Below are 288,358 nucleotides of genomic sequence, written 5' to 3'. Positions count from 1 at the left end.
ACAATGTTCTGGACTGGATGTACAAAAAATCAAATACAGAATTACAGTACCTTTCTCTCCTGCTTCTCTGTGCTCTAGGGGAGAACAGAAGTTAGCTTTTCTCCCTTATCAGTAATACATCATATCTCTTCCATCAGTTCATAGATGCAGGAATACACACATACATGTATTCTTGCAAGTAAGAGTCTTGTAATTGAGCCATATTTCTCACCCACCTACTTCAGCAAGTATAAGCAAACAGTTTATGCAATTTTCAGTCTCATGTGCAGTTTTATGGTGCATGTGCTGATACAAAATCAAAGGATTCAGGCAATGCTGACTTTCCTGTCATGTTCCCATGCTTCAGAATAAATTGTGCTGTGCTTTCTGTTGGTACAGTGCAGTTCTGTGGGGCTTGCCTTTTAAATATACTGTTTCAAAACAGGTTTTTGGAAATAACTATTGTGGCAGCAGGATGCCGAGTGGTGTGTGGGCTGTGTGAAAGTGCCTCAGAGATGTGAAACTTGAGCATCATGGCTCATAGGGATTATTGGACACCAAGCAAGTAATGCAATAAAAGCTACAAAGTGAAGGCAGTCAGTTGCTGACTTTTATGGTGTAGAAACCAAACAATTGTTCCTCTGAGCCCTTTCACCCATCATGTTTGTGCAGAACAGGGAAGATGAGACATGATGCGTAGCAACTGTATGCAATATTGTATATTTGAAATCCTCAAAGCTAGAGCCAGGTTTTCATCATGAAAATTAGAATTACAGTGCACACTGAGGAGCCATTTAGTCATACGTTTTTTTGTCTGTGGTTGTGGCTAGTGCTGCTTTAAGAGGAAGAATAATAATTATTGTACAGGCAGACAGACTAGGTGGAAGCTATGGTGCCATGACTGTTTCCTAGTGTTTAACTAAAGCAACTAGAGATGAAAGATTTAGCTTAAAAAGCAGGCAGTAGTAAACCTAAAAACAATGGCATACTTGTGCTCCAGACAACTGTTCTTTCTGGAATTTTGGTGTGCTTTATTGGTTATGTACCAAGTTAAACAAGTCCAATGAAAGCAGTGGAAAGATTCTTGTTGGCGTTAGTGGGTATTGGATCAGTCCTTTAGACCTGTAGCTGGCTTTAGGTGCAGAAGGATGCAAAATTGCATGTTGAAATATAAAAATATACTTATATATATGTATCAGAAATGCTTACACACACAAATATAAAAAATAAATATATAAAAACTTCTTAAAACATTTCTGAAACAACTGTGTAGAATAAATGGTGTTTGAAGAATATTGGTTTTAGTGGCAGTCAGTTGTTATGCTTTAGTTGCTATGCTGTTCATTAATAATTTGGTGCGTTTCTTGCCAGCTAAACTCATGCCACACCACATGTACTACCTATTTAATATCTGGGACATGCACGTGCGGGCAATACCTTGAAAGTATTGTAGAGCCTTGTAATGGATTGTTTTCCTCCTGTATCTTTGATTAAATAAAATCAGGGCAGTTCAGAACTGAAATACATTAGAGTTGGTTTGGTTTTTTTAATTGACCCCTTCTAAGTAGTTTTACATATTTAGTTTGTTCCTTGTGAAATGTCAACACCATGTACATAGATTTATGTATATCTGTGGATACTGCATAGATGTGGTATACATATACGGAGACAGGATTTTCAGTTACACATACCGATTTTATATGTCTCTTCTGTTTATTCTCTAAAAATTGAAGAGGAAAATAATTTTGGGTTAAACAGCATTATGTATATGGTAGACGATTATGTTTAAGTAGAGATCTAAAAATGAGAATACATGAATGCTATAAATATTGGCCATATTTTAAAATGAATAGACATAACACTCCTTCCCACATCCAAAGCTGCCACTTTATATTTGGAAAGAAAAGTGATACCTTTATGAAGCACACACATGCATCTTCTTTGCTAAGTTACCTCCTTATTCAGTGAAGATTCTATTCTCTCCACTTTCCACTCCAATTAAACTGTAGGGAAAAACTATATTCTTTAAATACAGCAGGCCTGTTCCCATTATTAGTATGTTGTAATGGAACCCAGCAGATGTTCCTACCAACACAACATTGCATCTCAGTTGGACATTCTTGTATAAATACTAAAAATACGTGCAAATACAATTTGATATCAAAAACATAGCAGCACATTGAAATACTTAGGTCACAAGTGGTGTGAAGGTTTTAAACTTAAAGAGTTTCTCTCTCTAACTTAGAGTTAGAAACTCCAACCTGAGTCCTGAGCTACCAGTACAATTTGTAATGTGAAACTACTGCAGGCCTCAGGAGATAATGTGAGTATTCAAACATTGCAGGTAACAAAGAATATTAAATTGAAGCTCCAAGTTAATAAGTTTTTAAATTATCTTCTTGCTGGTTTTGCCTATTTGAAAACTGTTGCTTTTTATTTAATTGGGTTGCATGGCTGTAGCAAGGCAGGTGGGTACAGAACATCATTTATGTCGCATGTTATGTGGGACACTGTGACACAACATTTCAGTGTCTTAGTGCAGGGAGAGAGCAGAAGGACCCTGTAAAACATATTAAATGTTCAAAGAAGCATCTGGGTGAAGAGAGATGAATGTCTCACTGCAATGGCCACGACGTCAGATCCCGAATGCACAGGCTTGTATTCAGGTGATTTAGGGCCCTTAAAATACTACCTTTACTGCCTTCTGAGTACTTTTATTACTTGGATTAGGAAAGAAGATACCACTGACTTCTCTGAGTCAAATCTTTTGTTTGATCTAAACAATATAAGGTCTTCTGATGCAACAAATAAAATGCTCAGTGCAAAGCCCATGTCTGCATTCTTTTATGATCCATAAAGTTTTTGGGTGCTTTTCTTCCATTTGTAACTTGGCCATTTGAAACATCCATCAGAAGAGTCAGAAGGAGAAAGTATAAGAAATCCTCTGTGCGGTGTTTGTTACCCCTCTGAGCCTCTGAACCTGGATTGCTTTGGGTCAAACATGGTCCATGTGACTGTCAGTGCTGTATCAGTCCTTCATCACCACCTCTAGCAATGAAAACTCTAAGTCTTCAGAAAATCAAGCAGGTGGAGAGGAAACCCACATGTGTCTGGCCCCAAAGAATCACATGAAACTTAAAATGTACAAGAGCTGTTTGATTCTTTATGATCACTTTCTAATCATAGATGCTCTCAGAGGTAAGTCAGAACTGCACCATGCAGAAGCTTCCATTTCTTTAGAAGTGAAAACTGTGATTCTCATGGACTCTACTGACCGAAGTACTTGACCCATAAGAAAAAAATAGCAAATACTATGAGATTTTCCAGGAACACAGCAAATTGGCAAAGTTGCAGAAGCAATTAAACTGAAGCTGTTCTAGTCACTGCTCAAGGGATGTCCTGTAGTCAGGATAAGGTAATATTGGACCTTTATTTTTTTAAAGGAAGCTGCTTAGCCCTCTGTACTCCTCCTTCTGCCAATCTATGCTGTTGTCGTGTGAAAAATGGAAGAAACATGCTTGAAATTATAGTTTCCTGACAGACTGAAACTTATAATTGGCAAACTGGCCCAATCATAGTGGCTATTTCTTCAAAAGTGTAGAAATGAGAAACCAAACCCTTCCATTTTTTATGACCTGTGGCAATTTTTCCAATAACCTGAGACATTTATAATGTGAGATGGCATTGGGAAAGATACATAAAGGACCTGAGGACTTATAAAAATACTGTAAGCAAGAACAGTTTTATGGTAGCCTACCAGTAGCTGGAGTCAAAGGTGTGAGTGAAGACACTTGACTTTAGGATACCCCAGCGCTTTCGTTCCCCCTAATTGTCAGGCCCAAGACATATATCTTTTGACTTTTGCAATACATCCAACGGTTACAGGATTGAGCAGAAATCCTAGCCTGGATATAGGCATCTAATGAGCTTAATTGCCCCTTGTGACAAGCAGAGAGGAAGTATGTGGCCATCTATTCATACTGCATCTGTTGCAGTCAGCAAGAACAGTCATATTGGCACTGGAGTTGTAATTAAAGAAGCCAGCAGGCCTCTCTGGTGGGGTGTCAGAAGCCTGACATATAGTTTCACTGGTGGATGTTGTGTATAGGTCGAACTCAAGATGCAGCATCTCACATACACATTGTTCTTTTTCCTTTTATTCTGACATTGTCCTATCATTTTGTTTCCTCTTTTACCACTGCACGTGGTTTCTGGTCAGTTTGATTACCTAGAGTGACGCCCTTGCCATTTGCCTTCGATTCCGTTCCATCCTTTGTCTCTTGCCCTCTCTCCCCACTTCCCTTTTGATGTTTCTTCATTCCCATGTCCTGCAGGAAAATTGTTACCATTATAACAACATCAATATTATTAGAGAGATGTTTCTTTGATCTTTTTCCAATAAAGTCATCACAGGAAATTTCTAATTTGTTCTGAAAGAGTGTTCCCTGAATCTTACCACTTTCATAAACATCAACTTGGCATTTCACAGGGTTGCTTGAGAAGAAATCACTGAATGCATTTAGAATGCTACGACTATAAACACAAGGTATCCAAAAGGACAGCGATCTTATTCAGAGAAGCAAATCTGACCAGTGCATGGTGAAAGCTGTAAATTTATTCTCAAGGCATGTTCAGTTTTCTTGTTTTTAGAATAATCAGAAGTATTTTTTCTCATTCATAAAGACATTTTTGAAGCGATATCAAATATTTGGAGAAGTACAAGTACAGAGAGTCTGTTGCTTTGTTTCTTACTTGTTATACTTATATTGTCCATATTTGCGCCTATACAAAATGAGAGAATTCCTTTTCTAAAGTGTCTTCTGCTGTAGGCAGATTAGGCCCTACATAGGCAGAACAGAAACAGGAATATGATAGAAACAGGAACAAAGTTATAAATTACCCATTTTATATGAAGCTGAACTAGTTAGCTGTTTATTTTCCCCCTTCTCACATGATTACTGCAACTTTTTTCAATGTATTCACTTTGAATAGCTTCCTATCTTTTCCACACTGAAGCAGCAAAATGATGTCACATGAAGCCTGGGTTCTATGTGAAACATTTCTGTGGAACCTGAAAAAGACCTCACTTCTCCTTTTCAGTCTCTACACGAATAACATAGCCATTTTTTCTATTGTCAATCTTACCGTCTTTCTGCAATTTTTGAAGTTGTACAGGCTCCCTCTGGTGGCCAACTACCACTGCCCAGTCTAGAAATATTTTTACTAATGAGGTAGAACATAGGGATTTCATAGAGAGATTAGTTCTTAGATTTGGCTTCCTATTTATGTGAGTTATCATTAACAATCTAAATTTATATAAGCATAGAAATATAATAAAATTAAGTATTAAATATACATAAATATAAAAATCTAAAATTAAATTTGTTGTGATATTCTAACAGTCTCTAAGTGAAGACTCCCATTTAATTTTAAAATATTTTGGTATCTTATTTGTTAACCATCAAACCAAGCATGGTTTCTTCTTTTCAAAGATTGCAAGACCGGGAAAGTTCATTTTAGCCATCTTTGTCATTAGGCACTGTTATCAGAACTGAAAGGAAACAACAGTCTTGCCACTGTTTCATGGTTCCATCTTTCCAGATGCTGTTACCACTTCTTTCACATTTGCTATTATGCCTTGCAAAGCTGGGAAGTTCAGTGAGTTTAGTTGTTTTGGCTTCATATCAGCAGATTTGAGCTTTTGTTTCCTCTGCACGGCAGCTGTGTGGCCCACATGCAAAGCTTCTCTTCTTTCCTACTTGGGGTGGGCTGCAAGTGGGCACCAGTTTGCTGTACAGATAAGACATGCTTTAGAAAGCAGAGCATGGCTGTATTGACCATTTACCAGGATAAAGACATCAGGGCATCTTGAAGGCTTTCATTTCTACAAGGCATTTTCTAATATTTTGTTATTTGTATCTTGTGTTATGTAAGTTTTAACAGTAGAGTCCAAAACCAATGTGAACTACAATCCACTTCTTTTGTATCTTTTTAGGCTAACATGGTCTTCATCAGAGGTAAATCATGCTCTTAACTTGTATTCAGAACAGAAAAGATAAAAGATCACCTCCCTTCCTGGTTTTAGAATTACAAAATAGCTTGTTATTTTTCCTTACTCTAATTTACTTTCACTCTTTGTATGTAGAGGATAAAAGTCAACAATGTTTCAGACCCTCTACTGCATTGGATTGTATCAATGGATACTTTCTTAATAACTATAAATGCTGTGTCACAGAAAGGAAATTCAGTCTTAACAGCAAGAGGTACATGTTATTCCAAAAAAATGCCAGGAGTCCAAGGTCCAAGAAAAGCAATTCAACCTAGTGAAAGGTATTTTGTAGTTGCTTTTTTAAATAAATACTTCTATAAAACTGGTTATGTTACTCCAGTGTCCTACTAAGCACATCCTTTTGTTGTCTTTGCTGTAACCAGCACAGCCATTAGCAGGAAGTCTGTATTAGTGCACTGCTGGGAAGGGATGCTCAGCCTGCCATGGGAGGGAGATGAGGGGAACAGTCTCAAGGGCATGACACAACAGTTAGTGGACAATTGCACTCAGGCACTGTACTGCTTCAGCTCTTTCAGAGCAGCACAATATTTATGACTTTTGCCCATATTTGTTAGAATTCACCCCAGTGGTTTTCTGCCACCCAGAATCAGCAGCCCTAAGTCTACGAGCTGGCACTGCACTGAATGGTGCATGTCTACACTTCTGTGAGTGTGAGGACAACTCAGTTACCTTTGCCATTATAACCATCTTTCCATCTTCTCTCTGTCATCTAGAAAAGCAAAAGGAAAAAAAAAAAAAAAGGAAAAAAGGCCAATTGCTTCTTTTTGCAATTATCTAGTGTACAACTCTTAATTTGTTACTTTGTATCACATGAGTGATCTGAAAGCACATTTTGCTTTGATGTACACTGATAGAACTTCAGGGAGTTTATTGGTGATATGATGCCAAAATTCTGATTGTGGTTAGTGAAATGGAGATAAGAACCCACTATAAACCAGACTGAGTAATCCTCATGTTTTATGAAATGTTCTTTAAAAGAAATCCTAGGGGAAAAAACCTAACAGATCATATATGACATTTTCTTTGAGTCTGTAAATGCTGTAGTGTTTCTGTACTGTGTCTAGGTTTGTTTTATGAGAGTTCTGCTTAGCTCCTAAACTCAATTTTGAATTAAGCAGAGAGATTTAAACAAACAGAGCTAGAACTATACTGTTTTTAAAACATATTCATATGATTCATATTTAGCCATGGGAAATAACTGTTTGGTGTACAAGGATGAGATATGAACATTGCCAAAGATTTTAGAGTATGTTGGCTGAGGAATTTTTTTCTTTCCAAGCATGTTAAAAGGTCTCTGGTTGATTCCCTGACTATTTTGAAAACAATGACTCTATGAAGCCAATAAGGCTCCAGTATGTCCAGCTTTGTCAAAAATGAAGAAAAACCTTTTGATCTCCTCCTTTCCTTAAAATGAAGGCGGCAACAACTCTGTGTGACAAAGGATCATCTGTGACATTCATCAACATGTTCCTGTACCCACATGAAGTCTGATTTGCATGTCAAAATCATTCAGGTGACTTCCACCAATTTCTGCAGCTTCTGGATAGTTCCCAGACTTCCTCAGTGAGATTTACATTTTCATTTGGCATTTAAAAGTCTGTTGGGAAAAGTAAAATCTAATATATTTACTTTGCTATTCAAAAGGTTCAAAGGAAATGGCTGTGAACTCCAGAAAACTATTCAGCTAGGGACCACCTGTAGTTCTGTTTGTAGCTCCTAGGTCCAGAAAATCTCATCTCATAGAAAAATGAGCTGGTTTGCCACAGCCGAACTATAAGAATCTGAATGTGATCCACAGATCTTAATTAATTCAAAAATTAACATCTTCAGTAAATTTTAAAGTCTTTTTTGCATGCTAGCAGAAAAGAAGAGATCTCTGTGAAGGATTGTATCTAATTCATACTGTTTATGAAAGTGAATGCTATCAGCTCCAGCTCAGCTAGCTGCAGTACTTACTTTACTGCTCTTGCAACACAAATCAAATTCAAATCAGAGTCCAGGTAGAGTGGGCATGTCTTCTTTGATAATCTAATATAAAAGTAATTCTCAGTGGAGATTAAAAAAGCTGCATACAATTTATACAGAAGGAAAACTCTCCTCTAGTCTGTACTATGTAGAAACCTTTCTTAAGGAAACGCTGTGTGTGGCCATAGCTCTTCACTCTGTGAACAGAGATGTAGAAAGAAGAAAGCAGGGGAAGTCACATCAAAAACATCAGGAACAGCAGGAGAACTAAGGCAGTTTTGAAGCTAGTTTCATACACTCATTTCTTTTTTAATTGTTTTGATCTTTTGAAAAGTCCATGTTATGCACTGGAAAGCTAGAAGGCACAGCACTCACATTACTGCATGAATTTAGCAGCTGTACTGGAGCTGAAATAGATAAGCACCTTTTTTTGTGTGTGAACTTTATTAACAGAAGAGCACAAAAAAAGTGAAAATTAATATATTTTTATTAGAACATTAGATTTTGTGTTTTATGCTGCATTGTGAAGGGTTACTTTTCTGGCTCTAACATTCTGCTTGGTTAGAAATGTGGGCTGTTTGGGGATATAAAAGCAGGGATGAGAAAGGGATATAAATGCTATGCTGTGCTGGTCCAATAGTATTTTCCCAGTAACATAATAGCATCACTTGATCGCTGCAACTGGCATGGCGAGAAGCATTCCTGATTGCTGCACAGCCTCTGGCGTGGCATGGGAGAATGTTTGGTTAAGCAGCTTGGTTGAGGGTGTTTCTGAGGAGGGACGGAGTTGCTGTGTGGCAGCTCCAGACTTACATGATTTACCAAAAGTAATTGCTTTCAGAGTGTTTTACTGCCTGTTTGCTCTGCCCTCTACTCTATCCAGGACTCCATCCTTCCCTGGATTAACATTGTATGGCAGGAAGGAAAAGGTACTGCCTAATAGGTAGAGCACTGTTTGCTATAGGGCTGGGAGAGGCAGACCTGGGCTCTAGTCCCACTACCCAGAATTCTGTATTGTTTAATGCATGTTTAATAGAAAACTGCAGAATTTGTCCTTTGAGCATGGACTGGGCCTGTAACTGCTGCAGGATTGTGTTTGTTCTGTATTCTCTTTCTCTCTCTGTATTTTGAAGATGTGGTGCCATGCAGAAAGCTGTGAACTGCACAAGTGCCAGGAGCTGTCAATAGCATGGTGCTCAGGGCACACTTAGGAGAGGGGGGCATCTGATGAGCATATCAGGCATGTTTCAAGAATGTAGGAGACAACCACCAAATTTCCAACACGTGATGAGACAAAGGTGGGAGAGCATGTTGAAGAAGTATGTACCATGCAGTGATGGCGGGCTTTGGCATATTCATAGAAGAGAGCTTTTGGCACTGACAGCACTGAAGGGTCAAAAGCTCCTGAGTTTGTTCACAGACAGCTGGGTTTCAGGACTGGTTTCGGCCACGTCTTCTGAAATTCTGCTTATGCGCCTTAGACGACCGTATCTCTTCTGTTTGATATATAACCCTTTTTCTCCTTTGTCTTTCTGTGATGTCTACCCTTGCCTTCCATCCTGAAAGAGACATTGTATACTGCCTGGAAAACACTTGGGCATGGCAATAGTGACAGTAAGTATCCAGGCAGTTCTAAAGGAATATAAGCTAATTTTGACAGCTTAATTTTAGGAATGATGTGGCCTAGGAGTGTATTAATTTAAGCAGTGGACTTGCAGTAATGTCAATAAAAGCCTAAAAATGTGAGCCAAAGTATCCAGCAGACAATACATTGTCAGGATTCATCATAATAGCCTTAAAGTGCATGTTTTACAGAAATTAATAGTCATTATTGAAAATCATTTTCCCCACTGCACTCACTGATGTGAAGGCATTCTTGCACCACCTGAAAAAGTGTTGTTTTCAAATGCTAAGCACTGACTGAGAGAATATAACCATTCAACATAATTTTAGGCCATTGTAGGGACCAATAAATCACAGCTGATGCGTCATGTGGATTTCTTACTAGAATCACAACCTTTTCACTTCATATAAATCTTCCAACCTAATGGTTCCTGGCCAAAGCCACAGAGAGCACGAGCCAGGCTTAATAAGCAAAAGTTATAAAGGATCCTATTTCTTTCTTTAGGAAATAAATGAATAAGCCAAGAAAACAACTCAGCAGGTCACAGGAGAGCAGATCCTGGAGGAGTTACCACCTGTCAGTAGACGTCTTGGCTCCCAGTTAGAAGCTTTTGTATATGTGCAAGATCAGCATTTGGTAAGCTAGCCTGGGGACCACCTCATTCTCTGTCAGCAATTAGATCACTTGATTAGCACAAGTAATTTAGCAAGAGTACTTAAAAGGATTAAGAAAACACTTAGAGGAGCCTGAGATAGGGAGAGAAAACCAAAACAAGGTAAGACAGGGGTGTTATGCGGCTTTTAGACAAAATACTGAAGGTGTGTTAGCCTGCAAGGGGTAGTCTGTGGAGCATGCTCACCTTGCAGGCCAAATAAATAGCAGGGAGCAGATACTTTCCTCCAGAGAACAAATGAGAAGGTAAGGACTAAACAGAGTTTCTGAAGTGGTATAAACCGGTTTTCTAATGAAGAAATAAAACCAAAGATCCAACAACACCTCAGGTTGATGTATAAATTGTAAAACTGCTCACAGCTTATGCAACAGACAGCAGCATGAGCTAGCAAGAAAAAGAAGCCTTTAAGTAAAAAGGATGCCTTCCTGGATGTGCTCAACCGCCTTATGAATCTGGGAGCACTAAGTGGGAATATCGCCAGCTAGTAATGCTGTGGCCTCCTGCATGTGAGGAAAGGGTTTGTAAGCCTGAATATCTAAGTGTTGGTTTGTGCTGGCAGCCTGTTCTTATCTCTTGTTTGGCTGGGGTGGGATTGACTATGGGATCTTCTCCTTGGGCTCATGCTGGAAATACTTGAGAGCAAGAAATGAGAAGTTTTCATTAGCTCAAGTTTTTGGAAGGCTTTAGTGGTTTTTCCTCTCAGTAACCCAGGCCCTGGCAAAGAGTTTTGTGTCAAGCTATGTTGAGGAGGTGATGATGCAGAGAGGGAGGTGCATTGTATAGAAGGTTGTGGAGAGGTGCCATTTTCCTACTAGATGAAGTATAAGAGAGGACCTCCCCTTGCCTCAGGGAGATGTGGAATGGGAGTCTGTACTCTTCCTGGCTCGCATGAAGGTGTTCCTACCATTTCCCAAGTATTTATACAAAGAACAGCCTCTGAGATAAACAGAAACATTATGAAGGGTCCAGACTACAGGAGGGTGATCATGTTCATTACAGTTAGTTGTTCAGGATAATTCTTTGGTCAGAGTTAAGTGGTTATAATTCTGGGTTTGTGAAGGTAATTAAAACTGCAGCCCAGCTAGGCCTTGGTTCCCTTGTCTCCTTGCTCTGTTCTGCAAAATGAGATTTGCAGTATTAATTTGCTCCAAACACACCAACTATGCTTTGTTTTTTGCACAGCTGGGCAGCTGCAGAATGGCTGAAGGCACTGAGCCCTCACTGCAGTACACAACATGTAAAGAGACAGCTAGGTAACAGGCAGGCCATTAAGTCTTGTTGCTGTGTTCTTTCCATGCACTGTAGTAATCCTACATACAAACTCTTGCATAATGTCAGAGACACTAGCATGCAATGCACAATTTCACCCTGGAAGGAACAGAAAGGAACAGTTCCTTGTAAATAACTTCATATGTCTTGGTTAATGTTTCACAAAAAGAGAGGAAAGAAATGAAGTAAGGAAGACTAAATTGAACTAGGAAGAACTTTTTCATGTCCTGTTATTAAAAGGGAAAAATTAAAAAGCATCCTTTCTGCAGACTGGTAAAAATATATGGTAATTTACTATTCATTATTAGGCTCAAAACAACTTGGATTATAATAAACTTCAAAACGTAGTCCTACTGGAATTCTGCCACTGTTTTAATTAACAAACTCATCATACATTTTGGTCGTTTATGTCTGGTTTATATATCAGGAAAAATGGGCTTTGTCTCAAGTTGCATAACTGATGGTTGTTCTGTATAATGATTTGTAGTTAAAACAAGTAGTGGGTAACTCCAGTCTGTTTTTACTGTAAATCAAATTATTTCATCTTGCACTCCTCTTGTTCTTGATATCTGTATTTGGAATGAGGTTTTGTTGTGCTTCATTTTCCAAAATAATTTCCAAAAGATAAGTTCAGGGGAGGGCATGAAATGATAACCCAACTGTTTACAATTACAAAGAAGTATTGGTGTTAAACCTAACGGAGAAATTAATGTGCATTTAAGCGTGGCAATAACTGCAGTTTGCAAAATCAGGACAAGAATTCTTAAGTAAGTTTATAAAAGTCTTCATTCACTACTATAAGTTTGTAAGTACATCCTACTATGAGGTTGTGATGTTTGCTGTTCACTCAAAATCTGCAATATTAGGAAGATTTTCAAGAATCTAATGCAGTGTTAGAGAGTAAGAAATAATTTCAAATAAATGCCCCAATTCTATTAAAATATGAAGATAAAATTTAGATTTCTATGAAGATACAGTTAAGCTCATGAAGTCAGGAGGTGCAAAGCAGAGCCGTGATCTTGCAGAGCATTCAGTCAGCCCCAACAGCTTTACAGACATAAGCATGTGGACCTCTGAAAAATTTTCAAAGGTGTGACAGTTTCTTGCAGGCTTGAACCTGACCTATTTTGTTCACTGTAATTTAAAGCAATTGAGACTGGCTGAGGCTAGAGAAAATGTTAGTGTTTCTTAAATGATAATATCCCCAGAGTCACTGAGACCAACATTAAAAAGCAGACCCTTAAGACAGGGGCAATCAGGCTGTGAGAGGTTTCTTAGGGAGGCCATTTCCATTTTCATCTGTCAGGTTCTTTCTGCTGCTTCTTCCTCACTCACTTTACCAGTTCTTACAGGTACACAGGCTTTTCTGTTGTAATGGCTAAAAGAAACCACAGCTTACTCTTTCTGAAGCAAACTAGTATGAATGTGTGGGCACATGGCATTAGATTGTATATATTTGTTTTATGTCTGTGTTCAAAAATAAGTGTGGGGATGCAATGACAGATAGAAATAGGCATATCAACCTGTAAAGGAAACACAGTTTCCTTGGAGGTGCAAGACAAAAAAAAATAGCATTAATGCTATGCATACTCCTAGGCAAATTGACCAATTTTTTTTGTTTGTTTTATTGGAGCGAAAGGGTTTTTGAAGTACTGAATAGAGAAAGAAAATGGTTTCCCCAGCAACTGTGCCTCCAGAAAAAGATTTTGGCTTGTTTTCTTGCTTGTGTGTTTTACAGCATGTAACCAAGTGATATCACGGGTATGAAACGGATATCTAGCCTAGTCATCTCCGGTCCGGGTCCTGTTGGCGTTAGCAGCTGTGGGAGTTCAGGAGGCAAAACCAAAAGTCCTGTTAGAAGCAGTGATTCCAGCTCAGCTCAGGTTGGTGCAAGCTGACTGCCTGAGCCAAAGAGTGTGATCCAGGAGGACTGATCTTCCATTTCCTTTAAACCTCAGCAAGCACAGGGCTTGGTGCTCAAAAGGGCCCATTGTTGCCTCTGAAGAACCATGATCAGAGTTTAAGGGGAAGGAAAAGCAAGTCCTAATGCATTGTTTTCTTCTGTAGCAGTGTAGTTTGTTACTTAGTAGTTTATTGTAATTAAGGAGAACTCTCTTACAGTAGCACTGTGATACAATCTAGGAGATAGATATCCTAAAGCAGTTGTGTTTTGAGTTAAGTATTTGGGACATACGTGATTGTACACTGAAATATTGAAAACCTATTCAGCCAAAGAGACAGAGAATTTGGGATTATTTAAATAAGGGTTGTATTATTACCAACTCTTAGTTTTATTCATCTAGGCTACAGATTTAGTAGCCCAGGCAGAATTATCTGACTTTAAAGATTTGGTGTAGTCCTAGATTAAACTGTTTAATGAGATGAACTACACACTTTGTAACTGTAAATTGACTGAGGACAGGCTGTTGCAAACAGATTGTAGGTCTGTTGTGCTGCTTGACCAGTCAGGTGGGGGGCTGCGTTTTCAAAGGTTGTAACTCTGAATACACAGAGTTGATAGGGGCCTATTAGTAATCACAACTAAAAATATCTTTGATTTGTTAAGCTAGTTCTTTCAAACGCAGTTCTGATCAGTATATATTTAATTCCTAGGCTGGGGCATTGATTTCTAGTTATATGATTATCCTATCATAGCAATTAAACTATGAAACATCAGTAGCTCATGCCACATCCTGAAGATGGATAATGTATCCTCGAGCAAATTGTCTGGCATGTTGATTTGGGATTCTGGTCTCCAGTGTACCTGAAGACAATGAAATCTAGATCTTACCGTTGATCTTTTCCAAAAAATAACAAAACCAAAACAAAACCTGACTCTGTGTCCAGGGTGTCCCAAGCTGCCTCTAGCCATGACACGAAGAAGGACAAAACTCATTGGTGGAGTGAAGTGAGGGGTGTGTGTGTATCAGGTTTTTTCTGCAAAAGATCGGACAACCTTCTGTAATGCCTTCAGGGCAAATATTTGGCCTTTGTAACAATCTTCTTGTAATAATGATCTGTAATGAAGAGAGAGGAAAAGGAAGAATTATTGGGGAAAATGTTCTAGTTCAACCACCTAATCATCACTGAAAAACGTAAGAGTGCCTGTGTGGTGCACCTAATTTGATCTGAATTGTAACAAGTCCAGTTTGCCTCCACAGAAAATAATTTCAAATACCTCAAAGTTTAGGTGTTCATCTGTCTGTAGATACCTAAATCAAGGCATCTAGTGCCATTTTACACATTTGGATGGATGACAGTTATGTCACAAACCCTACAAGGGCTCTATTCCCTTCTGGAATGACAGCTACAGGCTGGGGGGAAATCGATATCCTAAAGCACCTAACATGGCAAAAGATATCTTTATATTGATCCTCAAACCTCACTCTAGTGATTGGGAAACTTGACTAAATCAGCCAAATAGATGAACACAGAATTGTTTGTCACTTATTTTGGATAATACCTTTTTCTGTGCCCTCCTACTCCAAAATACTTTTTTGAGGTAGTCTGTTTGTTTGTTTGTTTTAGAGTTAGCAGCAACAAATTGTATTTGCAGAGCTGCCAGGGAAAACTGGCTGTTTGTAAGTGTTGATGGCCTTTCCACTCCTTGACCTATTGTTAGAATGAGAAGTGGCAAGGTCTTTGTTTTCAAAGATAGTTTATCACTCTCTGCAGATGATAGTTTCTGAACCTCTTTCCACCTCGTGCATATAAAACAGAAGTACATGGGAAATACTGGACCTCTATGAGAAATGCACTCTGCTCTCCTTCCTTTGAGAAACATTTTCTGCTCTGCATAATCAAGAAGACAGCAGGGTGGAAAGAAATGCTGGGATTGAGTTCACTAGTCCCCAGTGGTATCAACTGTATTCCATCAGTCAGTGAAGTCAGAGCTGTCCTCTGAATCTTTACCACAACAGGGTACAGTTAACCCCTTCTCATAGTCTCCCTTGTGTCATAGCAAATCAAAGGTTTTGTCAAGACAGAGGTCTAATTCCAAAGTGTGAGTCTGTACTAAGGAGTAAAATACCTGGTAAAATTAACATCTGTTAATTTGTGGAATGTTCAGGGTTCTGATTGTATAAAGTTCAGGTTGCTTAAATGCCACTTGATTTGCTTGGAATAGACAGCTGTGTCTCTGAAAACCTTTAGAGTATAGACTAAATTGTGATAAAGGGTATTGTGTATATACTTTTTTGTCCCTTTCAATTAAGTACACATTGAGTGTCATCCTTTGCACTTACTGGTTTTTGTTCGTCATACACTTGTCATGATTATCAACATTTTAGGGCTCTGAATCTCACAGCACAGCCTTCATTAGTTGTGTAGTCTAGTTAAAATCTACATGGTAGATTTTCTTTCTGCTGTTGATGTTTTAACAGAGTTAGTAATGTATGCGCGACTGAATCCATCTCTTTTCAGGTTAAATGCAAGTAATATCATATCAAGGAACCTAATAATGTCCCAAGTAGGGGGAAAAAATGAGGAGTTCAGCTCTTTAATAGAAGTACTCTGTAATACACTGAAATTCAAGATAAACCCTTTCAATCAAGTTACATTTGAACACACCTTTTTCACCAAATCAGGTGAGTTCTTTATAAGAACTGCAGATTTATTTGCTCCATTTAAAAGAAACTAATTTTAACAATGTGTGTATTTATGCTTCACTGGCCTACTAAGCATTATTAGCTTGCAGTTCAGTGACTTTCAGATGTGTGTTACTCTAAGACACTTAATGGTAGAGTTTCATTCACTGAACTCTGGCACAGCCCTTTAGGAAACTTGCATACATATCCTAATAACTGCCTTACATCGCACATGTCAAGGAAAGGTGGAACAGCATTGCCTGGAATGGATATTATGTATGCCTATGGTGTTCTGCAAGAATGGTCAAGAGAAATTATCATGTCTATAATTAATACTTAGGTGTCTGTGGCCCAGTATATTATGGGATGGCCATTTTATGTTTGTGCTGATGCCATAATCTTTCTAAATGCTTTGCTAGCTGTTTGTGTCTGTAGTCTGAAGAGAACCATAAGGTGCATACTGGTGTGTATGCCCTGTATAGCCTATATCTATATTCAGCATTCTGTCTAAATTGCTACTGGAGGTGGCTTTGGGGTTGTGTTAAAACCTTAAACATCCCTGGAAATGCTTAGAAGAGCACAAGCTTGTACAGGATGAATCCATGCCAGGGACAGTTTTAGTAATTCTGCTGGAGAGATTAGAGAGTGCCAAGCTTGAAAACATACTCTGGCACTGCTCAATTTATTAGTATAGGCTTAATTCTGTAACTTTTGTATTGGCCTGACCGGAAGATTATGGAATTGTTCTACCCCAAAAGAAATAGAGTCTTCTCAACCAGCTTATGGGTGGATTTAGAGAGTAGGGGGAAGACAGTCCCCATATTTTTCTCATTCTTCTTTACCTTTTTTGATACCTTATTTGATTGACATTTAATGAACTGCTTGAGTGTGTGTACCACATGCACTTTAATGTCTAGCTAATGTGAAAAGATAAGGTTCAACTACAGTTACAAGAGCCAGCGATATCTTCAGCGTTCAAGCATCAATTAGGGCTTATTTTTTGTGGCTAGCCCAAGCCATGCTGATGATAGAACTTAGTATATTTATGATTAAGTAACTCCTGGAAAGAAGCAGAAGACTAAATCAGTTTTGAATAGTCCCTTGGAATTTCTGCAAAGTGGGGAAGAATCCTTCTGCCTTGTACAGTACTAATGTTTGAGCATAACCTGTTCTTCCTCTTAAATTTTCTAATGGTATTGTGCAGAGCTGACATATCAAGCCCATAGAATTTAGCTAGGTTGTTCCAAATCTTTATCAGCAGCTCAGATAGTTTTTATCTAGATAAGGTCATTTGTGTTATACTGTCTTTTCTATTTTCTTCCCCATCTTTCCATGAATCAGAAGATGAAGATATTATATTGGATTTCTTCCTTTACATTCTGAATAGATTTTTGCAATCATCTTATAGGATAGATAGTCTAACAGGGAAACAAACAAACAAATGAAAGGGAGGCAAAGCTTCTTTGAGCTATTTATAGAAGTTATTAGTCCACTGATATAACAAAGTAAAGCAGGTGTTTAAACTTAGATGAAATTCTATAAGTAAGTTTATAAAATTATGAAGTAGTTAATACATTTAAGCATCAAAACCTTAAGCAACAAGCACAAGTATTTGTCCTCTATTTATTTGCAAAGTGCATACATAATAACTTCCCTGACAATTTTAGGGGAAAAAAAAATGAAGATGTTTTTATTCTCTTTGAACAAATTTACAGCTAGAGAAAGGGTCTAGTAGTAGTAATTTAACTCTTTGCCTACTGTGGAACTATTAAAAATTCTGTTTTGTTTCTCCCCTGAAGGTAACATTAAAATGTTGGGGTTTTTTTCTGTTTTAGCTTCCTCATTATCTCTATTCCCTCCATTCCCTAAATCATACACTTTACTTTTTTAATTAATAACAAGAACTATAGCTTTATGGATGTACTGATATATTTAAAACTTTCCCTGGTTATCAATCCTGGGTACCATTTTTGGTTGTTGCTGGCTGGCTTTTTTGTGTCTTTCATTGGGTACAATATCTTCCATGCTTTTTCCTATAACAAGATGTTTGACTTGATCACCAGGAGCCTGGGAGTTCTCTCCCTTCTAATTTCCCAGAGATTTAGAGGAAGGAGTAATGGAGCAAATCTAGGGCTTACAGCTCACATGGAAAGCTGGGCAATAACATAAGCTTGATCCCTTGTAACGACTAGCAGGCCTGAAGGGCTGTGGAGCGTTCATCAGGTACAGACAGATGAGAAGTGCCAGGCTCTTTCCAGAGGTACATTGCTCTGCAGAGTAGCAAATGAAGTATCTGTTTCATTCCTGTCTCTACTCGGTTCCTTCTAGGGTAGTTATTTGCCCATTGCTCATAGATCTGGCATTGAAAGTTGAAGTATTGCAGTACCACCTGTGTGGCTCAGTTTCCACCAGGGTGTGAGAATCTGTACAGAAGTTGTTTCCTAGTTTTTTTTTTTTCTCTGAAAACCAGTAGAGGTCTGAAGGAATATATTGTTGAATCTTGCATTACTTTTGCACATCAGGAAGTGAAATACAGTGGGAGGCCTGTGCTTGTGCTGCATGAAGCATGTAAGTGACCCCCTGCAGGTTTCAGAACAATTGTTAAAAATACAAGCTGCACTCTGCACATACTCCTCATCCATCACATGGTATTTAAACAGTAACTAAGGAGAAGTACATGAAAGTTCTTGAACAAATCCAGTCTCCTGTTTTTGCGGGTTCTGTTTATAGTCATTCACATAAGGTTAGGATGAGAACCCACTCTGTGACAGAGTGGGGGAAAAAAGGCATTTTGCAATGCCATTGGTTGTCATTCTCCTGTAAATGTGTAATTATTAATCTTTCCAACATTTGGAGGAGTACTACTGTTTATGTCTGGGGGTGGGATTACTTTGTGCTCTATGTATCAGGGTAGTAAAGAAGGAAAAGAAGGCTTTTCCTTCCAAATATTAAAAAATGTATTTAAATCATACTCTTTTTTTTTTGGTCTTTAAATGCTGCAAGGATCTGGGAATCTCAAAAATGTCAAGATCCTAAAGGATGCAATTGTATCCTTTTAGGCAAGGGTTTCCCAAATACACTGACCACAATTGAAAATGGGTTCATAAAGCAAAGGTTGAAATTCTGCCACATTTATCTATGTAGTTCCAACCCAGCTGGGCATTTAATGCAAGAGTTCTGAGTTGAGGAAGGCTGACAAAATCTGACCTGTGATGATTATAACTGAATACTGACTGCAACCAGCTCATCCAGTTGGGATACAGGTTGCATCCCCAGTCCCACAGTTGTATTCAAGAATGTGCTCAGCTCAGAGAACTGCGTTCAGACCTCGGAATTTGGCCCTGAGAAATTCTTAAATCATGTGACTCAAGGGAAAAAAACCACCCCACACCTAAAAAATCTTGAGAAATCTACCATGCTGGAGAAGAAAAATAGGTTTTGTCAGAAAAATATTCCTGAACTTCATTGATTTTTCTTTTGTCACTTAGGCTTGAACCGGAATTCAGCACTTGTTTAGTCAAATCATAGGATTTCATATGACCTTTAAATTTTCCTATCCACAAACCAACTCAGAAAACAGTCCTCTTCAGACAGCAGCCCTCAAATTAGTCTAGTCAAGTCAAGAGATCACGTCTTGGGAATTTCAACTAAGAGATTCTCTCTGTTCAGATTTTTTGGCAAAATTTGAACATACTGAAAAATTTCTAAATACCCAGATTAAGAGTTATTGGAATAAATGGCTCACAGGTGAGGTAACTTATTTCTTAAGACCTTCAGATGGAAAATTAAAGCATAAATTAGTCATATTTCCAGTAAAGTTATTCCTTGTCACTGAGCAGAGCCTTTCCGTTTCTTTTCTCCTCTAAACCACTAATGAGTACTCTAGCTGTAGAAGAAGCACAAACATTGTGCTCCCTAGTTTGTACTTTTGGCAGTTCTTAATACATCAGTGTCTGCACTGACAAATTCTGCTTCAAATCAGATGGCCACAGATCTGGCACTAAGACAAATATGTTTAAAACTCACGGAGCCCAAAGAAGTGGGAAGTCTCTGCAGGTTTAGGTATGAATACAGCCCTTTCTTCAGCCAGGTGTTTTGGAACTAGAAGTTTTCACTATAATTACTGGCATAATCCCTGTTGCAAACAGTCTCTGTTTCCTCTCTGTACTGGTAAGGTACTACTCCCAGTGTATAAACAAACGGTGATTCATTAGCACAATGACATAGAACAACAGATGACCTTGCATATTATGAATGGGTTATTCTTCTACTTCAGTTATGGTAATGAATCATTTCCCTCTTGCACTCCTCCCTTCACTTTTACTTGAAAACATTTATTATTATTCAGAATTCTCTTCTTGAAAGAACAGTTGTCCCTGCTGGTTGAGAGGTGAAGGATCCTTACTCATAGGAAGTACAGAGGAACACAACTCTGCTGAGTTATCAGGCAGCCTTCTGGTTATCAGCGTCTCTTTTTACTGTTTTACATTGGACCATACTTTCCTCTTAACATACCTGACATGAGGCATGTTTCATGTGTGCAAGCATAAGTTGTACATTAAAATTCTTATTCCTTCTGTAGAGATCGCATTGAAATCTGGAGTCTGGGTACATGTAAATTCTGGGTAAGAACTTCAAGACTGTTGATTGGAAAATCCATTAGAATAAGTCTCTTTTGTTAATATTTAGAAAGCAGTTAGCATGTTTCAGTTTTCTTATTCCTTAGCCCACTTGAATACAGGGAAGCCTTGTTCTGGACTTGCTACCCCCACAAGCTCTTCATGTTTCTTAAAATACTTCAATATGCAGATTTCCTGAAGGGCTTCCATGAACTGGTAGTTAGGAGACTCTGGATGTTTTTTCTGGAACTTTCTTGCTTAGGTAAATCTTATGACCATAATCTCACATTTAAATAGTCCTTTTGGCACTTGGCCATTTGTCCCTGTTGCGTATCAGTGGTAAATGCCGGAGTTGGCTGACTTTTAAATACTAAAACATTGTGTTCTAGCTGAAGCTGTTAATGAAAAGACTACTGAAAAGATTGTTGGTGGATCTTGGCAATTTCAACAGTCCTGTTCCTAGACGTACAATGTGTGATATTAACAACGGCTTTGTAGGCCTGAACACTCCCTTTGGCAAAGGGATATGTGCGGTATACCGCCCAGCTAAGTAATTTCTGAAGCATGGGTTTACACATCTAAACTGTTTACATACTGCTTAGGCTTGAGGTGAGAAGAGTGGAGACTCTGCAACATTCTTCAAATGCTTAATAACTTGCTGCAAAAGAAGGAAAATATTGCCGAAACCATGGTGGATAGGACAAAAGTAATGGGTTTAAATTGTAGTAAAGGACGTTTAAACTAGACATCAGGAGAAAAAAATCTTCCTAAAGATAAGGATGAATTAATCACAGAAATAGACTGCCTAGAGGTCCTAGAGCCCCAGTCACTGGATGTTTTTTAAGAGCATTTGCACAAACCTTGGCAGAGATACAACTGATCCTGCCTCAGGGTGGATAGATGGACTCAATAACCTCATGAGCTCTTTCCTAGCTTAGGCTGTGTTATTCCATCACTGCTCAAAGTTACATGAGAACCATGTGGCAAAACACAGAACCACACCTTCTGTACCAACTCCTGCTACTGTTTCAGCTAAATCATCCTTGCTTTCTTAGGAGAGGCTTGAAAAGCTTGAGTGTGCTTATTTACCTTATTTTATTATAATAATTTGCATATATTTAAATAAATATTATTAAAATAATATTTATTATTTACTTTATCTTATTATATCAAGATACTGTGTTGTTGCTTACTTTCCTAGTGCTTGCATTTCTTCCGGGCAGAAGGCGACTTTTAGTCAAAAGGCCAGCATAATGTTGCTTATATCCCTCATAGGGTCTGTGCAGCTGGAGTCAGGAATAATACATATGCATGGGTAAAGGTAGGCAAAGACCTTTCTTTACTGGTGCACCTGAATATACTAGTTATGAGCTGCAATAGCAATAGGCAAAGAGAAAGTTGTTTTGTCATCATCTAAAGGTTTCTATGATCATATGGAGAGACTCTAGGCAGCTGCTGAACCTGAGATGTGTGACAGAGAGTTAGACCAGTGGGTGGACTCAGTCAGAAGAGTCTTTTTCTGGTGATATGTATGGTTTCCTAAAATACCTGCATCACAGCTTAGAGTCAACAAATCCTAAAGAGAGAAATTCTAATGTGTTCAGATAAACAGAGGAAAAGGAGACAATCTGTCCTAATGACATCTCATAATGATCAATAAAAGGCAGCCTTTGACCCTGCCATTCATTTGACTCTTTTTCTTCTGAAGAAGGATTGATGGAAGAAATTACAGACAGGACTGAAAGTATCAACACCACCATGGCTTTTTCTGCAAGGTCGTATCTGCAGATATTTGAAGGAAGAAAAAAGTTAAGTAAAAAAAGAGAAGTCCTGATGATGAAGCTAGGAAAGCCACTGAGGAATATAATGAAAAATTATGAAGAAAATACAGAAATTTCCCAAATTCTACTTTGCACCCCAGAAAAGCAAAATGATTTAGTGGAACATGAGTGGAGGGTTTGTCCCTACAAGTAAAATTTATTTCAGCTGAGAAAAATACTTATAAATATTATGTAAGTGTTCAAGAAAGAATATGTAGTTGTTTTGGTGTTTTTCATTTTTCTGTAAGCTGCCATTTCCTGCTCTGTAGCAAAGGAGTACCTTCAAAAGAGAAACATGCTCAAACAAGCATGGAATCAGTTTAAAAAAGAACTTGACTCATAGCTTCAGTTTTAATATGATTCTGATTTAAAGTACTTTGACATTTGCTGGGTTTCCAGATTAAATATAAATATAAAATATTATGAGATGCAAAAGAAGATTGGCCATAGGTGTGTCAAACAGATCTGCTACATTTTGGAGGTTCACAGTGCTCACCCAACTCCCGCTTACAGCTAAGCAACACTTACTACATGAATTCTTTAAAGTAACTTCTTAAATATTCAAACTCTCCCTTTGTTTTTCAAATGCTTTGTACTTCCTCCAACTTCTGTGACCCACTCCATCAGCTCCTAAGCCCATGTTTTCATCTCTTGTGTACTTACACTTTCATGACTCTTCTTTGTCTATCAAATATTCACCAAGTCACCTGACTCTTGTCAGATGAGGAGTTCATTACTTGTAGGATCAGTAGAGTATGCAAACTCCAAATTCTGACCATGGTACATGTAAATTGAAAAACTTCAGAAGTTGTGCATGACTGGGTGGATGACAATTGGAGAGGGTGCTGGGTTAGAAAAAGAGCATGGCAAAGCAATGGCCAGCAGATCCATCCTCTTAGCTTTCTCCCATGATGGAATGCAAGACACTACAGCTCATAAGAGGTTCATATAGAGCATTTGGTCACATATAGTCATTGGTCATATAGAGTATTTGTGGCTCTACGAAGCCTCTAGGAAGATAATCTCTGATGGTTATACCACCAATCTTCTGCAGACCAAGCCTTAATGTAGGAACATGAAATGCGTGGGGAAAAGTGCATTATTGTGACAGAAGAATTGGAAAAATCTGAAGCAGATAAATATAGACTTAGCACTTCAGTGGAATAATAGGTGTCATTCTAGGATGATGAACAGCTACTCAGGGTGCTGCTTAAGCTCAGAAAAATGAGAAGAAACTTGCATTGTGTTTGTCATATCCAAGAGGAGATCAAAGTATATGCTTGGATGTAATCCAATCAGCAATAAAATCATTACAGTTCTTTTTCTAGCAAATCCAGTCAATATGTCGATCATACAGATAATACTCCTACGATAGCAGATGACGAAGATGCAGTTGATGAGTTCTATCAACAGCTTGAAGAGACATTCATTAGAAATTAAGCAAAGCTATCGCCCTTGCAGCTGGTGACCTAACTGTGAAAGTTTGGCTGTCAGATGTATAAGCTCTCCAAAAGAAGTAATGGGAAATGACTACTCGTCTTGCTTTAATGAATGAAAGAGGTGTCTGGTTGAACTTTGTTGCTTTCACGTTCATTCATTCTTCTTTTAACACCTAAATTGAATGTCCAAGATATTTGTACATATGGCTGTGGCATCATGACTAAGTGCCAAGTGATGCTGAAGGATGAACGTGCAGCAAGGAAAGAACACCCTGAGTTGGAAGAACAATTGTTGGCTTTTACAGCATCAATAGATATTCAGCAGCCCATTGCTTCTTGTCCAGAGGCAGAAAAATGAACGAGATGTCTATCCAGAAGAGGTTGGAGGTATTGGAATGGTGGAGTAGTCAGTTAACCCAAACAGGCTATAGAATAAAACCGCCAAGTGCAAGCTACCAATAAAGACATTCTGAGAAGTCAGTATTGGGCTCTGAACATCTGTGAACAGCAGCAAGCAACCATGAATACTGGGTTTTTTCATTAGACATTGTGTAAACCAGGAACATATGCTGCCCAGAGTTTTTCAACCTGTACAGAGAATTTGCTTTGAGAGCAGCTCTGAAAGGATTTGCAGACTAAAAAGGAATGGCATGTCCCACCCCCCCACGCCTCCGAGAACAAGTCAGATGTGCCGATGAGATAACAAGGCAAGCTGCAGTCCTAGATAATAGGCAACAAATGCTGGAGTTGGTGAAAACCACGAGTCAAAAACCACATTAAGGACCTTAATGTGGGAGGGAATGAAATGCCTGTACACTGACTCAGTTACCACAGATAGGATGCAAGCAAACATTACCTAGTGATCAACTGCAGAAGCAATAGATAAATTCAGTTGTCTGGAAACCTTTATATCCAACCACAAGATATACAAACAGAAGTGGAGGCAGAATTCCATTTCAGCTGTAACTTCTCAGAGACAAGCATAAGAAACCCTAGAAACATTTAGAGAAGTGCAGAGGTTCAACAGGTGAAAAGTTTTATTTTTTTTCAATACTGGCTTGTAGAAGCATATTGTAGGAAACAGCCTCAGCACAGAAGGACAGCTGAGATGTGTAGGCTTTATGCATACTGTAGATAGAAAAGAATAAAAAATGCTTGTTAGAAATATTGAAAGATAGAAGTTGTCTCCTGTAAGCAATCAGCAGGAGCAACTTAGGTATCTTGTTGCTTAAGACATAAAGAAGAAAGAATGAGAGATTTACAAAGGAGGGAATGACCGTGCATTGTACCAGATGGGAACAACTAGAATGATATGGAAAGGTGGGGTGTACTGTACAGTACTCTGCTTTTCAACAATGCATTCTCTCAAGAAGGCTTCTAAAAATTCTGTCAGAAATGTTCCCAGCCAAATTCATTGCTTTTTCTTTTAATGTTTACTCAGAGTTGATCAGTCCCGAATTCTCTTGCATTTCTTGTGAGCCCCTCAGTGGCTTACTTTAAATGCCACCTTAAGAACTGCTGTTTACAGATGCGTCTTCTTTGAGCAAGACACATAGTGAAATAGACCATATAGTGGTCTGTAAGCAAATGAATGTAAGAAAAGCAACTTATTGCAACTTCGGTCATTTGGAACAATAAAAGGTTAGTGACTGTCCTATTTAAGACTTTTTTCAACATGTTTTATGTCCAAGGTAATGAAGAAAAGAAAAGCAGATAAAAGCTTATTCTTCACCTAATTTTCTTGCCATTGTACATGTATCAATACCTGTGTTCCAGGCATATCTTCTAAAACATCAGCAAAAGCACTGCCACCAGCAGTATCTGCACCTTATTTATGTGGAACTCATTCCAGATTACTTAGGCTGGTACTAGAAGGAAGGAATAATGTCATTAGTGTGCAGTATCCACCTTTTGGCAACTGTCTTCCCTAAGAACAGTTTAGTTGTGTGCTGCATGACTGTAATGAAGTAGTACTGAGAGACAAACGGTAGTCAGCCTTAATATGGATAAATCTTCTGTAATTTTAGATCTTTGAAATCCAGTTATTCTGTACATTTTACCTCACTGTTTTCACAGACTTTCTATATTGCCCGCTTGTGTTCTTCTGAGTCATGACTTCAGTAAGTGAAAACTAGTTTTGCTTATTGGATGGAAAATCCAGATAGATTGAAATACAGCTCATTGTTCCTCTGCTCTCTGCTGCTCTTATGTCCAAACTTTGTAAAACAGCCAAACAGTTTATCATGCCCATTATATTTTATTGTGTCTACTGCCATGCAGCTCTTTTCTTCAAGATCTATTACTTTAGAAGAAAATGTACGTTATCTAACAGGTTCCTGGACAATTTGCAAACACTAGGTTGCAAAATACTATATGTAAGTTGAAGGAACCACAAAGGTATCTGCCCTCAGAACAATAGATTCGATAGAATAACTGGACTTTTTGGTACTTTTTTCCCTTTCTCGCTGCCCCAGAAATAAAACACACAAACAGCCTATCCTAATTCTGACTCCTGCAGTATCTCCATCCACCCTTTCTATCTTTTATGTATTTAATTGTAGTATATCCCTCCTTCTGATGCACAGAGCGATCACATTAAACTGGTCATATATAATCAAGATGATGTTGGAGTTTGTTCTATATGTTTCACTTAAGCAATGAATATGGGGTCAGATTTATGGTCTGATTTAGATCATTACTGTTGTTTCTTCTTTAATACAAACTGTGTTTTAATGTGCAAGGAAGAAATCTGGAGATTGGCATTCTCCCTTCCAATCCTTGTCTTCTACATTTTACATTGCAGGTTTTGGGAGAAGGCTTTATGGTCTCCAGAACCTAATGCAGGATATTAGTTCTCTGACCCTTCCTATTCCATTTATAATTTTTGCAGTCTGTGAAATACAATGCTGCTTTGCAGTTATGCTGACGCTGTTCAGCCTCCCCTTTTGTGTATTTTACAGAAAGAAAAAAAACAACTGCTTTTTCTGGATTTATTCTTAAACAATTAAGAACAGCATAAGACGAGAAAAGGGAAAAAAAGATGTTTGGTGAGTAGATCAAATGCACAAAATGATAACTTGGGGTTTATCCAAAGGACATTTTCCTTTACCCAGACATGCTTTTTCTCCTTGTTGCTGTCATGATTGATTAGTGAAGCACCAAACAATCCATGTAATTATTCACCAACTGCAGACCATCTGGAGTTAGGAATTTGCAGTCTCTTTCTAGAAATGTATCTGCACTGGGTTTGCTGTATGCTTTTGAGCCTAGTACTTAATCACCACATGTGGGAGGTGTTAACTAGGGAATTGCCTTTCCAGTCTAACTACATTATCGTTTATATTGTGCTGTAAATGTCTATAACATTTAAGATGCTTTACAAAGGGTTAGAAGTGCAACACATAACAGATCCATACCCCAAAAAGCATAGAGTTGAAATGCGCAAGTGGGTACCATAAAATAAAAAGCAAATGATGAGGGGAGAATGGCTGCTAGAGAGGTAAAGGAACAGATGTCAGAAATTTTTTGGAGGAGGAGGTGAGTGAGGAGGAGGGAAGCTGTTCCCATGTGAAAGATGATCTAAAATGGGGAGTGGGCGAAGGAAACAACTTGGAGTTTCTTACAAGTATGTCTGCTGTCCTATCAAGAAGTGTTTGCGCTTTTGAAAGCATAGCTAAATTTGTCAGGAAAAATAAACCTTTTAAACATACTAGCGTAAAAAGTAACGTAAAAACCCTGCCCATTGCATATTCTAGACACACTATGCATTACAAAAGTAACTCTGTCACCAAAATAATGCATGTCTTACAACCAGAATCTCTCAAAAAACTTGTAAACTCATCATAAACTGCATCTCTTCTCCAGAGACCAGGCAAAACAACCCAGCCTGAAGAAAGACCTGAAGGTCAACAACTTGGACGGGAGGGTCAACAGTCTGGCTTTATGGATATGAGGCAGGAAGGCAAGAGGCTTGTTCCTCAGCTGGGGATAACACAATGGGTGCGAGACTCAGGCCATCTTATAGTTAAACCAGGGATTGTCCACATTTTTCACTGTGGTGCTTCACATATGCCCAGTGATGACTGGGAATAACCACCTTAGTGATATGGTCTTTTTGGTCGAGACTTTAGAATTTATTTATTGTTTCAAGATCCAGCAGAGACAGTTCTATCATTATTGTTGAAGCTACAAATATGTGTTCATAAGAAATTATTAAATATGAAAAGACATCTGTGTTTGGGATAATGTCTCCTGGTGGGAGGAACATCCACAATGCTTCATTGCACTAGTTAGTTTCTGCAGAGCTAGTTTCTACAGCTCTTATGACACATATAGTGAGGCTATTATCTGTGTCAGCCGAAGTAACAAAAGCCCATTCATTTATCAGTTTTTCTGTGCAATATCTGGCCCTCCTTCCCAAGGCAAAACAACAACAACTTTCTTTTAAAAAGAGTGGAAATGGCTAGATTTGTTGCATATGCAGTTTTTCTCCAAAGGCATGCCTCAATGCAAACATATGGGCTGCATCTCTTTATGCTAATAAACATTATAACACCATGGCCTGTTCTCTGGCAGAGGCATATCAGAGCATATAACTATATGACTAAGGTCTTCTCCTGCTATAATCTGTCCTTGTTACTTACAGGAAATGGACCTTGTCCTATTGCTGAGCCGTGTTGTGGCATTGGCTGGGGGAGCACTATTTGGTATGGACCAAATTCATGCCAGGCAGCATGCTAACAATTAAACAATATAAATGGTCATGATCTAGTGCTGAAATTCATGCCCTGTTTAGATACACAGTACACTTTTACAGACATAGCCACAGCACCTAGCTGATTCAGAACCATTTTTAGACAGTAGATAATGACCAGAAAGCCTCCCTAACACACCTGACTTACTCTGGTTTCACACAAACTGTACCTGAGGAATAAAAGCCATCGAGCAGGCTGGAATGCTCCACCTCCTATTGGGATGTCAGCTACTATCTATATTTTGCCCCACTGATTGATTATGTCTGGTTCTCTCATTCATTCACTGTGATGCACTTTAATATTATCCTTAAATAATTTGTCATCCCTTCCCAGCTTATAGCATCTTGAGTTTGATCTCAACAATCTCCATTCTATACCAAATTAATTAAAAATAGTAATTAATATTAATCTCAGATCCCTGTGGAATAGTCTTCATGCTGTGCCACAGATAGTCACTTAGAAACCTGATTTTTGTAACCCATTGCATATGGCAAATGAAGGGGCAGGAAAATTAGGTGAGGAATGATCCTCTCTACTGATCCTGTAATTAAGAAAAGGCAGTAAATATCACCAAAGTTGTCATCTAGACTTAGCAATGTTTTACATTCTATCACACTTATTCCCATTCTGTCTCTCTGAGCAGGCAGCTGCTAGACTTAACTACAGTAAGATAATGTCAGAAAACAGACGCAAAATATTTTGATCTGGGGACTGCAGAGCTGTGGGTGGTGTAAACTGTGGCCTCCTTGTAGATCAGAGACGAACCAGGAAGAACTTATAGAAGAGTGAGAAACTAAACTGTGCTGTTACCAAATTAATGTGCTATCCTTGCTTAAGTCAATGGGAGGTTCATTATAGTCTCCAGTGGCATCAGAACTTCCTTCTCAGTACTTAAAACTCTACCAGGTTAACAGAAAAAGACTCAAAAAATCACTTGCTCTACATTTTTGGAGACTAGATATATATAGTTGGTGTATCGCACTTAGCCACATCCCACTTCCATGTTGGGTAAGACTCAAGCATTCATCAGTTTCTCCACTTCTTGGTGCCTTGATTTCTACTAAGTGGGAATACTGGCATATGGAGTGGATAGAAATCCTGGTCTGCTCTGTGCTTGTCTCTAGTCTGGATGATCACAGGATACCTGAGAACATCATGGCACATATCCACACATCACTTTAGATGCAGCCTAGGAAAATCCCTGTCTTCAGAATGAAAGAGGTACATACCAATACATGGAGAAGCCCATGTACTTCCAGTGACAATTCAGTCTTTTGCCTGGAGATACTGCTGTTTCATAAATGGTCTAATAATGCTCATTTTCGTAGATGTCATAGGAAGGTATTCATTCAACACATTAGGAAAGTGCTTTAACCAGCCTGAAGAGCAAATAGTAGAATGATGTGCAGTGGGAACCATGTGGTGATACCTTGTCTGATTCAGACCATTCTTCCTTTGTAATTTATACTATTTTTTCAGGTCCAGCATGGAAAGGAAAGAGGGGGAAAAGAAGGGGAAGTGGAAAGGGAACAGAGTCTTTGCCTTGGTCTGGCAGATAAGAGGAGTCCCAGCTCTGTTCCTTACCCCTCCAGGATGTTTCTTCCCTAATACTTTTAAAAGTCCCATATGCCAGGGAAACAGATCACTGTTGGTGCCATATCTGGGTTGTGTATCTGCCAAGTTGTAAGAAAAGGGATTTTATAACCAGCTCTACCAAAAACATGTTTTAGAGGAAACCTTCATTACAAGCAAATGAGGTAATGAGGGGGAAATACCCTCACATTCTCCAAAAGCACCCAGAACGGTCCTTAAAGCAAATCCTGAAGAATTTTTCTTCCCAGCACATAGTAGTATATCCCTGGGAAGAAAGAAGAGTTTGTAATCTGACCTGGAATCAGTAGGCCTATGCTGTACCTTTTGTGTACCTAGTGAGCTATATGGTCACCTCAGCAGGCCATGATGACACTGTATGACTGATAACATTTTGTCTGGGCAGTCTCTTGTACGATTCTGTAGTTTTCTGTGCCATGCTGATCCAGACACATCACAGATGATTTCTTGAATAAGGAGGCAAGGAAGGTAAGGAAATGTTTTCAAATCGGGACATTTTCCTGCTACAGTCTAAACCAAGAGTAGTTATCAAATTAATTCATAAACACCACCAGCCACTGTCAGTTCTTTGCTGCTTTCAAATTAAACACAATTCAGATCAGTGATCAAGAGGTGAAGGGTCTCTTACTCATTAACAACCCCATGAGCCATGAGTTTCCCAAGAGCACTGGGTTTTGTAGGAATGTCAGATGTGCAGTAGTCATGGCGTAGTGTATGCAATTAGACAGCAGAAGACTTTTTAAAGATGTGTTCCTGGAGCAAGTTACGCACTGTTTCTGTTACATGTCATTCTTCAGAGACAGCATCTGAAATATGTATCTGAAGCGTGGCATCTGAACACTGTTTAGTTTACCCCAGATTTCAGTGTAGCAGCCTTCCCTGAATTTAATAAGGCTGCATTAGAATGAGCAGTGCCCAGGTTAACCTGAGTCAATGAAAAGCAATTTAACTTAGCTTATGGAAGAGGCACATTTTGTACCCCTCCTCCCCCTTGCCCCCCCTCCCTGCCCCCCAGTACATTAAATGAAAATCTTTCTTACGTTTTGAATGAATGCTTTCAGGATTGTGTATCATAGTGTGATATCTATAAAATCTTGTGTAAATTTGTGTATTTGGGTCACTGTGTATTTGGTCTAGGATGCAAAGGTGAGCTAAGCATAAATGTATACACTTCTCTAAACATACATAAAGACAACTATTTAATTCACTGAAATTAAAAAAATAGCAACAAAATAGCTGGAGCACAACTGGTTTACACAGGATGGCTATGATAGTCCATGTGTGTATGGTTTTGTTCTTTGAAGTTCAGTAACACCTGCAATGCCATGTACATAGGGCACATACTAGGAAATTCTGTCACTACTGCACAGAGTCTAGCTCTTTGGTGTCATGGCACTGTGAAATATCCAGGTCTAGTGTCCAAAAATACAGAAGGCTTCTGTCCTGTGCCATGTGTTGATTTGAATTTCACGCTGATACCAAGGGCCAGTGTATGTAATACATTATGTGTTGGTAATGTGGAAAGTGACAACATCCCAGAGACACCCTAACCTGTCAAGCCAAAGAGTGACCTCATTAGGTCGCAGCGGAACACTTTGAAAAGACTTTTGCATCCATGATCAGAGTCAAGACTGATACATGAGACATGTTATTTAGCATAACAGTAAATACTGTCTTTGAATACTGTGCATTAATGAAGACAATGAAGGGTGGGGCTGTACATCACCATACAGGCATATGGCACAGCACAAATTAGTGTTCACAGCACAAGTCACTAGCAGAAACCATCCTTTGCCACAGGTACAGAAGCTGTGTGTTTTAGTCTCCTTTGAACTACAAATACTCAGAAATTGCACCAGAATGTATGTTGCACTTTTATTTCCTGTTTGTATTTGATCTCATCTTTCATGTCTATTTCATATATTCTGTTTTTCATGTTAAGGTTTCTGCTACCAGTTTGAATCTTCTTGAGATGTTGATATTAAAATCAAATGCCTGAGTGTGGAGGACAACATTTGTTATTCTCTGCTTTGGACTGTATGCATTAACATTTAACAGCAAAACTTAAGTATACAGGATGCAGCACTATTAAGAGTTTTAGTTCTTCTGGCCTAGAGGGCATCTGTACTTCATTTTATGCTACCAAGGCAACAGTTTAGCTTCAGGCAACAACTCATAAAGTAACTGTATATGCTAATAAGAGATCAAGCTTCTTCAGAAAATAAAATTATGTCACCCCATGATTAGTTGTAAGAATGAATTAATAACAGAATTGCAAAGCTAAACATAATCTCTGTAACACTAAATTTACCTCTGTCTCTAGTAAACTGAGTTCATATTTGAGAGACAAATTAAAAACCAACAAGCTTAACTTCTCTAGCAATTCAGCCTCAAGAAAAGGAGGCTCAGAGGGGATCTCATCACCGTGTACCAGTACTTAAGGGGTAACTACAAAGAAGATGGAGACTCCCTTTTTACACAGAGTCACATGGAGAGGACAAGGGGGAATGGACACAAGTTGCTCTTGGGGAGATTCCGATTGGACACGAGAGGGAAATTTTTCACAGCGAGAACAGTCACCCATTGGAATAATCTCCCCAGGGAAGTGGTTGACTTGGCCACTTTGGACATCTTTAAGAGTCGTCTGGACAGGGTGCTGGGCCATCTTGTTTAGACTGTGCTTGTCCTAGAAAGGTTGGACTGGATGATCCCTGAGGTCCCTTCCAACCTGGGATTTTGTGATTCTGTGATTCTGTGATAGAAAAAAGGTCAGGAGGAAAGTGAGATTTATTCAAACAGATGTCCATACTTTTCTTATAAGTAGGCTTAGAGGGACAATATATCAACTGTATCCAATGTTTGTTCATCAGAAATTGTCTCACAATTAGAGTACATAATTCCAGGTGTTGTTAACATCTGTGCATACTATAAACAACTAAGATATGGTTTAGTGATACCTTCTGCTGTCTGGAATTGTTATGGATTAGGTTTGATGAGACATTTTGGAAGACATACAAGTTTCATGCATCAGATATGTCTGTACTGATTCTCTGTTCTGCTGTGAAATTCACGGGTAGAAAATGGCAAAAAAACTGTACAATATGCTGGGAGCAGGTAAATGAGTTAAATAAGAAATAATGGGCTGGAATACTGCACTGTGTATGTGCATGAAAAAGACAGCAGAACTTATCTGGGTAAGCAAATCCCAGTAGGTATTTGCTGATGAAATTTGTTTGTGAGTCAGTCAGAGCTTTTATTGCTAGCATGCTACACAGCCACACTGCTCTTTTTTTTTTTTTTTTTTCCATTTTATTTGTGAAGATGACATTCCAAACCAGTCCTGTGTGTCCTGTGCAGGACTTGAGCAATATTTGAGAGATGCTGTGGGCAGTCCTTAGGGAATCCTGAGTACTGGGGGGAGTGCAACACTGTTGGTGTGTTTGGTGGTGGTGATATGGGGCTGTTTGTTGTGGGATGTGGAAGGATCCTGGTGCAGTGGCAAAACTACAGGCAGTGTGCTGTTGGGGACTCTGAACACGTGCTGTGCACTGGCCGAATTCTGGAGACAGGAGGCAGGAAGGCCAGGAAACAACAGGTCTGTGGGCCATGCAAGATCACAGTGCAACATGGAGAGCTGCAGGGAGCACTGGGAGGCTGGACTGCAGGGAATGGGGAAATAAAAGTGAGGTGTAGCCTTATGGTTGGTCTGCAGAAAGGTACTTGAAATTCCTGTTTGGTTTCCATTAAGGACAATATTTCCCAACCTTGCTTTATAGAGTGTATTTCCATGGCTAGACAGAAGCATTAATGAAGAGGTTTCAAATTTCTGAAGCCTAGTTATATCATTCTAATAGCCATCAAGGGTTATATTAGCAGCTATTCTGTGTGAAGAAGCAATTCTCAGTAAAGGAAGGCCATAATACAAACTGACATCCACCCCAAATTACACATGAGCAGAGCAGTGATATCCTCTTAGCATCAGCAAGTACGTCAAAGTTGGAAGCCTTCATGTGAGTGCAGATTTGGTAGACCTTTCCATGAAAAAGGCCTTTAAGCCATCACACCAAGTGTGGTGGTACAGTTATTTCCTAAGTCAAGGACTCCCTGGCCTCTTAGACAATAATTTCAGTCTTGCTGCCACCTTGTCTTTACGCCAGCTGCTGCTTTCTTTTGCATATTTCTGCCTGCATATTCCAAGGAAGCAGGTCTTTGTGGCTTGTATTTTTCATATGTTATATCAAGTAAAGCTAAGGCAAAGATAGCAGTTGTAAAATGAAAGAACATTGCTGTATACATGGGTATATATACATATAAAATATTTTATATTTAGACACTCTGTATTGAGCTGTTGTTGTCTAGAACCAGTATTCAGCTTAAAGGCTCCTATCCTCTCTTACTTTGTCCCATGTCTTCTGCAATGAAAGAGCAAATTCTTTCAGAGACAAGCAATATTCCCAACAATAAAACAATTGGTACAACTCTTCAGTACGCCTAATTCTTACCCTGGTTTACTGACCACTGGAAAAAAGTCAGCAAGACAGCTCTGGGTCATTCCCTTTGGAGCTCTTTTCCCATCCTGTTTTATCTCAGAAACCTGAGCTGAACTTTGTAGGGGTAGGTAGACAAATACAATAAAACCTAATAGCACAGGTACAACAGGGACAAATGATGCAGAGTGTGGGCTGAATGTTCACGCTCCCTTTCTTCTTTGTGGGAAAATCTTTACTAGTTACAAAATAGCAGAAAAGTACTAGAGAAAGTTCAATGGCAAAAGAGAGGCAGCCAACTTTTGAAAATACACTTAAAATTTATAATTATGTTCAACCAGCATCTCAGGATACATACTTATCCTAGGGACCTTACCATATTACTTTCTGAATAATCATCCATCTCAGCTTGGCCTATACAGGAGGACCCAAACCCTGAATAATTCACCTTCCATCCACATTACAATCTGTACTAATGTTTTGATCATGATGTTTATATGAGAACATCTGTATAGAAGACCCACTGCTCTCCTCACCTGGAATTCCCCATGCAGAACCTTCTTTAGTTAATTCAGCTCACAAACATATTTTCCAACTCAGTATCAGAAGCCTATCCTAATTTGATTTGTGTTTCCTTCTGGTCAAAAACAGTTCTAGGAGAGGTATTCATTAAAGGCTCTTTGCACCAAATACTGTCTCCATTCCATCAGACACAATTCTGTGGACCATATTATGCAACCTTTTTTTTTTTTCAGATTCCTTCCAATCTTTCCTTCTTTTTGGGGTGGAGTTTAAGCACCACCTTTCATAAGTACTTCATGAAGTCCCAGAAACTCTCAGAATACTGTGGTAAACAGAAAGTATCCCATTTTTAAATCCTTGAAATGAATTCAGGATTCTTAGTTTTGATCCTTCTAAAAATTCTCATAGTCACTGAGTCCTACACCAAATTTTAACAGGAAGCATATGATTAGGATAATTTACAATGCCCTTTGGTCCCTGACGAAACGTGACTACAGCAGAGAGATCATCAAAACATTTGCCTGTGTTTTCTTCTGTTTTACCCCACAGTAACTAGATTAGAGGAATTTGTTTTTCTTGTCAGATCCATCTCTGTAGCCAAATCAGTCGTTCCAGATACGATTGCTCTGAGGATCATAACCAATGATTCAATTAACTGTCCTTTGAAAAGCTTGTTGGTAGCATTTGAAATTAACCTATAACAGCTAAGTTAGTATTTCTCTTCATCCTATTCTAGTTTTGACTTCTAATGAGTCAGAAGTGGATCTCCTAAAATGAACCCATGGATTCTGGATGAAGGAAATACTAAGGTATTTTTCCTCTTTTGGTCTTTTGGGTAAATATATATTTCACCTACCTCTTATCACAAATCCTTTGCTAAAGAAAATAATGCTTTCGTTTCAGTGGGAAAAAGAAGATAGCTTCAAAGAGAGGACATGAAATTAAATCCTAGAGGAAAGCTAATTATTAAAATAAATAAAAAAGGTCCTCATTCAGAAGCCAAACTTTTTTACAATATGTTCTATTGAGTAGGCTTGGCATGGAGTTTTTTGGTTGTTTATTCTGTCTTGATTCCAGGACACTGGACAATATGTGCAAGTTATATATAATGTATTTATACCTAATTTTTTAACTGAAGGGGAATGATCTTCCTCATTTAATTCCTTATGTATATATTTCTCGTAATATATGATAACATACCTGTTGGGTTTGTTTTGTTTTTTTTTCAAGAATTAAAAATTCCCATGATGTTAAGCAAGTGTCCTTTTTTTTTGCATCATTGTCTGGTTCAGAATTGGACCAGCACTGAGAAGTCCTGTTTAGAGATGAGAAGAGTGTCAAATTTTGGACATGAAGGTTTTAGTAATTTCAGCTGTTACTGATTTGCATGCAGAGACAGTATTATTAGAGAAATTAAAATTTTACATTAATCGTAAATAAACAAAATGATTCATTCTTTAAATCAAAGTAAACTACTTTGGTTACTTTTAAAGCCTTTTTTCATTTTTTTTTTCAGTATCTGATTGAGGTGTTTTTTTCTTTAGCAACGGAATTTTACATTCAGTGAGTTCAAATTTACTCAGTCCTGACCTTAGAAACTGCAATTTCTGCCTAGAAAGTTATATTTCTGAAAATAAAGGTTGGCTGCCAGTAGAAACCATGGGTAAATCTTAACAGATGGCAGTACATGCTGCAATTTTATGAAATTCCTGCCCATGACTGTATATACAACTTTTTCTGCATAGTTGGTGGGATTTGTGCAATTTAGTATGAATATCTGTTATATGGGATTAGTTCTGCCTAAAAAGAAGAGCTTGTGTGGACTGACATGGTGACACAAATGCATATTTTCTTACATGTGTCTAAACCCTGGACAAAATTCCATGAAGCCTGATGTTCAACACAAGCAGCATAAGTGTACAATGCTTTCTGACGTGGCCCTAGTGATAGGGACTGACGTGTCTCTGAGATGATTCATGTACACATGTACATGAGCTAAGCCTGTTGCAAAGGTCACTTATACTGAGATATATACAGATGGACAGAAGCATCTGTGGAAAATTTGGTCAACAAGAGAGCAAGGGATAATTTGGTACTGAGTTATTTGCCCTTTTTAAGGAATGTGACTTGTGTGCCACTAGGATTCTGTCATGTTCTGTGTCCCCAGCACAAGGTTGGGGTAGTGTAAAATTACCTTACGTGGACTCTGAAAAGATTCTTTTGCAACAACTCTGCTACCTGATTCATTGGCAAGATCCTACTCTACCAGGTATTGTGGCAGCTGGACCAGAACGACCGTGTTTCACTAGCTTTTGTTCTGTGGGAGTGATTTCTGGCTGGCCATGGAAAGAGTTGGATCTGACTTGCCAAGCTAAAATAGAATCAATGTTGAACTCCATAGGAAAGCCGGGTGAATTTTAAGAATATCCTCAATTCAGCAGGGCCAAGTGTGTCAAACATTTTTATTGTATGAAATATGAGGCAACACTGAATACAGAAAAACAGATAGTAGTTGAAAATAGCATGAGAATTCTAATGTGTATAGAGGAGGAAAGATTTAAAGTGTCTAAATAACCCCTCTGTGAACTAAATAGTTGCCGACAAGCATAAAAGAGTTAATTACAGCTTGCTTTCCAGTAAGTAAGTCCTTTTTAATACCTGCAGGTGTCCAGTAGATTCTTTTCTATTGACTAGCCATGAGGGGTAGCATGATCCTCCACCATTTCCTTTTGAGTGGAAGTAGACATATTTTGTAAGGTAATAGAGAAGATGAATAGCTAGATCTTCACTGAAAAGATAATGGACACCACACTGAAAAGCCTTCCAACTTTTTGGAAGTTCAAACAGGCTCCAGCAGGGCTCTAATCTGCCTCTGAACTCAAACTGAACCACTCAAATCAGACCCACTTTGTATGTTTGGATCATTGCTTTACAGCTGAGTTTCAGCCCCATCGTGTTGCAAATCCCCATGCCCCGTTGCTCTCTGCCTGGCGAGGTCAGGCACGGGATCCTTACTGCCAGATACAGCAATCAACTTTTTCTTGGCAGCTCTCAGTAAAAGCTAGCTACCAGCTGTTTCCTGTGACTGAATGAAGCTGCTGCTTCCTTTTGGGCTTTAATGCCTTTTATCAAGAGTTTTCTTTTTATTAAAAAGACTACTATAGCAGTGCACATAAAAAATTCAAAAAGTTCTAAGTAGGGAAGAGACTTGATGTCGGTGACAAATGTTGGTGTCTCAGTGTCATAATGAGGACAACAATGGCCAATGCATTTAGAGGCTACTCTGAGGTAATGCTTTTGCTGTTCTACTTCTGGGCCCATTAAATCATTTGCAGGGGACTGCATTCCCTCTGCTGTATCCTCACTTACGCTTTTGGAGAAAGAAGGGGTTGGGTGAAAAAGGCCCTCCTCCCTCTCAGTTATACTTTCTATGCTCAGATACCTCTGAACAACCTTTCTCTTGTAGACATGGCTGACCACAAGAAACTTTTCTTGAATCTTCAGATGTTCAGTGGTCTTTGAAAATAGGTCAATAGCACTAACTAAAATGCTGTCAGTTTGCTTTGATTCAAATATATATTCAGATATAACATTGCTGAATTGGACTATAAGATTCAGTTTGAGACCCTTCTATCAGCAAATGGCTTGATGTAGAAATCATGGACCTAAAAGCTACAAAAAGTAATTTTATCAGTCATTAAGCACTTCTAGGAAGTGATCACATAATAAAAAAAATGTAGCAATGCCAGGATAGCCATCCTACATAATGGTGTGGAAAATTATTGAATTTCTTCCTTATGAAAAGTGCAAACTGAAAGCCAAAACCAGTGGTGCTCTTTTACTTTGGGGATCTGCTATCCTTCGGCATTGATTTTTTGGCCTTTGTTCAGACAAGATACTGTTAATTATCTTGTCTTATCTGTAAAGTATATACTGAAATAGAGAAGCTTGCACTTCTTAAAATACAACATTTTATGTAATTAGTAAGCTAGACTTACACATACTAATGTTGTGTGTACACATGCAGCCAATGTGAAACACTTCAATAAAAATGGGACCTATGATCAATACCCCAGGTATGTTCTATTTATTGACCTAAATAGCTACCATGAAAAATTCCCAGACAAATATACAGCAGTGCTCCCCTTTTTGAATGTTGTGGTACCATATGAAGACAGAAAACCTATGAGTAACCATGACCCAACCCACAGAAGGCATCTAAACAGTGTCATACAAAGATCTAGTTGATTCTTTAAAGAAAATACAGTGATCTGCAGATTACAACATCAGAATTGGTCACAGAGGCTCCAGCTTGTCTTCCTCGATAACACTGGTCTTAGAATTTCCCAAAAATAATTGCTATTAGAACCAAAGCATGATTTTTATGAAAATCTCAACTCTGTTTTCAAAAACTGCCAGCCATGGAGAATTCACCACAACACTTCACAAGTTGTTGCAGTCTGTAACTATCACCACTTACAGAAAAAGCACTTTATTCCCCATCTAGACCAGTCCATCTGCACTTTTTAGCCAGTTACACTCATGGCTGCTAATCCAAAGGGCCTTTTACTCCTCATGTTATTACTCACAGAGAGGGGTTAAATTGCTTCTTAACCTTTTTCATTGTAAGCTAAATAGACTAAGCTTTTAGATTCTCACTGATGCAGGAGTTTTTGCAATCCTTAAAGCATTCTCATGGCTCTTCTCTATATTTTTTGCATCATTTTCTTTATCCTCCTTGAATTGTCAATTGTCAATTACAGATAATCAACCCATAACTGCAGCAGGAATGCCAAATGAAGGGTTATGCAAGCTTTCTGCTCCTACTAGGTTCTTCTTTTTATTTATCCATTATAGGCTGAGAGAGTTGACGCTGTTCAGCCTGGAGAAGCGAAGTCTCCAGGCAGACCTTACAGCAGCCTTCCAGTACCTGAAGGGGGCCTACAAGAAAGCTGGAGAGGGACTTTTTACAAGAGAGTGTAGTGATAGGCCAAGGGGTAATGACTTTAAACTGAGAGAGGGTAGATTTAGATTAGGTATTAGGAAGAAATTCTTCACTATGAGGGTGGTGAGGCACTAGAACAGGTTGCCCAGAGAAGCTGTGGCTGCCCCATCCCTAGAAGTGCTCAAGGCCAGGCTGGATGGGGCTTTGAGCAACCAGGGACTAGTGGAAGGTGTCCCTGCCCATGACAGGCGGGTTGGAACTAGATGAGCTTTAAGGTCCCTTCCAAGCCAAACCATTCTATGTTTCTGTGATTGTATGATTTTGCATATGGTGATGCTTTTTGACAGAGGGAAGTTAGAAATATGGAGCTTTGTGTTTCTGTCTGGAAGGTGTCCTTCTTTCATGCATACTGAAACTCTCAATGTGCCTGAATCACTGCTACCTAGTGCGGCATGCTTTGCTCATAAAATGAGGGAGGGAGTCACAGGCTTCTGCAAATGGAAGCCACCAATGCAGAAGGACCCATTTCTGGCATGTTTTAAAGAAACTGTTGTTTGAGGAATCTTTTTCTTTTCTCATTAAAAAGCCTGATGACAAATACGTATTAAGCATCTAAGGATCTGATGGAGCTTTGATATGGTCTCACAGCAAGCAATGCATTGCAATAATGTGAAAGGTTGAGCTTGGAAGCAGCCAGTGAAGAGCAAACCCTGGACCCAGCCTCAGTTCACCCCACTGTGCAGGGGGACAGCTGGCCAGGCGTGCCAGACATGAACATCCAGCATGCCTGCTGTGTAGGGAGCTTGCCAGTAGACGCATTGTGGGGTTGGCTGGGGTTGCCTTTCAGCCCCAACTGGGCTTACGCCTCTCAGGGTTATAAGTCAAACATAGATTCCTAAACATGCGTCTCATATGCACAAGCTTGCAGGACAGTAATGCTAATGAAAAGTCAACAGCTGTTAACAGATAAACCTCATACATTTTGAAACAAGGATAACAAACCCATGGTGTGCACTGCCATGTTCTGGTAATTAGCCTTGGAGATAGGCTGTACTATTATCCTAGAGCAGCCTATATACCAGTCTGTTTCAAATTGCGCTGATGCTTTGCTCATTCAGAGCTTTTGGAAATGTTCTCAAAGCTGGAGCAGAGCCTGTGGTTTGAAAGAAGGCAGTGGGAAACTAAACAAAAGATGGAATAAAGTAGCTTTTTAGTTCATCTGGCAGTTTATTTTTGTTTGTTGGTTGATTCACCCTTTTTTTTGGAGCCTTTTTGCCTTAGTTACTTTTTTTTACCTCCTATAATGTGGCAACCTCAAAAACATAGAGGAAATTGCTAAGGATAACACAGCAAAATTGTGTGGCACTTTAGACATCTGACAGGGCATAGAAATTAAAAACTACTGAAATGACTCATTTTGTAGCACATATACACATGTGTCAGTAATGGATATAAGTGAGTGTGCGTGTGGTTTTAAACAGGTTCCAAAATCTTACATTTAACTTTCCTTCCATTGCTTTCTGTAGAACCACGATTGTTATAGCTATATTAGGGAAATGTTAATGTGTTGTTTGGGAAGAAGCCCCAAAAATAATTCTATGCATTTACTGCACAAATAGGAAGTCCAGTACTCCCCTGCAACTAAACTGGGCTGAGGTGATGGTCTAAGAAAAAGATTTTAAACACCCTATGGAGATATAATAGGACATCTAATCCCTGCAGTAAACGTGACTAACACTAAGTTTGGGGAATGAGGCTGAAATGAAAATGAAGAGGATAGGTTCAGTGTCCTAAGAGGATAGTACTCGGGAATTGAAATTAATTCAAATAAACTGATCAGGTGGGAATTAACGAAAAAGAGAAAGAGATATAGATCATACTTATGAAGGGCTATGGCTGTATAAGCAATTTAGAATTTTCTATTTCTCTTTCTAATAGGGAGGGAATGGGTGAAACTGGCAAGAGAATTGCTAGAATGAAGCCATTTGGAGAGGGAGAGAGATACAAAAATCAGCCTTTAACATAGAAATTGGCAAAAAAAATGTGGGTGTCATTGTAAATAACTTGAAAGCTCCAGAGTAGATTGTTTTCATGGACTTACGTATTTCAGAATTTCCTTTCATGCTTTCAGTTCTTGATCGTCCCATAAGCATTTTGGTTTCTAGTTTCCCTATGATGACATTCTCACCACATCCAAGAAGGAGATTTTAATAATGAGTTTTCTGTTGAATTTTGCAAAGATGGCCTTTGAAGAAATATTTTTAAAAGTCAATGTAAGTGTCTGACTGCAGTAAATGAAAGAAATTGTCATATGAGATAGGCTCATGCAGACAGAGGAAGCATGTGGATCAACTACCCTCCTTCTGTATGTCTGATTTGTCATTCTGATGCCAGATGTCTTTTAAGAAGGATGTTTCTTAAGAATAAATCTCATTCTCCCTTTCCACCTCCACAGCAAAACAATGTGTTTACATTCTGTTGCTTGCATGTATGTGCTGAATGTGCCTGAATGAGCATTACAGAACTAGTGCATAACCTTTGGGAGCTCTTGCTGTAAAGACAGCCAGGCCTTTAACTTTTACATTGTAAAGGGAGCGCAAGTATGAGTTTAGGATGAGTTTCATGAGGTGAGTTCTGCCTGCACAGAGCAGAAACAGGCTCTGCAAAGTGAGCGCAGCGAAAAGCCAAAGCAGCTACTGCTGCTGCTGCAGAAATCTTTATGTGATCCGTGTACATTGGATTCAGTCCACTGTGGAAGGGTCCCCAGTTCACCCATTCTCTGTCTGTGGAGGAGGGCTCTTTTGCCATGTGGAAATCTTGCGGGACTTACCATTGAGGACTCTGCACTCAACTTTTAGAAGAAGTCCTTATTAAACAAAAATTCAGGCAGTGGGACTAAGGATGAGGAGACTGAAAAGCTGTTGTCATATTTTTTTTAAATTTGTTGTTTTTTTAAAAATGAGTGAACTTCTGCAGAAAGCTACCTGCATGCATAAAACCCATCAAACTGCTAATGTAGGTGCCTTATTGCAGCCTCAGTGGGAGGCAGAGCTGGAGTCTCAGTCTGACTATGGTTCTTCCTCAGATGATGACTGCTGCTTGTGTTGTACCCACCCGATGAACAGCATACTCCAATACTTTCAAACCAACCTCTGCCAAAAGCACTATGTTTAAGGCTAAAAACTACATGGACTTAAATAAAACCAAATCCTGCACTGTACAAAATATATGCTTTCACAGTTATAATGCAAACCATTCCAGATGTATATAAAGTTTGATTTTAAGTGGCTATAACTTCAAGAAAGTTGATATGGTTTCGTTTGTAATGTTATTTTAGAAAAAAAAAAAAAGCATAATGTTTATTTAACTTTAAGGAGCTCTGAAACTTGCCTACTGAAACCCATAATCCTCAGATATTTTTAGAGAAATGCTTTTAGACCAGACACCATGAATGCAACAGATTCTGCATATCCTTCTGTGGTTTCTTAGCATAAAAATAATCCAGGACTAAACAAACACTAAGGGAAAAAAAACGCTCTAAAAAAACAAAACCACAGAACAGAACTCTTTCTACAACTTGAAGAATTGTGTCATGATGTTAAAAAAAGTTCATGCTTTCATTTTTATTTGTCATATGGAACTTTTCTTAGCAAGGCATCTAACACTACTAGAACTAATGTGCCATCTTGCCTGTATGATATTAAAATATCCCCAAGTAGCTAAGTACAGCTGCTTCTCACAGAGATTCACAAAAAAAACCAAGCGGATCCTTTATCCAGCCTACATTTTAAAAAGGCTGGACTTGCTCCCTTGAATAACAAGAAGAACATCTAGCAAAATAGGACAAAAATTTATGAAAACACTCTCATTGCCTATAATGCCAAAAATATGTCATCACTGAGACAAATCAACAATTCAGAATATTAAGACACATTTTATAAATTTCTGATCATCAGTCTTCTGTGACCTATTATGTATTTTTCCTTTCTCAAAGTTTTTGCTCTTTTCCCCCTGCTTTGAAATTCTCAGAAATGATCCAGTCATCATAACATGTACCTGGTTTCTTTCCTTTTTCCAAAACCTGCATTTCTACTACAAGTCTGGCTCCCTGTATCCATATAATTAGCTGGGAGTCTCATTTTTCATTTACAAAAACAAAATAATAGTTCTGCTTATTATGGTTGTCAAAGACATCTTAGGAATATAAAAGCCAAAGGCTATGAATCCAAAAAGAATATTTTAAAAAAATTCCAGAGGTCAAGAATTCTTACATTTTTAAGCCAACCTTTTTTTTTAGGCACCTTTTACTCATGTTTTGAATGATCATATTTAGTGGTACTGCATTCAGCAACATTACAGGTTATCAGAGGAGCTGCTTTATAAGTAAATGTGAAAACAGGGAATGCAGAAACGTATAGCTAAGGTTATATCAACCCTGGGACCTGGAAAGGAGTTTATTTTTTCCCCTCTAGATTTCTGTTTGGGAATCTTCATCCTCAAAAAAACCCCAAACCCCAAAACAAACAAACAAACAAAACCCAAACAAGTGTAGAAACAGAGGCACTCTATGCAGAAAAAATTGCTTTCTAATCTAATACAGCTATTTATCTTTGGTGAATTTAAAAGCTACCAAAGGTGTGGGTCAGTACATATTAATACAAAAGCAAATCCAATAGTATATACTCCAAAAAGGGAGTGGAAAGTTTTCTTTTGAAAATAGAATGTATGAACAAATTTATCAAATATGTAGAATGGAGAAATTGTTTTATTACTCTTTCATCACAGCCTATGCGCATGGCATACTATGCTAACCTCACTTATACTGCTATTGTATATTGCCTATTTATGTTGAAATCTCCCTAGAATGGCCACACAGTTTTTCTGCTTCACTGTCTAAACCATGCATGATTTCATCTTTCAGTAACATTCACAGGAAAAACACATTTTCAGTATAAAATGGGCCTAACGTACCTCTTCCATGCATGGAAGAAAAATATAATTACAGACTTCAAGTCTATCATATGAAATACAGTAAAACCTTTTAGTTCAATTCAAATATATTGGAATGCAATTGTAAATTAGGTATAAATGCAAATTAAAGGTATATAAGGAATCTTAAGTAGGAGGATCATATGGTAGCATGTTCCAATATTTATACGGTCACATGTCATGGTATAGTTAACAGAGGCCAGCTGATTAAGCTGCCAGTACTTCAGTACAGTGTCACACATCCCAAAGAACAGTAAGGTACTTCTCAAGCTACTAAGATTCAAAAACCTAATGAAATATATTTGCCCCTAGCAAAACAGAAGGCAGTGAGTGGCCATGAAGCACAGGCAGAACATTTCATGTTGTGCAAAACGTCAAAAGGCTTTCATTTTAATTTCCCTGGCACAATCATTTTTCCTCATAATTAACTCCACTGGCTATTGAAAAGTTTAGGTTGATTTACTCTGGCACAGAACCAGATTCCACACAGATTTGACTGAACAATTACTCCCTTAGTTACCCATCTGGATTACAAAAGTGTAAAACACCAGCCAAGTATGGATCAATACTATACTCAAGTCCGTGCTGACGCCCAGCCTGGCAACACGACGTATTGATTGAGCAGAAAACATTGACAAAATAAAGCAATTCATTAGTTTAAACCTTGGAAAAAAATTTCCAGTGTCTTTCCTCTCATCACTCTCAAACAACTCACTTGTGCGTCTTTTCTGTGGAATAGACCCAGATTCGCCAAAATGTTTAGGTGCTAAAAACATTGTGAGAAAATACAGGGGGGCTCTGGGGCCTGGAGCTCTTTCTGAGCTGTTCCTATCCATAACCAAGCGTCTACACATAAAATATTAGAAATCCAAATAAAACACTTCCAGAAGTCATATTTTGATTATGCCTAACTGAAAATGTACCACTGTAGGTGTGATCTGCAGAACCGAAGTCCAGCTCTTGTCAGGTCAATGTTTGGCTTACTGATTATTTTTTAAACACAGTGTTCACATCAAGTTCTTGGAATGGTTTTAGGCAATAGAAGAGGAATTCCAGTTCTGGAATTCATCCCATATCTAGAATACTGGTGAGGCATGTAAATGTCATTAGTAATGCTCTTACACTTATACAATGTATTGAACTTCAATGCAAAAAAATATACAAATAAATCATAAGGTTTTTTATCATGAAATTACTTGTTGACAAAGCATAGAATCATGCCATTTTTTTACCTTTTTTTTTTTCTCAGCTGATCATGGAATTCACATCCTTTGAGTTTGAAGTGGCAAACAAAATTGTCACGAAGTTTTTAACTCTGTTTATAAGACAGGGGAAAAGAAAAAAACCAAGATACTTGATGTCATACTGTTATTCTGTGCTTGTTTTTGATACTTGTGCATCTTCCAAGAAACAAGGAAAATAATTATTCACAATTTAGAGGGGGTGATGGCAAAATCCACCCTCAGTATCTCTTAAGACTTGACCACATACTTTCAGTTCTACTAGTATTAGCTGTCATTGGCTGTGTTAGAGCAGGCTACCTCCATGACATACCCTGCAGTCCTGCCTCTGTCACCAAGCTCCTTTTGGTTACTGCCTGCCGCTTGCACCTGGGTTTCCTCCACAGGTAGTCAGGGTGCGGAAGGCCAGGAAGAGGGTGTGAGTCTGAACATCATATTGGGTCAGAACACTGGTTGCCCTTGCAGACCTGGTGGCTGGGGAACACCCTGGTTCCAATATGAGAGAGGGAGATTTTGGTCCATTTATACAAAGGCTGGCATTTTTAGGACAAAGCAGCATCAAATTAGGAAGGAGAGGGATGCAGAGATACTAAGAGTCAAGGACTGAATGAATTACCAAAAAAGCAGTTAAGAAAGGATGACAATTATTATCTCCTATTACTGAGTGATTATAATGGCCTAAAGACAAAGATTAAAAATAAAATTACACAGACATCTTGGTGTGATGGTGATTTTGCTGCACAGATCTTACTGACTCTAGTAGGAGTTAGGCAACTCTGGGGTGTGGAGATCTTTGAAGCAATATTTTAGTCTCTTGAAATACGTATAGAAATGTATACTACAGAAATCTTGCTCTTGTTATATAATTTTAGTGCTAAAATTTATCAGTCACCCTTCTCCCAAATGCAATGTGACTGACTGATCTTTCATGCCTACAGACCATCAGACAGACCAATGCACTCAGGTGCTTTGAGCGAAGAATTCCTTGGCCACAGATACTTCTATAGTTACTGCCCTGCTGTAAAATGAGACTGTGCACACCTATCTTACACGTGAACCACACACAATCTTCTTTGGCTTTTCTAGGCCCTGGTGAAAAGAGAGACACATTCTGCTACAGTTCCCGTATTTAAAGGATTAATGAGGCTATTTAGTAAGCATTACACATGCTGATTGGTCTGGAAAAGGAGCATGGAAGTCTCACCTTATTTTGCAAGGAACAGGGTAGGTCAGGAGCCTGGCTTGCACTTACAAATATTATCTATCTTTATTCTGTTGGAAGTTTTATTTCAGTTGGAAACATATTGATGTGATAAGAAAAAAAAGGGGAAAAGTCAGACCTTATTAACATTTGTAGCGTGGTTGCCTTCATTATGAAAAGGGGGTGACTAAGGGAGGTATGACACAGGTCTCTCAAATGATAGATGGTTCAGAGAAAGCAGGTAGGCTGTGATTACTCACTATTTCTTACAGTACAAGGCTGCTTCTGCACTCACACAATCAAGTGACTTCAAAACAAACACAAGGAGGTAGTTGTGCAGGCAATGCAGAGTGAACTGGTGCAGCTTGTTAATTCATGACACTGTGAAGACAAAGAACTAAGAGTGCCAAAGAAAGGACTAGACATTCCTATGGGAGACAAGTCAGTCAATGGCTATTAAAAGTTTTTTCAGGTGCAGTTTTCAGCTTGGGAAGTTCTTAAAGGACTGGTCAGGAAGGTGGTTGAGTATTTAAAAGAATGGATCATTTCCTAACTGTTCTTCTTTCATTTCTTCCCTAGGTAAGTGCTAATAGGCATTGGCAAATAATGGAGAGTGGAGCTGGAGGGATTTGCAGCTGAATATAGCTGCCTTTATGTCTCTTTTTCCTCAACTTTGTAGTTTTCCATAACATAAGCTATTAATAACATTGAGAAATTCTTAATTTTCATGGCATTTTCTTGGCTTTTACTACCTGATGGGTTTCTCATTTATATCAGCACATGGGTCCTTGTTTTGCCTATGCACTGGCATTTGTGATGAGGTAGAGGGACTGTCCTGTCAAAGTCACTCTTACCTTAAGCAACTGTTGGGTACTTGCATTTCTAGAGTAAGTCTTCTCATAGAGTGAGAGTTGTGTTTAGTAGCAAGAAACACTGACTCAAATTTATAAAGCCCACCTGATGTGGTCTTAAATAGCAGACTTTCTGTAGACACCATGATTTTTAAATTTGTGCTTTAAACTGGAGTAATTTTGTCACCACTTCTAATCCAGGAAGTACTTCAGGACTCCTTCCTGTGATGGTGAACAGCTAGTGATGGATACATTTTGTAGTGCTATAACTACGTTGCTAGAGTGGATGGAATATTTTTCCCCACTACTGAGGACAGCTCAATTTGCAGCTTAAATAACTTTTTCAAAATGAACAGAATCACTTGGTAGTTAACAAGCAGTAGGTAGTAGTAGGTAGCTTTTAGAACGAGCAATGGCAGAAAAGCTGAAGGGAAACTTGTTTTCAGCTACAGGGCTTCTGCTCCGTGCTCCTTAATGTAGGTACAGACAATTAAATGTTGATGGACCATGAAAATGTGCGGTACAAGCTTAACATCGGGTGCAGGCTGGACAGAAGATATGTTAAGTACTTACTTCCTGGAAGGTCAACTTTTAGTAAGTCTACACGCTTAAATATGAAAGTTAATTCCTCAGCATCATACACTTTAACGTGTGGCTGACCTTCCTCAAAGCTCCAAAAGCAGCTCTGGGTAGCTTTATTAGGTACACATTCCCCAGCTTCAAGGTTTAACGTGGACCCAGCAAATGATAAATCTATGTAGGTACATCAATTTTACATGGCCATTAAGCATTAAATGGATATAAGTGACTATAACTCATTTGCTGTCCAATTTATACACCCTGTATACAAAGTCTTTTACTGCATTTCTGTCACCACTGTATTTCTCCAAGCTTATACTTATATTTCAGTGATTTCAACAATATGCCAATAGAACAGAGCAGGGTGGAATTCTATTTGATATTGTGCCTGAGAGTCTGAAGACACATTATATTAGGCGGCCATGGAAGAAAATCAATGCTGTGATCGGTAACTATACACTATAGATTAATTAAGGCCAGAGGCAAGGGATTAAGCCCAGCACAATCCTTTATGCAGTTTGATTGGAAACATGGTTGTAAGCAAACTTCTGTAAGAGTGCTTGAAGTTGAAGGTCATGTTGTATGGTATTGACATGGCTTTTTTTCCCCCCAGAATTTAAGAGAAGACTCAAATTTCTCTCAGTCTCTGTATGTAACAAGGTACTGGTGCTACTGTGGCCATGTGAATGAAACCTTCAGTGTTCCCTGTGCTGTTGTGGTGTGGAATGGCATGTAATTTGTTTGGTCATTTTCTCCATATTGGCAATTACATTTTAGATTTTTTTCTCCCAGATTTCCGTAATGATGAATCATTGTTATCAATGCACAGGTTCCTTATGAGAGAACCTTTGCCTGCTGGAGTAAGTTTTACATTATTACTTGTCTGTGTGACTTCCTGTGATACTTAGAATAGTGCTAATTAAGTAGTGCCGAAAGTGACAGAGGGATTGATTTGGTTCTGCCTTGGACTGTAATCAACATAATCTCTCCTTGTGCATGCTACATGGAATGTCCTTCTCTCATCTTGTTGCTCAGATGTGGAAAATTACTTGCAGCATCGTAGCCCAATGAACAGTAACATTTTTAGTTAACATTGCAAAATTTTAATGTTAGAAGCTTTTTTTTAAAATAAAATTAAGAGCAAAGAAGACTTGAAGACTTTTTCCAACTTCAGTCTGCCTTAGGTTTGGCTGGGGTAGAGTTAATTTTCTTCATAGTAGCTAGTATGGGTCTATGGTTTGGATTTGTGCTAAAAATATTGTTGATAATGTGGAGATATTTTAGCTGTTGCTAAGTAGCACTTACACTAGTCAAGGACTTTTGCAGCTTCCCATGCTGTGCCAGGTGCACAAGAAGCTGGGAGGGGGCACAGCCAGGACAGCTGACCCCAACTGACCAAAGGGACATCCCATACCATATGACGTCATGCTCAGTATATACAGCTGGGGGAAGAAGAAGGAAGGGGGGGGACATACGATTTGAGTATGGCATTTGTCTTCCCAAGTAACCGTTACGTGTGATGGAGCCCTGCTTTCCTGGAGACGGCTGAACACCTGCTTGCCCATGGGAAGTAGTGAATTAATTCTCTGCTTTGCTTTGCTTGTGTGCACAGCTTTTGCTTTACCTATTCAACTGTCTTTATCTCAGCCCATGAGTTTTCTTGCTTTTACTCTTCTGATTCTCTCCCCCATCCCACCGGGGGTGGAATGAACAAGCAGCTGTGTGTGCTTGATTGCCGGCTGGGGTTAAACCACGACAAGTCCCTTTGGAACAATGCTTAGTTGGCAGAGTGGCCAGAGTCACCAGAGTAAGGAAAAAGATGTATGGTGAGAACATGAAAATTTGATAAGGCAAGTGAAATCCCAGCTGCAAACACATGGCAAACCCTTCATTACTGACCCAATCATCTTCATTTCATGGAAAACACCAACTGCTACAAATCTAGTTAATGATTATTATGGCAAATTAAAGTATGTAAAGTCATTTATTATTACAATCCCAACACAATTAGGAGTAACTCCTCTTTGGTGCTCTGTATATGCAAAATATTCAACGTCTCACTGAAAATGATGTATCTCAAAGCAAATGCAGTCCCATAATGCTTGAAATGCAGCTTTCCAGAACTGTGTTCTCTGCGGAAGGTTCCCTGTAATCATGGAACCAAGATCTCTGATTTGAAAACCTTTATCAGCAACTGTGCAACTTCAGTTCATTGCTCATGCTCCATATAAAGTAGAAGCACTTCTATCTTTACACTTCCCATACCTACTGTAGCTCCAAATATCACAATTTACAGAGCTTCTGTAATTATTACTCTTTGTACAGCGTTTTCCAGGTCAAACAGTTCTTTTTAAATAATGAATTAGCTCTATTTTGGTTAAACAATTATTCATGACCTAGTCTCAGTTTCCTCTTATTTTTTTTTCACTATTTGTAATGCTTACCCAGGTAGACCCACTGAAAAACTATGGTTTGCTTGGGAATTACTCACCTTTGCTGGGCTTTTTTATGTGTTATCATAGCTAGTCACCTAAATCTCATGGGATTGTGTTTGTTTTCTGACTAGGTAGTTGACACTTTTTATGCAAGTGTTTCACAAATGAGCTCTGTTGTGAAAGATGGGGATACAATTACACTACTGAAGCTATGGGGAGGCTAATAGTCACAAGCATTTAATTAGCATCCAGAAGTAGCTTGAATGCTTCAAAATAAGTAATCATTGCATGGCGTACTCCAAACAAAAGACATTCTTCAGTTAAAAATGCATTAGCAAAATGAGGATTAGATTTGTGCTTTTGGGGGGAGGTTAGGATCGTCACTCAGACCTGTGACGTGTGTTGTATCACAACATTACTGTGTTGCCCAGTGGTGTCTGAGGATAACACAGAGAGTACTGAACAAAATGTACCTGCAGCACAGAAGGTGCCAGAAACCTCTCTCAGCATAACTGAGTGTGTGAACCCAGAAATTCTTGAATATACAGGAAAGGAGCAACATAAATAAAATATTATTTCCTAAGAGAGAAAGTGGAATACATCAAACAGACCTCGAGTGAGAAAGAAACAATCATACTGTGGAATCTCCCAGGAAAAGAAAGGGAATTTAGCTTCCCAAGATTGTTCCAGTATGTGGTGTTAAACTTTCATTACAACACATTGTTTTACCCAGCTCCCTTCACGAGTGAAGCAGCTCTCTGGCTTCTTAGGATCCAGTTTGCCTGATCTAGAAATACCCGTCTCTCACACTCTGCCTTTCTTTAATTACACAACATGCTTGGCAGTAGTTATCTTCATTTATAATAGCTCACTGGAGGTCAAGCACCATTAACATCCCTCCGTGGTTTGATTCCTGGAGCTTGTGTCTGTCAGTTTGGTTATACAGACTTTGCTGTCGCTTTTGCAGTTTTGTTGGGCTGCAGCTCCAGGAGCCTCTCCACCTCTCTGCCCCTTTGCCTTTCCAGTCTCCAACCACTAAGGAGCCTCTGGACTTCTGAATTAACTTTTTCAAGCCCCATTAAACACGGTTATTTTATCAGTTTTGTAATGTTTTTACTGAGTCTGTTGGCAGCTGATGTAGAAGGATGTCTTCAGATACTTTGCTGATTATGTCCTGGTAGCTTTTGTTGGTTTGTTTAAGTCTTAATTGTAAAGTCCTAACATTAGGCCATGCAGATGGTGCAGGTAGCTCAGAGCTGCGTCAGGACAGCAGGCTGTAGAGTCTGTGCCCAGCTGGGGTGGTGTGGCGTTTGCAGCCTGGGAGCACAGCTTTCCCCTGGATTGGTCCCCAGCCACAGTAACCAGTGCATGTGTGTACCTGGGTATCTCTGTGTAAGGCTTAAAGGGCATGTGCTGTTCCTAATAGAGTGAAAGGCCCCTATATGCTATAGAAAACACAGATTTTGCAACATTAGGGACTTGTCAGAAGTGTGAGGGTGAGACCCAATTTGCATGTTCATCCACATAAATGTGCATGCATTTTCTACTTGCATGTACAATAATGGATACAGTAAAAATAAAGCTATTTAATGGCTTCCTTTGGAAGGTACCATCTGCTTCAATGTAATATTTAACATTCAGGACTCTATTTATAAAGAGGAAGAGGTGTAGACTTCAAAGCTGGATTTGCTCATCCCAGCACTATGGCCACCTCACAAGCTATACACACATTTAACATGATACAGACCTACAGACCAAGCCCTGTATGTTTAAGGGAAGGTACAGAATGCAAAAGTGAAGGTTTATACACCCTCTTCTCCAAGCTTAAACTAGAAGTAGTCAGTGGGCGATAATTCTTCTTATCATTCTACTTTCATTAAATAATCACCAGCATGTGAAAATATATTAGAGAAATAGAAATTGCATAACTGCTTTGCTGTGATACAGATGTATTTATAAATAGCTACTGCAGAAGAATACCTATTATATTGATGTAACAGTTTAGATTTAGTCTTGTCACTAAAAATTGTTCTTTACTTCTCAAAGGATAAAATTGGTTGTCCATGACATGTTTGTGTATATGGTATTTGGGTCCAGTTTCTGCCTGAACCAAGTAGCTGAGCCCAGGCATATGAAAGCGTGAAGAAACAGTCCAGGGAGGTTTGTGGCTCTCTGTCTGAGCTAGGCCATGAAGCAAAGCAAGCCAGGGTTTGTCTGTTTACTACATAAAGGCAAGAGAGGAAACTGCTTAAAGCCAATACTTATCAGTTGAGTAGTTTTGGGTTTGTATTATGTCTTTGTATTCAAATGATAAATTGTTCTTTGAAGCAAGGACCTTTAAAGGACACAGTCGTGATGTTTGCTTCCCTGCTTTGGGATACAGCCTGCCAGGTTACAAAGTAGTTTACGGTTAAAGGCAGGTTAACATATCCACTGAAATAGCTGGCAAATTCTTTTTTTTTCCTTTCATAATAATGATGATTTCTCAGAATCTACTTTTGTTTTTTCTGCACTAGCTTTGAATTGGGAAACACAGCTATGAATTCATGTTTCAAATATGATCCAAAGAAAAATGAGTAAATTTTAAGATAAGTTGCAAATAAAAAGTTGAATCTTTCATAATCATGCTCTCATGGTTGCCAGCAGTATCATTTGCCAGCAGTACTGACTTCAACCATCTTTAGTCAGACAGAACTCCTGGATCCATTTGAAAAGTTTAAGCTGTCTTTATTATAAGTTCAAATGGGTTGCAGATGTGAAAAAAACCCACCTTTTTGATACACCCACAAATAAACTTGAGACGAAATCTAAGTACAAACAAATGGAGTATCTTTTGTGATAGAGAATATGAAAGCACAACTACCCAAATTGTAAATGGATTTATTTTCAGAACTTACGTTTGACATTCTGGGATGACAACGAAAAGTCATTTTGACATTTCACATTGAAAAGCTACATTCACTTCCTGCCATGGTTGGCTTACACTGCCATCAATGTGTACTTCATTTTCCCTCAGGAGGCAAGGTACAGTGCAGACTTTCTGCTCCAAACCTCCCTCTCATTAGACCCATGAATTTGGGCCTTTGTGTGGATTTGGGACAGGAAATGACATAGAACTTCTTTGTTAAAATATGATATTTTGATGGGTGTTTCATCAAAAATATTATGTGGATGTTTAATCAACAGTTTGAAGGGGAGAGGAGGAGAAGGCTATAAACTCACTCGTGTGTGCTTGCTTTGAATGTCATTGGATTGCAAATCAGAGAAAAACAGGTCTGTGTTCCTAGAAGTTCAAATGTTAAGTAATGCAGAATGTAGTCATTAAGATGAGGTAGCCTCTCCACACTGCATATACTCTGTCTGTCCTGACTGAACCATGATACTGGACCAGGAACACATCCAGCTGCAAAAGTGATTTCATTCAGCATGTAACTAAGGTGTGTATCTTAAAGACAACTGTGACATGATTAAAGACATTAAATCATTGCTAAATGTAAAGATAACTGCCACCACGCTAGAAGATAGAAATACCTGTAGCCTGAAACACTTCAGACTTACTTTCCATACATTTGACAGCACAGTTTATTTATCTCCTATTTTATATGCCAGAATTCTGCATGTGTGTATGTTTATAGGTATGTACTTACCTGTTTATGAAGAATTAAAGTTATTTATTGCCACTAAGATGTACATAAATAAAAATGAGATCCCTGCTCAGTGACTCATAGGCTTTATCCTGCAAGGTTTTGAAAGCATAGAAGACCCCATTGAATCAGTGGGAGGGGATTTTCTTTGCCTGTCTTGGAATTTTCTCAGGATGTTGCAGATCCTAATAAGAAAGACATTAAGATCCATTCAATTCCACAGGTGTATTAAGTCTGTAGATACATTGGCTGAGGAATAAACCTTTGCACAGGTTGTTTTTTATTTGTCGGTTGATAGATGTTAGTGAGACAAGGCAGGTGGTTGACTGGAAGGAGATTTGAGTCTGCTGAGTTAGAACTGGGTACAGGAATTTTTTTGAAGAACATTCTGCATACTGCATGTAATTTTGGGTGAGGGTTAGAAAGGGTTTTTTATTGAAAAAATAAAAAGCAACAAAGAAAATGTTGATTGCATTCAGTTAAGACATTTGTACTGACTTTGTCTTGTCATTGCTAGAACCAGTGGAAAGACAGAATATTTAGACTTGAAACATTTATACTATAGAGTAAAAAATGCATGGATGTATAAATTTTAAAAAAGGTCTACAGAAGCCAGACAAAAAAATTCCATTTGCCTGGCCAAGGGGTGAGCAGGGTTCATTGTAACTGAGCAGTTGTAAAGGCAGAACTGATGGAAAGACTGTTCTTTCCATGTAAATATTCAGGCTATTGGATTCAGTAGTGGAAGGTACATTTGGGGTCAGCCTCTTTATCTAGGTACAGAAGAGACTCTTTTAAAGGACCTAGAAAACAAATATATCCAGAGTTAAAATACTAAATGCACAGAAAGTACACAATCAACTCTCAAGTTTCAGAGGACCAATGAATTTCAAATAACTAAACTTTGGGAGGAAATTTTTTCTGGAGATGTGTCTCAGGAATTGTCCGCTGTACTTTCTTGTACAACAGCAAAATGCTAGACTAGATGGACAACAGTATGCCTTGATTTCTCATGGCCCAATGTTTTGAAGTAGATGCGTGCCTTAATATTTTTAAGTACTTGGGAGTCTAAGACTAGCAAGATTTTCTAAACTGCTGGAACATCCAATTAATACCAAAATCAACAAAAATAAAAGGGATTTCTTTCTGCAGGTCTTAATGTTACACCTCTGGGAATACCTAAAACCAGATTAAAAGATGATGTAAATTACCAAAACATTATAAATTAGCTGTGATTCCTGCTAGAGCTTATAAATTACTGTTGTTTGGTCACAGTCTTATTGTATCTAGATTTAAGCCTAAGGTATCAACATCCATACAAATATCATGCATCATTTTACTCGATTCAGCCCTTTTCAAACAATGCATGAAATCCTTTCCCCTTTCTGAAGCCCAAGGAAAGCCTCTGACACCAGTAGACAAGGAATTTACCACGTTTATGAGTGCAGGATTGCTACTGAATGTGTAAGTTCTATTTAAAAAAAAAAGTAACTAACAACTTTACCATGGAAAGCACTTCATTCATCTTACATGCAAACTTAAACCAGGGTTTATCAGCTCAACTTCATGGGCAGAAAGCTGAATTTCCTGAGGGCAGAAAGAAGTAATTGATACCCAGGTTAAATTCTGGAGTTAAGGGACTGTATTGATGCTGTGGTCTTCTCCAGCGCTACTGCCAGAGTGAGACCCTGCTTCCTTCCAGACTTAGACATGCACATGCAGACATAAGTATCACCATAGGTAGAGGTACATGCAAAAGATTTTGTGTAATTTGTTTGTATGCCCAGCCATTTCTCTTTTAATTGACACTTGATCATGAGGCAGATTTTACAAAAGTTGTATGGTTCTAAATAACGACCAACTCCTCTCAGTTCCACAATGATTACAGTTCTAGGGTCTATGTACAGAAAGTATGTATCCTTTATCTCCATAATCGCTTTTCCTTGCACCCATAGCTATTCTTTTTTTCAAGATTTGGCAGCTGGTAGTAATTTAAAATGAGGACTAAGAAGGAATCCCATGTACAAAGAGACCTTGAGTAGAGATTTAAATCCAAAGCACAAGCAAAATTATGAATAATTCTGGCCATCTATAATTTCTTATTTTAAAATGAAATCAGTTGCTAATTCAGTTTGACATAATAGGCCCGATCTTACCTTCCTTATTTATCCCATAGATGTGAAATGTGAGATCTGAGTAGCAATGAATGGAGAAAGGATAAGTTCTAGGTGAGATATTGTGCAGTTTTTCCGTCCATGTTCACCTGAAAGAGATGGTTACAGGCCTTCTGTAGAATAACACAGATTTATGAACACTCTGTACTTGGATTTATAAACTTATTCATATGTTTGTAAACCATATTGATCAATGAGCATTTTTATAAACCATATTAATAAAAATATTTCCTCGGGACAGTATTATCTGCTCCATCATGTAATATGTTCAGCTCTCGCTCATGGTTTGTTTGAGCAGTTGACAGTCACTAGCATGGGAGTCGATTGTAGCAGATGCACATTTAGTTTAATTTTATAGCTGCACGTTCTTTGACATACAATTGGTGAATCTCCATTAAAAATTCCTGATTGCTAAGTTATAATACCATCTGATCCTGACAATTATTTTTGCAAACACTGGCCCTTGAAGCCAGTCAGCCTCCTCTGTCCTATCCTTTCTGGCTGCCAAGTCCCTGTTCTTTACAAAATGTTGACAAAACACTGGTACTACTGAGTGTCTATTTAATTTTTGACTGATTTTCCTGCTGCATGAGATCATTGGCAACTGCTAGAACACACTCTTGCTTTCTCAAACTTTGTGTTTATTTCCCTGAAGATCTTGCCATCTGCTGTGCTCAGCTGCCCAAATAAGTAAAATTTTCCATGTCTTATAATTTTTTTCCTGAAAACATTATCTGTTCCCTCAGTCTTTCCAGTTTTCATCAGGTTCTTTATGATCAGTTCATCTCTAAATAACATGTATCATAATAGGAGTATTGATTTTGGCAGTAGGACAGAGGCTGCTGAAGCAGCGTTCAGTAAGTAGCATTCCAGATCCTATCTAGAGGTCAGCCAACAGGTCTGTGGACAACAGATTCATATATGATGCTCTTCGTGCACTGTATATTTTGTTGGCCTTACTTAGCATTTACACTTCATTTGTTCCAACTTGCTTACTGTTGCCAACCCCAAGTGTTCAAAATCATGAAACTGGCTTGAAAGTGATAATGCTTTAAGCAATAATAGTTCTTAACCCAGAGTGCTTGCACTTTCAAGCATCTTCCTCTAGCTGGCAGGAAATGTGCTTTCTTGTGGGGAGGAGAGAAGTGACAGCAGATATTCACACGAAATATTGTGACCCCTCTCTGAGCTGAGAAAACATCAGATATCTCACTTTTGAGAACTACTTCATGCTGGCTGAGTGGTTGAGTTTCTCTTTATTTATACTAGCATAAACAGATGAGAATGATGCATAAATAACTTATAAAATGACTGTGTGCAACCAAAATAATGTATTTTTTCACCTGTTAGAACTTATATGATCACTCCCCCTCCCTATTGGTCCCATATTATTTCTCTTTAAGTAAACAAAAGCTCCTGGAGATGGAAGGGCATGCTGTGCAATTAAACAGAGAGCTGAAGCAGTAAAGATATCCATGCTGCCAGACTGGTTAGTTCTTATGTTAATCGATTTATGCCTATCATCTCTACTGCTCTACGGTATCACAAGATCAGTCTGAGCATACTTGGGTCAGCCCGAGCCTCGCTAGAAGACATTGCATTATCAAATGGGAATTGGGCTCGATTGCATGAAAGTACTCTTTTCCTTTGCCTTGAAACGTGTTCGGAAACAGAAATGTGGTAAGGCAAAAAAAAAAAAAAAAAAAGATCCCAAAAGACTGAATATCTCAGACAGCTGTTTGAAAACTAGAACTGGGACACCGAGCAGATATTTCTTGTGAATTTTAACTCCAAATCTATTTTGTCTATAGCTTCACCAAGCAAGCTCTTCACATTCTTATGCCCAGGTCCTCATTTATTTTCTCTCTTAGGTGATGAGAGTGGGAGGTTGAGGGAAAGAGCAGAATGAAGAATGAATGAGTATTGCTTGCATGTGGATCCTGGGGACTCCCATAAAATCTAAAAAGGAAACAGCAGAGGAGGATGTGGCTGGCTGCTGAAATGCTCTGTGGGCTACATCCTGCCTGTGGTTAGGTCAGAACTTGCACACCCTTTTTGTTTGGTTTTTTTTGTGTGTGCGCTAGGCCCTTAGATGACACTTGCCACAATGGCGTATGTACACAATATAAAAAGAGAGACCGTGCCTTGGCGCCACATCCTTACTCTCGGTACACGCATGCTGTGCATGCTCAGTTTGTTAATTATCTGCTCAATACAGTTAGGAAGCTAATGTGCGGTGTTACCAGGACGAACTTTCACTGTGGGAACCATGTTTGGGTTTTTTCTCCAACCCAGTCTGATTTTTTGTCCCACAGTGCAGTATTTTTCCCTAGCTCTGAAAAACTTCTCTGAAATGTCTTTATATCACTTCATGTAGTTCAGCAGAGTGTAAAATAACCTCTTGGCATTTGCTTTAGTTCTGTCATATTCTGTTTACAAATTCAAAAGGACCTAACATAAATAGCTGTCAACACTTACATATTACTGTGATTCACTGACTTCACCACAAGAATTTTGGTACAGCGGCAGAAAGAGCATCAGATTAAAAATCTTATCTTGAAAGCCATTGCAGTTGTTCATCTCTCTTTCAGTAAGTGTGCACAGTGATCTAATTGTGCCACTTGAGATGTAATTACACTGTTGCCAGAATAGGACATCAAAATGGTACCTCAGCATTAGTGTGTGGGCCTGAACTACCCAGAGCAAAGGGCTTGCTTTGTCTTGTTCCACTACAATAGGTACTGCTTTGATCATCTATATTTAAAAACTTACATAAACAGGAGGAAGAGGGAGAAAAGAGGAAAAAGGAGAACAAATCAGTAAAATCAAAGCACATAGCTCTCTTCCTCTTCTGTAACATTTGTTTATTCATAGGTCAAAATTTCCTAAAATTCTGTTTAAATTTTTTTTTTGGGGGGGAGGGGTAAATTCTGACAGAATCCTACTATGCAATTTTCAATCCCTGAGGAGTTCAGCTTTAAGGAAAGATTATTTGGGATCTCTTGTTTGTTATAGCTAGTTAATATCTAGCCATAGACTAGGAAAAACTTGCAGCACTGATAGCTAGCTGCCTACCTGTGGTCCTGTGGCCTAGGAAATCTCAAACCTTTCATGTGAAAAGCCATCAACACACAGCCAATATTACAGCCTGAAATTTAAATCATGTCTGCTGTGCCATGGGAAAAGAGAAGCAGAGAGACTTGTTGATCCACTCTTACATAACCAGGCAGTGGACAAATAAGCATCTGGCATGTACATTTTGACAAAGCACTAAGCTCCAGGCTTTCCTTCTCAATTCTCAAAATCAAAAAATGCAGAAACACTGGAGGAGAGTTTGTGTTGCAAAATGACAAACAACTAACTCATCTGTGGCTACAAGAGGTCTATGCAGGCAGGACTGTGATGTCCTCAGCTGGTTCAGTTTAGCCTTACTGTCTGGAAATGCAGTCCTGGGGGCCTCAGTTTGACATCTCACCTAAAAGGCCTGGTTTCTCTGAGACCACTATGTTATCTTGCTTAGGTGCTGGCTCAGGGGGCTCTGAATTGTACAAGGACTATTCTGGGCAGTAAAAATGTCCTAGGAGACATATATAGCTCTTGTGGAAGCTTGTGAAGCTTCACTGAAATAAATGGACTAATTGAGGAGTAAGGTAAAACCACCAGCTTTAGTGGTTTTCTTGCACAGGCTGAATGGACTGACTGTTGTCTTCCTTTTTTTTTTTTTTTTTTTTGAAAGAATTGTAAACAAGGTGCATTTTCGGGCACAGTTCTGGCTAAAAAGTTCCATCTAGCTAGACCGATTGATGAAATTCATCCAGCAATCAAATGGATAACTGGATAAAGTTGGGCAAAGAGGTGATGAACTATGAGCAACAACTTGTACTAGTATCACTAGAAAGATGTCCCATTGTGTCAGTGCCATGAAATAGTCAGGTAAGAGACTTTGTCACTGAGCTTCTAAAAAAAACAGTTCTGTGTTTTCATGCATGGCACATTTTACTTGCCTACACATACTCAGTGTAGAGTACTTAGGAAAAAGACTCACATAGTCAGAAGGCTGGATTCATAAATTTGCTGGCATAAAATGCCATAAAGAACTTCCTGAATTCATTGGAGGTGTCAGGATGACACAGGGCATGCAGCATTCAAAGATGTGATTCCTAGGAATGAGAAGCTGCCATGGATTCTAGTTCTTTGGATAGAAACGATTTTTTTTACACAAACCAACAAGGCATAAGCCATGGAAACTGCTTCACTGCTTTCTTGCTTCCTGGTCTGAGTGACCAGTTCTCCAAGGGAAAGTTCCATCAGTCGGGGCTGAAGGTTTTTTTCTGGCAATGGCTGGTGAGAAGGGAGTGGAGTTTTTCTCTTTACTCTCTCTGACAAGGATTTTGCTTTGCAGGGGTCTAAGACTGTCTGACAGATCTGCAGTTATGCTCAGGTTTACTGTGGCTTATACGAATTAAATGATGAAGACATATAGGTGTACCAGAAGAAACCCAGACTGCAGTGCCTTGGGAGACTCAGCAGCTCGGTCTTGGTCAATGCAGGGTTAAACGGTGTGACTTTGGCAGGCTGCTACTGTTTTGTTCTCTAGCTGTAGCAGGTCACTATGTTATTTTTACTGGAACACAGTTCTTCATTTTCAGGCTCTTAAATAAACCTGATTTTAAAAAAAAATACATGAACAAAAATGTGCCAACACAAGGTTCACATTTTATGGGGGTTTTGCGTTGGTTGCACTTGAAGCCTTCCACTTGTACACATTCGGTTGTATACATTGTATATTTCAGCATGACTAGTGCACCCACAGAAAGCTAATTTTAAGTTCAAGTGCTTGATATTCTCAGAAAAAGTGAATTAATAAATAGTGTGCATTACCAGTATTTGTGCAAATTGTGTTTTACACTTAACTGTGTTTCTATCTCCTAGCCACTAAAACCCTTAGGACCGACTGTCTAGTCTAACTTTCTGCATAACAAGGCCAATGGTTTCTACACTGAGTTCAGTATCTTGCAGTTGAAGCAGACAGCATCTTTTTGTAGACACTCAGACTTGATTTAAAAGCTCCAAGTGTCACAGCATATTCCAGGGCAAGCAATTCCAATGGTTAATTACCCGCACTGTTAAAAATGTGTGTCTTGTTTTCAGTTTAAATTTTGCTAAATTCAGACTCCAGGCTCTGCATCTTTGGCTATGAAATGTGAAACTCTCTTGTTGTTGATTACTTATATAGCTTACCTGCACAAGAAAAGGAAACAATCCTCTGTGGTTGGGGAGTTGGGTGGACAGAAGGATGTTAGCATTACTGCCCTTCTGCATGAGCAATTATGAAATATGTCCCTGCTCACTGCAGGGGTTGGACTAGGTGACCTCTAAAGGTCCCTTCCAACCTAAACTATTCTATGATTCTATGATTCTATTCTATGCCAAGTGGTGGCTTTTAAAGCCCTAAAAGGATAAGCCCTATCAGAAAGTGGCAGGAGCAATAGCAGAGGCCTTGAATGAAAAGAAATGTATGCTTTCAGTCTAGCATAAAGTAAGTGAAAGGCTAGAAAGCATCTGTTTACTGGTAAATACCAAGAAATTACATTTTTCTCTTCTTTCTCTTTTCTCTTCTTCCTCCCTCATTTGGGAATTCAGCATAGTCTTAGGAAACAGTCAGTGTCATTTTTTTAGCATTAATTCATATGAATTTCCCTATATGATCTTCCTATAATGTGAATATTACATAAGAATGAGATGCAAAATGTGCAGAACTTCAGAGTAAAAGGCTGATGTCTGGCCTGAGTGGGTCAGCAGCTTCTTCTTCCTCAGATTTGTGCTAATATTTATTTCATTGGTCTGCTCAATTAACTTTATCCAATGTCTCTGCAGTGTCTCTCCACAAATCTTTTGATTATTGCCAAGGTTTAGCAGTTTCTGGAGTGATACTGTACTGCTTGTCTGGGAAGCCTCAATGCAGATGGAAGCTGGCTGCTATGTGTGTTACTGTTGGCAATGACTATATATGTAGAGTGGTATTAGTAATTCTTTTTTTTTTTAGTGGAAAAACAATAGATTTACTAAGCTCACCTCTGTTTGTGAATGACATAGTCAGATTTTACCCTAATGTATTTAGGTAGATACTTGAAAGACAGTGGCCAAAGAGAGCTTAAGTCATTCAAAGTACACACTCTGATGAGGAGAAATTGGAGACCACTTGCAATGATGGAGTTTTAGATTAAGAATTTCCAGAATACTTTGGAAAGTGTTTCTGTACACTACAAGAGTGTATTCTGGGAACGCTGTGAAATGGCTCCTTCCTGGGAAAGAACCACTGGAAAATGTTGCAGCAGGGACTTATCTATCCCTCCTACCACTGACTGCCATGGGCTACAATAGAGCTAAGAAGATGAGAGGAAAGAGAAAAAGGGAGGAGGAGAGAGGAGAGGAGAAGGGGTGGGTGTGGGGGGGTGGACCAGTAGCTCTAACTGGGTATTACCAAGGTTCTTCTAGGAGAAAGGGAATGTGTATGGTACTGCAAGGTACAATCTACGTCATTAAAAGGAAACATGCAGTTATAAAACTTTTCTGAAATATTGTTCCAGGCACTTCTGAAATGAGGAGGGAGGGGGAATAAAAAATCCAGAATAAAAAAAGAGAAAAGAAGGAAGGAAAACAAAGGAGGAAAATATGAGGACACAGAAATGGAAGGAGGTAAACCAAACATTTCCCAATGCATATTCTCCCCATGAATATGCAAGTGAATATCTGAGCAAACATTATCACTGACACAAATTCCCTTCCACAGCATATTTGTGTTGCCATGCGTATGAATAATTGCATTAGTAAAGCAGAAGGTCTGGTTCCCATATTTTACATGCATCTATATTTTATCTGTAGCCATGCTTTGCACTCTAATTATATGGTGCTGGAAACATCCATTTGTCTTCTTTCCAGTATGAACAAGACCTTTTTTCCAGCTGACCCCATGCCTAAAAGAAACTGGAGCAAGAATAAAAGGTGTCAGCTCAAGCTAAGTCTGGACAAGACAAAGGCAAAAGGAAGGCATTTTGATGAAGCGATGGAGGTCAGGTCATCTGCTATCTGGTAGGATCTTATATCGGTACACCGTGTTTAATTGTATACCTGCATAGCAGCAATCACTTTATTCTGCCTCATCTCCTGCCCTTTTCTCTTTGATGTAAGCTTCATTACTACAATAGTAGTGAATACATAGATGAGATGACATGACTACATCCTCTAGTACCCAGTTTCCCAGCTAGGGGAACATGATGCAAGGGCATGGTGCTAGCACTCTCTGTGACTCTTGTGTTCGGCATCAGTCAGAGTGTCAGGGCTGCTCCTGACCTTCAAGTCTCCAGGGGCTGATGCACTGCAATGGCATCCAGGTCCTCCACTGGTATAGTTGTGATCAGCTCCCTGCCAGCTGATGTATTTAAGTGGAGAACTCCTGAGAATCTGGGAGAGCATGCGTTTCCTGGGCTACTCAGTTTTGGAAGTCTCACCAATTCCACTCTGAGGTCAGGATAAGCCCTTGTTAACTTTTTAACTCAGAGCAAACCCATTTTTTGCAGATATTAGATTAATTCACTGCTGAGAAGGCGGCCAGCACTGTAGTACTTAAATATCACTTAAGCCTTATCTGAAGATTTTAATGGGACTTATTTGGTATATGATCTTGGCCTGGCCTCGGCACAAGGGTTATTTTCACCCGAAATGAACTACTGAGGGGCTGACAACATCCTTTGGAAGACAACCAGCAAGAAGTCATTACTCTTGGGATAGCTGTGAACTCCAGGAGAGTTAGAGAAATATTTCCTTCTTAGGCAGAAAGCAGTGTCATATAAAGCAACTAACACAAGTGCTGGGCTTATTGGCAATGCTAAGACAGCAAGAATAACTGAAAAATATTTACTTACACTCAATAAGCATCATCTTCATAGTTCTGAATAATGTTAATGTCTGTTCCTTGCTTATGGTTTAAATTATTTTCACAAACCATTAAAGTCAAGATGATGAAATTGTCCCATCCTGTAGAGCACATCTATTTATAGAGTGGATGTGCCCTGTACCAATAAGGATCTTTTAAAAGGAAAATATATTATCTGAGTGCTTTTCAACTGCGTTCTCCAGTCCTGTGCAGTTGATTGTCATAATCTAGTGCCATGCCAGCCTCTGGGTAGCACTTTTTTAGCAATTCGGGAGATTTGTGAGTCTGTGCTGTGCTGAATGCCATTCTTTGAGTAAGCACAGGGCACTGAAACTTTCTTTTGAGGAGTGCGGGAGGAGGAGGAAAGATTAAAGCAGCTCGTACTTCTTACGTAAAACTTAAGAAGCTGAAAAGCAATTTGATTAAAATATGATTGAAAGGATGTTCTGTGGTATGTCTGAGGCTAATGTTTTAAAATTACATAGGTGCATGGGGAAGAAGGGGGGAGAAGGAGAAGGCTGTTGATATTTCTGGGTTTTTTAATAGATATTAACACCTAATCTTGCAAGCTGCCCTGCAGGAAAGCCTTGTGGGACTAGTAGGGCACTGGTACAGTGAAGGAGTCCCTTTGCAGCAGCTGGTTGAGACGGCAGCCCTGAATTTGCATCCTTGGTTGAGAATGTTTGTAGTCAATTAACTACAGACTTGGTTCTGCCTTACGTTAGGGCTGCTCTTCATCACCCCGGGAATACAAAACGGATTTTAAGTGAGTGTAAGTGTAACTTATAACCATCATAAAGCAGCTTTGCATCTTACTGCAGTTTAAAGCCTTGGGGTAACTGAGAATCTGGATCCCAATGTATAAATTACGGCCAGTCTGACTGAAAATTAATTGAAGATTTTCTATATTTTGTAATGCTACTACTAAACCAACTTGAATAAGTTAGTTACATTTAATTCAGTATAGCAATTGTATTCGCTAGAGCTCCTTAAACTGTATGGTAATCTCCAGGTTTCAGTGTGTTGCTTTGTAAATATTTGGGAATTGTACAGACACGCATTCAGAGATCAGGTCGTTCTGTCCTTTTTTTCCATTCCGTAGTTCCTAGGAAAAGACATAGCACAGGAGGCCAGTATGGAAAACACATTCTAGTCCATTGTTCCTTTTCACATTCACTATGCTTCTTTAAATAATACATCACACGACACTTTATATTCTGAGAGTTTTTGGCAATCAAATTAAAGTTTTCAGTGTTTGTTCCTTGGGTATTAACTTATTGTGATTAATTATCTCACCTCTAACACTAGTTATGGTCTGTTTGTTACCACTGAGCCCTCAGTTGGCACTGATGGCACTTGAATAAATCATTTACTCCAGGACGTGTTCCATGCGTGTTACCTTTAAAGTAGCAAGGATTTAAGCTGTACTGCTTTCTGGCAATAAAGACAGCAAAAAATAAATAAAAAATCATGGCATCTTTATGAAAACACATAAGGGCCTACTCTTGCAAAAACAATTACACACATTACTCTCTGTTCTTGTGACTCTGACGATGGCATTGCTCCTGAAAAAGGAGGCAGGAAAACATCCTGGGTATTAAACATACGGAGTATCACGTCTTGCTTCAGGGTCTCTTCAGCTGCTCCTGCCACTAGTAGTTTTTAATACCACACCAGATTTAAATTAGCTATATATTAGATACTTAGAATACAAAATGAACATGTATATTGTTATTTTGCTGTTCTTATTTCCTTCAACTATTGTTCCTTTCTCTCCAAACAGTCAGGGGTCCGTCATGACGTTTGCTACTGCAAGAACATCTTAAAAAAGGAGTGAGCTTTCCTTCCATTCCTTTCTTAAATTATATTTTCTGGAAGATTTTAATATTCACTGGGATCACATCTGAAGGCCCATTGTGACATCTGTATTCATATAGCCTCCCATTAAAAGCAATGTCTAATTAAGAACCAAAGCCTGCAGGATGAACTCTCTGGGAGCAAATGACTAATTCTTGATAGCAGGGCTGTGGTTTTAAGCTGTTGCCAGCATCGTGAGAACAGCTGCTCCCAAGGGTCCTTTCTTGCAGGTTCACAAAGTACCGGCATAGGCGAAGCCGATGAGGTAGATGCTCCTCGTCACTCTGCAGAGGCTTGGGGATGTGCACACCAGTAGGGGGAGATGAGGGGATGTCTTTGCACTACTGGAAGCCTGGGCACCGTTGCCGGCCTACAGATACATCTATTTCTTCTACACTAAAGCATTTCCACTGCACAGGCTTGCAGTGCTTAATTAAAGCTATAATTTTAAACACATTTAGGCAAATCAGTGCAGTGCTCTACTGGATATGTAAGTTGAGTTAAATCTGCTGCTTGCACCAGTAAACTTATAGGGACAAGCTGCTCCTGCAGGTCGAGTTTTAAACCAATGCACATTTATCCACAGTGTTGGGCTCTGCCTGAGCTACTGGCCCTGCAGCTGGATGCAATAGGGCAACTGGGACTGTGGCCCAGCTGTGCAGGAGCTAAGGCTTGGCTAATTTCCTCTAATAGCAGATGTGTCAGGCAACTCCACCAGTTGCTCTTGGCAGCCTGCAGTGCCATTTGGCTGTAGTTTTGCTTCTGACTCTCTTGCTTTTCATTCTTGTTTGCTTAGTCTTGATCCCTGATTCCTGTCTCCTTTGCATTGTGCCTCTGTACCTCACCTTGCTCCAGCCCTGACTTATCATATACTAGGAACTCTCTGGTTTTCAAACTTCTGGCTCTATGACTTTCTACCTATGCTCTTCAGTTTGGTATGACGCTTTGCGTCTCTGTTGTCTTGTTTTATCCTTATGCTGGCTTCAGTACTTGTCTCCAAACTTAATTCTAACCTGTTCTTCACCTTTGGGCTTACTAGGGTAGTCTGGTGAAACCACATGCCTCCTAAGAAATCTGTAACTGCAGTGTAGGAAACTTGCATTACCTGGCTTCTCGGCAGTATTGGAAAGGGGGCAGACATGGAAGCCTCTTGTATGATTCCTTTTGACTCTGCATGCTGCTAGAGATTACAGGCATGACTTGTGGATCAGTTTTGCACCAGAGGCTTTATCTGAATGTAAATATTCATTTGCAGCCTTAGAAGACCATAGTTATGTTTCTTTTATATTGAAACCCGTTGTAAGCAGGCCAGTCTTGGCAGGGGGTATAGCTCCTTCCAGGGTTCAAGGTTATTTTTTTTCACTTGTGTTCTTTTCTTTCACTATCTGTTGACTTTTCAAATGTCAGTCAAGCTCTGTATAATTGCTCATGGCACCATTTGTTACTGTTTTCCATGTTGATTCAGCATCTTGGAATTTGGAGCTAACCTGCTTTTCCAGATGCCATTGCTTGCATTTCATTCCAGCACAATTCATTTTGGTATCATCCATTCCATGACTCTCTGTAGAATTATCTATTTTGCTTTGCTTTCTAAACTAGGCATGGTATCATTAACAGTGTGCATAAATTCTGCTAAAAGCTTCAGGACCAAATCCAGAACCTGGATAAATAGCTGAGCCAAAAGCCTAACAGATGCATGCAAGGGGAAAACATGCAAAGCTCCAGAGAGGCTGATGATGCAACAGGTTAAGTGCCCACAGTGGATGCATGAAGACCACACATGGGGAAAGGAGAGAATACATTTGGTGATGGATTATGTGGCTATGTTTTGCTGTTGGAACTTTCAACCCCTTTGCAGGCACAGCCAGAAGCATTTGGATGATACGAATTGTTACCTCTTACAGGCCCTTTATCTAGCTCCCTCTTGTGTACTGAGGTAGAATAAGTGTGGGAAACCATTAGTCAAGAAAATCCTCAGCCGGTGCCCCTTGATGGTGATCTGAATTGGTATATGGTCCTTTGTGTAGGCTCTCTACGCTGGGGTGAATTTCCTCTCTTGGCTATGATGGAACTAAACGGTATGTGGAATACTGGTAACTTATACTGGCTTTCCAAGGCTAGAATAAAGCACCTGCTATCACATTTATTTTGGTCAGATGTAGACGAATGTAGTTCGTTCTGAAGTTTTAGCTGCTTCTAGTCAGCACTGTGAGCATGGGCTGTAACAGAACATTGATTCCACTATGGGGCAACTCCTGAAGATGCACTGTCAACATAGACTGGTACATAGTGGTTTTAATCTTGTAGACAGCTTTGTTATAGAGACTATGGCCTAGGCAGTGGACTTAGATCACAGGTGTGAAGAATCCCCATTAATTTTTATATTGAAGGGAAGTAAACGGAAACAGATACAAATCTCTTTTAAAAGAAAAATCAGGAAAATAATCAGTTAAGGCAGCACCAATATCCAGACTAACCTCGTTGCACATATTTTCCATGCAGCTATCATAATACTCAAGAGCACTCTCTAACTCCCCTTTACTTCCAAGATACTGTCAAACCTATGTTTATTACATGTGAAGCCAGAACTTCCAGGGGCTAAAAGCTAATGCATGAAGGACAGACTCCCTGTAGTTAGAATAGTTTCTCTCTAATAATAATTAAAATCTTGGAGGCTATCTCTTAATACTTTAAAACAGCATCTTAATTGGTTGAGTCAGTGTGCAAACATACGGTCACATTTCTAGGAGATATCTTCATCTTGCTGCTGAAATAAAGTCCAGCCAACTTGACTGCTAATTTTTCATCGGACCTACGACAAAGTTTGGAATCCATTAGTCTGTACATCTTTATAAAACTCTGGCTTAAAATTACTGCCTTCCTATAGTACAGGCATTTATTCTTCCCTCCACTTCAGCTGGATGCTGCTACTTTCTGGAGCTGCTGTGTACTTAAAAGAACTGTCATGTCTCAGCTAAAATGGAAAAGAATCGCTCATCTGAGGCAAAGAGGTGGGGACTTACTTATTTCAGACTTGAAAAAATTCTCTCTCCCCCAGCTCTCACAGACCTCGTGTCCAAAATCTGTGATCAGAAGCGACTGCCCTTCAGAAGATCAGAGCTTCCAGTGTATCATGCTGGGTTTCTATTCTGCTAGGGGATGAAATGACTAACAGTGCTACTAGGGACTGGTGATGCAAGAGGTCAAGTGTGTTAGAATTTTCCCAGATTCCATGAACTGTGTTCTTTCCATTCAAAGATGTTCTCCTGTTACTGTTAGATGAGAAAAAGGAATCTAATAGGACTCAGATCCCATGAAAAAGAAATCTCTCTACGGTAAAGGAGGTCTTTGTGAGAAAAAGCTGAAGGAGCACCTGTACAGATGGGGGAAAACGACAGATTTAAGCAATAAGGAATAGTTACACAACCTTTACTACTAGCATAGATCTGAAGTAACAGAGTTTTTCTAGTCTGTTACTATTATGAGGGAACAAAGAAGGTGTTTGGTGATTTCCCTCTCTTCCTTTCCCTCCCTCATAGCAAGGATAAGGATTTTGCAAATGCTCCTGAAACAAGTCATGGGGTTAAGATTGCACCGCACCATGACAGAGTAGTCATGAGATCTTACAACTGTGATCTGTCTTGGCTGTATCGTACCTTGCAGAAGTGGGATCATACATGGTATTTGGCAGTGGTACTCACCTCTGTCTTACGAAAGCTTATCTGAAAACTCCTAAAGAAGAAATTACCTGAAATGGGGATTCTACCTTGGAAAGGAAGACTACATGCATTAAACAGGTGTGTAATCAAGACCCTTCACAAGATAAAATGAAAGAGCTTTACCTAGCCTGGATGCCATATGATAACTGAAAACTTAGAAGCAAAGGAAAACTGTTTAAAAAAAAGTCCCAGATAGCTTTCAGAATTGTTACAGACATGTAGAGTTGTGACACTGATAGTCCTTATATAGCAGCAACAATAATCACACTTTCTTGTTAAAAAATCAGAGCTGAAGTCTTGTCCTGTGACTAATGGGGGAGCAAGCGTAAGCTGGAGAGACCTGGAGCCTCTGTTGTTGCAGCCTATCAAGAAGAATCCAGATGACTCATGCACACAGCCTGCAGTCACAGAAGAACGGATCCAAACTGGTCCTCCATGTCTCACGAAGTTCTGGCCCATAAGGTGTAGGCAATACCTGAATTTACTGGCCATACTGCATTCCTAACATGCTGCTTCTCCTTCCGTGTCCAAGCAGCGAATGCCACTTGGCAGCGCTTCCCAGCAGTGGGGATAAAGATGGAGGGCTTTTTCTGTCCAGATTCTTCTCTCCACTTGGTGCTTCGTGAAGTACGCCTAACATATGGGGAGCCTTCTGCATACTTGTCATGGGCTTCAGGATTTGTTTGGGCATATATAAAACACCCTTGCTTGAGCACTAGCTCTGTTTCATGTTCTCGTGTTACCGTTGCAATAGGAATCTCAGATGGGAACTTTGTTACCCAGCTAGTTTGTGCTCATGGGACAAAAGGATGGTCGCACCACATGGAACTCACCACGGTTGTTGGAACAAGCTGGGAACTCATGCTGTTGTACTGAATGTCACTCGCATACAACGTCTTCCCGTGTGCAGTGCAAATAACCACAAGGACAGCCAACAAAATGTCCCTTAAAAATGTCAGACAAATCAAAGCAGAGAATATGTGTCATAACTGCCATCTTATTTTCTTTGTGGCTTTCTAAAGCACTAGTATCTGCTAAGCAAGCAACTTGTACATCACCCTGGAGGGAAATGGGAAGCCGGGTTAGGTGTCAGTTGATTCTTGGCTCATCTACACAGAAGTTATTAAACAACAACTCTGTAAACACCCCTCTTCCAGAATAGGTGTGCCCTATTTTCCTCTTTAATTAAAACTCACAGTGTTAAACTAAACCGGAACAGCTCAGCCTTATTCTGGAAGTTAGTCATGAAATTACTCAGGAATAGCTCCTCCTGAACAACTACATGTATAAACAAGCCCTAAACAATATTCACGTTGTCTGAAACGACGGGGGACACCACCACAGATGTAAGTTACTTTCCAGTCCCCAAAGAAACGCAAAGTAAGAGCTGTTTTCCGACCGGTGGACAACGAACGCTTCGTGCCCCATGTCTTGCCAGTGCGGTTGGCCTTGCTGGAGAGTTTGCGGAGCTGGGGGGGCTGGAGGGGCCCCAGCAGCGAGGCCAGGCGCTGCAACCTGTGCCGGCCTTTTCAGCGAGCTGACCTGCGCCAGGTGCGCGGCGCAAGATGCACAGTCAGGGGAGATGGATCGTGTTTTGTTTTGTTTTGTTTTTTTTTTAAATCCATAACCCAGAGCTTCTTACCCGGCGGATACATTAGCAAACCCCCAGACGGAAGGATGTTATTTAAGAAGTTTCCCTTTCGTGCAGGCCAGCCCCGGCTGTGCGTGGGTGGGTGCCCGTACCCGCGTGTGACCACGCCGGGGACGCCCCTCCTCGGGGGCAGGCACCCCCTCGGGGCTCGGTGGCTGCCCGCGCCCCCCGCACCAGCGCGGGGCCGCCCCGCACGCAGGCGCGGCCACCGGGCGCGGCTCCCCGGCGTGCGGCCGCCGCAGCCACCCTGAGTGACAAGCGGCGGCCGCCCCCGCCGCCACACGCGGGCTCCCCCGCTCCGCCCACGTCCCCGCGGTACCTCCGCGCCTGCCGAGCAGAGGCCCCGCGGGGACCCGCGGCGCTGCGCGGGGCGGCGCGGCCCCGCCGGTCCCCACGGCGCGGGTGGGCGCGGGCGGCGCACCTGGGCGGGCGCGGAGCGGGGCTACCTGACAGTGATTGGCATCTCGGCGGCAGCCAATGGCGGCGCGGGGGAGCGGGAGCCGGGAGGGCGGGGCCGGGCGGCGCGGTGGGGCGGAGGTGGGGGGGGGCGCTGCGCCGCGGAGCGTGTGCGGGGCCGTGGGGCCACGGCCGGTGTCGGTGCGAGCGAGGGGAGAGACCCGGCGGGGGGGGTGGGGGGGAGCACGACGGGGGACACAGACGGATCCGGATCCCGATCCAGTGCGGCGGCGGCCGGTGGCGGCGGCGGCGGGAGGAGCCGGGCGGCGCGCCGCGCCGCGGAGGAAGGAAGCGCAGGGCTGGCCGCTGCGTGTGCAACCTGGCTGTTCCTGCTGCCCGCGTCCACTCGCGGCTTTTCCTGCCGGCGCTGCCTGACAGCCGCCCGCCGCGGGGTGTTGTCGCCGGAGTCTTTGGCGGGGGGGGGGGGTAAAGAGCCAGCCGTCCTAAACAACCCGGAGGCGTGATTGAAAGCGAGCAATAATTAACTGGAGGAGGAAGAGGAGGAGGAGGAGGAGGAGGACGGGGGTGGAGGAAGACGAAGGAGGAAGGCACCGCGCGGCAGAGCCCAGCCAAGCCAGCGAGCGGCGGCGGGACGCGGCAACTTCGGCCGTAGCGGAGGAGCCGGATCTCGGAGCGCAGCGGCGGCCGCCGCCTCAGCCCGCGCCTGCCCTGCCCGAGCGGGGAGAGCCCCGCCGCCTCCCCGGCCGCCGGACATGTCGGAGCATAAGGCCGTTGATCCCAAGTTATCGACGACGGACAGGGTGGTGAAAGGTGGGTGCTGCGCCCCAGCCGCCCCTTCGGCTGGGTCGTCCCGCCGTGCCCCCAGCTGGGGCCGCGTCTCCCTGTGTCCCCCCCGCCCCGTTCCCCGCCCTGGGCAGGTACCGTGGGGCTGCCGACGGCGCGGCCGCTGGGGGCAGTGGGCTTGGCCCGGGGGCTTGCGCCGGGCCCCGCCGGAGGTTTTGCGGCTTCCCTCGCCTGGCGCTCCATTGCAGCATTTCCCCCCCTTCCTCCCCCTCTCCGCCTCGAAGGCGCTGCACAGGGCTGGCGAGAGAGAGAGGGGGAGCCCCAGCTTCCTCACCCGCCCCGGTGCCTGGGGGAGCGGGGGGGGGGGGCAGGACTCGGCTCCCTCCCCCAGCCCGCCTGCTCCTCTGGGCATCCCCCCTTCCTCCCCCTCCCCCCCACTCCCCGGAGCCCCCCCGCAGGCTGCGCCGCCGCTTGTCACTGCCATTCGGCTCCCCGCACGCAGCCGGACGCTTCGAAACCTCCCCGCGCCCACAGCCGGGGCTCCGCTCCCCGTGTCCCCCCGTCCACCCCCAGACCGACCCCACCCCGGCAGGGGACCGGCTGCGCTGCCCGGCTCCCCCCCACCGTTCACCGCTTCCCCGCAGGGCCGCCCCCGCGGCGGGGATACCGGGTGCGGGGGGGCGGACGTGGCCGTGGGCGCTGGGGGGCGGCGGGGCGCGGGCGCTGGGGGGGGGGGGGGGAGAGGCGAAGGCTGCCGCCTCCTCCTCTTCCTCCTCCTCCATCGCCGTCTCTTACTGACGGCCCGGCCTGCGTGGATGTGAAGTTATCCCGCAGGCGTACCGTGGCCGTGCACCCGCGTGTGCGTGCAGATGTGCGCGGGGGTGCTCGGAACAAACACGTATCGGCTCCATGATTTTTGCTGGGTTTTGAAGGTATGCGTGTGCTGCAAGCCTCGGCCGTGTAAACAAATTAGAGTTTGGATTAACAACACATTGTGACTTGCAGTACAGACCAAGGTTTTATTTGCTGGGGTAGGGCCTGATTTAAATTGCACATGTGCATTTCTTGGTACGTATGAAGTGTGTGTGTATTTAGTGGTTTGGGTTTTGGGGGGTTTTGTGGTTTGGGTTTTTTTTTTTTTTTTTTCTTTCCTTCTACACTGGCCACATAGCTGGATACACTTGGATACAGTCGATTTCAGCCAGTTAGTTTATAACCGGTAGGCCAATACAGAGTGTTATGGTGGAAAGCATGCATCTTTCCAGAACCTGGGAGGCTGGAAATTGAAATGGCCTTGGAATATATACACTTTTGTATTTGTATAAGCATACACCAAAACTAAAGACTCATTTACACAGTGCAAATATTATTCAGGAAGCCATATTATTAAAATTTTTGTATTTATGCTTACCTTCATAGAACTGTACAATGGTTTGGGTTGGAAGGGACCTTAAAGCTCATCTAGTTCCAACCCCCTGTCATGGGCAGGGACACCTTCCACTAGACCCAGGTTGCTCAAAGCCCCATCCAGCCTGGCCTTGAGCAATTCCAGGGATGGGGCAGCCACAGCTTCTCTGGGCAACCTGTTCCAGTGCCTCACCACCCTCACAGGGAAGAATTTCTTCCCAATATCTAATCTAAATCTGCCCTCTTTCAGTTTAAAGCCATTACCCCTTGTGCTGTCACTGCTTGCCCTTGTAAAAAGTCCCTCTCCAGCTTTCTTATAGGCCCCCTTCAGGTACTGGAAGGCTGCTGTAAGGTCTGCCTGGAGCCTTCTCTTCTCCAGCCTCAACTCTCAGCCCATCTTCATAGGAGAGATGCCTCCAGCCCTCTGATCATCTTTGTGACCTCTCCTCTGGACCCACTCTAACAGGTCCATGTCCTTGTGCTGAGGGCTCCAGAGTGGGACGCAGCACTCCAGGTGGGGTCTCACCAGAGCAGAATATAGTGGCAGAATCACCTCCCTCGACCTGCTGGCCACACTTTTTTTTGATGTGGCCTGGGATACAGTTGGCCTTCTGTCCTGCAAGTGCACACTGCTGGGTCATGTTGAGCTTCTCAACAACCAACACCCTCAAGTCCTTCTCTGCAGAGCTGCTCTCTAGCCATTCTTCACCCAGCCTGTATTTGTGCTTGGGATTGCCCCTACCCATGTGCAGGGCCTTGCACTTGGCCTTGTTGAGCTTAATGAGGTTCAGATGGGACCCACCTCTCAAACCTTAAGACTTTTCCCCTCTTACTTAATTTTTTTTCCTATCCAAATGAGATTGTAGATCTTCAGATGTTGTAAGAAATGTAGGTACAACCACGATAGGAATTTTTAAAAAATGACTTGGGAATTCACCTTTACCTTCTAATATCTGGAATATTTACTGCTTAAGTTGTCAATCTGTTATATCACACTAAGAGTCGGCTTTAGAAGCCTGAAACAGCTGATGCTTATCTTCTGTAGAGACAACAAATGCCCATCCTATTGGGAAGGCTTCTTTGTGATGATGGGGTGCGTAACTTTTTTTAAATCTGCATTAGTCAAAACATGAACAAACGTCCTTATCTTTGCTGTGGCAGAACTTCCATTGGCTTAAGTCAGTGTTCGTCATGAATAGGAATTACCTCTGTATTTACAAAATGCTCAATGATTTCAGTGCATCTTAATGTGTTTTGTCAGTAATTGCTCTTTGCGTTTTTTGCACAGGCAATGCCTTAAACATCTGAAAGTACCATTTCTAAGAAAACTTATCAGTATGAATAGTTAGATATTTTTATAATGCAACTAAAACAGAAATCAACTTTGTTAAACTGAGGTAAAGTATTGAACAAAAAGACTAAAGCATACATGCTGCTTAGGTGTCCATCTCACCTGGTAACTGTTGTCTCATAATGCCAGTGTTTCACTGGAGAGGTGAAGCTTTAACTGGTTCAGTCCTTTATGAAATACTGAAATCCTTTTAAGGTCTTAAAATAGCATCTGAAGAGAGTAGTACACAGTAAACTGGTTCTTAATAGGATTATTCTTTACTGTATCATAGGCACTTCACACTGCTTTCATATAGACTGTAAGGAAATTGAGTAGAGAAAACAATTGGTGGTAATAATAAAAGAGGAGAGAAACAACAATGCAATCTTTTCCTATAGTACATGATTTGTACCTTCTTGAGATGAACAACTGAAATAGGCTTGCAGCATTAAATGAATAAGGAATAATTAAAAAAAAATAAAAAGGCACCTTATAAGCACTGCTGTGAGTAGTTGGAGAGCCTTGGTATTTTAGAGAGGAAACACAGATATTCTGATGTTGGTAACACATAACCTGTGAAAAGAACTTTTTATTTTTAAGTTAGAATATCATATAAAACCTGACTTGGAAAGGAAATGTTTTTAGCTTGTGAATGTAGGCTCTGGATTAAACTGTCTCTTCTGTTTGCATGTTTGTGGGTGTTTTGCTTGTTTTTACAGTGTTTGGCATTTTTTTTAAAACCTTTTTGATTTGCTGGTGTGTGACAGGGAGATGTCTTCTGATAATTCTGGGCTGGATGGTAAAAATCCTGGCTCGGCACCCTTACGTAACAGCGGGGTGGGTTTGGGGAGGTTATGGTTCCAGCAGCTTCACGCAGATTGCTTGTGGCCGAGAGCTGCCTTTTCGGGGGCTGCCGTGGGCTTTTCTTTTTCCTTTTTTTTAAAATATATTTTCATGCTTCAAATCCTCAAATATACTGAGAAGTAGGGTAATTCCATAGGTGAGGACTTTATCTCGCAGTCATTTTGCTTTGCTTATTGAATTGTCCGAACTGTGCTTAAACTGATTTGAGTCAAGGATAAAACATGGTTTTGGGAGAATGGGAAAAAGGCTCAAGAGCCCCTAATACTTAGAAGGTCCTGGTCTTTTTCCACCTCTGTTATGCAGCTTGTCCACAATTACATTTGGTGGTTGGAGTGAAATTTTGGATCTGACACTGTCATGCAATAAGCAGTGTAAAGAAGAAATTCAAGTCTGTGTGTAACGTTAAGTTTTTCAGAAGCAAGTTAACTCTTGGTAAAGCTGACGAAATTGTGTTCTGTTGAGTTAAAGGGGAAAAAAATCCTGTATGTGAATCCAGAGGATGCAGTTACAGTTTGAGAAGTATTTTTTATGATTTACTCTTGTGCTCTCCTTAAGATGGTACATATGTTACGGTGCAAATTAGACAATTCACCTTTACTCTCTGGATTTTGTTATCCTGTAGAGGAGCAATGCATTGAATGGTCTGTTGATAACCTGTACATTGAGAGATTTGCAGGATCAAGGCTCAGGACAACACACTTGCAGCAAATGCTGACTTTCATGTATTTACAAATTGAAATGCTTTGCTTTTTTTGTTAGAGGTACAATGCAGCCTTCACCTGGACAGAACCGTCTCTAAGTTCTTCTTGTCCTTCATGCCTGAGAAAGCTACTCCTTATCCACACTGCTTTTAACTCCTGAGACCTGCCAGCCAGACTGGGCTTGGTTGTTCTTGTGAAGGTAGGAATACCTGTCCAGGAAAAATTGGACTGAAGATACTAACTCATTCCTCATGGGTCACATAACAGCTGTCTGATGTCAACAGCTTTTGGTCACTACTGACATTAGCAAGATTTGAACCCCACTGACCTGGAGGGAAAAGCTGTGTATCGTGTTACGTGACCGCCTCAAAATATTCAGTGTTGCATTACTGCCTTCTAGAAATACTGCTTTAAAGCAGAGTAATCCTAAATAAAAACTTTGAGAGTGAACTGGAGTAGTCATACAAAGAAGTAGAGCCAGTATTTCTTAGAAATATTGCTGTTAGCTAAGTACAATGATTGCTTTTATTTTTTTTCTGGGCAGGTCAGATGTGTATGTGATTTGTTTGTGGGAGGGTTTTTTGTTGTGTGCCCCCCTCCCCCCCCCCCAATCCAATTTTTTTTCTTTGAAGGAAGGTGGAGTTTTAATGAAATCCTTCCAACTTGGCTGTTTAGATGGGGTGCTGCGACAGCTTGCGAACCTCGGTGTTGACAGTCTCCTTTCCTCTTGTGTGTTGTGTGCGGAGGTGTACAGACTTATATCAACAATTGACAACACCCAAAAAACCTAGACACCGGTCTCTGCTGTCTCTGAATTTCAAACCATGTCATTGTTAATGGTCTTCTAATGTTCAGGCTGTTGGTTGTTGGCAATATAATACAAATGCCAGCTCACGATCAATATGTTAGCCATCAGTGTTAATTTCAGATTCATGAAAGGTAAAATGGCTGTCAATAATGGGAATTAGCAATGAAGTTTAGAATTTCCATTAGTCCAGGGAGGCTTGTGTGTACTCGCCAAAGGCTTGTGCTCCAGGCTGGAATCCAGCATCGGTGTATCGCAGAAGCCTGCCTCTCTCTCTGTGAATCAAATGCAGTTTTTCCAGCATAGGTGTATACTGCCCTTCTGTGGTTTTTGAGTAATTGTATGATGACCTGAATGTCAATAGTGTTGGTGAATTTGATATATATTTTGGTGTAAATTTGAGTGTTAGGAAATGCATGGCAAGGATTAGTCTTACTTGGGTAATTATAGCTGCCTGATGATGGTAGATTAAATGGTTATGTGCCCCTCTTCTGAGGGAGCTGAAGATTCAGTATCTGCCTGATCCTCACGAAGGAAAGGAAGGAGTTGCTTTGTAGCCGTTAGTATTGGCATACGAAAGCTGACTTTGTTTTTCCTTTAATTAATTTATCCTTGTAGTACTTAGCAATGTACTCGCTTGCTCTGGGGAAGCCTACATCTGGGTTTAAGGAGTATTATTAACTAGAGAACCCACCTTCAGCTGTTCCAGAAATGGTACAGCTGGGGAATATCTGCTCTCCTCCATCTACTTTCACCTTCATTTGAAGGGATGGGTGTTCCTCCACCTCAGCTTTGGTAACACTATAATCACAGATCCCCTGGTACCTTCATGAAGCATGCCATATGAGGTGCAGCTGAGAGCAGAAAGCAACTGAATATGCTTGCATAGGCTTTATGGTTACTCAGGAAAGAAAATGATGTTGGCGTGTTTTTTTTTTTTTTCCTTGTATGTAACTGCTTTCTTATCTCATGGTCAAAACTTGAGTTAATACTTGTAAGACCAGTGGATTCTGTCAGCTGGATGCTGCTTGGGTATTGCGGTCTTTGTGTGTTTCTTACACTGCCCAGACCTGTATGTACGTGTGATGGGTGTATAACACTTGTAAAGGATTGTGAATGTAGTAATGAGAAACTGAAACAAACCCAAGTACAGTGCTTGACAGTTATGATTGTGTAATAAAGCTGGTGATTTATTTTGATTTGTGAACTCACCGAGCCTCTTAGTCATTAAGATCATTTTGCAAACAAGGCCTCTAGCAAAGCAAGTCTTTTGTTGTATAGGCATAGGGAGGAAAAAAAATTGTGCTCATGCTGAAGGGTGCCTTTCTGATGTAGTTATTGCTGCACTGCATAGGTGGGAGGCTTTTCTCATGCTCTGTGTTACAAAAGTGGCTTGCTGAGCATGCCGAGTCTCAGGACTGATATAAGGTGAGAGACAAAATTGCTTTATTTGTGCATTAAACAACTTCTGTATGCTTCTGAATTCCACATTGGTTAGAGCTGTTTTCTGTTACCTGCTCTTTTTGGCTGAGCCTAGCAAGAGAGCTGGTGCTTTTCACACCACTGGTGATGGTGAGAAACTTGAAAGAGGAGTTTACTCTGGATGTTATCAGCATTTAACTTAATTGGAAAATATGAGCCAGTTGAGGTCATTTTCCATAGGGGGATGTTGTAGAGAACAGTTGTTTCCTCTCTGCTATCCATTCCCAAATTGAATGGTATCTGCTTCCATTGCATTCACCCCACTAAGATGATAGATGTTGCGTGGTTGTGCTTGCTTTTCTGCGCAGGTTGTGACAGGAAGATCAAATGCAAAATATATTTACCTTTGATTACGTAACTTGAACTTTGACAGAAAATCCCTTTAGAAATGCCAGACGGGAAGGAACATGAGAGTTCTAGAAGTCATGGAACTAGAATAATTTAAAATATCATTTTGGGTAATGTCAATAAGTAACCTGCAGCTTGGATACTCCAAACTCATCTTTTTGTTTTGTTTTTTTTTAGTTTCTTCTATTTTACTGAGTGTCTACTACTTAAAGTACAAAAGCAGGACTATAACTTATATTTGGTACTCCATTTAAACATGAATATTACATAGTCCAAGGCTTCCCAGTAATGCTGAAGCAGCATGTTGTGAGGGATGGTTTCCTCTTTCTAGCTTTAAAGAATGTGGAGAAACGTACTTCCTTAAGAGTATTTTAAGATACAATGATACTGCTTAACACTTTTCTTGAGCATGGCATAAAAGAAGCCACAAGTTTCTGAAGTAAAAGCCACTTCAAATCATCTTCATGAAAAGGTGCCTTCTTGTATTCTTTTGTATGTGGTTTCACAAGTCAAATGCAAGTTACAATTGCAAAATTTTTCTTCACTTGAACACTTCAATAACTTCCTGCTCTGATAATCAGTCATTTTCCTTGACTTTCACCCGTAAAAGATCACTTTATGGCTACTCAGTCAATAATGGTGGAACATATCATCCCAGTTCTGAAAAACAGTCCAGCATATGTGCATCCCGGTTCACATAAGCGTGTGGCTCATTGAGCGATCCGCCACTTGGATTGTAGATTTGGGTGCATTATTTCGTTATTTATTGAATGGAGGAAGACGTGGAAGGTCTTATGTGGAGAAACAAGGAGACAATAAGTGCTATGATGGTAGGTTTTAGTTTTAGAGATGATAAATCTGAACTACTTATTCCTACCCTACTTACTCCTCCACCAGAAAGCTGCTGCTGTTGAAATAGCACCTCCGCAGTAGTACCTCCCTGACAGTCATTTACGTGCATTTAAAACTGACTATGACATCTATTTTTATAAGCGAGGTTAGGCATGTTAACGTTGATATGGCAACACTGCTGTATGAGGAGAACATAACTGTCTTATTTAAGATTGAATTATGATGTTAACACAATCTCCAGCTGATTTCCAGCTAATACCATTTATGTTTGGAGCTGGTGAGGCGAAGGAGCAGAGTAGAAAGGCATGAGAGATCAAAAGTGGTGGTTTTAGTTAGAAGTTAATTCCTGGGTGTCTGGGGGTTGCATGTGCTTAAGGTGTAGATGGCAATCGTTCCTTTTAGGGTGTATTTCATGAAGTTTTTGAAAATATTTAGTTTGAGGATTATCTACCACTTAAACCTCTTTCCACTTAGAAATAAGGCTGTGCTGTACTGAACTTCTGTTGCCGCTTCCTTTTTTCAGCGAGGTTTTTGATTTTTTTTTTAAAAATACTTTCTCCCTTTTTTGTTTCAATATGCCCTCTCTTTTCCTGTGTATTTCTTTCCTGCATTTCTGCAAACTTTTCTCTCCTTATTGCTCTCATACTTACTGGTATGGTGGGCAGCCTAAGTGCTGCCTGGTAGCACTCATTCGGGTGCACGTACCTAATGGAAGAGGTTCACTTGAACACTGAGTCTTTCCTTCGATGCATCTATAGGCATCTGTAGGTGCCTGGGGAAGCACGTGAGAATAGGGGAAGTATATTCTGCCTCTTCCTCAGACTTCTGTTGTAATTCTGCAGCCAGCTGCTGACTCCATAGCTTTCTTTTCAGCTATCAATGTGCTGCTCGTGCTCTACCCCACTTGTCACAGAAGGATGTCTCTATTTTGCAGTTCAGCTGCTGCTTGCAGGTTGCTTAGCAGTAGTGTTGAAAACTCACAGCATGACTGCTAGTTTTAACTCATGTAGTTTGCAGAAAGCTCTGAGTGCTAGCATAGATGGTGGTGTTTTATGGTTAACTTGAGAAGAGAGGTGGTATAAGCACTCATGCTTTGGTGTCTTTGCAATCACACACAATTTAATTAGCCACAGAAAGGAAGATTTGGTGAAGCTGGTAATACTTGCTTGAAAAAAACCCTGAATTTCACCACAGATGACTGAACTTTAAAGCCCCCACCCTAAGCTCTAAGCATAAAAGGTGCAGAACCTAGTCTGCATAGAGATTGTACAAAATCTTTTGTGGTAAAGAAAGGCAAAACTACACCAAAATATGGTATCATTAAATCTTCCAATAGTAATACCTATTTTTCCTTTTTTTCAGATAGGCATAAATGGCTTAATAAAATAATTGAAGTCTGCATTACAGGGCTTTCAAAACTGAGAAGTGCTGTAATCGGATTAAACATGTACTGGTGGAGTAAACATGGATGGGTATGATTACAGCAATGCCAGTATTCTATTCCATATTCTCTTTCTCCATCCCATCTTTTAGAGGCATGCATCTTAGGCATTTTATTGCATGAGATTAATGTTGGTCAAAATACTTTCCTTGAGTTGTCCTGTGCAATGCACAACTGATGGAATGGAGTGAAAAAGTGTCACCTGCTATGCAGCAAATTCTCTGTAATGTTGGCTCTGATACTTGCTAATGATACGAAAATATCAAGCCTGCTCAGTGTTGCCACAAGAAAGGAAGTGCACTTTGAACTTCTGATTGGAATGGTGAAAGTAACATGTGTTAATAATGGGTTACACGAATGTGATGCTGTGGACAGTCTTTAACACTCACTCTGGGCACTTTTCAATAGACTTAATTAATAGAATCCAAACTACAGGTTTTTGGCCTAATTTAGTGCACGAATAGCTTTTCATTTTTAATTTAAGCTTCTCTGAGTGTCTTTGAAGATAGCTTGTATGATTTTTGTTTTTTATTCTTGCTGATAGTGTCAGCTCAGTAATTGTGTGGCTGGATAAAGCAAAGTTCCTGAGTTGTTCATGTTTTGAAGTAACTGTCATCTGGAAAGGAATCCTTTCCAGATAGATGGCCCAAAGCAAGAAAAAGAGGCTCAGCTTCTAACATGTTTTCCATTGCTGTGTTTGCTTTTATGTGCATGTTTAACAAATAATTCTCTCTTCCTTTGGATAGGGATGCTTGATTTTTATCGTTCTTTTGCTGTGGCTGTATTTGTTACTTGTTATCAAGTCCCAGACTGGTTCCTACAAAGATGGGTGTATGCTGCCTATGATTAGGTGGTAGTCTTCCTGAGGTGTTTGGAATTTCTCTGGAAGTGTTTTTCTGTCCTCAAGTGGAGAAACTGGTAAAATGAATGGTAGTTTTCTTAATAAATTAGTGATTTCTTTGGTAACTATGGGGGGAAAGGGTGATTTTGGAGCAGAAGGCACATGGCTAGAGGGGAACATATACTCTTGTATTTTCTCTAGAAATGACATGAAATTATTTGAAATAACATGATCCAGGTTCTGTGGAGGTTTTCTGTGGGAATACATGCGAACTTTTTCTCCATCTGTCAAGGAGTAATGCTCCAGTAGTTTTGTATCTGAAAATTCTTTCTGCACCTATATATGTGGGTTTTTTCTGCTTTAACCCTTTGTTTGCATTTGTGTATTTGAATCCTTATGAAAAATCTTATTTGGTTCACATATAGTACAGTTAACAAAACAAATTAAAAGCCTCTAGATGGGGAAGCCCTCTCTGATGTTGGCTCCAGAGAAAAGATGTGTCATCATCCGCTTTGGACTTGAGATAGCTTTACTCAGCACACCTCTTTTCAGCAACAAATTTGGGATTTCTTAGCTGAATTCTGCTTTTATTACTGGAAAAGTGAGTTTTAGTAATTTAATACCTTTCATTTACCATCATATTTTAAGCAGTTTAACATAATTGCCAATTTGAATGCAGAACTATTCATACAAAATCCTTTCCTATCCCCCAAAACACAAAAAACAACCCATGAACAGAAATTAAAAAAAAAAAGAAAACTAGAATTTAAATAATTTTTTAGTCTTTTTTTCCATGACGCTTGCCAAGTTTTGGTTTGATGTAGATTACAATGGTCATACTGTGTTACAATCTTTGCAAAAGTGCAACTGGTCATTAGCTGCAATGACACGAACAGCTGTAGTATTTTATGATAACAGCTGGGAACAATCTAGTTCTCTTCAATAACTTTCTTTTATTGTTCCTTTCATGCCATTTTTAAAATGAGAAAGCAAGATTATTGTATTTGTTCTCTATTTTACACCAGGGATTTTTTTCATAGACAGTGGTGGCAATTAGGTATCAAAATATGGCGTTGCTGTTCGTGACTTGGAACGTTTCCCTCTGCAGGACCTGTTTCATAACCCACTGAAATCTGCGGGAGTTGGAGTCTTTTCATTAACTTGAGTAAACTGTGAATCAAGTCATCACCCTAGGACTTATAATTTTGGCCTTTCTTTTCAGTGCATGATTTCTCTTTGGTTTAAACTGCTTTGTTATATCTAACCTTATGCAGCTTAGGACAGGACAGCCTTAGCCCTTATTTTAACACTGAGCAAAGTGCGCTTCTACTTTGGAATGCTCTCATATAGCAAGTGAGAAAGGACTTGTCTGTCTGTAGGTGGCTGGTTTCCCAAGGAATAATTTGCTGTTCTGTTGCTGTGTCTTCAGAAGTGTAGTCTAAAATGTTTTCGGTGTACATACATACGGTTCATTGGTTGTTATCATTGGAAGAAAGAAGTAGGAGCCTTTCTCATGTATAAATTTTCTTCTGTGCCCCCTTACAAATGAATTTTCTTCAGTAATGAATACATCTGGGTTGCCTAAAGTAAAATCTGTTTAACTTATTTTTCTGGTGTAATAGAGTATCTGTTAATAGTAAAATCACACTGGTAGTACTAAAGATGTGCATACCAGATCTGTGTGGGAGCATTATTTTATTCCTGAGACGCCTTCTGTTTTGTGTCACACAAGCAGTGGTGTCTGCGGGTGCTAGAGGGGAGCCTAATGGCATAACAAGGTGTGTCGGGCGTACGGCTGGGGAGTTTGGGAAGAAGAAATGAAGAGCACAGAGGGCAAGGGTATGTGTTTTCAGTGTGGTGAAGTGTTGCTTAGGGAATCCTATCTAGTTTAGAAATCAAAAGCAGAGAGCTGTTTTAGGAGCGCCTTGCCTGATGAGTTATGTTGGCTCAGGTGAATGTCTTAGAGGTGCCTGTGCAGCAGGGCGGGAAGCTATGCAGTAGCTGCAACGGAGCTTGACTCTATCAACAAGCAGAGAACCGGCAGAGGCAGTTGGCGAAACTTTTAGTTACTCACGTACTCTCTGTATAGCCCTAAGTTTGGTTTAAATTATCAGTGAATGATCTTTCTGCATCTTTTTTAAAGAAAAGTTTCCTGAGATAAAGTGCTTATAGTTTCTGTTAACTGTAACAATTTTTAAGCTGTTTGTCCTTATGTTATCAGTAATAAGGAGGGGAAAATGACTTTAAGATGCTATCTTTTGAGTGTACTGAGATGACGTTACTTTTGGTAGAGGATGGAAAGGAGGGGTGAAGTCAAAAAAACATATTTGTACTACAAACTGAACCTGCATCCATTTTATTTGAGAGATTAGCTTCTGGGCTGTTTACTACCTTAGCAGGTACGGGTTTTTATCCTTTAACCTTCTGCTCCCTACCCCACTGGAAAAATAGTCTATCCTTAATTTTTATGAATGGTGGGTCAAAGTCCTTTGCTTATTTGCTCACAACTGAAAAGTATGAACTCTGACAACTTCACAGAAGCACAGAATGGTTGAGGCTGGAAGGGACGTCTGGAGGACATCGGGTCCAGCCCCAGCTCTCTCAGCCTTTCCTCATAAGAGAGATGCCTTAGGTCCTTAAATCATCTTAGTGGCCCTTTGCAGGATTCTCTGCAGTTGCTCCATATCTCACAGTTTCTGTGTGAAATCTGAATGTAAATAAAAGTTAATTTATACATATAAAGAACTTGCACACTAGGGAGTAGTGCACTCTTATCCTTTTTTAACAAGGTACTGCTCTTTCCGTGGAGCTCTGAATCTCGGGTGACACTACCTCACATGTAAATACTGTCTGTTTACCACACAGAAGATGAAGGATATCACTGTCATTAATGAAAGTCTTAAATGCGAGTGAATTTTTTGTACAGTATTAACCTCTCATCTTGTATCGTATTGTCACAGACAATACTTCACTGTAAGATATTGTTTGGATAACCTAGGCTAATCTTAAAAGTCCTGCCAGTCATGTATCTTTTTGGTTAAAATCCAGTTGCTATAGCTTCTGAATGTGCATTAGACTTTTTTTTTTTAAAAATAGGTTTTTATAGGTCATCTTAGAAAATTTGCCAAACAGTCTCCCGGGCTGTATTAGGAGTGTTGCCAGCAGGTCTAGGAAGGGGATTGTTCCCTTCTCATCAGCACTGGTGAGGCCGTACCAGGAGTGCTGGGTTCAGTTTTGGGCTTTCCAGTATGAGGAAAGACATGGACATACTGGAACGAGCCCAGTGCAGGGCCGCAAAGATCATTATGGGACTGGAGCATCTTTCATGTGAGGAGAGGCTGAGAGAGCTGGTGCCATTCAGCTGGGGGAAGACAAGGCTCAGGTGGATCTCATTCATGTGTATAAATACCTGGTGGGAGGAAATGAAGAAGGGGAAACCAGGCTCTTCTCAGTAGTGCCCAGTGACAGGACAAGAAGTAATGGGCACAAACTCGCAGCTCTCAGCAAGTGAATTTTCTTGTTTTCAAACCAGTGAGGTTGCAGAGCCTCCATCCTTGGAGGCTTTCAAAAGCTGTCTGGATGTGGCCCTGGGCAGCTGGCTGTAGATGGCCCTGCTTGAGCAGTGGGGTTGGACCATATGACCTCCAGAGGTTCCCTTTCAACCTCAGCCATTCTGTTTTTCTACCGAGCTCTTTTAAATGGATGATTAAAACATTATCAATTCACAGACCTTTTGACCAAACATGAAATACAGAAATCTCTCTTTAAAAATGAAAGGTTATGTCTGCTAAAGAGGTATTCTACAGGAAGAATGCTTTGTGTGATTATGAGGATCCACCATACAAATACTTATTTTGAAACAACAGCAAGACATGTTGCATTGGAAAATTATATGTTTTGTTTTTTTTTTTAATTGATGCATCCATATGTAACTGGTAGTGTTGCTGGCAAAATATTTGCACAGATCACTCTTGACAAGTTTCAGAATCTCCTGATCATTTATAGCTCCAGAGTTTGATGTACCCTGACAGCAGGGACAAATAGTATGCCCACTGTACTTTGCTTTGGGCAACTGTAAGAAAAATGGGAAAAAGCTTTTATATAAATCTTTCATAGTTACTACCGATCCTTCTGATGTGGCCATTGGAAAGGTCTATTTTCTAATTACTGGCAGGAAGTGGTTATCTTTTACTAGTCCTTCGTTCATCTGAGTTTTCCATAGTGACATGATGATTAAACCTGAGACTGATGGCAATTGTCTCTCAACTCTGTCCTCTGGCATTTTTTTTTTTCTTTGCTGCTTGCTTGTGCTTTTTTGTTTTCCTATGAAGATGCACATTGCCCTGCAGAGCTGACTAGGAAATACCTGAATACTGCAAGTGTAAAAGTAAAATCACACCGGTGATAAGAGAATCTGTGACAGGGAATGAAAATAAGCATTTGGAAGAGTTTGAGTGTGACAAAACTATGCTGACTGCTTCAGAAAAGGTAATAGAGCTGCCACCCTAGAAATTTTGAGCAAGTGCTCTAGGTGGGATCACCTCAAGGGATAATTAATCTGGATAACGGAGGTAATTTTTTGGTAGCAAAAATGCAGCTTCCAGGGTTGCTCAGTTCACTAGATACAGTATCTATCATTTTCCTCAAAGGTAGTTTAAAGTGTGAATTTCCTTGATGCTCATACAGAACATACTGTATAATGAAAACCTGGGACGACATACATCCCTATGAAAGAAGCTTCAATGTATTTACTGTCTTTGCAACATACTGAACAACATCAGGGAAGAGGACTTCCTAGTGCAACTAATAAATCTTTGGTCTAATTATTTGTAATTAGAAAAGCGTATGTCAAAAGACTCTTTGTCTGGAGAACTTCTGGTTACAAAAGGGCAAGCAGAGTGTTGAAGAGTTGCCTTAAAGATACTTAAAAAAAGGAAAGAAAAAGGCAGGTTGGGCACAGATATCATGACCTGGAAGGATGTTCCTGGCAACTAAAAACACCAAAGGAGCTGAAGTGGTGCTTTGAATAGATGGAAATGAAGAGCAAACAAGAAAGCCCAGCAACCCACAGGTGCTGTTAATAGCAGGTGTTACCTACCTGAATCATGAATGGCTATTCCAGGAATGTCTCTTCTAGCTGTGCTGCAGGGCGTTTCTTCCTAAGAGGCTCTGAGGGTTACACCATCATCTCCTGCTCAGGTACAGGCCAAAGAGAAGGCTTTTTAGCACAGTGGGCAGCTGTCATAGTCACAAATAAGTCACCAGAGGAAACTTTCTAGGGATTATATTAATGAAAAACTTCTTGAGAGTGACCATGAAGGAAAAGTTATTGTATAGCTGTTAAAATATGTCTGTCTCTATGAGGGAAGATAAATGATGCTGGCATTTGTTGCTGAGAATCTGTGGTATCCTGATGCGCTGATATATTGGGCAAGATTAAAAGCTGACTTCGGTTTGTGCCGTGTTTTATCTGAACTGATGATGCAAGCTGCTTCTAATAAATAGTTTTATCAGCAAATATTAACAAATTACCATGGTTTTGTAAGGCTTCTAAAATTTTTGCCTGAAGTCTTAATATAAGAAAACTGGCAAAAAATAAACCCTGGTTCTGTCATGATTCCCAGAAAATAAAGGGCTGTGTGAGAGCAGTGGATTCTTCCCATGCCTTGATGCAGGGCCAGAATTTTGGAGGCCTCCCTAAAGGTTTAACAGAAACATTTTTGGCTTTGAAAGTGCAGGTTTTATCTTTGTTCAAAGATAACGGGTGGCAGTAGTAATAAGTTTTCTAATGTGCAGAGCAGCTGAGTGAACTTGAAGAGTCGGTGAGATCAGATGGCTTGTCTAGCCAGAGAATCCTACAAAATCCTTCACAACTGTACTTTAACTACAAAGTTAACTACCTGTGCCTGAGTTTATATTAATCCAGTACCATGGATTTTATTTGGTGAAAACCATTCCTTTCAAAGCGTTCCTGCCAAGCATCAGTCTTTTAGAAAAGCTACCTCTTTTAACAAGCATAACAGCATTTATAAAGAGTACTCTATAAACATGGGAATAATACATGGCAACAATCTAATCGCTGGAGTCCTTGATGAAAGCAATGCTTTTTTTTCTTACCCTTCTAGACATGCAAAATCATATTTCCTGAAGAGTATCTGTCAAGCTTTGTCACATTTATTTTAAGTAAGGTGAGTCCTCTGAAAGTTTCAGGGCAGTAGGGACCTAGGGAGGAGCAGGCTGGGTTAGCTCTGAAACTTTCCATGCTATAGGAGGCTGAGAAAGTAACGGGCTGAAATTATTACTGGTGCAGTACACAACAGCAGTCAGAAAGGATGCTGCTTGGAGCTAGGGAAAAACACAAGGGGAGTTCGAATTAACTTTCCTTTTCTGCATCAGCATCTGTATGAAGCTTATCCTTATGCCTTCCGTCTGCTTTACTGCCGTACTGCTAAAAATGCAAATATTTCCTACACACCTAGGAAGCCCTGCTTTTGCATTTTTGACTTGAAAAAGAAAGTGACTTTTGTACTAGCTTGCCTTGGAACACTCTACTTGGCAATTGTGCTATTTAGCGTAAACTTTACATTTAAGTAATTGAAAGGAGAAATCTTGTCGTTTGCCATTAACCTTCACTAGTGAAGAATGCTAGTATAATAAATGGACCAAAGAGGATAGTTATTTATTTATTCAGGTTTATGTATATGCTGCACTGTAGAAGTCTCCATCGAGGGGCTGGTTTCCCTTGAAAGAAACCACCAGAAGAAAACAGGTCCATATAGGTGATGTGTTTGTACATGGCAGGACTGTAATACCCTACAGACCTCTTACTAAGATCAATAGGTGCTTCCAACCTTTGCTTCAGGACCCGAAACAGAAAAAGTTTGGATGTTTGCTACTAAGAGGTAAATACTGGGCATGCTACTAGTTTGTTTCTGATAGACAGCAGCCCCAGTCTGTGTTTGCATACCCGTTTCTAGTTCACTGGCATTGCAGCAGAAGATGTGGTATTCAAACCAGAACCGGTGTATAAGGGAAAGGTAAGTGTTAGAAGCTTTCTACTTGAAGCCCCATCAATTCCCTTTTCAGCCTTTAACTTCCCGTTTAGATGGGGAAATAACTGTGGGTAGTTGTGTGGCCAGGTAGGTCTCGCGGAGGCAGTAGTGTTAATATTTTGTGGTATGTGCTGGCTAGGTTTTGATGGTTTAGAAAATGTTTTGCCTTTCTTCCCCTCAGAAAAGTCATAGGTCCCAGGTTGCTAAATCTTATTGAAAATGAATGATTTTGTTCTTGAGTTAACCCAGATGAATGCCTTTTTGATTGTATTTTTTTAATTATTAACAAAGATGTTAGAAATATGTATGCATCATGTACATGGCTTTTTTTCTTTACAAGCAAATTTGTACTCTCTGTGAAAAAGAGGATGTTTTCTTGCTTTTGGGACCTAGCTGCTTTAAAACCTGGGTGAATATGGCCTGTCTAATGTCATACCCTTCTTCTACATGAAGAAAATTGTGATGACTGGAATGCATGTTGTCAACTTCTGTAATCAGGGTACTTGAAATATTTACAATACTGTGATTACTGTAAAACTTCTTACGTACACACACACTGTAGCTGCCTTATTTTTGCCGTTCAAGTTTACACCCTTGTTTGTCTTGTATTCTTGGTTGTTTTTTTTTTTTTTAACCAAAGGTGTTTGGCAGAAATGAGTAAAATTCAAAATTTTTTATCTCCCATCTGTGGTTTGCCATGTAGACACTTAAAAATATGCTACTGAGATGAGCAGGAGGAAGGAGCAATTGTGCAAAGTTTGAAGCTTTTCACAGGCCAAAAGCAAACCCTCAAGCATCTACTGAAGCTGCCAAATTCTGTATCAGGGGCTGTCTGTCAGGAGACTCAAACCTTTTCATGGACTCGGTGAATGGCATCAAGCAGCAGGGGGATAAATCCTGAAAAGGATTTGCTGGAGAGGTCTCTGTGTTTGGAAGGCCACCTCAAATGGCCGGGACCGACCTATAACTAACTGCCCACCTGTGTTACGCCTACTGCAAGTAAGATATAGGGGAGTTTCAGTGCAAGACTCAGCAGTCTGATACATTTCTATTATGTGCAAGAGCTGTGAGCAGTTGGTGCCATCCTTGATTGAAAAAGCCAGTGCAACTTCTACTTCTCGTTTCAGACCCCGATAGTCAGTTCACTGGGGAATAATAAGGTAGCCCAAAACAATTACAGCTGTAATATTTCCTGCCTGATGGGCAAAGTTCACAGAAAACCTTCTAAACCCTGACTACAGACTCATTTAATTGAATCTTGTGTTTTAAACTGGGCATATGTTGGATTGACTCCAGGGCATGAAACTGGAGAGGATTTGGTGGCACTAATAGATGATGTTCTCCTGTAACTGGATTGCCAGGCATCTGTTGCCTGCCCAGGAGGAGGCGGCGTGAAAGAATGTGCCCACCCAGTGACAGGCAAAGGAACTTCCCTCTTGGATTGCTCCTTGCTGAGTGTCTCGTAGAATCTTTTATGCTGGAGCCTAGAGCTCCAAAACGAGGCTTTCATAAGCGGTTTTGCTCCTCCGGCACGAGACGTACCCACAGCAAGAGGATATAGATTTTGCTTTATTGCTAGGCTGGAACTGTGGAATAAAGTCCCTCTTTTCCACTGGATGAAGGGTGGTCCTAGCTCTTATGCGTTGTGCACCTGTGTAAGATGTCTTCACCTTTCCTTTTCTCATATAATCTGTTGTCTGTTTAATATCTGGGTGGTTTGATGTACCTCCTACCGAAGCAAAGCTCTCTTTTTGCTTGCCCCTTTCAGTGGAAGGGCAAAGAGTTCAGACTTCATGTTGCAGATGCTGATTGTTGTTGTTTAATTCAGTTCAGGTTTTCTGTCAATAAGGATGATGTAAGAAAAAGAAGCAAAGAGAAAACAACTATTGATAGAAACAAATCGTGCCTGCATATGTGGCCATGTAGCTTTTGCCTTCCTTCAGAGCTGAGGGCTTCTCTCTTTGTGCCTGGCTGACTCACCTGGCCTGCACTGCCAGGCTGTGCAGTCTGTCTTCCCTAACAGGTTTTAACAGTTTGTGTTTGTGGTGTTTGTTTTTTTTTTTTTTTTAACTTTGTCTGAGACTTTTCCATTTTGCAGGCTTTTTTTTAATGAGTTCAGTCCCCTCCCCCAAAGGTTCTTTTGTGTGTTGATGTACATAAACTACCTCAAGGTTTTCTTAAAGAATAGTGGAAGCAAGCCCACTATCCCTCCCAGGAGGGAAGCGCAGTGAGGTCAGTAGTATCCCTTTTGGTTTTGTTCACTCCTATGCCTTGTAAAATAGCCAGGAAGATTTGTCATGAATCACCTTTAATTTCCTCTTGTGCAGAATATAATCCAATACGGACTTTTATTTTTCTTACAATAAATCTACCAGAAATTGTTTGGGTTTTTTTAAAGCCTTAAACCAAAAATACAAAACCAAAAATTCACCCAGGTGTTACAAACATATCTTGGGCATAACTTCACTCTGACCGTTTCATTATTGGTGTCTCATTTGTTTGATCCTCATGGAGTTAATCGTTATTGACTCATGGGGTGCATAGCTAAGGTTCACCTTGCCTGCGTAGCCTTTGGTTATTTTGACTTCTGTTTAAAAAACCCCTGTATTATAAATTTATATTTAAATGACATCTTCACATCTGTCTGTGGACTATTATTCAGCTTTCCAGGTATTGGAGGGTTTTATTGGGGGGGGCATCATGACATTAGCAGAAGTGCTGCAGGGAGGGATAATCTGCAGAAAGGGGGAAGAGTGGAAAGCAGGGGCAATACCATATTTTGTTCTCTACCAACTTATTTTCTTTCCTGATGGTTTTCACTTGAGCCCAGGCCAAGAAGGGGGAATGTTACTTGCCCCCACCCCCCCATTTACTGTTGTGTGTTAGCATCCTCTGTCTGTTCTCAATGTGTGTAACTGAAAAGAGAGGTGGATCAGGTGGCCCTGGTGGGAGTTAACACATGTGCTGATATCCACAACAAATTTTGTCTCTGAAAATGCATTGCAAGTTACTGGAGTTTGTTGCATGACATTACACACCAAAGTAAATGACAATAAAAATGGTGTTTTGTGTGCTGGTACTCCTGTTAATATGCAAGCTGTGGGTTTCCCCCCTGGTTCTTTGAGACACAGAAGAACTTAATTTGCCTGACTCCACAGCTGCTTAGTGACTTTCTCTTGGTCTTGCAGGAAGAGTCAGGAATGGCATTTTAGTTTCCTGATTTGGAATCCAGTGCCCCAATCTGTTAAATCAATATTGCTCTCAAAATAGTGCCACCTGGTGCTACCTGTGTGATGAAAGTTTTTGATCTGGCATACACAGCTGCATTCTCCTTATACTGCTTTGCCTTTTGCTTAAGTTAAAGCATGTCTGTTCTTTCCCCCCACCCAGGTACACGGTCCTTCTCTCCACAACTGGGATTCCAGAACAAAAGCAAGGATTAATCTTTAAATAACAATATGAATTGTTACTGTGAAGCCTGGACTTTAAATACAGTCAGTTGTCCTTGTATTTTCAGCAGCAAATATCTTCTCTGTCTTCTCCAGAGCAGTCACAGCTTCTCCTTTCCCTCTCATTTTTTAACTGGAATATTCGCTACCTTTTAATAACTTTACCTGAATTGTTATGGCTGGAAAGTAGTCAAGCTGCTCGCAGCACAACAGTTAAACTTTTACAGTGTATATTAAAACTCTGTTGCTTTCACAGCACATTCAGTTTTAACTCTTCTCTCCAATCTAACCTCATCAAAATCCAGAGTCTCTCTGGCACTGGGAAGTAAATGTGAAATGCCAAAGTGTCTCATTTGGACAATGACTCAGGTGTGCAGTTGCTTAACTTCCCAAAGGCTTTGCTGTATCTTAAAACAGTGTGCATTGCTCTGCTATATCCTCAGACCATGAGGATGTTCTTGGGCACTCAGCCAAATACAAATTATCATGACCCTTGAAAACTGGTCGTATCCCAGTATAGTTTACAGTACTTGTTTTTATATAGCAATGACTAATTAAGACAAACATCCTCTGAAAGACTTCCTAAATTTTAGAAAGAAAAGGTTTTAATTTCTCTAATACATACTTTCCTAAGGCAAAATGATTATTCTATAAAATCTAAATCTCCGGTGGTGATTTTTCTCCCCCTTAAAATCTATGTGAAATTTGTAGAAGAGTTGTGCATAAAGAATATATTGCTCTCACATTCTCAGAGGAAGAATATGTAGTTAAAAATTGGAAGGCATAATAGATTTACAACATTAGGGAGGGCACCTAAGAAATTTTTTATGTTCTTACCTTAAGAGGGTGCCAACAATTAAAAAAGCGATCTTGTGATTCAAGCAAAAATTGACATTGCTATTCATAGTGGCTTGTGACTTGTGCATTTAATGAAAAGAAGGACCATGAAGATTCATGGTCTCTGTTTGCAGAACAGCTAATTCTGTGGGTTAGAGATGCTGGCTTGCGGCAGCGGGGTGTGTGTGTTGTTGTCTGGGGAAGAAATCCCATTTTATCTTTCCTTCCACTTTTGTCCCTTGCCGTTTCTTTTTCACTGGTCTGTGTTGATTTGTGACATGATCTGAAAGACAATGAAAACAGTGTGTTAACAGGTTGGCATTCTTTGACATCTGGTCCCAGAAGGCTTTTGGAAAAATACCTGATTCTAGCACATACAGAAAGTCAGATCAAACATTAGGTGGGAGACTGCTTTCATTTTGGTCGTTAAAAAAGAGGAACAAATTATATTCTTATAACAGTGTTCTAGCTCAGGTGGGCTGCCTGAAGTATTGTCCTTCTGGGAACACTTTTATACAAAAGTAAAAAAGTCAGGCTGTATAATTCTAGGGTGGGATGGTCCAGAAATATATACATTGCTTTTAAATGATGGTTGTTATTTTTAGGTATAAACTGACTTGCCGTTTAAACTTACAATCAGCTGAAAGTAAGCTGAAGGGGATATTTGTCTGAATCACTCCTAGTCATATAGAAGTTTCCCAGTATTTCACACCAGAGCCGTATTGCTAAGCCTCCATGTACTGCTTGGGCCACGAGTGGAAGCGGACAGTGCTCTTCACGCTTATCTGATATAGTATTTGCTTCAGCTGTATGGATACTATGTTTTGCCTTTAAGTCAACTAATGGAATAGCCAATGGAAGCCATCCCACTGTTGGCTCTCTGTGCCAGGAGCAGCTGTGCGGCTGCTGGGCTGGCGGGGCACTTGCTAGGTAGGGTGGCTTAGCCCAGGCCTGGTCTCACCTGTGCTTCTTGCAAGACAGCCTCTTCAGGGAAGGGCAACAAGCTTACAGCTGAGTCTTCTGAGTTAACAGGCTTGTTATTGAGCCAGCTTGTTAAAGTGGCAAGCGCAGCCTTTTTTCTTTTTTCTTTTTTCTTTTTTTTTTTTATTTGCTAACACTGGTTTGCAGTATGGCTGAAGAGCCAGTTCCTTATAATGCGTAGCACGCGAGGCAGCTGCAGAGCTCCCTGTAGCGGCAGTCAATCCTGTCTTAATGTATCAGATAAGCATAACAGTTTATAGAGGGCTGAGGAAATTCACTTAAGTACTGGTAAATACTGTTAGCCTTATCTCTATTAACCTAAACAATTTCTCTAAATGGCTGGTGGTAAATGATCTTGACTAAGTTCTATGAAAATAAAGTAATTAATTTTAAATTAGTTCAAGAGGCCAGCCAGAGTTTACTTATACGTGGTGGTAAGTTCTTAAATGAATCACAAAACCATGCATGGGTGGTCTTGAGACAGGCTAATTAAATACATTAGGAATCTTAAACTCAAGTTGAAATACCAAGATTTCTCTTCCTTTTTTTTTTTTTCTGAAAGGTTAGTTATTTTTTCCAATATTATATAATCCAGTGTCTTACAGAAGTTGTTACCAGAAATTGTAAAAGTTTCAGCATCCCCTCAGAATTATTAGAACAATTTAAATGTAGTGCTTTTGCAAACACCTGCAAGAGGCTGGAGTTTGTTACTTTCTCATTTTGTAGAAGCGAGGGTGGATCAAAAGGCTTTTTCCTGCTGACATCTCATTTGCTGCTCCATGGTCAGCTGAAAGGATAATGAAGAGGCATGGTGTCTTGGCTGTGAGGGAGATACAACCCTTGACATTTTCTTGCAAAGGCTAGAAGATGACCTGTTTTCTTGGGGTCTTGCCTAAAGCCAAGTACGGAGCACTTGTTCAGTGACTTAATGATGTATTTTTGATAGTGTTGCCAGGTCTTGTTCAGCTCATGATATCCTGCTGGTTAATATAAAAGTTACAGTTCTTTTTAAACTTTGTCATCCTCCTGCTTTACCTTCGTGGTATAAAACACAGGAACATCTCTGAAAAAGATCTATTCTCTCTTGCTTTGCTTGACCTGTGATTTTATAATTTGTAAAAAAATATGTTTTAAACAAATTCTGCTGCCACCCTAGCCTTCTGAAGGGGGTGGAGGGTGACTGCCCAGTGTTTCTGAATGACTCAATACCAGTTACCTCTTCTTGCTGAGGATGTCTTGGTTGCTGTTGACCTCCATGTGAGAGGAGGAGATGCTTCTGGTGGCCTGCTTCCTTCTGTAGTCACCCACCATCCAGACAGAGCAGCTTCAGCGTTTCTGGTGCTGTTGCCTTGGTCCCTGTAACACAATGCAGGTCAGGGAACTTCTCGCCTAAGGGTAGGAAGGACCTGTGGTCCTCTCTATGGTATAGGATTCTTCAAAGCCTCTGTGCCAGCTTAAAATGGTTTTCTTTCTGTAAAAGGAAGAAAGAAAAGAGAAGCTGAGTGTCTTCTGAGCCTCCTTTTTCCTTTCCAACATGAAAAACCTCATTAGCCGATTGCTAAAACTGAGAACAGTTTCATCTGTGATGCAAGGCAAATGCCACAATAACTAATTAACTAAATAACTAACGAAAGTAACTGTTAAATATCTATTCTAAAATTAATAACCATAAGACCATTTTGTAGAACATCTGAGATCACATCTGGAGGCCATAAAGGTATAGCTGTGGATGTGTTTGTCCCTTAACTTCTTTAAAAGGCTTCTTTGGGCTGAACATTTCTGCTTTTTAAATGACCAAACACAGAATATGAACTATGATATTCTCCAAAGATGAAATGTAAGAAATAGTCATAAGCATTTTCTAAAGTCAGTAAAGGAGTAAGTAGGCTTGCTATAATCTAGATTTGCCTTTCAAATCCAACACTGTGGTTTTTTATATTTGTACAGGAGTCTCTCCTGTGCTGGAAAGTCCTGAAGTGATGCAGAGCTGCACTTGCACGGGAACATTTGTCCCTGGGTAGGGAAGTTCCCTTGCAAATCTCCTGACTAGTGTTGTTCTAGCAGAACTTTTATCTAGCCATGTGCAGAGCATTGGCTGTTGTGACTTTTAAAAACAATCCTTACTGTTCATGAATGCAGCAGTGAGAATGAGGCCTCTGGAAATAGATGCAATCCATATTTATGGGTGGGAGCATGTGAGTTTATGGTGGGTTTTTTAATCTGATGTTTTAAGACAAGCAGCTGCAGTGCCTCTGTCATTGCTCAAAGACCTGCAAACTTGAATTAACCAGATGTGCTGCTTTTACTGATGTTTAGAAACCGATAGCAACCCTGCCACTGGCCATGGTCAGCTGAATTTCGCCCAGCTGGAAATCCCAGTGCTCTTCTCTGTTCATAGCAGAGAAAGCTGAGCCACTGGCTAGACTGTTGCCTGTTGACCTTCTGTGGTGATTTCTACCTTCCTTGAGGGTGGCTTTCCAGCTCATTGAGGGCTGAAGGATTTGGTCCCTTTGTTCAAAGAAATCTGCTGTAATCCAGAACATCCTGACTTTGCGGTTAAAGAGTGGAAGAATATACACCTGGGCTTCCAGGTTGAGCTCTTTTACATCCATCTCTCATCTTTGGGGCCCAAATAATGCAGGCTGAACAAAAGTTACATTAAGCCTGATGATTTGTGCCTCACTGGAGTTGTAACTTCTTAATACAGAGTCTATACGTAATTCATATGTTGGAAATATAGCAAGGAAAACTATAGAACTCCTAAGTGGAAGAACAACAAATGAAAATATTTAGCTATTTGCAAAACAGATGACCAAAGCACTGTTTTCTACTGGAATTACAATGCTGGGAAAACTTCTTATAGTCTCTGTTTTTAGTCACTGACTCTCTTTACTTTGAACTCTAGAAAGAATGATGGTACTCCTGTATCTACAGGTGCAGTAAGAGTAAATTTCGTGTAACATTTGAAAATCTGCTACGTTTTCTGTAGCGATGTGTCAGGTGAGTTTTTTTGGCACTGTATATAAGGACAGAGAGTTGATCGCTAAAGCTTAGAAGACATGAATCTGATGGATAAAATGTGTGGTTTACTCCTGTGCTTATTTCTGTCTCTAGTTTTTTAAAGGTCCATTGGGGTGTGCTAACAGTGAAACAGAAACAAATATGTTTATCCCAGGCTAATGTAGTACCAGCTAAATATACAATATGTTGTAATCTTCCAGACTAGCAGGAAAAGTGCAAAACTCATCAAAAGGCTGGAGGATGCACGGCAGGTGTGGGATGGTGGCAGCCTTCCTCTGTGTCCCAGTGCTCCCTGCCAGTCCCACAGCGGGGTGGGAGGCTCCCCCAGGGACAGCTCATCGACTGTCGGACACTGCCGAGCTGCTCCCGGGCATCTCCCACCCTTCTCTGAAGATTGGGGTGTGCTCTGGTCAGAAGGCTAAGCAGAGGCTTTTCCCATACCTGGGTGTGGATGGTGCCTCAGTAGCAAAGGTTTGCTTTTAAATGTGGAGATATTTGCTCAGGTCACAGAGTTGGAACTAGACCATGTCTCTTGGTACACAGCCCCATGTCTTCTTGAGCTGTGGCAATGAGGCTTTAGTTATGGTATGGAAGCAGAAGTAAGGGAGGGAAAATTGGTGCTCACACGCAGTGTAATGTAGCGTACCAGTCATCAGCGGTGCCAGTAAGTTAGGTGTGTTTTACCTTTGGTATTTTAGCCAGAAGGAGTCAAGCTGAAGGCTGTACCCTCCAGGGGAAGGAGCAGGAGGGCGACAGTGGCATATGGATCTGCTGGCAGTACAGCAGAAGGCTCTTACTGCTCTTGAGGATATTTCCAGTTACCTGATCTGCTGAACGTTTTGTCTTTCAGCCCCTTAACTTAATGCAGATGCTAACCTACTCTTAAAGCAGTTTTGGGTATTATCAGTTTCAGATTTGTGAAGCCCTTCTGCTTGATAAATTTTTTACTATGTGCATTTCACAACTGGGGAGTAAAGACCAGGGTCTGATAGCGATGGCCTGAGGGAGCCTTGGCATAAAGCACATAATGACTGAAAAACTTGGCTTGATCCAAAAGGTGGGGCTTGCATTTGTTCTGGGATGGCTCTTTTGTTGTTCGGTCTGCATAAATATCAGATCTCGCCTTTACTGTGCTCAATAAAACCTGAATAATTCATGCAACTCTGACTAGTGGTTGACAAGAAGAAGAAGCAGCAGCAGCAGTGCTCTTGCAATTTTTGTGATTGCTGGGATGGCTATTTGTTAGGAATTAACTCTTCTACTCTCAGTTTTTAGGAACTTCATTTTATTTCAACTGGGAGCATGCTATTGTTAGATATTTTTTACTTTTTGCGAGTAGACTTGCAGACCTTGTTAAACAGAAGCATAGCGATAAGAAATAGAAACCATTGTAAAGGAAGACAGTATTCATGTGTTTCCTGTTTTATCATTATTTTGTGTTTTAACTTAATTTGGCAGTGGCAAGATTCACATGACCTAGAACGTCCTTTTGAAGCAAATTTGCCAACTTGTATGACTGTGCTTATTAGTTCTGCATTTTGAAGAAATCCTGGGACCGTTCAAGGAGCTTACTTTCGTTATGGTGCAATATATCGTGAATTATCACATACTGATTTATTTTAATTCACTTACAGGAAATGAAGTATGGGTGACCTTAAGTTATTTAGTTAGTAGTAGGTGGTCCTTGTACTTTTTGGTATTTAATTTATAGCAAAAACATGTATGAACTGAGCATGGGAAATGTACATTTACCTTTTCATATGAGTAAACAAGGTTTTAATTGCTACCCTAAGGAGTAGGACTTAATTTATGAATGTATCCCTCCTTTTAGAATGTAACAGGTATATTACTATCCTCCCCTTCTCACTCTTGTATGAAACAGGAAAAAAGAGGCAAAGCTTTCCTCCAAACTACAAAATAGCTACACTGTATAAAAGCCGTGGAAAGCGCTGATCTGACTTTTAACTTGGTGTTTTCCATTGCGAACATTTTTGTTAAGCAGTCTCCAAAACTATGGAGAAGGTCTAGTAGTGAGGTACAAGGAAGAGGAGATGAATTGTGCTGGGACTCTTCCAAAGCGATGGGATCAAGGCAGCTTCCCAGGCCCACATGCATGTCCCAGTTACACCATGACACCATCTCAGGATGAAAGATGATGTCTAACATCTTTTTCCCTTTCCCAGGCTCTCTTCCATTGTGTTTTCCAACACGGGGAAGCTTGTGAGTGGTGTTTGGCAGGGTGCAAGGGTGCCCTGCAGCCTTGCCCTGGCTGGGGGTGCTGGACCCCAGGTGGGCTGCAGAAGGCACCTGCAGCTGGGCTTCCTCACGAGTTCTCCTCATTGAAGAAGCACCCAAGTGCATCCCATGCATGCAGTGAAGGATGTGGCGGGGTTTCCAGGTAATGTGTTGAGCTAAGGGAAGGGATATTATTAATCACCTTCTTGTTTTAAACCTGGAAGCAAATCTAAGGGGTTGTAGAGTTAAGGAATGGTACCAATAACGGGCATTGGAAAGAAGAGCTGAGCATTTGTGTGCAGGGCAGAGCAACAGGAAGATATGTGTAGCTCCTGAAAAGGCTGGCACTTGTCCTACTGAAGTGATCTGTATAATGTTACAGTAGACTGCTGACGCTACAGAATTTTGATAGATTAAACTACAGTTTGTTTATATAGATTTTTCTCTAAGGTTCAGTAGTTCCAATTGAACATGTAGGTCTTTAATTAAATAAAATTATTTTAATCTCTCTTTACAAAGCTTGCGTGGTGTTCAGGCTGAAGAGTAGTTGCGATTTTGGGACTTAAACAGTAAGTTGTTTTTTTGTGTAACGTTGTAAACATGAAAGCGCTCCATAGTCAATTGAATAGTTTTCTAATCTACATAGATGTGTTCCTGCTTTATTTGAAGTACAGGGATCATTTGGCATAGTTTTATTACCTATGTCTCTTATGTGCTTGGGAAGGGTGGGTGGGTTTTTTGATTTGGGTTTTTTCCCCCCCCATTTAGGGGGAGCACATGGTTTCAGGAGAGTTGCCTTACATTTGAAAACTTGGCAAGGAGTCTGCAGCTCATAGTTCCATTCCTAAATAGTGACTTCTTTTCCAGATATCTTTTTTGGTTGCTGCTTAATCACATACTTTTGGCAATGAGAATGTTTGGGGGTTTTGTTTGCTTGTTTGTGTTTTAGGACACTAAATAGGTATAGACATATAAAAATAGGTCCTGTTCAAACTGACCACCGAACTATAAAAATTAGCATTTAAAAGCCTATCAACAAACTCAGCAAGGAAAGAAGCATTCACAGTGACGAGATGAGATTACCATGGTTAAAGCAGATGCTGAAGAAATTTATTTTTTTCCATTGCCTGGATGATGACAGGCAATGCTGCAGTCCACTGAGAAATTAGGCTGAAATGTTGAGCTAGGCTCTGTTGTTTGCTGTCAGACTATTAAGTTAATTCCTAGAGGAGGCTGGCTTAAGTTGTTTACTAGTCGATATTCTGATTATTCATCATCCATTTGTTACTGTCAAAGAGGATAACTTGAGCGGTTATGGAAGACAAAGGGGGAAGGGATTATAAACCGTTAGGAGGACAGATTTAGAATTTCAGATGATGAATTGGAAAAATGGTCTGAAATCGATGAAGTGAAATTTAATAAAGACAACCGTAAAGTGTTACACTTAAGAGAAATACAGTGCACAAATATAAATGGGCTCGGCAGCATGCTGGCCAGGAAGGACCCAGGAGTCGCAGTGGATCGCAAACTTAATTTGTCAGGGGTGGTGTGCATAACACTGAGATTTCATTAGGGCTGTACAGGTGATGAAACATGTCAGATAAATAGCAGAGGAGATAATTATTATTCTGCGCTTAGCACTGTGCTTTTAGCCCCAGTTTTACACTTCTTATTAAAGAAAGATGTGGTAGATCAAGTGGGCAGGGTCTCAATGGCACCAACAAGGCTAGGACAAGAGGTTTGAAAAACAGCCTTTGGGGAAATTCTGAAGGCTTTGAGTTTCTTTAGCCTAGAAAAGAGAAAGAATGGGGAGTGCCTAAATTTCCAATGATTTGAAAAGATGGTGTAAGGAAGATAGAGAGCAACTATTCTTCATTTCTGCTGAGGCTAAAATAAATTTTAATTTGCAGTGGTGGAGCTTTAGATTACAGAGGGTGGATATTTTCCAGCACTGAACATGCTTTAAGAGCTGAAAGAAATTCTCCAGAGACTTACAAGAGAGAGATGAAACATTGATGCCATTGCAAAGATGCACAAATAAAAGCTGGCCGAAGTAGGTAACCCCCCTCAGTCCCCTAGCTATGGCGTACAGCATAGGAAAGGAGATCATAGTTGGACTCTGAAAGCAGCAGAACAGCAAGTTAACCCTGTTGAGAGGCTGTCAGCTCAGCCTTAGAGCTGCACTGACGTAGCCAGGGATATCTGGTTTTCTGTTCATGTAGCTGCCTGGGATGCTTCTGCAGAGAAATTATGCTGCCTGTGGTAGAGATAGCCTAAAGATGCCAGAGTCTGTCCTGGAGGCAGGGACTGGTATTAGTCAGGGCTTCTCAGCTTTTCTACTCCATATCCAATTTTTCCTGTTAAAAATTCTTGTCTCATTATAGTATGTGGTTCTTGGGGTGAGGAAGGGTCTTCATGCTTCACTTGTTTTCTGCAGTGTTTCAACAGTGAGTAGTTACACCTTGCAAGTTGTGAAGAACAGGCTTAGATGGTAGCTGGGGGCTATTTCTTGAGTTCTGGTTTTGTCATTCACTGTTAAAATGATCAGTTCTTTGTGTAATTCAAGACTGCAATTGATTGAGCTTGAAACCTTACATCTATCTCATTCAGTTTCTTTTCTCTGTATACTGTTTTCTTTCAGGACAGCATCTTTCATCTACCTAGTATTAACACTAATAATACTGCTTTTAAGATGTTGATATTTACTTACACTCTTGCATACAAAAATTATGTTCGCTTTCCCTACAGTACCCTCCGAAATGTGTTTGATAAGCTATGTGATGCATACTGAGGTCAGTCTTGTGTTGAAGTTACCCAGTAAAAAGTAGGATTCTTTATTTCTTTCTAGTTATCCACGTTCCTTAGTGGGATTTGTGTCATCTTTTTTAGCTTTCATAAAGCTGCATGCAGCTATGCAATGAACTGATGTTCTGTAGCAAGTGGTCGTTTTATTGCTTGCCTTTTTATTTCTGAGAAGTACAGCATGTACTTTTGGATTCCCTCTGTGTGTGTGTGAATCCTTTAATTGGATAGTTTTCATGTTCTCTAAATAGTACCAAGTGATTATTTCTTGGATGTTTTTCAGTTTTATCTAAAGGTGCATTTCAAAGTTAGGAAGATGAATCTATGAAGATTAGTTTGTGACTTTAAAACAAGTCTTGGATTCCCAAGAAGCCTTCAGTTTAGCAGGCTCAGAAGCAGGTAAAATAACAGAGCAGGCTGTAGCGTACGCATCTGAGTCAACACAGGGTTAGCTTCTCAGCTGGGTAAATTTGCCTGCAAGACACTCTGTGCTACACAGGCTGATTTTTTTCTTGTACCTGAGCTACTGCATTGAGAAGTGGCTTGGGAGTCTCTGCAGCGCTGACCTACCTGAGTCTTGGGCATGTTCTCCAGCCCCTTAGCTGTGGTACAGGAAAAAGCAGTCTTTCCTTTGCTCTGGATTTGGCAGGACTGCTTTTGATTTTGAGACCAGCCGGACTATGTTAACTAGTGTGTTTCGAGAATTATTAGGTGGTAGCTAGAGTCAAAGTGTCTTTCTTTTCCTGTCTGGATCTATCCAGCTGCATGGAGCACTGGGCTTGGACAGATTGCTTACTTGCCTTTTGCTGCAACGTGTAGTAAGAGCTTCTTGCATTGATGAATAAGAGGTGATTTCCCCCCCCTCCCCCCCCTTTTTTTTTCCGCACCCCCCACTGGCCTTAAACAACAGAGTGGTAAATTAAAGAATTAGTTATGCTTGCAACATTATGGGGGAAAAAAAATACCCCAAACCCTGATTACAGATCCTAAAGACTTTTTTGCTTTTTAAATATACTTGCTACTTTTGAAATTTATGTCTTAACCCTTGTACACAGAAGGGGGGATGAGACAATTTCAGGGAAAAGGAAATTAAGGGTTTTTATAGAATTGGAGCTCTAGCTCAGAGTTTTGCTGGAGATTGGTGTTTGAGCTCAGTGAAGTCACTTCGGTGCTATTGCAAATGAGAAGAATGCTTATTTTTGTAAATTAAGGAGGGAAAATTAGTCTGAGCCGTCTGTGAAGTGATTTTATTCTTGAGGGTGGAGGAAAGTGCATAAAAGTGAAATGATGTTGTCTGAATAAGTATCAAATTGGCTTTTTAACTCTCATTACACAATTTGCAGAGGCTAAAATTTTGAAATGCTGGTATTCATGTAAGTTTGTCACTTTATAAGGGCCTGATTTTCAAAGTGCTACAAACATGAAATTTGTGCCTTTCTGTACTATTTTATTTTGGTCAAGTGAAAGCATCCAAAACCAAAACATTGGCTTTCAACGTTGAGTCCATTGACCATTTAGATCAGTCTCAGGGAAGTCGAGTTAGTGTCACATACAGAAGGGACACAAGTTCCAGATAATTTACAGGAGTTTATTATTATAATTTAGCACAGTGTAATTTCCAGGCTGCTACTGTTAATTCCTTATTCAAGTGCTTCTTGAGGAGATGGGAGTATTTAATTTGGAAAACCTTGGGTTTTTTGGGCAACTGCACCTGGTGGTATTCAGACTTTGTGACTGCTGGCATGAAACGAACGCTAGTCTTAGTCCTTCCGGTTTCTATTTTTTGGGGTCTTTGTATCTCCACTGCAGATCTGATGCAAAGCTTGATGCCATTGCCTCTTCAGCTGGTTTAAGGATTATGTCGGAAGTCCATCTTATTGCTTAGTGTAAAATTAATAGTGTAAAAATTTTCCCAGGTAGTCTCTAGATCAATTTTGTGGCAGTCATTGAGATGCAGATTAAATGATAAAGTGACAGTAGTCTTCCAGTGAGCTCTTTTGGTGCACTTTGTCAGCAGCGAGGCTGGTTTCACTTGAATCGACTCCTTCATTTAGCAGCTTGCATTAGCCCAGTCTATTTTAATTTAATTTCCTTCCTTGACAGAATACCTACAGAAGTTTCTTATGCAGTTTTTTTTTTTTTTTCCTCAAGTGAAAATAGCTTTGTTAATTGGCTAACAGCACCATTAGGTTTCCCTTTGCTTCTGGTCAGTTCTTTTTTTCTTCAGTGTGTGAAAATGTTAGCTTTGCCGTTCACCATAGTATAGAAATGTTTTCTCAGAAAAACTCAAATATTTAGACAGCTGTTTCCTTTATTCAGTACAGCACTAAAGAGGATATTTTTACTACCCTGACACTGTGTTCTTAAGCTAACTCATTAATTCATTTGGCTTGTTGTTTTGCCTTCTCTGTGCTAAGACAATCGGTTTATGATAGTCTGTTCTCTTAGTTATCTGTGACACTTTCTGCTCTCACTGTATGAGGCACAGCAGGTATTTCATCGAGGGATTTGGCATGTGTAATATCAAATGGTGTCAGAGATGGGACTCCCTTGAAAACCTAAAGTAATAATTTTCAGCATTGTAAATTCAGGCTTCGTAAATATTTTATATGTATCTGAAATAGGCTTGTTGCACTCAAGTGAGACCAGTGTTCTCTTACCAGCCTAGGCAGAGCTGTGGGTTTCCACACACCAACACTTCAGAAAATCCCCCCCAAAAACACACCAAATGCTTTCCATGCCAAATGAAAGGCATTTGTTGTTTATCATCCGATAGGATTTTACATACCAGCAGTACCTGCTACATTTGCAGGATATAAATACTACGTAAATATGCTACATACTTTAATATACTGTTCTAAACTTACTTCAGACACGCTTGTGTTTTCAGCTGGTTCATCTGCACATCCTAGAGTCAGGCAAATCTGAGGCACCTCCTGGTAGAAGTTTGCTGAACTCCTTTGCAAGTGGCATTTACTGTCAGTCCTGCTTTGGACATGATGTACTTAATGACAACTTGTAGTCACCAAAAGCAGTTGCATAGGAGAGTTTGACTTACCTGTAGTTCGTTGTAGGCGAAATAATTCTCTGCAGTGTATATTCTAGGCTTTCAGAATTACTGAAACTTTTCATATTTTGAGAGAAATTTCCCCATGTTTAAAATTCTTTGGAACTTTCAAAATACTCTCTATAGCATGCAGAACTAGTGTTTGAAAGGTATGCAATGCTGGAAAAAACAGTACAGTGCTCCCCAAAATAAGGCTTTTGCAGTCTACAGCATTCTGTGTTATGAGGTTGTGAAGCATGAAGTGATGTTACTCAGCATGCAATATCTGTATTTGCCAGAGATGGTTCTGAATAGCAGATTCATATGACAGAATCATATTTAGATGAATATAACCTTGTATATGATCATGTTCTTTTCCACTTCTCGGATAATTTTAGCAGCAGTGGCAAATTTGCATAATGGACTTTGTAGAGTTACTGCGTGGCAGAGGTGTTCTCCCAGCGGTTCTCCCCTTTTCCTTAGAATCTTAACTATTAATGTCTGAAGATGAAGAAACAGTATCTTTTAAAACATTTTTTAAAAGTCTTCATAATTTCTTGTTTTTCTCAGAATTCCTTAACTATCCTTGTTTTCCCCAGGTAACTATTTATAGTCAGTATCTCTGTTACTTGGGAGGACTCAGCTGGCAGGGCTTGGGGGGGATTCCTGGAGGTGACATCATCTTGTCTGCACAGCAGCCTCCTGCTGGCATGGCAAGGAGGGAAAAACCCTTCACTACAGATGAGATAAGAGAGCTTGCAAAATGCCTTTTACAGAGAGTACATGCAAAGACATAATATCTTACCTGCTTCTTACTGCCTGAAGAAATAATGTCTCAAAACCCTTGTTGCGGGCTTGGTCTTGAATTTGTAAGCTGTCCAACCTCTCTTTTCTGTCCTGAACACTCCTTTGCATTTCCTTTCAAGTGGAACTTAAGTTTTTTTTTTTTTAAGCAAACAGAGAAGATATTTTAATTTCCTTTTCTTCCAAGTGGTGGAACACAAATTGGATGGAACTTGAGAAGCTTCGTTCTGCCAATAAATATGCTTTCAGTGGCAGGTAGGGCTAAGGAGAATACATGTTTTATTGTCTTTTTGTCCTCTTGGATACTCAGTGTCCCTCCTTTTACATATCCAATGATTAGACAGTATCATCAGGAGAAGTGAAAGTACGTGAGGAACATGTAGATTATTTGCCACCTATATTTTTTATATGAGGAAGGATAAGGCTTTCTATGGGGAAAAAGAAAATAAACATTTTCTCTTATTCATGTTATGCAATAAAATATTTTTTTACAAGAAGTCCGTATGGTCGTCCTCATCTGGGAAAGTCCAAGTACCTGAGGAGGCAGGATAAACCACCTTGTCCCATCTTGCAGTTAAGTGTTTGGAGTGGACATAGGCTGCTGCCTTTTTTTTTTTTAAAAGTGTTTCTAAAACCCCAAATGGCATGGGGTCCTGCTTATGAAGTTTGCCTTTGATGCAGCCCTGAGCCCGGGTAACAGAGCTAAGCAGAGGTGCACCAACCATGTAGCAAAAGCAGCACTCGGGCTCCCCAGAATGATTTTTGATTTGCAGCATGGCAGTGCTGCAGCAGCAGCTGATGAGCTGTTGAAACCTGAGCAACTGTATCCCCACTTCACTTGCCTCAGTGCCAGAACGTTTGAACTCCAACCATCCTTCCCCTTCGTTGTCCCCCGCTGGTCCAGCAAACTCAAGTTTAAGGTAGTGCTTGCTAGCGAGGTTTTAGTCGTGGTGGATCAGGTTAGGGATAAAGCTGTAACTAAAATGCAAAGGAAACATGTCCTTTTTAAAAGAATATATCTACAGTGACCTGTGCATTTCAGAAATGTATGTTTCTGTGAGAAGGAAGTAGTTTGGGCAAGGTGCTTTTTAAAAACAAACTGTTCATTGATATTACTGATATTATGACATTTATTGTTGCTGGCAGGACCAGAAGAGTGTAGATATGTATCGAATGGAGGCATTTAGGAAGTTACTTAAAATGGCAAGTATGACTCCCTGCTTCCCTCCCCATTTTGGCTCCATTTTGAGGCACAAAGCGATCTGCTTAGCTAGGCAAAAACGTTTGTAATCAGAATGTCTTTACAAACTTGAAAATACCAGCTGTGTAAGTTTTTCTTTACTTGAAAATGACTGATCTTTGCATCTTAATTCTTGTGCAAGTCTCCAAAGCAGACTGCTAGGTGAAGAGGTGGTCAGCACAGCAGCTGGAGGGTTCTTCCTGCTCCTGTCTTTCCCTTACAAAACCGAGGGAGGAAGAAAGCTGTTTTCTTGGCTGAAAAATATACTGGGGTTTTCTAAAAGCAAAAAGATTTCAGTCTCAGCTGTCGAAAACTGATCCTGGGATACTGCTGATAATGTGCTGTTCTGTGAGAAGCTTGAACCCTGTTGCAGGTGACAGCTGACCTACTTACTGAAGCCTGGTTGAAGAGCAGCGGCCAGCCCTGGTGCCTGCGAGGGACAGGGACCTGCGGCTGCCCTGCGGGGACCCTGCCCCGGCCGTCTGCCCCGCAGGAAATCTTCTGTCTCCTCCGTGTAATTAGTGGCAGTGTTTAAAGCAGCACACTGGCAACAGTGTGGCGCTTTTATTAAAAGCCCTTACCCAAGGGAGGAGAGAGAAAATGGACACGGTTTGAAAAATGCCTTGGTGGTTTAAGCTTGTGTAAAAGGAAGGTGTCTGGTGACTGAGTGGTGGTAGAAGGAAGGAAAGCTTACTGTGTCGATGATACCACTTGAGAGTGACTTGCATATCCTTTAAAATGGGTATATGTATTTTTTTAAATGTCAGAATAAAAAAAAACTTACTTTGCTTCACCCCGCTTTAAACTCTTCAAAATGAGACTTAGCTGCTTAAGGTGAAGTGTGTGTTCAGACTCTTTTACTACCAGTCATTATTAACTCTCCTCTCTTACCTTGCTAATTGTTTCAAAGAACATATTAATTCCCATCAAATGTTAGCAGAGACGTATCACTCTGGGATTCTGATTTACTTGTTTTTTGGAATTGCAGTGGAAGGGAGGGAGAAGGACCAAGTGCTCGCATCAGTAGGAGTTTTCTTATTGCTATTTGTATGTCAGTCGATTAAGTCAAGTGAAATTGGAAATGTGTTGCATGCCTTCCACTCTCTCTGGCAGCCATCCTGAGGAAGGAAAACAATTAGTTCCTCTTCGTATCACTGGGCCATGAGTGTGTGCTTGGGGCTGAGTGCACGTTGGAGTGCTTTCTTCAGCCGGGGGAATTAGTCATACCAGGCGGCTCAGTCATTTTCTCTGTGAAGAACTGATGTTTTTATGAACCTTAAAATAAAGGGAATAATGGCCCTGTACAGGGTAGCTTCTTAGACATTTTCCAGTTAGGCTTTTATCCTATTTCTGTGAGAAGAGGTAAAGAAGCAAAGAGAGGAGAGACAAATGCAACTGCCCAAAGCACAGCTTTTACTGTGCAAAGGCCAGCACTCCCTGGCTGGGGCTTGTGAATGTGTGGGAACCAGGTAATATTACTTTCCAGTAAAACAAAGCTCTCCCCCTGTGTGTGTCTCTATTTATTTTAAAAATAGACCCCAATGTGTATATGTGAATAGATCTGAAATCTTTGCTTCATTAAAACATTCTGCTAGGGGCCCGTTTGTCCTTGATGGCAATTTTGTGGAATCAAAATTTTGCAGGTTTGACCAACTTGAAAACAGTATTAATGTAAGGCAGAAGAGAAATGTATCTGTCAATTGGAAAAGGAAAAGAAAGAAGGCTAAGAGTTTTCAACAGCCATTAAAGGCAGCTCTTCGTAGTAGTTGCTTGAGTTAATGAAGATATTATGTCATGTAAAGCAGCTCGTGTTGGTGTCCAGGTGCAAGCTGCTGGTCTGGACTCCTCTGAATTCAGCCCTGATGTGGCATATTAGTTTCTGACTGTTCAAAGGGTAGACCAAGTTTGGAGACGGTACATAGGAGGATTTAAATTTCCCAGTTATTAAAGTAATGGTGCGTGGGGGGATTTATTTGCTTTTTCCTTAGCTTGATATTAGGGATTGAATGATGGGAAAGCTAGAATAAAACAGGTAGTAATGGTCAGCTTACCTGAGCATGAAGATAGCTTTTTCATTGCTGTATCAGTTTTGATGTGAAAGTTCATATTCTGCTTTTATTTTAAAACAATCATCTGCATGTTGTATCAGGACTTCATGATTGTATTTTGTGGATGAGAAGTACATCACAGGCAGCAGCTCACATGTTATAACTTGTCTGGTAGTACTGCTTCCCTTATTTTGGTTGACTTTCCCATTTAGCTGCCAGGCTCTGACAAAATGGGAATGAACTGAGAAATGTTTGCGCTGTCGGTTAACTTAATGCTGGCAGTCCTCTTGGTTCCCTGGGCTGCCATGACTCTGATAAGCACGTTTGGTCTCCTGAATGCCAAGATGCTCAAACGTCCAACAATGGCATTGTGTTAGGTGTGACAGGCCATATGCTCTTGGTTCAAGAGCAAAGATAGTAAGTCAGTGGTTGCATCTAGGTTTTTCATCCCAGCAGCTCTCACTTGTCTCGACCCCCAGAGCAAAATACAGAAAAATGAAGTAATTGAGCTGGTGAGGTTTAAGAGGTGAAGAACAAAGTCCTAACCGGTCCTGTCTCATTCAGTCACCCAGAGGCTGCCATTTTCTTCTGTGGAAGTTGAATGCCATGTGTAATATCCAATAAACATATTTATGGGACGTGGGGGAAGAATCCTTGGGTGACCTGGAGGCTGTTGCATCTCCGGATCATTCCCATCTCTAATATCCCTCTTCACAGCAGCATCGTGTCGTGAGGTCTGTATGGCTCTAAATTCAGTGTCTGACTACTCCAAATTCCTGGTGTACAGCACAGCATTGCAAACCCATGAGCTGTAAAATTGTTATATCTTAACATCATTTTTTCAACCTCCTTCCTCCCATCCTATTTCTTTGAAAAGTAAGGGGTATTTTTTCACTAGAGCTGTTGATTATGTATTGTGTAATGTGGATGCAAATAGTTCATTTTGCTAAGTAAGGTTTTAAATATTATTCCTAAGTTACACTGTACCATCTGTGATACTTGAAATACAGTAGCTAACTTGTGACCCTCAGACATCTTTGTAGAGTTGGAATTATTTTTTTTTTTTGCTGTATGTGAGTCAAGCCTGCTTTTTGTCAAATAGCAGCTATATTTGCAGCCCTATCGTCATTGTCAAGGCTCTGGCTTCTAATTTTCCGCATCCTGTAATATTATTTCAACCTTGCAATTTGTGCTGGAAGGTGAAGAACTTACATGAAATTTTTGGTAATTATTATCCCACACAGTTTGGGCCATCAGGATTAGCCTTCCCACTTCTCAATAAGTATTTTACTGTGGTTTTGAGCATATTGCTGAGCATAGACTAATCTGTAAAGAATATTATTCTAATGAATAAAAAGAATAAAGAATAATATTCTAATTGCAAATAAGCTAACTATTTAAGAAGTTTATTATTGGTTTTAGTACCTTGCCAAATTCAATAACTAGCAGTTGACAGTGTCTTAAAGAGCAGAGCAGTACACCTTAAGTATTTTCTCTCCAGTTGGGCAAAACTGGACTTCTGAGTGGTGACAAGGCAAGGTTGGGGGCACCTCTGTAGCAGTACTAGTGCACGTGGCCCTCCTGGGATCAGGTTTTGGGATTGTTACTACAGCGGCTTCATTGACAGTAAAGACAACTATAGGGAATGATGTTGGAGCTTTAGTACAACTATTTTGTATTTGAGGATTTGCAAATATAGCACTGCACACCTACAGTATTCAAGGAAAAATTACTTTCTGGAATTTTTGCAAAGCACCAGGTTTCATTTCCTCAAGGGAGCGAGTGCTGTTTCAGAGTGCATTGTAGTGGGAAAGGGGATGTCAGAGAGCAATGCTGCTGCTGCTTGCAACAGCATCCTTGAAAAACCTGCACAGCTGAACTACCAGCAGTTAAAAATTGCTGGAAGTGGGGGGAGACAGAGGATATTGCTTACCTTGACAGGGACATGAACATTGCCTAACAGTGCCACCCAGTGATGTCTGCCATAACAGCATGGGAGAGCAAGGTACTCTGTGTGTGTGGGAAGGGGCCCAAGCCCTGTGGACACGAAGCACTAAGCCACATGCAGTATCAGTTTTGCTGGTGCTGAAGCTATCTTCTATAAGTTGTGTATTTGCAATGAGGAAATAAAGCTACCTGTTGACAAGATACATCTACTTCCAGCTTGAAGGGGTGCCTTATTAGATCTGCACATGTGGGACTGTTGTGGTTTAACCTGGAAAGCAGCTAAATACCACACAGCTGAAACAAGGACTGGGATTAAGCTTTGTGGCTAGGTCTCAAGAGAGATGATTTTTGGAGTGTACAAAATATATTTGGTTTTATATGCCATGTTCATGTGCAGTAGTATTAAATTGACTGCACAATCCTGTTGCTGTAAGCGTGGTAAGAGCTCGGTCTAGCTCTGATGTGTTTGTAGTCCATGCGTACTAAGAACACAATCAGTTTGAGACTGGGCTCAGTGGCCCAAAGTGACAGTAATTGACCATAACCGGGCTGTAGAATCTTATCACCACTGACTATTTCATACTGATTTAAACTATAGATCAGTCTTTTGCAAACATGCTTATCTTTCATGTTTGGAAAAAAAAAAAAATCAAGGTCATTTCTGAAGTCCTATGAGAAAGAAGAGAGACTGTATAATATCAGCTTTAACTGGCATCAGTCCTTCTCTGTCTTCTGCTGTGTCTTCCCAGATACTGTTCTGGAGAACAGAAAAATCTGGAAAGGTGGAGTTCGACTTGCAAGTGCTGAGTCCAGGGTTGGAATTAGGCAGAATTGTAACTCTTAAGCTCTGAAAACCATCCGGAGAACTGGAGAGGTGACTGTAACTGTTTAGGACTGTAACAGCAGCTATCACATTTTTAGGAAGGTAATACAGACAAATCAGACCGTTCTCACAAACAACCATTTGTATTCAAAATTGTGAGTTGAGATTACATGAAGTAAAAGATTAATGTGCATTTAAAAGAAAAAGCCACTTAACAGAGTGGTTGTGGTCTGAAACTAAAAAGGATGAGTTTTATTATTATTCAGCACTTCTTAAATTTCAAGCCAGATATAGTCAATAAAAGTCTCTGCAACGGTACAGAAAGTTGAGCCGCCTTCTTTTATGGTTTACACTTTTTAATAGTCTCTGCCTCCAGAGTGTTTTGGAAAAAATGGAAGAAGGCATTCCGAGTACTGATGATATCACTGGCTAAGTTCTATTATTTTGCATACTTCAATATTATGAAATTAATGTTATTGCTTCAAACTGTAAAAGGTTAACAAGCATTTTAACATCTCAAGTAGGAAGTGAATGTTCATGTATCATGCTTCCTACAAATACTTTGAGGAAAATAGGGATAAAGTGGATACTTACTTTTTCCAGAGGTTAGCGATAAAGTTGCCAGTGAGTATGTAAGCTAGCAGTGCTACTTCAGAAGAATATGTTTGATTTCTGGGGGTGTGTGTATTGATAATGTTAAAACAAATAAAACCAGTATGCTTGAAAGAGTTATTTTTTTTCTATTTTTTCTTTATTTTTTTTACCTCTTTGATATATACACAGTTCTTCAAAAGCTCTCAAAACTGGAGTCTGAAGGCAGGTGCCTTTATGTAGATCAGGCTTTTCTGCATCCCATAAAACATCAGCACTAGCACCTGATCACTAAAAAAAATGCTTCTTTGTAAGACAGGAGTAAATCCTCAATTTTGTTGTGTAAGCTATGCAGAGTGAAAGTAAAAATTGCTTGTAGGCCTTCTTAAACTCTCCTAGCTTTTGAATTTCTGCATGGTGGTCAAGACCTAAAGGGATGTCTTTCCAACCTTGTCTTTGAAAATCTGCAGGTATAAGCTGATTTTGGCTTTTGTGCTATGTAGAATGAGCTAAGTCCATTGATAAGTGGAGTGTCACTCTACAGCTCCATTATCCTACCTTGGGACTAATAGGGTGGGGGTGTGCATGTACCTGAACTCCTCTTGTGTTCATAGGGAGTAGGGGTACCACAGAGGAACCTGTTCAGCTGCAGAGCTTTAAAGTGCTGCCTGAATGTGAGGCTGCCTCATCTACAGGAAGCGTGTGAGGAAGCTGGCACTGTTCGACTCGCACAGACCTGCGGTGAATCTTCATACTCTCCAGTGAGCAGGATTTGACAATTTTCATTTAGTGCTCTTCTTTTGCCTGCACTTGTGTTAGGGTGGAAGAGAAGGAAGAGCGTTAAGGCTCTGTATTACTTGGAAGTCCAGAGAGATAACTGGGAGTGGTTCTTCGGTTTGGGACTTGGCTATCAAATTTTTCCTATATGAAATAAAATGTTTGAGGTTTTCAAGTAAGACTTAAGTGCTAATCGTATTCTTGTCTATATAAGCCATTTCATTGGGAATGAAATTAAGTGGAATTATTACTTACTTTAAAGGCTAAAACTTTTGGTTGATTATTCACTCTTTTAACTTGGCCAATGTAACTTGGTGTAACTGGCAGTATTGCTGCTAAACTTCCCCATTTGACCTCATTTTGATAGCAGCACTGTTTTTAAACCCCTGTTAAGCTTAGCAGTGGCTCCAAGAACTCTTCTGTGTGTTTTGTTTTGTTTCTGTTTTTTTTTTTTTACTTAAAGTTAATGAAAAAAATGCTGTGACTTTTGCATTTCAATAATCAGCTTCCAAAAAAACTCACTGCTGAGCCTTTTGGGGATGATGGGACCTCTTCTATACCATTACTGGTTCCTCTTGACTTAAACGTTTGTTTCTAATGATAGTTGATGTTGAATCTTTGGTGTATGGATATTCTGTGGCGTTTCGCATTAGCGAAGTGTGAAAAGCACACCGTCTAGGACATACTGGCAGCCAACTCTTTCACGTCACAAACCTGTTGCTTGCAAAGGAAGATGTACTGAGGCATCTCCATTTCAGAGATGCGTTATAACTCTTGTTCCTGTTTGACAGTCAAGATCTAGTACTGGTTTCTCCATAGCAGGGCTGTTACTCTGTATGCTTTCTGGAGGCCAGTATTAATGTCTACACACATGCAAACATAATGAGTGCTTTTCTGCAGTACCGGCAGTTGTTCATCTGTTTCTATCTTTTAGTGAAACGTGTGCGTCGTGGCGGAGTGGCTGCATGGTGTTTGCTTGCCAACTGAGGCTGAACCACGACAATGGTGTATTAAAACTTAAAAATATTTCCCCAGCTCACACAAATGATAGCTCTTTCTGCTGGGAGAAAAAAAAAAAAAGATACAAGTGATCTCTTAGTAATGTATTCTTTCAGGATAGTCTTTCACAGGATCAAACATTGAGACTTTACTTAGTCTCACTGTCTGAATTCTGGTGCTTAGCTTTATTTTGGCATCTGTTCTAATACGTTCCGTAACTAAAGTTAACCAAGTTTTTTTCCCGTTGGTTTCTTAATGTCAGATTTGCAGTAACATGCTGTGCATGTACCAGGACATGAGTGTGTGTAGGTGTTTTGATCTGTGTTAGTTCTTTAGTCAGATAATTGTTAGCACTATTTAAGTATTTGCTTTCCTAGCTTAGATTTGCTTGTTCCTGTCGGGTTTGAAAAAAGTAGTCTGGTGCCATCTGTTAGTTTCAGACTGTGGTATAGCTTGACCTTTGTAATCCTTGTCAGATGTAGCACAGTGCTGCCCGCCTTTGCTGGAAAGTATTTCACAAGGGAGGCAGCTTCTCCTCCCTACCCATTTAAAAACAAACCTGGATGATTTCACTATTTCGTGGGGTTTAATTATTATTGTACGTTTTGCAAAGGCTTTTCCCATGGAAAAGGCTTGATGATTGCATAGGCTTCAGAATTTTATCTGCTTTCTGTTTGCTGCTGCATGCAGTCTGTCATTTTGGTCTGTCATTTCTTTTAGTTCACAGGACTGTTCAATGTATGAGAATATAGGAAGCTTGTTTAGTTTGTTCTGCAGAAGTATGGTTTGTTTTCCTTACACTGGTAAAGAGCAAAACTTTTAACTCTCGACCCAAAACACGGAAAATCATTTATTACATCTGTGTGCAGTCTTTCTACTGCAAAGCGAAGCCGGGGGGGAAGGCACTAAAGGATCATGTGAATGGTGTAAACATAAAAATTCTCAATTTTGAGCAATTGCTGGTTTCTGTATTGCAGTCTTCATAAAGGACTGATCTCGGTCTTATTGCAAGGTCCATCAAAATTTTAGTTCAGAAAGTGAACTCTCAAATCAGAAGTCTGTGATGCAGATTCAAATATAAGCCACCATTTAAAATTTAGTTACATTAGAATTAATTCTGATATTTATGATTATACTACAGTAGCTAAGAAAAAAACCAAGTAGAAAAGTCCAGCAAAAGAAATGAGCCTTAAGATGCCTGGATTTTTCAAATAGAATGTGTTTGAGAACATAAAATGCTTATACGTGGGACAAAACCATTGCCATTCATAGTTTTTAAATACTTGATGCTGTTCTTCCCTAAACCAGTTGTCCAGTGTGCTACAAACTATTTAATGCATCTTAGTGATAAAAAAGGAAGATTACAACAAAACAAAGCAACCCCCCCAACCCTAACCCGACTCCTGTCTCAGAAACATGGCTGTGCATATTTCTGTCCAAGTCAAAGCTTTTTTCATCCTTTCCAGAGAAACAGTAGAACATGAGATATGTTTTCTGTTTATTAAAATTTTAAGCTCACATCTGTTAAACTTAGCTATGAAAACAAAGAACTTGTCTTTTTTTCAGTATGTTTTAAATTATCACATTTCTTTTGGTAATTGAGCTGGGAATTAGCAAGACTCACAGTTAATTGTGCATTTCTAAGCAAATGTGTAAGCCTCTGAGTAGTACTTAGTTCCTTTACCATTAATTTATTTTGGAGAAATTAGGTTGAGTAAAATGGTATGGTAATTTTTTTTGCTGAACTGTGTTTCAGAAATGTGTTGACCTGTGTATTAGTTAATTGAATTGTTGGGCAAATTAATTGAGGCAGTTAACTAATAACTAATAATAATAATAATAATTTAGAAAGTCCTATGCATCAAGTGTTTAATGTCTTAATGGCATTTAAGACATGTCTATATGCATCAAATTGTCTATATGCAGTTCCGTATAGGCCTGAAGAATATCTCACATATGGGGATCACCAAGGTGGTGTGTAAATGTAACAAAAGTGTATATCAGTGGAAGAAGAGAGAAGTTCCAAAATGTAGATGTAACTGCAAGTTGGAAGCAGTCTAGTCTTGTAGATAAATATCTGTACAAAAATGCTGGTCTTAAGATGATAAACCTTCCCTGCATCTGCATGTTAAATCACAGAAATAACTAGTGTGGTAAAATAAAAGTAGCAATAATTGTCCTTCTCTTAAGGCAAATGAGTTTTGTGAAGTGGAAAAGCCTAATACATAGCAGGGTTTCATAATGGAAACAGTTGCAAGAGTATCTCCAAGGAAAAAATATTATCAACAGAAAAAAAAAAAGGACAGTGATTAGAAAAATTATTCTGGCTTTTTGAGCCAGAAGAGACCTGCTGGCTCAAAAAGTGAGAACCTCACTCGATAAAATGGATCCCTTTACAGGAAGCACTGTAAGGTAAGTGATGTGGAAAGGTACAAAGGGCATAATGTTATTTAAACCACATTGTAAAATGATTCATACTTTTATTCATGCTTTTATACCTAATATTAGAAAATTTATGTATTTTTCTGTGAAACTGTATGTGAAGAGTCTTCAGCCTTATGTTCAGTAAAGAGGCTACTGTGCAATAGTAATTTCCTAAATATTTATCTGAAGTAACTTTTGGATAGGAACACTTTATTTATATTTTTATATATATAAAGTCTATTGTGTGTGTATACACACTATAAATTATTAAAATCATATCTATGCAATATAAAATTATATAAAACATAAAGCTGGTTTTTATATAGTGGCCACTGAATAATGTTGATACAGTGGCTGCTGCATAAGAGCTGCCTGTGCTGGTCTGTATCGCCAAAATGCAACCCATAACTGCAAATGTTGATCTCCAAAGCAAGCCTTGCCCCCAAGTCAGGAGCTGATGTCCTTTCCCTGCAGTGGCAGTGCTGCCTTATCGCTGTTAGGGCTCTTCCCTGTGTTTCTGCATATGTAAATACTTGGTTGATAATAAACTAGCAGTTGCTAGTCCTCTGGGAAGATGCATATGTGGACCCTGTGGCTTGATGGCAAAAGCAGAGCACTGTACGCGTGGCTCCACTGCCAAAATTAGCAAAGCAGTAATGGCAACTGACTGAGAACCTGCAGGGATTATTTTAAAATTGCGAAAGGAGGAACTACAGGTCTGGGAAGGACCTTTCCTGGAGCACTGAATCTGCTCATCTGTCACCTCAGTGCTCTTGGAACCCCCTCCAGAAGTGGCTCAAACTCCACTTGAGAGTTGTTTCTCTCTCTACCTGCATTCAAAGACTATGTGAGACCTTTTCAGCGCTCATGTCTGGCAGGCTTGTTATTTATGACCCAATTTATACCCACTTGTTTTCTGGTCAGCACTATCTGCTGGTTTCTCTCTAGCCCATCTTTTCCCTTTACTGCTCTGATGTCTCTACAGCAGGCAACTGTCTCCCTTCCCCCTGCTTTCATTTTGTGCAGCAGAAGGAGGCAAACTTTTTTAGCTTCTCATAAAACAGGCCCAGGGTTGCTGTGATCGTCTTCACAGCCCTGCTCTGCACCTGTTAGGGTATGAATTTATTTCTTGATCACAGGTGGCCAGAGCTGTATATCGTGCTCCTGGCTATTGCTCACCGGAGCCTTCCCAATTACCGTGTTTCGAGCTTGCCTCGTATGTTCTGGGGTTGTACATATTAAATAATTTGTGCTGTTTACTGCATTTCTTTCCACTCTCTTAAATATATCTAGAAACAGAAAGAGACTACGTAGCTTATTTAAGTAAGGAGTAACCTGATGGGTGAGGGTCTGGAACCAGGGCATGTTTTGAAATTACAAAGCTTGAGAAATAGAAATAAGCAAACTCGGAATAACGAAATGAAAAATTTTAGTGAAGTCTTTCAGGAAAAAAGCAGAAGACCCTCAAACCTCTGCTGGTAAATAGATATCGGTGGCAAGAATAGTTTAAAAAGTTATTGCTTGATATTTTTCAAGTTAGAACTGTGCAAAACATCCTAAATGGGAACAAAATCCTGCTCTGTCAGGAGAATGCTCTGGGTGATGCAATCAGCATTTCCTTTTTTTAACCTCAATATTTCTGTAATGTACCATTGATATTCACTTCAGAAAATCATGTACAGAGGCAGCCTGAAATAAATAGACTGCAGTGGAAATGCAGCCTAAAAATGGTCTTGGATGTGATACACCAAGTCTCTAAGTGCAGTAACCAGCTTGAGGGGAATCATCAGCTGGTTCTTTGTATATCAAAAAATGCTGTGTTGCAATTTTGGTGTTCAGAATACACAGTACTGGAGACCTTGAGTACTTGCATTTGATACTGTGGGAAATACACACCTCAGGTTTTTTGTCAAGCTTTTGTTTCCCACTCCTTTCTTGGCGGGGAAGGAGGCATATTTGGAAAGCAAACAAAACTTCTATTTTTAACACTTGCTGTTATCAGGAGAGAACAAAAAAATCATGAAATTCAAAGTAATTCTCACCTGCTGAATGCCCAGCCTAGCAAAGACTACAGACATTTTACCTCTAGACTCTATTTTAATTGCTATCACTGTGGATGTGACACATTTGCTTTTACATCAAATGAGAGATTTTTTTACCCCACTAATCTGAAAAAATCCATGCAGTCTCCGCAGTAACGGTAACAAAAAGCATAGTTTACCAAAATCTTTTGAACATGGCTTGAACTCCTAGAGGTGAGGAGAAATTTAACAGCAAGGCACACGTTTGCCTAATTAACACCCAAAGTTATATAGGTAGGAATTAGATATGGATTCTTAGCATGGGAAAATGCTGAACCTCTGATCCTGAAACTTGGAGGGGGGGAACTGGGTTGCTCATGGCTTGTCATAGATGCCTGCATAGGGATGAGACTATAAAATGTGCTTCAAGCGGCATGATCGGAAATGGCAATCTCAAACCCTGTGAGACTCACGCTGGTTGTATGGACTGTGTGTGTTGGGAGCTGCGGAACGCGCCGCAGAGGGCCGAGTAATTCTTTGTGGTGAAAAGGTAAAAAGCAATAGTATCTTCCTACTCCACTTCTGAAGAAACGCTTTAGGTAAACGAACTAGAAAATGGCCTAATGTGTTTTGTTGATCTGTTATCACACACTGACCTTGTGATTTCAACACAGAATTTACAGTGGCAGGAATTCTACTTCATAAATGGTGACAAATCTCATTTTAATTACTCTAGATATTTGATAAGTCATTTCTAGTTAGTCTGTTAGAACGTTTGCTTGACAGTTCTATTCTTTGCAGAATATTGTGCCCATGATAAATACTTAATGCAAACTTTTCTGGCGTAGCAGCCAAATGTAATCTACAGGATCAAAGACTGTATTGCATGTGTAAATTCAGTTCAGTTTTGCTGTTAGGAGCTGTAAGTCCACAATTCGCTCATGTAATTTTCCACTTTCAACAGGAAATACGCTTCATCTAGGGAATAATTTTTAAAGAAATCTGAGAGATTCTTGCAGCTCCTTGCAGGTTTTTGTCATAGTGAGTCATTCGAGTGGTGTGGCTCCTCCCCTCCTCAGGACCCCTGAAAATCTTGGTTTTGATCTAAACCTGCAGTGCGATGTGTGAAAACTTCCTTCCTTTTCCTCTTTGTCCCAAAACTCTAAGCTCAACACCTGATAAGAACTGGGCAGAATTTTCAGTTAGTGCTTGTGGCAGAAAGTGCAATTTTAGAAACGCTGATGTATTTCTGGATTAATTTTGATTTTTATGCAGTGGTTTATCTCTTGTGGAGAGATGGTATTTCAAAAGTTGAGGACTTAATGTTGGCGTTTAGAAACAAATACTTTGACATAAAATTTCCATTGGTTCAAGTTTTCTTAGTGTGCTATTTCTAAACAAAATATTACTTAACTCGGATCAGGCCCCAGAAGTTCCTAGTTTGCCCTGTTTCCTATGTAACACTCACAGGAGGTAAGCTTCAGTTAAGCTCTGGTGAACCAGAGCAATTCTGAAAATTTTCACTGCTGCGAAAATGAATGGAGAAAGCAAGACTGATGTTTGGCATTTAATAAAAAAAAAATTTGTTGGCAATCTACAGAACTAATCTGTTTCTACTATAAGTACCCTTCAGTTATTATCTCTCAACCCATCACCAGCTTCTGTTTCATGGGGGAGGACAGAGGTTGCTGTTTTTCAGCTCATAGCTCTCTCCCCACAGCAGCCTTTGAGCTGGCTCCCCATCCTTGAATAACTTCAATACCTGTGTGTCCCACAGCCTTGCAGTCATGGTGTTTTTATCGATTGCTCTCCGCCTGGCCGAGGCTCCCTGAGCAGCAGGCAGGGGCAGCTGGCAACCGGTGTGTCAGGGAGCTCAACTCCACTGGTGTTGCTCTGACTGGCAGCTGGCCACAGTGAGCTGCTGTGCAGCAGCCTGGTGCAGCTTTTGGACTTGGCACAGTGCAGCTGTGTTCTCAGGTACCAGAGGAAGCAGAGTGGTGCTTTCAAACCTGTTATGGAAGAGCAAACTCTGCGTACTGCTCTTCAGAGTTGGGCATAAACCTTTGCTTCGTACCCCCGAATCGGCATCTTGGGAGGACTCATTGCACCCATTCCAGTTTTGCATCTTTTTGTTGCTCCTTCCCAGCCCTGACAGAAGAGGTGCAGTAAGTGGGGGACGCGACTGAAGTACGGCTGCAGAGGATAGGGTCTGGGAACCCAGAGGGAGGGTGGTATTCTAACACAGGCTGGTTCTTGCAGCAACAGTGTAGGAGATGTAGACCAGAAGGCAAGGAGGTGGCTTGCTATCAAGGTAATAACAAAAGCGAACTGTCAAGATCATCTCATTCTTTATTCACCCTCAATTAAATATGCTTGCTTAATTATGTATGTAATAGAAGGTAAAAGTTGTTGCAAGCCGATTAAAAATTCTTTTTCTAGTTAGGATTTTCTATAACCCCTTCTACAAGAAGTTTTCAGTTATAATTTCTGTTTCTTACAGTGGTAGAGGTGTTACACTTTTCCTGAGTAGGGCTTTGGGTAGTCTGTTGTGGTTGTGTCATTCTAATAAAGCTAATGTGATTTTAGTATCGTTTTGTTAATTAAAATAGAAGATGTACACCTATATTACGAATGCAAGTTGCGTCACCCTCGCAATGATACAGATTCGTGATTGTATTGGAGTGGCAACAAGCAACCAAAGTTATTTATTTACAGTAATAACAGGAAAGAAGATGGCTCTTTGCTTCAACAGTATTGGTTCCTGTCTTTAATCTTTAATTAACTCTCTGAATTTGACTAGATCTGCAAATAGCAGATGGTGAAGTGTTGCCAAATTGCCGCTCATCATCTGCTTCTCACATACATAATTTGTAAGAATATAACTATAAAGAAAATATATCAAAAGTCCTCAGTACAGTATTCCTTGGTAGTAGGGGGTTATGTTTGTTTTTTCTTTTGGCAATCAATTTTTAAAGTGAGCAAGAGATTAAATAAAGCATTCGCACAAAATAACACTTCCATGATTGATTTTTGAGAATAGCAAATGTGCAGCTATATCAAAACTTTGCATTGTACTAAACCAAATGAATAATTGATCTTTAACTGTCTGATGTTGAAATATAATCGGATAGTGATCTACAGTTTAAGTATTTTGCTGATTTCAGGTGCTAATAAATGATGCCTTTTGTTACTTGCAGTGGTGCTTCTGAACTGTGGCTGGGCTGTAGTAGTCGAACGGCAAAGAGGGTTCATTAAATGCAAGAGTCCCTTTTGGGTTTGCAGGGAGCATGGTGACTCTGATTTTACCCAGCAGAAATACAAAAAATTTCTCCTGTTAGCTCCGAGGAAGGCTGGAGGTGTAGACGGTTGTCTCCACAGCATCTATAAAAGCCCTCCTTAGTTACTGAATATCTGTTATTACCTTTAAAAGAAAAAATAAACACAGATTTAAAAGTAAAATCGAAATATTGAGGAAAACTTGCTGCTTGGACAGTCACTCATCTCCTAATTTAAAGGCATTTATATGCGAGCCTGGTTTTGCATTATGTTTTCAAGGCATTAGTCTGTAGATGGTACAATCCTCAACTCGAATACTACACTTGCTGTAATTCAAATGGGATTGCAGCTGTGGGCTTACATCAGCAGGTTTTTTTAAAGCAGTGATTTGAAGCTTAATGGTGTGGGCTTGACCGTAATGCTTCTAAAGATGGCCTCACCGTCTTCTTACTTAGGGGTCATTTAGAGTCCTGTAACTGGGAGACACATATGTGAAAACTTGCAAGGTGAGGGAGAAAACTGCTTCTGTCCTTTAAGAATTTATTTGGTTGTAGAAGCTTTTTATACCAGAAGAAGAAAGCCCAGATTTTTATCCCAGGATCAGAGCCTTACAGCACTCAAACAGTTTAAGAAGTGCACAACCGAGCAAAACATGTCTATAGAAGCAACAGACTTGGGGGAAGGAGGGGGGAGAAAATGAGTAGGGTTTTCTATCTGTTATCTCTACTCTTTGGCAATATTTTATTAACATTTTTTAAATGGCTTCTTAACTTTTCAATTCTGTTATAATTAAGCTTGCATTTAGAGCGTACCCATTACCTCTAACTGGTATTTGTCATGCTGTCAGGGTTTTATACTTATTTTTGCTGTCTAGTAATAGACATGTGGAAAGCTACATCTTGAGTATATAGGTTGAAAATGAAGGCATTAATTTTGCCTTCTTCACAGATCAGTCTGTCATGTCACTTAAAAAAAATCTGTTTCCAAAAGAGCTGGTTGCTCTGAGCAATGTTCTGACGTGCTTGTAGTGGGGGGAAGAAGGCATTCATGAAAGGGAAAAAGTAAAATATGTTTTGCTGAGCGTGGTTCAGGAGGTTGGTTGACTTAAATCAGATTAAACCTCAGAGCTCAGATGGTGTTGGTTGTGTTAGTGGGAGGCTGGTGGAAGCTGACAGTTTCTCCTGCTGTAGGTATTATGCATGTGGGTAGTGTGGTTGCCGCCATCTTCAAAAGAAATTCACAGGAAGAGCTGTAGATAGGAGGAAAAAGCTTCTCATTTCTGATTACTGTCATGTAAACATTCAAACCAAATAGGTGGACAGCCCAGCCGTTACATTTAGAGGTTTACATGTACTCCTATCATGTCATATATAACCAGAGGAGGGGGTTTTGGTCTGGTTTGCTTTGCTCTCCTGACTCAAATCTTTTAACTGACTGTATTGCTGAAACTGTGTGATGGTAGCAGCTGGAGGCCTTAGCTGAAAAGGAGAGACCATTTTATGAGGTATGTATAGAGGCTTTATCTTGCCCTCTGTCTCCACCTCAGCTAACCACCTTCATCTCCTTTTCTAGTCAGTAGAGAGCAACATGCATGTGGGGCACAAACCTAAGCTGTTTAAGATTCATACTGTAGAATAAGCTCTATCGTGCTGTCAAAATGCTGGTAAACGGAGTCTAAAGACACTAGGTTAGTCAGGCACATCTATAACGTGCATGTGCAGGTAATCATATGTTAGGGATGAGCTTTGCCTGGATGGTCTTGCAGTTGAAGTCTCTGCTCTGGGAGCACGTTATGCTTCAGGACGGTACCTCAGCGTTTGTTATATCAACAGAAAATTCAAGGGGACTTGAAAAGGTGTTTAATGTAGTTCTGTCTGGGATGGTCCCTGAGGCGGTTTTGTGTTCTGGGTTCCCTACGTTCTCAGGCAAAATGCACAGTAGGCAAGCAGAGTACGGGAAAGTGGTGAAATTTGCTTGCAGTCATGGAGCAGGTTCATGACAGAGCCAGAAATGTTTAGCGCATACGAGCGCCAGGCCTTTGGACTTAAACTAACTTTGAGGTTCATCTAACAGAGTGTTAAGAGGCTGGTCTAGCTTTGATGTTCAGTATCTTAGGTCGCTCTCTGGAAGTCTAAATATGACCTGACTACGATTTTATAACTGGGTCAGACAGAGCTAGAGATCTTCTTTTTCATCCTGGTTTTAGTATACTAACTGTAAAGAGGTCTTCAGTAAAATAAGGGAGGTCGAACTTGTTGAGAAAAAACCCTGACTGTATCCCCCTAGTCCTCTTTTCTAAGTAAAAGAATTCAGACCAAAACATTACTTCCTCCATTTTGTATTTTACTTGGAAATGAACGTATCTGATATATTCATCTGCGTTTCAGCTGCTTTCTCATGAGTGCTGTGAAAAGATGGTTATGCTTCTTATGCTAATCTATAGATTAGATGCATAATGTCCTATATTTTGTCTCCCAACAGAGAAAACAGACAACTCTTGCAACTGTTAGACATAAACCAAAACTGGAAACTCACTTCTGCAAGAAAATCTTGGGGACAGCAACAAGCTAAATGGATTTATGGTGACGAAAGCATGTTGAAACCAATATGCAACTGTAATTTTTAAAACCTGGCATTTAATTTCTGCTTTTTAAATCCCTGTCATTAATGGGGGATAATAAGAGGTTTAAGAGATAGCAAGAATTCTTGGTTGCATATTCAGGCATAGTTGGGGTTTGGAATAAAACCTCATTTTCTCTTAGCCTGCCTTTCATCTTAGTCCCCAAAAAAATCTGACAAGGAAAAAGAAAAGTGAGAAAAAATATGGCTGGAATTAACATTATCTAGATGAAATGGGTTGTTTGTGCTTTTGTGATTTGTTACATGATCTAAAGCTAATTTTGGATAATAACGTTTAGCAATAGTTTCTGATGGAAGTGGTTTGTCATAATCCCTTGTATGTGGGGGTGTGTCAGGAGTACATAGAATGGGAATAGAGCCCCTGACAAAGTGAAGCTCTGATGTCAGGGTGCGGAAGGTAGCAGGCAGGTCTGTGTGCAGAGCAGAATTGCATAAAGAACCAGACATAACCTTTTTCTGTTTAGCCCTCACCTTCAAACTGGCATGGTTATTTTCATACTTTGACTCCAATATACTCTTATAGTGTCAGGAGAGAGGTGGGTGGTAGTTTATTGCAACTCCTGTTACCTTTTAAGCTTGCCGTTTTATGTTTGTAACCCTGCTGGGTTGCACACAATGGCTTTATCTTGGCAACTGCTTTGTTTGCTGTAAAGCAGATAAAAAGCTATGTAATCCTCGTGGCTGGCACTTGCAGAAGATTTTTGAAGTAGATGTGCCGTTGCTGCCCAGAGCGAGCACTGCCATCGCATGGTGTTCCCCCAGGCAGTGCGTTCTCCCCTTCTCTGGCTGCTGGGTTCAGCGAGGGAGGTGGGCACGCCATTCCTCAGTCTTGCACTGATTGCCAGTGGTGGCCAAATGAAGGGCACGTGCAGGGATTCATTTTATTGATTGTGCATGAACAATGTACTTGGAATTTGTCCTTCCTTCTTGTTCCTTTTTCCAGTGACAGTAATGTCAGTGTTCAAAGGAATGACGTTTCTAAGAGCTTCTTGCAGCTGGCTCTTCCATTTAAAGAGATTTTTGTGGCATATGGGCAGCAATGTTAAATATGAATAGGAGGGCCAGTGGTTTTAATTGTGGAAGAGCAAGGATATCAGAGGGACCATGTATGTGAAGGCTAATCAAGTGGTGAAGCTCTTCCATCGTGTGTGTGTGTGCATTTGTCTTTGTTTTGTGAGTACAATGTTAAAGGTTTTGGTAGACCATGTCTTATCCTCCTGATAACTGCTTGTCATCAAAGTGTTAGGAAATTAGGGCAGTAGGGAATACAGCTCAGTGAAATGGTCTCGTACATATTTTTGTTCTTGCTGTAATTGCAAAAGATATGTTAAAACAGAGAAGGAGGAATGCTGACTGGCCTTCTTATTCTAGAGGCAGCAGTATCACACCTGAAACCTGCCATTAGTTAGTTTTCATTTCCAAGAACATGCTTGTGGGTTTCTTAATTTAGAAATACAGACATTTTAAGAACAATACTCCCCCCTTTCCATTCTTTTGTAGGTAGATTTAAATCAGAACTTTTTTATTTTTAGAAGAGCGAAGGCAGTCTTATCATGTTTCTAGGGAAATCTACAAATTGTTTTCTCCCTTGTCCATCATGTGCAAGACAAAAAAGATATTAGAGGTATTGATAACCAACTCATCAAACTGCTGAGTGTGCCTGTCTAGGTTGGCTGTTGATACTCTGCTAGGTGTTATTTTGTGGTGGTTTTTTTTCCCCCTCTTGAAATGAGAGCATGGTAAGGTCTAACTAACATTTGCTGATGTTGCCCTTTGTTATGACTTACTGGGAGGATAATCCACAGTCACAACTGAGAGTTGCACAAACCAAGTGCTGCTTCTTGGTAAGGTTTACTTAAGTGGTAGGTAGCCCTGTGTTGGTTAAATCCCAATAACGTGTTACATTTTCTCAAGTTGTATGATAAAAGAATTTCCCAGTTAGCTTCTGACAGGATCAGGCCTATGCTACAGATTTTGTGTAGTTGCAATATATGACAGAGTAGATAATCTCTTTCAGTATGTTTTGTTCCAGTTTCTAACAGGTTAGGTTTTCTAGTTGTAGATCTTTTTGGTTGTGTGGTGGGTTTTTTGGGGGCGGGGTGTTGGTGTTTTGGTTGGTTGGGTTGGTTTTTTTTGTGGGTTTTGTTTGTTTTTTGGTTTTGTTTGGTTGTTGGTTTTTTGTATGGTGTGTTTTGTTTTGGTTTTTTTTTTTTTTTTTTTTTTTTTTTGCAATGGGTGTTGGTATTGCTTTTCCTGCTGCTTTTAAGATTGTTTCTTGTGGTCTAGTATACTGTGGGGACAAAGCAGTTCTAGGTTTATTGTTTAGTATATGTGTTATTTAATGTTTTAACTATGTGCTGAGTGAAAATGACAACTGGGAGACTGAATCTGTGTATTTGTTCAGCCCTTAGTGATTTTAAGTAATTTTTTTTTTTGTGACAAAACAGAATTTTTGGTTCTTAGAAGTGAGATTTTTTTTTTTGTAACTGACATCAGAGAATTTGATTTGTGATAGTACAACAACAGATGCTTTTTAAAGCATGATTGATCATGATTGATTTATGCTTCCTTTTAAGAGACTCTCCAGAACAAACTTGCTCAGTCTGCAGGAAAAATAAGACATTTTTTATTTGTTTATTTCTCAGCTTGTAATAGCCAGCTTTTCAGTCATGGCCTAGAGCATGAAAATGAAGTAATATACATATAATATACATATATATATTCCTGTTTTGTAGAGGTTCTGCAGTTAAATTTGAAGAGCTCTTTTAGTGATGCATGAATCAGAAGAGAATCCAGCACCTACTCCTATAGGCTTCAAATGCTGATTCTGCATTGTTAGTAAGTATAGTGGGACACAGGCTTGTCACAAAGTGGATGACATGAAGTCAGTGCCAAACACTAGAGCTTACAGACCAAGAATTCCTAAAGTGTGAATACCTGTTCAGCTGCTGTTTACATATGCATCGCGGTACCGCTGTCAGTTGTGTCAGCACAGCTGAAATCTCCCCTGAGAGCTTCTTTTTAATCTGCCTCCCAGTTTTTTGTGTCCTTTGTGATATGCTTTCCCTTTGTCTCTGAATTTTAGCTCCTGTCTCTATGCCATTGAGTTCCATGTATTGAGTAAGGAAGGAACTGGTTTGCACATTTTACTTTCTTCTTGTAGCTGCTATTCTTTTTATTAAGAAAATGTAAATGTTCCTCACTGCCAGATTTCCTTTGGTAAGCAGTTCTCAATGTCAGAATACCAGTATTTCTATGTGTCAGAATATGAGTTGAGATAGTCAGCTGAGTCAGAGTGCAAGTGGATGCTCTGGCTAGCCAGAGCATAGCTAACTCAAATTAAAATCCATGTTTGTAACTAATTTTTTTTTCATGGGTTTTTTTACTTTTTGACCACTTCTAACTTTCAAGTTGAAAGCTTAGTTTGGTTGTCACCTTAGTTTGTGACAATATTATTCTGTTAGTTATATTAAATTACTATAAGTTAGTAGTGCATCATATCACTCTGTGCTGTAGGGTTGTCTATAGAAATGCAGAACTATGCTCATTATTAAATATCAATTGATGTCTTTGTATGTGGTATGAAACACTGATGCTTCTCCGCCAGCATCTCGGCATGTGTTGGGATATCTTGGTGCAAGCAGGAAGTACCCAGTTATGGGGTATACTCTACAAAGTACTGGTGATGTGCCACACCTGGAGTGCTCTGTCCAGTTCTGGGCTCCCCAGTACAAGAGAAGAGAGGGATGTAATGGAGCAGGACCAGCGAAGGGCCATGAAAGTGACTATGGGACTGGAGCATCTCATGTGAGGAAAGGCTGTGAAAGCTGGGGACGTTCAGCCCATAGAAGAGAAGGCTCAGTGGGGGATCTTGCCAGTGTGTATAAATACCTCATGGGGGGCAATAAAGACAACAGAGGCAGGCCCTTCTCAGTGGTGCCCACTGACAGGACAAGAGGCAGTGGGCATGAACTCAGATATGGAGAGCTTCATTTAAACATAAGAAGAAATGAGTTTACTGTGAGGGTTGTCAAACATCGGCACAGGTTGCCCAGAGAGGAGGTTGTAGACTCTCCATCGTTGGAAAGGCTCAAAACCTCACCAGACATGGTCCTCAGCTTCAGAACTTCTCCCTTTTGTGAGAATCTAAAGATTAGAAAGGAAAACAGTGCAGGATTAACGAAAATGGCAAAAAGACTAAGATTAAAACTGAACATAGTACAGTTTTTTACTTTAGAGGGAGCTTAGTCGCATTTATAAGTTCATGCTGTTGTGCTGGATTTTCTGCAACCACTTTATTTGGACTGACAGGAGACTTTGGAGTGCAGGCTGCTGCCTCTTCTGGTTTTGTCTTTCCTGTTTGACCTCCTTGCATCTTCCACTGCAGTTTCCCTTTGCCAATCTTTCCCTTGCTGCTGGACTGAAGTGACAGAATTGTGTCGCTAGGGCTGTCCCAGTCCCCGTGCAAGCGAACCGGCATCACCAGGGTGACTGTCAGAGGCCGTGTACTTTCAGAACGAACAGGGAGAGAACCATGCAGGCACTGCACCCCTGATAAGCCAAGGCCCAAGTCCCCAGTGTTGCACCTGTCCGTTGTACCACATGCTTGCAATTCTGCGATAGTTTCTTCTCCCCTCCTCCCAAATCTGAAGTGCTGAAAAGACACTACCTAGGAGGATGCGCTACCAGTGAAAGTGCAAAAAGTGTGATGTGTGAAGAGATTATTAATGATACCATGATAAACATATTTTAATGGGTTGAAAAGTCATTAAAATAAACATTTTGGCAGCCAAGTGTTTTATGTAGGCCTCTGAAATGCTCATGAGTAGGATCTGAACAGAAAGAGCAATTAGGCAAATGAAAAAGGGCACATGGAGGTATGGTACCACTCCTCTCTTTCTGTAATTAGGGAGGGGACAAAAGGGAAAAAAGTTACATGTGTGAAGAAGCCAGACCAAAACCAGACTACAGTTCAGTTAGAAGAGAGAAAGGAAGTCTTCCTCAAATCCAGTCTTTCAATTTCTGATCGAAATCTTTCACCGTGTCTCTTGCATTCTGGTACAAGCAGTAATTTCTGTTAAAATCAGAAAAGACAGATGACACTGAAAAACCACTAAGAAGATCACAGAAGGAAGAGATTTTTCAAGAAGGATTAAAAATATATTAACAGACTTGTAACTCACACTGGTTGCTCATATTTGGTTGCCTCTACATTCTATTTGACGTGACCACTATCTTCCCGTTCAAGTATTTCAGGAAATCTATGCTAATGAATGATGCTTTATGGCTACAAAACAGAGATGGTATTATGAATAGAAATTCACGTTTCTGTGTTTAAGCCAGTTTCTAGCTACTAGATGTGATAAGCAGGGGTGAGGTAGACCCCAGCCCTCCGATGCTGGCCTCTCATATTTTCCTCTGAAATGTTTGGTGATGTGTGTGTGAAGAGACATGTAACAGCAGCAATAGTTAGGACACTTCACTGTATAGCAGAATAATAATTCCCTTGATTCTCCCCCCTTCCCCCTATAAGCTTTATAATCCTAGTATCCAGACTTATGTAGACACTTAGCAGGTATTTACTTCTGTGCCCAAAATTTGTCTTTTCTCAATTGACCCGAGACCTTCTTTTCTTCTGGCTTAGTTACTACAGCATGTAATACACACCTTTTGCTTTTGTGCTTCAAGAAGACCTCTTACTGTTATCCAGACTGTCATTTCACATAATATTTTGATAATTAGACCCAGATTTTTGTTTTTACCTGTTCTTTATTACATTAAAAAAGTATCAGCTACCGAAACTGATGGGCAAAAAGATAAATCCATTATTATCTTTTATTGTAACTATGTTTTGCATAAAACCAAGATAAGCTGACTGGAAGTTTTATTCCTGACTTCCATAGCTGTTGATTTCGCCTTCTATCTGTTAGGTCTTAGACATTAATCTAAGCTTCAGCCATGTACTTCAAGTTTATGAGAAATTCCTCCTCTAATAATCTTCTGTACTTCAATTGCAAGCCCTGCACTGTCTCCGTGTTAGGCATAAGCTGTTAAGTTAAACTTCTTTTCAAGAGGAAGCACCCAACTACCTCACTGGTTTTCCCCTCTCCTCTTACCTACTACCCTGCTTAAACATGTGAAGTCTCACCAGGTCTGCTGATCTGTGTTTGGTTAACTCTTTTCAAGATAAATCCCTGTGCTTTAGAGGTCTTTGGGGCCGGAGGCCTGCTGGATTATTAGTTCATCTTGTAATGAGACTGCAGTAGCTAGTAGACTTGAAATCTTCTGAGATGGGATGGAAGATCTGTTGGCAAAAGCCAAAATGTTATTGTAAGCCTGAAAAAAAGCTTTTTCTTGTGCTGAAATAACATTTAAACAATCATGTTATATTTTTTGAAGTAGCGTGGATTAGTACTTATTGTGAAGTTGGAGTTCCTTATTTTGCATTCCCTTTGAGCCAAGTTCCTGATAATAGATCAAACTGTCATTCTTACTGGAGTCAAGAGCAATAAAATAAGGACGAAGTGTGATGTGTTGCAACAGTGTGAAACTGGAATCAGGTCTGTTACTGTGTGAGAGACATAATGGCACATAGCTCATTCCTGCATGCAGGCTGCATCACCTCAGGATAATGATCTCTGTGATGACTGCCAAAAATGAAGTATGAGTAAGACAGTGGGTTGTGGTTTTTTTTATCCCCCTGCGGAAAAGCACTGTGTTCTGTAGCCCTAAATGTCAAATTAAACGGTAACTTCCAAGTATAAATACACTTTGGAATAAGCAGTATCAACTGTGGAAAGCTGGAAACTTTGTGATACATATTGGAAAAATACGATGAGATTTCTGCTCCCTGTTGTGTTGGCTGTGTAAATGACTTGGAAGAGCAGGTGAACAGTGAGGTAATGAAGTACTAATTTATTCAGGGTAGTTAAGGGCCAGCTTTAAATAATTGTGCAACTACCTTTACAATCCTGCCTAACTAAGCCACAAAATTGTGAATAGAGTTCAGTGCAGAGAAATGTGAGTGCAGACGTGGGAATGGGAAACATGAGAAAATTACAGTTCTACCATGCTAGGCTCTCACCTGGCTCTGGTTGCTCCGGGATCATCTTCTGATGGGTAGCTCTGGGAAGGTAGGAACTTGATGCTCAGTAGGGCTAAGTAGTGCACAGCAAATCGAATGGCAAGTATCACTAGGGGGAAGACGAATGAGTCGTAAGATGTCGTTGTACAGTGGTGTGCCTGCATCTTAAATGTTCAGAGCAGTTCTGGACTACCATGCAGCTGAGTTAAACTCTAGCACTGCCTACCACAAGCTGTTCTGAATGATGTGGTAAGCTATGGTGACAGTTTGCAAGAATTCAAATAGTGAATTAAAAATCTCAGAGGAAGAAATCCACTGAGAGCAAGTACAAAAACCGTATCTGGCACTGAAAGTTCCTCAACTCCAGGTGTTTCCATTCCTCTATTTTTAAAAGTTGGAGTTAATCCTAACTGAACAAAAAGCTTGGTTGTATTATGCTGCTGCTGCTTGTTTATATAAACATAGTGAGATGTTAGATATTTGTTTTGATATATTAGCACAAATAAAAAAAAAAACCCAGACCCCAAACAAACAACAAAAAAAAACCCCAAACCAAAAGAAAAAGAAACCAAAACCCAAACCCCAAGTACCCTCATACCATGACAGAGCTTTATAGCCCTGCAAACTGATAGACAGTATTACAAATACTTATTCCTAAGAAGAGGAAAAGTATTCTAATTGGAAACCCTCATATTAGGGGCGACGGGGTGGTATGGAGGGTGGCGGGGGAAATTGTTGGGAATTCTCTTGGCAGAGTCTCTGAGGGTGAATGTGCCTGACTTCTGCGGCAAACCTTGGAGTGCAGAGCTAATGCAAGCTAGCAGATGTTCAGGGGTTAATTTCGATTCTGGAAGAGAGTAAGCCTTTCCTTGGGTCTAAGGCTTCATGAGAAGGAGGTAAGGGAAGGGAAAAACATCACTAGTGTAGAGGCAAAGGCAGGTTATACAGCCTTCTGTTTGAAAGAAGGGCTTGCCTATGCATTATGTATAAACTTATCTTTAAAGGGCTGATCGGTATTTACACTAAAATAACTGTTTGGAAGTAGTGCCTTGCCGGTTTCTTGTACAGGAGAGGTTGTTTGTTGTTTCTGGATGTAGTTTTATTTTGTCTTTTTGTATTTTGAATTAACGATATCTGCTTATTATGCAGAGAAATGTGCCATGCCCCTGTTCTGTCTTTGCCTCATAGATGCATTTATTGTGTGCTTGTGGTTTGCCATTAGGGTTTTTCCAATATGTGCTTCTGAATACATTTTCAGCGGAAATGTGTTAGAAGAGGAGGGAGACAATGTGGTTCAAGTACTGTGTTTGAAATGTCATTTCGCAAGTAACCAGGTAGAGTTAAACGGTGTGGATGGCAGACTTTTGTTTCTTAGTACTAGAAAAAGGAAACAAAAGGCAGTGTGATTGCATGTCCTGGTTCATCTTGAATTCCAGAGGAAAGGATTTTAAGCTCTCTCTTTTAACACATGCATATGTAAGTATCTATTTTGCTTTTTAATAGTAATTTTTTCCCGGTGGCAAGATTTTTTGCAGTGAATACATCTTTAGCATGCTTCTTCGTTGTGTTTTGCTGGAAAAATGTATGAAGTTAGTTCAACTGAGTGAACTGTTAGTGTCTTACATAATACATCTCTCCCACATGCTATGAAAAGTACTACTTGTTTACAGACCTGGTGGACCGGGAAGCAAGCCTTTTGCTGTTGTGCTGAAAAGTCAATCTGAAACACAAATCAACTAAACCTAACTAATTTTGAAGTTGCTGTATGTGACCATTGCTGGCGTTATGATTTCAGTATGTTCATACCATTACTGGGGAATCCCATGGAGAAGAACGAATTTGAGTGCAGTCCAGTGTGCATCCCAAGAATTTCAGGGTGAAGTTTGAGGAAAGAGGGACAGCTGTGGAAACTAGATCACTTCTGTATTGCAGGATATCTGCCAAGGCCCATCATTTGTAGAGGAAGGCATAATATGTTTTATCTACACTTTGGCATTATAAAATAAAGCACAGTCCCTCATATGGAAAAGATGTATATACAATATTTTCTCTCCATTCTCTGGAACTCTGTGAACCTCTGAAAACCTATTCATCATCCCCTGCCTTGCATTTGCTGTGAGGAACAACATTTTCTTCTTGCCCTGCTTGGGTTTTTTTTCCCCCCCTCTTGAAAACACAGCCTCATACATAGCTTCTAGCCAGGAAATGTTCTGGGATTCCATTCGGAAGGTTTTAAGCATGAGAGGGGGAGAAAGAGACAAACAACTTAACTTGCCTGACATCTGCTCTAAAGTTGATGTGCGTAAATGTGTCAGATCATTTTGGCTGCCTGCAGAAGAGGGAAATACCAAAAACATCAATTCAGTGCTGTTTTGTTTGTCCTGTCAGCCGAGGTTGCCGATTCAAGTGTTGATTACTGGTTAAGAGTTTGTGATTCAATTTAACAGATCTCCCTGCATATCTGCCTCTAACTATAGGCAGGGTAGATTCTGACAGTGATACTACCAACATATGAAGTGTAAGCATAGGACCCAAGTAATTTAGAAAGAGCATTTTAGTAAGACTGAGAATTTAGTAAGTAGGGTTTTTTCCCCAAAGGAGTTAAATCAGAAGCTATTAAGTTTGACCATAAAGCTTTAAACATAGAAATTATCCTTTTGAATTTGCCATTAAGTATTCATTTTAATATTTAAATATCTTTAAATGATTAGGACAGTGACATGGGTTTTAAGATCTTCAGATAATGAGAAAAGACTGGATATCCATGTACTGTGATTCTTTAATGCATCCCACAGGGCACAACTGTAAAACAGGTTTGAGTTTGAACTCAGAGGCCTTAAAAGTGTGATAACTGCCCTCGTGCAGCTGAGTCTCTTGGTTTTCAGGCTAAGCTTTCTGTAAGGCTAAGTCTACAAAAGGTAACATCAAAGCAGGGGTCTGAAAGAGCCTGATGACGATGCAGGTTTTGTCAAAACATGGTGTGTGATGGTGCCTTAGGTAGAAAATGGCAGCAATGCAAGAATCAAAAATTAATATTACTGAAAATTAGTACGATTATTTAGCTTATAAGGTTTAATTCTGACATGCTACACTGAACTAGCTTGAGGAGGGGTGGAAACTGAAGTTATTTGCATCTAGGGGAGCAGGGAATAGTTTGGGACAAATCTTTTAGACCCACGTTACTGCTTTTTGGATGATGGTGCAATGAGTCCAGCAGCCTTTGAGATTATTGTTAGTCTAAACTTTAAACAACGAAAAATGTGAGTTATTCTGTGACAACAACATGATTGACAATGATAATACTTGAGAAATTAGAGTTTGAGCTTGCTGACTTGCCTGCCTCTGGATAAGAGATGGATTCTTTGCTGCTTTGGGAAATTCCCAGGGGCAGTCTTGGACTTTGTTAATACACGTTCAAGAAATTAAGCCCAAAGGATTTTGTTTCTTGTGTGCTAAATCCTACTTAGTAAACATCAGTATCTTTATGTTCTTAATGCTAAGATAATATTAGTCTTAGAAAAGCCTTTGTGTCATACAAATGTAATATATAATACACTTGTACTTGCCTTCACTTACGTGACAGAAGGACAGGATTTTCTGCTCTTTACCAAGATGCCAAGCAATTTGAGACTCCTTGATTCTGCACAAAATGATTCAGTTGAAGTGCACTTAATTTAATCTCCTCTGTTTCACTGAGTATTTGATAAAAGATAATTGAAAATGCCTCAACTTGTGCTTCAGAAAGTTGTAGTTAAGCCAGACTTTGGTTTGCTCTTTTTTTTCCTGCTCCCTTTTAAAGGTCAGTGGATCTTATTTGTAATGTGAATTATGCTGGAAAGTAAGCCATTTATGGACTCTGTCCAGACCCAATGGAGCAGCCAGTTAAATGTGCATCTAAAACATAGCTGTTGCATTATTCTCTGTCTTACTGTGGGAATGCTGAATAATTGATTCAACATCTGATGAGTTCTAGATTTTTTTCTAACAAGTCTCTTTTTGGTCATTTGGAAAGGGTGAGGGGAACACATGAAAGGTTGGGATTAGTTTTGCAGCTTATTTCACAGACAGTAGTTTGCTGGAAGGCTGATCAGGGTGCTGGTTCTGTAAGGCAACTTTCTTACCAGTTATCATCCTGATCATTGCAATCATCTTGATAGTGACAAGGGTGAAATAAGGCAACTCTCTCTCACTTGCCTGTCCCCAATTTTTCTTTTTAAATAAAGGGAAAAATGGTCTCAATTTTTTTCTGTCTTGTTCTCCGTGCTTTTTTTTTACTGACTTTCTAATGCATCATAGGGCCTTCTGCATTTTTCCCCAGAAGGCAGTAAATATTACCCTATCTCCAACAGAGCAAGTTTCCTCCCTGTCTCCCTCCCTCATCGTCCTTTTTGTTAGAAAATAAAGCTGTTGTCTTTTTGTCGAACAAAATGGTGGTGATTTTGTTAGAAAACTTCTTTAAAGCTATTCAGGAAAACAAAATGTCTCTTAAGAAAGATCAGATATGGTTTGTGAGCTGAGCAGTCAGAGATCAACAAAGTTTGAAGGAGATAGGGGAAGGAAAAGAATTTAAGCAAATAATGACTGTAATTCTACTATTTTGTAGTTTAAATGGAATCTAATATAACTTGTTAGTTGTGAGGAGAAAGATATTCTTTTCACCATCTGTGTGATATTGCTGCTGCTGTGCATTACTTCTGGGGACATTAATGAAGAAGTAATACAGTAGAGGATTGTGAGGTTTCACTTCATACCTTAAAAGGAGACAGAGGGAAGTCTATGGCTGCAGGCATAAACCCTTGTTAATTCCAGCATTCAGTAAAATTATTTGGAAAATGGTTCAAGAAGCCTATCAGTTCTGGTCAGGCACTTGATGGACTACACTGATGAGCTTCTGTACCAAGGAGTTTCCACAGCTCTTGGCAGGCATCTGGCAAGGCAAACTAAGTAACAATTGTGTGGCTCAGGTAGGGCTGAACTTATTCCAACAGTAGGTTCTCTTCACCTGATCTGTTCCAGGTCAGGAGATGACGTAGCATAATCGGTGTATTTCAGGAGAGTAGGAGGGCAAGCTCATTGGAAAATGAACATGCATAGTTATGTTAGAGGAACACTACTGGACAAGCTGTTGCTACGATTTGTAGTACCAAAATACCTTCTTTTTAGCGTAGTAACCTTTCCTAGCTGGGAGGTACTATAAACAAAGGCTCTGTGCATGTGGAGTGAGGAATCCATGGTTATATGAGCTACTTTGAGCTGAAGTACCCTGTACTGTGCCTTGTTTGCTTTGACATAAACCTCCTTACTGTTTTCTGCAGGCTGTGATAGAAGGAAATCAGCCATGCTGAAATGAACAGCAAAAACCCAAACTCTCTGGAGCCTGAATATACATTGAACTGAATTGCAATATTTATGTATTCAAAGATTAATTAATTCTTGGGTATGCTTCTCCAAATAGGAAAAAACCCAACCAAAACCCCACCACTGCCTTTTTTTTAAATAGACTCCAACAGATTAAGTGTCTCCAATGGGTGGTACGCAGAATGCATAGAACTAGTTATACTTGGAGTGCTAGCTGGATTTTGGAGAGTAGTAACTCCCCTCTCCATTCCCACCCCCAACCTCATTTTCCCCCCACCCCCCAACCCCAGTAGTTTGTTGCATTGTAATAAAAAGACATAAATTTGACTTCAGTCTTCAGAAGATACAATGACATGTGTTGAAAACCAAATTATATGCAAATCACTTAGGCCTTTGCAGCTCCTGTTGAGATGTTGCACATGTTGGATGACAAGAATTAGTTCTGTTATGTAAGCCTTATCCAATACAGTTATAAGCATTGTGAAAAATCTTTCATTTATAGTAAAATACAGTTGAGATGGTTTAATAATATTTTTAGTATATATTAGTGTATGGGGGGGTGGGGAAAGCAGAGTAAAACAGGCAGATTCTGCAGGCTTTTTAGGCACGTGCTATTGGGAAAGTGTGAAATGAATGGTAAAGGATATGGTTTCTTCCATATCTGAACTGGAACCAGATTAATGGACAGGAGCATTCTGGTCTGAAATAAAGCCTTTGTTTTTGTTCTGACATCTACAACATAGTCTACAAGGAGCTGCTTTTAACAAGTACAGAAAAATGCTTCTGTGTATCTAGTCATAACATGCTGTAGGGGAAAAAACAAAGTTATTCCTAATGCAAATGTGGTTATTGATCTCTGACTCTTTTTGTAAATTTATTTATCTTTAAGCTACTTTCTTTTTATAATGCAATGTTTTATATTTTTGGTGATGTGCATACAATGTATTAATAATGCAACTCTCTGCTGCATTTACAAAGAAATACTGTGGGTCGTTCTGGAAACATGTGGTTAAGTCAGGAAAAGCAGACATAACACTCTGTTCAGTATCTTTTATGTTACAAATAGAAGAAACTAATAAAATAGAAAAGGCTATAAAAAAAAGTGTGGAAGCAAGTTTAAATATTGTTTCAGCTCTCCAGTGGTATTCCAGAGGAACAGTTAGCAGAATAGGAAGGCTGGGAACTGCTATCACCTTTCTAATTTGTTCTGTGCTGGAAAACTTATTTACAAAAATAGATTATTAAATTGGAAACAAAGGTAGTTGTACCTATTTGATTGTGTTTTGGAGACGTTCATAACAGGGCAAGCATTTTATACCTGATCAAATATTACTCCTTAGAGTAAGGAGGAGACAAGCATTTGTCCCTCAGTTGAGCACTTAGCTGCAATGTCTGCCTGGGTTTAATTTGTTTGTACAGGCATGTTTTGTGAAATGGGGAGGGCTTTTGAAAGGCTCACCTTCTCCCTTGAGTTTTCTGGTGATAAAAGAGGGTACTTCAATACTTCAAACCTGGAGCGACTGGCTGCCCACAGAACATGAGAGACTCTTTTGTGTTCTCCTCTCAGAGCAATATTGCTTGTGGAGATAATGGCTTTGCTGAAGATACTCTTTTGAACAGAGACAAGGTTGCTGTGGTGATTTGGGTCAAAATGAAGGTAGCCTGTACTGAGGAGTTCCTTTTGGTATGTACTTCAGGTATAATACATACTATTTTAGAAGAATCTGAAGGATCCAAATTGACTGGGGTACTCACACCCCAAGATGCACTTCTTTTTACTCATTCCCTCAAAAACTTGTTCAAATGGAATAGGTATTTCTGGTGGTAATGTGCTTTTAGGGGTTTGTGCTTGAATTTGTATTGTATTGAGAGTTCATATAGTTTAGAAGCCTTGCAGCCATTTGGTGTGTTCGCTAGATATGATCCTTGAGGCTTTTGGGATCTCTCATTTGAGGTGGTGAGACTTTAAGATGTATAACTGCCCCAAACTTTTACAAAATTCGTTTAATTTCTTAGGATGGCACTCTCAGAAGTGACCGATTGTTCACATCTGCACAATGTACGGTACCTGTCAGCAAACCCAGAGAACCATTTTTAGTTTCTTAGCTGTACATGGTGTGGGTGTTCTTTTTTGTGAAAAGGGAATAGAAGTACAGCCTTTGGTACTTCTCTCCAGTTCTGTATAGCTTTAGCAGATAAAATCTGTATGGGTTTTATCTTGTCTGCATGAACATGCACGCAAACACAGGCACATGGGTATATAAATTCATTACCATTTCTGTAAGTGTAATTCACTGTCATTATTAAACATGTGTAACAAGGGCATCAGCATATGTCTTGATACCACTATGGTGTACATTATTTCCTTGATAGATCGTCTGTTAAATACAAAATAAATCTGTTTTGATTAGAATAATTGTGCATAGGTAGGTATTATAAATGCTTCAGATCCAGGTGTAGTCTCTGTCCCCCTTACAGGTACTTCTGCATTTGCTGCAGGTGGTGCAGGGTAACAGAAATTACTTCCCTACCAAGGAGGGAACTGTAGCAAGCCTTGACAGAGGTGGTTTGAAGTGCTTGTCTTGTGAGTAAATACCAGGATCCCTGCTGAAGGCTCAGCTGAGAGATGTAGCAGATATTTTGCTCTTTCTATGATGTTTTCAGCCAGCCTAGTCAGGACTGCATCAGGGCATTAGTCAGCACACAGTGTTGCTTCAGAGGGTTTGCTGCATGTGTATTATCAAATCCCAGGTCGAACTTACAACACAGTGAGGCTGTGCCAGGGGTTTTGAGTATGTGGTACATTACAAGTTTGCCTTTAAAACAGTGAAAGCAGGGACAATTACAAAACTTATTCTTTCTAAATTTTTGATGCCTTGGGAATTACCAGGTTTTATGCTGATATTTTTACTCCATGTGATTTTAGAGGCCAGCTGTACACCAGAGGTCTTAGTGATTGTTTTGTGTAGGAGAAATAAAAAGTGTGTGAGGGGTAATTTTGTTGATTATTGTTTCCTAAGGCTTTATTAAAACTTCATGAGTACATACAAATGTAAAAGAATTGAATCCAACATGAGAAAGTCTGTGTGTCATTACGGATCTGTTTCAGGAGGTGCTGAGCACCCAAACTCTTCCCTACGATTTTTTTTTTTCTGCTTATTTTCCAACTGCTTGTTCAGGCTATGAAGTTTTCTTTCCCTCTGATCTCCTCTGACCTTCCTGCTGCCTCTCTTGCACCAGTGGGGAGATCTGCATGAAGCAAGAATTCTTTGGTCTGGTGCTGCCTTGTGCCCCCTCATTTGAGTTGTGAAGTACGCCTTTTATCTGCAGGACTTTATCACACGCTTAATGTAAACCCATTGTTCTGTGTGAGAGGTAACTGCAGTCTTGGAAAGATGCTTCTTTCATTTACAAGTAGCAGGAACTAGCCCCGTGATACTTGAATAGAAGCACTAACAACCCCATGTTCCACTTCTGTCATGGTTCTTTTCCTTGAGTCAAGATGATACGCAGAAATGAAGTAATGCATCTAACAAACCAGAACAGCGCAGCACACACTGTGAGAGAAAACCCAACTGGCACATTCATGGATTGTATAGGCTGGATGGCTTCTTGGTGCGAGGTTGTGGCTATGGCTTGCTTTTCTCTAGGTCCTGCTTTGCCTTATGCTGCTTTGCTTCACTATGGTAATGATGTAGTAGGCCAGCTATATTGGTTAGATCAATAATGTCAGTATAATTATATTTCAGATAGATAAATTCCTGTTTCTTGCTAAGGTCATTTAATAAAAAAAATTTGACCTTTACAGATAAGCTCATCTCTTGGTAATATAGTGAGCGAAGGGTCTTGAGAGATTAAGAACCAGTAAAAATGTGTAGGCTAGTTTTATAATTTGCAATCTACTGGTGAATGGATCTGTTTTTATATTTCCATGAGAAATAGCATTTGTGGCTTCTGCTGTGGCTAATGGTGCTTACTTTCATGTATAAGCAGAAATCTTACAGAAAACTTGACTTGAGGTCTTTGCTAGAGCACTTGAGTCTTGTTTGCCACTTTTGGTTTTTACTGTTCCTTATGGAAAACATCTTAATTCTATTTTTCCTAACATTCATTACTAATAACTTCTATAAATGTATGCACATGGCAATCCTGCCATGCTGCAGCAATAACCTGTAAAGTTGTCTGTCCATTCTTTTCCCCCCTTAATCTTGTAGCCATACCTGCATTGCAGGCTAATTCAAACTTTTCAGTTCAAGGAGGAGTAAAATTTCTTACCTACTGGGAAGGTGCACTAATACTCTATTACTTCTTCCTGGAGGAAAAGCCAATTTCCTCATTTTCTCTTGAAAACTTAACTGCTTAGCATAAAAGAAATTTCAGACTCCTTAGGACCAGAGAAAAGTTGCTTATGCGGGAGAATATTGCTGCTGTCAAAATTCCTGACCCAAGGACAGATGAGGCCATTTCTTATGCCCAGCGACCACTGAATGTCAAATGCGGAAGCAGTCTTCGGAGCAGAAGGCATGAGTTCATAGAATCATAGAATCATTAAGGTTGGAAAAGACCTCTGGGATCATCAAGTCCAACTGTCAATGCAACACTACCGTGCTTCCTAAACCATGCCCTAAAGTGCCATGTCTACGTGTCTTAGAAATGCCTTGAGGGATGGTGACTCTACCACCTCTCTGGGCAGCCTGTTCCAATGCCTGACCACTCTTTCAGTAAAGAAATATTTCCTCATATCCAATCTAAACCTCCCCTGATGCATCTTGAGACCATCTCCTCTCATTCTATTGCTAGTAACTTGGGAAAAGAGACCAACACCCACCTTGCTGCACCCTCCTTTCAGGTAGTTGTAAAGAGCGATAAGGTCTCCCCTCAGCCTTCTTCAGACTAAACAACCCAGTTCCCTCAACCTCTCCTCATAATACTTGCTCTCTAGACCTTTGATCAGCTTCGTTGCTCTTCTTTGGACGTGCTCTAGCAACTCAATGTCCTTCTTGTACTGAGGGGCCCAAAACTGAACACAGTATTCAAGGTGTGGCCTCCCCAGTGCTGAGTACTCCTGCTGGTCACACTATTCCTGATACAAGCCAGGATGCTTTTGGCCACCTGAGCACACTGCTGGCTCATGTTCAGTTGGAGGTCAGCCAGTACCTCCAGGTCCTTTTCTGCCAGGCAGCTTTCCAGCCACTCTTCCCCAAGCCTGTAGCCTTACACGGGGTGGTTGTGACCCAAGTGCAGGATCTGACACTTGGCCTTGTTAAACCTCATACAATTGGCCTCGACCCATCGATCCAGCCTGTCCATATCCCTCTGCAGAGCCTTCCTACCCTCGAGCAGATCGACACTCCCACCCAACTTGGTGTCATCTGCAAACTTACTGAGGGTGCACTTGATCCCCTCATCCAGATCATTGATAAAGATATTAAACAAGACTGGCCCCAACACTGAGCCCTGGGGAACCCTGCTCGTGATCAGCTGCCAACTGGATTTAGTTCCATTGACCACAACTTTCTGGGCTCAGCCATCCAGCCAGTGTTTTACACAGCAAAGAGTACACTTGTCCAAGCCACAAGCAGCCAGCTTCTCTAGAATGCTGTGGGAGATGGTATCAAAGGCTTTGCTAAAGTCCAGGTAGATAACATTCGCGGCCTTTCCCTCATCCACTAGGCAGGTCACCCTGTCATAGAAGGAGATCGGGTTGGTCAGGCAACCCCTGCCTTTCATGAACCTTTCAGCTTCCCTGGTGCCTGTGTCTGCCTAGGTTGCAGCATCACATTTTCTCTCCTCCTGTCTGATCCAGGGCTTTTAGGTCATCTTTGGAAAAGTATTTTGGGTTTGGTCAGTGTGGGGGAGAGGACCTCCAAACCTCAGCTTGGAGAGGTCTGTTGCTGAGATGTTCACCAATAGAAGAGGAGATGGTATTGAGCTAATGTTTCTGAGCCACAGCAGTTCACTGAGTGAAGTGAGCTCTGGCTGATGGAAACATCTTTTGGTCTTGGTTTGAAATAATAATGACCTGTTCTGCATTAAAGGATTTGAGACCTGAGGTGTGACCGAAAGGGCCTCCCTCCACCTCATCGTTAGCAGATGAGAGTCCTATCTTCTTGGTTTCTCTCTTGTATCTGCATTTGTTCGCTGGATTTTTTGGAAAGGGTGCTGGAAGTTTTGTTGTGCTGTGCTTGTCTCCACACAGGTATCCTTCAAAGAGCCACCATGCCCAACACGTGCTGGTGGATGACAGAACTGAGTTTCCTCAGTGCTGAGGTCTCTCTGTGGGTGTAACCATTGGCCAGTGAAGATTAAATTGCTTGCACACAACAGACCTGGGAATAAAGCACAGGTCTCTGATTATCTTATAGCTTCGTAAAGCAGCTTTTTAAAACTCCAATGTTCTTCTAAAGAACAGGATGTTTCAGAGAGTATCAGCAAAATGGTAAGTTTAGACAAATGTATTTTTATCCAACATGTTTATTATGCAGCAATTGAGATTTGAGGGAAGATGTGGTCTACAAAAATTAAAAAAGCATCTTTAATAAATAAAGGGAGGATTTGGATTAAATAACCTTTTAAATACAGGACTAGAAGCTTATACTGAGTCTTTGAAATGCTACTGCTGCCACATATACCCAGATAAAATCCAGAGCTATAGTTAAAAAAAAGCCTATTAAAGTACATAGTGGTCCGATCAACAAAAATTTGCCTTTTAAATTTTTCAATTTTTTTTTTTTACACAATCCTGCATGTGTTATTTTTAAAATACAGCAGTCCAGCTTAGTTGATGGAAATAAATATGCTTTGGAGATGAGTCCAAGGCAGAATTTCCATGTGGATGCTCTGTGGTGTTAAGTGCCGGTAAAGGCAAGCCATGAAAACCAAACAAAAATGTCAGGGCTGATTCACAGCCACGTTACTTCAGATGAATGCCAGCGTCACTAGGTTTGGTTTGATAAGTTCTGTTTGGACACTGAGAGCAGGCTGAACCCTTGCAGCATGATCTGTTAATGCTGGATTATAAAGAACATTTGTTTAATGGCATTACAGCGGCATAGCGCAGTGGTGAATGTGGTCTGTAATCTTTAGCGTCGATCTATGCAAACTGTAATAACATCACAAGAAAATTAGTTCTTTGAGCATGTTGAAAGAACAAGTCGTTGTTGGGAATCGGTTCATACAGTGTACTGGAAGAGTTTCAATTTTTGTCATTGGGAGCAAAAGGCACCGTCACTTACAGGGCCTGTGGAGGGCTTAGGGACCCTTTGCTTTCTGCTCACGACACCCTTTCTGAAAACGAAGGGCTGAATTTCCCTATTGAATGTTCTAGTTTGAACTGGCAAGCAGTATCTCTGATATCAGGCAAGATGAAAGAAATTGTGCTGAGCATGTGCTGAGTTGATTAAAGTTCAGTTCCAGAGGAAGCCAGTGTTTTGAACTGTCTTTGGGCATTTAAAAAAGACTGTGGTGTTCCGGTTTTTTTTGTAACATGACTGTCTGTAACGTGATGTGTACGTCCCTAAATCCTAATCTAGACCAAGCCAGACCATGCTGTGAAGACTCCTGGTTTCTAGCTGTCGAACTGCACAGGACAAAACAAAAAAGACTAGTACCTATTTATGTTGCTCTTTTTCCAGGTATATGACCTGAACTCTAGACAAGAAAGGGCTGTTATTGGATCAGTAGTAGGTGTAACCTGGCACAAACTAGTTTTCTTATAAAATCAGGTGCATTTTTTTATGCCTATCCTGTGTTTCCTGTTTGTCAACTATGGCTGAACAAGCAGAATTAAATTTTAGTGTAATTCTGAAATTATGTTTTTCCACACTAATATGTGTAGAGCTTGGCCAGTTCCTCATACAGCATCAAGCAGCACGAATCAGTATAGATTCACTTGTGCAGAAGTATGCTGATTGAAAACTTCTCTCAAAGGTGAAAATGCTACTAAAAACAAGCAAAGCTGTTTGGGAGTGAAAAAAAAAAACAACCAAACAACAAAAAAAACCCAATCCCCCAAACACAAAAAAAACCCATTAACTGCTGTTTCCAGCTACTTTTTAAGGATAATCTGGCTTCTGCTGTACTTAGTCCATACACATATTTATATTTGTAAGGCTTTACTCTTTAATTTATATAGCTTTGGCCTTGTCTGATTGATTTATGTAGTGCTGGCGTAGATCTGCTACTTACTGCGTGTCTTATGACCAGCAAAATAATAAACCAAGTTAACATTTAAAGATCAGCATGATTTTTTGATTAGGTTCACTTGGAATAGTTCAGGCATTAATGTTTTAAATATCCTTCACATCCTGATATTTATTGGCTTAGGTAAGGTGTTCAGGTTTTTTGTTTTCCCCAAGGTTTACTTTTTTAAAGAAAAAAATAAAAATTAAATAAACTAAGACTTACAGGATTCAAAGATGCTACTTGCAAGTCCTTTCGTCAGCATTAGCAGCTTAGAGCCTGGAAGGTGCAAGCCGTAAAGTACTGAGCTGTGTTAGTGTCCCTATCCCCTTGTCTTTGCCCCGTAGGCTGCAGGCTCTTTGGACATGGTATCGATTGCTAGATGCCAAAATGTCCTAAATTTGAAATGTAAGATTTTTTTCTTTAAAGGATTACTTTGTAACGCTAGCAGAAATTTCCATTTTCTCTGCCCAGTGAATAGCTTCTTGACTTTCTTGTAGCAGCAAGACGTGAGCTGGAGCTTCTTGTTCCAGGAATTACCTTCTGCAGGCTGATATTTAAGCAGAGCAGCTTCTGTAGTGTAACATTTCAGCAGTGTTAGAAAACAGAACAGCTGCAAATAAAGGTGACTTTACCTGCACTTCCTCATTTCTCCTTCTAGGGCTGGTTTTAACAAAGTTGCGTGACTAACTGACCACTGTGCACAGTGGTCAATTTTTGGAAGTGAAGTCTTAATTGTATTTAAACCTTGTCCTGATGGAGCAGCTTTGGAAAGGAAAGGATGTTTGATTTTCTGCTCTTTCACGTGTCACTGGAGACTTTAAGGTAGACCTCAAAGCTAAGCTGACTTTTGACCAAACTTGGTAATGGTACCCTCTTATGCTCAAAAGGTGTGAGAGGGTCTTAAATAAGACTTTGGTTTCTAGGTGAGGAGTGGTCTGCAGTGCTCCTTGTAGTTACGTTGCCAGGTAAGACACTGACATTTGGTGGTTTCAGCTGACTGAAGTAGGTTGAACCAGAAATTCAGAAGAAAATGGTGCCATAAATCTGTATTGACACCCAAAGGTTATTCAGGTCCTAGAACTGATTTTTTTTTTCCCCCCAATAGATTGCAATAATTTCACATGTGATCACTTCCCAATTACTTCCAATTAGGGACAATAGTGACGTCTTACTGTCGAAAAGAAATTATCCATCACTCAAGTATTTTGGGGGCTGGAGGAGCGTGCCTGATTCCTTATCTAAGTCTTGGAAGACCTTTGGTATTTTCCATTGTTACAAGGGTTTTTTTTCCTCTGACTTTGTTTTCTCCAAATGAATTGTTCTTATAATGGAATTTAAACTCTGGATAATTATTGTTCTCTGTTCCAAAAGCTAATAAAAACAAAACTCAACAGTATGCCGTTGGAGGCCTATGGAAAAACTTGGGTGTAACACGCAAAGTAGAAAAACAAACTTTGCTGAGGAGGCCAGGAAGCTACGATCACATTTTCCAGTTTTAACTCTATGTGTTGGTCCTAACTGGGAATGTTTTCCTGGTAAACTGAATTTTTCCTCTCTATTTTATTTTGTAGCTGTTTTTTTATCCATAAACTGTGGACAGGAGGGGATAATAAATGTCAAAGATACTTGTGTATGATCTCGAACACAGGGAAAGGATATGTTTTTGTAATATTTCATAGGGATGCACGTCGCTTTGCGCTCTGTAAGACTGGTAGGACTTGTTTGCTTATTCCAGTCATTGGCTAAAAGATACTCTGGGAATGCTCTTAGTAAATAACCACATACTCTACAATTTGATATTTCAGATAGACCCATTTCTTTGAATTTTGTGACTTTTCTTTGAGGCAACTCTTTTAAAGCCTACCTCCTCCCCTTCCCCTTTCCAACCTGTACCTCTTCCGAGGTTCTCAGGGTATGCTTTCTGATGTGTCTGTTGCCTCTAAATTTGTTCTGTAAAAGTTTTGATGCCATCTTTTTTTATAAAATTCTTTTTAGAAATTAAAAAAATCTTTATTGCTGATTGTTTGATAAAGATTGAAGATTAGAGTTAGATTTGGCTGCTTATGGTAATCCAAATTTGTGTGTGTTACTGATATCAGTGCTTTAATTTCTTATAGAAGTGTTCAGAGTGGTTGGGATGGGTACATGTCAATCAATTCACCAGATGAAAATCAAACTGCCAAGGGAATCTTGTGCGTTTATCCAGGCCTTTGTGTGTTTTATTACTCTTCATCTGAGCTCAGAGTAAGGATAATGTGTCACTACTCTAACCCCTTTGAACAACTCCTTTGTGTGAATTCTTCTTTAGGGTTTTTAAGGTTTCCTGTGGTGAATATAAAGAACATCAAATCCTATATTGGTGGGTGTTTTGGGTTTTGGGTTTTTTTTTAATGGATTATTGTTTGTGTGTGTGGTTACTAAATGAGGCATAGTTGCTAATGGTTGTTCTTGTCAAGTAGAATTTGACCTGAGTTTACGAGGAGATCAGTTATGTTTTTTTTAAAGAGTTGAAGAGAAGTGTTGCTATATACTTTTCTTACTGTTAGGTACTGTATATTCTGGAGAAGGCCAGTAATGTAATGAAAAGACTACACCAATTCCTGAAGTGGTGGAAAGGGGTAGTACTGTGACCTTTTAATCCGCTGAGAACAGGTAACTTTGTTGGAAGGACACCGTCAGGAATTCAGATTTGAGTACTCTTACCTCAGCCGGGTAATTTGTCAGAAATTACGGGATTTCAGCCTCTTTCTGTGGTTCCAAGTTAATGGTGACTTCCTGTGTCCTTCTTCTGTAGTGTGCCACTCATCTGTTTGCAAAAAGGTCCCTGTGTGCCCATTGAAATTGCAGAGGCAGTTGAGACAAGATTATCCTGTCAAAAATGTATCTGCATTGTTGAGAGGTAGTGAAATAGCTGCTGGTACAACGTGCAGTCCCTGCTTCAGAGCCAGTTGGATTCAGCCTTCTGTGAAGTAGCAGGGTGCTGCAGAGGGGTGAGACTTCATTGTTCCTTTGCAAGTTTGAGGTTCAAACCCTGCAAAAGCATTTTGTGTCAAAAGAGTTTTCTTCCCATAGGTATCAGAGTTATGCTACATGAGGACTGCTTGCAGTGTGCTTGAATGGGTTGTCTGTGTCCCTCACAGCATCCTTCTGGACAAGTTGTCCAACTGTGGGATGAACAGATTTATAGTGCACTGGGTGAAGAACTGGCTGAAGGGCAGAGCTCAAAGGGTCGTAGTGAATGGAGCTACATCTGGCTGGTGACTGGCCATCAGTGGTGTTCCTCAGGGTTCAACTCTAGGGCCAGTTCTGTTCAATATATTTATCAACAATCTGGATGCAGGAGTTTGATGCACCATTAGCAAGTTAACTGGTGATACCAAACTGGGAGGTGCTGTTGACTCTCTTGGGACAGGAGGCCTTGCAGAGGGATCTAGACAGGAGCATTGGGCTATGATTAACGGGATGAAATTTAACAAGACCAAACGCTGGATTCTGCACCTAGGATGGAGTAATGCCAGGCACAAGTATAAACTGGGAGATGAGTAGCTGGAGGGCAGCCCTGCAGAAAGGGACCTGGGGGTGCTGGCTGACAGCAGGCTCAACATGAGCCAGCAGCGTGCCCTGACAGCCAGGGGGGCAAACCGCATCCTGGGGTACATCAAACACAGCAGAACCTGCCAGTCAAAAGAGGTGATTATCCCACTGTATTCAGTGTCGGTGTGGCCTCACCTTGAGAGCTGTATGCAGTTCTGGGCCCCACAATTTAGAAAGGATGTGAATGTCCTTGAATGTGTCAAGAGGAAGACAGCAAAGCTGGTGACAAGGCTGGAAGGCATGTCCTATGAGGAGCGGCTAAGGACTTTGGGCTTGTCTGTTTTGGAGAGAAGGAGGCTGAGGGGTGACCTCATTGCTCTCTACAGCTTCCTGAGGAGGGGAAGCGGAGAGGGAGGTGCTGAGCTCTTCTTCCTGGTACCCAGTAACAGGATGCATGGGAATGGTTCAAAGCTGAGCCAGGGGAGGCTTAGACTGGACATTAGGAAGTATTTCTTTACCGAGAGAGTGGTCAGACACTGGAACAGTCTTCCTAGAGGGGTCGTTGATGCCCCAAGCCTGTCAGTGTTTGAGGCATTTGGACAATGCGCTTAACATCATGGTTTAACTTTTGGTCACTCCTGAATCGGTCAGGCAGTTGGACTAGATGATTGTTGTAGGGCCCTTCCAACTGAAATAATCTATTCTTTTCTAGTCTGTTATTTTCCTCCATATTTCTTTTCAGCTTCAGGTGGGGCATTTCACTTTAGGAGTGAAGGGGTGAAGCGTACTGAACAGGCAGCCACGTCAAGTGCCTTAGCATCTGGAAACAACTTGGTAATATGTTGGGGACACTACATGACAGACGTAGCCCTTCTTTTTACAAACACCTTCCTAGCATAGCCTCTGTCCAAATTTAGGCAAGCTTCTCTGAGGCAATTCCATCTTTGCTGTTGTGTTCTTCAGTTATGATTGAAATGTCAGAAGATACTAAAAATATTCATCAGAGCTGGGATATTTGATGAAGTGTCTTTGTTATTTTCTCTTTTATATTTTTATTTTGAGCCTTCATACATCAAGAAATGATGCTAGCGAGCTCATCTCAGTCTTCTGTGAAGTAGTTTCCTTGCCAACCTGCAGTACCTTCTGGTGATGACATCAAGGACTGGAATTGTTAATGACTTGAATAGAAATGAAGCAGCTCTCTTGTGCTGGGTTTTATTGCCCTCAACTGTTCTTTGAGAAAAATGCTCCCCCCGACATATTACATGAAGAGGATTCAGTGACCTTGGGTAAATACTGACCATTTTTACCACAACTGACTGCCAAGTCTATTGATAATGAGTCTTCCTGGGTTGCAGGTGTTACTGCCTCTTCTGAAGTGGCCTGTTTTCCATGCTGGCAGCTGAGATACCTGTCAAAGGAACTCTCTTTATTTTCTCCCTGAATTTGGTGTATGCAGGCATTGTGGAATGACCCTCTTGTCTGTTGCCAATTTGGTTTATAGATGCTGTTACTCTAAGGTGACAATGCAATGGCACCGTGTTTTTGATGGGCTGTTTATGCAGTATTGACTAGCTTGCCTAGTGTAACTCAGCTTTCTGTGAGGCAACCTACCTTGCTCCTGAGTGATGTTGATTTAATCACATCTTTAAACAAATACAGCTGTGTTGAGCCCTTCTGATTACACTGCATGGGCCATGGGGAAAAATGAATGCTAAATTTCTATAGGAATCCTCCTAGTTACTTGGTGTTTTATACTGTAGATTTCTTTTTCATATTTTAATTTCCAACACTTTTAAGCATATCAGCAATTACTGACCTTTGTCAAATTGTTTAGTGAAAATCCAGTGAGCAGATTTAGTTTTAAAAAAAAATCCTCAAATACATAATGTCTTAAAAGGGCATGTGGAAGTTTGATCATTTAGAAAGAGGGTGGTAATTTCAGTGAAGTTTTCAAATCAGGAAGAGCTACCAGGCAGGCTTTACACTGAGTGTGCCTACTCTTAATGAAAGGAGATAATGTAAAATGAAACCTGATAGTTTTTGTTAGAAAACAAAATATGAGTTCCCCTTAGAAAAATTTGCTTTGAGTCTTAACACTGTCATATAAATAGTTGGATTTTTTTTTAACCAGGTAGAGACACATTTTCCTATCTAAAAAGCAAGTGGACAAAAAACTAGTAAGAAACTGCACACATTCTGAATGCTATAGTACAATTTTTTATATATAAAAAAAACTTTGTCTTCTAAATAACTCACGCTTCTGTATACTACTTCCAAAAATACCTGCTAAGGAAAAAGGTGTAGGTTAAAAAGATACCATTCAAACACATTGGATTACTGGGGAATCTGTAACCAGATAACTTGTGTATAAGATGAAAGCATCGTCCACGTGCTCCCTGAGGAAGTCTGTGGAGGGGGATGTTTTTCACTTGAGAACTTGATGTCCTGCGTGGCTGAGCATTTATGGCAGCCCTTTCCCTTTCCCTTTCCACTGCTTTGGTGAGCTCTGTGCTGCCTGGGAGGTTTTGCTCTGTTCTCTATCGTAGCTGTGGATGGCAGTGACTCATCCTCTTGTTCCTGTCTGTCACCTGAAGTAAGTAGTGTTCTTGAAAAAAAAAACATAAATTCATCATTCTTTCCCTTTTGGTTCATGGTAAGCCAGAAATTTGTAGGCAACTGTACAGGAACGTGCTCAGAATCATGTAGTGCTAAACTATTGCTCTTAGATCAAAAAGTTGATCTTTGGCTGCTTCTTTATATACTGGACCGTAGCTTTGGTCAGATGCGGCATGGTACAGAAACAAAGAACTCTGATTAAATAGTAAGTACTCCAGTATAGATGATGTTATTGTTCAGCAGGAATGCCCAAGAATATGCCAAGTGTTGAACAGCATTGTAAAATGGGGGTAGATTTTTCAAAGTCAGCCTGCAAAAGGTGTTAGTTGGCTATTAAAAATGTTCCTGGCTTTTGAAAATACGGTTCTGTTGGATTTTGAGATGGGGAAAAATATTATGTATCCTGAGTCTGAAGACTCTGAATAAGTAGACATAAAAGAATAAAGCTGCAGTGACCTGACTTATTTTGCACATGTAAAGTGTCAACCTGATTGATACCTCGAGCTCTAGCCACTGCTATAGTGCAAACGTTTCTCAAAATGCAGAGTTGCAAATTGCCATCAGACAAATCAATGCATTGGTTTATTGAGATGATGATAGTTATTGGTGTGTTTTCCCTACAAAAAAAGAGAAAAGCATTTATTTTTCATCAAGATATGTTGTGTAAACATAGCTACGTACAGGGTAACTTATGTGAAATTACGGGACAAGCATTACAGAGAGAGATAATTTGCAAGGAACTTGAATATTGATGAATGATAGTTTTTCTTATGGGCAGCCTTCTCTGAGAGTATTAATTTAGTGTACAGCTTCATTTTCAAATGAATAATATATAAACAGAGTAATGCTTGCTTTGCTGTGTGCTTGTATTTTATTTATGTGTGCACACATGGTCCACTCTAATTAAGCACAGCTCTTTATGGTTTATTTATTTGTTCTAGAGAGGCTGCTTAATATTTGAGAGAACAGTAACGATGTTTCTGACCTTTTCAGTGGTTGTGTTATCTGTGAGAAGGGTTTTGCAGGAACCTGCAAGAGCAGTAAAATAGCAGCTTGGTCTTTCTCAATTTGCTGGAACATGCTCAAGAGACCTGATAGCACAAGGGGGGCAGTGTGTGGAACAAAACAAAACCAAACAAAAAAACCCAACCAAACCCAAAACATTAAGTAGTTGAGGAGTATTTTCATGTGTTTTCAGATCTCAGGAGGATGTTACTGACAGGCTGAGGTAAAGGGTTAAAGATTTTATTTCTTTGCTTGTTGTTGTGGTCTGTGTTTTATTACCAAACCACCAGGGTAGTATTTCACATGGTGAATAGCTGGTTTGTTTGTGGGTTGTTTTTTTTTAATGCCAATACAAAAAAATAAATGTAAATGGGGGTGGAGTCCAGGTTTTAAAGTTTTACAGAGTGTGGGTAAGCGTGCGTGACTTCCTTGTGTGGTGGTCTTGTGGTGGGACTTGTCACTAAACTTCCTAAAAATACATGTGGTATGTATGCACAAAATTTATCACCTCTCCCATTTTTATGGCCTTTTCTTAATACGTATTCCCACCTCTTTTTACAAAAATGTCCCCTGAGCTTGTGCCGTGGCAAGGAGCTCTGTGCCGGCAGTTCAGCCTGCCATTCCTTCCTCCTCTCCCTGGTGCCTCCCCCAGCTCCATGCTTTTCTCTGTTGTGCATGCTGTGTGCACAGTTGCTCTCAGTTTTATTTCTGATAAAAGCAAAGCCACTGGGGGAGCGAGATATTTGTTGCGAGTGCTAATAGCATAGGTTTTAAAAAAAGCGGGAAGAGAAAGCAGGTATGGAGAAGCTGATGGATACCTGTGTGTTCAGATGGTAACTTTGCTATATAAAAAGCAATGGAAATTAAATGTTTGTTATATTTATAAAAGGATTTTGGTTGATCCAGGCATTTGTGGGTGATACCAGTAAAGAATGATGTTAAACCGACTTCCACATGAACATGACCATTTCTTATGTTCTTCTGTGGAAGCTCTGTGCATGTGTACATACAAAATTAATATTCTCATAATGGAAGATGCAATTTGTGCTCTATTCAGTTGCTCATGGTTTTGCTAATTAATCATTAATCATCTGTTATTGGAACAGTATCTTTTTTTTTTTTTAATTAGCTGCTGGTACATATTTGTTAGAAATCTGCCTGCAGAGCTCTTACAGTGCTGCAGTATATGCCATATTTTTCTCTTAATCAGTAGGTAACATTTCATAGGTTTTGCTTGCTTGCTTGTCTGTTTTGCCTTATCTTTATAAATGTAAAAATCTCCTTTCAGCATACATGCATATATGATAGTTACCTCAAAGTAATAGTATGCTGCATAGGTTTTTACACCATGATACCTTTGGGGAAGAATAGAGGTGGTTGTCTTGCAAAGGAATGCAAGCTAAAGGTATGGGCCTCTTCCAGCCGAACTGATTGGAGATAAGTCACAACTTTTCCTTCTCCTCCTTCCTCCACACAGGAAATGCAGGATCATTAGGACTAGCTAACCTTCTGGGTTTTTGGTTTTGGTTGGGGTGGTTGGGCTGCCTTATTTTTTTGGTTGTTGGCTTTTTTTTTCTTCCCAGAAGGAGGGTGGAGGCTTGAACTGCTGAGTTCTCATTCACCTTCCTTTTTCTTCCAGTGATTATTCTTTTCCTGTGTTGTATCATGAATTGTTTATAGCTCATGTATATAGCCGTCTTGCCTTTGAGGGTCTGCTGCAGATTCATGTGAAAGATTAACAAAGCATATAACCTCATTTTTATGAGTGTAATGGGATTGGCTTAACTGCAGTAGCTGCAAGAAGCAGGGTGAGGTTTTGGTCCTTAAGAGGCTACCTCTTATCATAGAAGTACCATTCCAAACAAACTAATTTTAAAGCAGTCTAGGAGTTCCTGTTGATTGAGAGAGATGATCATCACAGATCTGTGGCAGGACTTTGCAGAGCTGAGGGCTGTGTTTTAACTTCACTGTTGGTTGTAGGTGTCGTTGCTTCAGGAGAATCCAGTGGTGTCAGGGATGTCATAAACTTTCACCTTGTCCCCCTTTTGTCCCACATTTATGTTCGAAAGCAGTCAGGCTTCAGTGTATTGCAAGAACCCACATTCGTTAGTCCATACTAGACACTTTCAGTGAATGGACTACTGGAACTAGGGCAGCAAAAAGGAGGGGCGGGGGAAAAGCCAAATAAAGAAAAAAGGATTTTCTGAAGATGTTTGTGTTTTAAAATATCTGTGGAAAATAACTGCACAAAGTGAAATTCTTTATCTGCTCTGTTACTTCTGGTAGCGTAAGTGAAGCATTCTTGGCTTGGGCTTTAAATGACGTGTGTGATTTGTGGGCTGTTTCTGAACTACACTGATTGTGAAATGAGAAGAAAAGTGAAGCTAACAGATACATTGACCCGCTGTGTTAGGGCTTCGTGTCTCATGATGTGGCAGAGCTGCCAGTAAGACACTCCGCAGGAGATAAGGCCCTTTTGCAGGGATGGGATTGCCCTGTGGATGTGGCCAGCTGAGACCAGCCTTGGGGCCACCTCCTCTCCCTGCTTAGGATCTCCTGAATAACCTGACCTTCCCGCAGCTGTGGCAGGGATCAGTATAATTACCCTGTGGCTGGCAAGGCAGGTGGTGCCTAATGCTGCTCCGATTGAACTGCAATGGAAAGGGGGTTAAGCTGGGATAATGCTCCAGCCTCATCCTGGCAGCTGACAGCATCACCTCTGAGCCTTCTCGCTCCAGCTGGCTCCAGGAGAGCGAGAGCAGGAGCATCTGAAGTTTGCTGTATGCCTCAGACCTTACTTGACGGCAGCGTGCAGCTCCCTAGTTGCAGCCATGTTGCTAGGGCAACCCGCCTATTTATTCATGTATTTCCAACTTCAGTCGGATAAATCCTCTGCCCTGCCTTTGCTGAAGCGGTCTGTTTGGCACTCAGGCATGCTTTGATGGGTTTCTAATGTATCTTGTGTAGCTAACTATTACTTATATGGGGAAGACATCTTCCATCCCCCTACTCCAAGCTGTTAGAGAGAGGTCTGTCTTGGATTTCAGCATTTTAATTGGAGTGTATCTATGCATGTCCATGCGAGGAAATTAAATATTGCACTTGTTTGTGCATTTTATGCTCTTAATGGAAGGGAGCATTATATCAATGTTCTCTAGTGCTACTAGAGCAGTTTAAGCTCCATTCCCTTTTTTCCCTGGTATTTTCATGCCTTTTTGGGGACTTATTTGAATGTATCTGCCTGTAAATATGGCCTAAATCTTCCTCTTAGTTTTTTATAGTCATGAATTAGTTGTTCCTGCATGTGTGAATAATGTAGCCTGAAGAATACATGCGCTTTAATGGTACCTTTAATTATCTATGTACAATTTAAACCACAAATTATAAGAGGCAGTAGAAAATTCATGTTAACGCTGTTACGCAGCAGATATATCTTCTGAAATGTGTCATTATCAGTAATAGAGGCTTTACTGAAAAAAGTGACCAGATATTTTTGTTTTTTTCCACTCAGCTGTCCCATTTCCTCCAAGTCACCGGCTCACAGCTAAGGAAGTGTTTGATAATGATGGAAAACCCCGTGTGGATATCCTAAAGGCACACCTTATGAAAGAAGGGAGACTGGAAGAGAGCGTTGCTTTGAGAATAATAACAGAGGGAGCTTCAATTCTCCGCCAGGAAAAAAATTTGCTGGACATAGATGCACCAGTCACAGGTTAGTATGGAGTTATGGTGATGGAGGGGATGGCTGCTGGTTTGGGACATGTTAAGTAATGCACTAGCATATGTGGCTTCCTAAGGAGCTGAAAGGAAGCTGCAAAACCATTTGTTCTCTCCAATATTCAATTCTGTCTTTGCTACCGCTAGGATAATGGAGGCCATCAAGCTGCTTGTAAATTGGAGGAAAGGATCATATCTGCTGAGCCCTTTCTGTTTCTAAGGCAGAGAACACTTTTAGTCTTTAGGAGATTAGAAGAACTTTCTTAAACTTGCAAAGTTATCTGGCCTTTTGCGCCAGGTATTAATTCCCTAATTTTACAGATGTCATTTACCATAGTAGCACTGTTCAGACATACAGACAGCTCAGCTCTGAAGGAACAATGGTGTCAGAGTTAAATGGAAATTTTAATTAAATGCTAAGGAAAATAACGAGTGCCGCAAAAAGGAAAAAAATTAGCAGAATCCTAGTTTGTGTTGCCTGGGGATTAATGAATTGTGCTGGTTGCAGAACCCATCTTGCCCTTAACTATCAAACACTACCACCCACTCATTAATCCTCAGGAAATGCCTTATACTTTGAATTTCCTTCTCTAATTGTCTCCTGCCTCCGACTGCATTCTGAACATATGAATGCATTTGCTTGCTCTAATGTGCCTCCTCCCCTGTGTTGTTGTTGTTATCGGATATGAATGCACTTTTGGCAAGAAATTGATCTATGGCATAGAAAGTTAGCCGTGGGGCAAAAGACAACTAATTCCAGCCAGTTTAAACTATGAAACCAAACTATAAAACTTGGTTAAGAAGGTAGGTCCTTTTGTCGCTTTTGCTTCTGGAGAGCCCTGACACAAGTAAAAGCAAGAGGTTCATTTGCTGCAGAAGAAGTGTTGCCAGTCTTTATCATCAGTACTGGTAGCACTCACTAAACACTACACAGAAGCAGCAAAACCTTCATTTTCAGGAAACATTCTCTGAAATTGAAGAGCATAGTGTCTGGACTAGAATGATGCACAAGTTATTAAAGCTTGTAATCTTAAAATTGACATTCAAATAGAGGATTGTAGCATGACCTAGAGAGGTAATGTGTATCATCTTTTATGTAATAGTTAGCTTGTCATGCTTTCGTACAATTTTGATGGAAAAGATGTCAATCATGTTGCAGCTCATGGATGAATAAAGGAGATAGGATGAATAAAAGGATCCCCTGAGTAGGCTGAGAATAAAGTTCTACAGACATTTCTTTGACACTTCAGGATAAATGGAAGAAGTTGTAGAGGTGCGATATCATTGTCCATAACTGAGTGGCAAATATGCAGAAATTCTACCTTTCTCTGGGTTCTTTTTTGAATGTGGGTTTTTGTGGTGATGTGATGGGGATTTTTTTTTTTTGTTTTAAACCATTGAGAGAGACTGTAGGAGGATGGGCCTGGTGTGTTGTGTCCTGACTGATTTCCGTAAGTCCACACCTGATGTTCTCTATTTTTAATTTTTCTCTTAAAAAATATTTCTTAAATACTTCTGAATGTATCACAATTGTTCTGAATTATATTTTGGAGATTAATCTCCTGAAGGTTATCCCATTGTGTAACACTGGTGTAATTTAAGTCTTTGATTCTTTTCTCCATTGAGCCTACATCTTGCTTTGTTCCTGCTTTTGAAATGATTCACACACGGTGATTGTGATACTGCAGCTTTCTTCAGGGTGGCTGGTAGCTACTCTCTTTTAAGCTAGCGTAGGGAAGCTGGGCTCCTAATGCTTGTTAGCGGGATAGCTGAGAAGTGCTAATGTTCTGTATGAACAAACATGAAAGCTGGAGTTATGAAAGTGATCATCAAAAGAAGGAAGAAAATAAATTGTGAAGGGGAGGTTGGGAAAGCTTGTGAGGCATGTGGTTGTGGGCCGGACAGTTTTCTTTGTATGAGTAGTATGACAGCAGGTGACTGGATAAAGAGAATATCAATTGACTGATGATGTGGTGGAAGTGCAAGGTATACAGGCAATCAAGAAATAACTATGGAGTAGAGGAAAGCTTTTTTCAAATGTATGGAAGAACAAACAAAACCATTGATAGAATGGAGAAGAAAATAGATTTTAGACATGGCAAGCAGTCTTGACGAGGGATAGTCATAAATCATTAATATGGGATCCTTTGTGGGAGATGCATTCATCTTTTAGAAAAATATCCCTGTAGCTGGTTAGTGAGATAGTGATCATCAAAAAGGAGAGATGAAAGAACATAACTGTTGAAGTAAGAGCACTGTGGATTAGTACAGGGGTATACTTGATAAACATTGAAGAACTTGAAAAGTTTTTTCCTTAAAGCCTTGTGCAGCCATCCCTCCACTTGAAATTTCTCTTTTGTTTACTTTAAGGGATGAGATAATTGTCTTTAGGAAAAATATCTGTTTATAAGCAAAGACATGTGAAATAAAGCGGGTATATACAAGATCTGGATTTGAGAGAGGTGATTTGGGGTGAAGGCATGCAAAGGGTTTTAATGTGGAATGCACAATCCATTATTTTACATTTATGTAGAAAACTTACTCTGTGGCTAGCTGGAAGCACTGATGTGACTGTCATTTTGAGTTAATACATTTTGTTTTCAAATTTGGCAAGGTTATAAGCCTTTTGAAGTATTGCTGATGAATTCATCGTGACCTTAGCTCAAATTCTCATCTTTTATATACATACATACACGCATGCACAGTTTGCTACAGTTCTAGCTTACAACCAAGGTGAACTATTCCTGCAGTTGTTACACAGGGCTGCTTTTTGCTGGGTATGAATCTGAACAGACCCTGAAATGAGAAGAGACCCCTAGTCTTCTATCAGGACTCTTTCTTGCATCTGGGAAGTGTTGACGCAAATTTGTCTTGGCTTGTGAATGTGAGCTGGGAATGATGAAGAGAATTAAGTCAAAAAAAGTGAGTGTATTGAGGGGAAGACTGAAAGTAGGGGTGAAAAGTGGTGACAGGTGCTGCTCAACAGACAACAAGGAGGTGGTTGAGACCGGCCACTTGACCTGAAGACAAGAATATGTAACAGAGGTGAAAAGCTTGGAAGACAAGGAGATGGCCAAGACACTAGGTCAGAGGTTGACAGAATATGACTCGGCAAGCAGTGTAGGAAGATGAGCAAGAGGTGGACAGGGTACTGGGTCTAGCTGGGCAAGGTACCCAGTCTGGGAGGTGAAGGGAATTGTGGTGGAGCGGGCGTGGCTGCAGAGTGACAGCTGTGGTAGAGCAGTTACCAGTACAGACCTGTCTCATGACTGGCAGCAGCGATGGGCTGGCACAAGGGTTGTGGGGTCATCTGTGTTTCCAGTGTGGGGTAGAAGCAACTCAGGCACCCTCAGGTACCAGGATGCTTTCCAGTTACCTGCAGCACCATGGGAAATGTCCATGCCAGCCTTCACACACTAGGGAATGGGCAGATGGCATGGGGACAGAAAGCCACCTTCCACAGATGGGTTGTTCCCTACTTCTTCTTCAGCTATACCCTCTTCTCTTGGAGGCATGTGGTCTTTGTCTTAAGCTTGTGGGTTTAATGAGTTTGATCTACCACTAGACTACAGCTGTTCAGTGTTCAGAGGAAAGATGTCTCTATGGCAGCCTTAGAATTTCCAGTCCTGTTTTATGTTCATAACAGTGTAATGACACATGGAGAAATTGGCTCATTTTTAATTGTTTTTTTCTTCTAGAAGGCTAAGGAAGTATATCTCTGAACCTCCCTGATGGCAATATTTACTGAAGTCATGCTCCAAAGAACAGCTGGGAATGCCAGATTTTAAATTGCCTGGGTAGCTTTATGTGGCCTTATTATATAGGTTCATTACTATATAGAGTGGTCCTGGGCAAGTGATGTACACTATGCTTTGCATGATGACTGACTAATTACTGCTTGTTTTTATGGGCCCTCACTTCCAGATCTAAAATCTGCTGTTCTTAAGTACTGAACACTCTTAACTGCATGCCAAGCATGTGTTCCCTTAGACTTCAGCGCATGGGTAACTTTCTCAGAGCATAAGTATATGCGTATACCTCTGTGTATTATAATTTTATACATAATTCTATAAGTTCTTTGGGTTTTTGAATGTGTTACGTCGGAAGAACAAATTTAGGTAAAGCCTTTGATGGCAACGTTGACTTGCTTGGCTCCCAGTCTGTAAAACGGACCCTTTAGCTCACCAGTGTTGTAAAGACAGTAATTTACACACGTCTTTTGAAGTGATGAGATGCTGCTATACTGAGTGGTGTAGAAAGTATATGAACAAGCTGATAATGCTGTTTTCAGAGTAAGGTTTGTAGAAGTTTTGTAACTGAGGCATATTTCACACAAGTAAAGAGAACATAACTTGAAAGTTGCTCACTGCATGAGTATGGTTCATTCTGTCCGCTGCATGGAAAAGAGCAGAAAGTGACTATATAATTAAGGAATTTGTAGCATAATGCATATGCAGGAGAGGTTGTGTCTGAAACCTTAATTCTGTCATATCCTAAATATGGAGTTCTTTTTTTGCCAACATTTGTGGTGTTCACTTTAATTAATAGGTGTATGATTTATTGACATTAATGGGCCTCAGTTCACTGGCCCTTTTCAAAGCAACCAAACCTGCACTTTTGGAACATGACAAATTGTTGTTTTCCAACATCTGCAAAAGTTACCAGCTACAAGAGGGGCTGGGATTAAATTACAAGAACCCAAAGTTCATATCGCAGAATTTGATTTCAAAGCAAAGTAGCTGATGACAGCAGCCAATTCCAGCTTCGCAGCTAGATCTTATTTTGAAGCTGGCCCTGTCTTGAGCAGAGCAGGTTGTGCTAGATGACCGTCCGACCTTAAGTTTTCTGTGATTTTAATTTATACCTCCTTAAATGACATACTTAACTACAGGGTAGACCTAGAACTCTAAGTGGCATGTCTGTCTAATGTCTGTCATTGTGTCTTTGCTTTTACCATTTGGATTATGTTTCTTGAGGATATTGTTAAATTTACAGATACTGAATGAAAACAGCATGATACTTGTTGCACATATGGCTGCACAAGTGAATAAGCTAGTAAGAGATGCGTGGTGGTGTTTTTAAGGTAAGACTTTTCTCCCTGCTGATACCTATTTTAAAAGTAGCTAACATGTGATCTGTTTCTTCTTGTAACCTATGACAGCTCTCGTTTTGTGTACTCAGTGGGCTCTCCTTTTGGTTAGTCTCTGCCCATTGTTATTAACAACTTTCCTCTAGTAAACAAAGAACACAAAAGCCGAAGTCATATGCATCTTTATAAATCTGTGCTTTTTTGCATATGGTACTTGCATTCAACGTATGAACGTTACTCAGGCAGCTGCCTGCGTACAGATGTTCTCAATTCTTTTTGCACAGGTGCCACCGCCAGCAGTGGCAATGACAAGTTTCTGGCCTGGTGACAATAGCCAGGCCATGCGCTGGCACAGGGGGCAGCATCTGTCAGTCCCTCATTTAGAAAAAATGGAAAATAGGTAAAACAAGGATATATTCTATGACAGGTGCATGCAGCTTGGTATGTGAAGTGAGCACTGGATGAAGACAGAATAAAAGCTTATTGTTGCTGTGTAGAAAGTTTTATAATGGAAAGTAAGTTTCTCAGTCTCTGCAGGTCTCTTCCTTGGTCATATTGTTTTCCTCTACTAGTCCTGTTTTTTGCAGCTCCCACGTTTACAGGTGCGGTAGAGGCGAGGAAACCACTGTTGCTTGCAGACCCTTCCTTGCTATTCGCGTTGCATTGCATAACGTAAGGTAGGGCGAGTGTGTATTTTCAATAGGTATGTAAGTACTAACCTTGTGCGTGCTAAGGGGGAATACACCCACTTGCAGTTTCATTGTAGTAAAAATGAAGTTAAAATTTCCATTGGCTTTGTTGAATATCGCAGCTGTGTGGAAATATAACTTAAATGCTGGAATTGCTTATAACGTTTGTATTGTAGTGACCACACGGAGTTTTTTGCAATTTGAACTCTAAATTGATGGGAGGGGGGAGAGGTAGGCATCTGGGGATGGGCTGTGTGGGATCAACTATGGCAACTCTGGCACCTTCGGAAATGTACCTTTGGTGCTTTGTAGGTCCATAAAAACTATAGAGGGAAACCCCTTCCTGCCAGCATGTCTTTATGACCTTCGAGGCTTCCAGACATTCTCTGGGTACATTATTCCATGGAATGGTAGGGTCTCCTGGGCCTGAACGTTTCCTCATGTTCCACATACTTTTTTCCTTTGCCCGATTTCTCTCATTTGGTAGCATAAAATAATATTAGTAGATTGCTAGTGCTGTGCAAGTTAAAACTTTGTAAACATCGGGAATGTCTAGTAAAGTGATCAGTGCTAAGGAAAGCTAATAAAAGTAATTTTGCCCATATTATGGTAAAAAGGCAATAACGTTTAACATTGCATGATTGTAGCACACATGTAAATGATCTGGTGCAATCAGAGAGTCAAACTAAAATAGTTCGTTCTCATTTTTACCTTTGAAGCAGTTTAAGGTAGAATTCCATCATTTCAGTAAAAGCAATTTTAGTTAAAACTTCTCTATTTCACACGTAAGTAATTTAATTAGTACCCTAAACCTAATGTATCATGATTACTGTTGAGGAAACTACTGAATTTCCAGGACAGTGTTATAAGTAAAATATTTACTTATGTGTTGTGAAAAAAAAGCATTTACATGGTCAAATTGTAAAACTTCATCCTGAGTGGCTGGTGTCTTCAGACTCACAAGTCTAAAAGCTAAATGCTGGTTTGAAGTCTAGATGCCTGCAGCTTCTGAGGGTAAGTGTTAAACAGAAGATTTTTTCTTTTCCCTTCTTTGCCATAATGCACTCATTATCAAAAAGCATCTTTAATATTTTGTAATACGAAAAGTGATGGGGTCTGCCCTCCAAACAGGGTGCTGGTTACAGTACAACACTTTTTCTGTATCTCAGCCAAGTAGTGGTATATTTAAGTTGTGAGTAACTGCTTTAGCTACTTCAACTGTATTGCTAGTCATTCTAAAAACGTGCTGGTATTTTGTTTGTTCTAGCCTTAAAACGCATAAGTCCCAAATGTTCCTGGTATAACTACATCAGTTTGAGTTTCTGTGTTATACTGGTATACATTCCCTGCGTGGACATGCTTCAGCAAACTATTCTCACTCTCGGAATAAATTGCCTGCAGATAATTCTCCTGCATCACAGGAAAATTAACTTTGGCTGGAGTGAGGTAAATGTTAGTTTGAAATAAATTGACGTGTTTCTTTCTTAAATATTAATTCAGGATCTTGTTTTCGTAAATAATGACTTTCCAACAGGACAGGTTGAACCCATGGAAGAGGAAGAAAGGGAAAGTATCAAGAGCACCATCTACTCTTGCATCCTTCTTGAAAACAAATGATAGTTCAATTCTTTTTACATGCCAGAATAAGGCAGACGTGTTCTCTCACTTAATCAATGAATTAGACTTCATGAAGAAATATTTGCCATAATTTTTTGAAATATGTTAGATATACCATTTTCTCAACGTATACATGAGCATGGTTTGCTGTTGCAACAGCTACTTCCCTTTACATATCACTGTTGAATATGTTATTAAAATACAGAGAACCTGCATGTTAAACTCCTGTTAAAATAATTTATGACATAAACATACTGTTGAACAGCTAAAGTGAACTTGATTGGATCCTTTAATTGGATTGCTGATTAAAACTGACACTGCTCCAGCTATTTTGCATGCTTTATTGAGAACTCATAATATATCAAACCACTTCTGGCTTAAAAACTGGGAGTTCTGAAAGAAGGTGAAGATGTACGGCTGTATGTATTCAAAATTTTTTTGATCTGTTCCTCCCATAAATGCTTCTGTTGGTTACAGATATGGATTGAAATATGCCTGCCCGCATCCCTGGGAGAACAAAGTGATTGCATCTTGTAGCTTAACTGAGCTGCTTCAGACATTAGCATCTGATATTTTGGCAGAGCTGATGTTTTCTAGTAGCAGCTGCTTAAATCTATCATTATGTCCAAGACAGTGGATACTACTGACTGTATTCTTCACAGCTACCTTACTTGTTTTTATAAATAATCCATCTATAGTTAACTTGCTTTGGTGCAAAAATCATAGTCGAATAAGACAAAGTGAAATTGGAATCTGAGATGCCCTTCAGATATGGAGTTTAATTTGATGCTGTGAAATGGAGGATCAAATACCTATTGGGCTTCAGGTCAACACAGAAATTGTGTTGATTAAAAAATAACCACCAGCAAAAATACAAAAAACAACTGCTTGCAAATAACTAAGACTTTAGGATTTTGTTCTTACCAACTTTTATTTAGTGTGTGGATGCTGCTTCATCATGTAAATACTGACAGCACAGTATAGCAGTTTAGCATTTCTTTTAAGGCTATTCTAAAATGATATAGAACATCACAGCAGTGGTGTTTATTGTAGCTTCTCAAAGATTTTTCTGAAACTTGTAAATCAGGTTTTTTAGTTGCTTTGCAATTTTGTAGTCGGTGGTACAACTTGAGTTAGAACTGGGTAGTTCAGGGTTTTTGGCAGTTGGTTCTTTTTTGAAAATAACCATGAGGTTTGCACTGTGTGATCCTCATTAGAAAGAAGATCTTTTGTTCTTGCCTTTCATGTTCTCTTAGCTTTGTCTAGTTATTCTTCTTTTGATTCTGGCCTCAGGTTAATTTAACTCAATCTGAGGTCGTAGTTAGTATTGGCAAAGGGTGTGGGAATGCAGTGGGATTACTGCTGAAATCGCAGCCACCCACGTTCCTTCCTCCCCCGTTTGGATGGAGGAGCCACTGAAATGAGTAAGACCTAGAAGGGGGCAGAGGGAAATTCCAGCTTATGTTTACCTTTCCCCCCCCCCCCCCCCCCGGAAAACAAATATCTACCAGTCACGCACGAACCAGCATTTCCCACTTCATATGTGTGTGTGTTTGTTAAATAATAGAGGATCATGATTTATGTGTGTGAGGCTGGAAGGGGGGTTGATTCTTTCTGTATCACACTGTACCTGCAACGGCTGTAGAGCAGCCATAGTGTAGAAATCAAGCCAGGAACAGCTATGGGAGAGAAGAAGAGGAACTGGAAGAGTGCAAGGGGGCAGACTAATAGCAAGGCAGAGACAAACAGCGTTTTGTGTCAGCTGATCATTGCCACTTGGAGTGGCAGATGAATGCCACTGCATTCATCTGATTTGGGAATTGCTGTACAGATGTGTGCCCCTGTTGTTTAGAGTCCAGTTGTACTTCTGGAGCTAACACCAGCTGTCTCTTGCTTTCATCTGTGCTTTACGTTTGCATGTCTAACCTTTCACCAAAACCTGACTGTGAAGCGCTAGCAAGTGCAAAGGAGATAACTAGCAGGTTCGTTCTTAAGAGATATTATAAACATTACCTGTCATTACTAGGAAGAGCATAACTCAGAGAGCATTAGAAGTTGGAAATGACGTTTATAGAAGGATGTTATTCTGGGATGGGTTGTTTTTCTACTTCTTCCTGCCTTTAGATGCTTTTTCATTAGCATTTTAATTATTCTAAAAATTACTACGAGAGTTGACACAGATACTTTATCTATTTGGTTTTCTGCAGTTTATTTAGGTAAAACATTTGCATACACTTGGAAATTGTTCTATAACATTCTCTGAAGATTTTTGCCTTTTTAAATGAAAAAATCTGCTATAGTGTTCAAAACATTTTAATTCGTTAAAAATATATTTTTAAATTGTCTTTAAACTCTATAAAGTCCATGTTCTCTAAATAAATGCACCAATTGTGAAGATTGTGCTGAACAGGAGCATGTTTTCAGTCTGCAGTTTATTTTGGAAAGTCTTGCTAAGTGTCACAGTGGTTTGTGGCAATAGTGTATGACTTGTACTGGTAGTGTGTCAAGCTATAACATTTTCTTCATTATGTCATTATGTGCCTTTTTAAGGGCATAAAATCATTAAATGGTGAGTTTCAAGTTGTTCCTTGATACACTCTGCAGAATGACTGTGTTGGCTTCTGCTTATCTCTTCTCTTAGGTTTGGGCATCTAAATCTAGTTGAAATTCATGTACTAATACCAGTCAGGAGGCTAATTACTTCCTGAGAAAATATCCTTGATAAGTGAGGAGCATCTTGCTCCTCATCCTCTGATGAAGATTCAGCAATAATTAAATTTTCAAGGGGAATCCAAGTCCTATGCTGTTTCGTCATTCTCTTTCTTTATTGCATAAATAATCCCTTGAGCTCAGCAATTGTGTTGAACCTATTGGATTACTTGGTTTAAGTCAGTGTTGCTCCTTTTTGTGAGTTTTTTTGGATCTAGCTATGCCCTCATTTTTAAAGCCGGCAACCCAAGGGCACAATGGCAGTTGATTAAGCTCCAATTTAGGAGCCTGTGCTTAAGAATCAAAACCAGTCTTCTGGTGCTCAGCACAGGGGAAGGCACTGTGGAGAATCCAGATTCATTAGGTGTATCAGCATCGTTGATTTCAGATGTTACTTCTGAAAGTTGCCCTGTTGAATATTTGACAGTCACTCTTCCCCCGCTGCTTCTTCCAAATCTACCTCTGCAAGAAATTCTACCTTTACAAGTGGAAAAGACCACAAAAGGAATGCTTCAATTAAAATGGGTTGAATTCAGAATCAAAATTAACTGCTTGTGAGAGTTCTGTGCAGGAGTTCATCCAGCCAGACCAAAAATATTTTTTTTTTCTGAATAACCAAGGAAATAAAATTGGGTGAACTGTGTCAGATTTATTCCTTGTCAACCTGTATTAATAAACTCTTTTAAGTATCATCTTTAATCTGTAACCTTAAAAAACAGAGAAAACCCACAATACATTTCAGCTCATCTTTCACGTGTGTTCTCTTCTGTGTTTGGTGCCCTCTGTAAATACAGCCCAAGAGCTCCAGGGTGGCAACATGGGTTGGGGGCGTTGCTGGTGGCCATAGAAATCAATGCTGTGACTTCAGCCTTTGACAAAGTGGCAGTGCAAGAACACTTGCATTTTCTTTCTGCTTGGCCTACTTTCTGTCATGGGCAATAGTTGGAGTTTTCTAGAACAATAAATTATGAAAGCTAATGTTGCTTCTTTGTTCCACTTCATTTCCTTTAGCTCTTATCAGACTTAAGAGGGGAAAAAGCTAGCCTCAGTGCAGATACACACTTAAAAGTGAAGAGAAGTAGGCCTAGAACTGTGTGAGATCAGCCTACATACTTAAAACTAGGTGATATTTTTCCCCCAAACAGTCTCAGAAACTCCAGTTGAAAGGGTTAAAACTCCTTTGAGAAGCTCATCTTTAGACTCTGAAGAAATAAGAAAATATGTAGCTCTAAACAGCAGCTAATTATTAGAGCATGTGACAGGTGACAGCCATTTCACCAAAATTTTACTTGAAATGAGATTAGCATGGTAAGCCAGTGTTGAGATGAGACTTGATTGCTCTCTAAGTACAGTAAAGGTATCATTGTTAAGGATTTGAGGGTGGTTTGTATGTTATACTTGTTATTTCTGCAATGATTGATTGCAGCAGAATAAAAGTAGGTTTGTAGTCTACTGATTCTTGTAGAGTTATGAGGTTTGGGGGGTTTTGTTTTGTTTTTATTAAGGTGCCTGCCACTGGAGGCAGCTTGCTCATTATAGTGAAAAAAACTTAATTTCCCAACGCACACAGAGGTTATTTGTGGCCAAAACCACATCTTAATATAGAGGGCCAGCACTGAATGTAGTTAAATCCTGTGTAAATCGGTTGTCCCTCTGTGGAAACGCAATGGCATTGTGCCTAGATTTTATTGTAAAATTAGAGAAGAAGCATTAAGGTGATGAGCGGGGACAGGACACAAAGCATGGTGCAGAATAGTTCTATGGCTTCCTGAATCCTTGTTGAGGGAACAAATGTATCCTCAGTAAACTCATGATTTTAGCAACTCAAAATTACTTTCAGGTCATTGGTGCCAATGTTCAAAAGTGCTTCTTCTTTTTGTAGTATAGAGCCTTGAGGCTTCAGAATACGATCTTCTGAAGGCCTGGACTGTTCAAAATGTAACTGGTTGAAGATGCCATCTGGTGGTATGCGTTTGGTATGTCTGGCTGCTTCCTGATGTACCTGCCATCAAGGCCATATATTCTTTAATGTACAAGGGAGAAAGAATAACCATTACGGGAAGGCCAGAATGCAGAGATCTCCAGTTGCTGCTACAGGCACAGGCTAGAAGACTACCACAACTGTGGGAGAGAAGATAAGCAGAAGCAATTAATTCAAGTCAGCCTTTTACTTTATCTGATTTTCTTTTTCTAAATAAGCATTTGAGAAAAAATTCAGGCTATCTTTCTTGGGGAGGCAGTGAAAAATAAACTGGATTTGTGTTGAATGGAGGTGGCAATGAAATGATGGAAGCTCTGCTACCGTTTGCTTGGTGCAGATTTTTGTGGCAGGAGGAAATGCATTTCAACTGCATAAGCAAAAATTCTAAGTTTTTACATTAGTTGATCAAACCTTGTTTTGTGTGTGTTCTAAAAGTTCAAGGGCTGTATTTTTTTATCTGTAAGAATATCAGGAATATGAATATAATCTCTCCTAGTTTTTATGTGAAGTCTTTTTCTTTGAGAAGAGCTTTTAAGGTCTAATTGAACGGGTAAAGGTTAAAACTTTGTAGCAATAGCAGTTATTCACTGTTGTATTGAAGTTAAATTACTCACTTAAGCTAGCTTAAACAAAATCAAAGCATTAGTCTGCCAAAAGACATCTATCTTCTCTTACATTTGCGGGTTCTTTTGCTCTTATTTCATCACACACTTTCCCTTGGCACAAGTGACATTCTCCAAACTAAATTTTTTTTTTCAGCATAGGGTTTCATTCAGTAATGAAGATAATGTTATTTTTGTTATGTTCTTCCTACATTAAGCCCTCTCCTTAAAATCACAGAGTAATTTAGGTTGGCTAATAGCTTTGGAAGTTGCATGGACCTGCCCCTTGTTCAAAGCAGGGCCAGCTTCAAAGGTAGATCAGGGCTAAATTCTGCTGCTTCTTTTCTCAGTTAATCCATCTTCTTGCTTCCAGCTTGCACACATTCCTCCTTCCCTCTTAACACCATGTTTCTGAATAGATCTCCTACTGTTCCAACTGTGTAGTGAGGATGGGAGGTTAACTCCTCACAAAAGCCAGCATATTCGTCAAGCACCAAGACTGTCCCGCTTAATGTCTGCCCCTATTTTGTCAATTATCCACATTGTCTGTTTTGCTCCAAGAACCCCAGTGACTCATCTGAGCTCAGATCGTTTAGCGCTAAGCCTCTGAAACATTTCTTTGACTCTTCATAGGAGGACCATATGCAGTTCCTTTCCCGCCCCCCCCCCGCCCCCCTTGGTGACTTTTTTCTTGAAAAATCTGGTCTTGGAAGAGTTGTTCTCTGAGCGCTGAGTTGTCTGTCTTTTCTCAAGACCAAGTCCTTTCACATGTGCTTCCTGGGACAGCCAGTGTTGACATTTGAGATACTATTAACAGCTATTACTCTGCAGTGACCGACTGATGATTATTCCCCATTAAGCTTACTGAAGGGTATGGAGGAGGGCATGGTGTTCACAGAGGCTGATTTGAGTGCTTGCAGCTGTCTTATCTGTACTCTCTTGACCACCTACCCTCTCTGTCTGCCTTTGGACTCACAAAGTATTGCTTATGCAAGACTTTGAAGAAAGAGTAATAATAAAGATGATCCATCCACCTGATGTGTCTCAAATGTTGGCCTCAGTGATACATAATATTTAAAGTATTATTTTTGTGTCTTTAAGAGTACCCGGGCACAGAATCTGGCTTGCAAAAAATCTGTCTGGTACCTTTATTCCATTCTGAAGTGGCCCAAATCTCTTCAAACTTGGAATTGAAGAGTTTGGTTCAACTCCTGTTAGTATTTTGGGATATGGGGTTATAAAAAAGGACCTTTCCAAAATATCTATCTACAGGGAAAGCATGGGGAAAGGTATTTCATTAAGAACGTTATGTTTCTAGTTGCAAGAAATAAATTCATATTGAGAAGAATTTTGTGGAAAATACAGATGCTAACAGTTAAAATTTTTGATTCGGGGTCTTGTTCTGCTGTGTTTTCAATTTTATTTTTTTTTTTCTTGTGAACTAGAAACCTTTTCCAGTAAATAAGTATTTATATCTAGAGATTCGTCTATATGCGATCTCAAAGCACAGTTGTTACAGCTGATAAACGTGCTGTGTGGGTGCTGTATCAGTTGTGAGGCTCTGGTGTATTTGCATGCATACAGGGAATCATGTAATTAACCACATTAAACTGAATAACACACAGCCTCCCCATTGTTCCTCTTTATGGGTGTAATTAGATGCTGAGAGAACTATAGCAGGAAATAGGAACAGTTTCCTCCTGCCACCCCTCAAACAAGTTTTCAGTTCCAATTAAAATAAATTACATTTTCAACCAGAAGAGATTACTCACATGATATCTATGTCATTTAGAAACAGGCACGGAAAGCCTGGTGTAAAGATAAATATTAGAAAGAAGAAAGGGGAGGAATATAGGAATGCAAAAGCTGAATCTTTGAATTGCTCAGTTATGCTCCAATAAGAAATTTCTACTAGAGGTTGAATGGCGGGGTGGGGCGGGGGGGAGGGGAAGTCTCCTCACAAGATTTTGGGTACTAGAGATTTCTTTAGTTAAACTCTATGATGTGCTTTGACATTTGACTGAAGAGTAAAGTTTTATAGTTTTGTATATATTTTTTTAAAAAAACCTTTACCTGATAAAACTGCTTAATGAAGTAGTAAATGACATTTTCTGCCCAGCACCTTCCTATTTTGATCCATCAGATGTTCAAACAGTGCATCCTTTCCTGCACTGCTATGGCAATAGGACTTGTAAAACAAACAGAAGAGAAAACCCTTCATGATGATGCAATTAGGTAGAAGGATAGGATTTTTTTACTATTGTTATTTTTTGCTGAAATACCATTCGTTTCATGTCACAAATAAAACAGCTGTTTGGTTTTGAAAGTATCAATAAGAAATGAGGAGGAATATCACATAGTGAAAATCACATGAAAAAGGAAAAGCCTAGTCTTTTGGGCTGTGGCGAAGCTTCAAACTAAGATTATATTTACATTCTTTAATTAATAAACTGTGTATAGGAAACCAGCAATCTACTTAGTAAATGTTGTGCAGGATAGGAGCCTTTTATCTTCTTCCTGATGGTAAAATGATGGGTAAGGTGCAAGGAAGATCATTTGAGAGATGAGAATTTCCAAATTCTCTATTATCATCACACATTTCCAGTGACTTTTAAATCTTTTGATAGACATTATGACAAATGATGGCTATCTTTTTAGCTTAATCATCCAGAAAAACTTACGCTACATTGCAGGAAAAAAATGCTGTCTCCTATCCTTTTGTTAAGTACTGTAGCTGTTTAAGATGGCTTAAGCATAGTTGTGAAGAAACATATAATCAGTATATTAACATCACTGCTTTCCATGTGCAGAAAGTCTTCAGTGGCTCCTTAATCTGGGTGTCCATGGTACCTTCTGTGTACATTACTTTATTACGCTAATCAAATGGTGAGGGGGATGTGGTCTGGGGAAAATTCTTGGATCCAACAGAAGGGAGCAGGTGTAGCTTTAAAACATCGCACAAGTCTGTATTTTTCAGTAGTTTCTTATTCTGCAGATGCAGTCAAGCTGTGTGAGTGTGTCTGGTGGAGGAGGCTTTTGACAGTGCCAATGTCTGATGGTCTTTCGTGGTTATTTCTCCTTATTCTCCATTGCATAAATAGACTTTTGAAGCCATTTATGCAACACATCTTTGAGTCCAGATTCAGTAGTGTTTGATACTTCTTGCAGGAGAGAGAACTCCGTCCTCCAAAAAATAACATTGTGATCTGCAGTACAATATTTCAAAGGTTATGGCTGATATACTGAGTATCTTGATTTAAGATACAGAAAAGCAAAAAACTTTCTTGCTTTTTTTCTTATTTTCTTGCTATTGCACAACCAAATTTTTAGGTGGAAAAAGCAGAGTTGGAGAAACTAACTGATCGATCCGTGCTTATTACATTGGGGTTTGGAGCAACCTCACCTTTCTGTGAGTTTTCAGAATGGCGTACTTTGTGAAATTTAGTATAAAGATGATAATGTATTTCTGGACTGAAAATCTGAGCTGCGTTTGGAAGATTTGATAGCGGTTCATGTCTTTGCAACCGTGTGGTAAACTTTGAAGTAAAAGCATTGTCATGACAATTCAATTGGAAAATTAAGTACACAATATGGAAGATAGCTCGTTCTCCTCCTACTTCTTCCCCATCCTTTCATCTACAAAAATAGTGTAATTTCTGGCAATCTTCTTATTTTCTCTGCAATTTTCTAGTGTCCTTGATGGTGTTGGAAAAAGTACAAGTCTTAATTGCTTCCTTTTTAGAGATATATGAAAAGATTGCTCTTCATACTATTTTTTTTAATATGTGCTGTTGCTTTTTTGGGTTTAAAGTTAAAATGCTGAGACAGTTTTACAAAATTGGCTGTAATAGTAAATTTGGCTCATTACATAAGGAATTTAGAGCATGTTCTTGTACTGTCACTGCTGTTAGTTTGCCAGCCACGTAACTGCAAATATCCTTTTTGGCCTGACGTAATCACTGGATTATTATAATAATACCATTATATGTATTGTTGGTTGAAGACAGCGAAACAAGTCCTGCAGAAGATGTCTCCTCAGGTGAGCAGAACTGGGCATCTAGGTCCTCCATTTTCCTTTCACCTCCTGAAATGCTGAGCCAGTGTATGAGAGCCTTTCCCCCGGCGTGGCTGTTGACCTCTCTTGTGGTCAGCTTGGCTGGCTGGGGGCTGTTCTATGGCAGCAGCCTGACCTGCCCGCTGGCTGTCCTGTCCCCCTGGGCGCAGGAGCTCTCCTGGGCCCATGCTCAGCTGTTACATCATGCTAAGCCCACTGAAATCTAACCTGGCAAAAATTACATAATTAAATATAGTGCTTTTTGTTGGTTTAGTATGCTGAAGCCGTTCATTTTGCATGAGGATATCTGAGACCAGGAGCTGGAGCAAGGGGGACTGCAATGGCCGGGATCATGATTAGCCGAGACTGCCATGAACTCTCAGGCTGAAATTACATTTGCTTATTAGGCAAGCTGAAGGTACTCTGTCATTTCTTTGAAATAAAGTATTTTCCTGAATGCTTGGGAAAGAATAAATCTCAGTACCTGGTAGAGTCAAGTCAAATGCATAACCTAGGCATGTTTAATATGTATAGCTAAAGCATGTAATGCTTTCTTCATTTTCTTATGGTATGATATTTAACTTATAGGAGAAATGCAACACTTCTTGAAAAGTAATTTGCTCTAGTCTTTATATTGCTATTATATGGAAAATCTGCTGATATTTTTCTGAGTATTGCAGACTAATCCTAGACTCAATATTTGAGTCTTCCTGTGTCAAATGAGCTGTGATGCTTTTGTCATCAAGAAATTCAGTACAGCGTGACACTTCTTCACTATGATTTCTATCTCATAAATATACCTAAATTACATTTATGAAATTTGCTCAAAAGATGAAAAGGTTTTGTTTGTTTTCATTGAAATAATCCTCTGTGGAACCAGGGTAAGGGAGGTCAGCTGTTCACTTCCAGGCTTAAAGAAAACCTGAAAGTGGTATGCATGTATGAATAGACGATACACAAAGCCTGCACTTACTTTGAGTTGGGTTTCATGCACTTGTGTGTATACGTGCATGCATTCTGCAAACTATCCTGGTGAAGCATCAGAACATTTGGCATAGATTTTAGAGATATTTGAAGCGTTTACAGTAAATAGGCTAGCATTCTGCTCAAAACTGTGGCTTGGTTTGCAATTGTGTTTGTTACTTGTATAGGAAATACCAGCTGATTATATAATATACTAGATATATCTCTTGATGAGGGACACCCATGCTCTGTTCTGCTGCAGTCTTCCCAGGGCTTTGAATTCTATCCTTGCAAGTTTAATTTTGTTGTACTCCAGGGAATAACAGTTAAAAAGACCAGCAGGGCAGCTAGTTATATCTGCAGCAATGCAAATTCAATTTTTAAAATTTTTTTATTTTTTGCACAGGCCCATTATAAACAGAGTTGAGAGGATTTGCATTTTAAAAAGAAAGAATAAAACTCATTTTAGTTCTGTCTTTAATCCAGATCACTTCAATAGGCTCATTTACAGTGCATCTCACAGAGTCACCTTAGCACCTGTTGAATATCCATCTGCAAGAGGAAACACAAAGTTTCAGTTTGAAAACAGGCTGCTTAAATTAACTCCTCAGGGGTGAGGAACCGTGAAGATGTATTAGTTGATCTCAAATATGTTTGTTAAAAAATGTTGTTAAATTCTGCAGAAAGATGCAGCATTGCTTAAAAAAGAAAAAAAAAAAAGGCAAAAATCTTAATGTGAGGGAGAATGCCTGTCTCTTCCCTCAAAGAAAATGGGGTCTGCTTTAGATGCCTCTAAGCTGGGTGATTGTGGTTTTTTGGTTTTGGGTTATGTTTTGGTTGGTTTTTCAGTTTATTAAAACTACTTCTGTTCACAAAGGAACTTAACTTATTACAGTTCTCACCTCAGGCTTTTATGAGTTGTGTAGCTTTGGAATTTAAACAGATAAACTACATCAACCCCTGGTTGGACTTGAAACTTTTAGGTCTTTTTTTGCTTCTTGTATCCCATAGTATGAAATACAGTTTGTCTGCATTTGGTAACGCTAGTAGTAACACTACAGCGAGCGCTGGAATATTGCTGTGTAGTGATTTTAGACACTACATCCAGGGTAGACTGCAGTAATGGATGTGACACTACTGAAGTATCTCATTTAAAGTGATATTAAATGGCCTTTTTTCCTCTGGAATTGGGCATGTGTGTTCTGTGCTTCAACCTTAGGAAGAATCAACTTTTAATTCATTTTCTCTGGATAACTTTTGAAATAAGAATGGTAGTGAGGACCATTTGCTACAGTTTTCAAAGGAAATGTAAAACTTGGCCCTCTGCTTAACAGATGACTGCTGTTAATCCTGAGTAATGATGCTCACTGTAGTTAATATTTCATAACTAGGCGGAGTGTTTTCTGAAGGGAGTTTTAATATAGTGGGCTCTGGTCTTGGGAACAGCTTAAGGGCTCTGTACCTATGTGAACTCTGATAGAGTGAAGCATGAATCTTGTCACTGCTCACATTTGCAGAGCTTTCAGCTGTGCTTTTATTTGCTTATTAACATTTTGTTCTAAATATTTTCTGGCAAGCACCTTTTAGGTGTCTTCTAATTTTGTAATATAATAGTATACCTGCAAGTAAGGTTGAAGTAGGTATTCTTTAGGCTACTTGCTGTCCCAAGGTACTGTACAGCCTTCCTGCTTTGGTGATCCTAGAAGTCAGAGAAAGTTACGCTAAGTTCTGTTTAATCTTTTATTCCATGAGGTAGCTACTGTAGGTAGCAATAAATATCACAGAGAACTAGGTGTTAATGCTGTTTTGGTTCCTACATTAGTAGCAGCTTTTTCTCGAATCTAATGTGCCTTTTCCATTCCTTATTTTATTTGTTAGCTTATCATATACTGCTTGGGCAGACCAATTGCTTTGCAACAATATTGACTATGGAGGTGACCACTTGTATTCGTGCCTAACACGGTTTGGGGTGACTGTAGTTCTGTAGTATTGAACATCTTGCTTGTAATGATATTCTTGTCACTGGATTGTCTCCGGGAGGAGGAGAAAACAGTTACTTCTGCTAGGCTGAGTTAAGCCTGTGGTAGCTGGATTGATCTGTAAGCCATGAGCTCCACAGGTTGCAGGGGGTACGATGGCTGATCACTGTTGTGATTCTGCCAGTGACAATACGTTTTCACAAAGGTTTCTGGCAAAAGGGTGGGTACGTAGTAATTGCTAGGAAACTTAATTTATTGGTTAATAAAGTAATAGGAAGTTTTCTAAGGAAATCTACTCCTACAGAGCAAAACATTATTTGTGTGGTTGACCTGGGAAGAACACAGGTCAATATGTTTGTTCCTTAGTCTAAACATGCCTAGTGGTGTTGCTGTTTGGTGTGTTGCTATTACCGTTCCTCCACATTGCGCTCGAGCACAGTCAGAGATTGCAAACACTATTTTACAATGTTCGGTATAGTAGCTTCAGAACAAATGAATCCTCAGTGGTATTTAACCTCTATTTTTGATTTTGTTTGTTATAGAATGTATGCACTTCTCTCCATATGTGTATCTGTTCTGTTAGTTCTGTTCATTTGGGCTGCTGTTTCTTACCAGCAGAGACGAAGAGCTAAAGAACAATCTGGTTCAGATGCTGTGATGGAAATGAATTTGAAAGAAATGTACACTTCTAGGAACAGCACCGCAGCTAGATATGTTGCCCTAATCTTTGTGCCGAAGACCTAAAAAACCGTATTTAAAAAAACCTTGAAAATTGCATGGCATGGCCTTTGTATTCTCTTGGAGCATATTGAGGTTTGATGTTTTATTCTTTGGAAAGGTGTATTAATTTGATGTTTGTCAGAAAGGTTTTGGTAGTAGCTGGCTCACGTGAAGTACTCCGTAAAGGTGTAACAGGAACAGGACACAGATGAAACATGTAGTTTGCTTATTTACTATTCAGAGTGCATAGTGCCAAACAAGCAATACAAATAATAATGGTAGTGTTCCAGAAAACAGAAGATTTCAGGGGTTAAAAAGGTAAATTGGAATGAATTATGAACTCCCATGAAATGACACCCAAGCAAATGGTAGGATTTGAAGACTGAGTTAATTTCCTTGTACCCTTCCCTCTCCCCCGCCATGAGGATTTTTGTATAATGATGTATGCAGTGGGCTGTCTGTAGCCAAAGGCTTTTAGAAAGTACTCTGCCTAGGTCTTTGTTTCATTTTACTGAAATGGAAAAGGATTTCCAAGGTATGGAATGAGGCAGATGTTAAAAGGTTTTGAAAAGCTCCCCCTTCATAAATGCTGACTGGATTAATGAGGACTTCCCAGCTCAGAGCATAATTTTTATATGCTATTTATGTTTTTCACCTAAAAAAAAGTTAGTTCCCTTTTTAATTCCTCCTCTTTGATATACCTATTCTGTTTACCTGTTCAAACTTTCCTATTGACTATTCCTTATGATTTTAAAATGAATTTAGAGCCTTCATATATATTTTCTAGGTATCTGCTCCAATGAGAAGTCAGTTGTGCTGATGTGAACGGATCCATCAAATTTCTGCAGAGAGCTAAAGCACTGGGGAAAAATACACTAAATTGAAACAATAAAACCAAGAACTCCTTGGTTACTAGATACTGTAACTAGAAAGTGCATATGTAATGTATCTTTAACACAGAATATTTTTGTTATACATGTACATCCTAAGTAAGTGGAAATACTGTGCAAAACTACTTTTTAATTATTTTTTTTAATTTTTATTTTTAATGAAGTTGCTTCCACCCAGGTGGTCAGCATCTAAAACCTGTAGAGCAGATGGTTCTCTTCAGGAGAGTGAAATGCAGAATTGCAGAGTGCAATCTAATGGTGCCAGACCATGCAGGGCAATCTGCTGCCTGAGCTTGCCTTAAAAGCAGAACAGGAAGAACCCAGAATTCACAGATGAAAAATAGTCACAGGTCAAAGTGGGGCAGAACATAATTTACTGAATTATTTCTTGGGGAACACAAAGAAATACTTGAATAGCAGCAGGCGAGAATGGATTTTAAATATATAATTGAGCTTGAGGTTAATGCCTTGCTTTTACCTTTTGAGCTTCTAAACAGTACAGTGAGGACAGATGACTGACTGCTTTTAAAAACCATGGCCCCTTTCCTGTGATAAACCCATAAATATATGGTTTTCTGAGCACCTGGCATGCAAATAGATGTGGAAGGAATACTTCTGTTCCTGGCCTTATAGCAGTCCCTGTAAATCTCTGCATTGCATTCTCCCCTTCTCTGAAGGCAGCATCCAGTCATTTCTGCAGTCATGCATTTGTTTATTTGAGGGATTCCTTTCCTCTCCTTTCTGTTGCGGTGTTTAAACTGCAGAATTTCCTGCAGATAATGTAACTGCACCTTGTGTTAGAATGGTGGTGGTTCCCACCTCAACATGGAAACATCTTTCTTTGGCCTTTGAGGAAATTTTCTGTCTCTTTAGCAGGCGTACAAGCACAGCTTGAAAGCCCCCCCCCCCATAAGAAACTTGGGCTTGCTTGCATGAGCTGCTGCTTTCATCTCCTTCAGCACATCTGCATCTTGCTCACCCTTGGGAGGCTTATGATGTCATGTCTGAGAGGAGGGATGGGTTTGCATCTCAGAGACTAGGCTACAAAGGCAGGCAAGTGTTAATTTGATATCTCTGTAGCAAGTAGCTAGGTTTAATGAAAGTCTGGCAGCAGATGGAAACTTGACTAGGAATAAAAGCAAGGAGGAATGTGTCTTGCAGCATCCCTGGCTGGAGAGGTTTCTTGAAGGGGTGCGTTACATCAGTTCTTCACACGATTAATGGCTGTTGTTCCATCCTAAAATTTACGATGAGCGAGGTGTTTTTCCTTTTGAGTTAATGCTGTTTGCAGCAATAAAAATGGTGGTGTGTAACAGAGAGCTTTGATCTATGCAGTTGTCCTTTTCAAGCAGCTGATAGTTGAAAGAATGTAATTAAATTATAAGCACGTGTTGCCTTCTACTTGGTGGTTTTTTGTATTTAGCTTTTATGCTTCCTTTTGCTCATGTACATGTGAGACTGTCGAAACCCAAGTTTTTATTGTCTTGTTTAGATTAAAACTTTTCCCTTGCTCCTATGCTGAAATATCTGACAGAGTGCAGGGACCAATGTAGTTTCTTCCAGGGTTGAACTCGGGGCTCTCTCTGCTGTCAGTGTTCCGTGGGGTTCCTGTCAAAGCTTTGCTGATGATGTCCTGTTTATCTGACTGTAGATGACCCTGGCAAAAGGCAGGTGGTTGTGGGGCTAAATGCGATGCCGAAACACAAGCCTCTTCCTTGGGGGATTTTTGTGCATGGGCTGATACGACAGTCTCTTATAGGAGGCATGGTAGTGTTGCATTGGCGGTTGGAATGGATGATCTTCAAGGTCTTTTTCAACCTTAATGATTCTATGACAGGTTTCTCCTTTTGAAAAGACTTTTAACTTCTGCACTGGAGTGGAGCTCCATGTCGTGAGGCCTCTCTGGCTGTGTGTGAAGGAGGGGGAGGGCTTGGTCTGATGAGTGGGCTTCATTTTTCCTGTATATCCACTGCAGAGGAAGATTGTTGCTAGGTGTTTGGATGTGTCATTATGTCAGCAAGATAGCAAAAATGGAGATGAAGCGATAGGGTGAGCGTCCCTGATGTGGCGTATACACACAGCTGACATGGAACAGTTAATTCGGAGGGGAGTCCTGATGATCAGTTAACATATATGCTAGAATCTCTTCTAAGAATCAAATTTGGTCATGTGTTTAGTACCACCTGAATTTAATGTAATATTGAATTATTTTAATCTCTATCATCTGAGGGTTCATTATTGTAAATTATTATTTAATAAAAGAAGTAGTGAGCCATGCTAATCAGATTGCCGTACCGTTATGCCAAGCTCTCTGCAGTCATCCAGGAAAAGACGGTTTCTGCTTCATAAATGAGTTTATCCCACTGGTTCTTGTCCCCTCTGTTGTTATAGGTTTTTGCTGGTGGTGGGTTTTTTTTGCTTATGTGTAATAATGGATGCTAAGTAGTCAATATAAGAATTTGAGCCAAACAACATTTGGAGAAAATTGTTTTTGTACTACATTACCCATCAAATTTTGGTGCAGGTGCATTGGATAAAAGGAAATGACAGTGTTAATATATTGCAGTGTTCATTACCAGCCCAGAGTAAAAATACCCATTTTTTAATCCAAACAATGTTTAATTCTTCTAAAGAAAGGACTATAAAGTCTTCTCTTTTACTTTGTGTTGCTCTTGTTCTTGAATGTGTTTTTAAAGTGACTTTGGCCTCTACTTTGACCTTATGATTGTATGGGCATTGGGGAAGTAGAGTTGCATGGTCTGGCTTTGCTGTTTCCAAAGGAGAGTAAGAGTGTTTGTCATTTCATGTGACTTGACATCTTTCCTCAGGGTATAAGGAGAGGGAGGGAGGAGGAGAAAGGAAGATGGAAAGGGGTAGTACATGTACCTGATCCACGGTCTGTCAGCATTTCTTGAGAAGCAACAAAAATTGTGCTTTGAAAGTCATGAAGGACAAGAAAAGGGGGTTCAGGCCTTCATGTTTTCTGTCTCTCATTTGCGTTAAATAACTTGTTGGGGATGCTGTGCTTATATAACAAAATAAAGTCCACGTGTCACTTAATGAGTCCAACTCACGAAGACCTTTGACCCTGCCTCCCACCCCTGTGAAGAGTGACCCTTGTGTGTCAGCTGAGTCCTGTGAACTTAAGAGTTTCTACCCAAGTTGGGATGTTGATGCCCAGATGTTCAGACAGAACAGTTGAAGGCTGTTCAGTTCAGCTGGGTGCATTGGGTTTGTATCATGCTAAATACTTTTCTAGAGCAATTTTTTTTAGGTTCGGCTGTAAGACTGTAGTAATATGCGGTGCTGACCATGTCACAGAAGATGAAACTGCTTTTAGATTGTTATGTGAAAAAGAAGGATAAACATGCAGTAGTATGGAGCCAGTGAAAAGACAGATATTTAGCATACATGTGACAATTTAATTTCAAGTTTTTTATTAAAAAAAAAACTTTTCTAAGCACTTTTGCCATTATTTTTGCAACTTTTTTCATTTACAAATGTTCCCACTGTCTCAGATTTTAGATCTAGAGGTGTAATATGGGCAATGTAATGAAGAACCATTTTGGTTTTAAGGATATGTGAGGCAACTTATACATGGTAGGCTGGTACAGCTGATCAGCCAAGGAAGTGAAGAAAGAGAAATGTGAAGGGAGACTAGGTCCAAGAACTATATATGGAGATTATAGAAATCTTAAAAATACAATTAAAAGGAGAAATTAATTCCAGCTCTATCCCCAGGCACATACCGTAGTAGGAGGCTACTGGAACAATTGACAGTGCATAATTTAGCCTCCCAGTTTTAATGTGTGTCTTCAAACAAACTTTTTGTTTTTCTTTTAAGAGACCATTACTGAAGACAGTGATTTTTACTTGCATCCAAATAGGTTACACCTCTTTAGGGAAATTGAGCATCGGCAAACTAGGTTGAGAGAAAGAAAAGAATAGAGCAAGTTTAGTTTTATTTCTATATACTTAATTTTATATTACATTACATATTATATATAAAGAAAAAGGGATGAGGATGTGGTTTTTAAAATTCAGGATTCATTATCTAAAATGGGATTCTTGAGATAAATTGTGTCCTTTTAGTTTTTGTTGTTTTGTTGTTTTGTGTGTTTTTTTTAAGAAAGGGAGGATTGGGGAACCTAATAATGATCTCTCGCAATAAAATGCATGTATTTGAAATTGACTTGAGGGATTTCTGAATGTGATGGAAAAATAGGCTTGCTCTTCTTAGAGTATTGGTTTACGTGGTTCTCTCATCCTAATTGCTAGTGCATACTGTGTTATTGTGTTAGGATATGTACACCAAATATTGAGGACTAGTCTCTTGCAACTGAAACAGTAAAACATGCTGTTCTTTGAAAACTATCTAAAGAGCATACAAATGGTTGATTGGCCATTGCTAACACATGCTTTGAAGACTATGGTTTAGATCCTAGGTGTCTAGTTGAGATTGCAGGGATGCCCCAGAATATCAGTAGCTTGTCGCTAGGGCAGGATGCCCCCTTACCTGGTACAGCTATAGGTGAGGGTCTTTTGAGAGACAGATGTGATATTTACTGAAAACAGTAACTGAAATGCCAGTAGAAAAATCTCTTGTCCGTGACTTTATCTGTGGTAAAGAGCCAGCATGCCTACTTGCACATTCCCCAGCAAGTCTAACCAAACAATGGGGTTTAAAATAGCATTGTGTTAGCTACAGAAACTGTTCGGTTTTTTTGACTGGAGTATTGCAATGCCTTGTACTAAATGGTATGGTCTAGGTGCCTCTTTTAAGTTCTGTATTTTCAGTGCAAGCTTCTTCCTAGAAGGGTTCACCTTCTTTTAAGGTGAGAGCTCAGCTGTGTGGGTGGATGGCCCATGCTGCTTACTGCTGAGATATTGTCTGCTCTGTGGGGTGGCTCTTGCTGTGGAGTGGAGGTGAAGAGTCTCTGCAATTCCTTGCCTAGGTGTGGATGTCAAGAAAAACAAACCAACCCATAATTCCTCTCTTGAATCACCTGCAGAGGTGTCTGACTCATGTTGTGTAGCTGTTGCTTTTGTCAGATAGGTAATGGATTGTTGCTGGCAAATGGTACTCTCCCTTGCCGTGTTAATCATGGGCAGTACTTGGCTGTTGTGCAGATGTTTGCCCTGTTTGTGTGGTGGCTGTGTCGTGCCAAACAGCTGATATGCAGCTAGGGAACCTGACCTGCAGCTTTGGCAGTAATGTCTGCAGCAACATCTCTTGTCTGAAGTTGCACCAAGAAGAAAATAAAGTTAAAAGGGACAACCAGCTGTTGAGAGTTGCATCATAGAATCGTTAAGGTTGGAAAAGACCCTTAAGATCATCGAGTCTAACTGCTAACCTATCACTGCCAAGTCCGCCACTAAACCATATCCTCAAGCACCGTGTCTACCCTTCTTTTAAATACTTCCAGGGATGGAGACTCCTCCACCTCCCTGGGCAGCCTGTTCCAATGCCTGACAACCCTGGGCATCTTCCTGGGCAAAGTCTCTCCCCTGTGATAAGTGCTGACCAGCAGGGTCAGAGTATGCGTCAAACCTGGTGTGATCTGGAGCACTTGGGTTACAAACATTTGAGATGACCATGGACATTTGTCTGCAGATATTAAAAGAGCCTGCCCCAACATGTTGCAACAGTGTGCAAACAGGAGATCACCTTGCAGGGTGTTTGGAAGAAGTATGTGGCTTTTGCTGTCTGTCTGGACTTCTGCCAGCTGAACTTTGGCCATCCTAATGAACCACTAGCTGATGAACTATTAGCAACCAACTGGGTGCAGGCATATTGAGTCTTTGAGTAGGAGCTTTGCCCTACTGCTAAGAGGTTGGATCTTACCGGTCTTGAAGGTACAATCAATGATTTTGCATGTGGTTTCCAGCAGTAAAACTGAGGTAAAGCAAGCTGTTATTATTTTCTGGGAGCATGTATACATATAACTCATGGCAGACATAGAAGAAAAAAGAGGAGCTGCTTTATTGTGCTTCAGTGTAGCTGCTGCGGTTCACCAGAATTATTACATGCTGCAAAAGTTTTGCTGAGGCTTGCTTTTTTTTTTATTTTTCTTTTTTCCTGAATGTATGGTACTTAGTCTGTACTTCCATAGCTAGTAAAGCTTTTTATTGAGCCAAAGCAGTGCTGACAGTAGTACGCTGTTTTCAGAGACAAAGGGAACTGACGGTGAGTAATTAGAAGGCTTGTGGCTGCCAGTTGTTATGCACCTGAGATATTACAGCTGTACAGTGTTTCTAGAGTAAATGGGAGGAGAGCTTTTCTAAATGCTCAAGAGGCAAAATTTTAGGGATTTCTAAGATGTTTAAAGCATCCTGTGAAAAATACTTTCTCTTAGTATGTCCTTGGTAAGTGTCATTTATCACAGAATGGTTGAGGTTGGAAGGGGCATTTGAAAGTTATTGGGTCCAACCTCCCTGCTCAAGCAGGTCCACCTAGAGCTGGTTATCCAGGGCCATGTCCAGACAGTTTTTGAATATCTCTGAGGTTGGAGATTCCACAGCTTCCCTGGCCAACCTCTGCCAGTGCTCAGTCACCCTCACAGGGCAAATGTGTTCCCTAATGTTTCAGGGGAACGTCCTGTATTTTGGTTTGTATCCATTGCCTCTTGTCCTGTCACTGGGCACCACTGAAAAGCACCTTCTCTTCTCCAGGCTGAAGAGTCCCAGCTCTCCCAGCCTTTCCTCATAAGAGAAATGCTCAGCCCCTTAATGATCTTTGCAGCCCTTTGTTGGACTGTCTCCAGTATGTCCATGTCTCTCTTTTACTGGGGAGCCCAGAACTGGACATATCACTCAGGTGTGGCCTCAGCAGCACTGAGTGGAGGGGAAGGATCACCTCCCTTGACCAGGGAACCATTAGGCTTTCTTGAAGCAAGGGGACATTGTTGGTTTATGACAGCCTCTGTGAGAGTGAGTGAGGCCTCTGCCATTTTATAAATAGCTTATCTGTGGGTTTAATTTGTGTCATGATGTGTAGTTGTTCTTTCTGGTTCTATTCACATTCATGGATCTAAGGCTGTAACTTAAGGCATGGTGTTTGATTGTAAACATATTGGCAGTTCTGTAGGCAGTGCGATATTGACTCCTGCAGCCCTGACCTGCAGGACTAAATGGCATGTATGGAAGAAAGCTAAGTAAAGCCAAGTTATGCGCAGCCACATAGCTATGGGCACAGTCAGCTGCGTTATGTCCTGTGACTGGGAGAGCCGTGGCACCTAAAAGGAATAAGGGAGAATGCAAACCTGTCTCCTAATGCCCTGTAAAAGCATCTGCAATTCCATCTTCTGTTCCCTACAGCATGATTAAAGCTTGCTGTGCATGGATGTTTTTTCATGGTGACATTAGGTACTGGAGTTTAACTACCATTGTGGCTTGTAAAGAGCTGTGTGAATTACAGGTTTCTTACCTAGAGTTTCGGAATTAATGCAGTGCTACCTCCTACAGGCTTTATCCCGATGATAAGTCTTTGTTAAGGCATGGATTGAGGGGAGGATAACCCAGCAATTTTGCACTGACTGCTTGATTGTATTGTCTGCTTTCAGTCAACACGTTTGTGTGATATGATTTTTCTTTTGTTGTTTGGACACAGTTGGCATTTCATCCAAGGATGGGATGCTGAGGGCAATGTTGGTCATAGATTGTAGAGTTAGGGGGGAAAGGTGTATAAGTAGGAGTTTGGTTGTCAGGTCGGTCCATTATAAAGCTGGCCGCAGCATTCCTGCTAAGTATGAAATGATTGCCCTGCTCTTTCAATATGTAGTGGGGGAGATACAAGGAGGTTGATCCGAAAAAGAGGGGAACCAGGCAAGAAAAGTGAGCAGGTGTAGTGGCTGATACATTACATTTTGCAAATTCTTGCTCTGTTCTCTCCAAATCCAAGTGCAGCTGCTGGTCTGCTTTTGGAGATGTCTGAGATGGGAGATAGCTCTGAGGAAGGGCAACAGCAGTAGAAAAAGCTTTAAGATAACATCCTTCCAAGCTGGAACTTAGCACTGGGGATAACAAATAATTCCAGAAGAATATCACAGGATACCATAACTTAGGATAAAGATATTCTCATTGTAAATTGTAGTCAGTTTGTTCTAGGGCTGACAGGCTGCATGAGAGCTTGGATGTAGGCTGGGCACCTAGGTCATCTGGTCATCACTGAGGTCACCAGATTGCGGTTCTCACCAAAACTCTGTCAACCTTGTAATGCTCAGATGAGGTGGCCTGAGCACTGCTGAAGGAAGCTTGGAGATCAGGAGGCAAATTGTATATAAGATTTTCATTAATTATCTTGGCATAAGGGAGTGGGCATGTGCTAATAAATTTTGCTGAGGACACTCTGTGGGAGGCGCTGTCAAATAGAGAAGGACTGGAAATGAGAGTAGAACTGGAATGTATTAAAGGTTGCAGTAGTAGAAATGGGATGAAATCCTTAATTTTATACATGAAGCTGAGTTTGTTGCGAGCAGGTTGCTCATCAGCTTGTCTGTGGAGGAGAATGGCATGTCTTTGATAGTTAATTGCAGAATGGCTGTAAGCGTGAAAAAGACACATTCCTTCCTACCTGAAAAGGCATTTCTAATAAACACAGGTGTTGAGCTGATTTTCGTTAGCGTGTGATTCAAAGCCCTGGTGAAACTTGTATGGAGTAACTCATGTATTTCTGATTGTTTGTGTTCAAGATGATGTGTTCAAGCAGGTATAGAGAAAATGCTTCAAGGATGAAGGGTGCAGAAGTGGTGGAATGGGGCAGACTGAAAACAGTTGAGGGGAAAAAGCTGGAGGGAAGGCGGCATATTTTCTTTAAAGGTCAGCATTAGTACAAGAATGGATAGTCACCTATTAATAAGATAAGAAGCCAGATGGCAGTTAGAAGTTCCTCATCTTCCGGGCAAAAGTGTTCTGGAGGGATTCCACTAGAATTAGTAAGGACAAAGAATGAATTCACTTAAAATTGAACTGGGCTTTTTGTTATTGTTTTTGTGGGGGTTCTGGATTTGGTGGTGGTGGTTGTTTTTTTTTTTTTTAAGGATTCATAAGCAGAATTATTAGGGTATGAGAACTGTGGGCATTGATCCCCGTCAATCCTATATTGCGGTGCCTCTGAAAATCATAATTGAGTGTTTATGTGTGTTAACATGATGTCTTGACTGATTAAAGGTGGGGGATTTTTTTTTATTTTAAAATATTTAATTTGTATATGTGTTTATGGCTTGAACTGGTACTGCTGTAGGAAGAAGCATCTGAATTCTGATGAGAGGCATAGATCACCAACTGAACTGTTCTCAGTGCACGAATGAATTCTTCCCATAGTATGGTATTACTGGAAGGCCTTTAGGGTTTTTTTTTCTCTGAAGGCTTCAGAAAGCAATCTTAGGGCAGAAGTAGCCACACTTTTTTTTATTAATGCATGAGCCAGAATTCCAGTTGGTTATTTCTTCAAGATTTCATATTGCAGTATAAAAATTGAGGTGTATACAGATTATGAAAAGTAAATTCAAAAGCCCGTCTCTAAAGTAGCTGTAAAATACCTTTAGATTAGGGTGAGGAAGGGACCTGTTGAAGAACAACAACAAATCTCGAAAGCAAAGAAAATTTACTTCAGTATCATGAAAATTTAGAAGCTCAAGTCTGTTCTTGTATACGCTTCCCGTTGTGGGTGCTGGTGGGAGTTGGTGCTTCTGCCTGATTTACAGGGTTTCCCTGCATATGGAGCAGAATTAAGAAGAAAACCAGAAAAGTCAAAGAGCTATCTATTTCATTAACTAGTATTTCCTTTTCAAAGCACTGCTGGCATACTTATAGGTTTGAAATCTTATTGTATCATAAATTGTAGTTTAAGCCATTGGAGGTATTACAGTAGAAGTCCAGAAGGAATTTTTTCAGATTTTGCAACATGGAGACTGGAAAGATCAGGCCAGACGTCTCTGGCTACACTTAATCTCTGCAGTACAGCATTAGTACAAGTGACAGCCATTAAGTCAGGCACCTGGGATAACTTTAGCCATAGAGTCATCTTCAGGCTTCATTGTCTGATTCCAATTTCACTTGTATAGCACAAACTAGGGAGCCCCCACTAATGCCGCTAAAATTACAGCGTAGACAATGTACACAACCATGCCTGAGCTTGTAATTTTAAGGAACTGTGATTTAAAGTCAGATAGCCCCCAAAAAAGACAGAAGGACACAAACTAGGTGTGAATTTGTAGTTCCTCTGCTGTTCCTGAAACCTTGCTGCCTGTCCTGGCCTCTCCCCCTGGCAGAGACAGCAGTGTAGGCTGCTTGTCAATGCAACCCAGACATTTTACAGCTGGCTCTTCATTAGACTTGTCTCGTTACATGAGCTCCTGAGTTGAAACCCTGGGTTATGATTTTGCTGAGTTGCTAATTACGTAGTTTGGCATATGAAGTTGCTGGGGACTGTGCTTGAATTCATCACATGCTGAATGTTTTGGAGATTTTTTGGAGTGTTTTTTTTTTTAGCCAGGTCTATCTCAAACTGATATGCAGAGTTGATAGGTATTTAATGGGAATCCGGCTCCTGTGAAAACTTGTTATGATGTCCCACTCGAAGCCCCACTGTTCCTGGAGCTGCATGCCTTGGAATTAGAAGAACCCCCAGGGAAATTAAGCAGCTGTGAGTTTGAATCATGGTGCAAGAGAGAAATAGTGCAAGGCTTCAGCATGGAGCCATATGTTGAAGCAGGAGAACACCAGAACATTGCTCTTTAAAAATTGGTACAGTCCATCTTTTGCACTGCATGTGGCAAGATTCCTGGGGAGAAAGGAGGTGATACTGTAGTCTTTAATTGGAGGTGATGGTAACACAGATGGAAAGAAGGCTGAATTCTGGTACGGAATGCTTGACTTTGCAACCTTAAAGGGTTTTTCTATTTCTAATTAAAAGAACCGTAAAGTTCTTTTAACTCTTTTACCATGCCTACAATTCAGTACTGTTGTTTGGTACCTTGTAGACAAGGATAGATTTTTTTTTTATTTTATTTTAATGAGGTAAAAAAATCATTAAGTTCTATAGTTTCATTTCAAATGGAAGGAGAAAAGCTAATATTAAAAGACAAGGTCAATTGCATTATTTTTATTTACTCTTGTATCTTTTGGCAATACATATCCAGTGAAGGAATACTAGTGCATTGTCAGCAGAAAAGGAGAGCATCCTGAACATCATAAGTCACCAATATTTGGCACCTGCGAAGTGGCTGAGCGGGCCAGGTCACTGGAGTGGGCACTCTGCAAATTGAGCACATGGGTAGTAGTACTGGCAGGGAAACCTCTATCACATCACTTAAGAATATTGAGTGTGCTCGGAAGAGGAGGCCAGGCTCGGGGGACAGGAGACTCTGTTGGGAATGTCCATCTGTTCTCCCTGCTGATGAGGTTACATGCCTGTGATTTCTTGGCCAGAGAAACTTGAGTAAATAAATAAAATTTTTTTAAAAAAAGCTTCTGTGACTAATAACAACAACTTTTGCCAGAAGAGGATGCTATCAATTTGGGAGTGAAAAAAAAAAAACAACCCAACACCAAAAAACAGAAAAAAAGCGGTCTTTTCCTGTGGACTGTTCAACATCAGCATGGAACGATTTTTTCTTTTTCCCATTAACATCTTTTAACACTTTGGTGTCTTATTCAAACCAATAATTGCATGTTTTGGATCTGCTAATGCACTTGTTCTTACAGCTACTCTTCCCATGTGGGAAATGCAGTGCTATTAACATAACCTCCTTGCTATTACATGTTGAAGGACTGAATTGCAGGGAGATGATTTGAAGGAGATGTAGATTAATTTCTGCAAAACTGTGCTGTGTTCTTTTTTAATATTTTAGCACCACATGTCTGTTATGAACCAGAAAGATGCAGAGATGTCATAGACGGAAAGGTAGTCAGCTTTCTGTGACCTGTGCAGTCATATGTCCAGAGTAAATTACAGTTCCTGTAGCTACTTTAGTGAGTTCAGTAAAATGGAAAATAGAGGACAAATTCCATCATAAGATGGCTTACTTTTAATTAAGAGTAGTTACTTTTAACTAAGAGTAGTAAGATGATGGACACTGATATTTCTGAAGCATTTTCTTTTGTTTTATAAGGTTTCCAAAGTCATTGCATGTTTCTAGAGTCTGTCTGAAGGTTAATGAGAACAGGTTTAAGTTATTTTCTCCTCCTGTGATTCTCAGCATCATAAGGTCACAGAGACTTTGTTTTACACTAATATTAGGGAAGAAGAAATGTTTCTTTGGTACTTACACTTCTCTTAGGCTTATGGTGGCCAGTCTAGTCATCTCTTTGGAGTCATGAGGCAATGTCCTGTCCTTTTTGACCTTTTGTTTAATCTTCTAACTTTTGTTTTGGAAAGCCAGTGGAACCTACCCAGCCCTCTTTACGAGACCATCCAGAAGTCATTTGTTGTGTGAACACAGAGTTTAAGTCGTAGAAGTGAACAAGGAATTGCTAATATTTCTTTACGCTTTTGGGGATTTATAGTTAGGGGATATCATCAGATGAGGCATAGCTCTTTTTGCTTACAGATTTTTTTTCTTTAATATAGGAGAGTTTTGTTTAGAATACTTTGTGTTTTGTGAACCTCTGTATGTTTTGACATGATCCTGATGATGGAGAAATGTCAGTATCTGTTGTATCTGGTTACTTAATAATTTTCTCTCCTGGGAGAGTATGTAAGGAATACTCTTGAAGAATAAACCCTGCTGCAGCATACCATATAGTTATTTTACTTGTATGTAAGCGCAAAGAAACGAATGCCTCCAGAAACATGTGGAGGCATTTAATTGTCAGAAACTTTTGTTATTATTTCATTTGCTGTTAAGGAAAATAGCAAGAAAAAAAAAAGTCAAAACCCTCCTGGGAAACCAAAAGCTTTTTAGATGTGTTTTGTGGTTGATGTTTCATGCTTGTTAACTCTAGATTTGGTTTCAAACCCCTTTTAATAGAGATGCTAATGGGATTCTTCTCCGTCTTACAGAATGTGTGGTAAGAGATTTTTGTGTGAGAGCAATGTGAGCTGCAAAGGGCAACATAATGTTCAGTAACACTGTCCAAATTTCTATAAAGCTGGTGCTACAGGGTTAGTATTTCATGAGACGGGGGAACAAGTCTTCTCTGGGCATTGCTTATATGCTTGTTTAGTGCTTGTCAGTTTGCTGGCAGCCTGCTTTGGACCATGTGCTTAAACTTTGTTTGTAATTTAAAAGCCAAAGTATGGGTAGGAATGAAACCAGAACATCCCCCCTCACCAAGTACCCCAGCTAGATGCCTCCCTCAGCATGGCCCTACTCACCTGCCAAGTGAAAGCTCACACCTGGAAAACTTTTTCTTCCTACTTTCAGTTGCAGTGATCTGCTGTAAAGAAACCAGAAGTCATTTGCTAAACAGGTTAGCATGGACACCTGTATTAGCTTGATTGCACAGCCTGGAGCTTCACATGGCCTAATTTACCTTGTTTTTCAGGGAGTTTCCCTTTTCCTGCAGGTCAGCTGCTGTTAGTCTCTAACATGGCTTGGGTGTCCATCTATGGATTAGAGAGTCTGAGGCACAATGGCCAGACAAAGGAAATAGGAGGAGGAGGAGGACATTACTTCCCTATGAATTCTCCATTTAGTTGCACAGTCTCCTGGTCCCTCTTCAGTTTGTAACAGCTCACCTTGGTTAGTACTTAATCCACGTACTTAATCTTATGTGGGTTATGCCACTGATGATGATAAGGCTTTACTTTATGAAAATCAAGTCTTACCTTATGGCTCTTTCATTTCCTTTGTTTCAAATCTATGGATGTTGGTTTTTTATAGCATCTCAGGTCCTTCTGGGAGTTTTAGTCATCCCCAGTGTAATAGTTACTCTTCCAGGTAAAATAATGTTGCTGTTCTAAAGTTTATTATGCTACACAGTAAGATTTTATTTTGAGCTGTGGACTTCTGCTCTCTAAGCAGAAGCTGACCTAAGTGGCTATAATCTTGGATTTGGTGGGTTTTTTTCTCTTCATTTTATTCTGTTTTGCTGTCACCTTGCCAAAGGTAAGCCTGTGAGATGAAAAGGTGAGGTGAAGGATAAAGATTTGATGACATTTGTTGGATATTAGTTGTACAAATATGTTGTACTCTGGATGTCTTCCTTAATTCTTGTTCATGTCCAGGCAGCTTGAAAACAGGTTTTGTTTAGATTTTGTCATTTCTGGTTTACGCTGTTTCTTTTCAACTGGGAATGCTATAAATCGTTCTCAAATAATGTGTCTGACTATCAGATGTGTTCCCATGCCTGTAGTATTAACATCAGGCACGCCCTCTCTACACCTAATACAGCAGTAACTGTTTCCCCGAAGGTGCAGAGAAACAGAATTAGATTTGAATGGAAAAAATCAAATAAAGCCAAATTGAGGAGAGAGAAAAAACTGGAATGAGTTTTTGAGGTGAGGGTTGAGCGTATTGTATTGTAGGCTGTAAAACAGCTTAATTTAGTGACTAATGCAACTGTGGCTGCTCAGCATAGCATGATGCCTACCCCTGCACTCTATTGACACTGTCCTTTACAGTCCTTAAAATTAATTTGAAGTGCTGCCAGCAGATATTACCTTACTTTATTGTAGAATATCTACCTAAGGTCTGACAGCTGTTCTGCATTGTGAGTACTACGCCTTGAGAAACTAAGGGCACAATATCTTTCTAAAAAAGTGTTTTTATTTTTTTAAACAAAAAATAAAGGAGGTGCAGATAGTTCCTGGGAAGGAATATCACCTACTGTAAGCTGTTTGCAGTTCTTCAGCGGTACCTGAACCTGCTGGTTGTCTGTTCTGGTCCTTGCTCAGCCTGGCAGCGTGAGGCAGGATGACCTGGCTCCATACCAGTTGGTGTAGTGCCATCGTTAATGTATCACCCGTGATGCTAACGTTACAGAAGCAGGCTCCAGTCTAAGTCCAGTGGAAGTGAGGATGATGCCTTCATGCTGATGAGGCCTTTATGCTGACTTTTACACAGGATGCCCGGTTCATACCAGATCAGAGTCTGAGCTGATGCAGCTGCTCTTAACAGGTGAAGTGTGAAAATTGGAGGACCCCAGCAAAGTTTAAAGGCTTAGAGAGATGATTAAACTTTAATGATGTTTTGCAGCCTCCTATGCATTTTTTTTTTTTTTTGGTGTTGTGAAGCTGCTATTTTCCACTTTGTTTTCCTGATGGTTTTCAATGGAAACAATGACATACTTCTCTTGTTTTCTGTTAAAATAAACTTCTCTCTAATAATGCAAAGAAAGTGATGAGGGAGAAATTTTTTTATCTGGGATGCAAAATCTCTATATGACTCATGCTTATGGGTAGCATTAGAGTGATGATTACAGAGGATGTATTTTCTGTAAAAAATGCATTGAACTAAGCATGAAACTTGATTTTGACCTTGAATATTATACACTGGGTTTGTTTACTCATTCCTTACAGAATGGCAGATTTTTTCTGGCTTACATCATTTAAAGAATAAAGCATGGTAATGGATTATTAGATGACGGCTGTTGTCTCAGAATTCTCTTCAGGAATGAATTTTTTCACATCTGCACTTCGTTTATTCTTGGCCTGTCACTTAAGTATGGACCTGTTCCTGCCTTGAGATGGAGAATCAATTCTGAGTGTCCCAGGTTTTGATGCAGTCCAAGCTTCAGGACAAGCAGGGGCCTTGAAAGCTGTGCTCTCTTCCTTCCCTCCTGCCGTAGCTCTGGTATTTTTGTCCCGATGTATTGCAAAATAGGGTGAAATGAAGCAAAAGGGAAAGAGCAAAATAAACGTAGGAATTAAGACAGTTGTAAAGCACATGTTTAGAGCAATTTTAACTGTACTTTATTTCAGAAGTGTATCGATACTTTTGCATCATTTTTTTTCCTTAGTGTTGTTCTTTCTGTAATTTCTTGCAAAGTCTGCATTTGCCACGCCGAACCCCTCACTGTCTCCGTTCCTGAATAATCAGGTCAACAACAGACAACTAAACTGTGTGATTAAATCAATGTATTTTTCCTTCATTTGTATTTAGGCAGCCCTTTTCCTCCTGTAATGATTACCTAAGTAGCAGAAGAAAACCTTTTTGCTTGCTTTATTTTATATGTATTTCACTCAGGATACACATGTCCTTGGAAGAAAAATATAGGTGGGTTGGTTTGTTTTTTTTTTTTTTTTGATCTCCTGAATGCAGAGAATTACCATTCGGTGTGCAGAGTGATCACTCTGTGACAGAAGCTTGGGCGGGCAGGTAAAGTGACATCCTCCAGCTTGTAAGGTGCTCCTCTTGCACCTTGCGCTTTCCTCTCTTCTCCCACCACTTTCACCATTTATCTAGTTTGAGGAATGTATCCTTCAGCAACTCCAAAATGTGAGGTTTTTTTTTTTGGTTTCTAGAGGTTTACTGAATTAAAATGCATTTTAAAATCCACTATACGCTCTTGTAGGAAATAGCTTTCTGTTTTTTACAAATGCTAAGAAAATTACTTCATGTTGGTTAGCATCTCAAAAACTGCATCAGCCATAATGAGTATTAGAATACTGTATATAAGAATGATGAAAAACTAAAGTAAGGCTACGGGGAATAGAAGTGGCCTTTTAAGTTACCCATTAAACTCTCTTACTGAAGCAGTTTACAACAGCGAAACATTTCCTGATTTCCCAGCAAACTGAAGTAGCAAGAGAGTCTGGTGCTGATTCTTCTACTAAATTTTTGATTCAACAGAAAAGCCGATCTTTGTCATCTACCACTTGCTTGCATTGTCACTAATTGAATTTTAAATGTTGCAGCCTGTTTCCTGCTGTAATAATGATTTATGTCTTTCTAGTTAATGAGCCTAGATCATTAGAGCATCCATGTTCAAGGGCGGCCTTGAAAAGCACAGCAGTCCTGCAGTCCACTGAAAAGTTACCTTAAATGATGGTTCTTTACTCTTTTACTTAAAAAGGAACTTCCCAGAAATACTCTTCTTTTAGGTGGCAAATAAAAACCTCTGATAGAGACAGAACCTTAATCTGAAAAAGTATTTTGGCTAATCAGGTATGAAATAATCCTGCAAATTATTAATATGAGTGATATACAGAAAGAAGACAGGGTTAGACCAGTTCTTAATGACTATATCTTGTAATGGCTCTTCAGGGGTGTGACACTCCTGACATTTCACATCACCTTCTGTGCCTGAAAGGACACCATAATTAAAGGCAAGTAAGATAATCCTATTTACTGAGTACCAAATCCACCCAGAGAACAAGCAGTAAGTGTTTATTTGGGTATTTTTTCCCTTTTTCAAATATTTCTGGAGGTGTGTTTTTCGGAAGAGTGACAATAGTCTGTAAATGAGATCTATGTGAGTCAGTTTGTAAGTGGATAAAGATTTTTATTGTGAAGGGACTGCTGAATGCTAAGAAGTTTCTTGGGTATAAACTGCCCACCCGATTTATTTAATTTGCAAAAATTATGTTCTTTAGTTGAGATAATTCTATATAAGATAGTTATTAGTATTCAGTTGTATACAACAAGCCAGCCAAGGAACAATCTTGGACAAGGAGTACAGGGAACATTAAGAATCGTTGATCCAATGCGAAACACACCTGCTCCTTATCATTTACCCATGCTACTGACAGCTCACTAAGAATGTGCAGTTTAAGCAGTTTGTTATTAGCAGAGATATGAATACCTATAGTATAAAGCAGAATTTTATTGTAACAGTTTTACAGGGGGAAAAAATGAAAACTGCTTTCTTGACTTCTGCAAGACTTGTGCCTGGTGCAGAAGCCTTGCTAGACTGCGTAAGTCTGTTGTGGCTTTGTTCTTTCAACTGCCTTATGGCTGCTGTTTGTTTGTAAGGGTAGATCAGCGACAGGGAGTCAAAGAAAGTGCTGAGACCGTCCCTGCTGAAGCTCAGGACTGGAAGCTGCTCCTTGCTCAGCTTGGGAGGGACAGCTCAGACCCTCCCTACACTGGATGAGGACTTTCTAAGCCCTGCCCAGATCCTGGGATCCCCTGTAGCTACATACTTGGTTTGTCAGTCCTTGATGGAATAGATGACAATAACGTTGTCCACGGTCAGTTTCTAGCCCTCAGTCCTCTAAGACAAATTGTCAAAACAGCTCCAGCATTTTATATCTTTTTTTGATGTGTTCCAGTTTCAGTAGGTCTCTTAAATAAGACGTTAATCAAAGCTGAACAGGTGTTTGAAATGAACCAAAAAAAGACTTTTTAATGTATTTGGTTCTTAAAATAGTCTTTTTAGACTTTAATAATTCTAACATTTATGGAAGGTGACACTGCCTGTTCTTCTTAGCAATAGTTGTAGAGATTAATTTCATCTTTTATAGTCTCAATATGCTATTCCAGAGAACGTGTACTTATCCTCCCTATGAGTATTTTCATACCTAACCAGCTTTTTGTTATATAGCTTTTTACTTTCTTTGGTGGAAAAACTCAAACATTTCCTAGCTCTGCATGCATTCTTTTGAGTTAAGAGAATTAATATTTTTTGGATTGCATTTTAGAATTGTGTTGTCCGAGATGGCATGAAAAAGGAGAAAATGGATTGGAAGCCCATTCTTTTTGACTTGTGTGTTTTCATAGCAGATTCATCAGCTCTACTTCCTGTAGATGTGTAGATATCCCTGCTTCTCCTGGACACCAGACAGACAGACCCACAATTTCTTTTGTGGGTAATGATCTTCTGAAACCAGATTACCTTACTTGTATGTTTTCTGAAGATAAGATCCTATCTGCACTGACTCCTATTTTTAGTCACGATGATGCGTCTTCCTTTTTTATAAGACGCTTCTGTTGATTTGGCTTTTTTCTTTTGATCATTCTTTTCATCTTTCTACCAGGCTTTTTACAGTAGATAGAGCCTTGTCATTTGAAGGTCTTTAATGAATTTTCTCTACAAAGTTCAGTAACATAAATATTACAATTTGAAATATAGATATACAAGAAAATGATATAAAATTGTCCATGAAAATACAGGTTATAAAGCTTTTAGAGTACATGAAAACTTTTGGGTGTAATAAATACAGGTTTATGATCCAAGAGGGTTTTTTTTTCTATTACTTGGCAGATACAAGAGGCTAAAAAAGAGACTGCCAAGCAATTTCTACAGTTTGTTAAGCACAGGAAAGCTTTAACCAACATATGAATACATTAGAATTTTATTATTTTTAGGTGCCTGTAAGGTTTCTGCTTTGCAATAACTTCAAATAACCGTGCTATTGCAATCCAGAGGGAGTAGTAAGCAGCCTGAAAAAGTCACTGAAGTGCAAATAGTGCATTTTTTCCCTTAGCACACGTTTTTCACTTGACAGTAACAAATCCGTGAGAGAACTGTTTCCCTTGAATTGCTGGACTGCTGAGAGCCAAATCTGACTGATTAGTTGTACTAACCAATACAAGAGAGACGCAGCAGCAGCAATCTGTGCTTCATAAAGGAATTTATAACGAGGGCAAAAGATTTTGTTTCATAAAACCAAGGCAGCATGTTCTTGGGAATAAGACCACTTGCTTGCTTGCAAGCAAGGAATAGAATAGCCAGAAATATGCATAAAAGAAATAATATATATGCCATCGTGAAAATGTGTCTTCAGTGCAGAAGAGAGCAGCTCAGCTCTTCTCCTGTGAATGAACCAGTTAATTAAGCTACCTACACATTACAGCAATTAAAGGGAGTTAGACACAAACAAAGGCATGAATGAGATAGTAAATAAATGGAAGTTGAGTGGACCGATGTTTTTGTAATTAAGGTCTGTTGAACTCAGGTTGGAGTTACAATTTCTTACCAGGTGCTGGGGTCCAGACTTTCACCAGGTGAACGGTGGTAGTATCAGCACTCTCAGACAATAACTACCAATTTTGACTCGCTTAAAAACTTAATATTTTAATTAGCAGCAATGTAAAATTTAATCATTTAGATGTATCAATTGACCCATAAAGGCTTATAAACCCAGGGCGCATGCAGACAAAATCATCATTGCTCGAAAAAGACAATGGAGTCTTGCGTGTTGGCTGTTTTCCTTACCAGTGACAACAATTTTATTGCAAGAAAATTTGTAAAAATTCTGGATTTAGTGCATTTGCCTTGAATGTGTGAGAAAGTTGACTGTCTTCATTTGGCGTTTGGGTTTTGGGGCTTTTTTTTTTTTGGGTAGGACTAGTTTTCTGTTTTGTGTTAATGAACATTCAGCTTCCCGTGATGATTCACTGTTTTAGTTGATGATTTCATTGTTCTAGTGAAGGATTTTGGTCAAAGTGATTCTCGTAGTTTCCTTGATAAGGGCCTGTGGTTTTGAGCACTTCCCTGTGTTTTTGCTTGACTTTGACCACAGATTGCACAGCTTCGCTGAGCAGAAGCCTGTGCTGTAGAGTTCAGCTTGTCACCAGCCTGCATGGGATGGAACTACACAGCCTGGAAGAGGTGGTAGAAAGTAGCATTTTTCTCTGAAATTTAGTGTTAGTGAAGAGTCACAAACACCCCACTGATTAATAACACCCTAGATAGAGAGTTTCAAGTAGAAGAAATACTCTGTAGCTATGGGCATTTCCAAGTGTCTCCTTTTGCCAAACAGTTTTTCACCATAAATGTTTTTGTCATCCTTGTTTTCTACAGCTGTGAGCTGAATTCAAAGCTACAGGAAATGCATGCTAAAGAAATGGAAAGATGAGAAAAATAAATGCAATAGTTTTGATATCATGAAAAGTATATTTTTTTTCTGCGGGACAAAAACTAAACTATGGCTGCATTTGGGGTTAGTATTGTAGTAGTTGTAGCTGGAAAGAACACTTTCTGGATTGAATTAAACTGATAATGTATTTGATCTTAGCCAAAAGTAGACAATGTTCTTTCTGAAAAATGAGTCATTCTGCAGAGCAAGAGAGTTAAAGAGGAAAGTTCTTCTGAAAGAAGGGCTTAACTACTTCAGTCCCTGCATGAACATAGCGTTGTGTTAAAAAAACATCACCAGTACCTAAGTTGCACAGAATAGAAACGGGGAAACGGTCATCTTTTTGTGCCCCATTAAAGCGTTATTTTGCTGTATGCTCTGACAGGATAGTGTTAGATATAACATTCAAGGGAGTATGTGCGTTGTGGTCTAAAATAACAATCACAGCTCTGGTTATTCCAGTGTGTTGTGGAGGTACAGGTGATATTAGCCCAGTAAGTTGCTGAACAACAAGTGTCTCCTGCAAAAATACAGATTTGCCTTTTTGCACTGGAAGTAATAGTCACTTAGCAGTACTCTGCTCCTTAAATGCATAAGGTCTTACAGAGCTGGAGTATTATGCTTGTGTCTTGTAGTAGTTCACACACCAACCTCCCAAGAAAAGCGAGCACAGGGCACATTGTTTCAGAAGTGATTACAGTTATTCAAAAACAAAAGAAAAAAAGAAAGGCTTTTTTTCTTGTCTGTCATATTTTTTATTTATCTGTCACTTCATTATTAAAACTATCAGATACAAGAGATTGGACTTTCTTCCTGAACTAGGAGGACTTGAATTTTAGACTGTTTATACTGTCCCAATGCTGAGAGAAGAGTATGAGCTATGGCATTCATACAGACAGGTGAATTTGGAGAAAGAGAGTTCAATAGGTATTTCCCAGTCTTTTGACAATAGCCAAGAAACTTTACTTGCAAGCCAGATGAAATATCGATTTCATATCCGTTAGCTTTTTCTTGGTCACTATGACTTCACAAAATGCAAATTTAGGAAGTAACTTCTTTGTCTACCTCATAGCAGTTTGGAAACCCCTGTAACAGAGGGTCTATAACAACAGAAGACAAGGTTGTGTTAAGTGAGTGGAGCAGAACCAAGTTTGGCCTAAGCACCTGATTGAAGTCAATGCCGGTACTCACCCAGTGAAGCTGCGCACTTCAGATCTTTGAAGTCAAGGACTAAATAAGCAGGAAGAAAATGGACATTGTGTAGCAATAAATTGGTCCAAACATGTTCTGGTTTGAGTATTCCAGCAGTCAGCAGAGCAGTGCTGTGCAAACCCAGGTGCTTATCTTTGAAGTCTCATCAGTCTTTTGGTATAGCCATACAGGTACGGCTACTCTGCCATCACTAATGCATACCTACAGCTGCAGTATTGTATTTTGGAAAAACCTATATTTGAGGGGTTTTATGCAATATTTTTTTTTTTTTTGTCAGAAACTTTGCATGGTTTTGCATTAAAGGATGGTAATGCTTCTTTTGGTGTGTGGCACTATTGTGTCCTGCTGATGGGATTTTTTTTCTTTATGTTTAGGATTGGAATTGCTTTCAGAAAAGATCTGGTGTTTGAGGGAATCACTTGGTGGTCTCACCTCTTGTACTGTCTGTTAAAAGCACATCCTTATAAATGTTGTTGCTTTAAGAGGAAATGCATTGTATTTTCAGATACTTTCTGTATTATACATGCTGCATTTAAATGAGTGTACATTATATTTTAAAATAAAATTTCATAAAGTCACATGAACATTGTTTCATATTTAGATTATATATGCCCAGGATTATGGTGTTTCATATTCTTTGAAATCAGATAATCTGGAAGTGCTGTAGAAGTAGTAGTCACATAGCTCCCATCAGAATTAGTGAATTCTGTAGCTAGATCCCCTGAACTTTCTGAAAATCTTGTCCTTGCAATATAAAAAGCTGATTCAGGAGTTCATTTGATATCTGTACATACCACTTATTAAAATCCCAAAACTGTGAGATTATTTTTCTCATCAGGAACTGTAGCTGGGGGTGTTTTCAGGCTGTGTATATTCTGATTGCATGATTTGCATGTGTATGATCTGTTAGGCTGAGGCTGATTCAAGCAGTGGAGGCCTTTATCCTGCAAGTACAAAAAGTAAGGTGGTGGAGATCCTTGGATGGAGATACTGAATCCACATACACTTAATTCATGTATCAAATTTAACCTAATCAAATGCCAATGAAATCCTGTTTGGCTGATTGGTAAGATATTAACTGTTTATTTACCTCCCCTTGGAATGTTTGGTCAGTAATTATTAAAAATGTATCTTATAACTCTATTAGAAACCTGAAAGGATGTCATATTTGAGATTACTGATAGACTACAGACCAGAACAGTGCCAGAAATGCCAATTCACTATAATAGAATTTCTTCCTTTTTTTTTTTTTCCACCTGATATTCTCTTTACAAGCTATTTGTTGGTGGTGACCTTTCCTTCTTGCCTCTGTTTCTGAATAGCAGTACTCTGTTACCTCCCAGAACAATTTACTGGATGTGATGTGGTTGGTGGCTGTCTGCCAAAAGAATATTTATTCACTGGCGCTCCCCTCCTCTGACTTTTTTTTTGGTTTGTTTTTTTTTTCCCCCCCCTCTTTAGCCTGCCATTGGGAAAACAATTCTCAAAACAGTGGGAGGGACTGGTTAGTTTGATTGAGAAGCATGGTGCAGGAGCTAGCCCAAATCTGCCTGGGTGCCACCCCTAATGCTACCCAGGATCTGTCTAAATTGCATGCGCTCCTTATATGCCTAATAGCAAGGTTATATGAAGAAACATAAGTAAGGCTATTCCGTTCATCAATGTGACTTCTTTGTGTTAATTTTCATAATTGTCATTAAGTGTGATAGCAGTTTTTTTTCTGGAACTAGATGATCTTTAAGGTCCCTTCCAACCCAAACCATTCTATGATTCATGTTGATTTAGGATCAGCATATGAATTTAACCACCTACTTACGATCATGTTTAGGTATAGGTTTTCAGCAAGGGGAAATTAATGTGGTCACCTCCTCCTTGCACTGGCTCCCCTAAATAATTGTCATATGAGCTTTTGCATGGACATAAAATACTATGGAGAGCTTTTTCTAAAAAGCACGTTCCTCAAAAGGTAATAATTTTTCACCAAGAATTAGATTTATATAAGCCCTTGGTTATGGAATTTAGATTCTGTAATTTTGAAAAGCCTTCATATGTGGCTTGAGCTAGAATTGGGAAACTAGCATATTATTTGCTTTCCTTAACCCTATACCCATATACACATGAACACCTGTAGTACCAAAAGGTTAGATTAAAATAATAGCTCAAGCCCTTTAAAGACATGGGTGCTAAAGCTTAGTAGGACTTCACTGCTGGTTCTTTTCACTCACGGTTCTTAATATAGGCCATTAAGCCCAAATGCTGAACTTCACACTTTGAAGCTAATTGCGCTGGCTCGTTCCACTCAGGGTGCATGCAAGTATCTTATGTCGATACTGCCGGTTAATATTAGAGACCAGCAATTTGAGAAATAGTATTTTTATCTTCATTTAACATCTCTTTCTGGGAAATAGAGGCAGAGTGGTAGAGATCCAGGGGTAATGAACAAATTTATTTGTGTTGAGCAAATGTTTGTTTTCTACTGATAAGACAAATTGTTGTGCTGAAGGAAGGAGGATACTTTTTGTCATAGAACAATGCTTCTGATTCTTAATAAAACACTGAGTGGGGGGTGGGATGGAGCATAAAGCAGGTCTGTGATGACACAGAGTGAGGAAACTGTGACAACAAAAGTTATCCTCAGGTGAAAAGGGAAAATATATATATTAGAAGCCACCATGAATGTCCGGTTTTGTGGTTAGGTTTTTAGGTGGTAGACATTCATATACTGAAGCTCAACATGCTAATGCTAGTAGTCATAAAATCATGTAAATTGTTGCGTGCTTGGAAGGTAATTGGACTGTAGTCTGTTAGGGTAATGCTGCTCTCAAATTCTACAGTAAGAAAAGCAAACAAGGATACGATCCATCAAGCCCTTGTAAATACCAGGGCTTCTTTGGCCTTTATGTAACTATCGCTGTATCCATGTAACACTAGTGCCTTTGTTTTAACTGTACTGGGGTTGAGATTTGCACTGCTGAGAGAAATACTAACTGTAGAGAAACATGGTCCTAAGAGTTGAATTAAATCGTCAACAAAAACAATTCATCACATTAAATTGTGAAGGACTGGCTACAAACTACTTCTAATGGAAAACTGCTGATTCTGGAAAAATATTGTATAGCGAAAAAACTAATGGACGCCTCTTCAACCAGATTAGTGAGAAAGATGTAACACTGAGTAATTCTAATAACAAACCTGTATGTAATAGATGGACAATATTACGGTCCAATCTATGCAAGGAAAAGCTATGCCCGGAATAAAACAGCATTGGATTTTACACTTCTTATTTCTGTGCAGCTGAGCATATTTGAGCTTCTCTTCTTCAAAAGCCCTTTTCCCATTTGCATTGTTTTACCTTCCCTAACTTTCATCTGAAGCATCGTGTATAAAGCCAGACTCTGCCTGCTTCTTGTGAAGAAAGGACCTTCCTTCCTCATTGAAAGGTTCTTTGGATTGGGTGGAGCAATATGATGATGCGTTGTTCCCTCTCTGGCCATTCCTGCCCTCCCACTGGCTGAACTCATGACCTTATAAATTATTAAACTTCCCTAGGCCTTTGTTTTTTACATCTGTAAAACTGAGGATAAGCGAATTTCCCTACTGCTATAAATAACCTTGATCTAAGGATATGAGCTGGAAATCCTGACCCATACACCAATGAAGCACTTCCCTCACAAGTAATCCTTCTGATGGGGTTATTTGTGGAATAAGCATTGCTCCCTGATACTGAGGGTGCATTAACAGGAGATAATGATGGTGCCTTTGCTTTTGCTCAGGGGCAGTGCTGACCTTGGAGGGTGGCAGGGGAAGAGCTGGTTGTTTCTTCGATGTGTATGGGAGTGAATTCTGTTTTACTCCTATCCCATTTTGTTTTCTCCCCGAGACCTGATGCAGCACCTTCTGGTATATGTGATAAAAGCACCTCTCCCTGTTGATGTTGGAAAAAATCTGTAAAATATTCAATAGATCACCATCCCCTTTCTACTCAACTCTGCTATGTTGCATTGTCCTGGAATTGAAAGTTTTCACTGGGTACCTCACTGCGGTGATACCCACTTACTCTCCTGAAAAATTCAGCTAGGGTGGGAATGTCGAGGGAAGGGATATTTCTCTGCCAGTGTAGGTTTTACAGTACTTGATAGAGGCTGTTTCCAGAGACTCTGTTCCTTCTGGAATCTCTTACATATACAAAGGCTCTCTTTTGCTGGCCAGGCTTATGTACATGGTTGTGGGGTTTTTTTTATTTTGTTTCAAGACACTGCAAATAACTTTGCGATACAAAAAGTAATTTTGTGGAGCTATTTTTAAAAGCTTTGTACTGAAGGTATTTTTGTAGCCTTAACATCTTGAAGGGCTTGCTGCCACATGGTTTAGGGGTTTTTTTTTGCTTCCTCCTTCACCAGAGAATATTAATGACTGTTGTCCTGAAGGTCTTTTCTGATGTGATGTTTTCCCTTCCCCACTCTTTTTCACTCTTCAAATCAAGTGTCATTAATTTGTTCTAGCCTTCAGGGGATGGTGGGAGAAAACTCCTATTACAGGGAGTGAGCGTGGGTTGATCTTTACAGACACTAGCATTTCAAGTGTTGGCAGAGCAGAACACAATATAATGTCCTGTGTGTTGCACACAAAGCAGTTTTTCCCAAGGTAGTGGTACTTTTTTTTTTCCCCTCGGTACAAAGAAGGAAAGTTGGCAACCAAACAACATTGTGAAGTGTGGCGTTGATGGTCCATTTGCAGTTTCCTTTGTTGTACCTGTATGGCTAACGATTTCTGGCTTTATCTTTGGTGAAACAGGCCTCTTTATGAAAATACATAATTGCAGTTTTCTGTTAATGTCAATTCACTCTGGTAGTATAAACTCATCAGTCTGCAAGCAGTGACTGAAGGGAGAAGATAGATGAAAGCCTATTATAATCATGTTAGATAACCAGATATGAATATGAATGAGATCATGCTTCTTTTGGAAATACAGAGCTGTAGTGTTCAATATACTTAGTATAACAAACATTCATACGAAAGCCCATTAATGTTGAGTCTAGTAGATGTTTTCTTAGGTTGATAAGTTACACAGTGAACTGTCTAAATTATTCTGACTTTAATTTGAGTAATGAAGACTGCAAGTTCTTCAAACTTCTCACTTACAAGCAGAAGCAGAACTGCATGACTGTAAAACAATGTATGTAACTTAACCACTGAGTTTGTGTCTTGTAGTGCTTCAGTGAGCAGCTACAAATAAAAACGTGTGGCGTTTCTTCTTTTATTTTGTATTTTTCCTTCCTCCTTGTTCTCCAAAAAGCAAGGAAGAAAATTGAGCAATCTTTAGCGATTAAATTTAAAAAAAAAAACACATGGAACAAACTGTGGTGTTTCGAACATTTCATACTGCTGTGGCAATATATAATGTTCCTCAGAAACACATACACTTGGAAACAAAGCTCATTCAGGCTCGAAGATTGTGTAATCAAAGATGTGACTCTTACATATTACTTTATTCTTAAATCTTGGGGAAAAAGACAGCCTCCTGGTTAATAGTTGAGCCCTTCAGGAGCAGTGCAGTAGTTTTTCTTGAAGCACCTGAGAATTTAATGCACGTAGTTCTTACAGATATTTTCCCTCATATTTATCAGTTGGCTAAGGAAGCCCAGTCTTTGACTCCTCAGCTACAGAAGTCCATCTAGTTCTTTTTGCTCTGCTTTGTGTGTCCACTGTTGCTTGTAAGCACTCCTTCCTCATTTGACTTCTTCATTCAGCCTTTGGTAACTTCATTGCTCTAAACTACTCCCCTGGAGAAATGGTTGGGACGTGCTTCTCATTGGGGGTATGCAGCCTTTTTACTACCTGATCGAGTTGATCTGGACAAATGAGCATCCTTGAGCCAGCTCAGACACGTGCAGGTTTACGCGATGTGCTTGTCCCTTTGACTGTAAGGCTTTGTTAGTACTGGGTGTCCTTGGAAAACAGTAAACTCCTGGAAGCACAGGCTAACCAGTGGAATAGTGAGCACCTAGACTTTCCTAAATGTTATACAAAGCAAACTCCTTCGCGATTTGCAGTCTGCATTCTGCAGTGTAACTAAATAGCGTGTTTTTCTCCCTTAGGTTTTGCAGTATTGCAAGCTGCTTTTTGCTGAAGCACTGTCTCTTGGAGCTTAGTGCAGAGACATCCTTAGCTCGGTGAATGTAAAGAACAAGTTGTCAAGCAATGGATAATATTCCCTACACAGTGCTAGTTTCTTCTTTAAAAGGTGTCTTTGCTTCATTATTGTTAATTGTCATACATGTATGAGTTTGCAGATGTTGTTTCAGACGCTGATGATAGTGTTGCTTATCTGCTCCTAATCCCTGATGATGTTTGAAGATGGGAATATAATCTTGTGATACATGGAATGTAAATTCATTTGAGATGTAATGGTATTTTATTATCAGACTATAAAGTTACATCAATTAAGTATATACATGACAAATGAGAAAATAAGTGCAGCTTATACAAACCGTTGCAGCTAGAAAATTTTTGAACTGACAATGTTTAATGTACTGTGAATAGAAATTTTATTCTTAATATCCATCTGGAGTGGGAAACCACACAGAATAGTCTCTGGACTGAGTTTGTATGTAGTAAAAAGCATTTAGTTGTCTGAAGAAAGGTATCTGAAGAGCTTTTTCAGACTTTTTGTTTGTGCCAATAATTACTGCAGTCTAAATCACTCCTCTGCCACTTTGTCTTCTATAAATAAGCTGGCAATACCACTGCTGAGCTTTGGGTTTCCTTTACTGCTCATAGAACTTGAACTTAGTGGTTCCTGTTTCAACATTGCTTGCTCCTTTGACATAAATCAGAGGGAGATCCTCACAGTGAAGCCGTCAGAAACACGATTTAATTTGTATTAGGATGACAATTTCTAAAAACAAACAAACCAAATTTCTCCCTTCTCTCCCTTGTGTCCAATTTCTGGTATTATAATAAAAATGTATTTTATGGACAGTTACGTTGGGAAAGTTCTGGTGCTATGGCATAAGACGGTGTGGTGGATCAAAGTACCCATCGTAACAAGTAGGAAAAGCTGCTCAGAAACATGATTCCTCAGTAATTGCATGGGGCAGTCCTGTGAACTTGAATCTTTTGGAGGGGCCTGTGTCTTCCCTGAAAACTTTCTTGATGGAGATAAATTTCTAAGGAGTCCACAAACAACCAGTGTCTCTTAAACCTTTTGATTGCACCAATGAATTCAGGAAATCAGTTTAGAACAGCTTAAAAAAATTCTTTACATAGTGTGTTCTGGTGCTTGCTGCCCTGAGAGGTTAGGTAGGTAGACACTGTTGCAGGCTCAGATAGTCAAATCCATGAGCAAGTAGTTTGGTGCCTGAAGTGACCCCTGGAAATAGTAAGTTGGTGGAAACACTGTTTTGTTGTTGCCTAGCTGGCAATTTAAGGGTATAAAGAAAGCTGAAAAGCGCTGGATAAATAAAACAGCCTTTATAGAGAAAAAAATATGCTGTCAGATTATTTGGTTATCATAAATTGAGTGTAAAAAAGCCATGACTTGATGGCACTTTTGGGAAACCAGTGATATAGGAAAATATGTGACTTCTAATAGGAGACATACCACCTGGTATTCCTCCTTTTAATAAATTTGTTTTGTATAGACACAACCGCTTTTAAGGTTAATCCCACACACATACAAACTGTGGTTGATGTTCCCTGTGTTCATACTTTAAATCCATAAGTTCGTTGATCCTGGAGATCTTCATTAAGAATTCAATTTCCTGCTTCACTGTGCTGGGTTTTATTTTGTTGTTATTTGATGGAAAAATGTTTGTATCTCGTTGAATGCGTTGTTCGATAGCAAGTGCTGCAGTACCAAAAGAGGGGCTGCACAAGTATAAAAAAGGACCTTTTTGGCAAAATTAAAAGGAATGACAGATCCAATGGTAATGCTTGTACAAGAGTAAATATGCATCTATAATAATTAGTGAGCTTTCCAAATTTTTCTTCTGTAACATGAAGGGGGAGGGTAGTGAACTTTGGAGAGCTTTGTAGAGGCAGCGTGCAGTGGACATGGACCTCCTGTGGGCTATTGGTGGGACAACGCTGCAAGGCTCAGTTGGTGATGGGAAGCTGCAAGGCAAGACATGGAGAGTATGGCAGAGTTAGTAGCTGATGGATGTTTCTGCCTTTATGAACAGAAATATAATGCTGGATCTCTTCTGCCCCCACCTAATGAAAGATAAAGCATTGATCTCACTGCCTGGGAAATCTTCCAGTTTTGAGATTTGTAAGAGCTGGAAAAGAGAGGTGGCTGAACTATGGTTTTAGAATCAGTTGCTTTCAAAGTGCAAATGGGGTATAGTCTGTATACGTACAAAATTGCCCTTTAATTTATTTGTAAAGAAGGCCATCCCTCAGAATGTGAGTACAGAGACTTTACGTTGTAAGGGTGTTTCAGGTCTCTACACACAAACCTGGAAAGTATAAGATCCTTAAGGTATTCCAGGCAAAATACTAATTGGATAAACCATACTAACACTGTGGTCTTTCAGTAGGAATTCTGGCATCTGACCATAATAAATTGAATCTCAACGTTAACTCTTAATTTTGAGTGTCTTCTCTTCCTCCCACTGCTTTTACCTTAAGCTTCTTTTTTGGAAATATTTTAATTGCTTGGCAAGGTTAGGTATGAGGGCTTTTTAGCTTTTCTGTATTTTTTTTTTTCCTGGATATGTTTCTGTATCTGTTGTCAAGTATAAAAAGAGTAGGCTGCTGTGTGCAGAGTGCCTGGAATATCCATCGAGTATCGATTCTCAAGTCCAGTTAAGAATTTTGCAAGTCATGGGATTGCAGGGCTCTGCACTTCTTATTTCTGTCCTCTTCACTGGTTTGCTCTCTGCTTTTCAGACTTGTGATAAATTCATGGGTATACAGCTACTTGCAGAAAGCTCTCTAACCTTGGTTTCTCTGTAACAGCCTCAACGTATTTACCAGTTCCACATGTCTGCATAACAACAACAAAATCTTGTTTCTTTGTGCTTTATTGAAAGAGCAAAAGTTAAATCAATTTTAAAAAGTCTTTCAGTCTTGTTCAACTTCAGGTTTGTGCAGTTGGAGCAAATGGGGGCGGGCGATAATTGGTAGAGCTGTACAGTTATGTAACTAAAAGCTTTGCTGCTGGAAGTTAGGAGAGCAGATTGCTTGGCCATCAATATGCGCCACGTGTTCTTAATCTTCCCACAGTGTCCATGCAGAGGAGTACAGTCAAGCGGTGTGTATTGGTTTGGTAAATTAACGTGTTCAAATAAAAGTGCTATCAAAAGATTTCCTTTGGGGTACTTTTTTTTTAAAGAGAGAGGGGTGGTGTTATACCACTCGAGGACTTAAATAGTATTTACTTTGCATAATTAATGGCAGATATTATTCTAAGATAGAAATTATAACTGTTGGTGGCTTTCAGCATGAAGGTTGTCATCTAAAGCTCGGTGAGGGGGGGGATCAACTGGGAAAAAGAGATTATACAATGAAACACAGTGGTGATAAGAGTACTGCATGCTATTTTTTGGGGAAAATACCTTGTTACTATCACAGAAGAATGATCAGTCAGTCAGCACTCGTGAATCATGTCGACAATTTTACATAAATATTCATGAAAGCAGTGACTTGGGGCATCAGTGTTTTTTTCCTGTGCCTGAGGGGGTGTAATTTGGCTGGGTGTGGTTTGGGTAGGGATTTTTTTGTTTGTTTTCATTTTTAGTTTTGGATGGAATGACAATATTATATTGATCCTATTGTTAGTGTATACATTCAGAGAAAAAGTGATGCAGGTACAATGATGAAAGACAATAGCATATGAACACTGTTTGCACTGTGAGTTTGATTTCATGTTACAGATGTTCTATATAATCTTTTTGTATCTATGTGGAGATGAGACTTCAGCTTCCCTATGGCACGCAACAAATGTGAGGTTTGTTTATCTGTGGTAGAACAAGACCTCACTATCAACTCCCACATAAAAAGTTCAAATAAGAGCACTGCTTGAATACAGAAGCTTGAACCATTACATCAGAGAGAGCATCTGAAATCTTCTGAATTTAGTGTGAGCAGTAAATAAGAAGCTGTGCTGCTGTTGAAAGATAAGGTCTATCTTGGACCCTTAGTTTATTCAGATTCTCCATAATCACCCTTCCAGTTTGCAAATTGGATTATTTTTTTTTTTGAGTTATTGAAGGGAGAACCAGTCTAAACTGACCTCAGCAACAGTCAAGGCTGTTAACATTTTCTTTGGTAAAGATTGTTACCAGAAGACGTCTGGGCTTGGCCCTAAACTGGGGGGTTCTCCCCCTCCCTTAGGTAGAAGAAACAAAGCCAGGCAAAAGGAAGCAGGCTTCAGCACAGAGCGCTGTTCATTAACCTTCTATGGGGGCCTCCAAAAGTATTGCCTGCCTTCCTGCAGATGCCTAAAATCATCCACCAAGGAGTTTTTAATTTCTCTAGATGGCCGATCCAATCTCTTAAAAGCACAAAAAGAGGCATCCCTACTTAGCCCTGGCTGCACATCACTTGTGCTGTCATGTTTATTGGGAGCTGCTCTTTCTAGAGAAGCTGCTTGTTAGATTGACTTCATTGCAATGAAGTGAAATAAATCATAATTATATGAGGTTAAATAGAGTGGTAGAGGTTAAAGCATGAAAAATCAGTGTCCTCTCATGTAAGGCATGCTTTGGGAAAGCAAGCAGGCCATTTTTCTATAGAGGAACAAGAAGTCAGAAATTTGTCAGTTTAACCAGTGGCATACACAGGACAAGCATGCTTTGCATGTTACAGAAAGCCTGTTGGTGTTCATCTGGATTTAAGATTAGGAGAAATTGAGGAGTGATGTCGAAAGAAAGCATAACCTTGCTTAAACATGTTTTCTTTTCAGGATGAGTTAGGTTGGTCTTACTACTATTGTCAGTGTTGTGTGCTCTGCTGGGCAGTTGGAGGAATGGACAGATACCTATGAAAATAATTGTAGGTCAGATTTGCCTGACGGCTCTCCTTTGGTTGGCAGCCTTTTGCATGCACATATATGGATGCATGTCATAGGAAAACAGCTTCTTCTGAGCAGCTGCCAGCTCTCACTGGTCGTTTAACTAGAAGATGATGAACAAAATTGGCATAACACATTTCTTATAAGGCTGACTTCAGCATGCATGTGCCTAAGATGATCTTTGCGTGGTGAATCTGAATATTGCTCTTTTTCTCTTCTAGTTTGTGGAGACATCCATGGTCAGTTCTTTGACTTGATGAAGCTGTTCGAAGTGGGAGGTTCTCCTGCCAACACACGGTATCTCTTCCTGGGAGACTATGTGGACAGAGGGTACTTCAGCATTGAAGTAAGTTTCGTATTTCTGTTTTTGCCTACAAAACTTCTTGCAGTTGTATGCATATTTAACATCATAATTTAACCAGTTCAGGAATACCGAAGCTCTTCACAGATACTACTTGTGAGCAAAAGAAGTCCATGTTAATGTTGCTGATGGTGTTTTAATAAAGGTTGCTTGGTATCCAGTCAAATGCCACTATATCTGTGCTGGAAAGCTGACGGAGAACGGAACTTGGTGCTAACTAGTGGCTGTCCAAATATAGCACAGAAGGCAGTCTGCTCTGCAGTTTGTGCAAGCTAAATAAGATGAATAGAAGACATGAGCTAGTAGAAAAAAACTGAATGAACAGCTCATAGTTCAGTTTCACTTGTAGGTTTGTTTGATTTGAGTCTCCTGGATGCAAAATGCCATGAAAATGGAAGGACTAGATAGGGGGTAAATGGGGCAAAAAGGCAACTGTGCTGGAGGGAATGAATGAGTTCTAGTTAGATATGGCATGCAGGAGTGCATGATCTCTGGCTTTTGATGCAGCACTTGAATCCACAGAGTAGTAGTGATGCACATGTGCCCTGTTGAAGTTGCTGAGACCTGGTGCAGAATCCAGTATCAGCTTGTAGAGTATGGAGGTCAAATGACAGCATCTTTAGCTGGCTTGTAAAGGAAACAGTGTCCTGTCCAACCTGCAGACCTTTGACTAGAAGCGAGTCAAATACCAAGCACAAATCTGTTGTTCCAATGCTCATAAAACAAACAGGATTTTTTCTTCTGTTTTGCTGCTTGGTTATGCAAACTGGCAGATGAGGTGCACAATTATCAGATAAACCTAATCTGCATTTGTTCATCCAGGTTATAGTTGATGTAGTCACTGAATAGTCAGTCAGAATCCCTTGCAGCAGCTTTAGAGCTACAGCTTGACTCCTTTATCTGAAAAGTTCCGGCTTAAACTCCCTCTGAGTCAATGGAGAATACCCATTATCTGTTAGAAGCAATATAGGTCTTATGGTACATGGCTGTGTGTCTGTGACTAGGTAAACTGGCATACAAGAACACACATATTGCTGTTTTATTCTACATACCACATCTTAGTACACTGTTGCCATATTGGTATGAAAATATGTAGTCCCAAACAGCTGAGTTACTTATTATGTCTTTGTAAAATGGATCATCTTGCCAGGTTTATATTTAGAGTATGAAGAGACATTTCTTTCAAATGAAATTCTGTAAAACTACTTTTGCTTTATTAGTTCACTTTAAAATTTAATTTTAAATGTTAACAGAATCTTTGGGAGGTGGCACATTTTACAAATAGATATATGCTGTTCCAAGTGCAAATGCTCTAAAAACTTAAGAATTGCAAAGTTTTCACCCACCTGCCAAAAATCAATATAGTTAGGATTTAGTCTCATACTGAAGGCAGCACTTTGATCATGATTTTTTTTTGAGCCATGTGTGCCTGTTTCCTCCCTCCTCTTATCCACGGTGAGCTGTGAACTAAATCATCACTGTGTGGATTACCATGCTGGATTGCTTGGGGAAGGTTGGGAGTCGGGGGGTGGCTTCACAGGCCTAAACTGTTGTGCAGCTGAATCTTGAACTACCGTTTTTCAGTTGTGATAACCTAGTTTGTATCTTCTGTAGACTTAGACCGAGCTAAATTGTATCTAGAAGAGGAGAGTTTTGTCTTCATTTCTATATACATTTTGACTATAAGAAAGAGAACAAGTGGATTTGTTTCAGCAAATACAAAACACAGCACCGTACCAGCAACAAGGAAGAAAATTAACTGTATCCCAGCCAAAACCAGGACAAGCTTTCAAGTGCTTGTCTGACAGTTTGCCAAAATCTGCTCCCGGGGTTATTACCAATTAAAGACAATAGCAGGCCATATAACACAAAACAAAACAGCTTATGGGTGGGGAATAAGCCTCTTAAAATTGCTTATTTAGCAAATTATATTCTGAATCTAGTTTTTGCATTCTGGAACACTACTTTTTTGCTGGAAGCAGTACTGCCTTCTGCCAGCGCCAAGGAAATATCTGAGCTGTCGCTTATATTATTCATTTTTGTATGTAAGGTTCTCAAATTACTGCTTTTTTGGTCACATAACCGATTCTCCTCACCTGTCAGCTTGATTAAAGAATGCCTTTGAAAGGAAAGGCAGGTTTCTGTTTCATGAGTGTATTTGGATGTAGAGCTATGTATTCAGGCATGAACTCAGCACAGTAAATAGTGACAAGGAAAGGAAAATGGTGAAGAATGCAACTTGGCACATTGAGGGGGGTGCTTTTGGTCGAAAAGGGGCCCAGAGCGTGTCTAGCCAGTACTTTGTGCTGGAGCAGTCATGGTGGTAAGCAGTCCTAGCCTGATCTCAGTGCAGTTCTACCACGTCAGTCACACCGTGATCTTTATTCCATCAATCTGTTGGCTTCCCTTTCTGCTGTGTAGACACAAGACTATTGCAGTTCTGGGGCGTTTCCAAAAGAATTAAGTAGCCTGTCCAAGGTACTAATCACAAGTAATATAAGCTTAAAAAAAAAACAACCCTTGAATTGCTGTGTGATATCTAGCGTAAAAGTGACACCATTGAGCCTAGACCTAGCTGAGTTCTGGTAGTGGGCGAGATAATCCTTGTCTGTGGGCTGCAAAGCATTTGGGATTCTTCTGGATGAAAGGTACTATATAATGTAAGCTATTATCATTAAGAACAGAGGAAGAAATTGTATCAGGTAGGTGGAAGGCATTTGGTAATACAGAGGGAAGGAGAAAAGTATTTGTATAAGGCACTCAGCAGAAATGACAGTCCTTGCCCCACAGAGCTTTTGATCTAGGTGGCTCAGTTCTTCATGTGTGTGCTCCGTTTTTACTGGAGTTAGCTCTGCTGTTTGAAGAGGGGGTGTTTTGTGCCTTTAAAATTAGTTCCAAGCAAGGTGTTACAGGATGGGAGACTAAGATAGGGATTAAAACAAGTAAAACAAGAAATGTCAAAATTGTAGATAGGATGAGGTGACATTTCTTCAGCATAGACCAAATCTTTATCCCATAGCTGCACTCTCTTTTCCATTTGATCTTTTGGCAGAGCCTGTACATTTCTTCACTTAGAAAAACAAATTTCTGCAAGTTGCAATATCTGATACGGCACACTTGTTTCCTCGGTTCTGTAAACTGATAACGTTTCCCTGTTGAGCTTGTGCACTGTTCCAGGGTTTTGACTCTGGAGTAGAAACCCTTCAGTTCTTGCTTTCAAACAAGTTTTATGGTCATGGAGAAAAGAAACCCAAATGATCAAAACAGAGGGCTATTTTTAAATCCAAAGAATAGTTAGATCATAAGTGCTTCTGCAGGAATGGGCTGTAAGGAAGAATGACTAATCCCTACCTGAGTCTGAAAACTCTCTTTTGAAAGGCAGACATAAATGCCATGCAGTGTGTGTGTGGGGGGAGTATACATACAGACTGCTTTTCATCACAGTCTTGGCAAAATTACAATCAGAGTAAATACCAACTATAATGCATTAATAGTATTATGTAAATGAACTGCTGGAATTATTTTCCCGCTCGTTCTCACATAAAAACATACAGGCTTAAATGTCACTTTGAAAATCTTAAAGTACATACTGATCATTTTTGACAGAGCAGATAATTAAGATACAGAGAACTAAACCAACATTCAAAATGAACAAAACTGGAGTTGTGTTTTAAGGTTCAAAACATTAGTATCTCCTCCTTTCTCAAATGCAAAGACCAAAATTCCAGGAGAAACTGGTTTTGTGGTATTTCTAGCAAGAACAAAGTGAGGGTGTTTGGAGTGAGTCTGGAATTTGACCATCAGACCTTGCACCAGTTAAGAAGGTATCTGGCGCTTGCGATGCTTCTGAACTTAGGGAACTGTTCAAAATTATTAACTGGTCTCTCCCAATAAAAGATATAAATAAATTTAAATAAGTAATACATATAGAACATAAATAATATAAGTAATATATATAACATATAAATAAATCTGTGATAGTAAGCTGTGGGTGAAGTGTATACTGGTGAAGCCATGTGTTTGTCATCTCTCAAGTCTCCATGCACTTTCTAGGACGTTACTGGAAGAATTTCCAGAATACTGGAACCTTACAGTTTCCTCCACTGCTCTACTGTGTTAATGTTTCCCAATAAACACTTTGATTTAGAATAGTTTTGGCTGATCAGGAATAGTTTAGCTGTGAAGTCAATTGTTTTTTTCACTTCTGTGAGAACAAAGAAAATCCTAATATGTTAATTATCCTAAATTTCCTTGCCCTTTCTTCAGTGTAACAGTAGCAAATATGTTTCTGTGTAGCAAGAATTTGTGTCTTATAAGATCTCATTTTTACTGGGCAGTGCTCTTCAGAGCTGTGAATATTCAGTAATTCAGCAAATTCCAATTATTTTTGTATACATTAGGTTCCCAGCTTGGAACATCTGTGTGTGTCAGGGCCATCCTCACAGCTTGCCTGGTCCTGTGCCAGCTCTTCCCAGAGCAAGTCCCCAACATGCCAAGAACCTCTTTTGGCTGGAGGGAGAGAACATGGGACAGTGCCCTGGAGGTCACTCACACCATTTCCCCCACGCTGCTTCTGTCTCTCTGAGGGACCCATCTCTGCAGAAAACAGCTGGGACCAAGGCACGAGGTCCAACGAGGAGAGCTAGCAGCCAGCACTTGGATACCTGTTAAGAAAGTACTAGCTATAAGAATTAGAGCAACATTTAAGAAAAAGAATTTTCTAGTCACTTTTTGGTTGAAAAGAGGTCCTTCCTTTTTTTGACATTTTGAGGTCCTTCCAAGGGCTGAAACGGGAGTGATGTGGTCTAAACACTAGAAAAGAGTATAAGACAAGTAGCAATGTTTTACAGGTGATCACTTTTAATCAAATCATCTGGGAGACTAGCTAGAAGAGAGTCTAGCGCTAATTGAAGTCTAGAGGTGCTAAGGTACCATGCATGTGGCAAAACAAGATCCCAAAGCAGCTTGGCATTCTTCAACAGGCGTTCTGAAAAATCAACAGAAGCTGAATGATCAGAATGAGACTCTTGAACAACATTTTAGAAACAGCTGAGACCCTGACCATGAGGAATGGTTTCACTGTTACTCCATGAGAAGTCTATTTCCATAGCGGTAGCCTTTTTTTTTTTTAAATATGCAACCTGTATGTACATGACAACTAGTTTTAGAAACAGAAAAACCAGGTAAAATAAGAGCACATTGACAAAAAAGTTGTGGCAAAGACTGTAAATTGTCGCTGAAGATCTGGTCGATGGTATAATTATTTCCATGCAGTTAAAGTAATTCAATTTTCATATTTAGGTGAGGTCTGTGTCAGTTACAGAGTGAAGGAGCTATGCCAATATACTGTTCCACAGTTCACAGAACATCAGTGGAGACCTTAGCAACGCATGGCTCTAATTATCCTTTCAAGTACGAATTACCTTGCATTTATTCACACTTAATTTCATCTGCTGGGGGGGGTGCCCAATGCCGTCAGTCATTTGGAGGGAGAGTTCATCTTTTGTTACCCATACAAAGCCACACAGCGAACAGAGCAAGCTGCACCTCTCTCTTCCTGGCATGATCAGTGCAAGAGCACCCAGAAGTGAGTGTGCTGTGTTACAGGTGTTGCTGTGGTTGCAGTCTAGCGGCAGTGGTAACAATTTTTCAGGGTTCCCTGTTTTGAGCACATGACTTGAGATGTCTGCAAGAGGCCTGAGGCTTTTGGTTTTCCTTTTCAGAGGGTGCTGAGGTGTCGAATTGTGCAAAAGCTCAAATTCAGCATGGAACAGTGGAGTTAAATCCCAAGTCCACTTTGAAAATATGTGTCTTTGGCTTACACAGAGCTTAACTGCACAGACCTTTTCTTTCCTGATGCTGAGGCTGCCAGAGCCTCAGCAGGAAAACAGCTTGACTATAGGAGCTGGGAGGTGGGCAGATTACCTCTTTGTTATAAACATCACATATCTGCTATTTCAACAGCTCAAAGACACTGAGCGAGTAAGCACGGGTACAGTTTGAGGGCTGGCGTTTAAGAGATGGAATCCTTTTTGTTTGGTTGGTTTTGATAGTGTGAAATGAGAGGCCAAAAATACCTTAAAGATATCCAGATTGCAAGGTCACTGCTGTACATTTTACATACAGTTATGTCAGAGCTGATATGTAGTATATTCTTGATGAAAAAGTTGGAGGGGAAAAAAACAGATTTTACAGTTCTGCCGTTGGGAAGCGGTATTAACAAATAATCAAAGATTGTAAGCTCAAATTTTCAACAAGGGCAAATGATCATAAATCTTCTGACTTCATTAAGGATTACTATATGCAAAGCAGAGTTAAAAAAAAAAAAAAAGAAACCGGAATGTTTTCTCATGATATGTTGTTTGGACATAAGTTTTTTGTATGTAAATGACTGTGTCAGTTGAAAAGCCATGAAAAATTGTCACCCTCATATTTGCTGTTTAGTTTGCATGGAAGAAAAATCTGCTAATTAGTTCTTGTTTACTATTATGATATTGCTTCACCGGACTACTGAACAGAAAAGGGAGAAAATGAAAAGAATTATCTAAACAAAATAAGCCTTCAAAACAACGCAAAGTGAATGGTGGGCCTACATTGCTTGAATAGTGTCAGGGAAAAACAACATTCTGGGCTACGTTGGTTCTCTTATCTTCTCAGTCTGGTTGTCATGAGTACTTCAAAAGGAGCATAGAAAAAAGAAAAATAAATCTACGATAAGCAAATGTAAAGAGATCTACCCATAAGCAAGTACCAAATACCAAAAAGATAAAACTTCCAGCTTTCCTTATTTTCCCTGCTTCTAAAATCTGGATGATACTTTAAGTGCCTGGTGCTCATTTCAGTCTTGCCAAGGCTTTATGAAAATTAAAAACTTAGTAATAAGGTAAATGTAAATGACTCTTTTTTTTTTAATAAAAGTACTTCATCTAAACACTAATCATTTTGCTTTTCTAAATTATAAAGTGCTTTGGCAGGATTAGAAACTCTAAGGTAACTTAGATACAACTTTAAAACCTGGAACTTTGATTGCATTGATGGAGGTGTCACTTTAAACTTTTTGTCTCACAACATTTACTTCAAATTTTTGCGTTAGCCAGTAAGTTGAAAGAAGTGGAAGGTTTCAGGAATTCTTGGAGGACTGAAGAAGTCATCATCAAAGAGATGGAGAATTGCGCTGGTGATTGGGACAAGTGCAGGCATCCTTCCCCACTGAAGTGAAATCCTTAAACCCAAGTCTTCTCTCTCCATGCAAGCTTTCCCTGGGCACACCCTTTGTGGTTGTTTTGGGCCACAGCAGATAACTCCTGTGACCTAACACCATAATTTCACACTGGATTACGTCAGCGTGATCTGTCTGGCATTCTGACATCTCTTCTCGCTTCCTGCAGTGGCAATTGCGCCTGAGAGGCGGAAGAGGTGGCGTGAGCTGGGAGCCCTTCCACGTGTTTCCAAGGGGGAGAATTAATTTTGCAAGTCCTGGAGGCTGCTGCCTGTAGTTTCTGCTCTTTTTACCCTCTGAGTAGAAGAACAGAAATTACGGAGTGCAGGGACAGCATCCAGAGGTTTCTATGTAATAAATTCAAGATGAAGAGTAGTAGTAAAAAACCCCTGCTGCTATGTAATTATCTATGGATAGCATGAGGTTTAGCACAAACATAAAAATGTTGCATCCTTTTTCCTTTCTTTAAGATGAGGACTGTGTAGCAAATAAGGGAGCAGAAATCAAAATGTTGAGACATGATTAACGTAATTATTCTGTTTATCAAGACATTCTGAATTGTAGAAGGGAATTAATACTGTATAAATTTGGAGGCATTACATTGACAAAAATGCTGATTTTGCTCTGAGCAGAAACTGTGGTTAGGAGTACATTCTGAATTTCCAGTCTATTGATTGGAAAATAAAGTAAACAATCTTTTTCAACAAAATGAAGGGGTGTGCTAGGAGTTATCTGCAAATGAAAGTGGTTTGTTTTTTTTCACACCTCTTGTTTCTTGTGGAACAGTTCTGGAGTTCATGGATGTTTAAGAAAGGAAGGGTTGGGGGACAAGTTGTTCAGACAGTTTTCTAGCTCATGTTTTTTGAGATGCCGTTGTGGTCTGTACAGCATTCTTGCAGATGGTAGACTCATCTTACGAGATGAATGGGTCTTATTTCCATCAGCTTCCTTGGAGCTGTGAGCGTGTCAGCCTGACCTGAGCAGGGTCATCCTGCACAGAGGATAAATCTTCCATGAAGTTTGCAAGTTTAGTCATTTCTCAGGAGTCTCACAATGCTTTGGCATCACTGCCATGTCAGTTTTGTTTTCAAAACAACTGTTTTAATTGGATGTTTTCAAGAGGTCTGAGCAGAGATTAGCCTCTCCAAGTCTTCTTCTTTTATCTTTAAAAACATGTCTAGAAGAAATGTCATCTCAAATAGAAATCTTTTGGAAAGATATAGAAGCTTTGTAGTAACTTCATTTGATGCAAGAGCTTTGTGGAATTTTTTTCTTGGTTGTTTGTACAGAATAATGTTAAGTGAAAAACTGAACAAGCATTCATGTAAAAGCTGTGTAATACTGGAAGCAGAGGTATTTCCTGAAGTGTGGGTTAAATTGTTCTAGGGCAACTTTTCCTTAAGCCAGGAAATGTGGATCTTCCGGTGAAATTGTTTCCATGGCAGGTTTCTGCCTAACCTGCCAGGTGAAGAGTGCGTACTTCATTTTAGACATGCACAGAAATTACTTCTTGATACCTGGGGCCATTGAAGGCAATGAAGGCTGAACAGGAGATACCACTTAGCAAAAGTGTAAAACTTTCAGAATATACTGATACTAGTTTCAGCCGGTCCAGGTTGAAGTGCAGAGAAACGTTTGCATGTAATGCATGAAGAGTGAAGTTAACCCGTTGGGGGGAAAAAAAAATATATATCACACAGAATACTTTTTCTTCTGCCCCTTTTTTTTTTTGGTGGCGGGGAACATAAGTGGTTGAGTTACGTCATTAATTATGATTTACATTTTTCTTTCTTGTTTCTGATTTTCAGTGTGTGCTGTACTTGTGGGCCTTGAAAGTCCTTTACCCCAAAACACTGTTTTTACTTCGTGGGAATCATGAATGTAGACATTTAACAGAGTATTTCACATTTAAGCAAGAATGTAAGTCTACCTTAACCTTTCTCCTCTTAACTCCCTTTTCAACAACTTGATATGTTATTTTGTGAGTATTTGATACTTGTTTACCATCGGTAACTTTAAATGTACTTTTCATGTTAACTGTCGTTAGTTTCACATTGTAATCACTGTTCCCTGAGAGGGCAGTCGTCTTGCAGGGGCTGGAGAGGGCATCAGTGGTGGAGAAAGGCAGGGGTTAGCAACCCTGCAGCGGAGCAGGTAGTTACCAACCACCTGTACAAACCCGGGGGGGCTCCTCACTTGGTGCTGCAGGTACCGAGAGACTTCAGCTTGGCAACCTGGCCTGGGAAGCAGCCCAGGGCTACTGCGGGCCATCTGGGCCTGGATGCTCTCCGTAAATCTGTGCTGCTGCTGCTTTTTGCAGCGGCTGCCAGTTTGCTGCCCCACACAGCAGCCTGGCAGTCAAAACCTGCCAGCACACCAGCTCTGGCACCTCTGCAACAGGTCCCTGATCGCTAGCAGAGGAGGTGGCATCTCACCGGGTCTCCACTGCAGCAAGGAGAAAAATGCAAGCAATTTTTATACTGGTTTGGTGGTTGTTTTTTTTTTTTTTCCTTTAAGTATAGCATTTTCACATTTACCCTGTAAGTAGGCTTAAACTTTTTGGTATGCACTTTTTATAGGAACACTTTTCTGTGTCGCAAGAAAGGATATAAAAGGATACAGTGACACATAAAAGCTCATTAGATGAGACCTTCACCTGCACAATAAAACTCTTTTTTTCCTGTGGCACTGTAAGCTGAAGCTATTGCTATAAGTCTGTGTTCCCTTTTTAGCATTGGGGATAAAGGAAATGTTAATTGGCTCAAAGGCTTCATGGTTTACCGAGTTTAATATGTGTATTGGTGAATTAACATTTCAGCTTCATTGTACCACCTCGTTCATTTCATAATGGCATTTCTGTAGATAATTAATTATAAGGGACTGGGCTAAAGTTCTCATTGCTTTATAGAGAGTGTATTGAGTGATAATGTAGCAGATGATAATCATTCAGCAGACTTTTTAAGGCTTATTGTATAGACTATAATAGTAATTAAGTTGTTTATTTTTAGATTTTTAGAAAAATATAATAATCTTGGCAGAACTTTTATTAGTTTCACCTCAGAATCTGAAGAATATTTCCAGAGGTGAATTACAATAATCCTTAAGAATTTTTTATATGAGGCAAGCTTTGATACAGTCCTCAGTGCAAGAGAGATCAGTGAGAGCAAGATTGAGATATTAAGCAGCATCCTAATATCTTTTTTGCCTTTAAATATTGATGGCACTTTCTGACATCATGTTAATCTTTAAAAGGTAAAATCAAATATTCAGAACGCGTATATGATGCCTGCATGGATGCCTTTGACTGCCTTCCCTTGGCTGCTCTGATGAACCAACAATTCCTGTGTGTACATGGTGGCTTGTCTCCAGAGATCAACACCTTAGATGACATCAGAAAAGTAAGTCTCAGTAGTGCTCAGGTTTAATAAGTGAACAGTTAATTACCAGCAACTACAACCTGAACCCTTTCTCACTGTTGTTCATTTGCATAAGATACTTGTATGTCATTTTGACATTCATGTTGACATTATCACCTTTAAATGTATTTTAAAATAGGAATTTTTAAAAGGAATTGCTGCAATTAGTCATATTTTATTGAGGTGAGGAAATCACCAGCATCCGGTAGAACAAAGGCTTTATCTTTGTGTTCTAAAACAAATATATGTGTTAGTTATATAAATATTTAGGAGTGAATTAATACATAGCATGAATTTCTTTGAAGTATTATCTACTAGCACAATATAAGCATGCTATCTGATGAGTCCTTGCACCTTGTTAGGCATTATGTGCTTTCTTGGAGAAAAGATGAAGATAGCTCTAAAAAAAGTCACAATACTTAAAGCATATCATAAAAAAGTATGGTATGATTGCAATGAATATAGTCAAAACAACATTGCTATTTTAAAAAGAGTAAAAAACTTCATTCTCAGTAAGTCCTGCCACATTTTTAATAGTATTGCGCTTGAGTGCCTAGCAAATTGTCTAAGCGAGGCGTAGTAAGCTAATCATTGTGTGGTACTCTTGCATTCTGAGAACTTTCTTATAAATCTCATGAAAGTTCAGAGTACAATGTCAAACAGTTTCTTCAGGTAATCCAGTGTTGTTGCATGTTATCAAAGATTAATTTTTTTCAGGTATTTTCTAAAAAAGATCTCAATTGATAACTTCTAAAAGGAGGTATTTAAGCCATTCATTCTTAGTGTTTCTAGCAGAAAATATTTTCTTATTTCTTGCTTGCAATTTGAGACTTGTAAAGATGGGTATATACTTCTAAGCTTTAAAGTTACTAAAAGAGAAATTATATTCTGAGATTAATTTTTAGCCTACTAAGAAATTAATATGGTTTTAAAAAAAAAACACACTTGAGCCAGTAATTACATGTTTTGGTTTAAAAGCAAGTAGATTAAGGTATTAAGTGCACTTTTAAAAAGTACTGAATGTAAAGTTTTGTTTCTGAGGTAAAGGTTCACTATCTTATTAAGCAAAAATATTCTCTGCTTAAAAGTTAGCTGACTTTACAAAAATGTAATGGCAGAGTAAAGCTGTTCAGCTCTCAGATTCTAGATTTAAGTCATTAACTTCTTAATCCACACACACCCCCCCAAACAGGTTTATTCATATTTGGCAATCGACAGGAATTGGTTTTGCATACTTATGAATTTTTATTTAATTTAAATGAATTATAGTTACAAAGCAGTGATTGGAAGAGGGCTGAAATAAGTTAGAAATATAAGTATGCTATGAGTATTTCATGATGAGGATGCAAAGGTAAAATTGTAGAGGTCTCATAAAAACTTTTTAACTGAGTGTTGAAAACATACAAAAGCAATTCTTTCTGTCTGAAATTTTTTTGGTGGGGGGGAAAAAGGGTGTATTAAGTATGCTTCTAAATCATTATTTGACCTTTCTGGTCAGAGTAGAGAATGTTTTGGACTACAAGCCTGATTCATGCACCCATCTTAACAAGGAGTGGTTTTATATTAAAGCGTTCTTGCAAAGGAGTACTGATTTTTTAATATTTCCTTGTTCTGCTATACTTTGTCTTATTTACAGTATGATTCTATATAATTTTAAATTTTTTAATGCCACTAGTCAGGCAGAAAAAGGAGTTTTTAGCTGCTTAATTAGGGTTAAGGTTATGAGAGCAACAGGAATGTCATGGCAAGATGCTGTGATGCAGAGGTGTCCTGGTATTTACATAAATTTTTTTTGTGAAAATGTATTTAAATCAAAATGGGAACTTGTTTTCAAATAACTATTGTATTTTTTCTTGATGTGCCTCACTCAAGTAAATTGAGTGCCGTGATGTTTGAAAAATCACAAAATACAGAAATACTGTCTTCTCTCTTGTCCACTGAAATGCTTGCAAAAAAAACAGTAGAAGAAGGGAAAAAATTGCACACAAAAATTCACATAGAATGGGAATCCCCTGTATCTCTTCATTTCTCATTATATCTATTCCTTCCCCTCTTTGTCAGCGTTAGCAAGGAGTGTTTTCCTGTTATTAAAAATCCACTGCTTTAAAGCTGAGAGCAACCCAAAGCTGAAAAATAGATTTCTTTGGGTCTTTGTTTGCCAACCCACGGAATGAAAAATAGTAACTTTGCTTCAGTGTTTCTGTGATACATAGTTGAAAGAAGTTAGTATTTCTTTTTCTCCTATTTTTCTTAGTTAGATCGATTCAAGGAACCACCTGCGTATGGACCTATGTGTGACATCCTGTGGTCAGACCCGCTGGAGGACTTTGGAAACGAGAAGACTCAGGAACACTTTACTCACAACACAGTCAGGGGGTGCTCATACTTCTACAGGTGAATATTACTACTTTGAATGGATTTGTGTACGTGAACTTGTTCTGATTTTGCAGTATAAATGTTTGCTTGAAGTTTGTGGCACTACTTAGATAATTGAGCTTTTTTCTGTAGGCTTGCCTTGTTTTCAGGTAAATTCATGTTTGGTTTATTTGTATCTTGCTTTCACCCACAACTGGGAAACCCTAAAACGACTTAATTTTATTCACCTAAGCCTGTGTATTTTGCTTTTTTCTCTTCTTGTAAGTTAGGGAATGAATGTGTCACTATAAAAAGGGGGTAGGTAACTACATTTCTAGTTTGAAAATTAGAACTTAATTTTGAATAAAGACGCCAGCATTGGAAGACTCTCTACCTATTGCTCTGCAGGGTCAGTAAAAATTGTTATTTCCCCCACACAGGTGCTTCTTTTTCCTCTCAGTTTTATCAGCATTTTGATTGTTTGGGAATAGTTCTTCCCAAGAAATTCAGGATTTGAAGGGCATTTGTTAAATGGGACTTGATAAGAGCTGAAAGGCAGAAAAGTGCCTGTGACGTTCTTGCAGAAACACGTATCGGCTTAAATGCGAAGACATCAAGTTGTAATTAATCTTTGAAATTACTTATTTCTATTGATGTTTGTTAGCAAAATGTAACTGTGAGAATATTCCTGAAAAAAGTAATAGTACTGGGGAGAGGAGAGACATGCAAAGCAAATCTGTGGGTTAGTTTGTCACCGTTTAAAGGAAGCTTTCTTCTCTGTTTCCTTTCTGCTTAGTGGTAATTGTCCTTTCAGCATGGCGGGTTTTTGTGTGCCTGTCTGTGTGAAGAGTCAGAAGAATCTCTCTGCTGTGCATTGGAGGAGTGGATTTCCTTGGATGACAGGGGAAGTCCCACTCTCCCCTCTTTGGCAATGCACAGGGAGACCAAAGCAAGCAACGAACGGTTCCCTTTCCCCAGTTCTGCCTGGGTGCTAGCTGCCGCCTTTCTCCGTTTCCAGTGGTAGGTGGTTTAGTTTGTAGACCAAGTCCTGTGGGCACCAGACTGAAGGCACCCCCTGAGGTGTGCTTGAGCTGGTGATGAAGAAGCCCTCAAGCACTTACGTCCACTCTCTCTTCACCATAGGGCAGGCCTGCGTTACCTCACGGACAACAGTGGTGGTTACATTGTACCCTCCTCTAACAGTGTGGGGATTTTGGCCAGCTCTTTTTTGTTTGTTTGTTTTGTTTTTTAATTGTTACTTACAAGGGCACCAGAGCAACAAAACTGGAAAGGGAGGAGGTTAAATGGCAAAATGAGCAATTTATCTTATTTAAAAAATTAATTTTTGCTCAGGAGAGGTGTGAAGATGCTATTGAAATGTTAAGAGGCTGTTGAACTTTTTGAAGGGAGCGGTTCTGTTTCAGCCCATGCTACTGACACGCAAGTCTAAGTTTTCCCAACAAGCTCAGCAGAAGTGAGGAATCCAGCTCTTCAGGAAATCTCACCTTGAATGTAGCTGACCGGTAATTGTTTAGTAACATGTCTAAAGTAAATCCATGGCTTCCACCAGTAACCAGGAGACAGAGCCACTAGAATCAACCTTGTTGGTACATTAGCAGGAAGGTAACAGATGGTTTGACTTTTAGAAATTAGTTTTCCTACTCCTTTCTTTGAGCCGTAATCGCTGCAGTATGGGGATGGGCTGAGAACAAAGCTGTCCGCACTGCAGCCTGGGCTGCCAGCACACAATTTTTGTGGGCAAGTCATACCGCCGCCTTTGGATCGATAACGTCTGGAAGGTGCTCAATAAATGTGTTTGGTCTCATTATGAAAGAAGGTGTCAAACTGTTGCAAACAATTGATCTGTGCAGAAATGGGCTTATGACTCTGAGGACTAAAATCATTCCTCTTCCTCTCAGCAGCAGCAAATGCTGGTGCATGCCTGGGGCGCCCAGGCACTGCTTACTGCAAACAGTGGGTAATAGAGGTTTCTCCTCAAGAATCCCTCTTACAAAAATGAAAAGACTTGCAAACATGCCTTGTGCTTAGATACAGGGCTTATTATACACTGGAACAACTTTTAGATTTTTAGGTTGTTTGTTTTGTTTTGTTTTGTTTTTTCCAGAGCTCTCTTCTTACAATTACCATAAAATGTCCCTAAAATATCTCTCAGCTTTCTCCTGAAAATATATCTGATCTAGTCTGTGTCCTGACTCATACGCAAAAAAAGTGCATATTTCAGGAAAAGAGGAAGTATCTAATTGGACGATATCTAATTGTCAGGTCACGTGTGAGGGACATGTAACTGCTTAATAACATGAGCAGAGGACTAGCTTGGAGTCACATTATTTGAGATTATATAAAGGCAAGTGTTACCCTTAAAAGAAATGCCCAGTTGCCCTGGAAGGTCACTAATTGTTTACCTAATGATAATCCCTGGCAAAAAAATAGGTATCTATCGGTGTGCAACATCTAATTTTGCTTCCCTTTTCTAGTTACTTCCTGAGAAAAGAAGTGATTTTCCCTAAATGGCCAACTCAGCTTGTAAAGGAAAGACTGAATTATGCAGTCCTCCTTCAAGAACATCTGTTGATGGGATGGACTTTGTTTATTCTTCAGTGAATAAAACTTCATAATTTCTTCAGTCATTTCCAGAAAGGAAAGTTAAAAGATAGCAGTGGGCATTTTGAAGGAAGGTTGGGAAGATTTCAGGCACACATGTGAGCCAGGGGAATGATTTATCAATGATTAAAATCTCTTAATCAATTGCAGGAAATAACTGTAATAAATAACTTTCATTTTATCAGGCATACTCATTACAATGGGAAGTTTCAAGTGACTTTTCTCTGATGTAAAGTTATTTCCTATGAAAAAAATGCTATGAGGAAAATAACAGTAATATGTCTTTCTAACTGTGTACATGCAACTTGTTAATGGGACTTTCCAGCTCAGTAGTACATGAAATCTTCTCCAGTCAGCCAAAACTCATTTCTGAAATGTTGAGCCATTTGTATGAGGTAAATACATGAGAAAGCATAAAGACTGTAGCTTACGCTAGTCTGACAAGCTTCTCACTGCATTTCTTAGGTGATCACTCACATACAGCCTCTTGAATTTCAAACGGATCAAGTTTTTCTTCAAGAAATTCAGTTCTTGAAACTGTTATGGCTAGCATGGTAAAATGTCAGATCTGGAAACCACAGGCCTAACCTGTCATTTAGAGATGTAAAGAATAGTCAGCTTAATTTTCAAGTGCCCTAAAAGGCAGTGCTTAATGCACGCCTTTTGCATCCAGCAGCATTTCACAGTGTGGATTGTAAAAATTTATGGATTCTTGGATATGGCAATAGCACAATGCCACAGTGAAAAGTAACTGTGAAATTTAAGTAATTCTTGGAAATTTATTAGATTTCCGTGTACCTTAAAGTGAACAAAGAGCAACAGTGATGAGATTTCATTTTCATTTCTGAAATTTAATGTTGTATGTCCTTTCCAGTCGTGGTCATGTTTGATGCGATTTCATGAAAAAGCACAATTAATGGAATGCTAGTTGTGTAAACTGTTTTTTAATTCTGAGTTAAGTGAAGCTTTTCCTTCCTCCTTACCCAAAATAATGTCATATTCAGGGAATGTTATGAACAAGAGGGAATCAATTTGTCCCTAAGTGATATTCCCCTCTCCCTTCTCCTCCCTTTGCCTCCTCCCCCACCTCAATTTTTCAGCTGATCCAGCTGGTAAAAGAAGTTTTCCTCTTTGTGTATCAGATTATGTAGTTTTATCTTGAATTTGTTTAGTGAATATATATTTGCACTTAGCTGGTTGTACTGATATTACCAGTGACCCATCACACTTACTTCATGGACTAGTGGTACAGTAACTCTCAGGCATTTCTATAAAAAAAGGTATCTGACTTGGCAAGATATTCTGCTATGTACTGTCTTGAGTACGTACTGGCTTCTTTCAGTGATCAGAAAGCTTGAAGAAGTCAACTGGACTTTTTTTTCTCGCTCAAAATAATATTAACTTACAGAGAGACAGCCACTACTAAGTGGGTTTAGGGAATTGTTAAGGTGTGGGGAAAACTCCTTTCTAAGCCACACTAGGATGGGGAATGTTATCATTCCTATAAGCTTTATTGGACGGATAGAGAAATAAAATGTTCTTTCATCGCACTGGGACAAAGTTACTGTGAGCATGTATGGTCCTAACTGTGAAAAATTACAGTTGGATCCACACCCAGCTTGTTTCATTTCCTTGTGTCAAAGCTATGGTAAAGAATGTCGGGAGTTTGGTGGCACCACTGAGTTAATCAGAGTATGTCTTATTCTATGTAAAGTATATCAAGGGCTTCCCATCAGGAGTAAGCACATGTGAAACTTAACACTCACTTTCTGGGATCGTTTATGTGTATAAGACTTGGTTAATTGCTGACTGTTAACAAGAGCATGAGAGTGGTGTGAGCCTGGCCACAGTCAGTGGATGATGGCCTCGGGAGTAGAGCAGGTACTCAGAAGTTTTCTGCAGGGATGGTGCTCCAGCCTCTTGGGTTTTCTTGGTGAGTTTAATATGAGTTCTTAAGGAATGATGAGCTTTATAAAGCTGCTTGGCTGTTGACTACATTGCTATGTTTTTCAAAAGCAGCAAAAAACCAAAGGCAGAAATGGTTAGCAGGGGCAAGAGTGACCAGCATTGCAGACTCCTCGAAGAAGTTTGCTAGCCAGTCCTGGACCACAACGAAATGATCTGGCATTACAGATGCTCTGGGGTAGAATAATAATTTTGGCCCTGCCAGCACAGCATTTCAGTGGTTTACTTCACATGCATGTTAAGTTTGTGAGAGTGCAAAGACTAGAGAAATGTCTGCTAAAAGCCTTTAAAGACTGTAGTGTGTTTCACCTCAGGGTGTGAGGCACAGTTGTATGAATGTTTTTTTCCAGCAGCAGCATTTTAAACATACTCTTTTGCCCACTTTCCCATTCTTCCTTCTCCCAGGCCAGAAGCTTTTTGCTGCCCTCACATGATCTGCCCAGCTGTTTTGGTAGAATTGCTTGTGTCCTCCATCAGACCTGGGAACACGTCCAATTTTATAAAGAATGACTCTGCAAAAGAAATATGTGTTTGTTTATTCTAATCCCATGCAGTTCCTATCTCCAATTCTCAGTGCAGCTTTGTAGACAACACAACTAAAAGCAAAAATAAAGCAGGTGGAAAGAGTTGTGCTGGGAGCTGCCTAGGACAGCAGAGCAGAGCAGCAAAAGCATTTGCCTTTGGCCTCTGGAGACTGAAGTGTGAGGTCAATGGGTTTTGCTGAAGAACTGTTTTTATATATGCATACAGTCTTAGAGAAGCTGTTGGGCTAAATTTGAATGTTCTCTTTTCATAGAAGGGTTTACACCTCTGCTTTAATGGTATGATAAAGGATATGGGAAAAAAATATTAAATCCATCTAGCTTTTCCCGTTATTCGTGGAAGAGCAATTTGAAAACATCTGCCATTTTGCTTCATGTTAGCAAAGTATTGCTTCTCTTTCATAACTGCGTAGAAGTAATCAGTGATGGTGCAAAAGAGACTTCAGAACGAGTAAACTATGCATGAGGCATTTTAATGAAAAAAGGATGGCAAAGTAGGGACTATCACAGTCACATACTCTGTGGAGAATAACATCTCTCTAGCTTAACGGTGGGGTATTTTGTTTTCTCCATGAGTCACCGCTTTTCTGTGATTCAGCATGACACATGAAGTGCAGGCAGAAGGCTGGGTTGGTCTGGAAAAGCCTGTTGCGTGGGGGGCTTCTGTTTGTTTGTTTTTCCCTCTTGGCCAACTGCTTTATTTCTGGCTCATCTGAATTACAGTCTGGGCTCTGCAAAGCAGGGCAAGGAGGAGAGTGTTTCTGGGAGGGTAGTGATCAGAAAACCTAGTAGGGAATTTGATTACAAGATGCTAATTTTCATTAGAAAGATTAGGAAATAAAATTTCCAAGCAGGAGTCTTTTCTGTAAAAACTTGTTTCTAATAACTTTTACCACAATCTGTTTTGTTGGCATTTTGCAGGACTACCTGCTGTTTACCTGGAGAGCATGTATTTTTGTGTTGAGAAATACTGTTTAATATGAAACTGCGTCTGGGCAAGAGCAAACTGATGTTAAGAAAGTGCTGGAAATTAAGGCCCTGTATTTATTGCCACAACTGGTATAGCATATGTAGCAGTTGCATATAGTGAAAACTTTGCTTTCCCCCAGCTCCTGCTTCAACAAACAGCTGAACAAAAATGTCTGAGGGTTGCTTTGCCTTTTTCAAAATAAAATATCCAGAATATCCAGATAGACTACTCATGGGTTGTAGTGGTCTGGGTAATGTGAGTGCTTGCTTGTTACAGATACCATGCTATTCACTTAGAAGAAAAGATCGCAGCCAGATTTTGATTTTTTTTTTGTGTGTGTGTATTTGCACAGAGCACTGTGTGACATCTCTGCCTTTCTAGGTGTAAGCCCTGTAGAATCAGCCAAATTCTGCTAGTAGAAGTCTATTTTCCATGGATTTATGAAGAATAAGATAATTAAGGAATTAAAAAAACCAAAAACTTCTGTACTTTGAAATGGAAAAAAAGAAGCAATCATGTCTATTTAGGAGCATTTTTTACCACTTCATTATATCTTCTTTAAAAGCAGTACTTAACACTGGATGAAAAGAATACTACGGGGGAAAAAAAAGGTAATAGGCTAGACACTTTGAGCAGCTGCACTGATAATGAACACAATCAACTGTCTATCAGATTTTTCATTATAGACCCCAGTTTTCAGAAGTTAATGTAAAAATTTCTAAACAGAATGTACCATAAGTCTACATTTAGTCACAATTAATTATCAAAAGAAATATATGCAAATTAGTCACTCACAGAGGAGATCAGCTCTGGTGCAGCTGTGTTCTGGTTCAGAATTAAATCTGGCCAGGGACATCATGGCAACAATAAAAACTTCTATAAGTGCATCAGTGATGAAGAGTAGGGAAAATGTGGGCCCTCTCCAGAAGGAAATAGGAGACCCTGCTACCCAGCATATGGAGAAGGTTGATGTATGCAACAACTTTTTTGCTTCAGTCTTCACCAGCAAGTGCTCAAGCCACACCGCCCAAGTTGCAGAAGGCAGAGGCAGGGACTGGGAGAATGAAGAACCACCCACTGTAGGAGAAGATGAAGTTCGAGACCAGCTAAGTAGCCTAAAGGTGCACAAGTCCATGGAACCTGGTGAGATGCGGGTCCTGAGGGAATTGGCCGATGAAGTTGCTAAGCCACTATCCATCATATCTGAGAAGTCATGGAGTCCAGTGAAGTTCCCGCTGACTGGAAAAGGGGAAACATAAACCCCATTTTTAAAAAGGGAAAAAAAGAAGACCTGGAGAACTACAGGCCAGTTAGTCTTACCTCTGTGTCTGGCAAGGTCATGGAATCATTTCCTCCTGCAAACTATGCTAAGGCACATGGAAAATAAGGAGGTGATTGACAGCCAGCATGGGTTCACTAAGGGCAAAAATCGTGCCTGCCAAATTTGGTGGCCTTCTACAATGGGGTTACAGTTTTGGTGGATAAGGAAGGAGCAACTGATGTCATCTACCTGGACTTGTGCAAAGCGTTTGACACTGTCCTGCATGACATCCTTGTCTCTGAAGTGGATAGACATGGATTTGACAGATGGACCACTCAGTGGATAAGGAATTGGTTGAATGGTCATACTTAGAGTTGCAGCCAATGGCTTGATGTCCAAGTGGAGACCAGTGATGAGTGGTGTTCCTCAGAAGTTGGTATTGGGATCAGCACTTTTTCACATCTTCATCAGCGAGTTGAACAGTGGATTGAGTGCACCCTCACTCAGTGATGACGACACCAAGCTGCATGGTGCAGTCAACATGCTGGAGGGAAAGGACGCCATCCAGAGGGACCTTGACAGGCTTGGGAGGTGGGCCCCATCTGAACCTCATTAAGCTCAACAAGGCCAAGTGCAAGGCCCTGCACATGGGTCGGGGCAATCCCAAGCACAAATACAGGCTGGGCAGAGAACGGATTGAGAGCAGCCTTGCAGAGAGGACTTGGGGGTGTTGGTTGATGAGAAGTTCAACGTGACCCAGCAGTGTGCACTTGCAGGACAGAAGGCCAACTGTATCCCAGGCCACATCAAAAAAAAGTGTGGCCAGCAGGTCGAGGGAGGTGATTCTGCCACTATACTTCGTTCTCATGAGACCCCACCTGGAGTCCTGCATTCAGCTCTGGGACCCGCAACATAAGAAAGGCATGGACCTGTTCGAGCAGGTCCAGAGGAGGGGTCACAAAGATGATCAGAGGGCTGGAGGCATCTCTCCTATGAAGATGGGCTGAGAGTTGAGGCTGGAGAAGAGAAGGCTCCAGGCAGACCTTACAGCAGCCTTCCAGTACCTGAAGGGGGCCTACAAGAAAGCTGGAGAGGGACTTTTTACAAGGGCACGTAGTGATTGGACAAGGGATAATGGCTTTAAACTGAGAGAGGGTAGATTTAGATTAGATATTGGGAAGAAATTCTTCACTGTGAGGGTGGTGAGGCACTGGAACAGGTTGCCCAGAGAAGCTGTGGCTGCCCCATCCCTGGAATTGCTCAAGGCCAGGCTGAATGGGGCTTTGAGCTACCTGGTCTGGTGGAAGGTGTCCCTGCCCATGACAGGGGGTTGGAACTAGATGAGCTTTAAGGTCCCTTCCAACCCAAACCATTCTATGATTCTGTGATTAGTTCTCATTTGCCAGTGGTTGGAGTGGCAGCCTGTCAGCATTTGAGATGACTGCAGTTGCCAGAATGATACCTCACATAATTTGGGAATTAAAATTATTCTGTAATAGCAATCTTTCTAGACAATTCCAAGTACCAAACCTGTGACTGAGAATATATGTTAGACAGGTCAAGTCCAAAAAGAGAACTATACTGTACTACTGGATTTGTAGCCTCTAGCTGCAAATGGCATTTCAGCTTCAAAATATCCAGGAAGGCAAGTGGTAGTGCTTCTCTTCGACAAACTGAAGAAAGATGATGCATTAGATTTTGCATTCTTTTTTTTCGTCAATTTTCATCTTTCATGCATGAAGCTGGAAAATGATGTGGCTGTTAAGTGATTGCAAGTGGGCTCTGAAGGTGGTCCATGAAATCACGGCTGGGACAGCAGGTCTTTTGTATAGCGTTTAGTTGAGATTTTTTTTAACTTGCTTAGTATGTTTAGCAACAGCTTTTACTTAAGTATTTTGCATAAAAGTGTTACTGTATGACTGCATCATGCCCCTAAGGTACTGCAAAACAGTGTGCTTTTGCTAGGGTCTTTTGATAATACATACAATCCTGTAACACAATACCTGTATGTGAGTTAGGCTTGGAGATACAAAGACTGTGCAAGTTTGTGTTATTTACAGGCATACTGTGAGCCCATTGTGCTGCAGAACTAGCACAGAAGTGATCATGGAGATGCCTTAGTGTCTTCCCCAACACCTTGTATTTCTTTCTTTAAACCTTTCCCGCTGTTCTATTATTTGAGGGTTTAATTATGAGAGGGTTTAATCAATAGTGGAAAATAAACATGGTGAATGGATGTTAATGCAGGGTCTATTTTGCTTTTTCTCCAACCATCAGGTGACATTTCAGAGGTGCTATGTGAAGTTTACATCTTTTGCCACCAGTTCTGATTGATTTTTTGTGCAACAATTTTGATAGTTGTTCTCCAACTTGCCTAGCAATGAAAAGAGGGAATTATAACATCTCTACATGTCACATCCTTCGTCTCAAATCCAGGAAAATCTGTCTCCTGGTCCCCGTCTCAGGTCAGACATTGCTCTGGGGCAGGCTGCATTCAGAAGGCAGCCCAGCTCTCCACCCTTGCCATACCTGCCTCTCCACCATGTTGGCTTCAGAGCTAGGGCACTTGGAGCTGGTCAGGCTCCAGTCAGATGAAGGGGCACAGGAGAGTAACAGCTCAGACTTCCATGCCTGGCTAGCTTCTCTTGCTGCTGAGATGCAGGCAGTCTCCAGTACTGGAAGTAAATTCAGATAATGACAGGACGTGGCAATGCTTGGTTTTTCCTCAGGTTTAATGTTTTAAATGCAACTTCTTTAGGCTGCTAGTGAGAACAGAGTCAATACCGTGCTGCATCCTTGCCAGTGAGGAACATTACATTCAGAAGTGCCTTTCAGACATAGGGTCACCAGGCTGCAGGGATGTGGATGAGGCCGCCTGCTTCCTTGCAGGGCTGCCCATTTCTCACCGTGATGAAAGGTCATGAAATACAAAGCAGTCAGTTGAACGATTGCTTGGTTTCAAGGCTGGGAAATATATCTGTATAAGGCAAAGCCAACTGTATAGGACTGGCCTGAAGAGGAAGAAAAAGAGACGTGCTCTAGGTGCGAACTCAGTAAAGATTCTTTCCCACCCCTTAGATGTTTTTAAGAGGCCTGGTAAGTTTTTGCCAGATGTGAAGTTATTTTTATTCCAACACGACTTTACCTTCTTCTATGTGTGTTCTTTGTCCTGTTTTGTTCATACTACAACTGGCTTTTAACAGGGGAAGCCAGGAAATTTTGGCTTTCTTGGGTTCTGTATTAAATTGCTAACAACAGGAGAAGGGAGGTTTTGTTTCCTGTCTTGAAGTGGTAGATGGCTATCATGCTTGTTACCCTTGAATACAAGCACGGAGGGTCATCAGCGGTTTAAAAACAAGAAGAAAACAGTCATTACAGGAAAAAAAACCCAAAACTTATTTTTGAAAGCAGCAAAACTGAGTCATTTTAAGTTCTGTAACAATTATTTGGGTGTAATTTTAAATAGTTTTAACAATATTTCCCACTTGTGCTGTCAAAACTGCATACAGGTTATGCTATTTTTTGGTTTTGTTGCAGTGTTTTTCATATTTTTAGTGTCTTAAACAGTAAGAATGAGTTTCAGGGTGCTGAGGTTTTAAGGAACGACTCCTCTGTTCTCCATGAAAGCAACACTGTCCATGTGCAGTGAAAAATATGATAGAGAAATTATCACCATTTTCACCTTATCTTGTTTTCACTCATACAGTAGAAGACCTCTTGCAAAGGTATTCGGTGGGCACATTTCTGGGGTTTTGGAAGTCACGGAATTTACATTTTAAGTTGCCAAGGGGAAGGATAACTCTTGTTTACCAAGGAGATGAAGTTCAGAAGATCAAACATCTTCAGTTTGGAGACTGATTTGCATTTCTTCTTTCTGTTTTTCTCCCTCTCTTTCCAGCTTATTATCTGGTGTCCATAAACAGCCTGCGCATACCTTAGTTAGTGGGTGAGGAGGTTTTCTGTTGCAAGCAACCATTATATCACATTTTTCTTTTTCTGAGTACATTGAATCTTAAAGTATAATAGAAAGAAATTTCTTTCTTTCTGACAAGCAATAAGGTGATTGTTGTTATGTAGTGAATTGCCACTTTCCAGCATTCCTCTCCACACAGTTGTGGGGTGGGAACAAAAAAGGTGCGGCTTCTAGTGTTGTCTCTACTGAAATCTGCCTGCAGAGCAGGGGCTGGTTTCATGAATGATGCATGTTGGAGGAAATGTTTTCTGAAAGCTGGAGCTAAATGTGGCGCTTCTGATAATGCCATAACAGGTGCTATTATTTTCTTTCAACAGTTACCCTGCTGTATGTGAATTCCTACAGCACAATAACTTGTTATCTATACTCCGAGCTCATGAAGCCCAGGATGCTGGGTAAGTATGGGTGGAGAGGGGGTACTAATAATGAATAATGGCTTACCATTGTCAAACAGAGCAAGGAAAGAAAGAACAACTGGTGAAAATGAACTGGAAAGCTTAAAATTAAGGTGCAACAGCTCTCGCTTTTTATTAATGCTATAAAAACATACACTGGCATTAGAATGTCTTTTACATGATTATTACTGAGTTACAGGACTTAATGAATCCTCATATATCCTACTTACTTAGCCTTAGCGATTTTAAGTGGCATAAAATGACCAAAAGTTATTTGGATGCCAAACTTGGGAAGGAAAACAAATTCAGCTCAGAAAAAGAAGTTTTGCAAATGTGCTTGAGACTTCTGACACACTGATTGCCACAATGCCTGGGAAGCGATTGGGCTCATGAAGGCCAGAATTGTCATCTCTTAAATCTTTCACACCTACCTGAAACTTCTGGGCCTACTGGTTTTACGCTTTATCAAGAAAATAAACTTGTGAAACTCAGTAGTCAAAAGTTATTTTATGCAGGAGTATCATTAATGAATTTAAGGAGTTTATTAAGACACTGTGTGCAGAAACAGTCAAGGTCAAGCACTGGATGGTGTCGATGCTTGCCTCATGAAACTATTGTCAGTGTAAAGATACAATGTTTTATGCTACTTTAAAAAAATTATTAAAAAATCATCTATTCATTGAAATTTACCATACTTGTGAGATTTTTAATGAAGGACTAGTATCTGAACAAATAGCTTTGCATATCTTCCGTAAATTATTAATGTGTTTATTTGGAGGTAGAAACTTTATCCAAACTGAATAATAATAAAAGATAAAGTAGCAAGATTGTAGGAATGAGGTCGATATTCACTGTGCATATAAAAAGCTATTCTGAATGTTTGAATTATCGCATACTTAAAAACCTCAATGCAATTAAAAGCAAGCTATTACTCTGCCAAAAATAACTGGCATGAAATACCCAAGGGTAATGAAATTTCATTTTTATGGTATTGCTTTCCAATAAAGGGTGAAAAATCAAATTTTGTAGAAGGGATTGCATTGAAACTATATAAGGGTTTCGGTGCAATGATTGTGGATGTTTGCCAAATTCTTCAGTTTCTTGCAGCTGAAGACTAGAGAGCAGTATTTGGTGTTAACTTGTGTCTTAGTAAGACAAAAGTACTGTTTAGTTGGTTTGCTTCCAATTACTTGCAGGTTTAATTCTTGATTGATTATGTTGGTCCAATAAGCCTTTTGTTTTTCATAAGGCAGCAAGGTTAGGTAATGAAGAATTGCAAGCATTAATAAACTGGCTAATAGAGTGGATGAGATTAGGTACAGCACTGCAAATACTGGACCCCCTGCTTTCCCTCCCCTTCTCATACTTTCCATCTCCCCTGGCCTTGCCATCACTTGCATGCACAGAGAGGGCAGGCAGTTGTGGGGTCGTGGAAGATGTGCACTTCTCTTCTGAAAGCAGTACTGTGCATCTCCAAGGCACAGTACTGGAGCTTGTCTTAACCCACAGTCCGATGGAGGGAAAGTCTGGGAATGTCCTGGGGTGCACATGCACAGAGGCCACCTGGATTCAGGGATGGGCACTGAGTGAATTCATAACAAAAACCACCTCTGGCTCACTAAATTTAAGACAGAGACACAGCTTTCAAGCATGGTGTGGGCCCCTGGCCATCCCAAACGGATATAATGAATAAACCTGCAGGAAATGCTTTTTTCCACGGCTTTAAAAAGCACGTATGCATATTTTTCTGTCTTGGCATTTCTTAACAGCCAGTGCAGTAATGTACTAGGGTGTTTTGCACTATATTTGGTCAGTGACAAATATACAGACAATATGGGGCAATGATTAGTATCTTCTCTTTCCTTTTAGGTATCGTATGTACAGGAAAAGCCAAACCACAGGCTTCCCTTCCCTAATCACAATTTTTTCAGCACCAAACTATCTAGATGTATACAATAACAAAGGTAAGAATTTAATTCCTGTTGTTATACAGTAGACTGCACTTCTCTTTACTCAAATATATTGCATTGGTTTTCTTTTTCACTCCTTTACTTATTAGTTCATGCATGTTTTCTTCATCTATTTATTAGTCCATGCCCATTCTGTTTATTACATAATACAAATCTAATTAAATTCATCACAGGCAGATGTATGCCTCTGAACATAACTGTAGATTCTAATATGCCTTAGGATATTTCTGTGTTTTGACTGCAAGTTATTAAGTAAATGTTACACAGGAAGCAAAACTGAAAACAGCTCTATTAACGAAGCGGGGTATATTAAGAAATGCTGTGGGTGAGATGTTCAGAGCCCAGTGTTCCTTATAATTATTTGTCCCTTTGCTCCTTTCCAATAAAATTAATGGAGTTTGTATATGCAAACCCTCTAGCCAGCTAAAAAACTTTGACAGGTCATCAGTGGATAAAGCATGGGAGAGATTGTCTGAATTCCTTTATGTTTTAGGGGTTTTTTTAAATACTTGAAAACTATTATGTAGGAAATGAAATATCATTAACCAAAAAAAAAAAGTTACTGCATGAATAAGCAGCCACTGGGCACTCTGTAAGGACTCCACTGAATCCACTGATTACAAGTATTTGCGGATTCTCCGGTTTCTAAAAATAAAGCATTCTAATAAACCTGTCCTTCTATATCTTGAAATGAGCAGTAATGTTTACTTTCTCCTGTTCCCAGTAAAGGTAAAGTTATTTGTGTTCCTCTGTGAGCAGAAAAAAATAATTTTTTTCTCAGTTATATTCTGGAAAGTAGCTCCCTTGCAAAGAGAGTCTTTCTTGAGAAGAGACATTTTTAATTTGGATGTTTGCCTGTAAAAGAAGTAAGCAATTTTTAAAAAAAAATATTTTTTTGAACTTGCAAAAGAAAGTTTTGTCAGACATCATTTTATATTGGAAAATGTATAATCTAAAAGCTGTTATGCCAAGAACTGTATGCAAGCAAACGAAACACTTCACTGTTGGATAATGGGGTTTGTACACACCAATGTTCTCAACTTGTGGAAAAATTAATAAAAACATTCTGCAAAAAACATGCAAGCGAAGGTGTCAGTAGCTACTTTTGTAAAAGTAAATCATACAGGGACTCTGCTAGCAACGCAAAAAGTGCAGGGTGAAACACGGAATGTGTTAATTTTCATGGCAGCGTCATTGCTGTTGGTGGGAAAGTGTGTTTACTCTCTGGGTTGGCTGCTTTGCGTCAAAGGCAGATCGATGACGGGTCTGTACAAGTGAGGTGACAGAAAGTGTGCACCTTTTGTTTCTTGCTGCATGGAGGCAGTTCTGTGCACATGAAGGCAATAGGTGAACAATGTGTGATTTCTGTCATGAAGGCAAAAGTTAAATGTAAAACAATGATTTATAGTATCTGAAATCTTTAATTTGAAACCACAGATTTTGGGCAGTGAAGAGAAGTGCTTCTCCATTATCTCTGTTTTGGAAGAGAGGGTCATTTCCCTTCTTCCAGGATGCTCTGCTGTGGCAGGCAGGTTTTAAAACTGCTGGAAACCCTTTTCTGGTGAAAGGCTGTAGGCCAGCTGCTGAGAGGCGCTGGTATCCACAGTCACAGCTGAAGTTCGGGGGTGCTGCAGGCGATATCTGCTCTGAGTGAGCTCAGGCAAGTCAGCAGTGGTGCAAGATCAGCACTGGTCTGCCAGTCTTTAATGTATGACTTGTGAATTTAGAAGCTGACCTTTAGCAGCTTTGTAATGAATTTCTGTTGGGTTTAACTGCCTCCTTTTCTCTCATTAGAAGTTTTGAAGCATTATTTCATGTGACTGATTGCACTGGCTCTTGGTATCTAAAGTATATCATGCATAGTTTTTCATGCTGTATTGCTCATGCATCTTCATCTGGGTAGTGTTTGGGTGCTTGCTTCCCTCTTCAAGAAAGAAAAACACCATCATCCTCAGTCAGGCCAAAACATGGCTACTTGTTGGCTTCCTTGATTTGCAGCAGATCCATTGACTAAGAACACAGAGCTTCTGACTGACTGACTTCAGGAGGCAAAGGAAGGTTTTTCCATCCAGAGGTATTGCAGGACAGTTGCTCTAGCTGACTCATCATGCACTGGTGCAGAACCTGATTGATTTTTACAGATAATTTGGGGTTTTGGTTACTGTTAGACCTTAGAAGGAGAGTAACTCCTGTACTAGTAAGTGTCTTCCTTTCCAGTATACATTCTTAGTATTCTTCTGCTCATCACTTAGCTGAAGTCACCCTAAATAAATTCCTGAGAGGCTTTATCTCCCACTGACATGAATGGGTCATTTCTATGCAGCATTGTTTAAGATAAATACATTTTAAAAAAGAAAAGCTGCAAGGGGCTAGGAATGCTCATTTTGTACCTCAGGTTGATAGTTCTCATACCCATTAAAGCAGATGCACTTTCTCGTATTTCTTCAAAGCACTTCAGAAGGAGTGGGCTTGGTTGCCAGCTTTATCCAAGGGCTTATTCAGTCCCTGCTGGAGAGCAGCCACTGGGATCAGATATTTCCTCCTCAAAGAGCAGTAAGGAGGCAACATTCCCAGAGCAAAAGGAGGTTCAGCAGGAATAGGTGAAGATAAGCTACCCAAACAAGATCATGTTCAGCATATCTGCTGTTAATAATGCTGCTATGGACCCTCTGCATGGGCTGTCTCACAGTACCGACCCACCATAGGAATCTCCTTTGGCTTTGCTCCACTGGTTTCTGGCACCAAAGGGAATTTTCTATATCCTCTTGGTTACTGGCCATTGCCTCATGAAGGCTGTGTGTGTAATTTGTCCATCATGTGGCTGCTGGTCCTGCCACAACCCCAGCCCACACACATGCACAACTTCGGGTGCCAAAGCTAGGTTTTTCAGTTAGGAGGCTCCTGTTGGGGGTTCCCTGGGTAGTTAATGGAGACGGAGAGATATGCTTTCAGGGGGTGATTCAGAGACTCAGAAGCTGCCTGGATATGGGGACCCCAGTGTCCCTCCTCTTTCCAAGACTATCCTTCTTCATTATTGTTATGCCTTCCATATTCATTATAATGGAGAGCACTGGCGAACGGGAGGAATTTATACATGTGGTTTTTGGCAATTTCTGAGCTTCTGTTCAGTGTCTTCATAGCTTTCTCAAACATTTCTGCTCTCATTTATATTATTAAAGGGAATAAAGAAAAAATACTTGAAGATTATTATTAAAACTTGTTACAAGAAATACCAATGCATTAATGACTTTCTAAGACTACTCCTTCTGAAGAGGATCAAAACTCCTCATGCAAGAAGATAAATGTTAATTGGATTGTGATAGTTATGTGTGACTTCAGGGCCTTGGAGGAAGGCTGAACTGATCATGAAACTCTGAGAGGGTTGTGTAAGTACAGGTTTACCCCTGGATTCAAGGCTGCACATCACTAGAAGATATTCTCTATAGCAACAGAATAAGATGGTGCCAAAAATTACTGCATTGTATGATCTGATGGCCTTGTACCGTGTCTAAACTTTCATTCCCACATTTAATATTTCCTAACGCCTTAATTAAGGCTTGCTGTAATGCTGTTCGTGCCAAAAAACAAACAAACAAACACCCAAGTGAAAGATTTTACAGAAGTTCTACAGGGGCAGGCAATTTATTTGTAAATCATTGGCAATACTTCATATTTTAGTGTCTGGCTGTCACTTCAGTAAGTGCCTGCTTTTTGGCTGAGTGAACAATTTTAACTAGCTGTCTAAAGACAGACTATTATCTTTTGAACACTTTTAAAAGATTAGGTTTCGTAGTGGTGAGATAGCCACCAGAGAATCCGAAGCTATTGGAAAAAAATAACATGATGTCTCTTCCAACATGCTGCAGCATACACTTGGTGTTGCTGAAAAGAAAAGCAGATGATGAAGGAAAGAAACAAAGAAAGTATGCAGGGGAGTTTGGGATACTAGAAACATCCGTATGCTTGTTAATGTATCAAATAAGTAATATATCAATGAAATGTGTATAAGTATCAGCACGTGGTATACCATAGACACATGTGAAGAAATATACCTGATCCAAATGGATCTACCAGGAATATTATTTTCCTATTGGAAAAGGGCAGAGTAATATACCTGGAAGACAGGGATGATCTTTCAGAAAGAAAAGCGGCGTACCCTTCTGTTTGCCCTATCAGTTTTCTTTACTGCTTTATCTCTGCTATTGTGATGAGGGCTTGTCACGGAAACAAAAGCTTTTAAAGATGAGCTGTCAGGGTATCTAGGCCATCTCATTGCCAACGCAGAGAAGTTTGCCAAAAGTGATTTTTGCAGTCTAATGATAAAATCTTCAATGCTATTGCACTGTTTATTTGGAAGATGCAATTGCACATGTAAAATAAAAATCTTCAGAAATCTGTAAGGGAATATTTTCTCAATTGCAATTAGCCCGTCTTCTGTACTGGAATATTTACATCATTACCTTGTACAGTAAATAATTTTTTTCCCTTTGATAATATTCAAACTCCTTAAGCATTTTACTAACCCTTATCCCTGACCCGTCTTGGGCAGAAAACACTGTGGTTACTTAGCAACTCCGCTGCAGGAGAAGGCACTGTTCCCAGTTGCACAGTTAATGCTGAAGTTAATTTGGCATTAAATCAGAAATTGAAATTCTTTCTTAGGTATGAAGAATTTGAAAGACCTTTCCCTGAATTTACTTTCTAAATGTTTTCTGAAAAGAATTACAAGAAAGTTGGTTAACTTGTTTGCTAAAATTATTTTGAGGTGGTTTATATAAAAGCATGTAGTTCATTCTGGGCTAGTATTTCTACCACGCTCATTATTTTTTTCCTCTGATGGAAATGTTATCAATTAATTTATACTGAAAAATGCTTCAGCAGATCTTGAAGCAGGATATGTGATTTTTGGGGTAAGTCTGAACTGTCAGTCACACCGTTTAATGTTGTTCACGTTGCTTAAGGCCTTAATCCACCTCCCAAAGTATAGGCTTTTAAGGAGCCATTTGAGATGCCAGAGGCGTCTGAGACATCCACTCAGATCAGACAGGTATGACACAGGAGACATGGGCAATCCAGGCTCATCTTTAACTGAGGGAGACCAAGGAGATACCCCAGGGGGTCTCAGATGGCACTAGGTGCTTATATTTGACCCTGAGAAGATGAAAAGAGCTGTCTCCATTTCTAGCTGAAGGAAGGAGGTTTCTTACCTGCACATTTTTCACCACCCATATTTCCAGCCTTAGGTACCTATGTTAAATGCTTAAAGCTAAACAGTATGAATGTCCTTTGCCTGCTGCGTTAGTGTTTCATTTCACTCTAATGTGATTTCAGCATCCGATATCTCAGTTTACTAGCATTGGAAAGACATATAATATCATTTGGGATATCTGCACATCTTCACTTTACAAAACATTACCTTCTAAAACTCATTTACAACAGCAAGTACCAGAATTAGGTTAAAATGCGTGTGGCTATTAAGAATAATAAAATAAAATTCTTGCTCTGGTTGATGATTATACATGATAAATCTGTGGCTAGTGGCTTGGTTTGCTAGCATCTGTCTGAGTATATGTTTGGAAAGAGAAGTTGCAGCCTGGAATAATAAGCAAATGTTGGAGAGAGTGAGGTTTTCCTCAGTTACAGGATTCATAACCAAAGGAACCCATCCCTCTTCCTTCTGTCTCTTCCATCAGCAGCTGTGTGGCATGTAGTCATATAACCTTCAAAAGATTCCTGCTCTTTCCAGGCAGCTGGGGTCTCCAATAGCTACTTAGGCATCGAGTTGATGTGGACTGAGAAATTAAGCAGAGGTGAAAGCCGCAAACCTTTTCTGAGCCAACGGAGAGGGGAAAAAAACCATTTATGACTAAAGAAGGCAGGGGGCCAAAATAGCTCAGGGAAGCTCCTGCTCTTACCTGAGAAGGATTTTGTCCTTGATCCACGTGAAGTTTTCTTCTTCTGCACAATCATAACAAGAGCCAGTTTGTTTAATGTTAAATACAATCTCCATTAATTGCCTAATGAAAATATTTTGTGTACATTGTGCTTGTAAATGAAAGATTTTAAATTAAAACTCCAGAAAAGTATTTGTGATACTGGTAACCACCCTGCTTTATTGTATTCTTTTAAGAGTAGGGTTATTTTAGAAGACTTCTGTCTCTGTTATTACCCCGCTTTATTGTATAGTGTTATTCTTCTTCAAGTGGCTTTTGAAGTCATTTGGGGGGGAGCCGTATAGGTCACTTACAGAGGAGAATAGTTTTTAAAATACTGTTAGCAGAACTTGCTTTTGTAAGATACTCAGGTATATAAATTGATAAGGTGGTATGACAAATTTTTTAATAGTAATCTCAAAATAAATTATCTTCCTTTAAATAAAAAAACTAACCCGACTAAAGCCATTTATATTTAATTTGATGTTTTCCAACTGTTCTGCTTATGCTTCAGGCTTTCAAAAGTTCTGTGTAAAAATGATTTATTCAACTTTCGCAGAATTTAGAAATAGACCTAATGGCTAAATTGAAGAAATAGTGAAAAGGAGAACTACCTCAGCTCACGAGGATGATGAATTTGAAGTTTTAGTCCTTCTAAATGAATCTTCACAACCATTAAGTGATCCTTTTTGGGTGGTTTTGATTCATTTTTGCTGTAAAGCCACAAACTATTTTTATTATGCAATTGTGTCACTGTAATAGAAGGAGAATGAATTTCGATCTGCCACATGTAATTTCAGCCAAAAAGTGATGGAAATATTAAGAGCATTGACACTAGTTTTCTCATTTTTGCTAATAGCAATATTAAGCCATTTTTATTTTGCTGAGGAGCAGAATGGCTGCCAACTGTCAGACTAGGATGGGCAAGAGTCAAATGTGGTTTATTTAAATGGAGGTTGTCTGCCTGGCAAAAGTTCGCCTAAATATTAGTGAGCCGGTTTCTGTGACTATCAGTGAGTAGGCTTTGGAAATTCCCAGGTCACTCTTGACTCTGTCATTGGCCACAAAATGGAAGACATTTAGCAACCTGTTTAATTTTTGTGGGAAGCAACTGTCTAGTGCATCAAAAAAAGTTTCTTGTCTGACTGACATACACGTTAGTCAGTGGAAGGAAATGAATAATCAGAAGAGATTGTTCACCCCCTTCAGCCAACATTGTGATACACTGCATTTCCTATGGTGCTGTGCCATATTGCAGTCATGCAACTTCATTGCTGGCTCTTAAGTGATAACCAGCCCCTGGAACTGTGTTCCTCCCTGGGGAGCCACAGGGGGAAAGGCTGGAGGAAAGGCAAAAACAAAGTATGATATACCTCCTTCTCTACGTGTCTTTGTTGTGGTATATTTCTGACATACTTTTGAGTCATGCTGTTTAATCATTCATGAAGGCAATATCATGTGTGTTGCTTCCTTGATTTGTTTTTCTTTGACTAAAGCTGTGGAGGACTGTTCTGAAGGTGACAGGTTAATAGGTCCCATCAGGATGGCTTCATTCCTAGCTCAAAAGGCAAATTGAAGATGATTTATGTAAAGTAACATACATATCTTCCAGTACGTTCAGTACATTGTCTCTAGCGTAAAAAATATTTGATGACAGCTCATCTACAGCTACAGAACTAGAACTGCTACAAGATCAGGCGATGACCAGCAAGACGTAGTGAAGTCCATTCTGTCTGTCTGAGAGTTAAGCATCTGAGTGGCGATTGTGTTCAGCACTATATGTATATGCCAGTAGTAAGATGACCACCAAACTTCATGTAGAGTTCACTGAGCTGTCTTTTAAAAACTGAAACTCCACCCTTGTTTTTCCAGTAATAAAAGTGTGAAGTGCCAGCACGTTTTACAGTGGGTGGAAGCTTCAGCTTGTGTTAGTCCCATGTTGATTAAAGGTCCTGTCTGCAGTCTCCTGTAACTAGTGTTTAAAAACTTTTATGTCTTTGTGGTCAGGATAGTTGTGACTCCCTTTGGTTTTAGGTGATCATCTCAGATTACCTTTTTCTCTATGAGCAAAGAAATACTTGCTCTTCTGTTTCATCACATCCAACAGCATATGTATTCTGTACCTGTGCAATTTAGAAATTACTGAATTTCAGGAAACAGATTATGTAAATTAAAATATACCCTGATTAGGTTAGAGATACTGTTACCAGGTTGAGTCTTCAACTGCATTATCAAGATTTTTCTTTACATGTGCCTTTGCAAGAAGACAGAAAAGGGAATAAAAAAGAAGGAAGGGATGAGATTTAGTTTCACTGTTTCCCAAGCTGAGGCACTTGGCCCATAAAGTGAGCAACAGAAATCCAGCACTGGATGATTTTTATTGAAAGACCATATTACTGAAAGCTCTCTGTCAATACATTCTTTTGAAGCCAACAAACAGACCTGTGATACAAACAGCTGCTGAACCCATCTCCATTCTGTGTTCTTCCAGGTGGTCTCAGTGAATGGCCTGAGGTTTGAGCACCCTAATAACTACTTATTGCTATAAAAAATTTTAGAAGTGCATGAAAGTCTAGTTTTGGTGTGGAAGGTAGTGTTCGCATAGTGTTGGGCAAACCTCATGCTTTGGAAAATGAGTTTTGATAAGGGTAGTTAAATAAGTGTTATTTTAGAGTTCATTTTATTTCATCTGCCACATTTTCAACATGATTACTTTACTGCCTACGCTGTCTGCCCTCTCTACCCAAGCCACATTCAGCCTTTCCCTCTTTCATCTGACTTTTGACTGCACTGGGCCTGGGTACAGCTATGGTCTCTTCTAGAAATAAATAGCTGTTTCTTACTGATATGCTTTGTAATACCTTGATTTGCTTTGTTCTATTAATATTGAGAAAAGAGGTTAAAGTTAATCATATCCTGTTTCAGATGTGAACCTGAAGTCCATTAACACAAGTTAGCGCTGAAGTTGACTTGGTGCTTTAAAAAGTGGCAATGGCATAAATGTCTATATTTCCGCCCATTAGCAAATGTAGTCTGTCTGTGTGTGTTGACAAGAATGTTAGGTATTTTAAATGGTGCACAAGAAATTGTTACGTATTATTATTCACTCGTAGCATTGGGAGCACAGCCTCGTGTGCCTAGAGTTTGAAAAATGTGAGAAGAAAGTATCATCTGTTGTACAGTACTATGAATGAAATATATTGGAAGTGTTCATTGGAAGAGTAGCATTCAAACTTTGAGTGATAAATGCTTTTCTGTTATCTCCAAAGTGTGGTTGTGAGGAGCTCAGGTAACTGTGTGAAATGGGTAGTTGTGGATAGTCTGTCTCGTTCCCTGGTGGTGGCAGATCCCAGAGCCTACATTCATGACTACTCAGAGTTATTAATTCACTTACCAACCCGTCTTAGTGTCAGAGAAAGCTGATGACACTGCTTTCAGAATGGAAATGGCTTGCAAATTCTTTGAGGTTATATCCTATTATAACTAGGAGTCGAGTGCTGCCGCTGGGTCAAGCGGTTGAAAGCTGTTGTGCAGCTCTGCAGGCTGTGCACACTATGAGCATTACTGCTCTGGTAGCCAGTCATATGTGCATGGCTGATGTCTCTTTTGTCTCTTTCCTTTCTCCCTTCTAGCTGCAGTATTGAAATATGAGAACAACGTTATGAATATCAGACAGTTCAACTGCTCCCCTCATCCGTACTGGCTTCCAAACTTCATGGATGTGTTTACCTGGTCCTTGCCGTTTGTGGGTGAGAAAGGTACGTAAATTGGCTCTGTTCGTAGAAACTGCAAGACGGTTTCTTAGTCACTATGCACGTGGCCTTCTTTATTTGAAATGGCAAGAATAACTTTAAGACAGATTACTTGCTTTTGTGGACAAATTTGAAGAAACAGGCCTCAGAAGGGCAGGCAACTGCCAATAGTTAATCACACTTCTCGTATGCTTTTATAATTTCCACTCCTTCCAGGCTATGATGCTGTTATGTTTCTGCTATAGAAATAGACCTTATGGAATTGCAGACCAGAGGTGCATTCACTGAATGAAATTCTTATTAGTTGTTCCTTTATAAGGTCTTGGGCGTTCCCTTGGATATTGCTTACTGCTCAAGGGACATCACAACAGACTTCACTGCATCATGGTTACATCCTTACCCAACTAACCTTTCTGATAGGATGATGATGGGTTGCTTTTTCACCAGAAAACACAGAGCTGATGATGCTAAGGCCCAGTCTGGTTAACTGTTCCTGGAGAGAGTAGAGATGGCAGGAAGAAGGAAAACCTGCTCCTCAGACCTTTCTCTGCCCGGGGCGTACAGTGCCTCGTCGCTGGCAAGAAGACTCTAAAGAACATAAATGATGTTTTATTGAAACATGATGCTCTTGATGTTGCCTGAAGACAACTTCATGCTATGAATGGCAAGCGCACAAAAGGCATGGCAACACTTTGGTCTAACATATTAAATGAATACATAATGCAAACTGCTTAAACCCCAAGTCATTTTATTCAGAGCCTGAGATGAAGCTTGCTTTGATCTGTCCATTATAGTATATTGCTGCAACAGCAATTACTGCCAGAAAACTATAATAAACTCTTAAAAGCTGCTTGGAATAACAGTTCTCTCTTAATAGGCAGCTGGAAATACAGCCAGCTGTGGCTCTTACCTGCAGTCATGACCGGCTTTGTTTTCAGCTACTCTTTTGTGCTAGGAAAGCCTCTGGTGAGATGCCTGAGGTCTCTGTGAACAAAGCAGATAGACAATAAAATAGGGATTAACAAAGAATAGACAGCTGTTTCCACTAATGGAGACATTACATAATCCACCCTGACGCGTGTTGCAGACTCTTGTGAAGCAGATAAAACCCTTTCATTTTCTTTGGCCGTAAACTTAGCCAAGCTGTTTTTAGGATGGGCCTGTTCTCCGTACACATTGCGGTTCTGCAAGATGCTCTGTAAGGTCATTTTTCCAGAGGTTTCCCATTGGTGGCCTCCTCAGGTGAGGCTGCAGGATGCACAGACAGATTTGTTGAGGTTCTGAGACCATGAACTCTCCTTCATCTTTTTTCTTGGATTTTGGTTGGGTTTTTTTCCTCCTTGATGTCTTCCTGGTGGTGACTTTTACCAGTTCTTTGGAAATTTTAAGACCCTGAGAGATGAAATCAGTTTTTTCCCTTTCTCTGAAAAACAAAACTCATGGATGTAAGAGTTGATGTTCTGCAAAGTGTTTTATTTATTTCCTTTTTTTTATAGATTTTTTTCCTTAATGGCTAATCAAGGTAGGAAGCTGATAGTTTTGCTGGTGGTTGTTAATGTGGAAAGTCTTTCCACTAATCCTGTCAAAGGAAAACATTAGATCCTTCACTAATGTAGGAAAAATATAGCTGTGTCCCACCCTTCTAATGTGCTAAGCCATCATACTTGTCACAGAAGAGTATTTTAATAACCACTTGATTAAAAAACTTAAACTTTCAATCTGTATAGCTAGTGCAAGGCTAGACATGCCTAGTAACCCTTTTAATGATGCTTACTACATGTAGATGTAGTGGAGTTTTTCTCAATCTGCTAATGATTTCATGGTTTACCTCATAACCTTGGCTTTTTTGATCTCTAAATTCTATTTTCTTGGTTGTGATTTTTGCTGGGGTGTTTTGGGTTTTTTTTTGGGCTGTTCTTACTCTGTGTGCTCTCTGGTTAGTGTCTCACCATTGCCTTTCCAGAAAGAGCTGGGACCAGATTAGGGGTAGCCTGAGGCTGACCCTTCCATGCCTGAGTTGCAAAGTAAGCAAGCTGATTATATTCTGAATTCGCCAATAATGGCTGGAAAGGACCTACAACAATCAACTAGTCTATTTGCCCTGGATTTCAAGAGACACTACCCCTTTGTAGACATCTTCCACGGGTTAATGTTTTGTTGAACTGAAAGTACAGTGTCCAAAACCTGGATAAAGAAATAAATATTCTGTGATCCCTCTTACTGTAACTTTTTTGATTGAAAAATTGTCATTCCTTTTGCTAAGCAGGGAATTAAAGTCCTACTGCAATGTAGCAGCACGAGGAGAGTGGTCAGTTCTGCTGTCCAAGTTGAGTGAAAGGCAAAAATATACTGACGGGGTGAAAACAAAAGTTACCTAGTTCATTGAGAAGTGTAAAAAAGAGGTTGTAAACACATTAATTTTTTCAGGTCTGTTTGTAGTCATGTTCATTATATTTGGAACAATTTTTATGGACACCAGTATTTTTTATTAACTACACAAAACACTTCAAGCTTATGTTACTATGTGCATAAAACAAGGCCCATGTTGTTTAAATAAGTGGGTGCCATTTCTGTACTGAATTTTCATTAACACTGCTACAGCTGAGTTTGCTCTCTGACAGATGAGGGAAGCCTAATATCAGCATATTGCATTTGTTTTCCATTTTAGTGACAGAGATGCTGGTAAATGTGCTGAACATCTGCTCAGATGATGAACTGGGGACAGAGGAAGATGGGTTTGATGGTAAGAGCCTCCTGCCCTTGGTTGAGATTGTTTGCCTTGAAACTACTTTAAAAGTTTATTTACTAACCCTGGGATAATTTTCTGGGTCCTGTTTAAGTTCTGTGCTGCTGAAAGCAACTGTTCTGCTAGACTCCAGTGGATTTGCTTATTGCATGCTTTGGAAAGAATTAATGGAACTCCTTCCCTGTTCTAACACTTTCCTTGGTCTTAACACTTTTGTTTAAGGACAAAAAACCCATGTATTTCCCGCCATTAAATCTGCGTTGTGTTGTCATGAAGGGGTCAGATGTTGATTTTATGCATAAGAACCCAGGGTTTCCCATAGGAAGTTTAATTATATCAGTGAAATGATCTTCCTACAATGAAATAAGCTTCCTGCAGAGCTCCTTCCAGAACGTCAGGACTGCAACTTTGGAAGACTTGTACTTGAAATATTTCATTAGTCACCTCTTTTAATGCACTTGTGTATCTAAAAGGCTTTGAGAAGCAATATAATCAATAAAAATAAACATGCAAACAGGTCAGAATGTTCTGACCTGACATTTTTGCTAAGAAGAGAGGAATGATCACTTCTGTTGTCACTTGGGTTGGAGTTTATATGTTGATAAGTTGCCTTGTACCTGTTGATTTTACTGTAAAGGATACTTTATGTCTTGCAATTTGGGGATTCTTCGAAGTCAGTTTGTTTTATTAGACATTTTCTGTTAGGTTGTGCAAGAGTAAATTGCAGCTTTCCCGAATGTCCCTTCTCAATTGAGCAAAACTGAAAAAACATCCCACACATCCCTAACATTTTTACTATGGATGCTTTCAGTGTTTTAAAAAAAAATAGATCTAGGAGAACAGAAATATTAAAAAATAATCTGGGAAAAAATCTAACACTACCAAATAATCTCAAGCTGTTTGTAGGTAGAATGAATTAACAGGGAAAATGAAGAACTTTCAAGAAAGACAAATATTTAATGGAGTTGTAATTATTAATTAAACTTCTCTCTCAAAGTCTTTATTTTTAATCTTAGATCACGGGTTTTGACAAATGTTTCCTTTGCAATGGAGAAGAAGGGTATGGATGATAGTGCTTTTCTTTTCCTCTGGAAAACCAAATGGAATTCCCCATTCTGTAGCCACCACAGAGTGTGGATGTGAACAATTATCTTGCAGGACTTGGGACAAAGACTGAAATTATTGAAACCAGTAATCAGTGGAGAGAAGAAAACACCTGTTTGAATATTGTGCCCAATTTTTTCTCATGAAATTTAAATAAGTAGCTACTATGTAATTAAACCAGCATGTGAAACAGTACAGAGGCATACAATGAGTAAAAACTGTGTCAAATTAAATACAGTAGCAAGAAAACCATGTGCTTAAAATCCTTGGCTCGAGAAAGCACTTAAGCACAGGCTGAAATCCCACTGAATGCAATGCCAAAACAAAGGCTTCATGGGAAGGATTTTTAAATTAACTCAGCATTGGCCTAATACTTTCTTTTAAAGTTGTACTATAAACTGCCATTGAGCATAGACAGGCCAATGCCTATAGCCCTTTTCTAAAAATTTACGGTGTCAGCGTTCTCGTGCCTAAGTTACAGTTCAGCGGCACGTCTTCAAAAGAAGAGTCACAAATGATGAGGCATTAGGGATCTTTGGGCACAGCAGCCCTCTCCGGCTGCAGGAGGTCACTGCATCTACTGCAGTTTTTCTGGGAGGAGGGTGAACCCCTGCAGCTCCCTGGGAGTTTCACCACCGCACTCCTCCAGACATAGAGTTTGCAGCATTGCAGGTGTCAAAGCAGGGAGGCAGGCTGAAATCCTCCGGGCTTGTATGTGTGTGTACTGCATAACGATATCTAACAGCGTTAAATTTCCAGGTGAGGAATGATGAAACCATCCCTGGTACTGTAATGCTAATACTGTTGTCTAAATCTGCTTTCAGATTTTTTCTCTATTGAATGCTTTCTCTGTGTAAAACATTATGTTAAGGAAGATATTAGAAATGTCGTCTTTTTTAGCATTGTAGTTAAAACCAGAGCTGGCATATGTTCATGTCTGCTTTCCCAGATAATCCCCTTAGAGCTGCAGCTTGCTGTGGGTGCGCACTCATACCTCCAGCCCACGGGAAGTGGTGGGCTCGTGGGGATCGTACACATGGAAGAGACCCTGAAGGATCCAAGCATAAAAGTAAATTTGAGGGTGGATTTAAATTTAAATAGAGGCTGGTATCTTTAATGATTTCCTGGGGCATTCTGATTTATTATCTGTACAACAAAGGAAAATCCTCTTTCTCTCAAAGGTAGCTGAGTTCCCTCTCTTTTCTTAATTTTTTTTTTTCTTAGAGCCTTGCCTTGTGGGGGAAAAACAACAAGATGTATTTCATTTGTGTTCTTGATGACAGAAACTGAAATGATTATCTGCTTAAAACTGTTTTTGTGAGGGCTGTATATTAACAGTCTTGTAATGGTTCAACATTTCCACTATTCTTCAATAATTTCTGTCCAGCTTCCCTGGAGGACTGCAGTAGTACAGTCCGGTTCGCCCACTGACATTTTTCTTTAGCAGTATTTCCCATAGAAGGAAATGCCTGATATCTGCAACAGCAGATGCCTTTTGTTCGATGGAATGATTCTTTAAAATCATCACTTATTTTTCCGTCATCAGTGGTTTTCAGGGCTTGCTGCTGATTTCCTTTCTCTCCTTGCAGTTTGAACATGCCCCGACCTGGGTTCCCACATGTAATGAGAATGAACCATCACTATGGTTTGCACTGATCGTTCATTTGTTATCTTCTCTTACACTTTCTTGCCCTCGGTTTTCCCCTCTCACTTCCCCTTCAAAACAAAGCCCTGTCAGTATTGCCTGACCTCACTGCATGGTGTTCTTGTGAGCCCTTTTTAAAATATTATTGTTATTAATATTCATATTAATATATATTTATTTCTGAGTCATGAATGTTGCATCTAGCCATGAGCAGGATGCTGAACAGCATGTATTCACTTTCTTTTTCTCCCCTCCTTTTTGCTTAAGGAGACATATCATGGGGATCTGATCAATTTGATGTAGGCAGTTTCTGTGTACGCTTAGTGGGAGAAAGCCTAAATAGCAATTGTAGAGCCCTTTAGTCTGTATCTCCCTGCTGGCCTGTATTGGCCTTTTGATTTCACTTGCTTTAAAAATGAGACAATATGATACGTCAATTTTTCTTATCTGATAGCTTCCTCTTGCTGTACTTTATCTTCCCTGTTTGCCATCATTGTTGCGATATAATATCATCTCGCAAAAAATGTCTAGGGTGAATGTTAGCTCATCTGCTGTATGGTTTGTGCATCAAACATATCGCTTAGCAACAGGAGCTGCAAATACTTCTACCCAGCCAGCGTATAGTCAGAGTCCTGTTTTATTTTAATTAGTAACATTTCTGGCCTCATACATTTGATTGAGAAACTAAGCTGCTAATTAAAAGGGTGCAATAATGTAATAGACAACTTGACACAAATGCACTGCTTGCTTTGTATGCTTCTCTGTCATGGTTTGGCATAAAAACACTCCTAAATTACCTGCATTAATTTTTGTATTGCCTTCAACATTGTAGTTCACAGTCTCCTCATCGAAAAGCTGCCATCACAGTGCTAGCTGCAGCATTTGTTCCTTGGTTGGAATAGAGCTTCCCCAGTACGGTGCTGTAATCTGAGCCTAAAGAGAATTACTAAGCCAAATGTCTCCTGCTGATCGAAATCTGGTTCTGCTGTGAACAGTGGCATACGAAATTTGCCATAACTCTTCCATGCAATAAACTGCACCTGGGGCAAGCTCTGCACCAACTAAGACAGGGACTGAGCAAAATCAAAGGCCCTGTCATTAAGTCTCAGTTACTTACCATTGCCTTGGTAAGGGTGTTCACGCTACTAACTGGGCAGGTGAGAGAGCCTTAGCTTTTCAATGAGTTAATTTTTAACTAGGAGAGAAATGGAGGGGTTTTCCCACTGGTTAATGTTTGTTCTTCCTCCAAACCAGCAAGGTTGGGCTGCAATGTATACCTAATCTCTGTGAGTTGGTGGCAGAGAGGCATTTTAATGTGATCTCTTTTTTTATTTTATTCATTCATTTATTTGGCCAGGCATGGTTGTTTCCATGCCCAAAGCAATTTTTTTATGTGAGCTGTAGTACGGCACATTGGTGTGCTCTGCCTCTGAACCAACCTAGATAACCGGTGCCCCAAAATGCATGTCACGGTGCAGTTGTGCCTGGGCACAGAGCGCTGCACTTGTCTTGCTCTCAAACGTAGTTGATTTTAAAATGCAATACCTCGTACCATGGTGGTGTTTGGATTTTATAACTGTAAGCTGCTGGACCATTTGAATGAACACATGTGGTAGCACAGATTTTGGTAGAAGGAGCAGACATGTCTATGATAGTAAAGCTATTCTTTCAGATATCAGACGTAAATAAACTGGAAGAATTGGCATGATTCTTCTAAGAAAAGAGGTGTCATCAGGCAGGCACAGCCCAAATAAATTGGAGCCGCTGCTTTTGAGAAGTGATTGAGCCTTATCAAAGCAGCTGCAATAATGTAGGAGAAACTTAGCGTTCAAAGGGTGGTAACACTGAGGCTAAGCTTAGCTGCTGATCTTCTACCTGCATGTTGGTTTCCTGCAAAACCTACTAATGAGGCTTTAAGCTGAAAAGGTTGTTTGGTTCCCCCCCCCCATTATTCTCAATCTGTTTCTTTCCTTTTGGATGTTCCCTGCCTAATTTGTTTCTTTTCTGTTTTTCAGACTTTACTTAAACATTACGTTTCCATTGATGTTGTAAAATGTTCTGTATTATTTTTTTATTTTCATTCTACAAACATCACTGATCTTTTTCTTTCCCCCCTTTTGGAATTCTTAAGAAGACCCCACTTATGCACAGAAGAAAGGTATTCAATAAGTTGGAAGGCTTAAGTTTCATTAATTTTCCTAATGCTTATTTAGATAATATATAAAATATTAGGATACCAGTGCGAGATCTGGGGTTGGCTTTTTCACTCAGTATTGTTTTCTATCTGTTCAATCCTACATCTTAGAATAATTTAAGAGTTTACTGTCTTTTTTTCATTGTTCTGCTTCTTAATCTGAAGGTCTAAATTAATTTCATCTAAGTCTTACGTATCTAGTTTGCAAGATCTGTGTTTGGATGGTACAAATCTGAAATCCAATAGAACTTGCTAAATTACTGAAGTAAGATTCAAAGCTTTTATTCTACTCCCAAATAACTTGTCCACTCCAATTTTAAACCTGGCTGTGTTCATGATAGTTTTTAAGTTCCTTCATGCAAATAGGGTCTGCTTAGATATTGAAAGAAAAGTGAAAACTTAAGAGAATATCAAGCAATGTTTGCAAAAGATAAAATTAACCCTTTTACCCATAGTCAGGTCTCAGGTTATGACCCATTTACTTTCACATAAGCGTATGTTCAAATGTAACTGAAATAATTCATAAGGATTTGCAGTAATAGTGAAGTTCATAATACTAAGTTGGAGTATTCACACTTGAAATGTGAATCTAAGATTTATGGTTAAATAGTTAGGGAATCCAAATGCTATATGAGGTTAGTAGTATTCAGTCAAAATTAACAGGGCAATGAAATATTGTGAGTATCAGGTGCGTTAGTTACAAAATAATGTTTAAAAAACCAAATAGGATAAGTAAAATTATTACTAATATGTAGTAAACAGAGAATATTTTATGTCACTTTCACAGATCTGTTACAAATTAGGAAATTCAGTGGAAAGCAAAATCTTTTAAGTGTATTTTTAGTAACTTTTTGTGTGTGTTGAAGAGAAACAAAATACTCCCTGAGTGTGTTGTGTTTTATGATTAAGTGGGGGGTTTTCTCCATTCTTATTTTATATAAGTGCAGGGCATTTTATTTCACTTTGGTCATAAATTATATTTACAGTTTTCAGTTCTCAACAATTCCAGAAGTTAAACAGTGACTGAAAAAGTTTAGTATACTTATAAGATCTACTAGAACAGTGTAGGTTTCTAATAAACAAGTAGGAATAGTGAAACTTGGCAGGGGGAGGAAGCAAATTGTGTTTAAGTGTTTTTGGTGTAAAAAAGGATGAAAACCATGTCTCATGTATCTTGAGAGTACAATTCAGTGAGATTGTAGTAACTGAGGCAGGAATGTATCCCCTCTATTTCCTGAAGAACCCAACTGAATCATTGCTGTTTAATTTAAAATTTCCATTGAACTGTTACAAACGTATTTAGTTCAGGTTCATAATTTCAGGACAGTCTAGGAGGACAGTTAGAAATGCCTGGAAATAATGCATTTAATAGCTGCCCCAAAAGACAGACAGATGGATGCATGATTGTAAGATATCTCGCTTATACCCCTCAGCAGGCGTATGAACATATCCCAGTACGTAAGCATAGAGTTATCAACATTTGAACATGGGGACTGTGATAGCTGTGGGCACATACAAGGTGGCTCGTGTGGACCCGTTTGTACGTGAGCTGCTCAGGGACACATGACCCCACAAGCAGCTCCACAGGGTTCCCTGTGTGTGGCTATCAAGCCCCCACTTTTTCAAACTCACCCTTGCAGTATTTGGGGTTAAACTTGATCTTGGCCACAGTGTTAAAAGTTGCAGTGACATTCATCGTGAGTTTTTATGTTGTTATCTGTGATATTTGTTCCTACGGTTACTTAGCTTTCTTTTGAACAGCTCTAGGATTTGTGAGTTGAGTTTATTTTTGGTTTTGAAAGGTTTTTTGCAAAGAATGGCTATTTGTTTTGAAATTCAAGCACAGGAAAAAAACGTACATACTTTTCACCTCTTCTAAAATGCCAGGGTATCAGCCAGGCCACCTAGTCACCTAGTAAATAACATGAAGCAATGCTTGTGTTTCCAGCTGTAGTCTCAAACTGTTACGAGTTTATAACGAGAAATCTGCAGTAGTAAAGGTGGCAGTGCCTGATAGTAGAGTCACGGGGCTGCCGTCAGCAGAGGTGTGTGGAGAAAAGTGAAACTGAGAATTATCACAGAGTCAGCTCTAAGAAATACCCAGCAAATCTCCTGCATGGCCATATCAAACCTTTCCAGTGCTGCCCAGAGCAGCTGGGACTGCACAGAGGAGCAGCGTGTGAAACGCTGGGGCCACTGAAGCAGGTGGGACTTCTGAGTTCAGCATTTTGTTATGAGCGGGTTTGGCTGACGTCCCTTTGCGCTCATAATACAGCAAAGGAAGGTCTGCACGGCAAGGCCCCATGGCTGTCTTCTGCAGCTTTTCACCTCTTGCATCCATCACCGTCATTCGGCAATGCCTCAGTGCTCTGCCCGGTGCTTTGCCTCAGTTCCCTGGGGGCTGTCCCCTCTGCTGCCATAACCAGCTCCCTCATTTTTGCCCCTTTCTGCTATTTTAGCTTCCATGATGGACTCCACTTTACAAAGTGGATCAATTTGCTAGGAATTGAAAATAGACATTTTCGTTTTTGTCCTTGACTTCTAGAGCAGCAAAGAAGGAAGTGTTATCTTGGTGTAGTGGTTTTCAGCTTGCGCTCTTGAACCTCCAAGGCGGGAGCCAGGCAGCATCCATATGAGCCAAGGTTACCTTTCATTCCGAAACCTTTCGGAGAAATTGTCATGACGTATGTGGTTATGATTGTGATAATTAAGTGAAACTGGTTTACCTAGTATATCATGGCATTTTCTTAGAGATGTGGGGGGTCCTTATTAAAAGAAATTCCTCGTTCTGACAACTTAGTACTATCTGCTTTTGCCATTCAGGTGGTTCATTCTTGGGTGCACAGATAATATTCTAGGTTTTGATGATATCCAAGTAAGAAATACACATGCAAACTTAGCTAAACTGTAGTCTCTGTTCCAACATAATGTTGGGCAGGCCTTAGCAGTGATGAGAATAAAGTTCATCTGTGGAACTCTCTTAACCACTGCCAGTCGATGCAATCCCTACCATTTCATGCTGGTTTTAAGACTCTGCCTTTAGGTTTTATAACCATGTAAATACTTTTTAACTAGGGATGGGAGAACCCTGACTGGATCCTCTTGGCCTTAAGGTCGATCCAATCACTTTTTTTAGAAAATTAAGTGAAACATGATTGTTTTCCACTTAAAATTATATAGATTTTATCTCCACTGTTGTTTAACTTTGGTTTTAACTCTTCTTTTAATGGTTTGGGCACTGCTCATGATGAATCTCTTTTTAGCATTTTCTAAGAAACTTGTTTTTAAAGGAGTGTGGCCTCTGAAAATGTTTTTGAAATGGAAAATTAGCATACATGGATGCAAAACCATGCAGCTTTAATGTGTAGCAGGAAAAGCATAACATCTCTTAAGGTACTAATAACTAGATTGTTCAAAAGCGATCAGTCAAGCTGTAAATACAAAAAATAAGTGTTTGGTTTTGAATACAAATGTGGCTTAGTTTGGCAAACCACGACATTAATACGGTGTTTCTTGTATTTATTGTTCGGAATAGTGATGTATTGTTTACAAATCCCTGTAACTGTTTTTAATGTATTTTCCATAGGAGCAACAGCTGCTGCTCGAAAGGAAGTTATAAGGAACAAGATAAGAGCAATAGGAAAAATGGCTAGAGTTTTCTCAGTGTTAAGGTAAGGTTTTTTGCTGTTTCAGATTTTTTGAGTGTTAAAGGACACCTTTGAATGATTACTTATAGCACTCTACTGTTAATCAGACAGCAAATTTGGTATTTCAATATAACACCCAATTGAGTTTTACTGGAACATTTTAAACATTGTTTTATTTATGCAATATTGCTGTTTATTATGGCTCTTCCTCAGGGCTTTTGCTGAAAGTAAAACAGACAAACAAAAGATATCAGCAGGCAAGAGTTAACTGTGGAGAAAGGGTGTGTTCCACATCATGTCTCATTAAAAGGCAAACCCACAGTCCCACTTTGTCACCTACAGTTGTTGCTGCAGATGATTAAAGAGGAACGCGTTAGGGTCATTTAACTAAAAATCCAGGAAATCATTGTGCAGAAAACAGCAGCTTGTTACCTTGGGCTGCACTCCCCCAGACGCGTGAACATGAGTAACTAATTGCTACCCAATGTTTAGAACTCTCCATTTGATGGCTCTGAGCAGAAGAGAAAACATGCTGTACTGTGCTGAAGTCTAAATATAGAAAATACAGTTCTCCCTCCCTTTCAGCAGTGGGATTTTTTTCTCAGGAAATCGTATGCTGTTCTGCGTAGTCAGTTTATGGTTATTATGTTAGTGCAAAATCAAGGATTTTTTTTTAAAATGTATTGGTATGGTTGTACGATTGGTATAAAAAGAGGAAATAAAAATAGTTACTTGAAAAATATATTCTACTTCAGATTAAATTCTCAAACTTGCTTGATTTGAGACTCCTCTGTAGCGTGCAAGCACTGGGCAGGTTGTCAGTGGGGCTTTGCATGGACGCAGCAGTTCGCCCACACGTTGCAGATTGCAGCAACATAGCTTTAAATAGCATACTGAGATGGAGGACTTTGTACCTGGGGTTCCCGAAGTGTTATATGTGAATTACTAGTGATGCACAAGCTACTTCGAAGTGGTACCCATAAAAAAAGAAAAGCTGGCATCATGCTTTTTCCCTAAACAAGACGGGGGAGCAATCAAATGTTTCCACCTGCTCCTCTGTACCAATCCTGGCAGAGAGCCTGGAGCTGACATTGCCACCACCTTCATAAAACAGCATGATTATTTTTCTCTTGTGATAGTTGAGCAAACAAACTTTGGGAAACCTGGCTATCTCCCATAACCTTGAACTGCAGCTTCTGGATCTGCTGTATTTTGTTGCAGAGCATCTTTTGAAATATAGGATTAATTTAACAGAAACCTGGAGTTAAATATACAGAAAGTCCTAAAATTGGATGCTCAGCTGGTATATTTGAGTTTTGATAACTTGCAGATGATTGACATCACCTACATGTCAAAGCCTTTTTTCAAAGGGACCTATGGCCTTTGAATGGTTTCAGGGATGGAAGAAGGGTACAGCATAATTCTTGCATGTGCCCTGTTGAAAATTATATTCATGAGCCTCATAGCTTAGGGTTTTAGCACTGTTTGCAACTTTGAGCCCTCTTAAATTTTTTTCACAAAAATCAACAATTTGAGGCACTGATGGAAATCAGTCGTGATCGTTCCCTGTAAACTGGTCAAAATCAACTCAGAGTTGTTCATGATACAATTTTTTACCCTTACCACATGCATCCCAACATCTCCAGATGACCAGAATGGGCCGTATCTGGTAGAGGAGAGCCAGTGGGTCACTCACTGAAGCTGCTGAGCCTTTTGCAGGTTACTGGTGGACCTTAGAATTTTGCAGGAAGGACTGAAGATGAAGAGTATATTTGTTCTCCCTTAGCTTTAACCAGCAAATACAGTGTACCCTTACTATGGTCAGAGGTGTAGTCAGCACATAAACAGGTACCTCCAATGGGCAGTTTTGCTGACCAGTCTTCCAGGGGGATGAGTGACGCTTCATCCCAGGCACCATTGCCCCCCGTGGGAGTATCTCCTCTCCTCTTTTTGCTGGGAAAGGTTGATTCTCCTCAGCCATTTTGGAGGCTCCTAGGCAGCAAATATTACACGAGGTTAATCTTGCAAATACTGTTCCTATAGGAAATCCTTGGTTATTTTTTCTGTCTTGCCAGCACAATCCACGTGTAACATGTGAGTGTCTGATAATTTTGTGTAACCCCGTGGTGGCACCATCATCTAAACCAGCCAGTTTCAGAAACCTTTGAAGTTCCTGTTTGAGTCATTGCTGTTTTATGAAATTTATTTCACTAGTTCTTGAAAAGCATTTCCAAATAATCAGCGCCTGATTTGACCACCTTCAAAGGACTCAGTCAAACATCTCTCCTCTGAGCTGGAGCGACCACTTTCCTCGAGGGTGTAACCTGAATGTAAAACTGAAATCATTTCAGCCACTTTTGTCTCAAAATTAGGTATCAAAATAGTGTTGTATTGAGTTTCAGAGGTTTATAAATGAACTTTGCAGAGAATAGCCATTGTAGAAGGATTGGCCTAAGCTCAGTGGAAGACCTCTCAATTCCCTGTCATTGCCTCTCTCTTTGTTTCTCAAGTCTTACTTCTCTTCTGATATATTTAGACAGGAGGGAGGTAAATAAAATATTTAATCAGTTTATTTTCCTTATTCTTAAATGGAAGTAAAGGACATCAAGTAGTAAGGAACACTGAACGCTAAAAAAAAATCCCAAAATTTGTGATACAGAGTTTTTTTTGAAATATGCAGTTTAAAGATAATACATATACAGCAAATAAACTTATCGTATGAAGGTGAATCTAAAAGTGCCACTGTGGCTTAATTAAAAAAAAAAAGATTACATGAACTGAATTGAAAATGCAGATTATGCATTTGCTTGCAGAGGCAAATAATTGAGAGAAAGTAAAAACTTTGGTGTGTAACTCTTGGTGATGAAGATACTGTGTCAATTCTGGAAATATTTGGCTGTTGCATTAGTTCCAATTGAGGAAAGTTGCAAGGAACAAAGTCACAATTTGATTTGGACTATTACACAAAGAAAAGTGTACAAGGAGAATAATTTTCAAACTAAAAATAGTACTTGAGTATATGTAGTAGGTAAACAAGAGTTGTTTGAAATACGTGAGTAATTCAGGGCACGTAGGTCTAAAGAAAATTGTAAGTAGTAGAATTGCTGAGAGACAGTTTTGATAGACAAAACCACATTATCCTCAAGTGAATGTAGAACTAAATTCTGCCTTTGTGCTTGCTTCCTCCAGCTTAATGTCATTATATGTTTCAAAGTAAAGCACTTCAAAATAGGTTTCCCTTAAAGAATTGGGGTCAGTTTTGCTGCTGAGAAAGTATGTCGTCACAGACAGCATTACAGTGCTCATAGAAAGCTGTGTTTAACGGCTTGTCTAGATAGAGCTGTTGTATTCCTCTTGCCATACATTAAAATCTATATGTACTTGAGGACCATCAAAACATATTTAGGTTTTCTAAAACATTTTTCTGGACTCCAGTATCATTTTTAGTGTACAAAACCATTAAGAACAGTGCTAGTAAGAGTGGAAGTACATATTAATTTTAATGAGCTTTTAGCTGCTTTTTTTTAAGTGGCTGACAATCATTAATAAATAATGCACCTGACGGCTAGTGTAGACAAAAGCAAAACAATTTAAGTTGATTTTGGACCACGTGGTTTGAGACACTAAAAATGTATTGTTAGCAATAACTGCTCCTTTGGTCCTCCTTCTATCAAGTTTGTGGTTTTATGCACATATATATTCAAAGGTATGTCATAGGTTGTTTCACAGATGCAAGTTATAGTGTTAACTATAGTGGGAGTCTGTGTATGGTGTGGTGCAAAGGTGAACCACTTGTATAGCAGTGAGGGGAGCTGCACTGGTGCTGGTGTTATCAGCAGGTTCAGTCTGTCCTGGTAAGGAGATTGGAGATAACCAAATCATTGCAGGGCACGTGTAGTTTAAGGTGTCTAAATCGTGTTCCATGTTTTTAAGAAAGGTAATTATTTACCTTTGGGTTTTTTTCCCTGCTGCAGAGAAGAGAGTGAAAGTGTGCTGACGCTGAAAGGTTTGACTCCAACAGGAATGCTGCCCAGTGGTGTGCTCTCTGGAGGAAAACAAACACTGCAAAGCGGTAAGCATGTTTGCCTGTCTGTATCCTTACGTGTAAAAAACCCAATTTGTTTTCAACTGCAGAACCCAAGAAAAGTAACAGCAGTCCTCTCAGAAAAAAATAAAAGGACAGAATAAACCAGGCGGTTTGTTGTACTGGAGCATTTGTGAGCAGTTCATGTAAGGCCACTTCTCAAGACTTTTTATGTACCACTGATTTTCAAAGGGGCGGGGGGGAAAGTCCCTGAAAATCAACTGTTCAGAATGGTAGATCAGCACTGCATGAGACGTGTGCTCTTTCCACAGTTTACAGCAACTTCTTGGGGTTTTTTTAAAAGCAGCCTTTAACACACAGAGTACCGAAGGTTCAGCTTAGATAATGACACTCAAACTCTTATTTTATCTGATTTGTTCTTCCTCATAGAGAATCATCAATGGAAAATAGCTCTAGAATTAGATTTTCTCTCCTAGCAATTCCAGGTGATGGCAGGAGAACAATTTCACTCTGATTTAAGCCCAAGTGAAGGGAGGCTCTTACATACACCATGTTTGCCTTGTACACAAACACAATACAGATTGTCAGTTCAGTTTTATACCAAGTGCTTCTTGTTACAGGAAGTCTGTAAGTCTATAGTAGGGGCTGCCTTTGATGAAATATTCCTTTTGGAATAAGGAGCTGCAAAGTATTTAATTTACTGCTGTAAGCTCTCCTTTTATTCTGTGTGTACTGCTGTAGAGTATATTGCAGGCACACAAGAACGTCTCGCTTATTGAGGTTCTGTTGGCAGTAGATGTAAGAAATAGAAATGCTTTATAACCTTAACACAGTCTCAGCCTCTTGTTTTCCTGTTTCCTTCCTGGAGCATTCTTTCTCTGTATTTTTCCCTTTACTGTCTCTTTTACCTAGAAGATTCAGGTACATGGTGATAAACCTTCTTTCCCCCTTTTTTCCCTTACTTTTTTTGTTTGTTTGTTTTTTCGTTTTGATGACTTGTGTGTTAACGGACATAGTAACGTTCTGCTTTGAAAATGCTGCAATATGATTCCACAGGATGTCTGTCTTAATGGGGCTTTAGTCTTTACCTAGGCTTTTCTTTGTATAGTTGCTTTACACTTGTCAGAAAATTTGGTCTAAGGAAGCTGCTATTGTTACCCTGGCAAATATTAGGAATTGAAATGAATTTGAGAAAATTGCCTAAAGTTCTTGTTAAAATGGCTAAAAGGAAAATCTCCTCATACTGCAGTATTCTGGCTTAGTAAAACATTACTATACACAAGCTTCTGCATTAGTTAACGCGTAGTACCCCATTCACCAAATAATCTGAAGTTTACATCATTTCTGTTATGCACACGTTCATATTATCATATGTATTAACAGAAAATATGAGCAGTATGTTCTGTTGTGGAAGTATACATTTTGGTCATCATCTTTTTCTAATGTGTCAGTGCTGGTTTGGATCTGGTTATTAATTTTCATTTCTCATGCTAGTTATTGTGTTTCCTTTTCTTTTAAGTTTACATTGGTTTCATTCCTTGATTTTTGCCATCTCTCTTGCTCTGTAGCTTGAGAGGCATAGGCTTACCTTGGTGCATGTGGGTTAGTTCCTCTCATTTCCCCATGCAGCAAGGTAATAGTATACCTATTTTAGTATTGATCTTAATCCATATTTAACATCCTAACTACAGAAAAAAAATGGTTTGGGTTTTATGGAGGACAAAAAAAAGCTTTTATGTAGGGGAAAAATAAGACAAAAAAAGGAGAGGAATTCTTAAAAACTTGGCTTCTTGAGCTATTCTCTAAATCAGAGTAGTTCTTGAAAATCAAAATTTCTTTTTAAATATTTGAGCTGTAGAATTGCTATATTGGATTGCATTGGCTGCTTTGCATCAGCTTCTAAATCTCTGACTGTAGAAACAAATTCATGACGAAGCTGAATTCATGGGTAGAATTCAAATGAAATTATGCCTTCAAGAACAACAAATGGTTTCAAAACAGTAGCAACATGATATTCTTAACACTGCAGCAACCGCCCAGTTAGAAAACTTTCTCTGATCAGGATGTCCAACAGCTTTCAATCTTGTATCTATGTCCACTGACTTAAATAAAATACTAGAAGAATGCTGTTTTTAGAGACGGGGTTGACAAAAAGGATGCTTACAGATGGAGCAGCCTGGGCAAGATTGCAAACAAAGGCAAAGCTATCTGAGCAAACTCTGTCCCATGCTGTGGGGAGGTTTCTTTTAGTCAGAGGAGAGGGAAAAATCATTCTGAGAAGTGGTATATGTGGCTCTTTTGCCTTGTACTGGCAGCTAATAATTTTCAAGCTCACATCGTAAGTGGTACAAATTTTGTATGATGGCTTTATGCCATTTTTCATTCTGTTTTGACAGGGCAAATCAAACTGCTCTTATTCAAAGCTGGGAGAATTATACTATGACCTTTTCAGGTCAGATGTGCGATATGGAAGACATTTTCATTTTGTAGTTCTTCTGAGTCAAAAGAAAACTACGCAAATGTGTCTTTAAAACCTTTTAGTTTGTGAAACTTCTGCTTCAAAACAAACTATAGCTTAATTCAATCTGCGAATTATTGTTTTTGTGTAAGCATTTCTGTGTGTGTCTGTTTTGCCAAAATCCAGCACTTACAGTAACATTAGTGTTGTAGCTCCTTTGCTGTTCACTGACTTGTTCTTAGAGTTAAAAATCCTTTGCTCATTTTTCTCATTCGTTTTGCTACCCCTTTCTTCTCTTCAGCTACTGTTGAGGCTATTGAGGCTGATGAAGGTAAATTGGCCAGTCCCCTTTCTGTTGGTGCCACAACAGATAAGGGCTCTGCTGGGTGTATTCATTTTGCTGTAGCTTGTACAGATTGTGTGGGTGTTGGGCTAACAATTGTGGCTCGGTATTAACCAAAATGTAATTGCTTTAAAGGGGAAAATGGTTTGGTTTTTTTGTTGTTGTTTTTTTTTCTTCTGTTGCTGCTGTTGTGGTTTTTTTTCCTCTCTGAAGTTACAATCACGTTGGAACTGCTGTATGTTGAACTAAGCACTGAGTAATGCCACAGGAGGAGATCAGGGGAGTTGGATTTCACGGGACATAACTCGGCAGCAGCTCGTAAATGCTCTGTGACACATAGCTCAAAAGCTGTGCGCTGGAGGCGGGGTCTTGGCTCCACCTCAAACCATCCTCAGCAATCTCTGGTCGAGGAAGACACACAGCTTTTTAGAAATATTCTTTCTTTTTTGTTCCCCCCCCCCCCCCCCCCCCCCCTTTTCTGTTTTTGCTTCAGTTTGTTTCCTTTCTTTTAGGTCACTAGTAAAAAATTTTTATTGGTCTTTTGTTACAGTTCAGCATGTTTCTGTTTCTTTTTAAGAGTAAAACAACATGAGACTTCTGTCTGCAAGATGTCTGCTTCCTCTGGTAGTGGCAGTTTACACACTGGTTATTTACATTAGAGCAACCATTAACACCAGCACCATTTTAGCTACAAATATAAAGTGACTGGCTGCCTCAGAAGATTTCAGAATGTTTAGTATTGAAAACTATGGTGCTTTATTGACAGATCTCTAACTTAACCCTTAAGCAATTTTTAACAGTACGGTTAAAACCTAAGCAATCACATATTGCAATGTAGATGTGCAATATTCATTCAGCATTATAAAGTTTTGGAAGAAGACTTTGCAGAATTCCCCTTTAAAACAAAATTCTTCAGTTGTATTTTGTTCTTGCCCCTCTCAAATTTCCTGTGGGTATTTTTTTAGTTAATTAAAAAAAAAAAATCTGATTGCTGTCGTTGGTGAGATGTGCCCTTTTGGCCAGTTGAATTTGTTTTTGATTTTTGTAAAGCAGTGAATTATATTACAGAACAAACAAGTAAGAGAAAATACAACTGCTTTCTAAATAGCAGTGAGTAAGCTGCTATTTATGTTGGAATTATCTATTCCTATCGGCAATCTCTAATCTGCAGTGTGCATTCTTGTTGACAGTTTGGCTGTTTTCTGTGATTTTCTGTGACTATGTGTTGTGTTTTAGTATACTCTCAATGTAAACTGCTAATACTCGTTGTCTGACCAGCAACTACAGCAGAGCACCTTCCTCAGTATTACAGACAATACGTGTCTGTTCGAAATACAGTCAATTGAACGTGCCCCCATTCAAGCAATGTGCACCCTTCAAGTTAATTCTTGATTTGCTGTCCTCGCTAGTTAGACACCATAACCATAATGACTAGTCTACGTAGACAAAGCTAACAATGGAGAAAATGTTTTGTCCGTTCCCAATTGACTCTCTCCAGTTTGATTCAGGGCCCGATGACACAACTGGGCTGTGCTACTGGCAAGCTCCAGGACACAGCAAGTGTTTCAGCTTCAACACGGCTATCCATTAAACTATTGCTTTAAGGGATTGGCCTGGGTGCTTGTTAGACATCTTCATTTTTGTGGTAGAAAATAAAGAAAAAAAAAAAAAAAAAAAGAAAAATCAGCCTTAAATTTCACTGTAGGGCCCGTTCTGTTTTCACTGCTCCATCCCTGCTCACTTGACTAATCACCATTACGTTGTTGTTGTTTTTCTGAGTTGAAGTATAATACATGTTAAAACCCGTGCACTTCACAAAGTTCCAGTATAACGTTTGTGAAACTGGCTAAGGAACTAAATCCTGAGGCAAACAGGATCTATCCATTTTCACAGGAATGGTTGGCAAAAATACCAGCATGAAAACGCTTTTCTTGCTCCCCCCAAAATGCAAGGAGTGGTAGATTGGTACCAGGGATGTTCTGGGCTTTGGGGTTTGTTTGCTTTTTTTTTTTTTAAACAGAAGTTACCAGCTTGTCCAGAATTGGGACTGCATATTGGAAGGAGAGCAGGAGTACTTTGGGGTAAAGAGAAGATAAAGGGAGGGAAGGAATATTGAATTTGATCTTTGAAACTCCCCTACCATTTTCTCCCCAGGGAGTTTACAGTTTCCTGGTACTAACACACCATTTCTGCTCTATGGCATGTTAAGATAGAGGCATAGCAAAAGTGCCAGTTCTGGAAGTGCAGTGCATTGATTTGGTGCAGATAAGAGAAAAACACACAGAAGGCTATGACAAATTATCTACGGAGCTGTGACCTGCTGTTTGCCTACAGTGCTTTTTTCTCTTTTGCTTTAAATCTAAAGATCTTCAACTGTTCAGTTAAAGAGGGAAAAACGTAAAATAAAATAAAAACCACACTCTACAAATACATTCCCCAGCATGTGGCTGCCTTCTGAGGTCGGTGTGGCCTCATCAACATCGCTGCTGAAGGGCAGATCGAAAGTCCTCAGGTTCATTTGGAACTTTGGTCCTTTGTCAGTGTGTTTCCAAAGTTAAATTGTACAAATGTGCCAAAATGATGATATCCCTGGTCTGTGTTGCACAGCGTTACCGCTGTTTGAGTCAAGCTGCTTTCTAGAAGTCCAGGGATGTGTTGGGGAGGGTAACTGCCCCGAGCAATCAACAAGCAGCTCGCCTGTGTTGAGAACATAAGACAACATGTTGTAGGGTTGCCCTGGATCTCCCATAGCTTTAATGTATATCCTGCAAACTGGCCTCACCATGTCATGACCATCTGTAACTGGCCAACGCTTTTTCCCTCGGTCTTTGAAAGTCATATGGGAGTTTTGCCTGATTTAAGGTTGTTATGGCGAGGCACAATGTCTCTAAGGCTGTAAGTGATGACGACAAATGCTAAGTCCCTAGCTCACGCTGTCCCCTAAGCACGGTTCCTAATTGCAAACTGTAGTTTCAAGTCAGCTTCTGAGCGTTTTAAGCAGAACCCCAGTGGACAACAAAATACTGGAAGTTGATCTTTTTGAAAAAAAAAAAAAAAAAAAAAATGTGTTGCAAGAGACAGTGGTGGTGTGGTGGTTAACCCCCAGCTCTTTCTGAGTACGGTAAGGAGTCGGTCGCGTTGTCAGGTCTTCTCATTGCCACCTTCGCAAAGAAGGACCTTCACGCTCATTGCTAAGTTGGGGGAAAAGCTGCCGAGAGTTTTACTTTGCTAATTTTACTTTTTAATAATCCTTTATTTAGCTATCAAAGGATTTTCACCCCAGCATAAGATCACTAGCTTCGAAGAGGCCAAAGGCTTAGATCGAATTAATGAGAGAATGCCTCCACGCAGAGACGTGCCATCCGATGCCAACCTTAACTCCATCAACAAGGCAATCTCCACAGAGACTAATGGCACGGACAGCAACGGCAGTAATAGCAGCAATATTCAGTGACCACTGTCTGGGAGGGGGGTTGAGCTGCAGGGCGCGATGGGGTTGCTGCACATCAGCAGTGGGATGTTCTTGCCTCTGATAATAGCTTACTTGCTCTGGGGGCCAGGTGTTGGATTCAGTTTACAAAAATCATCTACGAAGAGATCGTCAACTTTAATTTGGTGGGAGGGAGGGTGGGAGAGAGACACCTCCTTTGGATATGCCTTTAAAATGCTTGTAGAAAAATGAAAGCTCATGCTGGTATATATTGCAAAGTTAGGGGAATGAACATGTTTTCCTACTGCATTGGGAACGTCTAGATATGTTACTGAAAGGCCTTTTATTATGTTACTGGACATGAAAACTTTGTTTAATTTCTTACTAACTATTGTACGTTTACAGTTGCAGCACTAAACATGGAGAACATCGAAACATTTTTAACAAAATGTACAAACTAAATAAGGACTATTTATTGATAATGTTTTGCTACTCTTGTCAGACAATGGCTATGAAATAAATTAGGCAGTCTTTAAAAATATAGAGAAAAAAAGAAAAAAAAGAATGTTGGAAATTTGTTTAAAATGCCAAAAAAAAAAAAGAGAGAGAGAGTGAGAGAGCGAGCGAGAGCGACAGTTTAATTTTGTACAGATTATGCTTACCTCAGGTTTCTTTAGTGTGCTTCAATGCCCTTCTTTAAATATAACACTTATCTTACTAATTTGGCAGCAATTATCCTTTTCTTTGTTTAAAAAAAAACTGGAATAATAACATTTATCTTTTTTTGCTGTTTATATTTAGGGGGGTTTGGTTTGGGGGTTTTCTGGGTTTTTTTGGTAAATCAAGTCTTGGTTGTGGCTTGCTGAATTTAAATATTTATGAGTGGTGCATTTTTAAGTATAGTGAACAAGACACCATATTAAGTGCAGTGAAAAGCATCTATATTCTGTAAAAATCTGCCTATGCATGTTTTTTAAGAAAAAATGGCTGTATAGGCCTGTATGGGACTGTAATGCGCTTAGTGGTCTGACTTATACTGGAAATGTATGTATACTGGCGTACTTTATATTCTCTAAAAAAAAAATGCTTAATGCCTTTGAAATTTTGTAATCAAAAAAAGCTTTGAAAAATCTAAGGGGAGAGTATTCTTAAAGTTTTTAACATAAGCTTGTCAGTGCACATATAGATGGGTAGCATGTTTAGCAAACCTTGTGAAATTTAAATAAGTTTGTAGTTACATGTGAAATTCTAAATGCATGATAACTGTTAATGTCATAATGGTTTAGTCATTTTGTTCTGTTCTGTCACGTGCCACAAAATGTGTAATTTTTTCACTTTTTTCCCTTTGTATATCAGTTACGGGTTTCAACTGGTTCATTCTAAAAAAGAAAAAGAAACAAAAGAAAACAGTCCATTGATATTTTTTAACAATTGTATAAGTGCCCAAGTAATTCACTACAGCCTACAGCCTTGCCTTTGTAATTTGACTTCGAAATGTTGGCAATCAAAGCATGCACTTGTAACAATGAAAGAAGCATTTTATATTACTACTCAATAAAAATGTGCATGAACTTAAGCACTCTTCACTTTCTTGCTGGCTCAGTTGCAGAAGCGCATGCGGGTGCGCGGGTGCTTGTTGCTCTCTTTTGCTTTGGACAGGTGAAGACTGTTGGTGTAAGAGAGGAATGACTCCTTTCACAATTCAAGGTCAGTTCTCTACTAAGAAAAAAATTAATTTATTACCCAACTCTTTTAGGCTACTGAACATCTGCCGACTTCCCCCAAGTTCTGGTTAGAAAGGCGGGCTTTCACAAAAGTGAGGAGGATGTATCCCACAAATAGAGTGCAGAAGAAAACCTGTGCTCTCTGTGTGGTTCCCTCCACATCTGGAGTGTTTGAAAAGGTCAATTAATATAATTTACAATGTTCCTTTAAGGAGAAAAAAAAATAATCAACAATTTCAGATTTCAAATGCTCTCTCTTTTAGTCAGAGATGAACTGTCAAAGCTCTGCCTTGTTCTCATTTTCTCCCTGGCTGTGCTCAGCATTTTTCTACAGTCCGTCACCCTGCAAAGAACTGATGGATGATGCCAAATGGTGCAATGTTGTGGGTATTGCTTTAGTCCTCCTTTCAGGTAGCATTATTACATGTTGGCTTGGTGCCTGCTTTCTTATGTGTTTTTCCCACTTCAGCTCTAGTTAATTTTGGTAAAATATGACAGGTGGCAAAAATAAAAATTCATAATATATGGGACTGGAAGGCTGGGTCAATTTTAGATTTAAATGTTTATTTCAGACTGTATAGAAATACAGCACAGGGGAGAGACAAGCAGAGTCTAGCGGTTCATCTGATCAGTGAAGCTGTTCGCTTGGCCAATGAGCACGGTCTCTGCAAAAAGTAGTGGTGAAAGTTTGAGTGACCACTTTACTTGCTGCTTCAGTCCTGCGTACGTGCTAGCTGAACAACTGTAGGTTACCTCAGGTAAGTTTTTCTGCAGAGACGTCTGAGCTAGCGCTCAGCAGGCACTTTGTGCAACAGAGCAATACTGTTGGGCAGCGCACCGTGCGCTGTCTGCTTTCATTTAAGTTGGACCCTGGCAGTTGCCCAAACCAATTTAACAGCAAGAAAGGGTTTTTTCCATTCAGCAGTGACAGTGTGGCATAAACCTCTCAATTGGTAAACTTAACCCAAAAGATCCACACTACAAATAAGTGGCGGGTTCGCAAAAGCCTGCTGAAACTGCCAAAAAGCTTACAGGTAAGCAAGGTAGTCCGGGCTGGGGAATACATTAGGAAATGTACAGAGTCTCTTTGGTCAGTAAGGAGACTTGAACTTTTATATCTTAGAAGAATGAAAAATGTCCTGAGCTACAAAATAGGAGTGTCCTGTGTGTCCAGATGGCCTGGCTGGTTCCTGGAGTGAACCTACCATGGGGCAGGTTCTGGACTGGCTCTGAGGGATAGTCTAGGCTATACGCAAACATTCCTAAAAGGTCAAAAAAAATTTCCAAAGGTTAGTTCTTTCCATCTCCTCCAGCTGTCCTTCCTTTTTCCTGCTGCAGGAGCTGTAGATGAATTTGGAGAAAAACCCTGGTGCCGCTGAAGGCTGTGTTTTGGATTTCGTGGCCCACTTGGTGACATGCCACGCACTGGAGTGTGTCTCCCAGTACAGGTTTCTTCCTTCTAACCAAATATGCTACTTTAATGCCAAAAATATCGTTGGTGCCTACATCAGAATTTACTGTATTTTTTTAACCACTTTATTCCCACTGTGTGCTAATATATTGGATACATGTATTATATTTTCTGCACTACCATAATTTTCTTTCTCAACAGGTATTAAACATGAAGTGTATTAGCTCTTAGCATACAATTTCTGAAGAAGACAACATTCAAAATTTGTCCAGGGTTTCCCCCAAAATTGCAGTAGGTTTAACCCTGCTTAAGCTTGTGCCAGAATCGCCAACTGTCAAGCACAGATATAAATTCTTTCAGCATTTTGCTTGACACCCTTTTTTCTTGCCAGAGGAGGATTGTCTAGAGCTTCTAGAGGAGTTTGGGTATAATTTGGCTTTCTTCTGAGAATCTGGCCAGTAAAATTGAGGCCAGAAAGCAGGCCAGAAAGCAGGGCTAAAAACAGGCACTGAGAGGTGCTGCTTGTTAGCACAGACCTGATCTCTGTCCTCTCTCACTTTGGCATTGATTTTTAGTGAAATAGTGGAGTTCAGAGTGTAAAAAATGAAAATTTAGGGACACTTTCTAGGCTTAAACTGAATTTACATTTTTAATCCTTAGAAATCAGTTTCCCTTCTTTTTTTCAAGTTACTGTTGCTCAGATTAGTCAGATCCATGAATCTTCCCACTTCTTTCACAGAGGGATGTGAGAATCAACTATTTCAAATGTTAAAACCACAAGCACCAAAGAAACCGCTTGGAAAACAGTTTGCAGATTGCGTCTTCAGTTGCTTTGGGGAGGATGTTTGATTCTGCTAAAAATGGCCGGTTTTGGCATGCAGAAGGATGGATTTTCTGGTTCTTCAGTGATTTAGGAAAAAATATATCCAAGTTCACATGTGTTCGTATGTATGTGAAAACGCAGAGGACTTGCAGCCACCTCAGTGGGGGTCACAAAAAGGAGGAGTTGATGGAGCTAGACATAGGGGATTTTTTTGTTGTTGTTGTCTTGCTGAGCTGACTTTGCGGTATCAAGCCTGGTAAGCGTTATAAAATGTATGTTTTGTGAGGCTTTGATTTTTTAAAATAACTTGAGGGCAGTTTCAGTTTTATACGCAACACTGTGTTTCATCAAGCTGACAGAGAGCTGTGTGCTCTGGGCAGTATTCTGCAGCAGCACACAGTTGCAAAGGGAAGGGCTTCCTTGGCTCTGTCATCCTTGTCAAAAGCTTGTTTTAGGTAAAGTAACTTGGCAAAGAATGTGCTAAAGGACTGATATTGCTGCCAGTGGGAAGTCTTCAGGCATGGTGGCATGTCAGCATCTGCTCCTTTGTGGGGTCCGCTAGTGGCCATTGCTAGTTGCTCTGGGGTTCACCAAGGGTCCCCTCTCCTTTTTGAGCGGACCCTTGCATGGTAGTTTGCTGGAGGTTTGGGCCTGTGCACCCAGATAGGCAATTCCTAAAACAGCAAGACTCTAGCAAGAGGTGGTTGTTTCATCTTTAGCTATTACGTCCCTGAGGCAGTTGATGTAGACAACCATGGTGCAATTGAGCAAGCCCATTTCTCTCAACATCTGCATATTTAATAATCTCTTTTCCTTTAAATGAGCGGTTGAACACTGTGACTTGGACTAATTTCACAGCATTTTAGGCCAGAGGAACCTGTTAGTTACAGAACCAAGACTCACTGAGGCCAGCAGGCACTGCTGAGATAGGCTCCTCCAGCCCAACTGCTCGTGCAGGATCAGCTGGAGCAGGTTGCTCGGGGCCATGTCCAGTCAGGTTTTGATTATGTGCATGGATGGAGACTCCACAACCTCTCTGGGGAACCTGTGCCAGTACTTGACAGTTCTTGCAGTAAAAAAGATTTTGCTTACATTTAAAAAATTAGTGTATTTCAGTTTGTGTCCACTGCCTCTTGTCCTGTTGCCAGGCTTCACTGAGAAGAGCCTGGCTTCATCTTTTTTATTCTCCCCATCAAATATTTATACACCTTTTCTCCAGGCTGAGCAGTCCTGCCTCTTTCTATCTTTCCTCATAGGTCAGCTGTTCCAGGCCCTTAATCACCCTCCTGGTCCATTGCTGAACTCACTCCACTAAGTCCATGTCTGTCTTGTGCTAGAGAGCCCAGACCTGGACAAGGTACTCCAGGCATGTCTTACCAGTTTTGAGTGGAGGGGGGGAAGGTTAAATTACCTGCCCTGGTTTCCTGTATATACCATTAAATTACAACGTATATTGATGCCAATAATTTAAGACAAGTGAAGACATTTCTGGCCTTGCAAGTCAGAGAGATGGGAGCCATACCTCAGAAAAATGCAGAAGCAGAGGTACATTACAGTCGCAGAGCTGAGATGTACTAAGGTACAGATCCAAGAAGGTAAGACGAAATGAATGCCTCACCAGTCTGAGAGGACAGCTGAAGACTGGAGTAATATTTATTGCTAAATTTGGTGATAAATTTGATCAGCAAACTATCCAGGTAGGTATCAATTGCAAAAGGGAGGACCCTCTTCACCGTCCTGTACTGTGTCCCACCTGATGCTCAGTGCTTCAGAATAGTCATCAGAACAATCTGGCCAATCTTGTACTGAGGGAAATAGTCCCTTCCTGGATGCAGCAGGCAAGAGGCTGAAGCCCTGAAGCGTGCGATTTGTACACAGTCATTATTGTAGTGCAGGTGTGCACGTGTTACCAGGACACCACATAAATGAGAGATCTTGTACCTCCCTGGGGAGGGAGAAGTAACCTGCTGAGGAGGTTGCCTGAGGAGAAGGTAATTTGTTTATCAGTCACTTGGTGGCTTATTGGTTTCAGTACATATTTAATAAGCTTTGCACTTGGACTGCATTTTTCCAAAATGAGAAGTGCACTCTGAAGGGAATATGAGGCTGATGCTGTGGCTGAGCTTAAACAAGGCTGCAGAGCTGATGTTTAGGCAAAAGACTGAGAAAGCCCTGCAGCCTTGTACCAGGGCACCAGAGAAAGGAAAGGAATGAGTGGTGCTGGCAGGAGAGCTTGGGGTATTTATTTCATTCCTTTCTCAATGTAGGTAGGAGAAGAGGCAGTGGTGGCAGTGCTGGAGGAGACCTGAGCTGCAAGACTGAGACGACAAGATACGGAAGCTGTATGAGTTACCTTGGCTTTACGCAGGGAATGACAGAAACTATTTAGACTGATAAAATTCACCTTAGACTAGATGTGCACTTAGAGATGATGGTAGAGTTCAGGCTGTGACCTGAAGACAGTCATGCATAAAGGGACAGTAGGGAACGGTGTGGGAAATAGAGTTTTGGGGGGCAGACCCATGATGAGGAGAGAGCTGAGGGTCACAGCCCTGACAGAGGAAGAAGCACAGACTGCAGGATTGAGTGCTGTATTGCACGCTGAAGAGTTGCATCAGTTCAGCTTAAATGCAAGGATGTCTGTAACTAAGTGGTTTGGACCTGATACAAGGGAGTTACCATGAAGTCAGCTGGGATGACTAGCTGGAGCTTGGGCTCTCTACAGGATAAAAGGGCAGGAATTATGAGGACCTTAAATCTCAACTAAACTTGTAAGGCAGGGCTTGCAAACTAACCAGGTAATGGACACCTCAAACAGAGAAAAACAAAAAGCTAACAAGGAATGGAAAAATGGCCTGTCAGCCAAGTAAGTTGGGGATGGCCAGCAAAGTCTAGGAATACAGTGAAAATCAGCACAAGTCCAGCTAAGTTGTCTTTGCTGATCATGGTTGAAAACCAGCAGAAAACTTTTCCAGACACTTGAATAGGAAGAGCAAGGTATAAATAAGTGGGAAGTGATGCAGTGAGGGTAAGGGCGATATTTAAAGTAGATGTATTGGCTAAAGGACTGTAGAAGGAAAGCCAAGAATAAGATTTAGGGTATGGAAACAAGAACTACAGGAATCGAGACAGAAGCAAATTCAGAGTTTAATGCACTTATTCCAGGAAAATGCAGTAGTTCCTTTCTTACAGCCGCAATAGAAAATACCACATTTGCTTACTCGTCAAATAGCAATGCTCTTTAACAGCTCTCTGAATGGGTGGTATATTTTGAAAATATACTTGGAGAATATACAAGTACTGAAGTATATATAAATGAGGAGCAACCGCAGGGCCATTGGTCTGAGCGTAAACATACGCAAAGATTTAAAGTAAATCTTGAAGGAACCACTGACCAAAACCTTTTTGAGAGGGGCTGTTTGCTAGTGCTGTGTGGCAAATAGAAATAAATTATGGATGTCAGGAATCTGTACGTGGAAGTTAAGGTGGAAATGAGCCAGCTGAAGGGAAGATCACAACTGTCAGTATTGGGAGAGGAAGGTCTGGGTGGTGAAAAGATTCCTCAGAGGTAGCAGACAGAAATTTAGCTAAGCAAGAAATTCTTGTGGCATTAGAAGTTGTTTCCCCCTTCCCTTTTGCATCCATCCTTCTGTGCACCTTCACCAGCTTTCAGTGGGAGATGGATTACTGGGGGGATCGATGCTGGAGGGAGCTCCCTTCTACATGTTTCTCCTCCTGTTTCTTTCCTCTCCACTTTCTTCCTCTCTTGTCCCTTTTCCTTCTCTCTCCCTCATTCTTCTGCTTTATCACAGCCACAATTCTGCCATGGTTCCTTTTCCCACATCCCCTGGGGTGCTGCCAGCTGCCTGCGGGCCAGGCAGGCCGATGCCACTGCCAGCCCTGGCTTGCAGCACCCACCTCCGCACGTCGGGAAGGCACGGATGACCGGCAGGGTCCCCAGTGCAGCCTGGCTGCACCAGGATCACATCTCCCTGTGACCTCGTGGTTGTCCTCACCTCATTTCTCCATGCTGCTGCCGTTACCTCCACCATGCCTGGACCTAGATGCCTGGGTGTCCAGGCAGCTGCTGCTCACAGGAAACAGAATAAGACTTGGTGAATTCCACAGGCACTGGTCCTGAGTGCAGGGGCATCACCAGTGGGTCACCAGCTCAAGCTTTTTATTCCTATTAACAGAGTTAGGAGCGTTCTTTGGGAATAGGTGGTGTTAGGAAAACACTGATATATGCAGGGAGAGGGTGACTTGGCAGGAGAATAAGACAGTTACTTTTTCTTTTAGGAGATGAGGAAATAATATTGGTAACAAAAGCTTTTACCTACGGAGTGAGAAGCACTGACGTTGTCCCAGAAGGAAGTTGGCATCAGTAAGTGACAGCACTGATCATTCCTGACTAGCTGGTGGGGAGAAGCAGCAGAGGGATCAGCTCTGGATGGGGGGAGAAGGAGGGCTTCTCCTGGTCTTTTCTGCCTCCGTGTGGCTATTTCAGTTAGAGTGGAGGGAAAAAAACAAACATAATGGTCAGTTTTGCCTTAGCTATCTCCCAGCAAAGACTTTCTCTTGGCCCTTTCACCCCCACAGCTTTTTCTTATAAGGAGTGATTCATGCGTGTGCTTTCATATGGAAATAGATTTGCAAGACTTGCCAAACAACGCACCTCTTAAAAGCACAGCTGGGTGCTGACACGGCAGTGTTTCCCTCAGTCCAGAAAGTTAAATCCAGAAATAACCTCCCGTCTCTAACAGCTCCGTGACTCACGCAGGCTTTGGGGAGGGTGCAGGGATTCCCGTCCCCAGAAAGCCCTGCCGCTGCCGGGGGGGCCTGGGGAGGGCTCAGCTGCCAGGGGAGCAGCGCTGGCTGTCGGAGCCTGCACAGGGAGATGCCGTCTGGCTCCTGAGTCAGAGCAAATGGCTTCTGTGGGGGCCAAGAGTTAGAGGAGATGGGCAACGAGGGACTGGGGCAGGCACCTGAGGACAGGGGCCGAAGCAATGCTGGCGGGCTGCCTGCCCTGAGTGCTAAACCTACCTTTTCTCCCCCAAAGCAGAAGGAAAAATGCCCCAGCTGTGCCCACGGAGCAGGCTTTCCATTTTCTGTGTCTGGGAAGAGCTGGGGCACAAGTCTGAAAACCCCACTGCCAGAAACACTGGACGAGAGCTGCGTGGCCCTCCCAGAGGGGTGTCAGAGCCGGCGGGCCTGGCTTAGGCTCCCTGGGGATGCATCTCTTCAGCTTCCCAAAGGGGAAAGGGGGGAAAGAAGTCTGTGCTTGTGGTCCTGATTCACCCAGCTTCCCAGCCACGCTTCCTGTGGTGGCTGGGCTGGTGGCTCCTAAATGACGTGTTTTCTGTTGAACCATCTAAGCCATCACATGGCTTGTCCAAAACTCAAAGTGGTTCATCCTTTTGAAAGACTGCTTTTGTGGTGGTTTTCCGTAATAAGTAAAAATGTGCTATGAGATCTACAGTAAGTTATTCTGACTTTTAAGATATAGCTGTTAAGATAAAGATATCCACGCAGTAGCTACAGAGCGTACGGTTACTCTGCACCACCCAGGAATTCTTGCTGTGCTGGTCTTTGGTGTCTGTTCCTGTGCCAGTCCTAGAGTATGAAGATTTAGGTAAAACTATCCATGGAAATACTTTATCTTTTTCCTCCTTTTATGGGTTGTGCTTTTATTGTTGTTTTTAAACATGGTTAACCCGACTCAACCTTTATATCTAGTGTGTCAAAATTACTCCCATCTCCTCACGGCTTAATCAGGAGTGTGAAGGTAGCATCATCACAGGCTCTGCCCGCAAGTAGATATATATATGTATGTGTGTGTGTGTATCTATATGTGTTAACTAGCAAGGGTGTCTGGGGGAGAGCATATGATCTTTTTTCAGCATTTTAGATTGGACCTGCATCATTACCCCACAGGCATCGAGAGGCAGGATACAAAAGTGGGATGCTGCCACATGTGCATTTTTCCCCCCACTCCCTGTAGTCTGCATATCTAATCTTACCCTTCCTCACTGCACTTTCCTGGAAAGACAGAGGACTTTCAACCCCTTCCCTGGCAAATCTGAAGCGCTGAGGGAACCCAGCTATGGCTTAAAACCAGCAGTGAAAACCTCTTGGTCTGGGTGCGCAAGCAACAGCACCGACAGCATCCACAGCCTGTCCCTGCTGCTGGCACTGGTGGGTGCTAACCCCACGGCCCAGGGTCCATGGAGACAGGGGCCAGGAGGGATAGCTGTTGCTCAGTAAGCCAAAATTTCTCAGGAACACGAAACAGCGCTTTTGAGCTAAAAAGTGTGTGTCTGGGTTAACGTTATTTTTATTTTTCTTACTGCTCCTGGCCTGGCAGCCTTGCCTGCCCATACCCCACTTCCTTCAGCTGAAGCAATAGGCTAGAGATGACTTGGTATACGTGGGGACGTGCTATGGAGGAGCTGAAGCCAGCAGCCAGGTCAGGAGCTCATCTGCTTGGAGCATGCTGCGTGTATTTTCAGAAAACCTAGACCTGCAGGAGCCCGGCAGAGCTGCTGCCCCATCAGTTGCTGGGATTTACAGCAGGTTGACGAAAGCACGTTTATTAAGGTGAAAATATTCTACGCAGTTCAGTACACTTTGCCAAAACGCTATCAGAAGAGAGTGATACAGCCCAGAGCAGCAGGACAAAAGGATGTCTGGGCAATTTAGAGCTCATAGAGAGTTTTAGGTAATATTTTTAACTGCATAATGCTTTTTTAGTGAAGCTTGTGGAGGAAAACCTTGTATTTAATGGAATAACTGTCATTATTTCCTGGCTCAGACATATTTCCAGTCTCTTGCAGTATCACATGTACTGGAGAAGTCTCGAGTATTGCCTGTTTGCAAGGGCAGTGAAGGGCCAAGGCTGGGGGAATGAAGGGAAAGGAGAGAGGAATGGGAGAAAGTATGTTTTTAGTTGCAGAAAATTTTCCAAACTCAATTTTTTTTATTATTATTATAGCCAAGATTAATTAAGGATAAAAATCACTGAAATATGGATCATTTGAAAGAGATCAGCTGGGAACGAAGCTTTAGCAAAATTGTCGAAAGACTAAACACATCATTTATCTCTGCGCGACAGATGAGGTGCAACGAAAAATATATTCTGCTGAGCACTGCAAATTAAATTGTTATGCTTGTGTGAGTATTTATATGTTGTTAGAATGAAACTCTGGGGTTTTGTAATTTGCTCGGGTACTAAACCCTTTGGGATGGTTGTTGTGGGGTGGGCTTGCCTGGTTATAGGCAGGCTGCTGCTCAGTTAGTGGATTGCAGCAGCTACACCCGTAACGGCTGCTGGGGTTGTGGGATGCAATGGCTCGAAAATTACAGATGAAAAGCTCGGTGGGAAGATGCACACTGCTGTTGGACATGACCCTTTCCTAGAGCCAGCAGCATGCCTTACTCATTCCCCAGGGAGCTCTCTTGCCTTCCCTCCTTTCCTGCAGGATCCCTGCCAGGATACACGAGTCCTCCTCAATGCAAAGAAAACAAAGGGGAAAAAAAACCCAGCGTGAAACATGTGTGACCTCTCTTTCCATCCTGTAAAACTCCTTGATGTTACACAGCATGGCACTGGCAGTCAGGAGTGATGGACAATGCGGGGAATAATTTATTTAAGAGATATAAGTCATGCTTTAAATTCAACCCTACTATTTTCCACCCTATCCAAAGCCTTCTGCTGGTGCCCCAGCCTCCCAGGCCATCAGTGAAAACCTCGTCCTCTTTGAAAGCTGCTGCCATCCTGAGCGATGCGTGGGGTGGTTTGTGGCTGCATGGCTGCTTGCCACCACCCACAGCCCTCTCCCCTTTCTCTCCTGGAAAGCTGCAGTTTTGGAGAGCTCGACTCTGAATGGTAGAGGCTTGCCAGGTACATCCTTCAAGGGGGTCTTTACGGACACCTTCCCCAAACTAAATTGTTCCTCCTGGGAAGAAGGAGAGAATCGGAACTCCTTTCTTCTCCATTTCCATGCCAGGCAATTCATTTGAACGTCCACCAAAAATATTCAGAAAGGCCCAGGTACGCTCACAGCCCTTAACCCTGCTGCATGGCGGGCAGGGACCCAGCCGCCCGGCGTGGGAGCTCGCAGCGGAGTTGCCTTCCGCTGCGTGCAGGTTTGGAGCACACGCGCTTGCGTACACACTATGTGTAAGCGAAACCTGTTGCCATGGTGACAGCAAGGCTTTCTAAATACAGCTTGTGATGTCCAAAATCGCATGGGCGGTAAATGCTGAGGTCCGCACAGGGTCCCTGCCGACACTAGAAACCTGCTGTTGAGGCTCACCAGAAGAGAAAGCATTTGCACTGGTGGGTGAACCCCCCCATCCCCTGAACCGGTGGCAGTGTTAATTATGGGTTGCTGATTTTTATCTTCCACAGCACCCTGGGTGCTCCCCAGAGCGTGTGGGCTGGCTCTGAGACCCTGTGTGCTGCAGCTGATAAGAAGCTGGACTGTATTTATCTTAAAAGCACAGGGAGGGATTTGCAGCGTTTTCACTACCTGATGTAGCTGGGTTCCTTCTTGCTCAAAGCGACGTAGCTGTTCCAGTGCTTATCTGTGTGTGGCTGATCGGAGGTAGGGCATGATTACACCTGATACAATTATCAGTCTTGTAATTACATGCAAAAGCTCCAGATGCTCTCGTGGGTTTAGTGAACAAATCTAATAAGAGACAGGCAGGGGAGTATTACAGGCTAAGGAAACCTGTGTTTGCTAGACCTTTGCTTGCACCTTTTGGGGAGAGCTGCGGTGTGAAAGGCAGCAATGCGTTTGAAGCTGCAGTGCTTGTTGTGCACGTGTCCGTCAGCCTGTGCGACGTGTTGTCCTGCTGAGGAGAGACAGGAGGTTCTCAGGTCAAGAACCCTGTGGTCCCCATGATGCTCATCCCTCCTGAGCGCAGGGTGGCATTTGCTCGCAGGAGGTGAGATTTTGGGTTCAATGAGAATTAGGAAAATAAGTTAAATCTTTTGTCCCTAATGGTGTAAATCATAAAGATAGAAAAACATTGTTCTGGACTGGTTGGTGACACCCCACTCCTCAGCGTGGGCAGCTTCTGGGCTGTCCCCCGACTTATTTCAGTGTGAAGCTCCCCACAGCATGGGGCAGGATATCGGGACCTGTCCCCAATGACAAAAAGCTCCGGTCAGGTTTCAGAGCCAGAGGCGCAGCTCAGCAGGAGCTATGCACACATCTTTGCAAGCTGTGGGAGATACCCGTGGGATGAGACGGATCTGGAGTGCAGAGGGGAAGGGTGCAAGGTGAAGGTCTGCTTTGGCCTCATGGCAGGAGGAGGAGGAGAAGGGAATACAGCAGAGGTCATGGCTCCTGCTTGACCTGCCTCCCAGAACTTCCCAGCCTCTTGGAACAGCCGAAACCTTCCTAATATCCAATTTCCTGAAAAAAGGACAAATAGTGGGGTGGGGGAAGACAAGGAGTGAGAAATATTGATGCCTCAAAACCTCTAGAAGCCACTGCAGCCAATACACAGCAAACGTGGAAGGAAGGAAGCCTGTGGGGCGGCCCTGCAATGGGCAGCCGCTTGCTGGAAAAGCAGGGAGAGGAAATGCAGGCCAGGCACACCAACTTTGCAGATGAAAAACCATGTCTAGAGAGAGAGGGGCCAGCAACAGGAACTATTCAGATGATGTAGGGCCACTGGGGATATGCTTCCTCGACACATGCCCCTGTGCCAGGACCACCGCCTTCTGCACAGGGTCTGGTCTCCAGGATGATCCAAGGTACGGAGCCCAGTGTGGGGCACATGAGGCTGGGGCTGAGCCATAGCTGGAGTCATCCAAGGGGGCACTGAGGAATTTGTTGGGAGGGAGGGAGGCTGGAGAATGGCACTGAGACTGCCACACTGCCTGGGAGCCACACATCACCCTGGTTTCTATTTCACAATGGAGGTGAGGAGGTGTCTTTTGGAGCTTGGAGGTGGTTGTCCTTTTTAAATACTGAGTGAAATGTGAAAAGTAAAATTGTTCCCAGTCCTACACCCTCACAAAGATTTATGTTGGTATTTAATCCTGCTTGTGTTTCCCTGCCCACCGTGTTCTGGTTTTCTCTGCGCTTTTGTAAGCGGTAGGAAAGCAGCGCACTGCTAATTACAATCCAGGGCTGTTTGGACACAGAATGGGGGAGGGAGGAGAAGAGAAATAAATAAATAAGTGAAGAGTCCCATCATCACTGTAAATCTGGGTCCTGCTCTTTGCAAAGCCCACCAGTCTGTTTCCAGGGAGATTGCAAGTATTGGTAGTGATCTGTTGAAGCCCGGCTGGCTCAGTGTTTGCCTGGCGGCAGTGCTTGCTCTCTGCCATTCACACTACTGAGACAGGCCGAAATCTGCTGGCGTTGGGGGTCTCGCTGCCGCGCTTTCAGGAGATGTCTGCAAGACCAAGGTGTCACATACGCCCCAGCCCCGTGGGTGCAAAAGGAGTTTTTAGGGGCTGGCGCTGACTGCAGGGTAGGGCGGGACAGGCAGCTGCTGCTGCAATGCCTGGGGAAGCATTGTGCGCTGCCTGTGTGGTGTGTGCACAGGCAGAGACGTTTGCCTTTGTGATGACCATTTCTTAATAGCTCATTTTTAAACTTCCAGCCTGAGTTCTCATTCATGTGCTGATGGACTGCACAGTCGTGCCCTTCATTAAAAATAAATACAAAGGCACCTGGGTTGCCTCTGGGCGCAGGATGCAGGCCTTGATAATGGGAGCACAAGGACTGGGGAATCAGTGGTGGACATGTGCATCGCTGGGACGCTCCTTTTCTCTCCTCCCCGTGTGCCCCTGGTGCCTTGGCTGGTGTGGCTGGCAGGAGGGAGCTTGCAGCAGATGCAGGCAAGGGCTGGTGCTGCCTGCGGGGCTCCCACTGCCAGTCAATGAATTAATAAAGCTTTCTGGCCTCTTATCTGAGCCACCATTTCAGTCAGTTTGTGCTCCCTGAGGCAAGTTGTCCATGACCAGTTTTATTCATTTTGCTTTCTATCTCAGGGTCCCTCAGCAGGCTGCTTCAGCCCAGCAAAAAATTGTGCAAACTGTGCACAAAACAGAGCCACAGGTGTTTCCGCTGCCCAGTGCTCCAGCTTGCAAATCTGGCCAGCTGAGCTCCCTGCATCATCTCCTTGAGCCCATTGTCCTGGTGGTGTTCAAAGCAGTTCTGCGGTGATCGGCCGCTGGCAGGTTTTCTCATCCTGGGCTGAGTTTTTTTTGCTTTGTTTCAAGTTTTGTGTGGATTTTGGGGCGGGGTTTGGTTTTTGACAGCCTGAAGGGCAGGAAATGGTTTCAGATGAAAGTGAAGCTTTGTGGTGTGTCCATTCAGGCAGAGGCGGGTGGCCTGGCAAACCCTGCAGTGGCAAGGCAGCCTCTTGGGGGATGATTTAGGAAAAGATGCCTGGAGACCGCTCCGAGGCAGGAAGGAAAGCGTCCTCAACAGGCTGCTCCTGCAAGCTCCCCTGTCTTTCCTCAGGAGTCCCCACTATATAGACCAGCCTTGTGTCTGCCCATCCCACCAGGGTTCTGTCCCAGCCCCTATGCAGCCCTGGTCCCCCCATGCCTTCCCCAGCTGGGACACCCAGAAGGGAGCTGATCTCATTTAGCTGTTGAGCAGCTAGACGTCATGCTGGTGAAATCCATTAATTACTAATAAGAAAGCAGAGCTTCGTTAGGATGCTCGTAGCTGCACTGCTGTGGCCTTTCCCAGATGAAGTTAATTTCTTTGTAAATTTATGCAGGATTTTTTAGCTCTCCAGCCCCTGTCATGCCGTGCTTGCTTCTCCTGGCTCCTCACTTCAGCTGGCGATGGCCTAATGTAGTAACCAGAAAAATTCCTAAGGATTAATTAATTTAATCCAGCCTCTGCTGATGCAGAGCCCTGGTGACTGCTTGCAGCGCTTGTGTGAGGTAGCATTGGCACAAGTGGCTGGTGGATGGGGGGTCTACACGCGCTCCTGATGTGCTTTCTGCAGGATGGCGTTGCCTCCTTGCCTGTCTGTCAGGGAGCACAGCCAGCTCTTCACAAGGTTTCTGGGGCTAAGGGATTTATTATTCCACCCCCTATGCCTGGTAGCTCTTGTGGAAGTAGGCCATTTCTTTAACAGGGAGTTGTGCAAAAGCCACAGTAGCTTTGGAAGCCGGCACACCTTAGGGATGTGCTGGTGATGCCCATTTCCATTTCTGCCTCCATGCCAGCTTCAGAGGCAGGCTGGGAGCTGGTACCCAGCTGCCTCCAGTGCCTCTGATGCTTCCTAACAGCTGTATAAACCAGTCTGTACAGGGATGAATTTAATCCCAACAGTTTTGGCTGCAGTTGATGTAAATACCTGCTCTCATTTTAGTGATCTCCAGGGACCTCCTGGCACATGGGTGGATGAAGCAGATGCTTCCTAGCAACTGCCTCAAAGTTTTGCCTGGGTGCATTTCCCTGCAGGGACATGGAGGAGCCAACCAGGAGCCATAAGACATCATCCCCATCCCTCTGCATGGGAAGGGAAGTCTGTTCCCTTTGATTCATCTGTTTGGTTCATAGCAGCAGTGTTTCCACCTCTGATCTCTCCTCATGTTGGCCTCTCCTCCCTGCAGCCGCCGACGTGGTGCTGGCGGGAGCTGCCATCCAAGCCCAGGCAGCCAGGGCTGGCTGCTGCTGGGTCCCTGCTGTTGGGAGCCGTGCTGCTGCCCTGACAGCCTGAGGTGAAGCTGAAAGAGAAGTTTCTGAGTCTCATGAAATGAGTAAAATGTGAAGAGGAAAAAAGAAAATCAGCTTATGTTTGAAAATGAAGGTATCTCCTTATTCTTTCTGGGTTTTTTAAACTTCAGAAGAAAGACCACTGGGAAGTCTTAGATCATTGCTGCTTCATCAGCCTTTGTCTTTTCAGAGAAGAAAGGTGTTAGGGCAGAGAAATGAAAGTCAGTGTTTGGATTTTTCAGCTGGAGATGGAGGAGCAAAGAACCCAAATCCCTCCAATCTTTGACACATGCAGTTATCCTTTCCACAGCATAAAATCTTGGGGGGCTGAAAATACCAACATTTATGATCATTAAAATTGTTACTAATTACTTGTCTTCTACTTAGTATTAAAAATGCTCTCATGGTTCACCTTTCTGCAGCATTCAACATGAGAAAATGTCACTTCTGGCTTTCCAGGCCCCCTCTTTTCCCATTGCCCAGCAGCGCGGGCAAGGTTTCCCTCACCTCAGTTGTGCCACTGCAGGGATCTGGTTTGAAGGGTTTCCATGTAGTCATACACACTGCAAACCCATGATCTCTTCTGCTGCCTTCATCCTCCTCCCATCCTCCTCCCTCTATCTCTGATCATCTGGTCCCATGGGTGTCACTGTGCAGGACAGACCACACACACACATCTCCAGCAGTGTGATCTGGGAATTTCCAAGCAGTTAC

General features: G+C 40.2%; 1 protein-coding gene across 1 annotated transcript; it reads left to right on the top strand.

The window, feature by feature from the left end:
• The first annotated feature begins 73,274 nt into the window (after window positions 1-73,274).
• Window positions 73,275-272,555, top strand: PPP3CA (protein phosphatase 3 catalytic subunit alpha). Its single transcript, XM_064450024.1, has 13 exons — window positions 73,275-73,867; window positions 158,220-158,420; window positions 212,855-212,979; window positions 222,022-222,133; window positions 223,466-223,611; window positions 225,884-226,023; window positions 237,635-237,712; window positions 239,582-239,676; window positions 249,248-249,373; window positions 252,036-252,110; window positions 260,643-260,727; window positions 264,678-264,775; window positions 270,810-272,555. Exons 1-13 carry the CDS (start codon window positions 73,810-73,812, stop codon window positions 271,001-271,003), a joined length of 1,533 nt encoding a protein of 510 aa, XP_064306094.1. The 5' UTR covers window positions 73,275-73,809; the 3' UTR covers window positions 271,004-272,555.
• Window positions 272,556-288,358: the final 15,803 nt, after the last annotated feature.

This window comes from Phalacrocorax carbo, chromosome 4 (assembly GCF_963921805.1).
Source record: "Phalacrocorax carbo chromosome 4, bPhaCar2.1, whole genome shotgun sequence".
Lineage (NCBI taxonomy): Eukaryota > Metazoa > Chordata > Aves > Suliformes > Phalacrocoracidae > Phalacrocorax > Phalacrocorax carbo.
The sequence above is the reverse complement of the archived record's forward strand: the minus strand, read 5'-3'. Positions and strand labels throughout refer to the sequence as shown.

What these genes read in the sequence shown, in the direction of transcription:
- PPP3CA (XM_064450024.1), top strand. Translation starts at nt 73,810, where the DNA reads ATGTCGGAGCATAAGGCCGTTGATCCCAAGTTATCGACGACGGACAGG. An exon ending in GGGTGCTCATACTTCTACAG is followed by an intron (nt 226,024 to 237,634) that starts GTGAATATTACT and finishes TTCTTTCAACAG; the next exon opens with TTACCCTGCTGTATGTGAAT. An exon ending in AGAGTTTTCTCAGTGTTAAG is followed by an intron (nt 260,728 to 264,677) that starts GTAAGGTTTTTT and finishes TCCCTGCTGCAG; the next exon opens with AGAAGAGAGTGAAAGTGTGC.